At 37.7% G+C, this 288358-nt stretch overlaps 1 protein-coding gene and 1 long non-coding RNA gene across 10 annotated transcripts; one reads left to right on the plus strand and one right to left on the minus strand.

Annotated features, from left to right (window-relative positions):
- Positions 1–8337: 8337 nt before the first annotated feature.
- On the minus strand, positions 8338–168547 carry HIVEP1 (HIVEP zinc finger 1). 9 transcript variants are annotated; one of them, XM_073224968.1, is made up of 10 exons: positions 164426–164605; positions 163746–163869; positions 161501–161645; positions 83473–83526; positions 44974–50927; positions 41546–41679; positions 40650–40825; positions 36135–36236; positions 11590–12104; positions 8338–10070 (listed from the first exon to the last, which is right to left on the minus strand). In XM_073224968.1, exons 3-10 carry the CDS (start codon positions 161538–161540, stop codon positions 8898–8900), a joined length of 8148 nt encoding a protein of 2715 aa, XP_073081069.1. In that variant the 5' UTR covers positions 161541–161645; positions 163746–163869; positions 164426–164605; the 3' UTR covers positions 8338–8897. The 9 variants fall into 9 exon arrangements, with proteins under 9 accessions (XP_073081069.1, XP_073081067.1, XP_073081066.1 ...); XM_073224966.1 differs by lacking the exons at positions 163746–163869; positions 164426–164605 and adding an exon at positions 168330–168547; XM_073224965.1 differs by lacking the exons at positions 163746–163869; positions 164426–164605 and adding an exon at positions 165207–165508.
- A 6461-nt stretch (positions 168548–175008) lies between these two features.
- LOC140846826 (uncharacterized) lies at positions 175009–195051 on the plus strand. Its single transcript, XR_012126268.1, has 3 exons — positions 175009–175129; positions 175567–175640; positions 194728–195051. It is a non-coding gene; the product is annotated as an uncharacterized lncRNA (long non-coding RNA).
- The last annotated feature ends 93307 nt before the right edge of the window (positions 195052–288358 follow it).

Below are 288358 nucleotides of genomic sequence, written 5' to 3' on the forward strand. Positions count from 1 at the left end.
GAATTTAAGCAATCTATTCTTAAGATTACTTGTTTCATTAAGTAAATGCTTATAAGTAAGAGCCAAAAATTAAGCTTATGTTTTGATTTGACAGAGATGAACTCCAGAGCATCAGCACCACCTATGCTAATAATACTGTTGTGATGTGTAGCATATGAACCTTGGTATATTTTTTGAAAATTCATTCTCTCATTCATGCCCCATTTGGTACAAATTTGTGAGATGGTTTACAACAGTTAGGGAATACAATACGTGGCCACTGAATAAACTTTGAGCAGAGATTGAACTAAAGTTCAATCATTCCAGCCAACAGATCTAAGAGGGCCCTAACTTTGGCCTGAATTAATGAAATGTGCAAGTTTTTCAAATCATTTACATGACATGACAAATCATTTACAAATATATTCAGCATGTAGAATACATGCTGAAGAGATAGTTATTTAGACAGCAACAATAAAACAGTAACAACAAAGTCTTTATGTGCCTCTAAGAGATGATATGAAAGTGTATTGTGAAATATTCTATCTATTCCCAGCTGAAATTCTAAGGAATAGATGACTCTATCTATAGAAAAAACTTTAAATGTTTCCATGCCTGAATCTGTTTTGTCTTCCAAATCCCCCTTTTTTTTTGAAGGATTTAGAAAAATGACAACAAAGGGTTCACAGGAATTTGTTTAGTTATAAAACAAAACAAACAAAACATTTTTCAGGACAGGCCCTGGGGTCCCCTGTGTCAGTTCTGATCTTTATCTCCATTTAAAGGACCTTCAGAGCATTGACCTGAAGGCATTCAGGGCTGCTTAAGCATCAAAGAGGATTGATGTACCATATTACAACTATTTCTAACAGAGACTGAGACAAAGAAAAATACCTTTACCTTCACAGATGTTAAGAAAAATAAGTCATTAATGATTTGGGTCTGAAATTAATTTTTAAAAATGTAGATCATAAAAGTTATTTTGTTTCTCTTCATAGATTCATTTTTGAAATTCATTTTCTTATAATCAACTTTATAATTTTACAAGGTTGCTGCTGCCCCTTCTAGACTATGAAATGAGGCAAGTTATTTTCTCAGAATAGTTAATATACTTTTAATGGAGACTGGATATTTCAATCAATAATTATTACAACTATACATGGTGGATTACAAGTAACTAGACTGCATGAAATCTTAGACTACTTTTGCTGAACTATTTCCAGCAAACAGGAGTGTGGAAGTAACAGAAAATGTCTCATTGTATAATGTACAAAGATGCTCCAAAATTACTAAATTCAAATGTATCAAAGGCTACAACTGTTGAATCAAAACCGGTCTTAACATTTGACCTACTGGGCAAAAATAAGCCTTGTTATTAGCAAAGAAAACTAAGCATGCCTGGCTAATTGACTGATCTCAAAGCTGGCTTTTCTTTCCATGACTGACCTCCAGGAATGTAAAGTCCTGTTGTCTTTCACCTAACATGGTTTCCTTAAATCCCATTTGGCAACATTCATAGGTAAATAACTAAACACACTGTCTTTCAAGTAACAGAAAAACCAATGGATAAAAGATGTCTTGTCTCAAGCAAAACTAACTACATAACACATGTCTGTTGTTCTTTATATTTTTATAAAATATTTTATATATGGACGTTACAAAAGGTATCCAATTATTCTCTTCTATAGTCCAGATACCAAAAGTAAGAATGGGGAGAAAATAAAAAAGAGTTAAATTCTAGATGGGTATCTGTATTGGTTAATTCTGAGACATGGAATCATTTGTTAAGCAGATAGATTATTTCTTTTTCTCTCTTACTGCTTTTGTAAAAATAATTTATTAATGTCTTCAATTCTTTCTAAATTCCTACCTTCACTTTCTTCACATTATATTTAGATAGTACAATTTAAGACATAAAAAAGCACAATTTGATGCCCCCTCATGGAGAAGAAATATGTTTAAATAATTTTCTTCTGTATCAAAGTAATGAAATTTTCTGTTTCTTTTTGGAAATATTTCTGAAAGGACCAAATCAGAGACTTTATGTTATGTTGTGCTTGGACAACGTCTATGTCCAAAACAACATGAACCCAAGCTCAACTTTTCTCCTTTTGATCTGTTATCATCATAAGATGTGTGACAAATACATTTTTCTGGACAATGATTAGTGTTTGAAACCTAATATACTTGGGAAATTTACATGTTTTAGGCTTGATTAAAATTGTCCCTTTAGATTGCCATTTTATCTCCTGCTGTTTAAATTAAATATTTCCTCACTGAATATTTTTATGGCTCCTATTATATCAGTTATGAGAAAGGGCATAGAAAAAGGTTATAAAATCTATTATCTATACAAATATGCATGGTGTTGGACATACTCATTTCAGTAGGATATTTAAATAGGATGTTTTATGAATGTTAAGTAGACTTTCACATAGAAATTAATATAATATAACCCAATTACTGTAAATCATTACTGAAAAGCAGCATGCTATAGTGGAAAAAACAGACCAATTTAAAATCCCAGCCTCACTACTTAACTAGTTTTGTTACCCTGTGATATTTTCTCAACCGTAAAATGAGAATAAATCAAAAAGTATTTGTTGTGATTGTTGAGACTGAAATATTACATTAGATAGAATATGACTTGTTCATAAAATACTAATGCATATAATCTCAAAACTTAAATATATGTATGAATACCTTGTTAGTTTAAATAAGAGAACCTACCTAATTTTGAAAACTAATTGATCATATCCTGTTAGGAGATTTTCATAGTTTAACGTAGCATTATAATTAGCTAAATCAGCTATCTTTTCATGGTTTGGGTGGTGGGAAAATAAGATGTAAAATTGGTCTAGCTCCTTAATTTCCAATCTTCTATCTCTACTCCAACATCCAGTTCCCACTTCTCCTGGAACCTAGTGCCTCAAAAGAATGATTATTCTGTGTTTGCTGACGTGGACTCTACATTACTAATGTAACCCTCAGTTATGGGATGAGATAGAACAAAAGCAGAGTAATAAGAAAACTTGTGTTTTATGTCATGGGGACTTCTGTTTTAATTTTTAAAAGGCCCAAACTGAGTAAAACTTGATTCATGACTTTGAGGGAGACGTCCACCTGTCTTCCTCCCTGACATGAGGGTGTGGGGGGATCATTAATCCTTTCCTCAGCTCCTCTCTGCGTCCTCAGGGCAGGTTAGTCCTCGCACCCAAGCTGCGGGCAGCGGGTTTTCTTCGAGAACTTGCTTCAGAGTGAAGTGGCAGGAAGGACCGTGGAGCATTTCCTTTGGCGGATAACAATTTACCTGAAAGGGTTGGTGTGAATAATACTAGAATTATTTTAATCTTGCAGTCTTCCCTGAAGATAAATATGTTCCTCCATATTTATGTCCATTATTATGCAAATATGAGCTGGTTTGTGAGCCATGAATCCCCCCTAGCCGCTTGCTGTGAGGCTAATCCTGGTTTTCCACAAAAATGGATGAAGATGTGGAATTTCCCTCACAGTAGCCCACCCTTCTCTTTTCCTACTTCCCAGTTTTGTCTCTCCTACTGGGAAGACAATTTTATTATTGGTCTTTATTTTATTGTCCTGTATTATTTATTACTATTACTCTGTATTATTTCTGCTGCTGTGACTCTCCTGAAGTGCTCTCTTGGTTGAATGAACTTCCAGGGGTGTCCTGTCATTACCAGGCTTGGCCTTCAGGGCCTCAAAATATGCTCATTTGTTTCTGTTCTGTCCAAGCTCATGGTCCAGAAATCCCAGTCATGATGGATATTCCCATGATGCTCTGTTCATGGCTATCTTTTACGTGCATCTAAATAACATATTTCTAATATCCCCAAGGGGATGCTTTTGGGGTTGGGGGTAGGGATGACATATACTAAATTTTGTATAAATGAAACTACCACATTTAATAACAATTTGATTTTCAACACAAGTGCCAGAGCATCTATTTTCCTGTTAAATTTTGCCCATCTCTCCAGCTGGTCGCTGACCCTTACCTATTTGGATCATCAACAAATGTCTTCTGTAATTCTATTGAGTCCAACAATGAAAAAGAAAAGATGCTGTGGCAGCTTGGTGATGCCTAATTTGCACGGAAGCGTGGTGATGTGTTTGTCTTCCATACTCTCTGCATTACACTCCCTCCCACCTCACTTCTGCCACCCTGACCCTAAATTATTAGCACCTTAAAGAAATGATGCTCCTTTCTCTGCATGAACTGTGGCCACTCAGCGTCCTTCTCAAATGAACAGCCACACAGTTCTAACTGCCTTGAAATCCATCCCTTGTTCTCCACACTATTACCATCACATTGTCAGATGCTTGCTGAATCCCCCAAATGTTTACTTCCTTTGTCTCAGTACTTCAAGCTTCCTGTACCTTCACTTATGTGTAATGCTATTGTGCCATAAAATCCTGGATTCAAATCCTGCACCCACATTATGAAGATTCAAACAGCTGGAGATGCAGCCTACTTGTCTATAAAATGGGAAAATAACTGACTAGAAGGATTAAATGAGATTATAAACAACACAAATTAGGAATAAATACTGGTACCCTTTCATATCCCTCCTGTTTGTAAGGTCTGGCCCTTCTATCATTTCTGCTCAGCAAAGTCCTGCCAAGGACGAGTGTAACTGTCACATGCTCCAGAGTTCCCTGACCCTCTCCGCCAGGAGGTCTCGCTTGTTTGTGCCGCTCTTGCTCTTAGGCCCCTTTATCTGAGGGGGGTATGTTCCAAGACCCCAGTGGACACCTGAAACTTCAGATAGCACCAAATCCTATATATATATATACACTATGATTTGTCCTATACATACATTCCTATAAAATTTTTAATAAATTAGACATAGTAAGAGATTAATAAGAATAATAAAAGAGCAGTATAGAGATATGCTGCAATAAATTATGTGAATATGGTCCCTCTCAAAATACCGTATTGTACTGCACTCACCACCTTCTTGTGATGATGGGAGATGATAAAATGCCTACCTGACGAGATGAAGTGAGGTGAATAATATAGGCACTGTGACGTTATCATTTGGCTATTACTGACCTTCTGAACACAGGGGAGAAGGAAAATTATCTGCTTCCCCATCATTTGTTGGCCGCACGTAAACGAAACCATAGGAGATGAAACCACATATAATGTGTCTTGTACCTACAGCTTAAGGTCCTAGAGGGTAAACACAATTTAATTTGCACTAATTTGCATATTCAAAGCGCTTTCTATATTGTGATGCTAACTAAATATTTGTGGAAAGTCTGAGTGAATCCTCTCTCTTCTACATAGCCTGGTTCCCTGGCACCATTTTAAATAACATACTCATCTTCATTACGCTGCTATTTCTGTTCTACTGCTTAGCATTGTCACTATTCTAAAGCCCCAAATCCAATACCTCCTTCGAAATACAGTAATTCACAACATTCACAAGCTGTTAATACTTACAGACAGTTAACTTTCTTACCTCTCAAAATGTGCGCAGTCTGTGGTTGCGAAGATATGTGTGGTATAGTATTACTCCTCAGTTTATATGGCCTAAGTCTTTAGCAGGCATGTTTTGGAGTAGAAAGTGTGCTTTCTAATTTCTTTTGCATCTTGCATAGTATCAGAGTTGGTTGGTACTTTGAATTTTGGATTCCTGATAGTGTTCAGAGCCCAGCCTGAGTTAGAGAACAGGAAACACCTAAGGGTAGGTTATGTCACTGCTTTAACCCTTGTCTACAGTGCCTCGCACAGCATCTTGTATGTGCAAGGTTCTAGATTAATCCAATACTTAGAAGTAAGAGGCTCATGATTTTCAGATATAGAGAAAAATATTTTACCATTCTCGTCTTAAAATTATTTTCTTTTTTTGTGTGTGTGGGGAGGGGGGCAGGTAATGGTGGCAGGGAGTTTGTGTCATTAAAATAAAAAAATGTATATATATATGCCTTCATTGAATATTAAATAGACAATTCTCCAAAGTCATGGGAAATCAGTTTAGGAGTACATTCTTGTCTTAGATTTAATAGTCTGTGTTTAGAATTTATAGATGGTTTTGAAACAGAATTACGCTAATGAAACTCACATTTGGGTGTTGCTTAAATTTGATCTCAATATATAAAGTTAAGAACAGAAAAATCAAGACCATTGATGTTTTGACTTGAGCATGCATCAAGAAAGAAATGTCTTTCTTGACAGTCTATCAACAAAAATTATTATCACACACCATAATCCTTGTTAAGACCTATCATTCAAAATTCAGGTCAGAGATTACCTGACCTAACTCATAAGAAAAGTGTTCTTTATACTGTTTCTGTGAAAGGAAAGTCATGGCTATATTATGACAAGAAATGAGAAAAAAAAATCTCTACATTAAATATCCGTTATCATTCTAAAAGAAATAATTATGGTTGTAACCTAAAGTTTGGGGAATGAAAGTAAGTTTCTCAAATGCTATTGGTTTGTGTTAACACATTTTCATGTAGCAGATATACTGATCTTAGAAAACTAGAAAAATGACGTTTGGTTCTTTAACTATTTCCAACACTTCCGATGCTGCTGCAGTGGATTCATGCAAGAATATACTGAAATTGTTTCACATGACATGGTTCGCCAGTTTTGCTATTAACTTATCAAAGAGATTTGCTGTCACTGTATTCTAGTTCTCTAGTGACCTTGATTTTTCATCACAGTGTGGTAGAGTAGAAGTCAAACATAGTCTCACCAGCTCTCAGGATTCCATTATTTGAAAGTCATTTATATTTGAGAATAACAGTGTTCCTTGGGAAAAGATGACTGGAGAAAGTGTTCAAAATTTTTCCCTTACCTTTTGTTCATGTGACTTTTCAAAATATAATGGCTCAGACTTTGGTAATGTTTCTTATTTAACTGCGTATTTCAAATGCTAGGAAATATTTTGAGAGCCACATTAAAGCAAATACCACTAGTATTGAAGGTATGTATATAATGTGTTGACTTTTGAAAACGAAAATTAAAAGAAGTTTAAAATCTATTTCAGCATAATGAAATTTTCGAGGGAGCATCTAAGTATATCACATGTAATTTTTGGTTAAACATAGGAATTCCTCAAGTTAAGAAAACTTATATGAACTAAAATAATTTCAATGCCAATATTCTGAGCATTACTTTTGAATTTAGAGAAGTTATAAATACCTAAATTAGGATTATGGAATAAGGATGTTTATTATACCACTTTATAATTTTAGGCAAATATAATAAAAAGGTGTGACACAAAGTTAAGACCTATTAATTTTGAGAAATTTGATCATGGTCCTCATTTTCACAATTGTATCAATGGAGCAATGAAATTCCAGTAATAGAAGTTTCTCGAATTCTTCTCAAATCTATCTCAGAAAACAGAATGTCGTTTTGTTACTTTTGGAGAATTTTGTTACTTCATCTGTGGGAAACTTAATTTGAAGCATGCATCAAAATCATCACAGACCCTTCAGCTCCTGTCTCCTGCTGGGGGAGGGAGGCAACCTAGGGATTATAATTTAGGGTAAGACGTGCAGTCCCAGATAGAAGGTGCCTTTCCCAGTCACATAAATGGGGCCGGGGCTGGCCAAAGGCAGGTCTCCAAACTCCTTGGAATGCGTCCCTCACGCTCTGTGGTTGCACTGATTTCATATCCCTGAAATCCTCACCAAGTAAGCCTTTAAAAATGTGAATATACTGCCTTCACGATGTACTAACTACTCAAATTCCAGAGTTTTATTTTCTCACAAATCTAGCATCTGTAATGCTTAGTTAATAATGCAACTCCCTTCAGGGTTGAGTCCCCTCCCCATTTTCTCCAAGTGTGTAAGAAGGACAGGTAAGCCTTCCACGGCAGGAAGTAATCAATTTCTAAAGAGAGTCACTTAAGTGGTTTCAAAGTCTGAATCTGGGGCCTCTGGACAGGCCTTGAGAGGACAAGCAGGGTGGAGGTGCGGAGCCCTGTGCTGATGAACCCGCAGGGGGAGCCTGAGGGATGGGGCTCACGGTTCCAGGCCCAGCCAGGCTCTCAGGATGACTGTAATTTACATTACATTTACCAGAAATCTTCATCCCCTCATCTCGGAACTCTGCCCATTTCAGGCTGTACATACTTACGGAAAATGTTAAGTACTGTATCTCCTAATATGTTAATAGCTACAAAACTACCCCTAACAAAAAAATAAAAAAACAGGCCTCTCAGCTGTACAGACTTCAGTGAGCCTCATGTGGCAGGAACACCTCAAAGGCCCCCCTTCCCCACAAATATGGGGGGGTGAGCATGGAAAGGAGGTGACCCAGGGCTGCTTCCTGATCATGGATCTCCAGGTGATATAAAGAAGGTACAACTAAAGCAAAGGTAAAGTCAGTAAACAATATTTTACTGGAACATTTCATTACACAGAAAATCTGTCTGAAGTGTAAAGTTACTGTCTTACACAAGAAGGACAGACCCATTTCAAAGACTAATATGAATACAATAAATACGGAGTTTACATACTAATTTATACACAGAAACTGCCCCACAGCCATAAAAATTTATATTTAACAGTGCAACATATAATTTAAACATTTGATTTATTTGACAGGTTTTCCTTACTAAACACAAATAACTACCTGGTTTTCATATACATATATAATATATATTTTATGTATATAGATATTCAACAATCTGTACAGTTTCTAAACATAAAACTCCTAAAAGGCACAATTGTCTATACAACATGTACAAAAATGGCTGGAGCTGACACAAAACAATTATTGGTCAAAAGTTCATGATTGCACAAAGATTAGTCATGAATTTATGTCAGAAAAATGTGCTTTAAGGAAAGGAGGGTTTTCAAAGAAACCTTTAAGTGTTATATATAAAAAAACTCCAAAAAACAAAACAAGCCCTGCCCCACCCCACCCCCAAAACCCACTAGGTTGCTATCACAAGCCTGTCCTCGTCGTCGTCACTGCTCACGTCGCTGAAGTGGGCAGCAGCCTGCCTCTGGGGCACCGTGGGCCTGCGCGCCCGTCTGTCTGGGGACACAGTCTGCGGGCCTGGTGGCTCCGTGAAAACCTCTGCGCGCGCCGCCAGCACAGGCTCTGCTGTGCACGTTGGTTTGCCCTGCACAGGAGTGAGTTTGTGCGTGGGCTTCCCCTGATGTACCAAAGCAGCCTTCCCTGCGTCCATTTCACCAGCGCCAGCAGGCCTTGCCTGGTCTCTTGCAGGGGCGGGTGCATCTAGAACTGTTTCTGCATTTTCCTGCTGGGCTTGAGGCGACCCCTGAGGAGACACGGTCCGGCTGCCCTGATGTGAGCTGGTTACGGAAGTCAGCTTGGGCTGTGCGTCCCGAGCTCGGTTCTGGGGAGCTGGGATGTCAGGAGCTCCCGGTGCATCAACGGTCACCTGGCTGACTGAGGGAATTAGGGTCGGCAATGCTATGTTCACAATCTGGAGGCCTGGAATGTGTGCCTGAGGGGTGGGGCCGCTTTGTGAGGAAGGGTTTGCAGTCAAAACCTGCAGCCCGACTGCATTCAGAGCTAGCCCTGGTGGGTGTACTTGCGGGGCAATATTTGTATTGGCTAAGCCTAAAATATTGACGGTTTCCAGACTCAGTGATGGAAATGACTGCAAGCCGGGTGTACTCAGGTTCTGAAGGCCTGGCACACGGATTTGGCCAATGGGAATACATGGCACGACACTGCTTAACTCAGCCACTCCAGCAGAATTTTTAGTGCCAGAAACTTCTGTGATGGTATCCTCAGGAGTGCCCCCAGTCCTGTGAATTACACTGACAGCAGGAATCGTGAGCTGCATGGGCCCGGCTTGAATGGGTACGAACGTGGAGTATGTGAGGCCGGCAGGTACCACGTGGATGCCCCCGACTGGAACCATATTATAAGGTGTCCTTGACTGCTGCTGGGAGTGCAAAGGAAGGTGGCTAAAGAGGTGAGTCTGGGGAGAAGGCAGGCCTGGAGCTGGCTGGGGAGTTATTTGCTGCTTCTGTTCTGGAGTGTCAGGCTGAGGCATGACCACGGAGAGAATCCCCAGGGCTGTCTCAGGGCTGCGCTCTGCTGCAGGAGGATGCCTTACAGGTGATGTATCCTAGAAGACAAGACACAATAATGCTTTAGAACAGAGGTTTTCTTAGGCACTGAGTGAAAATTCTCTAATAAAGTCTGTTCTTCCCAATCAGGTGAGAGCATGTTTATTTGAATAAAAATTATAAGCTTGTTAAAAATTATATTTTGATGTTAAAAATAAATTCCAACTAAATATTTTATTATACCTTTAATCTCTTTATTTTCTAGTACAAATAACAGCAATATATTTTGTGTAGTACTTTGCATTTTTCAAACCAACTTCCTGGGTATCATCTCATTTATGCTAGAATTTTACCTGAGGAGCAGCCAATAATGAAATTCTTCTTCCGCTGTTGTGGGTGTTATTATTACTGCTGGTACCACCAGCTCTATCCTATTTTAGAGATTAGAAGATCTTAAGACACTGGGATACTAGTTGGCTGTGAGTATCAACTCAAGGGGGGAGATTATTCATATATGAAATAAAGAGCTGCCATTAATAAAAGGGACTGTGATTGTTCATATGCTCCTTCCTATATTTGTAAATTTGCAAAATGGATACTGAAACCATATTTCAGGTATGTGAGTGATTTGGGGGATAGAGATGCATAGAGCACAGGTGTTCAATATGAAAGTAATTAAATGTTATTAGAAAGGCTAAGTCTTGCCAATCTTCCCTTCCACCCAAGGTTATTATCTAAATGTTAGCTTTTACTTGATAACATCGATATTACAGAGCTACATCAATTCATATACCAGTTTATTTAAAATATCAATATAATTTATTCATGTAATTCAATTAAGTCATATTAATTGGTATATAGTATTCATTTAGGATCTACACATTTAAAAACAAATCTTATTGCAATTGTCAGTATGTATTAGAGGTGAGAGAACTGTCAAGGAGAGAAGGCTGTATCACAGAATCAAACCATCCTCACGAGCCCGCCAGGGTCAGAGCAGGGAATCATTCACAGCATACTAGGATGACTTTCCAGAGGCCTATGTCTGGCCCCAGGCTGGTTCTTTCACAGGAAGCTTCCCAAGATGCCATAGCAGTTTGATCATCAAGCAAAGTAAACTTCTTGATACATTTTTTTGGGTTAACTTTGCCATAGAAACTGGTCATTGTTTTGAGGATTGGGGTGAAATGTTTGGATAATTTAGTGCAAATCCATTATATCAATGCTACTGCAAAAACAATTCAAAGCAAGGGATAAATAAGTCCCAAAGTTCACATTTTCCATTGGCACATGCAAATATTTATTTCAAGATTTTTAAGAAAGCAAATCATAACAGAGTATATTTTTAGAGATCCATTTGGTTCTATCAGATTTATAATATATGAACATTAATTAAAAGACCTAACAAGGATACAAAGGGCATACATGTCCTTTGCCCTTAAATACAATGAGAAAAAAAAAAAAGCTTAAACAAGCTAACTTAGCCTTACAATGAATAATTTAAGTACATTATTTTCTTGAGCCATTAGGTTTTCCTATTTAATAGGTTAAAGAGAAGGAAAGCAACAAACCATTTACCTGTGCTAAACCAAGAAGAGCCTTTCCTGCCATAGAATTTCCCAGGACTTCTTCCGATTCAGGGTAGTCTACAGACATCGGATGGCAGGGGGGTCTGGGTGCAGCTTCAGGCGACCGCGAAGAGTCCACAGGAGTACTAGCTTCATCCTTGCCTTTCGCCACATGCTGCCGGGTCGCCCCTGGAGACGCTGCCTTCCTACTGCAGTCCGACTGCACTGTGCTCAGTACGGTCATCTTGGTGGGCAACGCTCTAGGCAGAATGTCCATTGGGTCTGGGTGTACCCCAGAAAAGCCATCGGGAATCCTGATGTCCTCATCAGCACTCACAGAGTCCTGAAGGCTGCCTCTAGGCGGAAGATGCTGTGGGCTGGCTGTGACGGAGGGAGCTGCCGACAGGACGGATTCTGCCTGGCTGTCTTCATCATCGTCTTCGTTTTCATTATCATCCTCGTCTGGGCCATCAGATTCTTCAAGATCATATCCAGATGGCTCATAACTGAATCTTTGTTTTTCATCTAACAAAAACAATCAAGATGATGTATTTAGAATTGTTTTGTAAGTGGACACATGCAACTTCCTGCATTTTTTAGAAGCTTGGCGATACTATGAGGAATATAAAGGATAAGGGCTCTACCCACAGAAAGCCTACAACTGAGCTGAGGAGAGTGCCAAGGGGCAGAAGCAGTCAGGCAGTCCAGCAGGAAATCAGAGAAGGGAGTCCCTGGTAGAGAGTCGCGTGGCCCGGACAGGCTTTGTTAAAGATAGAGAACAAGACAAATAACTTCAAATGAGTAGATAGGCAGGCGGACAGTAATATATAAAGAAAATCAGAAATAAAAGCCTCAAATATTATACCTGTAAAAACCCCCACAGAAGACTGAACTATATGAAAACTTCAGCAAAGAGCTCAATACAACTCTTTTCCTAGTTTTTTTTCCTCTATTTCCTTGTGACTCCTTTTTATAGAAACTTTAAAAAAAGTGACAGCATTTCATATTTGTAAGTGAAATAAAGTTCCTTAATATTTGAATAGTATTTAGACATATTTTCACTGTCCTCTGAATAGTAATTTCTCTAATATTTAAGCCTTCTCATATATATATTTTTAAAAATAGAGTCTAAATTTTCCCATCATTTTTTTCTGTGATGATTCAGTTCCTCTACGGAAGGGGAACATTAACCAAAAGTCATTAGTTCCAGTTTCATTAACATCATGTGAACTGTGTTTAACAAGGAATATTCAAGATGGCTCAGAGAATAGTTTTAACATTTTCATAAGCTCATGGGGAACTGGGTTTAAAACATTATCGATTCAAAATTTTGCAAAATTAGAGGTGCTAAGTTTTAAAAATTAAATGGGGAGATATGCAAAACCCCTACCCCAAATCTTTGTCATTGAGCTACAATAAAGAAGACATGAGACCATGTTCATTTAACTGTGATATATTCTGCATTTACACATACTTTTAGAAGAGAAAAAAATGTAAATAGATAAATAAGCAACAGGTAGGTTTGTAGGCTTTCTCAAATGGTCTGCATATTAATTTATTTTTACTACTCTTTCTTTATTACAAAGATAAGTTCTTAGAGAAAAGTCTCAAAGGATCAACAAACAAAACATTTGATGGAGGAAGATGAAAGAGACGGGAAACTTTATGTTGTTTATCTTGAGCATGTTATTTTTATAAATAAAACATTCAAAGATAAAACATATGCATCTAGGTTGCTTTAACAAAATGTGATTTTATGGCCCTCTGCTTGAAGGGTTCTACTTTTTTGACATAAAATAACACCAGTTTAGGGAGTCCTACCAGGTGTCTGTGATGGAGATGGAATGAATGGGTAGTTTCTGCGTAAACGCTCTGCCTCCTGCCTCTCAGATGCCTCTCCTAACCTGTTTGATGTTTGAAAATCTAAAATTAGAAAGTCATCCCCAATTTGTTTTGAATTTGCCACATTAGCACCAAATCAGATATATTTTTAGAGAAAAAACCAGAAGACACCAGATGACTAGCACAGGTTGCTGGAGAGGGAGGCTGACTGCATCAGAGGTCAACCCTGCTGCAAAGTCTAACTAGGATGAGACTTGCTTTCCTTAAAAACTATTATATTGCTTTTTTAAAACTAACTTCAAATGTATAACTTATTCCAAACTCATAATAAAGCTGAGTCGTCAGGCAGTCCAATAGCCCAGACTAAGCATCTTGTGTTATTTGGGGTACACGCAACAGGACACTATACAACAGAGTTCAGCTAAACAGCTAACAGACTGGTTAGAGCCACATGTGGGCTGGTGGGATTGTGTGCATCCTAAGGGGTCCACTCTCTTGCCCCATGAGTCCCATTTGAGCACTCACAAAAAAGGGCACTAAGTATCCATTGTGGTACAGTTCTGGGAGGGGCAAGGGGTTCCATGGGATGCACCTCTCCTCTCACCACTGCGGAACAGACACTTTCTCCTGTGACAGGAGGATAAAGGCATTGCTGCCCTCAGGACACTGATGAAAACTTACTGCACTGGGCACAAGGAGTGAACAGGATAAAACACATGACAAGATAATCAGCTGAGCCCAGTCCCACAGCAGAGGGCAAGGCGGGGTAAGGTATGCTACAGGTACAGAGGGCATATATGTACAGGTGCAAGACGGAGGCTGAATCAGAACAGATGGTATCCTGCTTTCTTCTCACCATCCCCTTAATGCCAAGCTAAGAGCCTGAAAGGATAGGACATAGCAAAATACTGGTGGGAGAGGGACAGGAAAAGAATGAGAATGTGAAGAGCATCCTTCCTTGAGGCTCAGTACCAAGAGACGGCCTAAACCTGGCACTGCATGGCACTGCTCTTGGGATCCATCCACCACCCCCAACATAAGGTATGGATCTCTATGGGAATCAGAAATCTCTGGTGCTCTAAGGGGAGGCAGAGCCACCACAGATCTCTCAAACCCAGTCCAACTTCTAACTAGAAAACTCTAATCCCCACACAAAAGGCTGAATAGGAGATGCATGCCCATCACCAGGCATAAGAACTATTTATATTGGTCTCTACTGTCCTACAGAAGATGTCTAGCTTTCAACAAAAATTTTGAGGCATAAAAAAATGGCAAGAAAAAGAGAAGAGAAAAAGCAGTCAGAACTATATGGAACAGATGTTAAGACTGTCAGAAAAATTTTAAAAAACTGATTAAGTATGAAAAGGGCTCTAATGGGAAAGATGGACAATACATAATATAAAATGGGAATTTCAGTTGAAAGATGGAGATAAAGAGAATGAAATGAAATGCTATAAATGAAAAACTAAATGACAATGAGAAAACTGTCAACTCAGAATTGCATGCCCAGTGATAATAATTTTCCAAGATGAGGGAGAAGAAATACAGACTTTTTTAGAAAAACAAAAACTGAGGGATTCACTGGCAGAAGACCTTCTTACTGAAACATGTTAAAGGAAGCTCTTTAGCAGAGAGAATATGATATCAGATGGAAACTATCCACACAAAAAACTGAAGAGTATCGGAAAGACAATAAATGAAGATAAAATTTCTTTTTCAACTTTTAATTGCTTGTTGTGAAAGGTAGCTAAATGTCTGTAGGAGCAACAATGTACTGTGTGCTTATAACATGTAAATGTGAAAGGTTTCACAACAGTGATAGCACAAAGTTGGAAAGGAGGAACTGTGGATATACTGTTATATTCTTTACACTACGTAAAATAATGTATTGTTTGAAGGGAGACAACTAAATTTTTAAAAAGTGCAAGTGACAAGTCAATAGAGGAGATAAAACAGAATTATTAAAAAAGCAAGTTCCAAGTATATATTGCGTACAAGAAGTCCATTTTAAATATAAAGAGACATATAAATATGAAGGTAGATATAAAGACAAATAGATTGAAAGTCTGAAAAAAGCCATACCTTACAATATTAGCTAATATATGGTCGGAAAACTATACTAATTTATCAGACAAAGTAGACTTCAGAACAAAGAAAATGAACAGAACATCACATGATGATAAACATGATCAATGAACATATAATAACCCTGAATGTGTAGCAACTAAACCGGAGCTTCAAAATAAATGAAGCTGAAACTGAAAAAAGTAATAAATGAATCCACAATTATAGTTGCAGACTTCAATATTCCCTTCTCAGTAATTGATGGAACAAGTATATAGAAAATCAGAGAGAACACAAAAGACCTGAAAAACACTTTAAAAACCACTATCACTTAGACCTAATTGACAGTTACAGAATGTGCTACCCAACGATAGCCAAATATGCTTTTCTTATATGGAAAAATATATTGGTACATGACCATTCACCAATATACACCATATTCTGACCTACTAAGCAAACCTCAACAAATTTAAGACATCTAGAAAGCAAGTAGCACTTGAAAAGATGTTCAATGTCATCAATCATTAGGGAAATGAGAATTAAAACCACAATGAAATATTACTACACACCTACTTGTATATGTTTTTTAATGTGCTGGTAAGTTTTTCTGCAGGGCTACAGAACTGGACTCTCATATATGGCTGGTGGGAATGTAAAAGGTACAGACACTTTGAAAAACAGTTTGACAGTTTCTTACAAGGCTACATGTACACAACCATATGATCCAGATTCCATCCCCAGTACCAAACCCTAACGATATAGGAACTATGCCTGTACACAAATGCCTTAAAGCCACTTTATTCCTAACTGCCCCAAACCAGACGCAATCCAGTTATCTTTCACCTGGTCAAGGGATAACAAACTTTGGTGGAACAATGCAATGGAAATATTACTGAACAGTAAAAAGGGAGCTACTGGCTCACACAACGTGGGTGGCACTTACAAGCATTCCACCAAGTGAGAGAAGCCAGACCCAAAAAGCTACCGAGTCTCTGATTCCTTACATATGACACTCTGGAAAAGGCACAACTACGGAGAAGAAGAGAGATCAGTGGTTGCTGGGGGTCACTGCATAGGGGGAGCAGCTGTCTGTAAATGGGCGGCACTGGGGGATCACGGAGCTGTTCTGTATGGTGACATACAATTCTATGTATTTGTCAAAACCCACAAAACTCTATACCATGAACTTAATTTTATGTATGTAAATAAAAACATAGTTAATCATGATTTGGGTGGAATTTATTTATTTTTATTTTTTATTGAGGTATCATTGATATACACTCTTATGAAGGTTTCACAAGAAAAACAATGTGGTTATTACATTCACCCTTATTATCGAGCCCCCCACACACACCCCATTGCGGTCTCTGTCCAACAGTGGAATAAGATGCCACAGTCCCTATTTGTCTTCTCTGAGCTACACTGACTTCCCCATGACCTACACACACCATATACACGAATCATGATACCCCCACAATCCCCATCTCCCTCCCTCCCCACTCACCCTCCCCTTTGGTAACCACTAGTCCCTTCTTGGAGTCTGTGAGTCTGCTGCTGTTTTGTTCCTTCAGTTTTGCTTGGTTGTTATACTCCACAAATGAGGGAAATCACTTGGTATTTGTCTTTCTCTGCCTGACTTATTTCACTAACCATAATACCCTCTAGCTCCATTCATGTTGTTGCAAATGGGAGGATTAGTTTCTTTCTTATGGCTGAATAGTATTCCATTGTGTATATTTACCACCTCTTCTTTATCCATTCATCTACTGATGGATACTTAGGTTTCTTCTGTATCTTGGCTATTGTAAACAGTGCTGCAATAAACATAGGGGTGCATATGATGTTTTTTTGAATCAGAGAAGTTGTTTCCTTTGGGTAAATTTGTCGGAGTGGAATTCCCGGGGAAAATGGTATTTCTACTTTTAGTTTTTGGAGGAACTTCCATATTGCTTTCCACAATGGTTGAACTAGTTTACATTCCTACCAGCAGTGTAGGAGGGTTCCCCTTTCTCCCCATCCTCACCATCATTTTTTTCCCCTAATCTTTTCTATGTTGGCCACCCTAACTGGTATGAGGTGATATCTCATTGTGATTTTAATTTGCATTTCCCTGATAATTAGCGATGTGGAGCATCTTTTCATGTGCCTGTTGGCCATCTGAATTTCTTCTTTGAAGAAGTGTCTGTTCATATGTTCTGTCCATTTTTTAATCGGATTATTTGCTTTTTGGGTGTTGAGGCGTGTGAATTCTTTATATATTTTGGATGTTAACCCTTTGCCAGATATGTCATTTACAAATATATTCTCCCATACTGTAGGATACCTTTTTGTTCTGCTGATGGTGTCCTTTGCTGTATAGAAGCTTTTTAGCATAATGTAGTCATATTTGTTCATTTTTGCTTTTATTTCCCTTGCCTGAGGAGATGCATTCAGGAAAAAGTTGCTCATGTTTATATTCTACAGATTTTTGCCTATGTTTTCTTCTAAGAGTTTTATGGTTTCATGACTTACATTCAGGTCTTTGATCCATTTTGAGTTTATTTTGTGTATGGAGTTAGACAGTAATCCAGGTTCATTCTCTTGCATGTAGCTGTTCAGTTTTGCCAGCACCAGTTGGAGAGGCTGTCATTTCTCCATTGTATATCCATAGCTCCTTTACCATATATTAATTGATCATATATGATTGGGTTTATATCTGGGCTCTATAGTCATGTTCCATTGGTCTATGGGTCTGTTCTTGTGCCAGTACCAAATTTTCTTCATTACTGTGGCTTTGTAGTAGTGCTTGAGGTCAGGGAGTGTAATCCCCCCCCACTTTATTCATCCATCTAAGGATTGCTTTGGCTATTCGGGGTCTTTTGTGGTTCCATATGAATTTTAGAACTATTTGCTCTAGTTCATTGAAGAATACTGTTGGTAGTTTGATAGGGATTGTACTGAATCTGCAGATTGCTTCAGGCAGTATTGGCATTTTCACAATATTAATTCTTCCTGTCCATGAGCATGGGATGTGTTTCCATTTAGTGGTATCTTCTTTAATTTCTCTCATGAGTGTCTTATAGTTTCAGAGTATAGGTCTTTCACTTCCTTGGTTAGGTTTATTCCTAGGTATTTTATTCTTTTTGATGCAATTGCGGATGGAATTGCTTTCCTGATTTCTCTTTCTGCTAGTTCATCACTAGTGTACAGGAATGCAAAAGATTTCTGTGTGTGAATTTTGTATCCTGCAACTTTGCTGAATTCAGATCTTAGATTTAGTAGTTTTGGAGTAGATTCTTTAGGATATCATGTCATCTGCAAACAGGGACAGTTTAACTTCCTCCTTGCCAATCTGGATGCCTTTTATTTCTTTGCATTGTCTGATTGCTGTGGCTAGGACCTCCAGAACTATGTTGAGTAAAAGTGGGGAGAGTGGGAATCCTTGTCTTGTTCCTGATCTTAAAGGAAAAGCTTTTAGCTTCTTGCTGTTAAGTATGATGTTGGCTGTGGGTTTGTCATATATGGCCTTTATTATGTTGAGGTATTTGCCATCTATACCTATTTTGTTGAGAGTTTTTATCATGAATGGATGTTGAAATTTGTCAAATGCTTTTTCAGCATCTATGAAGATGATCATGTGGTTTTTGTCCTTCTTTTAGTTGATGTGGTGGATGATGTCGATGGATTTTCGAATGTTGTACCACCCTTGCATCCCTGGAATAAATCCTACTTGATCATGATGGATGATCTTTTCGATGTATTTTTGAATTCGGTTTGCTAATATTTTGTTGAGTATTTTTGCATCTGTGTTCATCAGGGATATTGGACTGTAATTTTCTTTTTTTTGTGGTGTCTTTGCCTGCTTTTGGTATTAGAGTGATGCTGGCCTCACAGAATGAGTTTGGGAGTATTCCCTCCTCTTCTACTTTTTGGAAAACTTTAAGGAGGAAGGGTATTAGGTCTTCACTAAAGGTCTGATAAAATTCAGCAGTGAAACCATCTGGTCCAGGCATTTTGTTCTTAGGCAGTTTTTTGATTAACAATTCAATTTCATTGCTGGTAATTAGTCTATTCAGATTTTCTGTTTCTTCCTTGGTCAGCCTTGGATGGTTATATTTTTCTAGAAAGTTGTCCATTTCTTTTAGGTTATGCAGTTTGTTAGCATATAATTTTTCATAGTATTCTCTCATAATTCTTTGTATTTCTGTGGTGTCCGTAGTGATTTTCCTTTCTCATTTTTAATTCTGTTTATGTGTGTAGACTCTCTTTTTTTCTTAGTTAAGTCTGGCTCTGGATTTATCTATTTTGTTTATTTTCTCAAAGAACCTGCTCCTGCTTTCACAGATTCTTTCCATTGTTTTATTTTTCTCAATTTTATTTCTGCTCTACTCTTTATTATGTCCCTTCTTCTACTGACTTAGGGCCTCATTTGTTCTTCTTTTTCTATTTTCATTAATTGTGAGTTTAGACTGTTTACATGGGATTGTTCTTCTTTCCTAATGTTGGCCTGTATTGCAATATACTTCCCTCTTAGCATGGCCTTTGCTGTGTCCCACAAATTTTGAGGTGTTGAATCATTGTTGTCATTTGTCTCCATATATTGCTTGTTCTCTGTTTTTATGTGGTCATTGATTTGTTGATTATTTAGGAGCAATTTGTTAAGCCTCCATGTGTTTGTGGGCTTTTTCATTTTCTTTGTGTAATTTATTTCTAGTTTCATATCTTTGTGGTCTGAGAAGCTGGTTGGTACAATTTTAATTTTTTAAAATTTACCGAGGCTCTTTTTGTGGCCTGATATATGATCTGTTCTTGAAAATGTTTCATGTGCACTTGATAAGAATGTGTATCCTGTTGCTTTTGGATGGAGGGTTCTGTAGATGTCTGTTGGGTCCATTTGTTCTATTACATTGTTCACTGCCTCTGTTTCCTTCCTTATTTTCTGTCTGGTTGATGTGTCCTTTTGAGTGAGTAGTGTGTTGAAGTCTCCTAGAATGAAGGCATTACATTATATTTCCCCCTTTAATGCTCTTAGTATTTGTTTCACATATATTGGTGTTCCTGTGTTGGGTGCATAGGTATTTATAATAGTAATATCCTCTTGTTGGACTGACCCCTTTATCATTATGTAACGTCCCTCTTTATCTAGTTACTTTCTTTGTTTTGAAGTCTATTTTGTCTGATACAAGTACTTCAACTTCTGCTTTTTTCTCTCTATTATTTGCATGAAATATCTTTTTCCATCCTTTTACTTTCAGTCTGTGTATGTTTTTGGGTTTGAAGTGAGTCTCTTGTAGGTAGCATATAGATGGGTCTTATTTTTTTATCGATTCAATGACTATATGTCTTTTGATTGCTCTATTCAGACCATTTATGTCTAAGGTGATTATCGGTAAGCATGTACTTATTGCCATTGCAGGCTTTATATCCATGGTTACCAAAGGTTCAAGGGTAATTCCTTCAATATCAAACAGTCTAATTTAACTCACCTAACACACTTAGTATACTATTACAAACACAATCTAAGGGTTCTTTTTTTTCCCCTCCTTTTTCTCCCTCCTCTATTCTTTATATATTAGGTATCATATTCTGTTCTCTTTGTCTATCCTTTGATTGACTTTGGGGTAGTTGATTTGATTTTGCATCTGCTTAGTAATTAATTGTTTTACTTTCTTTACTGTGTTTTTATTTCCTCTCATGGCAGCTATTTTGTCTTAAGAATATTTCCATCTATAGCAGTCCCTCTAAAATGCACTGTAGAGTTGGTTTGTGGGAGGTAAATTCTCTCAACTTTTGCTCATCTGAAAACTGTCTAATTCCTCCTTCAAATTTAAATGATAACCTTGCCGGGTAGACTATTCTTGGTTCGAGGCCCTTCTGTTTCATTGCATTAAAAATATCATGCCACTCCCTTCTCACCTGTAAGGTTTCTGTTGAGAAGTCTGATGATAGACTGATGGGTTTTCCTTTGTCATGTGATGTTTTTTCTCTCTCTAGCTGCTTTTAAAAGTCTGTCCTTATGTTTCATCTTTGCCACTTTAATTATTATATGTCTTGGTGTTATCTTCCTTGAGTCCCTTGTGTTAGGAGAGCTGTGAACCTCCATGGCCTGAGAGACTATCTCCTTCCCCAGATTGGGGAAGTTTTCAGCCATTACCTCCTCAAAGACACTTTCTATTCCTTTTTCCTCTCTTCTTCTTCTTGTACCCCTGTAATGTGAATATTCTTCTGTTTGGATTGGTCACACAGTTCTCTCAATATTCTTTCATTCCTAGAGATACTTTTTTCTCTCTGTGCCTCAGATTCTTTGTATTCCTCTTCTTTAATTTCTACTCCATTTACCATCTCTTCTACTACATCTAATCTGCTTTTAAATCCCTCCACTATATGCTTCATTTCAGATATGGAATTTCTTAATGATTGAATTTTTTTCATAAATTCATCCCTGAGTTTTTGAACATTTTTCTGTACCTCCATGATCATGTTTATGATTTTTATTTTGAACTCTCTTTCAGGAAGATTGTTGAGTTCAGTTTCACTTGGGCCATTTTCTGGAGTTTGTGAGATTTTGGTCTGAACCAGGTTCTTTTGACGTTTCATATTTGTATGTGGTGCCCTGTAGTGCCCAGGAGCTCTAGTCTCTGGATCTGCTCAGCCCCTGGAATGATGTCGGGGGCCACAGGGGAGCGGTGCTGTGCCTCGGGGGAGGAAAGAGCTGTTTCCTGCTTCCTGGCTGCAGTGTCTGTCTCCACTGTCATAACCAGTGGGCCGAGCACACAGGTGTAAGCTTCTGTGCTTTGTGTCTGTAGCTGCCATAGGCGGGGCCTCCCTCTGGCTGGCCTGACGCCAGGGCAGGGACTGCCAGTTTGTGAGCCAGTGCCGGCAGGTCAGGACAAAGGTGCAGCAGGCTGTGTATCACAGTGGAGGGTCTCATAGCTGAGTAGCAAGCCAAGGGAATGAAGCGCCTGAAGCCTCTGAAAGTTTCCAACCTACTGTGTAGAGCACACCCAGCCAACCTTTTCTACCTATCCCTTGTCCCACACAGCAAGCTCTGTGCAAACCCTGCCCCTTTAGCAGCCCTCTTGCTGCAAGGAAACCTCTCTGACCGCCTGCCTTTCCTTTGTCCCAGAGCAGCCAGGTGTGTATCTCTGTCCTCCACAAATGGCTGGAATCTCAGTCTTTCCAAGTTTTTGGCGTGTCTTAGCTTTCGAACCCCACTAATGTCCTGAGCACAATGTAATGTAGGTTTTGCTCCCAAAGCAGATTTCAAGGGCTGCATGTTCAGCAGTCCTAGGCTTCCACCCCCTCCCTCCATTTCTCTTCCTCCTGTTGGTGAGCTGCGGTGGGGGACGGGCTTGGGTCCCGCTGGATCAAGGCTTTGGTACGTCTCCTCGTTTTGTGAGGTCTGCTCTGTTCTGTAGGTGTTTGCAGTCTGGTGCAGCCTTGCTTCCTGTTGCTCTTTTAGGATTAGTTGTGTTAATTATATTTTCATGGTATATGTGGTTTTGGGAGGCGTTCTACGTCTTGCCTCTCATGCCGCCATCCTGAATTCCTGATGTGGGTGGAATCTCATGTGGAATGAAGCTGAGACAGAGGAGTCTAACCGAAGCACACGTGAGCTGGATACCCACTGATGGGGATGGGAACAAAGGTCCTGACCAAAGTCACCTTTGCAAGAGGGTTTCAGCAGATAAGGTGAAGCTTCAAGACAGAAACAAGTTCACATGAACACTGTACTGTAACTGTAAATCTGGGTTTAAGAAAACTAGGTTATTGGTATACTAGACTAGTTCAACAAATGTGTAAACATATAGTAGATGAGAACCAGGTTTCTCATTGCTGGCGAAAGAAAAAGAAGGCAGTGGAGAAGGCCAGAATAAAAACTCTGTGTTGCTGGGCCAGAATTGCAATTATTAATATGGACTAATGTTCTTATTTATGTATATGGCACGTGTGTGTGTGTCCAGAAGTAAGCCCAGATGTTTGTGCATTTATGTATTTCCTAGTTTAATCCAATGACACTGGCTAGAAGCAGTGACAGGTCAGTAGCAATGAAAACACCACCTAGTGTCTAGATCTTTGTGTCTAAATACCACTGTCCAATAAGGAGAACCAGAGGTCCTTGAAGAAATGGTTGACAACAGGGCTAGATCATCATGGGATGCCACAAAGTGAGGAGCTGCTTTAAGAAAAGAAAGATGTGGCATGTCAAAAAGGCACAGGAGCAGACCTCAAAGAGCTCTGATGGCCAACAGAACTTGAGCTGTATGAATAATGACAGTATTATATTACAACCCAAAGAACAAACTATGTGTCCTTGAGTCCATACTTATTTAAGTAAATGAATGAATGGATGAATGAACAAATGGAGAAATGGTAGCTTCCTTGCAGAAGAATTCCAATTAATAAATTAGACCACCAAATAACACATTATAGGCAAGATCTATCAATGTATAAATAGGTATCTGCATAGTCTCCGAATACCTCTGGCAAATATTTCATATGTATAAAGAGGACAACAGTAAGTTTAGTGTCCTGGGAGACTTCACCTTGGCCATGTGATAAAGGGCAGCGTGACCAAGAACACGCCCTGACCTAATGCGTCCAATACGAGGCACTAAGAAAAACACGACCACCCTATGGCACCTTCCCAATGACGCACCTCAATCCAAACATGGCACACATCAGAAAACCCCAAATTCTGGACATTCTACAAAACAAGTAATCAGTACTCTACAAATGTCAAGGTTCTGAAAGACAAGAAAGACTGAGGAATGTGCTAGAGGAGCCCTGATGATTAAGTGCAATGTGGGACAGAAACAGACATGACTGCAAAAACTGGTGGAATCCAAGCAAGTTCTGTCCTTTTGTTACTAATACTGAGCTGAGGATAATTTCTTAATGTTGTTGAACTGTAGTGTCCTATGGTTACATAACATGCTAACATAAGGGGAAGCAGGGTGAAGAAGATACAGGAACTCTCTATATTCATTTTGCAACTTTCCTGTAAGACTAAAACGACTGTTTTAAAAATGACCTATTAAAAAAACCCAACTATTTGCCAGTGTTCCAGGGTCTTTATTTCACTCTATTGACACTGATATTCTGTCCCATTCAGATAAGCATGCATGATATTTACTTCCACCCTGTTCTCATTCTCGTCAAGACTTCTCTTTCTGATAAGCAATTTTTCTTTTCCCTTGTTTAAATAGGAAACTGTTAATTCTTGAAAACAATTCCAACACTTCTCTTGGTTAACTTAAAATCACAGGAAATTTCTCCAAAGTATGCCATAACCTACATACATGCTCAAATTTTTTAGCACCTAAACTGTTCTTGTATCTTGTACCTATTTTTGCATTTCTTTTTCAATTGTGCATATGATGACTAACTGGTTCTAGCCATCAAGACTCTAAGAGAACCTGGGTTAGCACTACATACAGACCAACAATATCTGACCATAACTAAACAAGGATTAACTAAAGACTTGATTTTTTTCTCAATGATTTCAAAAATATAAAATGCAGTTAATTATCTTAAGATGTTGTGCCCATAATTCCCAGTGTCAGAGTCAAAATTCAAAGCCAGGTTTGTCTGGCTCCTAAGTCTGTGCTGAATATTATACATTCAAATGTCATATTTTAAACATCTGAAAATCATCTGAAAAAAGGTCAACAATGAATTATAGTCAATAAGCTAGCTTATAAATATGCATGAGATGAATGTTTAGAGGTACAGACACTGAAAGCTTCATATAATTATTTGATTATGAGTAGTAAAACACATACAATACAATCCCCAAGAAGAATGTAAACTAATAACTCAGCCTTTTTAATTTCACAAATATACTGCATTTGATTATAAATATGGAAATTTAAGAATAATTACTTATACCATAAATCTTTAAAAATCTTTACACAGGTATAAATTTTCAGTGTATGCAATTTATGTGAAGGATTTGAAAAGAACACCATATATTGTTAAATGAGGGAAAGAGTTAAACTACTTGGCTCCATTTTAATCGGATTTTGCTTTGATCATACCAAACTGCAGACCTGGGTTGGCAGTATGATGGGTAAGAAGGCACACAGGATGGCTTCCCTGGACCTTATTTCTCCCTGGTCAGAGCCACATGCCTCAGATTGCTGAGGACTTAACGAAGGGCTGGGATTCCTTTTGGAAGTAATAATGTGTATCTCTCTGCATGCATTGTCCAGGACACAACTGTCCAGGAACTGCAGAAGGGAAAGGCTACCACCAAAGTCTGGAGACCTGAAAATGAATTCTGGATCACTATGTATTTATTAAACAGGGTGGATATTCTAGGATGGCAGAAAAAAGATAAAAACAGACAGCTTAAATGAACAGAAGAGAAGGGCACAGCACCAAAACAAAGCCCAGACAACTCTGCTCTCTGCTTAGATTCATGCTGAGAAAAGTCCTTTCCTATTACTTTGCTGTCTCCTTAAACCTTCCCCTGTTCCCCAGGAAGACTTACTACTGAGTCTGAAGTTGTGCTGATAGAAGATCCAGAAAGGAAAGGTGGCTTGTCTGTGACCAAAAGCCATCAAAGAGAACACGGATTTATTAACTATGCCAGAAACTCAGCATTCATGACTTGGGATATCGCTCACTTTACTGTGGCATGTCACTTAGCATAATAATACCGTAGCATAACACTGTGAGAACTATTATACCCAACACTGCAAACTGCAGCTGCTGGCCACATGGGGCCCACTGCCTGTTCTTGCAAATAAAGTTTTACTGAAACACAGCCAGGCTCATTCATTTACATATTGTCTGCAGCAGTTTTTGCACCACAACTACAAAATTTAGTAGTCATGATGGAGACTACATGGCCCACAAGGCCTAATATATTTGCTACCAGGCCCTTTACAGAAAAAGTTTGCCAACATATACACTCTATACACTCTACTATCACGTTTAAACTTAACAGCCACCCTGTTGTTGAGGGTTGTTATCACTCATCTTACACAAGGAAGTAAAGAGACTGATATATGGCTAGAAAGCATCAAGCCACAGTTCAGAACCAGGTTTTAATGTATCTAGGAGTCCTATTATTATTCCAGTAGGATATGCTGACTTTTTAATATTCTATTACAATTGCTCTTTCCTGGGTGTGTACAATACAGTGTTGCACTCCAGGAGAGTAAAGGCTGTACCTCATCCCTCAGCATCCCTCAGCATCCCCCAGGGACTCTCCAACAGATATAAAGAACCCAAACCTGTTTAACAAATTCCTAAATAAATGGCCCTTAGAAATTCTGTTTAACTTATGTCCTCCTGACACATTCTCTGCTCATAAATTTTTCCATTACTCAGTAAAATTTTACATAAGCATTAAATTAATCCCATTATTTTCTGTGAATTTAAATTCACGAGGGGAAAAAAGAGGTATGTGATGAAGCAATACTGTTTTCAAAAGTAAATGCTCTGAAAAGCTTAGGTCAAACAGCTTCCCAAATGATGTATTTCAAAACTCCATTTCGGGTAGATGAAGTGCAACCTGCCCTGCCACTGCTGCCAGACACTGACACCTGCTGGAAGCACCAGGTTCACAATGAGCACGAGGGGATTCCTCCAGCTCCCCGCACCACCACCGTTCTTTTCTTCTAATTTGTCTGTTTTCTTTCCCCAGGTATGTTTAGAAATGTTACTTTAAAATCCAGACAAACGACAGCAACCGGGAGGGAATAAATTTTTAAGCAGATAATTACTGCAGTAATAGATTTTTGTTTCTTTTTATTAAAGATGGAAATATCATTAAAATAATGGGCCACAGTTGAATGTTCGTGAACTTCAGGAAGTAAACCAAAAGATGGTCCTATCTGGGTCACTCATCAATGACATTAACACTTCTTCATTTTAAATATAAATCCTAAGACCTATGATGGTTTCATTTTATGCATGCTAATTTTTCTTAAAAGGAGCAATATTATGTTTTCTATAAAAATCCTAGTGACAAAAACATATTGCATGGCTTTTATTATTTAGAAAGAATATCATTATGAAAAATTCACTTAAATTTATTTTAAGGGTAAATGTGACAGTTTTAAATCCTATGATCTAACACTTTCTTACATACATTATCCTAAGCATTTAAACAAGAACAGTATTTCTAGTTGTACTTCACCATAGTGAATGGCTCCCCCAGTCTAGCAGTTGAGGGCACATATTAACATTCCAAACATTGAAGTCCAGCATTCTGGAGACCAAAAACATTCTTCAGATCAGGGATGAAAAAAGCAAATAGCCCATGGCAGATTTCTGACACAGAAGGTGAGAACAGACAAGTACTCACTATGATCCCAAGAACACAGGGACACAATTCCCAAGACCATATAATTTTGCACAGCAAGAATACAAGGACAAGTGCAGCTGGCTGGAGGGACTTGACTTTTCATGAGCATGTATTATAATTACATCTTGAATTACTAATTTGAAACTAAAAAGAAACTTCTTTTAAATGCCAGTGTCCAAATTTTAATGGCCTGGCTTAGTAAAATCTGTAATTCCCTCCATGTCATTCAAAATGAATGTTTCCCAACATCTCTAAATTTACTCCACTTGGAAATCAGACCAAGAATTCACCTGCTAAGGGATATAGTGGGTAGCCATACAGCTCCTCTGCTGCTGAAGGTAGGAAAGAATTTTAAAAAATCAAGGAATTTGGTGCTTCATCATATCATTTTCACACTGACTTTTAATGAGCACTCTATTTACAAGGGACACGCACATTAGCTGGGGAATGACATTCTGAGTCTCATGTGGGTTGGCACAGTAGCAGATGGGTCTGGGATGCTTACAGAAAAGACTGAAGAAATACTGAAGTTAAACAGGATGAATACAGAATAAACCCTGGGTGAAAATAAAACAAGGCAGACATGAAGAAATAACAAAATACGAACAGAAAAGATTGAAGAAATACTGAAATTAAAAAGGATGAATACAGAATAAACCCTGGGTGAAAATAAAACAAGGCAGACATAAAGAAATAACAAAATACCAACATAACATAAACAGGCCTGGACTCTTCCCAGAAAGTTTTAAGATGACCAAGACATTACCAAGTGGTAATGATGCTTAGACAATAAATACTGTCGTAGGGCCCTAAGTCTAGATGTCAGAGGGCATTTAATAAACTTTGTTGAATAAATGAAGACTCAGAGGTGATATTTCAGGTGAGGATTCTGTAAGTGCTACAGAAAATACCGATTAAATGACCAAGCACCCCCCAACCCCCAGTTTTTCCTTTAAACCAAAAAACACTACTCTCAGGTTTCTGGATGCTATTTTGTAAGGTTTGGCATTTAGAATCAGGTCTTCCAAATAACATCTTTATAGGCTGTTTTTTTTTCTTGTTTAAACAGATTTACCTTATTTCCCAGATGTCTGAGATAATCAAAATTTAAATATACATAGTAAGTACTTGTATATCCTGTTAGCACACTAATAGTTTATATGTGGCTTTCATAAAAGTGTGCCCAATCTATAGTCCCTCTTAAGGACCCACAGGATGGCACTGCTCACATTACCACTTCACAGGCAACAGGAAATACGCACTGTGGCTATCACAACTACTGAGGGACCCACTCAGTATGTAGAGAAGTGTCCCAAATTTTCCTACTGTTCAAGACTTGATGTTTTAGAGTTCTGGTTTCCTAAAAGACATGTTAGCTCCTGAATTTGGCTATCTGGTTCTCTTTAGTCACTGTATTGTTTAGAAGGACTCTGTAATCTATTGGCATAATTAAGTCCTGAATTTCAATTGTGGGAAAACCTAGGTGACAAAGGCTGTTCAGCTGACAGTTCACTGGGTTATGTCAGACTTTCATTTTTCAAACAGTGTGACCAGCTGACCCTTAACTGCAGCTGTGAGGGCATAATGACAGCATCTGGAATGCCACTATAATTAACACCTTTGGGAATAAAGGTAAGAAAGCTAGCTGTGGTTAGTGCCATGGCACCTTACTGCTAGCCAAACCTTAGCCTTCCCCTGAAATGCACTGTACATAGGCACAAACAGAACCCCAGTGTGTTTTCTAGCCATGTGCTGTGCAGCCGGATCACCATCAGATGGATGTCAGATTAAGAATATGACAAACGGTATCAAGACCCAGGATGCTACAGAAGCATCTGATAAAACTGTTCATCATTAAAGGGAAAAGACAGCAAGTTATGTATGAAATGGCCCTACATTACACACTACAATTTTATCACTTATCTTCATTTATTGGGCCAGGAAAATGGAGATGCACTGTCAGGCAGGAATCGTGTTGGTTAGGGTACCTGGACATGGTTGGAGGATCCTATGCAGGAGCTAAAGTCTCAACTGCTATGAGCCTGGCCCCTAAGGGAGAGGAGACTGCCCTGTGTGACCAGGGAGTGGGAAACTCCAGTGGGCAAGAGGGAAGCAGGGAGGAGGAGCTGGATTTAAGACCATCTGACACTGACCAGCTCCGGATCCCCGAGTGAAAAGGACGTACACTTCAAATCTTAAAACTGTCAGACTTGAAAATATTCATTCTTCTTCTTAATTATTATAAAAGCCAGCCATACTACTAATATCTGCCAAATAATTTGTAATTTTCCTTGGAAAAGGGAAGTGACAGTAAATGAAACACTTCATAACATATGGTGCCACTCCTTCCAACATCCTTATGAGGCTGACAAGGGTGGGGTTTTAAAATGGAGAGAGAAATATAAAGTAGGAAGCAATCATGCCCTATCTTTAATGACAACCTGTTCTAGGTAGAAAATTCTATACCACAGTGATGCTGACTCAGAGTAGAAAGTAATTCCAGGGGAAATAATGTTCCCTCAATTAAATAAATGAAGAGGGACATTTCTAAATAGGTCATTGTACATTCATACACACACATATAAAATTGTATGTTACTAGGGAAAAACGGTACCAGAATTTCTACCCATACTTGCAAACTCCATCTGGTGGAGAATGAGGGATGCTGAAGCACTGAGGTGCTTTGTTTATAAAAACACCTTTCCAGAAAAAGATTTCTGCTCTCTGGTATTATTCATTACTGCTATTGTTGAAGCAGGGTATCCACTTAATACAAGTATGCTTCTTCGGGTCATTACTGCTAAATTCCCCCTACAAAATAAAACAGTAACAGAAGGAAAAAAACAAACAACCCTCAGCAATGAAAATTCCAGGATCACAGATTAAAAGCCCAATTATCTTTGGTTTCTTTGTTTCAAGAACATTTGGGAAAATAATCTGGACTAAGAGACAGATGTGTATGGGCCTAAAGGGGCAATGGCTTTAAATGACTTTAGATGATAGCAGAAAAATTCAGACTTTTTTAATCAAAGGAACACTATGTGTGGTGTGTGTGTGTGTGTGTATTAGGAAATGTGTTATACGAATAAAAATTCTAGAAAAATAGTATCTAAGAAATACTACTTCTCAAGTGTCAAAACATCAAAAATTGGTATGAACTGCCATAGAAGAGACTGATTATATGTAAAGATAAGTGGGTCTAGTGGAAACCTGGAGTGATTGCTTCCCAAGCTGAAACCAGCATGACCTGCCCCCAGGCCCTTCTCAGCTGCGTGCCCTGCCCACACTCTCCTCCTGATCCGTTTACAGTCTTCATGCCCTGCTCCTCCTTCCCAACCTCTGGGCTTTCGCCCAAACAACTCTCTCAGTCCAGAATTCTTGCCGTCCCTTACTATGCCCCCCTCGCCATACCTTTTCCAAACAGAGCAATGCATGAATCGATAAATCCCTTCCCTTCCTTTGGGGATACCCTCCATCATCCATCTGCAACCAACGTGGCCATCAGTGCTCTTTCCCTGACCTCAGCCTTGAGAAATGACCCTGCCAAGGAGTGGAGATCCTGAGCGCACTGACTGCACACACTGAATAGCTGCAGGAGTGGTCAATCAATCAATCAATCAATCAATCAAAAGGAGAATAGCATTTCCTTCTCTGAAACTACTGAAAAATAGAACACATCTTTACCTGTTCATCTGGAGAGATCAGTACTGAGGACAAGAAGACAGACAGAATAGGCAGGTAAACTGAGTTATCTTCTAGTCTTCTTCCAATGACCAATAAATAACAAATTAATAAACAAATGCCATCATCACGTTAACAATATCTAAATGACCTTGGCCACATATGTTAACATTGTTTAAGGGTAAAGGCATTAAATGCAAATTTGATTTTAGTGAAGGAATTGAATGGAAAATTATCACATCAAGTTCTAAAAGTAATAACACAATGATTTCCTGACAAATAAAAGGTCATTTTTTTCTAGTTATCCATTAAATAAAAAACTATTTAGTACCAACCAGTTATTAGCCCCAGCCCTAAGGAGCTGGAGACAGAGCAGTGACACAATAAAACCCCTGTCCTATGTCCTTATGGCTTATTTTCTAGTTGAAAGGATCACACACACACACACACACACACACACCCCTAAGGAGCAGTGACACAATAAAACCTAGAACACACACACACACACACATCCCGGCGGCGCTCAGCACTGTAAGTGAACATACAGCAGGACTGGGGGCCTCATCCATGCTGACAGTAAGTAAGAGCAAGCAGGAAAGGTGCCTTTTTCCCCTAGCGAGGGTCACCGATAAGGGCATTTGAGTCCAGCACAGAAGGAGATGACGGCCTAAGTCCTGTGGTATCTGGTGGAGAGCACTCAGAGAGAGAACTGGGCACAAGGCCCAGCAGCACATCGACCCTGTGGGTGTATTTAATAACGAGCAAGGAAATCAGTGTGCTTGTAGTTGAGTGAGCCAGGGAGCAAGGAGTGGGAGATGAGTTTTAGAGAAATGGTGGTGAGTTGGGGTGGGGGAGCCGGCAGCTCGGAAGTCCCAGTAGACCAGTGCTCTCACTAAGACAGGAAACTGCTGGAGGGTTTTCAATATTGTTTAAAAGATCACACTGTAAAGGGGGAGGGGCTGAACCACAGAGACCAGTTAGAGTTACTACAAGTAACTTGGTAGAGATGAGGGTAACTTTGGGCAGGGTTGGGTGGTAGAGGTGGTTAATAGTTGTTGGATTCTGGATACATTTTGAAGAAGGAGTTGAAAGGTTTTCGTGGTGGACTGGAGGCAAAGGACATCGAGGATGACTTCTGGTATAGCAGCTGGAAGGACGGGAAGCCTGCTTCTTAGAAGTAAGGGGTAAATCAGGAGTTTGGGGCACATCAAACTTGAGATGCCTCTGACACGCGAGTGGACAGTGGGCAGGCAGACGCACCTACAAGTCTGGAGTGAATAATGGAATCATCAGCAGAGAGACAGCATTTAAAGCCCGAAGACCAGATGAGTTCACGTGGGGAAGTGGGGGTGGGGGGGTCTCGACAAAAGAAAAGAAATAAGGAACCACAGCCCTGGGCACTGCACGTAGAGGCTGGGAGATGAGGAGCCCACAAAGACTGAAAGAGAATAAACAGCTAGTATAGTCCAGGCTAGTATTAGACTAGAAACCAGTATATTCTCCAGACATGCGGTACCATATTGCAGGCTTCTGGGCTTTCCCCCCTAAAAAAGTAGACATTTGGAGAAATACCAAGCAAGACCCCATTTCTACCATCAATTTAGTGGAGAGAAACTTCTTTTCAACCCAACCTTAGGATAGTAATCAAGAAAACACGAATAAATATAGCAAATTATCATCCAACACAGGGGCCAACAATTTAAATTTCTACAATATTAGGTATAGCTAAGGATGTGCAGAAATAGAAGCTGTTCTATAGAACAATTTGAAATTATGAAGTAAAATTAATTTTCTGGGTATCTACAGAAAGGTGGTACTACTTATACAAATTTAAATTATAAACATAAACAAAAGCAACATAGTATTCATCGGTATATATACGTGTTACATTGAATGAAACGAGATGAAGCCAAGAGCCGCTGAACACAGTGAGGGCTCGCCTCTGCACAGGGCGGTGACTGGCAATGGTGACCTAACACGTAATGCCTTACTTAGCTTGTTTTTTTTCCCAAAAACATACTGAATTCGTAAAAAAGACTTGAAGCAAATGCAAGAAAATATTTATAATCACGAACGCTGGAATGAATACATGAATGCATGCAATAAACTCTCTGTAATCTTTTTGTATTTAAAAGAATCTCAATGCATTTTTTAAAGTACAAAAAAGAACAATAAACAGAAAAGAAGACCATTTGTTTAAAACAAAAAGCTACATTAAAGTTACATTTATACCTAAATTCCAAGCCTATAATAAAACAAAATTAGAGGAATACATTTTGTTGACATATTCATAAAGAATTATTAGGTCTCTAGTATGACCCAGCAATTGGCAAAACCCATCAAAATGCTTCATCGTACTATTCAATAAAAATAGGAATGATAATTCTGAGTACTCTACCCAGAAATACAGTAAAAAATTAAACTGAGAGGAAAACAGGTAAAACTAACTAGTTTTATCAGAAGATCTCATCTGAATAGGGAATTAGGCTATCAGCTCTGAGTTGTAATCTAAGACCTGCTTCAAATCCTTCTGGAATAAGATGAGAAATACAAATGTGAATGGACAGATGTAGCATCTATCAGTCAGTCAGCCAATCTAAACAATACATGGTAATTAATCAAAACTACTTTTAATTTTCCTATCTAAACTCAGGATATAAACACTACTTTCCCTTAACAATTTAATGTATTCTATCGACATTTTATTTAATTTTTATAAGACTTTATCTCCTAAAGAAGTAAAACACAGTTTTTATCATAATAAATGTACATTTACACATTTCTCAGATATTAGTACTTTATAAGGTAACCTCCACTTTGTGCCTTTTCTAAGTAATAAATATACTTCCTGAAACTGCTACTCGTTTTTCCTAGCTTTTTATTTCTGAGTTGCTCTACATAACAGCAATAAAGCAAATAAATAATAAGCAGGGATTTTTTCACTGAGTTATGATAACTAATTTACTACATGATTACTAAGAGCAGAAAAGAAATCAAATGAACCGTTAAGTGAATTATAGACAATTAATTCTATTAAATGTGCTGTGTGTCTTTAAACAAAGACTCAGAATTGAATTCCTAGCAATTCAAAATCAGCTTTTACTAAGTATGTTCCTAGGACAAAAATTTATATGTATGTTAATGTGATATGTCCCTTTAAATCCTGATATTACCATCCCCAATATGTATCAATGCATCTGTTAAGACAGTAAAAAGCTCCTTATTGTCCTAAATTTGTACGATTACCTTTTCTTTCTATTATATCAGTTTATTCCCCCAAAAGAATTAGAGGCAGTCCTTCCCTTATGCTTAATACTGAATCATATCAACTGTATCACTTATGATGTGAGTCACTCCTTCTGCATATTTAGAAATCAATTCAGCTGATTCATTTAGTGTGTTACTGGTTGTCAGATGGAATTAAAAACATCTGAGTTTTTACCTAATTTTCAATGATGTTCTCATCATTTTCTCTTTGGAAATATGCTCTGTATTGAACTAATGCACATTAACTAAAACATAGCAAGTGAGTAAAGGTTTGATGTAGGGTATTTTTCAAAAAAGTGTTTTTTTGGGAAACTGATCTTGATTGATAAATTCTTATTTAAAAATAAGTGGGTTAAAAAACAGTCTTAAAAGGGTAATTCTATTCTCTGATTAGTCAGAACAGATGAACAGGTTTATTTTCCCTCAACTTAGAGATAAATACTTCTATTTGTTGAATTAACATTGTTAAGAAAACAACCAGTTAACTTTTTCAAAATAACAAACATTTTGGGGAAGCGAACAAGCATTTTATTCCACAAGTATTTCAGGAGCAGCTGCTACATGCAAGGTACTGCGCTAGGGGCCATGGGTGCAGCAAATATCAGAGTCATCATTTCTGCTCATGATATGCTTAAGAATCTCAGTGAGGAGGTCTGGCAAGCAAATAATCAAAACTTAAGGCAGAGAGGGATTCAGTACTTCCAGAGAGCAAACTCTAAAACACTATAGAGTTGAGAGAATAGAAAAAATCGCTTTCCACAAGTGGTGTTGGAAGGGAAAATCAGAGAAGGCTTCGTGACAGCAGTGGATTTGAGGTAGCTCTTGAAGGAAAGTAAGATTTCAACCCATGCAGACTAGGAGCCACGACTGGGTGGGGACTGAGAGCGGGGTTCTAGGGAGGATCGTATGAGGTCGGAGCCAAGACCAACGTCATAATTTCAAGCATAAGGGCAGGTGAAAGAAAAGAAATGAGATCGTATGTGGTCGGAGCCAAGGCCAACGTAAGCAGGAATTTCAAGCATAAGGGCAGGTGAAAGAAAAGAAATGAGAAATGAGAGAAAAGAAGTAGGTAGGCACCAGATTATAAGGGATTTTGACAGTTGAAGGCCAAGTGGTTCACACTTTCTTTGGCCGGCAAATGGAAGTCAGTGGAAGACTTGGAGCAGAGAAATAGTATGGCCAGACACATGCTTCAGGAAGATCAGCCTGACATCAGTGGGGATGGACAGGAGGGAAGACAAATTAAAGATGGCAAACTGGTTAGGAGTCTATTGCACAGTGTAAATAAGAGGCAATGAAAATAAGAACTAAGCAGTATCAGTGGGAATGGAAAGAAGAGGATGGATGCAAAAAAATAGTACATTGCAATCAGCATTTATGAAAAATATGGAATAAAGCCTTACCTGATTCTTCTGTATCTTGTTCATCTATTAAACCTACTGAGACGCCTAAATCCACACATTTCTTGCTATGTGTCTTGGACTTCATGTGTTTTGTCAGATTTCCTTAAGGGAAAAGAATGTTTACTAAGCTTACATATATTATTTTGCTGTTGCATTTGTCAACACTGGCAAATCCCATTCCTATTTCAAGTGAAAGTACAGATCGTGGTTACACAATTCCAATGATTAAGATTTGGACAGAAGAAAATACTGGTGTCTATATATTATAATCACCTTGTTCTTTATACTAGTAATAATTTCTTTTTCAAATTTCCTCCTTTACGTTAATAATATATACTTTCACCTTATGGTCTGTATTCTCTAGTCCTTATTTATTTATTTCTTAGAACGATTCACACCTATTTAATTTAAGTCCCTTTCAGATTGAACTATGAGCTATAGCTCCTGGCATCCAAATTCTCCACCAGTTGTGTTTGCTGGCTCTCTCCTCATAGTACTTTGCTTCTTTGCCTGCTTTTTAGTAGGTTTTGCAAGCGTATCTTCAGCAAGATTGTTTTCCCGGGTGTACTAAGTACCCTTGCTTGTATGAACATCTCTATGGTTTTTCAAATGTTTCTGTCCAGGACTTAAGGTTTCACATGGACCAGGTTTTGTTTTGTCTTGTTTTGTTTAACATGGCACAGGTAACATGTGTTGCTTTTTAGCAGGCTTTTCCCCAATGGTCCAGAGTCACTGGACAGGACAGCCAGGTTTACTTCAGAAGCCTTAGACTCCATCTCAGGACTAGCATGAAAACCCGAGGCTTGCAGACATACAGCTGGCTTTGCTGCTCCTAAAGGCTTTTTTAAAAAGTGTCCACCATGCTACAGGAGTTTCCTTTTTATTTCTGGTTCCTGGGAATTTGCCTTTTTAAGTTTCGAGCTTTTCTGTCTATTAAAAACCATATTTGGTTGTGTTCTATTATAAACAGTATTTCTGTGTGTTTGGAAGAAAGAATTTTGTACATGGATTTCACTTCACCATATGGACTAGATGTTCCATAAAGGTATCTCTAAAGGTGTGTTTCCTCTGGCAGCTGGTATATCGACCTAAGTGTTACCAGGTCAACTGGGAACCACTGGGCACGCTTGTCCCAAGTGGTCGTGATATAGGGGGAGAGCTCGCATTGCTCTGATGACACCAAGCAGCTTGAGTAGATGATGCCACACACAGAAATACTTGCCAACAAGGGAAAATCATCTCTTTTGAGAAAATAAACGAAATCTAAATATTGAGTTTGGTGAGCAGGACAAATTAGTATTTAAGAATAAGCCTTGAGAAGAACAAAAAAACGCCTAAATCATTGGCCCAGGTTTTGGGCTTGCAGTAGCTGAAGGACCTGCCCAACTGCTGTATTTATAGAACCTTGATTCCCCTCAAAATGCACTAAGCCCATGGAACGGATCACACTTGCTCAAGACAAAGCTTGCACTAGACAGCATGCACAGCACCCCAGAGCTTGGTGCTTAAGGGATTCAAATGCAAGAAGGTACCCAGACCACAGAATATCTAAGTTCTGAAACCTTGCCTTTGTGCTGCTAGAGATACACCTGGCTTAAATAGCTTGGCCATGTCTCACATTTACTTTAAGTAGACTTAAGAACTATGAAGCAAATATAGCAAAATGTTAACAATTATTAAAGATGATGGGTTTACTGGTGCTCATTATAGAAATCTCTACTTTTCTGTATGCTTCACAAAATTTCACATTAAAGAGTTGTAACAATGGTTTGGCTATGTTAATGTGGCTGGAATTTCCCATTATTAGTCAAAACGCTTTCTAGTATAACAATATACAAACCAAATTACAAGGTCTACTAAATAGTTCTCTTTCAAAACGCTTTTGTTCCCTAAATAGACAACCACAGAAGGTTATCTGCATTCTAAGTAGTTAATGTATCATTGTAACTACGCAAATTTGGGACTGTAAGTTTTTAATAAGCGTATTTTCTCATAACTTGAGCTATTAGTTATTATTAACCAACTTCTTACATAATTTAATATAAAACAACTTGCATTCTAATATGTATATTAAAATGCAAATATCCCTAGCAATGCTATAAAATGTATGCATTGATTTAATAAACATTAATATAAATCCTCTGGAAAGCATGCGAGATTTTGTTTCTGGGTTTCTATAGCTACATATAGAGCCAAGCTTTCTGTGATATAAATGGCCCTACATCTTGCAGAGATGCAAGCTCAGTGTATATTTTCTGCTGACTGACCTTTAAAGTGGCATAGTGAAAACAAATCAATTAAAATTATTTTGAAAATGTACTCATAAAATAAACTAAGAGGACAAATGATGAAGTATAGATTTATAAGCATTACCATCAGAAGCATCAATTTCTGGCACCAGCCTTGATAGTATTTTGCTTTCTTTGCATACCCTTATTTATGTAACATGCCATTACATCACTGCTGTTTTCTGCTAATAACTAGACACATTCAAGGAGAGGTGAATCGACTAGGACAAGTAAATCGGAGTAGGGCAAAATCTACAGCCTCATCTAAAACAAGTCTATTATTATTTAGCTACTTTTAAAAGGTATTAGAGAATCTGTTTTACATATATTCATTCATGAAAGGGAGACATCTACAAGGAAGCTGACCACAAAGAAAGAGAACTGTTGTCTCTAGAGAAGGGGAAACACTGAATTTCTAATACTTTTTTTTCCACCAGTCTCCTTACTAGGGTAGTTTTCTTCAAATAAATATTTATCACATAATTACAATAAATTATCTGACAAAACAAAAAATTAATGTAAATTCAGATGTGAAGCATATTACAGAAATGAAAGACATAAAAACTGCTGATATATACTGCTCACTCTTTGGGGGTTGTTATGCTCTGTACACCATTCAGTAAATGTTTATATAAAATTTTATATGATGCTGTTTTGAATTATTTCACTAAGATTAATACTTGAAGATTCATAGTATTTTCCTTTGCTAAGAATCCCTGTAGTTTCATATGGTTTTTCCACATCTATGCTTTCCTTCCTTCTTTGTCTGTACTTTACGAATATAGTTTTTTAAATATCCTGATTCCTTTCCTCTTTCTATTGAGAAATATCTGTTTCACATTATACCTTGATTCCCTTTTATTTGGTAACATCATTCCATACTTGGTAATCTTTTAATAGTAATATTGGCCTATTACTGGTCTCTTGATCTCATACTGGAAATTAATAGATGTTAATCATAGGATCAAAACCAATGAAAAAGCAATAAATTAGGTGAAAGGATCAAAGTGCTTTAGCCTATCATAGCCTTCACACAAGACTAGGAAAATCATCCTGTAATTCACCCTCCATTTCCAGAAGTTTTTATATTACAAAGGACTACAGAATTAGTTTCCTGAAACTTTCTAGAAATATTCAAGACTATCTGAAGAACACTTTTTCCCTCCTTCATTACAGTTTCAGGCTTTTAAGGAGAGCTAATTTGAAGATCTTTAGTTGCTACCTATTAGATAACTCTTTAAATGACAATAAATACTAGCCTAAAAACATACTTTTGTTAAAGAACTGATCAATTTTTTAAACCAAAAACTGTGAAGACAGCCAATATAATTAGAAAAAAGAAAATGTTAGCTCAAAAGGAATAAAAGCAGTTTTTGCAAAAAAAAGATTAAATATTTTTATACTTATTGCGCTTTCAGACAGAAAATTATATGACTTCTTTGCTTTAAAGAGAGTCTTATTTTTTAAAGTGTGGCATTTGAAATTAAAATCCCAGGTAACAATTTTTAAGTAATGAATCATGAACCAAGAGCCTAATGGAGAAAGCAAACATTTTATGGTACTGTATTCATTATATATATATAGGAAACTTGTAGAGGGTAAAATTTCCTTAAGTATAATAATGGTTTATAATTTAAATAAAAACATATAAAGAATATACAAAGGGTACTAAATATAACTTTAATGACTAGTTCTGAGTTCTGTAAACATTAAATAAATACAAAGGTCAGAAAATTTTTGAAGCTAAAATTCAGCAGAATTTGGGTTTAAGTAAAGCATCTTGAAAAAAAAGAAATGGTTATGCATGCCTAAAATTAGACATCAGACCACTAATATAATCATTATACATTTACTGTAGTTATTATTTTAAATTTTTCCAATCTTTTAACACCAAAATGATTTACTTGTGATCAAGACAATTCCTTTTTCTTCAGCCCCAAAGTTAAGTATTTTGAAAATGTGTTAGTCATCATGTTATGTAACTATAATTTGGGGAGTAAAATAAAAAAAGGGCAATTGCTTCTTTTAAAATGTTATAGCATATATGTAATTAAAATTTTTTTCCAAGAGGTCTAGAAACATATAAAGAAATAAGACTGCAATGTTTATAAGATGTAATTTATATTAGTCTACTTAAGCTACTGCATCCTTGGTCAAAGAATATATAAAGCTGGGTCTAAGCTCTAAATGCATATAAAAAGGACCATGAAGCAATGTCATCTCATACCTTTAGTCTTAAAGGAGAAGTTACAGTAAGTGCAGTGGTAAGGGCGGACATCTGTATGGGTTCGTATGTGTTTCTTTAACATACTAGGTTTCTTACAACGTATTCCACATTCTTCACAAATGTACTTTCCTCTTCCCCTGCCTCGGACATACACATACTCTTCATTTGATTTATATCTAATTTAAAGAAAAAAAAATGAATAGGGCAATTGGATACTATGTCTTTGAGAAAATACTGATGGTTAAAATTCAACCTAAAAAATAAAACAAGGCACAATTTTTATACTGAATCAATATAAATTTTATGCACATATAAGAAACAGAATATTCCAGCTTTTCACATCAACACTAAATATTCTAATAGCTAATTCTATTCTAACAACTTATTCAATGCTGGGTTTAATTTTAAAATAGTTATTCCCTCTTTCTAAGTTACTGGTTTAAAAGTTATTTTTATTGCTAAATTCAGTTGCAACTATAAGTACTGAAATATTTCTGAGCTTCACTATAACTACAATTAGCTTTTATAATGTGTTTTCTCATAACCAACTACACAAGGACATAAAATAGGCAATGAATTCATCTCTCTCAGAGCAGATTTCCCAAGTCACTCCTTTTTTTTTGTAAATCAATGTGAAACCCAGGTTCACTCTGAAACTTAGTTCTTAGCTGCCTCCTAGGACCTACTGTTTCCTAAATAGTTAGTACTTTCTTGATCAAAATGGAATTAACATAATACCTGACATATATTTTGCCATGAAGATTCTGTTAATAAGCTGAGAAACTTTGCAACATTTATATAAAATTGGCACTGATAAGTTTTCATTCATATGAAAGCAAATGTACATTTAAAAAGTAAGTTTAAATGTACATTTAAAAAGTAAAATTTGTACTTGCCCTCCATCAAATATTTTAATTCTTCTTGGTTCACTTTTGATTAAGGAATTTTCTTTATCTTGCTCACTGTTAATTTCAGAGGCATCTTTATTGCTGAATTCAACTACTGTGGACTTTTGATTACCTAATGCTCTCTGAAAGGAAAAAAAAGAGAAACTAATTTAATAAAACTGAAAATACAAACATGCTAATGTTTCACTTGGAAATCAAAACACACCAGAATACAGTGCATATAGTTAATGGAATGAATTTCAAGGCAATAACAGGTTTAGAGGTTATTTGCTTTATCTCCTCCCTTATCTTTAATGTATCTGCCTAACCCATAGCAAACTGTTATCTTAAAATCCCACCAGCCCACCGACATCCCCAAATAAAGGCTTTAAAACCTCCCACCCTGGCATTCCATGAGTTTAACAGGAACTTAAAAAAAAAATAAACTAAATATTCTTTCTTACATCTAACAAACCACTCATACTACACTTAAGTTTATTTCTTAAAGAGTCCATTCTTTGGAGATGGAAAAGAGCTGCACCCCTTTTGGAATAATAATGTCTCATACTCATGAGAAAAATAACTACATTCCCTTCAACTTCAACGCACTGTAAAGTTAAGGCAGAAGCCTCATTTCTGACTATTTTATTATCCCTTCTCCCATTATTTCAAACCATAATGGATTCCCCTCTGTATCTTCTCAAAAGTTCCTGAATACTGATGACAGACAGTCCAGGTCAAAAGTTAGGTTTCGACCTGATAATAATTAAATCTCTAGGAAAGGTGATGAACATTAAAATGGTAAACAGTGGATGTTTTCCCTACAGAAGCATTGGCGTAACACCACCTTATGACTTTATACAAGTGCAGCACTCCCAGCAGGATTCCCACGCCTCTGACCAGACCATTTGCACATACTGAGGAGGCAGCGCAGGGAGGGTCTCCCAGTGAGGAAGGACCCTCTCAGGCCCAGTCACTTGCCCAAGGTCAAGTGTCAACCACAGCAAGGGCTCAAACTATAGTCGTCCAGCTGAATCCAACAGAAGACGCAAGTTTTCAAACAAGGGCGTCTTTCTTACAAACCTCCAGTAAAAATTACATCACCACACAGACAGCTATCACACGGAGATGACTTAATAATAGTGAGAAGAGGGTGTGTGTGTTATGGATGGAGGGCCAGTGTGGCCTCAGAGTACCCTGTCCTTACAAAGCCAGGAGCAAAGAAAAGCTGCTGGTAGTATGAAGAAGTACCTGACAGGTAAAAATGCAACTGTCTCCTCCTTTCCTGGCAAACACATCAGTTTCCCCACCATTTGGAAAATGTTCACCTACCTTCCTTTGACTTTATTCTTATAACAGTAATTCTATTTCTTTCCTTCTTTTCAGTACCAAATCCACATGAATCTTTCGCTCAGCTTCTTCCTATCAGAGCTGGCTCCTGTTCACCAGTGACTGATAACCTAAACGCCAAAACCCTTCCCCTTCCTTGGCCTCCACATGCCTGACCTCTCTGTGCCATTATGATGTTGATTCCGTGTTTCTCTTAGAAATCCTTTTACTCTCATGTCTACCTGTTCTTCTCCATTTTGAACTATAAATACATTTCACATTTGGGTGGTGAGTTAACAGTTAACTCTGCACCCAAACCTCCACAGCCACTTGTCCTCCTGACTCAGGTCTCCAATGATAAGAGAACTACTCAGTCCAGATGCTATGTTCATCTGTATCTTTATTTGCTCTCTCTGCTTCAACAACTCTCCCTAAAGTATCTTCTCCCTTGATCTGTATGATACCGCTTTTCTCTGGCTCTCCTCCTTCCTCTATGAACAATCTTTTTCAGTTTCCTGTGTGAACTTTGTTCATCCACTCAACCCTTTAAATAGCAGGGATCCCCAGGAGCCATTCCAGGCCCTTGTCTCTTTACTCTCTCCTTGAGCAAGGTCAGTAATTACCTATGCACAGAAGAATCTCTGCACCACCCCCCCGGAGCTCTCTCCTAGCTCCAAGTCTAGAGATGCACTTCCAGAGGCATTTCTGCCCAGGCAGAGGTGCTGAAAGTGAGTCACTTCTCACTGGCAATTGAGGAATATAATGAGGCTCTGCTCAAACACTGGGGATCGGATCTCAGCTTCCAAGATTCTGACTTTGTAGGTCTAGAGTCAAGTCTGAGCATTTATAAAAATTAAATTCTGAGTGGTTTGGATGCAGCCTCCTTCAATAAGGAGTGCCAATGGCTCTCCATACCTGCATACGTTTTTGACCTTGTCTTAGGTTTCCAACTTCGAAGTATGTCAGTGCTGCAAGCTGATGACACTTTCTAGCCACGACCTTCGCGGGGCTTTTACATGAACCCAAGTTCTTCGTCGCTTCCATGCCATTCATCAGACTATTAAAGTTTCTCATTCTTATTTGCCTGGAAAACATCCCTACTTTTTCTTTTTAAGATGCATAAAGTATCACTGCTTCTAGAATAGTTTCCTTGTATCATTAACTCTTCAATCTACTGCAGTAAAAGACTTCCTTCTTTTCAAGTTGTAAATACACCTACTGTAACTCTGACATAGTGATAAATTAATGTTTACAAAGTACCTATGTTTATGAGTCGGTATCATCTGATTTGGAATAGCTAGTGGGCCTGTTGAGCTCAAGGACATAATCTGTAGTTCTGCAGGTCCAGGGCCTTACCTACTGAGTTACTCTTACCCTCTTAAATGATTTCTCCCATTTTATAAAACTACCAATTCTAAAAGACTGCTTCCCCAAAGAACCCATTAGTTTCATGACCTTACTCTCTAAATCTTGACCAAATGAACTTAATTGTCAAGTGTATGAGTTAGGTATTCTGTGACTCCTCTCTACTGCTACGATGATTCTCAGAGCTACACTGGAAAATAGTCGGGGTCAGCACGGGGAGAGGAGAGTGGTCAGGTGTGCACCAGACAAATATCAATGGCTCCCTGATTGTATTTCAAACGTGTACTTGAAATCATATATAACAATTTCATCAAAATGAAATTTACAGGCTGCAATTATTCACACCTCTGTTTCCTTGTGTTAGGAGGGACAATGCATAAACTTAATCTCCTTTCACTTAACAATAAAAACAAAACCTTAACATAAGAGAAAGATGAAAGTAAAACCATGATTATCTAAGTGAAGACTTCAATGCTCAGCTGGAAAGGGAAAAAAGTACTCAGGGCAAAGTATCATTTTAGAATGTTTCAAGATACAGTCCCTGAGGGGACTCAGGTGACCCTGACTAGGGTCATTCCGGGGATAAACTTATCACCTTTTCTTTCAAATATTACACATTTATATAGCACAATTTGTCATCCGAAGTTAAAATACAACTTCAAATTAAACTATTTACAGGGATCACGACATGTTAAAACTAATATGCATAAACTATTTCTGAAGATAAATGGTATTTCAATTACCTTGTTTAAGTTGCTTTTCCACTTGCTTGAGTAGACCAGTAAATCTGATTTGGAATGGGTAGTTATTGCTTGAGAGTAGAGTGATTTTCCAGTCTTCTGTTTTGAATCAAGGAGAGAAAGAGCAACTTTCGTAGGCAAACCCAGCGGATTTGGATTCCTGGCGCTTACTGTCCAAACAGCATAAGCCGAAGTTTTCTGGTCCTGCTGAGGCAAATGCAATGCCTTCTGTCTCAGTAGGTAACACCATGTAAAGCTGGTTGCAGTCTTCAGGCTGGGGAAAGACACCTGCTGTGTGTCCCCAGCATCAAATACTGAAGTAGTGGTGACTGAAGGTTGACTTTGTTCTTGGATGTACCCTTTGTCACCTTGATTTTTAATCCCTGGAGACTTCCTTTCTTGGTTATTGTCTATACATTCCAAAAGAGAGATATTTTCTGATGGGACAGGTGAATTTCTAACTGAAAGAGTTAGTGATGCAGGGGACCTGATTTCAAATTCTTGCAATTCTTTTACAGGTTCTGTAACTATAGACTTGGAGTGAACCGATGACAAATTATCAGCTTGCAAAACATCTGTCAAAGTAATAGCCTCACTTTCAATTTCAGGTTGAGAAAAAATATCCTGTTCCAATATCACACCTTCAAGAGGCTCTGTAGTACAGACTTGCCTGACTAAAACAGGTTTCTTCTGTTTATTAACTTCATTAGCTCTTGAACTCAGTGGTTCAAATGGTCTAATATCTGTTGTGCAAATAGCTCCATTTTCGTCTTTAGCTCGCTTCTGGTGCTTTTCCATGGCAATGTCTAAACTATTTGCTGGGGAAAGCATCCTTTTACTTGAAGCTGAAGATTCTTGTTGGGGGGAAAGCCTACCAACAGACATTTTCTGAGTTATGGGCAAGGGTTCTGACAGAGAAGAATTCTGGCCCATCTCTGAAAACACATTTTCGCGAACAAGTTCTTCTGGGTTTGGCAAAGCATTCTGTTCTTCTTCTTGAGGTTTTGGCATGGACTTTTGTTCTCTGCTGACTGGCACCACACTGTGACTAGCCTGGCAAATTGGCTGACTGGACAGATCTTGGGTCACTAAGATTTGTGGCAGAGGTGTGACTGTGGCAAAACAGTACACTGGGACGTTACTCTGCAGAGGCACTGGTCGCGTAAATGGCATTGGCACCTTCTGCACCTGACCACAGAGGGGCCCGAGCTTGAGTGGTGGTAGAGGACAGGAATTAGACATGGTGTCTGCTAACTTGGGGGGCAATGCTAACGAAGTTGCATGGTGGTTGGCAGCCGCTGGATCTGGAAGAACCTGCTTTGGCAGAGAAGGTACAGGAGTAGAAGAGCAGGAGTGGCTTGAAGTGAAGACCTGACACTGAAGCTGGTACTTGGGAGCAAAGCACTCTTCACTTTTGGAAGACACATGCAAACCAGGACTTGCGTCTTGTTTGGCACTCTGTGTAGACACTTGCAGAGACATTTCTGTGTTTTGGTGGCTATGGGGCACCTGGATTTGATTTAACAAATTGATACCAAAAAGCTGTTGAACAGGTAAGATGTCAGTAGGGTTGGAGTTTGAAGTTTCTATTCGCAGATCCTTAACTTGAGTCTGGGAGTGCCAAATACTTGCGGGAAATTCAACTACAGATGTACTCATATGCTGAGGCCCCTGAGAGGGCACTGCATGCACACCAGGAAGAGCAAGAGTTTGGAAAGATGATGTGTTTGCAGGAGACAGATGACTCTCTGGAGCTATGTTTAAAGATATCTGCCGAATCAGTGGCCCTCTCCTCCTTTCTAAGAGAGGCACGTGCCCAGTGATCCCCATGCCAGAAGGGGACGTTGGAAGTGGTAACTCAACAAATGGGGTTTTCCGAGGTGGAGTTATGCTTCCACAGTCGAACGATTTACTTCTGAAATCAGACACCTCCATCGATGTTTGCAGGCAGCTTATCTGTTCTGATGCAGCACGCCTCATTTCCCGGGGAGTTCCAGGAACAGTCAGTGTATTAGAGCCAGCTGGAATCATAAGAAACTCTGCTTTATTTAAACAATCGATTTTGGGGGAAGCCTCAGTTTTAGAAATGTCCTCTATGTCTAACGAAGCTGAAAAACTTGAAGCGTGAGATAGACTGCTCTCCCTGCTCAGACTCCTGGACAGGCTGGAGTCAAAACTCGACTCAGTGGATGAATGCTCTATCTCAGCAAGACGGAGCCTTTTCTTTTTGGGTGGCAGTTTCTCTGTTGGCAATTTTGACAAGGTTTCACTACGCTGAGGCCAGCTGAACTTCTCTGACTTTTCCTGATCATGGCCTTGGGCTTCGAAGTCCCGCTCTGGCTCTTCTGTGACCAAAATTTCTGGGACTTGGATATTGTGCTGCCGAACAAGTCTCAAGGGCTGTCCTAACATGAATCGTTCACTTGAGGTCTTTCTTGAGCCTTCTGGATGTTCTCCTCTAAGCGTGTCTGATAGTGCAGGCTGGAGAGGGTGACATGTGCTTTGAGAAGGGTGACCTTCTTCTTGGGAGATTCCTATTACTTTCAGACACTCGGGCCTCACTGTCCCACTCAGCTCCTGGAAAGACACTGGGGAACCTCTTTCAAAAGACTCAAGTTTGTCAAATGAACTGGGTCTGCTCAGGGAGTTCGTATGCTGGATGACTGAGATCCCGGTTCCTTGTCTCTTCAACTCGGCCTTGTCCTGGGCAGCTGAACTTATCTGTTGTTCCATGATGGGAGACAGCTTTGGATTCACGGTCTGGTTGGGGCCTCTGGCAACCAGTTGAACTTGGGTGCTTTGCAACTGTGTATTTCTATGCTGCTGGTCGCTTGTCATGACAACATGCTTAGGCACACTGGCAGCAGAGGCCAGAGTGTTCTGAAACTGCAGGCCTTCGGAACTTTTGGGGGAAGCTCCACTTTCATTCTGCTGAAGTTCATCGTCGTCTCCAACACTCTTCATCTTCCTCCTTTTCCTTATCTGGGATGTCTGTTCCCAGACCCCCGTGGCACCAGCAACCCTGCAGTGCAGGATCTGAGGCTGTGTACTGCCCGGCACAGGGCTGTGCTCAGGCTCCCTCACAGTTACCTTTGTTTTCGGTCCGTGTAACTCTGAACAGTAAAATTTCTTATGGTTTTCAAAATTTTCCAGTTTTCTATACCTGTTTCTGCAGGTCTCACACTCAAACATTGTCCCTCGCCCCTGATGAGACTTCTTTTTTTCCAGATGTGGGCCTGATGCCAGTACCTTGCTCTTTGCTAACACGGTGTCACTTGCAGCACCGCATCCTTGATAGCCCTCGTCCAAGGACTGCTCAGGTCCCAGAACATGATTTTCATTCGTTGGAGCATCTTCTACTGCTGCTTGTCTAACAAGGGTACGGGTGTGTCCGCTTTGGGGCACAGATGTGTTAGGCCCGGATACAAACACATCATCACAGAAAGTGCCGATCTTGTCGTCAAATGACTGACTTCCTCTCAGTGGCTGAGGGGCAGGTATGATGCTTGCAGGTACTGCTGAATAGCCTGTGGTCGGCATAGAATTACTTCTTGTAATAGGCAAACAGTCAAGGGAAGGGACGGACAGAAGAAACACTTGCTTTGATTTCTCAGTAGGGGTGAAAGGGGACTTTGGTATATCAGAGCTTGAGCTTGTTCTCCGGCCCACTGGTTTTAAATCGAACTGGAAAGAATCCTTAAATATGTATGATTTGGGGGAGTCGATACTTCCTCGTCGTGAGAGAGAGGTTCTCCGGGGCTTCACACTATCTAGCTGCTTATCATCCACCAGGGCTTCATTGTCTGAGATAAGCTTTGATATCCGTTCTTCAAGTGTTTTTGTCGCCAAGGGTGGGCGCATCTGGCCTGGTGAAAATAGTGCTTTTTCACCTATTGTTAAAGCAGTAGGAGCTGGTGTACTGGTATGAGGTGCAGGGGGCCCATTATTCTTATTTGAGTCTTGTTCTATGGTGGGTAACATTCTGGGAAAGGGAGTCAGTGGACTCACTGTTTGATCGGCACTTTCAGAACGTGAAAAGTAACCAGAATCTGTACTTCCTAAACTTCGAGGGCTCAGAAGTTTCCCCTGCTGCTCTTGGGAGTAATCAGTAGCCTGCTGCCTTTGTAGCTGGGCATGTACCGTTCCGACATGAGACTCTTGTTTTCCTTCCATCTGACTCACGTCCCCTTTCTGATGGGACTTCTCATCTGTCTCTAGAGAGGATGTCCAGGCTGAACGGGACAGCACACTGGTTACCTGCAGGTCCTTCTGTTTCTGTGCACTAGAGAGTTCAGCCTTGGAATCCACGACCTTTGGACTGTCAGCTCCTAGAAGGGGCACACTGACAGGGTGGACCACAACTTTGGGTAGCTCTGTCACAGCTTGTGATTCTGAAGATTTGTCCTGTAGTGAAAACTCACCTACCACATGATCTGGGTTGCTTGGAATGGAATTTGATTTTGGCAAAGCTTCCGAATTTGATACCATCTTCCTTGTTTGCACAGGCTGCAGGCCTGAGGAGCCCAGGTCGTTCTGCCTTTCATCAGCAGCACCCTCCTCATCGCTCTCCCCACTGTCTTCAACATCTGAATGGATACTAAGTGCTTTGGGCGACTCATGGGACATGAACAGACCACCAGCATCTGGCTGCAAGACAAGACCCAGTTTGATAGTATGTGCATGGGACTTTTTGTGCTTATACAGATTACTTTTAGTCTTAAACGAAAATCCACAGGTCACACAGGGATAGGGTCGCTCTCCAGTGTGGGAGCGGATATGCTTTAGAAGCACACTCGGCTTTGCACACGCTCTATTACAATACTCACAAATATATTTTCCTTGTTTTTTTGGCTTCTGATCTTTCAGAAGATTGCACATTTGCTCTACACTGTGATTTATGACAGAGGCGACAGGAATTGAATTATAAATTGGCGTGGGGGGTGACTGTGTAGAATGGGCTGGACTTACTGACATAGGTAAAGCAGAATCCACTTGCTGGTTCTGAGGATTAACCTGAGTTCTACTGGAAGGTGAACTAAGACCTATGGATGATGTCACTGCTATATTATAAACCTGTGCAAGTTTGGCATTCTCTGGATTTTGCAGAGTTGTTAGGGATCTTATGAAAGGTGAACAGGCTGGAAGCTGTTGATTTTGTTGGTTAGATTTAGAAACAAAATGTTCGTGTTGTTTATATGAGTGAGAAATTGACTGGCCTGCTGCCTGTTCGCTCTTCTGAGCAGCAGACACATGCACTGTGTATGAGGTACAAGGAGAAGACTGTGACTCAGCCACAAATTCTTGTGAAGTCTGATTTGGGGCAGCTGTCGAGCTGTTTTTCGAGTGAGAAGGGGGTCGTCCTGCTTTATTTGGTCTCAGTCTTTCTATCTTAACTGCACATGACGAGCCCTTCTGTGATAAGGTGCTCAGTTCTGGCTCCATGGCTTTCAGTAAGACATCGAACGCGGTGTTTGTGCACGAGGACAGGGGAGGACTGCAGTCAGGGGAGGTACATTCACTGCGGTCAGGCCTGGTTTTACTTGACAAAGAGCCAGAGTCACATTTCCCATCCAGGAAATTCAATGTGGCGGGTTCGGAGCCTTCTGACCTCCACCTGCGCAGTTCAGAGGAGGGGTGCTGCAGGAGCAAGGGCTTCTTTGGGGACACGGATGCTTCGGATTTAGAGGCCTCGACAATTATCCCAGGGGTTTCCCCATTGTGTCTGGTAAACTGCTTCCCATTTTTTACAGGACTGTGATTCTGCTTCTTGTGAGGCTCTGGAGCACTTTGAAGAGCAGCAAAAGATGACTCTTCTGTATTTTGTTTATGCTTTGCTTGAAGAGGGTTTCTCAGTGGGGATTTTGGTATTTTTTTCAGATGATTCTCAGCAACAATCTTTTTTCGTTTCACACCTTTAAGTGATTCTGAAGTTCCTTTAATACCAGCCTCTAAGATTTCTGTTAAAAAAAAAATCAGTTAGTAAAATGTTATATGCGCCAACTACAATTAAAATAAATAAATAATTACTATTATGGGGGCATTACAACAATTGACAGAGATAGCTTAAGGAAAGCCTATATTAGATAAAATTGTGTTCTAACCTTCTGGCAATATTAATGTCCTTCATCGAAACCTATTGAAACAATTACTCAAAGACTTCAGTACACAGTTCTAGAACGTTGTGTTCCTCTCCTAACCCCCTATCTCACTCCTAGAACCATATCTTTCCTTTTCACACTCACAGTTGAGGGCTCATGTCTACACAAAAGACTAAGAGTACTGGCCTACAAAGAAGAGAATTCAACCTCTTAATGCTGGGTATCTGACTGTCTTACCACATTTAGAATCTTTTAAAGCAAAATTCTCAGCAAGTTTCTAAATAACAGTATTGCTCTAAAATATGTAATACTGATATTCTTAAGAGGAAAAAAGGCTACTACATAATATCCTTTATAGCAAACCTATTTCAGACAAGATAGCAGTTGGAAAACCACGAAGAATTGCTAATATAGTTTTATCAACGCACAGAAATATATAAGTAAAATAATCTACTCTTGTGTAGTTCTTCACCAACAAAATTTAAAAGTCATAATGTTGTAATAGCCCTTGGTTAAAAAAATCACCATTTGTAACAAACAAAATACTCAGTAGCTGTTTCTGTGCCATTAGTCATAGATAGGTAGGTAGGTAGATAGAGCTATGGCAGGACAGAAGATATGAAACCACCTCCATTTGTGGATGCGTGAGAAATAAATCAGTATTTAAATGTCATTGACCACATACAATCTCTGTCAACTATTACAGTTTTGAGCAATAATTACTTGCCATAATTTAATTTGTTTCCATTTGCCAGATCCTTGGGCACATAAACAAAAGTTATTTTTTATTTAAATAAATAAAAGGTTAAATTATTTGTAGAAAAGCCAAATACTCTAATTCTTTATTATTTTCAAAAAGTTGTTGCAATGTACATATTTGAAATTCATATTAGACCAAAATGTCTACACCGTAACGGTAACTTTATACTTACTGAAGGCAAAAATTTACATAAAATAAAAAACATTCTAGTCATCTTCTGACATCAGATTGTATGCTGTCATATATTAATCTAATGAAAAAATACATACTGATCTGCTAAAAATATATTTAACCACCATAATTAAAAGGGAAAAACAAGGTAGAGGGAAAGTGCTGTCTCCTGAGTAAAATATGTGCACAATAAAAGTAGAAAAAAAAAGTATCAGTATTGTTGACACCTTTACAAAATCATCTTGAACAAATCTATTTTATTCTTCAACCTAACCATTTATAAACTGATGTTTTCCATCTTCAGAATGAATGTAATAAAGTCAATGATGTACTTTATGTCCCTCATTAACTGTGCCAAGCAAATGGGTGCAATGAAAAATGATAATCATCACCCAGGGCGAGTTGTTTCCCCACTCACTTCCAAAAAGCTTGAAGGTGGGTTGTAAGAAAAGTGAAAGCCAACAGACTGTTAAATATAAGAACAGAGAAGAGAAACCACTTGGAGGAGCAGCAGAAGTCAAATCGGGCAACCATCAGAGGGGAAACGAGATTTTAAAAAAAATCTGCCCATGCCAAGCCCCATCTAGTACCTATGCAACCAGAGCCTTGGTTGGAGTACATATGTTTATTTTATTACAGTTTACAAACTTTTAGACTATTTCTTTATTTTTTGATAAAGCTACTCTTAAAAAAAATTGAACAATGTCTTATGTCCAACAAAAAGTGCAAAAATTCAGCCCACAAATGAAACACCTAGAAATACCACATTAAGTTTTAAAAAGTAACATTATGGGGGTGCAGCCAGGATGGTGGCGTGAGTAGAGCAGCGGAACTCACCTCCCAAAACCACATAGAATTATGAAAATACAACAAAGACAACTCTTCCTAAAATAGAGACCAGAGGACACAGGACAACATCCAGACCACATCCACACCTGTGAGAACCCAGTGCCTCGCGAAGGGGGTAAGATACAAGCCTCGGCCCGGCGGGACTCAAGCACCCCTCCCCCCGGCTCCCCACGGGTGGAAAGAAACAGGAGTGGTTTTTTTTTCTTTTTTGGTGAGTGCTTTTTGGAAGCCTTAAAGGGACAGGGACCCCAATACCAGGGAAACAGGGCAGTAAGACCGGTGAGCGGGTGCCTGAGACCGGCGCCTGAGGACAAAGAATATGGCGCGTTTTTCCCTTTTTTTTTGGCGAGTGCTTTTTGGAAGCCTTAAAGGGACAGGGACCCCAATACTAGGGAAACAGAGCAGCAAGACCGGTGAGCGGGTGCCTGAGGACAAAGAATATCGCGCGTTTTTCCCTTTTTTTTTGGCGAGTGCTTTTTGGAAGCCTTAAAGGGACAGGGACCCCAATACTAGGGAAACAGGGCAGCAAGACCGGTGAGCGGGTGCCTGAGACCAGTGCCTGAGGACAAACAATATCGCACATTTCTCCCTTTTTTTTTTTTTTTTTTGGTGAGTGCTTTTTTGAAGCCTTAAAGGGACAGGGACCCCAATACTACGGAAACAAGACAGCAAGACCAGTGATCGGGTGCCTGAGACCGGCGCCTGAGGACAAAGAAAATCACGCGTTTTTTCCCTTTTTTTCCCCCTTTCATTGTTGCTGTTGTTGTTTTGGTTTGGAGAGTGCTTTCTGGAAGTCTTAAAAGGGCAGGACAGGACACTTAGACCAGAGGCAGGGAATCTGGGGATCTCTGGGCACTCTAATCCCCTGGGCAACAGGGAGCACAGAGGCCCATAACGGAAATAAATAGCCTCCCGGCCGCTCCCCCTCCAACGGGGCTCCACCACTTTGGAGGAGCAGCCCCAGCCAGGCCACGCCCACAGCAACAGCGGAGATAAATTCCATAGCAAACAGGCAGGTAGCAGAAGACCTGTCTGCGCACAGCTGCCAAGCATAAGCCACTAGAGGTCGCTATTCTCCCAGGAGAGGAAGGCCACAAACCAACAAGAAGGAAAGCTCTTCCAGCGGTCACTCGTACCAGCTCTGCAACTATCTCTATCACCATGAAAAGGCAAACTACAGGCAGACAAAGATCACAGAGACAACACCTGAGAAGGAGACAGACCTAACTAGTCCTCCTGAAAAAGAATTCAAAATAAAGTCATGAACATGCTGACAGAGATGCAGAGAAAAATGCAAGAGCAATGGGATGAGATGCAGAGAAAAATGCAAGAGCAATGGGATGAGATGCAGAGAAAAATGCAAGAGCAATGGGATGAAGTCCAGAGGGAGATAACAGATGTCAGGAAGGAGATCACAGAAGTGAAACAATCCCTGGAAGAATTTATAAGCAGAATGGATAAGATGCAAGAGGCCGTTGAAGGAATAGAAGCCAGAGAACAGGAACGTATAGAAGCTGACATAGAGAGAGATAAAAGGATCTCCAGGAACAAAACAACACTAAGAGACCTATGTGACCAAACCAAAAGGAATAATATTTGTATTATAGGGGTACCAGAAGAAGAAGAAAGAGGAAAAGGGATAGAAAGTCTCTTTGAAGAAATAATTGCTGAAAACTTCCCCAAACTGGGGGAGGAAATAATCGAACAGACCACGGAAATACACAGAACCCCCAACAGAAAGGAACCAAGGAGGACAACACCAAGACGCATAACAATTGAAATGGCAAGGATCAGGGACAAGGAAAGAGTTTTAAAGGTAGCTAGAGAGAAAAAGGTCACCTATAAAGGAAAACCCATCAGGCTAACATCAGACTTCTTGACAGAAACCCTACAGGCCAGAAGAGAATGGCATGATATATTTAATGCAATGAAACAGAAGGGCCTTGAACCAAAGATACTGTATCCAGCACGACTATCATTTAAATATGATGGCGGGATTAAACAATTCCCAGACAAGCAAAAGCTGAGGGAATTTGCTTCCCACAAACCACCTCTACACAGCATCCTACAGGGACTGCTCTAGATGGGAGCACTCCTAAAAAGAGCACAGAACAAAACATAGAACGTATGAAGAATGGAGGAGGAGGAATAAGAAGGGAGAGTAGAAAAGAATCTCCAGACCGTGTATATAACAGCTCAATAAGCGAGCTAAGTTAGGCAGTAAGATACTAAAGAAGCTAACCTTGACCCTTTGGTAACCACGAATCTAACGTCTGCAATGGCAATAAGTACATCTCTTTCAATAGTCACCCTAAATGTAAATGGACTGAATGTACCAATCAAAAGACACAGAGTAAAAGAATGGATAAAAAAGCAAGACCCATCTATATGCTGCTTACAAGAAACTCACCTCAAACCCAAAGACATGGACAGACTAAAACTCAAAGGATGGAAAAACAGATTTCAGGCAAACAACAGTGAGAAGAAAGCAGGGGTTGCAGTACTAATATCAGACAAAATAGACTTCAAAACAAAGAAAGTAACAAGAGATAAAGAAGGACACTACATAATGATAAAGGGCTCAGTCCAACAAGAGGATATAACCATTCTAAATATATATGCACCCAATACAGGAGCACCAGCATATATGAAACAAATACTAACAGAACTAAAGAGGGAAACAGACTGCAATGCATTCATCTTAGGAGACTTCAAGACACCACTCACCCCAAAGGATAGATCCACTGGGAAGAAAATAAGTAAGGACACAGAGGCATTGAACAACACACTAGAACAGATGCACCTAATAGACATCTATAGAACTCTACATCCAAAAGCAACAGGATATACATTCTTCTCAAGTGCACATGGAACATTCTCCTCGTTGTCATGAGGGTGGAGGACGGTGGAGAGGAGGAGATAAAGAGAAAGGTGAGGGTACCAGGCACACATGAAATGCTGCATATCTACCTGTGCTAATGTTCTACAGGTGGAATTGGAGCAAGCTGCTCTGACTCACTACTGATTGCTACTCTCCATCCCTTGGTTCTCGAGATTTGGGGCTGGAGTACATAGAGTGGGGAGCTGAGCCATCAGGATAGGAATTATAGACAGAAGCGTCCTCTTGGGAACCAGTGTCCCGGAGTATGAGATGGCAGATCCTTGAGACTTGGAGAATGAGACACGTGGCCTGGTTTTTAAAACTTACTTTAATCTCGATTAACTTCAAGTGTATCTGATAGAGTGACTAGAGTCATGTTCTCCTGCTCCCTTATCTACAGGAAGAGCACAGTCATTGAATATGTGGGTTTATCTATGTGGCATATAGTTTTCACAGGCCATAGGGTTAGGAGGATATATAACCAGAATGCCTCAAAGCAGGAATATAGTTGGAAGGATGGGAGGAGAGCCACTGTTTACCATCAGCATTTGTACTTTTTGATAATTTTAAAGGTAACTTATTATAGTAGACTAAAATGAAAATAAATTAGAGGAAGCAGAAAGATCACAAGACAAGTGGCAATAGACAGATCAAGGAGGTATGCTCACTCCCCCCACAACCAGTACACAGGCCTACCCTCTGCCTCCAGTATGGACACAGATTTATATGTACCACTGTATGATTCCAGGGCTTCTGGTTTCTCACACAACTAGAACCAGACATGCTTGGTGCATGTAACCCTCTTTGTGTGAATTATGAAACATAACTCTCTTTCCTTAGGAGCAAAAACACACAGCCAGAAGGGGGTGGGAAGTTTCAAAAATGAAGTCAGCAACTGCTAAGAATTCTCTTCTGGCTGGTGTGCTCCTGTAAGTGGCTGGCAATCAGGTGGGAACTCCAAGACATCAAGAGGCCAGCAATCCAAACAGATGCTCATTTAACAGACACAAATCACACTTAGGAGAAGGACCAAAACTGGCAGTGTTGCCACTGTCAGAATCACTGACTTGCTGGACTTCAGAAAAAAGCCAGTTCTCCATCAAACAGGTAGCTGAGAAAACCTGGGAAGATCACAAAGGCTGTGTGACTGGAGAATGGTGAATGGTTAAGGAAATGGTAGGTCAGGTTCCAGGTTCTCTGTATCTAAGGCACTGATACTTTATTCTACAAGTGCAAGCCTAATCATTAGAGCGCCTATATTTTTCAGAAAAGAGCACCGAGGCATTTAGACAGCACCATCAACTGGTTTCCAGGACTACTTATTAGCAAATAACATAAAAACAAGCAGGTTTCCTGGCTCAGGAGAACATTTGAGGTGCCAGTTAAGTACGGAAAAGAATATTCTCAAGGTTGGTAGTAAGTATGGTGAACTACAACCTAACAGAGTGTTTAAAATTCAGCCTTGATTGAAGGTAAATGTCTTTTTCAGATTTACTCACAGACACATTGGTGTGAAAAGCCTTACATCTTTTTTGGGTCTTGGACTCACAGGACTACTTGTTTTCTAACAAGTGAGAGAGAATGGTGTGTCAGAGTCCAGAGATCCGTGGTTGGGAGACCGTTTAGAAGGCCTTTCTGGAGTTCAGGCAAGAGTTAAAATGCATCTTGAGCTTGGGTAGTGACAGTGGGCCTCTTAGTTGATCTAAAGCCAGAAAGCCTGAAAAAGGGTTGCCCAGGATTCTGATGAGGTTTGCTGCCTTTACTTGGGAGGACTGAGCTAGTTCCAAAGGGGGTAAAAAAATCAATTCACTTTGCATTCCACCAAATCTCAAACTCAATATACATGTACAGAATTATAAATGGTAGCTGCAAATCCAGAACTAGAAATTTTCAATAGAGAAATGGTTAGCCTAATTATAGTACAGCCACTTAACATGCCATTATCCGTCCATTTAAAATAATTACAAAGATTACACAGCAATATGAAAATTATGATGTATTAAATATGCATGCATACTCTTTTCCTTCCCTAGAGGGAGGACTGGACTAGAGGCACAGGTCTGGGAGTACACAGCAGGAGCTGTTTTGTAAAAGTACAAAAATGATAAGCCAGAGAGAGAGAGGAGTTTGGCATCAGAAGCTTGTGTAATCTCTGTATTTAAGGGTGAGCAAAACATAAAAAGAAACACAGGTTAATAAGAAAGACAAGACAAACCATGAAACAGTGAAATGCCCCGTAAGTCAGGGTTTCGAGACTTTGAAGAAGGAAGACGTGGCAATGATGTCAAACACTACATTCAGATAAACAGGACCAAGCAAGGGAGTGCTGGGTTTCGGCAGGCACTGGGATTAGGAGGACATCATGATCTCAGAGAGCAGCTGTCAACTGGGTTCTGGGGATGAAACCTGCCACAAGAGGGCAAGGCGTGAGGGCAAGCATGGTGAAGAGTAAGGGCCCCCGGATAAGGACCACTTTCTGAGAATCTGGCTGGGAAGGAAAAGAGTGAGGCGGGATGTCAGTCTCGGAGGAAGAGAAGTTCAGGATGGTTTCTTCACGGCAAGGCAGGTGCGGGAGTTAGGGTTTTGAGGGCGGGGGCTGAATGTGATTATAAACAGGAAGTGAAAGTCAGCAGAGAGAGACGCTGAAAATGCAAGACTGACAGCAAATACATTAACCTGTGGTAAAGAACTGTACACTAGAGGCAGCATCAGGAAGCTACCATGTAGAGGTGGGGACAAGTAACTACGTTCAGCGAACAACAGGGAGCCACATTCAGTTCATCTCCAAGGTTTCCCCATTCCTCATGGAATATACTTCAAACACCTAACAGCCAAAGAGAGCCCACCTCCCTCCAGCCCATGTCCCTGCGCTCACCATGCTGTAGCCCCACTGGAGGCCTTCCTGACCCCATCCTCCAAGAGGCCCACTTCCTGCCTGTCCCGGGGATTTGTACCTGCTGTCTCCTGAAACGCCCTCCCTACTACTGACCCTTTATAACCCTTTAAGTGACTGGATTGTTTTCACCCCTTAAAACCTAGTACCAAATGTTCCCTGAGGGCTTCTGTTCACCATATCTAGCTGCCCCTGCACCACCCACCCACCCTGTTCATTTCCTTCGTATCAGGATCACAATCTAAAATGCCCTATTTAACTATTTATACCTATTTATATGTAACCTTCTGATTAGGATATAAGATCTATAAGATTTTGTCTTTATTATTTATCCTTATATATTCAGCCCTTAATAGGTGTAGAAGATATATTTGCTAATGAAAGCATTCTCCAAGCAAGAGAAAAATAAGGGATACATTTACATCAGGCCATCTGTTGATATAATTCACCACACCAGGAAGAATAAATTAGAAATTCACATGACCATTTTAAGTAAGGGTGAATGATATTTAGTAAAATTCAACATCCAGACCTTATTTTAAAAATTAAAAACAGCTGAGTCTTCTTTAGGATGTAGAAACTTGAAAGGGATGTTGCTCCCACCCTAACAAAAAGAAACAGCCAGAGATATCACAGAAATCAGAACTTCTAGAGCCCATCAGATAGGTGGAGTTACAAGGCAACCAAACAGCCTGAGCATCACGGAGGGACACACGGACTGGCCGTGTGGGGAGCGGGGAGTGGGGAGGCAGGTGTGAAGGAAGCTATGGCATCTAAGCAAACAAGCAAGAAAATATCACCTACAATTCTAACAAACTGTTGGAGGCCAAGAGTGGTTGGAGGAGCCTGGCCTCAGACATGGCAGACCTATGTTCATTCCCAGGCTCTCTGCCCTGGGCCTCCAGCAGGTGCTCATAGATGGGGCAGGATGGGATGCCAGGGAGAGCAGGCACGCAGGCTGCCCTGTCGAAAAGGCAAAGCCTCAAGAGACTGCCTGAATGCTGCTCTCATGCAGAAAAGCTGTAGGTAAGCCTTAAGCTGCTGAGAAAAGAACAGGAGAGTCACCACCCCCACAGGGCACTGGTAAACCCACTGGCTTGCGGGGAGGGTAGAAGAGGAAACTGCCCTGGGACTAGAATCCCATACCAATAAAATGAGAGGAACCAATAACACGCTATTGCTGGAGAAGGGCAGGAAACGCTGGAACTGCCTGAGAGTGAGGCCGTGCCAGGATGACAATCTTCAGCCCTACTACCATCCCCGCACTGCGTGAGCAACGGCGGTCCACTGCCAGGAGAAGGGTGAGCAGGCGTAGACTCCCACCCCACCAAGGCACAGGCAGCTGAAAGCTGGGCGTGCAGCATTAACACCGAGAAACGCTCCCAGTCCCCAGTCCTGGAATAAGCAAAGCGAACAGCAGGCCATTGCAAGAAGCAGCAGAGACTAAAATGGTACATGAAAGATAAACTGAGGAACACACCAGCACAGGCCACATCCTAAGCAGATGACAACAGAAGAACAGTGCCAGTTCCCAACCAGTTTCAACTACTGTCCTCAGTATCCACTGTTACACACGCTATCCAAAATTCAAGAGAAAGGTAAGATGTGTGCACTACCAACCCATGTCAAGAGAAAAAGGCATCAAAGGAGCTAGACTTGGAGATGACCCAGATGTTAGAACTCTCAGACAGGGAACTTCAAGTAACTATAATTCATATTGTAAAAGATCTACAAGAAAAAGTTGACAACACACATTCACAAATGGGAATTTAAACACACACATACACACACGCACACACACACAGAAGATCAAAAGGAAATGTTAGATATAAAAGACAAAGTAATAAGGAAAGCCTTCTAAGGCTTGACAACACTAAGGAATCAGTGAACTTACAGACAGTCTAACAAAAATGAACTGTACAGAAACACGAAGCAAAACAGCATGGAAAGAAATACAAACCAACAAGAAAGAACAGTGTATCCAAGAGCCATAGGACAATATCAAACAGTCTAATGTACAATTGGAATTGCAGCAGAAGAGCAAACAGGGTAGTAGAAATATGTGAATAAATAATATCCAACTATGCTTCAAAAATAAACAAACTATAGGTCCAAAAAGCTTAGGGAACTCCCAGTGGATGGATAGGAATATGAAAAAATAAGCATAAGGAAAGAAGGGAAAAAGGGAAGAAAAAAAACAAGAAAGGAAGGAAAGGAAAGAAGAAAAAAACAACCAGACAAATCATTTAAACTGATGAAAACCAAAGATAGAGACAAAATCTTGAAGGTATCCACAGGGTAGGAAAATATGTTACACACAGAGAATCAGAGATAAAAATTAAGGAAGATGTATCAACAGAAGCTATGGAATGACATTCTTATACTACTAATAAAGAAATAAAGTGTTAATCCCAGATTCTATATCAAAAAAACAATAGCCCTCCAAAATAAAGGCAAAGCAAAGACCTCTTTGGAAAAACTAAAGCTAAGAGAATTCAATTCTCGGAGACCTATTCTGAAATGCTGAAATTTTAATTTGTATCTACATATATAAATAAAGAGCCCTGAAAATGGTAATAATAAAAGGAAAAATTTTAAGAATTTTTCAAAAAAATTCACCACTTTAAAATAATGTGACATGGTATTGCTTAATATGGTAGTGCGGTGAGCAAAATGATGGCTTTGCAAAATGTCCATACCCTCATCTCCAGAAACTGCAAACAATTCCTTTACATGGCAAAGCAGAGTTTGTAGATGCTGTAAGGTTATGGGCATTAAAAGGGGGAGACTATCCTGGATTAGCATAGGACCCCTTCAAGTTTAATTGGCCGACAGGAGAGGCATGAGAGAGATGAAGCGTGAGAGACCTGACTGGTGGTTGCTGGCATTTAAGATGGAGGAAGGGCCAAGGACCCGAGGCACGCGGGTGGACTCTAGAGCTGGGGGTGGCAGAGCCAGCGTGGACAGGAGGAACTCAGGGCTATCAGCACAGGAATTTAATTCTGCTAACAGCCTGACGGAACAAGGAAAACAGATTCTCCCCCGGCACTTCCAGAAAGAAACATGGCTTTGCTGACACCTTAATTATAGCCCAGCAAGAAACGTAAGGCTTCTGACCTACAGAATTATAAGATAGTAAGTGCTTTTTAAATCACTAAGTTCATAGTAATTTGTTACATAGCAACAGAAAACAAATACAGGTAGCCACTGGGCACCGATGACTCGTTAAATTTAAAAACAAAGTCGGCTACTCAAAAAAGTTAGAAGAACATACATAGTATGTTCTCTGACCACAACGAGATTAAATGAGAAATAAACAGCAAAAAGATATCTGGAAAGTCCCCAGATATTTGGAAGTTAAACAACATATTTCTAAATAGCCTAGGGGTCAAAGAGAAAATCACAAGGAAATTATAAAAATCAAAACAACACTTTAGAGAACTAGGAAAACATGATAAAAAACATTTACCAGGCCAATGATACACAACACCCAAAATCAAACTCTAGAGAAATCTCCTTTAATGCCTAGGACAGTGAAAGGATTCTTGCAATGATCACTATGATTTTTAATCACTTCTCTAGATGATCTAGCTAATGCAGTAACAGAATGAAGAGAAATGACATCTAAATGATGATATTAGGGAAAAATAACATTATTTGCTGCTAATATAATGGTTTCCTAGAGAACCAAGAAATAACTGAAAGTCTGCATCTAACAAGAGCTCAGTAAGGTAGTTGCCTAGCAAAAACATACAAATATCACTCTTCTTGCTTATGCCAAAAATCATTGGAAAATAAAATGAAATAGTGTATTTATGACAGCAACAAAAATAGAAAAATGCCTAGAAATACAGCACAAAATATTTAAAACATACAGAAAATTTAAATGTTTTCTAATATGACAAAAAAAGGCTTTTACAAAATGAAGAAACACACCAGGCTCCCAGAGAATCAATATTTTGAAGATACCAATTCAAAATTTTTCAAATCTTTTAAACTTTATATAACTTCAAATAGTAATAAGAAAATGCTTAAAAAATTTTTTCTAATCTTCATTATGAATGCAGATACTGTAAATTAGACAATAAATTTCAAAAGAAATTATGTGAAGACACCTAAATGGAGACACATTAAATGAATAAGCAGTATTTTTTTCCTCAAAACCAGATCAATGGTTAAACTTAAAATCCATAGAAAGATCCCATTATATATATGTACTTAGTAAAGAAAAAAGAGGCATATTTCAAAATTTTGGGGGAAGGATGATATACTTCTAAATATGCAATGCAGGTACTAAATATGGGATAAAAAGTAAAGTAGTTTTTAAGAAAATACCATGTTGCAAAAAGTTCAATGATTCAGTGAAGGAAATAAAACCACAGAAAGAACTAGAAAAATATGGATAATATTTAGCTAATGTTGAGAATAGGAACATGTTTTCTAAACAAAAAAAAGCAAGCAAAAGAAAAACCATTTGAATATATAAAAATTAAACTCTTTGGGTATATATTTTTAAAAAACCCTTTAATGTAACAAAATCAAATGACAGAGAAAAATACTGCAACGTACAAGGCAATGGGTCGATATTCTAAATAAATAAACAACTTTGCTAGTAATGGAAATTTAAGTAAAGTAATTCAAATGATCCTCCCTTGAGGACAACAGAATAGATAAACAAAATATAAATAAGATCAGCTTAAAGGCAGTGATACATTAAGAAGGCAGTAAAAAGTGACTGGACCAAGATCCAGAAGAGGATGAAAGTCAAAAAAACAGAAATCAGCATTTGGAATGCCTTTAGCTCAGGGAGGGTCTGCAGCTATACAGGGGCAACTAAGGCTGAGGAGTTCCTGACAATCTAAAGAAGCAAGGGTATAAACGATAGAATCCAGGACATGCGACACATAGAGTTCCTATGAAAACCTACATGTTTTCAGCTGACACCCTGAAAGGCTTCATTTTAGGAGTAAGAGAGAACTGAGTGAAGACCAGGCTTCACATGAACTGCAACTCACCTACAATGGCCCAGAAAATCACAAACCCCAAGACTGGATTAAGTTGATATGGGACTGCTAGTCCTTCCAGCAGCCTGGCAGAGGCACATTAAAATCTTCTCTGGAGGAAGACATCAACTTAGGCTTCAAAACATTTCAGTAATTCTTCAAATAGACCATCTAACTCAAAGTCAGAGATAACCAGGCACCAACATTGCAGACAGATTGAAGAGAGTTCAATATACTACAATTAACATACAAAGACTTTAAAATAAATGTGCTTATTTTGTTCAAGGACAAGCATATTGAAAACTCCAGAAGAGGAAGATATAGGATTAAAGATGGTGGTGTGAGAAGTAAGACAGAGGCCTCCTCCCCAAACCACATAAAATACAAAAATAGAGTTAATAAAACTAATCCTAAAAGAGCAGCAGACTGCATACACATGGAGAAAAAGCAGACCTCATGGAACACGGTAACGGACCAAAGCTGTGATCCAGCTGGACCCAAACCCTTCCCCACCGCTGGGAGGAAGAGAAATGGAGCAGAGAGGGGGTGGGGTGAAAACTTTGGATTGCTGAACACCCAGCCCTGGAGATTTCCTCTGGGAACACAGGCCTACACTGCATGGTGCTCTGGAGATTAGTGGGGTTGCAAAGCTAAGACCAGGGTAATACTTGGAGAGGCTGAGATTCCAGCCACTTGTGAAAAACAGGGATCCACATTTGGTGTGCTCTGGGACAAAAGAAAGGCGGACAGTCAGAGAGACTTCCTAACAGTGAGATGGCTGCTAAAGGGGTGAGGATTGCACAGAGCTTGCTGCTCAGAAGAAAGAACAGGTGCACAAAATTGTCAGGGCACACTCTGCCCAGCAGGTTGGGAACTTTCAGGAGCTTCAGACACTCCATCCACTTGGATGGCTACCAGCTCCAAGAACTCCCACCATGATATGCAGCCTGCTGTGCCTTCCACCCTGATGGCACCGGCTGGCAAACCATTAGCCCCTGACCTGGCGTCAGGCCAGCCAGAGGAAGGCAACGCTTATGGCAGCTACGAACACAAAGCATAGAGGCTTACACCTGTGTGTTTGGCCTAAAGGTTCTGACAGTGGGGACAGGGACAGCAGCCGGGAAGTAGGAAACAACTCTTTCCTCCCCCAAGGCACCAGCATGGCTCCCCTGCGACCCCTGACATCACTCCTGGGGCTGAACAGCTCCAGAGAGTAGAGCTTCTGGGCACTAGAGGGCACTACATACAAATATTAAATGTCAAAGTAATCTGGTTCAAACAAAAATCCCACAAATACCAGAAAGAAGGCCAAGTGAAACTGAACTCCTCGGTATTCCTGAAAGAGATTTCAAAATAAAAATCAATAAATATACTCATGGAGCTACAGAAAAATATTCAAGAACTCAAGAAACCAAACAAGAAAAAGAAGAACAAATGAGACCCAAAGTCAGTAGAAGCAGGGACATAATAAAGATTAGAGCAGAAATAAATAAAATTGAGAAGAAAAAAACAATAGAATCAATGAAAGCAGGAGCTGGATCTTTGAGAAAATAAACAAAACAGGTAAACCCCTAGCCAGACTTATGAAGAAAAAAAGAGAGTCTACACACATAAACAAAATCAGAAATGAGAATGGAAAAAATCACTACAGACACTACAAAAAAAAGAATTATTAGAGAATACTATGAAAAATTATATGCTAATAAACTGGATAACCTAGAAGAAATGAACAATTTCCTAGAAAAATACAACAATCCAAGGCTGACTTAGGAAGAAACAGAAAATCTGAATAGACCACTTACCAGCAAGGAAATTGAATTGCTAATCAAAAAACTACCTAAGAACAAAACTCCTGGAGAAGATGGTTTCACTGCTGAATTTTATCAAACCTTTAATGAAGAGGTAATACCCATCCACCTTAAAGTTTTCCAAAAAGTAGAAGAGGAGGGAATACTCCCAAAACTCATTCTGTGAAGCCAGCATCACTCTGATACCAAAACCAGGCAAAGACACCACAAAAAAAGAAAATTACAGTCCAATATCCCTGATGAACATAGATGCAAAAATACTCAACAAAATATTAGCAAATTGAACTAAAAAATATATCAAAAAGATAATCCATCAGGATCAAGTGGGATTTATTCCAGGGATGCAAGGATGGCTCAACATTAGAAAATCCATCAACATCATCCACCACATCAACAAAAAGAAGGACAAGAACCACATGATCATCTCCATAGATGTTGAAAAAGCATTCGACAAAATTCAACATCCATTCATAATAAAAACTCCCAATAAAATGGGTATAGAGGGCATACCTCAACATAATAAAGGCCACATATGAAAAACCCACAGCCAACATAATACTTAACAGTGAGAAACTGAAAGCTTTTCCTTTAAGATCAGGAACAAGACAAGGATGCCCACTCTCCCCACTTTTACTCAACATAGTTCTAGAGGTCCTAGCCACAGCAATCAGAAAATGCAAAGAAATAAAAGGCATTCATATTGGTAAGGAAAGAGTTAAACTGTCCCTGTTTGCAGATGACATGATATTGTACATAAAAAACCCTAAGAATCCACTCCAAAACTACTAGATCTAACATCTGAATTCAGCAACGTTACAGGATACAAAATTAATACACAAAAATCTGTTGCATTCCTATACACTAATGATGAACTAGCAGAAAGAGAAATCAGGAAAATAATTTCATTCACAATTATATCAAAAAGAATAAAATATCTAGGAATAAACCTAACCAAGAAAATGAAAGACTTACACCCTGAAAACTACAAGCACTCATGAGAGTAATTAAAGGAGATACCAATAAATGGAAATACATCCCATGCTCATGGATAGGAAGAATTAATATTGTCAAAATGGCCAACCTGCCTAAAGCAATCTACAGACTCAATGCAATCCCTATCAAAGTACTAACAGCATTCTTCAATGAACTAGAATACTTCTAAAATTCATATGGAACCACAAAAGACCTCAAATATCCAAAGCAATCCTGAGAAGGAAGAATAAAGCGGGGTGGGGGGTGGATTATGCTCACCAACTTCAAGCTCTACTACAAAGCCACGGTAATAAAGACAATTTGGTACTGGCACAAGAACAGACCCACAGACCAATGGAACAGACCAGAGAGCCCAGATATAAACCCAAGTCAATTAATATACGATAAAGGAGGCATGAATATACAGTGGGGAAATGACAGCCTCTTCAACAACTGGTGTTGGCCAAGCTGGACGGCTACATGCAAAAGAAGGAAACTGTACTATTGTCTAACCCCATATACAAAAGTAAACTCAAAATGGATCAAAGACCTGAATATAAGTCATGAAACCATAAACTCTTAGAAGAAAACATAGGCAAAAATCTCTTGAATATAAACATGAGCAACTTTTTCCTGCATGCATCTCTTTCAGCAAAGGAAGCAAAATGAAAAATGAACAAATAGGAGTACATCAAGGTAAAAAGTTCTGTACAGCAAAGGATACCATCAGCAGAACAAAAAGGCATCCTACAGTACAGGAGAATATATTTGTAAATGACATACCCAAGAAGGGGTTAACATTCAAAATATATAAAGAACTCACACACCTCAACACCCAAAAAGCAAATAACCCAATTGAAAAATGTGCAGAGGATATGAACAGATAATTCTCCAAAAAAGAGATTCAAATGGCCAACAGGCACATGAAAAAATGCTCCACATTGCTAATTATCAGGGAAATGCAAATTAAAACCACAATGAGATTATCACCTCACACCAAATAGGATGGCCAACAGTTAAAAGACTAGGAACAACAAATGGTGGCAAGGATGGGGAGAAAGGGGAACCCTCCTACGCTGCTGGTGGGAATGTAAACTAGTTCAACCATTGTGGAAAGCAGTATGGAGGGTCCTCAAAAAACTAAAAAGAGAAATACCATTTGACCTGGGAATCCCACTCCTTGGAATTTACCCAAAGAAAACAACTTCTCTGACTCAAAAAGACATATTCACCCCTATGTTTATTGCAGTACTATTTACAATAGCCAAGATATGGAAGCAACCTAAGTGTCCATCAGTAGATGAATGGATAAAGAAGATGTGGTACATATACACAATGAAATACTATTCATCCATAAGAAACAAATCCTACCATTTGCAACAACATGGATGGAGCCAGAGGGTATTTTGCTCAGTGAAATACATCAGGCAAAGAATGACAAATATCAAATGATTTCCCTCATTTGTGGAGTATAACAAGGAAGCAAAACTGAAGGAACCAAATAACAGCAGACTCACAGATTCCAAGAAGGGACTAGTGGTTATGAAAGCGGAGAGTTGGGGGAGGGTGCGTGGGGACGAAGGGAGAAGGGGATTGAGGGCTATTATGATTAGTTCACATGGTATGTGGGGGGGTCATGGGGAAGACAGTGTAGTACAGTGAAGACAAGTAGTGACTCTGTGGCATCTTACTACACTGATGGACAGTGACTGCAATGGAATATGGGGGGACTCGATTATATGGGTGAATGTAGTAACCACATTGTGTTTCTTGTCAAACCTTCATAAGAGTGTATATCAATCATACCTTAATAAAAAAGAAAAAGAAAACTCCAGAAGAGAATTAGAAAGTATAAAAAAGAGAGTGAATTTGCAAAGCCAAATATAAATGACAGAATTGAAAAAATACAATCAAATTTAGAATTCACTGCTTGGATTTAAGTTCAGATTAGCACAGTTGAAAACAATGGGGACCTGGGGGATAAGACAAAAGAAAGAACAAAGAAAAAAGTATAAAAGGCAAAAGGATGCAAACTCAAGAAGCAACGTTCTTCAACAAAGAAGATAAATCGCAAAAGCTGGAGTTAGAATCTCAGAAGGTAAGGAGATAAACAACTGGGCAGAGGCAATATTTGAGGAGATAAGGACTAAAACAGAACAGAACACATGACTCTATACATTCAGGAGTGCTATAAACCAAAAGCAAGAGAAATATAGAGAAATCACACCTCTGTGAAACTGCAAAAATAAGACACAAGACCAAAAATCTTAAAAGTGTCAGAAAAATAAATTATAACAAAAAGACAGATTGCTTTAAACAAGCAATAATCAAACTCAAAAGTGACATCTCAACAGCAACAATGCATTCAAGGAAATAAAATGCCAAGCTGGAATTCTAGGCTTCTATACTCAGCAAAAGGATTTTTCAAGAATGAGACAGAAACAGAGATCTTCTAATAAGTGATATTTGAAATAATTTGTCACAACAGACCTACACTAATGGAAAACTAAAGACTACCTTCAAGTAAAATTAAATTATCTGAAATGCGAAACTAGAGATGTAAGTTGAAATGAAAAGCAAACAAGGGATTAATAACATGTGGCTAAATCAAAATGAACAGCAACAGTATGAAAAAACTATACATCAGATGGAATTCAAATATATGGTAGTAGTGTCATGTAAGCCAAAAGGAGGGTAAATGCACAGGCCCGAAAAGAGGGAAGAACAAACGCCATGCTGAGGCACCCTGACAGCTGGGGTCGGCACAGGACACAAAGGCACCCTCTGCGAGCGCCATCATGCCTCATTAAAGGCGTGTCAGGCAGATCAGAGTCGTTCTTGGATCATTTAGTGAAATCAGTTTTACCAAAGGCCTTGGTAATATTTCTAATGGAGAAATACACTGCAAGTAGTAAGACAGCAGCAGTCCTGCACAAGAATGTCAGCCCTGAAAAACAAGAATAGACTACAGGTGGAATTTGAAGTCAACTCCCATCCAAAGCCAGACTGAAAATCATTAGTTAAAGGTTTAAACAATGCAAGATACAATTATGACCAGACTTGTATAACAACAGATAGGTAATGTAATGCATTTTTTAAAAGTACTCAAAAGAAATAGAAAAATAATTAAGGGGAGGGGGCCTGAATTCACCACTGGACAGCTATGATGTAGCAAAAAGTTGGGAAACGGAAAAATACAGGCTTTAACAGAAAAAGAAAATGCAGTAGGATAAAGGCATACTAAATTTCTCACTTTACAAACCTTTGTAAAAGTAAAACCTTCATATACAGTTTCCCCCCAAAATTGTAAAAGCATGGGACTGGGGTACAGAGATGACATAGGAGACCCCCTACTATCTGTCATCTAAAGTCCCATAATTTTAAATTCATTTTGGGCAATTATTCTCATTAACTTGTAATGAAATACTCAACCCAAACCCAGTTCAATTAGCAAATTAAGAACCCAACAAATAACTGCTTACTTAACAACTGAAAATAATACAGATCAATATCTAACAAGTTAAGGTAAAAGAAGTACTCAAGTATTTGTGTAGTCAAAAGCAAATGAATACTGTAAAACTTTTTTATATATATGAAAGATAATTTGCTAAGCAGTCAATACATCATTTCAGAGAAGCAAGACTGGAGAAACATAAAAAAGAAAATAAAAACAAAAATTAAGTCAAAAACAAACTGAAAAACTTGAATAAGTAACATCTAAAAAATGTTTAATTAGATAAACAATATGATCAATAAGTGCTCCTAGATATGAAAAAGCATATGATACAAAAACATTTACAATTATGGGAGGGTATTATATTTTATCTTAATATATTTGGATACTTGTGTAACATAGAGAATGTACCAAGTCACAAATAAAATTGATCCAAGAAGGTGAAAACTTGGACAGGCCTCTAATTGAGGAAGAACGTAAGGACAGATTACATAAGACCTACACATGTGCTTTTCCTCCCACTGCAAACACTCAAGCAACTAATAAACTTTCCAGAATATGACATACAAGGAAAGCCACCCAATGCAATCAATTAAATCCCGGCAGATGAAAACATAATTAACATTTAGGCCAATCTCAGTGCTGGCAGGGCCCTTCACACAGCCATCAAAATCAGCAATTATCTGGGATGTCCCCCACCCCCACCTCAACCTGACCCCTTCTGCCGGTGCCACTGCTCAAATATGTCCTCAGGTGGACTCTGGGTACCGTGAAGCCTGGGCTTAATCCTGGCTCTACCACTCACTAGTTATGCAGACTTAAGCGAGCCATGCTACTGTGCTTCATTATGTAAAATGCAGATAATGGCACCTCACAGGGCTGGGAGGCTTATCTGAGAAACTAATAACACATAGAAAGCATGGTGTGGGGCTCAGGACTTCAGTTTTAGCTAATTATTATTGCTACTGACAGTGTTATTACTGTATCATCATTGGTTACAACTGTGATACTAGAACTATCATTATGATCATTATTATTATTATATCAACAGTTGCAACTGTGATACTAGAACAAAATGACTAAACCACTACTTCAGCATTTATTTTCTATAATATTGAATGGCCAGGATTAACACTTATATGTATTTTAGCTTGAGTGAGACTAAATTTTTAATACTCTTCTAATAAAAAAATAATAAACATATATTTTATTTGATGTTTGGTAGTAAGTTTATAGAAGAGCAAATCTTATGTTAATATGTTCTATGTATTAGAATATAAAATTAAATAGACAATACCATTATAACAATGAATGTGAAATTAACATAAGAAACAAAATAATAATCTCTTTTAAAGGCTATGTCCTTGACAAATGGCAAGGTAACAGAATTGGGTGACACAGAAGTGTATTTTCCTGCTAAAAGCCTCAGCTGTTAAATGCTCCAGCTATCTGATTCAAAAGGAAGGATAAGACAGAGTTGTTCCAAATATATTTCTTTGATTATCTTCAAATATTCCTTTCTTGCTTGATTACTTGACATGATTTTCAATGACTTGTTATTCTGAAGGAACTGCAGTCTTTAAAAAAATGTACAACAAGCTGTATCTTTGTTTTAATAAAGCATTTCCAGGGGCCTTTATCTCTGTTAGCTTCCTCATGTATAGAGAACCTAATAAAGAATTTTTATCAATTTCATAGCAATGTTCACAGTTGACTTGCTTTGGAAGACCGAGTCAATTGTACATAAAATTTTGTGTCACTGAGTGCCACATTTCTCCTCCTATACATAACTTATTCAGATAAGTATACTTTTTTGTTACTGATTTCCAATTTCATTCCATTGTGGTCAGACACAAAACTGGTATTATTTCAATCCTCTTAAATTTACTGATAAAACTATTTTGTGGCCTCCGTTATGGTCTATCCTGGAGGATGTTCAATGGGTGCTGGAGAAGAACATGCATGCTGCTCACGTTGGGTGGACTGTCCTACAGATACGCTACGGCTGGCTGGCTTACTGTGCGGCCCCAGTCTTTCATTTCCTTATTGGCCTCTGCCTAGTCGTTACAGCCATTATCGAAAGCGAGGTACTGAAGTTGCCAAGTGTACTTTGGATTGTCTGTTTCTCCCTTCATTTCTGTCAGTTTTGTTTCATACATTTTGGGCTTCTGTTGTTAGAACTGTTGTATCTTCCTGATGGACTGACTCTATCATTAGAAAATGCCCATTTATCTCAACACGCTTTTGTCTGATATTGAGTGTAGCTACTTAGGCTTCATTATGTTTGTGGGTGACATGGCAACCTTTCCCCATCTTTTTAATCTATTTGTGTCATGGAATCTGAAGTGGGTGGAAGTTGAGCTCTGGCCACATACATGCTGTATGTTTTCCTGCTCATTAATTCGTGCACATGAGTGGAAAGCCAGTCACTCTCCAGTCATGGGCACACTGCTATTTTCTTGTGTGTGTTACATTTATGGAAGCCTTTTTCAAACTCCATTAGCAGTTTGAAAGTGTAATTCCATATTTTAAAAATGAGGATGATTTCCGCTACTTAAGAACCCCCTGAAAGAGCTTATCATTCTGAACAAGGATGGGAATGAGCCTGGCACACAGCAATTACCACAAGAGAACCATAGACATCTCAATTATTTTTTTTTTCTCCAGCAACATTTGTGCCAGTGATTACAAAACCTTGAACAGCAGCACAAGAGCAGAGAAAGAAACAATCACACATCCTTGGCACCATCTCTGGACTACCTCTTCAGCATCCATTTTCCTGGAAATTGCCTGTCCACACATGTGGGAGGAGTTCATGTTCATATGGACGTGACCCAAACCCCAGATACCCTGGGCTGTTGGGGTGGCTTTTGGCTTGTCCATTTTGTTTTGTTTTCTAGCACCTAAAGTCTATTCACCACCTGTCCCTGAAATCCATGAGACATCTTCATGTCCTTATCAAAGCCCCCATTTCTTTGTAGCTGCCTCTGATGAGTTTCTAACTAGTAAAACATTTCAAAAGCAAAAAAAAAGAACCCCCCTGATCACTGGTCATCTTTATTTTCTTCTGATATTTAAGCAGACTTTTCACACACAAAAAAGCAACCAAGTAAAAACAAATGAAATAAAATAAGAAACGATTATACAAAGAGAAAAAGAACATACACTGAGCATTAAAAAAAAAAAGCCTGTCTTTGCTAAGAGTTTCATTTCAATAAAAGAGTTTTCCCTTCACCTGCTGAGACACTAGCAGTTTGAAACTCCTGAATAGGGTTGTAGTATTCAACCTTCAGAAATTTGGAATCCTCAATTCTTCAGAGCATCACAACCTTGCACCTGGTTAACTAAGATACTAGTATATTGCAATGTATACCAAGACTAGTTTTAATCTTAGTGGTTAGATACAGATTCATTTGTAGTAGCTGTCCATGGTTTTACTAAAGGTTAGAAAATGAAGCTTTTATTTTTGTTAGAGAGAGAGAAAAAAACAATTTCTAGTATCACCACGGATACATACAATAAACTATATAGATTATATAGAGAAGTTAATACAATTTAACAATTTATTTCACATATGTAATTTGGGTTGCAACAAGAGAAATAAAAAATGCCTATTTAATCACACTTCAAAAACAGAATAGTACATATCGTATAAAGGCCCTGCCTGTTATATGAAGGAATCCACCCTTCTCCCTGTATCCACCCACCTACCCACCTTCATTCATTCAGTAAATATTTGCCAAATGCTTGCTGTGTGCCCTAGGGAGTGTGGAGGAGCTGGGCAAATGGAATGGGCAAATGGAATGGGGATGAGAAGACCTGTGTGGTGGGGCTAGAGGGTGAGGGGTGCTTCCAGAGATGAGGTCTCAGAGGCCAGGTCAGTGAGCTCTGTCCTCCTGCTAAGAGCAGCAGACAGCCACTACAAGGTTTTGTTAATTAGTCATTAAGTGGCTAGCCACCTGCTAGGTGGTGGGCCACCAGAAACACACACACTCATGGCCACATGGCCCTTCCCTGCTCCTGCGCAGAGCGCTGCCCTCCCAGTGCAATCTGTTACACAGTCTGGTCAAATCTACTTCCCACTAACTAAACATCAGGCTACGGATAAATGTTAGTACATACATGTGTTCTCACTTAAATGTTCTTCCATCCTCTTTCTACCTTTCCTCATCCATTCTCAGAAATCTCATTTGCTGCTTCCAAATCTTTTCTTAAATACTTGATATTTTGCTTGGTGGCTAGGGAACAATTCCACTATCAACCTTCAAAATTTGATATTCCTCTAACATACAGCATAGCCCAACAAAGCTCACTCTGAATCATGAAAGTGTAACAGAGGAATACTGTATTTTGGTGAAACAGTACTTTATTTCCTTAACAGTTTGCTAAAAAGTTTCTTAAAAATTTGTTTTCTAGAATTTCTTCCAGTTGTTAATCTGTCTTCAATTTATTCCACCTCCCCTCACTTTTATTTTCTTTCTTCCCTAGAAATATATTCCTCAGTTTCATGCAACATGTCTACTGCCTTCTCTGATCTGAGGAAACATGAGAAAAAAATCTCCATGCAGGAGATAAAAGAGCCTGCCTCTCCTTTTTTTTTCTTTTTTCTTTTGCTGCTCACATAGACAATGGCAGCAAAGCTGGAGAAAAGCCGAAATAAATCAACAGCCAACACACATTATCCTTTTAAGGCGACCTGCAAGATTATTTATATAGAAAATACTGAGGCATTTGCATAAGCTCAATTACTCAGGCAGCAAAGAGAGTAGGTTGAGCATAACTTGTATTTTTTTTCATATCATTCTTCCATGAATCCCCAAGTGAACCAACAGAGTGAGATCCAGTCCTTTGTGTCCACAGTCTTCAGGGAAAATGTCCTCAAAGCAGCTCAAATCCACACATCATTCTCTGAATTACTTTGTCTCTCATCAAAAAATGAAGCAATGGACATAAATACATACTTTATAGACTCTCACATATGTTTTGAATATTTTAATCTGCCTGAATCAGGATTCATCTTCTCATCAGTTATAAAACAACTGTGTCATGACTTAACTGGCAGTGACTTTTTTCCCTTTCTAAATGGTGCATGAAATCATTGCACATCTTACAAACAATAGCATTTTGAAGTCAACAGAATATGCTATAAAAGTGCAAAAGAATGCAAGTCTTTCTATGACTACTATAACATAAAAATCTTGTTAGCTATGTAAGTCTCTAATTTAATAAATGATTAGTCAATAGATAGTAATCAGTAATACTGTTAAGAAATTCAAGGATTTTGCCTCATATTTTATAGAAAGCAAATTTTAGTATTTTGCATTTAAACTTTATGAGGACAGAATATTTAAAGACATTTATTTTATATACTTAGTGTATTTAATGTGCTACAATATGTTTGGTTTATTTATCATGCAAATCCTCTAAAAGCTGGCAAGGTCTATCTGAAAGGCATTCATCTCTTGGGATTTGATATTTTTAAATCTCAAAATATTGACAGGAGTGACATATGATACCTTTATCTCATATAATATGACACAAATAATTAAAATAATAGTAATTCTCCTATAATTCAGGTTAGCACTGTCTAGTACAGTAAGAGAATGCTTCATGAGCCATGAATTATTTAAATTTGAATCTAAGTAATAAAATATTAAAATAAGGAGGAGATGACTTTTTTTTAAAAACCCAGAAAAGTGGTTGCTGTTTTCCCAAGGGAAATTTGGTAGGCACTGCTGCCAGTTTATATAAAACCTCATGAATTTTGACTCTACCAATTCAGATTTTATGATAATTTGGGCAACAGCTGAGTTAAATCTTATGGGTTCCTTTAGGGTTTAGAATTTTTCTTTCCTCTCTCTTCCCTAGGGCTAAAATGAATGGCTGATGCACAATCAAAATTTATTGAATAAAAGAATGAACTAACAACTTTACAAGAAAAACATGATGAATTTTTAGGGCTTTTAATATTAAGCAGTATTTATAAATGTTACTATTTTTAAAAAATGCCCATTTAAACATACTCATTTTAAGACATATCTTAGTAATTAATTTAATGGATTTAATTAATTCCCAGTTAATTAATTTCAAGAGACACAACTTGTCAAAATTACATAACTGGTTAGCATTACTGCAATACTAAAATAATAATACTGTGTTCCTTTAAAAACAATCTATAATAGTTCAGACATCTCACTAAACTATTACACTAGCCTTTCCTCTGGCTGTGTCAATATGAGCTTTCATTTTGTAAATTGTTAATGCCCTTCCAGGTTTATATTTTGACTAAGCTGACCAAGTTTTATTTTATTGCCCAAACTTTTTCCCAGACTATCCTAGAACATTTTTATCTTACTTTATATTATGTTAACATTTTTCATTTCAATTTAATAAAATCAGTCCAACTTTTCCATATGCTACCTATATTTTAGTCTTATTTAAGGGAGGATTTCATATCATTTCATTTCATAATCCCTAAGTATAAAAACATGTTTCTCTTTTTCTTAAGTATACTTGGCAGAATCTTAAAGAAGAGAGTATCATTGGCATTAAAGCATAAATTTATTAACATGAACTATTATTCCAAAGCAGCCTGTGTTTTTTTTGTTTTGGTTTCACATGGGGTAGTTAAAAAGAAATAAAAATGGGAGTATTTTTCACTCATATTATAAGAAGCTTTAAAAAAAATTATGAAAGTGGGTGAGAGTCTAGTTTTTATATTTACACACTAATTAGAGTCCCAGAATTTACTGTTCTACTTCCCATTAGTCTGTCATTTTCACATCTGAGATACTCAGTCTAGTTTTACATAGAAACCTAACTTCCCTCAAGCTGCCCAGATCACAAGAGGGTATTTCCATGGCAAACAAATATGCCTATGTTAACAAAAATCCTACTTGTCACTGACTCCTTGGAGCAAATCTAAATATTATTGAGTTATTTCAGCAGTACAGATAACTTACTACATTTCTTAAGTCACATAAACTACGTATATGCTTAGAACCTATTACTTTCATATACACGGTAAAACAGATGATCAACAGAAATTATTTCTAAATAAAAACTTTCTGGTGACTGCAGTATACCATGTCAAAATGATACCATTGATGCTGAAAGGCAATTACTGTATTATGGTGACAATTTCAGGATTTTGCTGTTTGAGACAAAATGGGGGGAAAAATTCCAGTGCAAACTGGCCTGAAATCTCCCTTTTTCTATACCCATTGCTGAATCCTAACTACTTTTTTCCTGAACCATCACAACATTTTTAAAGGAGGTGATTGCTATCAGAATCTCACCACTCAGAGGGTAATTTAGAGCAGGACTAACTGTACTACAGATTCAACTATCACTAGAACATAGCTCTCATCATTTATAACGCAGAATATTAGGATAGCACAGTTCCACATGATCTTAATACCTCCTCACGCCACTTTCTGTTTGTGATCCCTGGGTAGTTATCTGACATCTTACAACTTCAGCTGTTTTGTCTTTGTGATGGTGAATTTACCTGTAAAGTGCTGAATTCTAAATTTCTAACATAAAATCTAGGAGTGTTTTTATAGAACATTCCCTGGTATTTTTGATTACACAGTATTCAGAAATATAGAGTGAATTATTTTAGAAGTATGAACAGGTTTTAAAAAACTAACAAGAGCAGTGCAATTAAGACAGAAGTCACTAACAAAAACATAAATAAAATCCCCAACAATATATAGAGAAAAATCCTCTCCAGAGGGTCAGAAGAAACCAGCAGAGAAATTAATGAAAGTGGCAAATATGAAATCATGTATAATACAGCTAAAATGATACTTAGAAAGAAATTAAGAACTTGAAGTGATTTCAATAGAAAAGAATTAACAGCTTTAAAATGAATAAGCCCAGTTTCCAACCTAAGACCTCTGATAGCAGAATAAACCCCCCCAAAAAGAGGGGAAAAGATGACAAAAAAGCAAAATTTAATGAAACTGAAATGGTTGATACAAGAAAGTATCAAGGAAATCAAAAGTTGGTACAACAAAAAGGGGATGAAACAGACAAACCTCTGACAAGACTAATCAAGAAAGAGAAAAGGCACAAATGAACAATACTAACAGTGAAAAAAGAGAAATCCAGCAGCAGTGGAAGAGAATATACCATGCATGACTTTTTGCCAATAAATGTGAATACACATATCTGTTAACAAAATGGGTAATCTATAAGAAAACTATAACTTACTATCTGAGGAGAAAAAAAAGACTTGAATAGTCTCACTTATATTATTGAATACATTGACTTGGTACTTAAAAATCTACCCTCAACCCCCCTCAAAAGTAAGAATTCTGACTTGCCTATTCTAATATTAAACAAATACCTCAGAGGATACAGTCCTCAGATCATTCCTGAGCTAGTAAAACCTTAAAACAAATCAAGCAAGGAAAATTATAAGAAAATAAAATTACAGATCACTATTTCTGGAATATGGATAGAGAATTCTTCAACAGATATTAACGATCAAATCTAGAAGTATGTTTAAGAAAAGTAATAAGCATCAAGAACAAATTGGTTTATTAGAGAAATGTAAGTGAGGCTTGATCATTAGAATGAGAGAATAAAGACTATAAATAAAATAATCTCTACATATGAAAAAAAGCATTTATTTTTTAAAAAAGAGCCACTTAACAATTTTCTTTAAAATCTCAGCAAATCAAAAGTAGATGATAACCTTCTAAAGCTATTTAAAAAACCCCTATCCTTCCATAAAAAAGACATCAAATATTTCAATGATGAAATATTAGAAGCAGTTCCTTTACAATCAAGAATAAGTTGAAGATGCCAACTCTACCAGTCTGTTGGCATTTTACTGGAGCCAACTAGGTAAAACAAGAAAAATAAAGAAAAAGAAAAATGATTTAAAAAGGAATAAACTCCCAGCTGATACAGCTGTTCACAAGAAAATCTAAAGCACCCGTAGACAAATTTTCAGAATGAATAAATTCAGCTGGATGGCTGGATATAAGATAAATATACAAAAACATATTGCATTTCTATTTTTAAACAAGAGCTAGAAAACATTTTACACACACAAAAGCAATGAAATCAGCCAAATAAGTAAAGTTGCAAGAAATAAGTCCAATAAAATAAACACAAGATCCATACAGAAAAAAATAAGACATTAAAGAAATACAAGTGTCAAAAATATGTGCCCCAAATTCAAAGCAATCCCAAAATCCCAACGAGTTTTTTAAAAAGTTAATTCTAAAATTTAAATGGATGAGCAAAAATCTAGAAATAGTCAGAACACTCCTGAAAAAGAACAGCTTCAGGAATTTGCCCTATTTTATACCAAGGCAATAGTGACAGCAGTCAACATACTGTGATTATTAACCCATGGACAAACAGAAGAGAGAGATAAGAAACAGATTCACACATATAAAGAAAATTAATATGAAATACATTGTAAAAGGAGAATCACTCAATAAATGTTTCAGGGACAAATGATTATCCATAAGGGGAAATATTTTTTAAAAAAAGAAAAAAAACTGGAACCCTAATTAACATCATATTTCTTTAAAAGTCAATACCAGATAGATTTTTATGAATGTGGAAGTTTTTCTAGAACAAAATATTTTTAAAAAGCTGTGTAAGACCTTGTGGTAAGGAAGAATTTCTTAAGACAAACAAAATATCCCAACAACAACAAAAAAAATCATTAAAAAGCAAGATCAATAGGTTGATAATACTAAAATCAAAAAGGCACTTGAAACGAAGAGAAAAATTAAGGCAAAAACTAAGCTCATGAAATGGATAAAACAGGTATTTATCCAAAATACATTAACAATAGAAGAATTTTTCAAATGCATAAAAGGTAAGAGCAAGCACTTAAACAAGGTAGAATATAAATAAAGACATGATCGACATTATTAGTGATCAGGGAAGAGAAATCAAGAACAGAACAAATATTAACATTTACCCACTCAGCCAGAAAAATTAAAAACACCTGAAGTATTGAGGAGAACAAAGTGAGTTCTTAGACACAGATGGTGGGCATGTAAATTTTCCAAAGAAAGATTTTTGGAGAACAATTTAGCATCAAACATCTACATTCCCTGTATATGCCGTGGAAAACTTACCCACGTGCACCAGGATCTGAGGCTATTCATAGCTGCATTGTTTGCAACAGCAAGGTAGAAGTAACTCAAGAAGAGAATGGAGGACAAATCATTTCACACAATGAAATATTATTACAGCAATGGAAAGAAATAGCTACATGCAACAACATGCATGAATCTTAGAAATAATGTTGAGTAATAAGGCTGTTACAATTACAGAACAATTTTATTTTTAAAACTCAAAACTCAAGCAAAAGTAAAACATATATTGTGTGAAAATATGTAATTATTTTTAGGAAGCACTAAGTTGATGACAGTAAATAGCTCTACAGAGCAGGTAGTAGGATGCAGTGGAGATGAGCTTGTGTTGATGCAACGGTATTAGCAATGTGCCAGTTCTTAATTTGGGTACTGGAATTAACGATGATCATGCTATTCTTATATTTTATAATACATTGCATATATTAATTTATACATACAAATATTGCAGGATTAAAAATTTGAAAGAATTCAAAACAAAGCTTACTCAAGTGAAAGCATATAAAATCTCTAATTAATTAATCTATTTATTTACTCCAAGTTTACTTTGTAAACTGGAACATATTCCATTACCACATCTGTTATATTCACTATTTATTTTATTTAAATCCCACAGAATACTTTTAGAAATAGTGTTAAGCACAATGAATGTTAATAATAAGTAAACAGCATTGTAAGGAAGAATGCAATGACATTATGGAGTATTGTGTGACTGTTGCACACTGTATTTATTCCAAATTGATTAAAATAAAAATAAATCAAATTCAGGTCACTTTATTTTTGTTCATAAACAGAAGAATGTAAGAAATGTGTTAATGTAACTTAGTGCCATTGAATTACACCAAACAGATTAATCCTTCCTTAAAATGTTAGAAAACAGGAAAGATATTTTAAATCTATCAATAAGCAAGATTTTATTAAGGGCCTATAATTATGCTAGATGTTTCTGAAGATAAATTACTTATCCAATTAGTATTTTTAAAAAGTAGAAGGGGAGTAAAAACCTGAAGTAAGCTAAGGACAAGTGTCTTCAATGGAGTTCAAGCCTTGGAACTGTGAGCATCACAGAAGAAAAGTCAAATGTAGAAAAAAGTCACACTGTCAGGGGGAAGAGAACAAAAATAATTGGGGAAATAGTGGAAAGTGATCTATCCTGGATGACACATTTTAATCAAAGAAAACAATAAATAAGTCCAAATATTTGATGTATATTATTCAAAGAAATGAACTTCCTTTAATAAAGTAGCTCAGCAAGTGAAGATCTGAGAAATCTCAACACCTCTATTACTCAAAGATTTTAGCTAATGTTATTAAAAACAAACTGATATTATTCTTTAATTGTATTTGAGAGGAAAACTATTTTATTTTTAATTTGCCCAGAATGTGCAGGCAAAAATGAAAGCCAAGTAGCATTCTAGGCAGTGAACTGCGCAGAACAATGTTCACTTGGTATTCACCGTAGATCTTAAATAAGCATAGCCTGCCAAATGTAGCCCACTAGATCATTCTGAACCTCATTATCCAATTTCTTTCTCTAGAACCTTTGTTCCATTTCCTCTTGCCTATCAGGCATTTAGTTCACTGTTCTTAAAACTCTTTGCCACAGGGATAAAAAAGAAGGAAGAAGAAGACAAGCACGCATGTATTTTCTACTTGAAGCAGCACTACACCATTACTGGATGTGAAAAAGGATGACTGTGATCAACCAGGTTTGAACAGTAAGATCTCTTGCAGCCTGAGTGTCTTAAATGCCTCACGTCTACAGCAGTGTGGGGAAGGGACTGTTAGTCAGTCTTTCAAAGGCCAGCATGGCTATGGTGACTTCTCTGTTCTTTCTAGACTAGCTTTTCTACAAAAATGTCATCAAAGGGTCATATCTGTGATGCACCTCTTTGAGATTCCATGGAAGGCGGTGGTGGGGGAAGAAGAAAAGGAAGGAAAATACTTTGAGCGAAGGGCACATCACAACCTAAATGCTCAGACGAACTTCAAACAATCTTGGAGGCCTCACAGGCAAGTCCTTAAGGTATGGAGAGTGGAGAGCTTAGATGGCCAAATATATTTCTACTAAAGATGCCTAGTTAGGACCCTAGCTGGATTTAAAAGATATTTTTTACAAAACAGACTTCCAACTGGAATCCTATGTGGCTAAGTTACTCAGCCAAAGCATTCCACTATAAAAAGAAGAGACAACAAGGACGAAGACATAATAAATCATGAAATACAAACTCCATAAAGATAACTTTAACTATGGCCTTTTAATCAATTTTACTCATTAACAGAGTGTTGGAATACCCCTACCTCATTGTCTACCTCTTTTCACAGGCTGTTCTACATCAAATGCATTTTTTTCACATTACCTGGAAAAAGAATCAGTATGCATTCTATGATGAAAACAAATTTTTGCCTTTAAACTTTTTATTTTTATACAAAACCAAAACCATTGTAAAGCACCGAAAAAACACAAAGACTCATACAGTTGATACTTGAACAACATGGGGGTTTGCGGTGCTGACCCCAGGGAAGTTGAAAATCTGCATGTAACTTTTGACTCCCCCAAAACTTAACTACTGAGAGACTCCTGTTGACTGAAACCCTTATGGACAACATAAACAGTCGATTAGCACATTTTGTATGTAGTATATATTATATTCTCATAGCAAAGTAAGCTAGAGAAAAGAAAGTATTTCCTCAAATTGTTGCAAATCTTCAAAAAGCTTTCCAATATGGTTATTGAAAAATATCCACGTATAAGTGGACCTGCATAGTTCAAACCCATGTTGTTCAAGGGTCACCTGTTAAGTAAAAAACATTTTCTCATCCCCTTCTCCCATCACTGTAAACATATTTGTATAGACATCCTTGTAAAGTTTGCCCAATCACATATAAGCATTTGTAAGTGTACATACATGTGTGTGTTTGTCACTGATTGAACATAAAAATTGGAATATTTTACAAGCTACACTGCAATTTCATTTTTCTCATTTAGCAATAAATCATTACTATCCATTGAAATAATTTATACTTTTTAAAAGCCATATAACACCCAGATATGAATGTACTACAATTTAATCAACTATTCCTCCACTGACTAGCATTCAGATTATTTTAATTGTTTTAGGTTTCTGTCATTACAAAAAATGCTGTATTATAAGAACACACATAAACACACATAGCCAGCAGTATCCATTTTATTGGTACTTCTATTGCTATGGACAGTCTCACAAACAGGACTTTTCAAAGAGCTCCAACAACCTTTCACACTCCTACCAGCAACATATTAATATGTGGGAAAGAGCTACAGAATATGCTTTGTAGCTAAAATATTTACAAGGCAAAAGTCCATATACTTTTACACACCAATTAGTTTGAGGTAATTTTATGATGTTTCCATTGACTGACCTGGTATGGCTGAAATGATACAGTATCTGTATAGGAATCTCTACAAGAATAAAATCTATATTGGGGTTGGTTTTAATTTACCTTTTTTTGATACTTCTGCCCCGTTAAGTTCTTTTTGTGCTTCTTTAATTTTTTCTAAGAAAAACAAAGAAGATTTTACAAATCAATTCATCATGTACAAACAAGAATATGGCCAAACAAGCATACTACTTATAAACAGCCCTTGACACATAGTAATAGATATTTACTGAATGAACTATTTATGAAACAAATATGTGTAAAGCATTAAATTAATGATATAGTGTCACTTATTTTAAAATTATAATTTTAACCATGTCTTAGTCACTAGACTCACTTGAATTAATATTGCCATAATGCAAATAATTAGTGCATTTAAAATACTGAACTACAGTTAAAAAATGTCTAGCTGCCTAATAAAAGTATCTAATAGTAATATTTTCCCTATGAAGACATACATATTTCTAATTTATTAGATAGGTAACAAATGCCTACTAGCTTAGAAACAAGCCTAAGCCAAGTTCATAGATGGCCTAAGACCTAAGCAAACATAAAGAAATAAAAGAAAGGACAGAAAACAAAGGAAATAATGATTCGCATAATGAGCTGAAGAGGAGCATGAGAAACACATCCCTTTTGTCAACCCTTGATAGGACAGAGCTATCTAGGCAGTGGGAGTATAGAATACTGCATTAAAGAGATACTATACAAAACTTATGACTACAGAACTGCCACATATGCACACAGTTTCAAAAGATTAGGTGTGACACAGAAGCATTATCTAACAAACAGTTGGGAGGGCTGCTCACAAGTGTATGGGGAAAAAGGTAAGTGTGGGCCCAGAGCTGGCAATTATTCCATCTGAGGCTTTGAGCACAACTGGATTTTGTAAATAAGCACATGTTCTACTTTGATAACAGTTCATTTAAATTTTATAAGGATATACATATTTGATGACTATGACACTAATTAATTCCAAGTTTAATACAGAGGTCTAAGTACTTACATAATGATAAAAGTTAGAAAAATACTGAAATACAGTACCAATAATTATATAACATTTTAGATAGTCCACAGAAGTATAGTTTAAAGGCTTTCAAAATAATGGTACTTTGGCCATTTAGGCCTTCCAGCCCAGACCACCAGCCCCCAACAGCGTCTCCAAGGCTAAACGTACCCCTACTGGCATGAAAGATGTGACCTCCCAAATGGCATCCTTCCCCCAAAAATAAAATGCACAGACCCCACCACAGGCCCTTCAAACTCTGCCTCTTCTCCCATCAGCCTTACCAGAAAAGCCAGAAATTCAGAGAACCTTAGATTTACTGATCGAATTTCTTTTAATTGCATATTGATCCATCTGGTCTACCAAATCAAGGCAGTATGGAAGCAGCAGAATAAAGGAAACAAGCTAGTTTGAAAGATTAAATATTATATGCCAGCAATGGTCAAAAATAACTACATGTTCATCCTGACAAATGCATTCCCTGCAGCAATATCCTATTGTTCCCTGCTAATTATTAGATCCAGAATAAGATTTAGGAAGAATAGAGATAACCTTTGAAAATAATAAAATTTTTCTTATTTACAAACTTTAGTTATTTCTCATGAAATAATAAGTGAAATTGGACACAATCCTGAAAAAAAAAAACCTCTTATTAAAAGCAGAAAGTAGATTCTATATTTGGTGGTAACGTTACTTCAGACAAAAAAATACCAAATCCATGGATGAAATCCATATTAATATAAGTAACAAAAGGACATGACCCACTTTAAAAAATAAAATACACCATGTACATTGTTGACATTCAAATGAAAATCAACAAACACATACTTTAAAAATACAGCCCGTGAGAAACACAAAAAGGAAAAGCACTATTATTTCTATGCCAGCAATTCATCCAAACTTAAGAACCATAAATAATTTATGTGTATATATTATATATATTCATAGAAGTAATGATTGGGTTTAAGAGTTTATACACATGTTATTTGGCATTATATAATAAAACAGCTTTTTCTTAATACATTCAATTATGGCTCAAAGCACCAACTCATGTTTTAACAGATTTATTTAAAGCATAGCTGTTATTTAGTATATTGGCATCTGGCTACCTTCTGTTTGCACTTCAGCGTAACAAATTCTTACAAAACTGACCTCAGTTTACTTTTGATCACAAATACTAGTCTTTGTTGTCTTTTTCTCTTGATAGTAACAATGTATACATCAATAGCTCCTGGATATGTATTGTATTAGGTATAACCATCTACCATCTATTTAAATGCTTTTACTCCAGTTCAATAGGTAAATGCGGCCTTCAATTAGAGAGCTTGTAACAACCATCATTAAAAGCTTTCACTTCAATTTTTATATGAAGTTGTTTATATTTAACCTATGTTTTATGATTCTCCTAGTAAAATATGATGTTCTAAAGACACTCTCCAAAGTTACAAAGTAGTCATTTATTATATGCTCTTAACTGGTTCATACAGGGTAATTTACTCCTATTTAAAGAGATGTTTATCTTTTTTTTCCCCACTATGACCCAGAGCAAGAAATATTTTTACATTCCAACCAGTTACCCATGTGCACACAGATTATGGGTATACATAATTCTGAAACAAACTTACCCATACTCTACTTTCTACCCTTTCCTATTAAAAATGAAAAATGTTGTCTTGCCCACCTACATCAATTTCACAGCCCACTGCTGGAATGTAAACCTGCAGTTTGAAACTCACTGACATAAACATTACTTCTCAACACATCTTTACCTTTTCCTTTTTCTTTTTTTTAACCATTGTCTCTTTACCAAGAGTAATACCTCCCAGCAATAGTATATCTCATTACGAGCTTTGACTAGGCAGGGAATTCTCAGACTCTAAGACCCCTTCCTTAGTGCCCTCCCCAAATGTCATCGGATGTGCCCATTTCACAGAAAACTACACATTCAGGAAAAAAACAGTAGTCTCTCAGTTGCTATTGTTTAAAAATAAAAATAGAAGATATACATTCAAAATGGACATTCACATCATGGTGGTAAATCAAAAGTAAGGCATTCTTATTGTAATGAGTTCATACTGTATTTAAATTAAGATGTTATTCTAATTAACTCAATTTTTACTAAATATACTCGTAAGAGTTGTTACCTGAAAAAAATCCCAGCAACACATGAATGGATCCATAACCTTTTTTAAGATACATAGGAGCTCAGGGCTTAAAGACTAACAGGCCAGGAGAGGAGTACTAATAGTATAGATTAAATTTTGATTCTGCAACTATTAAAAATTTATACCTTTTTATAATTTTTCTTCTCTGATAAATCACAGAAACTATTTGTTAATGGTAAAGGCTATGCACAATCTTGTATAATGCCTTATATATTTAAAATATTTTGTTTGTACAAGACAACCACGCAAAAACATTTTATTTTCATCATCCACAAATGCAGGAAAAAAGTCTCCTTATTTATGAAACATAATCTGAAACCACTAAGCAAAAAGAATAGTCCCTAGAACCCATAAGAAATAACCTTTCTTTCAGGTTTCTGGATAGACTACTGGGAAATTAACAACAAATCATTTAGAAAAATTAAGCAAATTTCAAATTAGTGTTCACACTACAGTAAACTCTTGCTCTCTGACCATTTTCACCCAATGGTAAAGACAGGGGACCCTCTGAAACCTCAAAAGCCTTGGGGTCCAGGACATCACAGCTTTGGGGACACACCCCACTAAATCATTGGGATTTAGTCGAACAAAAGCTGTGTTTTTATTGTGGGAAGTCTACCCTGCGAAAGGTACAACAGAAAGAACTAGAGATAGAAAGAAAACAGAGTGGTCTCCTGGGGGAGGAACAGAGATTATTATATCCTTCAAACAATCATTTAACTATCAATTTGATGGTAAATATAGAGCCTGAGCTCCCATGTGGCTAACGAGATTCTTTGTACTCCCATTATCTCTTACACTCTCCCATTTCTTTTCAGCTCCTGCCACAAGGAAGTGCAGGCTCTACCAGATCCCGGACTCCTCCCAAAAGGCCCCCTCCCACCCCATCCTTCCCCAGTGTGGCGAACTTTCAAGATGTCACCTCCTCTAACAACCTCATTCAGAACTCCCACTCCTCCTGTGCCACCACGGCCTTGCGTGTGGAATCCTGCTTCTCTGTAGCTGCATCTCATCATTGTTAGTAATAATGACAAGAAGATGGACCTGAGTGACTTACTGATGGAATAAATGCTGACAGCCTGTCAAGTGACACGGAGAAGCAGTGATGCATTCTGAAAAACATACAATGGGATACCCGCACACAAATTTTAAATCAGCATTGGATGGCTTCACTTAAGTGAAATGAGTGGCATTTTATCCCCTTTTACATTACAAACTACTTTAACATTTGGGAAACTGCTATCAGTACACTGAAAGCACTTGAATGAACTACTCGTTACTTCATTCAATCAACAATTCTATCACCTTCATTCTATTAACTCAACCTTGTCTCATGCTGTTCGGATGGCACCTGTAACTGGCAGCTCTAACACCAGACTCCTTTACACTTAGCCCTAAATCACAAAGTAGAAATGCTAATAGTAAAAATTTATGAAGTAGATTCTAATGAACTGTAAAAGGCACCTCTATTTACTGAAGGAGATACCATCTGATTGAAAAAAGATCACCATATGTGACAGTACTATTTTTGCTACTGAATAAGCATAACTCCTACGTCCCCTCACTACACATCAGTACAGGCTCCTTCCTCTCACTGCGAACTGCTAGAGCTATTTCAGCAAGACTAAATATGTGACAATGACGTGATGTTAAGAAAATTCATCCTATCCATGTAACCATTATACGTGCTTTTCTAAATGAAGATTATCCCAGTATTCAGTACTAAATCAGCTCTGTCTACATTAGTAGCACATTTTTAACCTCTAGGCTACACAGATTTCAAACCTCCAGACCTATGTCTTTCAGGAAGAAGATACTCTACAATAATGTTGATAATCTAGACCAGTAATGTTTCAAATTGAAAAATATTGCTTGAAGGAAGTGGAAAAAAATATAAGAGACTCAACTCTGCTAATGCTAATGAATTTGAAAACTGTGATGAACTAGTTAATCAGATGGATTGGTTAAAAAGTCCAGAAAAAAACATAAAACTACTCAGCTTCATCCAGGCACAGGATATCTCAACTAGAACAGCAAACATGGACGAAACTGAGAAAGTTACCAAAGAATGACACAGAACCACCTTCCCTTAAGGTTTTGGGCCCAGGTGATTTTATTGTCAAATTCTTTAAAATTCTGAAAAATAAAGCATTTCCTAAACTGTCCCAGAGTGCAGGGTAACGCAAAAGGTGTCCTAAATCATATTATGAAGCTGATCTCTAACTGACTGCAAAATGTGACCAAAGGAACAGAAAAATCAACACTATAGACAAGCCCCATGCATGAATGTGGATTTAATAATCTATAGCGTAAGTATATTAAAGATTAGAAAGCCACATCCAAGCAGGGTGTCAAATAACTATGCAAAGATATTTCAATATTAGGAAGTATGTATTATAATCTGTACCAGCAATAGGACAGGGGAGGAGGGAAAAGGTAATTTAAATAATGTCTGAAATACATTTGATTAAATCACATCTATCCTTAGTGTAAAAGAAAAACCTTCAACAATGAATAGAAAAGGATATCCTTCACCACATAAAACAAATGTTATCCTAATAAACACCTCAAAACAAAGAAATCAGCCAATAACCAGGCTGTCACTTCCTACAAGAAGCCTGCCTGGCCTGCTCCCTCCAGCCCTGGTCTCCACATGCTCTCAGCACTGTGTTCTCACGCCCACAGCAGTATTCCCTCCAGGATATCCTAGGATAATTTCTAAAACGTGAAAACAATACAAATTGTTCGTTCAGTTCTGAACACATTTATTAGCACCCATGTGCCTGCACCAGGGATACACGGTGCTGAACAGCCCTACTTGTACGAACCTGGAGAAATAAACTGCAGTTCCTCCAAAGTAGTCACCAAGTGACTCCATCCATACGGTGCTTGACGAACACACAAGAAGCAACGCTGGTTGTTCTGGAAACAGGAAGAAGAGTCCTGATAGGCCGCATGGTAGGAATAACACAAGGGCTGAGCAGGAAAAGAAGTGGAGTGATCCCATCAAGAAAGAGGATGAGAACGCAGGTAGGGGAGCACAAGGAGGTTAGAGGCTGGAAAGTAGCAAAACATGACAAGAGTGCCAGGAACTCGGACAGTTTGCAAACAAATCTGGAGAGAGCAGGTTTAAAGATACAAGATTTGGGAGCTACCGCCTTACGTGACTAGTAGTTAAAACCATACCACAGAGTTGGCAGAAGCAAAAATATGACTATTTAATGAAGGAATTTGACTACAGGTATCAAGATCTTTGAAACCCACCTCTATTCTTTAATATAATGGCTCAACTACTGGAAACAGGGATTGAGACAATGAAAGGGGTGGAACCAAGGTTATTCATCACAGTGCTTTTCATAACAGAAAAGCACTGAACTACCAATAGCATCTAAATATGTAGGTACTCAATAAATATCTTTTAAGTGCATAGTTAAGAAATGGTAAAATTTTAGAATTTCCATATGATACAATATTATAGAAACACTATATTATAGATTTCTGGAAGGGCCTACTGAATAAAAAACTACAGGAATGGTGTCCCAGAGTGCATAAATTTTAAAAGCTCCAAGCAATATTTTTACTGGGGCCGCTTACTCTCCAGTTATGAATCATGGGTGGTATGAGAGCCCCACTATTAGGAGCAGGTAAAGAAACCCAAGGAAGAGGCAAAAATAATTTTGGTCACAGAAAGCAAGATGTAGGTGATATAATCAATAAAAACTGAAAAGCTTCTACTGGATTAAGCAATGAAGAGGTCCTGGGGACGCTTCCAAAGCAAGCAGTAACAGAAGAGAACAGAGCTGTCTTTCATAACACTCAGCAGAGAAGGGAGCAAACTAGGACGCCAGAAAGAAACACAGGTCAAGGGAAGGCCATTTGGTGTGTCTGTCAAAGGTGTTTATAGACCCATAGGAAGGAACCAATAAAACAAGAGTAAAATTCAGGAAAGTTTGGAGAAAGCGGAAGACAGCATGGAATCGAAGCAAAGCAGAGGGTCTATTCTCTGAGGTCACAGGCAAGGACAGGAGGAAGGCATGTCAGGTGAAAAGTCTGCTGAGGGGAAGGATGAGGTTGAGGGAGTCCATATCCTCACTTTTATAGAGGTTAAGAGGCATGGTTGTCCACAATGAAAAAGGTGTTTAGCATTTGTGTAAGGGGTCTTTGAGACTGGTTAGGGTTAGACCAAATCATTGATGGGAATAGAAGAACTGACCAATTTTAGGGACACACAAAAACACTGATGAGCAGCAACTAGGGCTCTATGAATATGGAAATCCATGCTTCTTGATGGCTCCAGTGTGCACAGCAGTGGGTATTTATTCTAACAAAGTTTGGCAACACATGAAGAAATGGAGAAGAAATGTCAAGTTAGGAATTCAGTGAGATGAAGGTGATAGAGTAATTCATTTCATCATCCAGATATTCAAGAAGTTTAGGGGCTATGCAAGAACTGAGAAAGAAGATGCAGGTGCCAAGGGCACAGGAGAGGAGGTGAGAGTATGAAGCCAAAACATCTGGCTTGTGTTTATGATCAATTTCTGATTGCAGGTTCAAGGGTTTTCAAAAGATTCAGAGTGGCTATGGGTAAAGTAGGGTAGAGATAAAGATTAACTGGACATGAACAATCTCTTATTCTGAATCATGGAATAGCAAAGAAGAATTAGGAACAAAATATTCCATATAAAATTTAAAATGCCTAATCTTACTAAACAATGTATACTTTCATGTACGTTGCAAAATCATTTCTTTTTAGAAAGTATGTTTCCATTATGACACTGAGAAAAACTTAAAACAGTTCAAAGAGAAAAGTAGATACAAGCTCTATTATGTTTCTAAAATTATGGGATCAACTAAATGCAATCTCTTCTCTAAGAAAATCACCTTGATATCAAAACTGACCATGAAAGTAACAAAATATACATGGACACACAATGAATATGTTACAATGAATGTTAGAATGTTACAATGAATGTTAGAGCTTTTAAATTATTTTCTGTCCCTTAATAAAATATCACCTGGTTTCACTCTGCAAACAGTTATTTAGCCTTGATTTAGCCTTGATGAATAGAGCTGAGAACCACCAGGCCAGTGTGCTCAACTGCACATTTAATAATGGGGCAATTATACCTTTTCACCCCTAGAGGGTACTAGGAAGATCTCTGATTCTTACGGATAAACACACATTTCCTAAGTAAAACAGCCAACTACCAAAGTCTCCTTCCCAAAACCTCACGGTTTCAGAAGCCACAAGTCATCCAGCTAAAGGGCTAAGTTTGATGAAAAGCTCCTTCTTCAGGCAGCTGATAGAGCAATTCGGCCCAACCTTGGGCCCTTCAGTGCCACCCTTCCAGCTCCAGGTTTGATGGTCCTTTACGCATCACCTGAAACAGCAGAACTCAGCCTCTGCTGCATATGAGGGTCACTTATTGTTAGAGTCATGTAAAAATCTTGATACCAAGGCTGCACCCTATACCAATTAAGTCAGCATTTTTGTTAGGTTCTCAGGCAATTCCAATATGCAGCCAAACTTAGAAACAATGTCCTCTAAATTACTGATATTATCAGGTCAAGATTCAAGACTGTATAAAATGCAAGGAGTTAGAAAGAGTCTTATCAGCTGGCTCTTCAAAGCAACTTTTTATCAGGTCACGGGGCAGGGGAGCAGTGGCACCTGCCTGCCTCATCAGGGAGCTGCTCAGGCTAACGGACACCAAGAAGGATGGATGAGGAAGGGAAAGCTCACCGCGCACTTCATGGCTAAAGACGTCCAATTAAACCACACGTCTAAAACACAAAGCTCAAGCATACATTCCTAGTAAGTATTATGCCAAAAATAGGTCTGAAGTTTATTACTAATGTGAGCCCAAAACAAGAAAATTAATGTCCAGCTGAAAATTCAATGTCTGAAAGTACAACACTATTTAAAAATAATAAACTATTATGTAAAGATGATGAACACTGACATGGATTAATATAATTTTCTAATAATCACACTAACATACGTTGCCCGTTTTGGTTTGGATTTTATTATTAGATTATGACAGCACTGGTTTCCTCTTACCATTTGATGGCTTCTGATGTAGTGACTGGAAGGAGGTAGTCATGGTAACTATGGTGGGAGAGGAAGACAGAGTTCTTATCCTGGGAGGCTATTTACCAGGTTCCACAGAACGTGGTTCCTAACCCAGTAATGGATTCACACGTCTACACACACACATACACACCCCCAATTCAGGGCTAAGGATGTAGATGTCGAGAAGGCTGAGAGATACCCAGAGGGTGTATATCTCAGACTGAAAAACACTCCTCTGGCTTCTCAGGCTGGCTCTCTGCCACACTTCCTGTCTGCAAAGGACACATCCATTTTCTCCTGGACTTGTTTAAAGGCAGGGAAAAAGAAAAGAAAGAAAGAAAGGAAAAAGGAGAGAAAGAAAGAAAGGGGGGCGTGGATAAAGGACTTAAATACAAGGTGTTGCAATTATCTAGGGCAAAAATACAGAGCCTAACTACACACGCAGTGAACTCTGGCTACCTGCCCGCCTTCTGTGTTCCTGGGCTCCTCCCAGACAGCCTCCCCTGCTCTCCCTGGAAGCACACTGCCATTCATTCCTCATCAGGACAGTTAATGCCCACGGTATGCCAGGAATTGGGATAACTGTACTGCGGGTTGAGAAAAATACTATTGTGTTATTTTGGATTTCTGGTTCCACTGGTCCCATTTTGTGATATAAAATTACTACAGACACAAATAAATTATATTCTCTAAGAAGTGAACCAGAGAGAGAAGATGGAGACTAAAAATGTGAGAAATAGTGGAAATAACTGTCCAAAACCCTTTCGGTAAGGAGAGGAGTATTCAGAGGCACAGAGAACTGCAGAAGAAAGACAACAACTGTTTTACTTCTAGGACTCTAGCTGGATGAAATGTCAGTCTCAGGTAAATAATACTTTGGTATTTCAGCTTTCTTCCACGGACCCAGCCAAGAGCCATGACCTACCAGCTTCTCAGTTGCTGCTGGTGCACGTCAGCACGGCGCTGGCCCTTCTGCCCAGCACAGCCCAGCCCCACCCCTCTTCCCTTATGCGTCTGTGGTTACAGTGGTCACGTGCTGGCCTACTGACTGATACACAGCATCCCTTCGGCAAGACTCAACTCTATGGAAAGACTCAAACTCCATGACATCTGTGCCACATTGCAGACTCTGAAAAGGCCTCTCTCTGTATGACAGTAAGCAGTGGGCCACATTCTAATTTAAAAAGAAAGAGGAATTATTCTTCCTTGAGCCCTTACCACAAATTCAGCAGGCACAACACACTCATTAAATTTAATGTACGGGTCTGGCCACCTCTCATAGCTGTATTTAAAGTAATTTTATTTGATTTCGTCTTTTTTCTTGTGAATTTTTACTTCAAAGAGCATTCTATATTTCAAATCTACAAATATGTGTTTAACTAGTAACTCATACAAAACAAAGCCATAAATAGAGCTATGCTGGACAACAAATCCATGTTCAGATATAATCTCTTGAAACTTGAAACCCACTGGTTCAAACAACTTTTTAAAAAATCTGTTTGTATATTTGACTATATAATAACAGACTAATGGTAGAAAACTCTATAGGACCAAAACATCTCATTTCTTTGACAATAACTTGCAAAGAAAAAAAAGAGAATTGGAAAGGGTACATACAGACTAAAAGAATATAAAAGATGTATCAACCTATAAACTATATGGATCTGATTCTAACAAAGTGTTTAAAAACTCATGACACTGCAGGGAACTGGAAACTTAAATACTGGTCAGATAGTTGGTCATATTAAGGAATTATTATTTGGGGGGTTTCATAAAGGTATTGCAATTATGTGAAAAAAAAACATTCTTTTTCATTATAAAAACATTCTAATGAAATGATATATCTTAAGTTGAACACATTATAGGAGGGGGAAGTGCCCATGGAAGTAAGTGAACTCAGACTGACTATCAGCAGTTATAATCACTAAAGTGGGATGGCAGGTAAGAAGTTTATTACATCATTCTATTTTGTAATCATTTTGCAACTTCCATAATCAAAACTTTAAAAAAGAAAGAAAAAGAGTCCAAACTTTAAAAAAACTAAGAAGTTACCAAAGTATTATTAATGTATTGTTACAGTGTTGTAGTCCAAATAAGAACTAGAAGACATGATGTATAATAATGGTAAGTAAATAAAGCAAAGGAGCCTTGGACCCAGCACACAGTGGGCTTTCTACTCCTCAGACAGAACCAGAGCCAACGGGGAAATTCAATACTATCTGAACTACCACAACGAGTCAGGTTTGTACACACTTAGCTGAAAAGGGTAACATTAAGAATAGAAATGATTTCTAGAAATATGATATCCAGTGTTCTTACATCATTTTGTGAGGCGGGGAAGGTAAGAATTTGAAGACAGGAAAACTTTTCAAGATACAAACTTAAAAAAAAGAACAAATCAAAAACAAAGCCCAAGAAGCAGAAGAAAGTATACAGAGTATATATACATCTTACCCTTGAACAACGAAGGGAAGTTAGGGGTCACTGATCCCCCCATGCAGCTGAAAATCTATACAACTTCTAACTCCCCAGAAACTTAACTACTAACAGCCTACTATTGTCTGGGCCTTACTGATAACACAAGAAGCTGATAAACACGTATTTTGTATATGCATTATATACTATACAATAAAATAAGTAAAGAAAATATTACTCAAATTGTTGCAAATCTCCAAAAAGTTTTCCAATATATGTATTTTTTAAATTTGCATATGTAGACCCACTTAATTCAAACCTCTATTGCTCAAGGGTTAACCGTACTTCCATTTCTGTCAAAATCTAAAAATGATTTTGTGTCTGTGTGTGTTATGAAAGGTACATGAGTCACCCCTGCTGGTTCACAGGCACCCCTGGGGAAAGAAACACATACATTTCATTGCACTTTCTCACTGCCCTTATTATTTGAATTGGTTACCATTGTGAGACTTACTTTACTTCCAAAAGTTTAAACAGCAATATTCAGTGTAAATAGAAAATAACACCTCAACTACCCAAATTAATCACTGTCAGCATACCAGCACACGGGGTTCCAGGTTAGTTTTCATGTTCACAGGTATATACCCACACCCACACACACACCTGCACACACACAATTTTAAAACAAAATGACACAAGAACTACATGAACATGACTTTTTTGTTTTTAAAATTTGAACATCTCCATCCTAAACAAAATTGATCCATACTTTCCAATTTTTTTCCAAAAAAATAAAAAGAAAAAAGAAAATTAAAATTCAAAATGTCTCTATTTAAAAAAGTAATGACCACTGTGTAGCTTCTTCTAGGAAAACACACACATACACTCGCATTCTCAGGGACTGCAGCAATTGAGGGAGACCTTAAACCCAGGTTAAAACCTTCTTGTGTAGACCTAATTGACACTATCATTATTCTTTTGCATTCTGAGCAAGGATTCAAAGGTACATTTTCACAGTGAAACCGAAAGTGTTTTCATTATTTCAGATGTTAAATTTCTCCCCAAATAATATAACAATGTAGCTTTTATTAGTACAAGCTCTTCTTATATAAAGCCCCATGAAAAAAAGGGGGCAGGGGGGAAAGTAGGTAATTTGAATAGATAATCTGTTCCTTTTCTTAATTTACCAGTAGTCCAGTTTTACTTAATGACTCATTTAAAGTAGAGAAGAGAAGATAGGGAAGAAAAATTACTGATGTCAGTACATCAGGTACTGTTCTTGGTATAGTCTGTTTTATTTCATCCTTAGATGAACCCAGGCTATAATGGAAATGAAAATACATTAATCAAATAAAATATATGAATGTATAATATACAGTAAAAAGCAATAACCTACAACAGCAAAAAGAAAGGACAATGAAGCAAATCTCTCAGAGTACACTCTACTCATAAACAATCTACTTTCGCTCACAACAGTATGTGGTAGAGCGTGTTGTGGTGGGATTTCCCACCAGCTCACCTATAAACCAGCTACCAATCAACACAGGAACCAAACTCATGAACCAAAAGGATCACAGCACTATCTTATTCTTCCCCCTTGACAATCTGGGAGGCTTTTGAGGATCTCTCAGTTCTTTATATAACCATCTGTCTAATATTAAAAAAATCTTCCACTGATAGCAAGAATTTACTTATTTAGAACTTTTGGCTTCTGGTAATGGCAGAGTGGCTTATGTAGGAATAACTCCCCTTTCAATACAATAAACTGTGTACAAAATATTTAAACATCAAACAAGGAAGACATGAGAGTGACGAAAAGCAGGCAGAAACTGGGTGGGATTGGACTCTATAAGGATGAGAAGCACACAATGGCCACATATCAATGGCCCTTTTTCTAAAGGGCAGCCACCCATCTGTGAAAGGCACAGTTCAAGCAGAAAACAGTAGGCATCCTGGGCTGAGGAGACAGAGGCCGAGTCTGGGGCTGCTATAACAGCTAGAAATTGAAGGGGGAAGAATCCCAGAGACAGAGCCCAAGAGTAAGGAGTCCAGAATCTGTGAACAAGCCCCTTAGATCCTTGGCTGACTCTTTAACTGCTTGTGTGGGGTAAGATTTCAAGAAAATCAACCCAAGAATAAGCTGAAAAAACTGAGCAACGTAGCAGCTGTAGCTATCAGTACAGGGGACACACAATTTGGAATTCAAGTCCTGTCACTACAGAGAGTCAAGGTAACACCTTGTATTTCCACTAAAATCTCTGAAGGCCAAGCCTTAGGATTAACATCACATCCCTGGACTCAGGGCAAATCAAAAAGACCTGTTTTGAAAAGCCTAAAATCAAGCCTCTACTAGTTTCAGAAGATCTGATAGTAATTTAACTATCTGTTAGAAAAAAATTCAACAATCTTTAGATGAAGATAACAGAATCCAAGTCCTCTAAAACCTATCGACCATACTGTTCTTCATACAGTAAAAGTTTTAAGGCATGTAAATCATGAAATTGTGACTCATGAAGAGAGAAAGCAGGAAAAAGAATTACACCTACAAATGGCAAAGATGTAAATTAGAAGACATGGAGTTTAATTATAATATATGGTAAAGAATTTACAGAAGAAAAAAGATAAAGAGGACAGGAATTTCAGAAGAGATGCAGAAACTTCAAAGAGCATGTAAATATATAACAGAAATACAATATCTCAAGTGTAAATTCACTGGGTGATATTAACAGCAGATGTAACATTACTTAAGAAAAGATTTGTGAACTTGAAGACAAGTCAATACAAATTACTCAAACTGAAGAAGAGAAAGAAGAGACTAAAAAAAATAGTTTCAATGACATACAACAGTTGTATGTCATAGTAACATACATGAGTCTCTGAGACATGAAGTCTCAGAAGGAGAGAAGAAAGAAACCTGGGGAGAAAAAAACAGCTGAAGAAATGATATAGCTAAATTTATTTCCCAAATTTGGCTAAAAACATCAAACTATAGATCCAAGAAGCTCAATGAACTCCAAGGAGGAAGAACACAAAAGAAGCTACTTACAGACATGTCATAGTACAAGTGCAGAATATCAGGGGGAAGAAGGAGTATTAACAGATTTTTTAATTGTTGAAGAGAAAAAAACATCAAACTAGCATTCTATTTTTAGCAAAATTATCCTTCAAAATAAAAGCCAATGAAAATAATTTCAGATGAACAGAAGTTGAGAGAACTTGTTACCAATACTCTGAGTAATGCTACAAATGGTGATTTAGGCTTAGTGGAAATGATAACAGAAGAAAATACATATTTTTAGTAGGGGCCAGCAAAGTATGCACCAAAAGCCAAATTCAGCCAACAATCAGTTTTTATAAAGCCTATGCATTTTAATGTTAAAAAAAAAGAAAAGGAAAAAGGAACAAGAAGAATGTGTGAAGGAAATTGTATGTTGCCATAAATATTTACTCTCTGGCCCTTTTCCAAAAAGTTTGCAAACCTCTGATTTATAAGAAGGGAAAAATAGGAGGAATGAAGGGAAGGTAAATAAAAAAGACAGTATCTTTATTTCCTTAAGACATGGACTTTTAAGCAAAAATAAGAACAGCATATTGCAGAGTTTACATGTATAGGTAAAATATAAATAGAAACATTTACTCATCTAAAAATGCCCCCAAGTCCAAGATCATCCCTAATAATGAACTCATAAACTCTAAATATTAGTAGCTTCAAGTTATTTCACATTATTTCAAGTAAGTCTTAAAATACCAGATTAAAATCAGATTACTTTTTAAAAACACAAAACTGAAATGGATGGCTTGTTCCCAATCTATTTTCTAGTGTACATTATAAATAGCAAGTACATTATCAATTATGAAATCTCTTTTGAAAAACTGAAAGCACTCTCTCAATTTCTTTTTCTCTTTTTTCTTGAAGTGTCATTGATATATAATTTTATATAGGTTTCAAATGCACAACATAGTGGTTCAACAGTTACCCATAGTATTAAGTCCTCACCCTCTCTAGTGTGGTTACTATCTGTCAACATAGAGAGATGTTACAGAATCATTGACTATATTCTCCACGCTGTACCACCATCCCCATGACCAACTTATAGTGTGATTACAAATTATTGAAAAGCACCCTCTCTTTTTAAAGTGCTTTTAAATTAATTACTGATTATTTCATCCTATTAAATATGGGCAAAGTGTGAGAGTTGATGTAAATTCCTGGGGAAGCGAAAAGCTTCCACGAGGAAAGATCATAAAGGAGGAGATAAAGAGGAAATGAGCTACTGGACATGTAGGGCACAGTGAAGGGGAGCTGCACAGCAGGAAGTAAATATGCAGAGTGAGAGGAGAACATGGTGAAATGCTAGCATATCAAGGAAGTTGTCAGAGTCTAAAATGATACAGAAGGTTCAGGTTTTGATGGCTGGACGAATGACGGTGTCGGTCCACACGTCGAAGAGGTAAACGACCTGCTCTCACCACCATCTTTCCACACTCACCGTAACTTACACATATGACAGCCTAAGCATTCCACTAACACCTAGAAATCAATAGATCTATTACTAAATGAATGAAGAATCAAAAATGGTCTGTTAAGGATGGGAAGGCCACTTACAGATTTCATGATAATGAATTTGGAACATGAGTCTGAGGGGACGGGCATTTACTCCAGAGAGTTACTTCAAGGGAAGCTAAATAGAGCACTACTGACTGGGGGAAGCCAGACATTCAGGTTTAGGAGAGTCTAGACTTCTGGCTTATTTTAATAGATTCTGGTTTGTCTTTTATCATGTTTGCTCACTATCAAAAACTGGAAATCCTTTGCTATTGTACTACGTCAAATGTTATTCTGTAAATAGTACTGTGAGTGAGAAAATTAAAAATCAGCAATAAACTGACAAAGACACTGACCAGATGGGTGGGAATAAAACCTAAAATCACACAGGAGGTCTGAGTAGAGTCAAATCTGACCAGCGGTCAGTTCACTGCAAATGTTTTCCTCTGGTATGGCTTTGGCCTTCAGTTTAAGCCTGTAACTGCGGGATTTGCACAGTGACTCTTTCAGAGTATAGGAATCCAGATTTTATTTAAAAATTAGAGGTTCAGAGCAGCATATGTTATATAATTCAATTTCTGTGGACATGTGTGCATATTTTTTAAAATGATGTTGTCAGGTCTGCCTAAACATTCCTGAAAAAAGTGAAAAGAAATTAATATGAGTGGTTACCTCTGAGTATGAAGATTATAAAACAGGGGCAGGAAGAGGGGGAAATGCTAATTTTGGGGGTGTATATGCTTCTGTAGTAATTTTTTTAAAAAATTAAGTGTATTATTCATATTGAAGATATATTACTCATTTAAACATATGTATGTATAAAAATGAATGTGAATATGTATGTATAAATACAGGGAGCCAAATCAAAATCAAAAGTTGAATGCCTCAATTCCCTAAAATTATATAAGTGCTTACTTATTTATATGCTAAAAATGTGCATATCATATTTATGTCTATGTACATATACACATATGAACACATATGAATGTATATGCATACTCAGATTCTTTTTTCTCAGTATTCTCACTTACACTCTCTATTATGCCATGCTTTCAAATTATCTGATGCCTGATTCTTCCTTCCAAACTGAGGAGACTTTAAGATTTACCAAATGGCAATAATATCACTGTAGGTATTGTACCACACTATTCTTTATCCTTTCCTTTAATTTTCCAATTCAACATGTTCAGAGGTCAATTAACAAGTCCGTTTTTTTTTCACCTCAAAATAGTCTTAATCTGCATCATTTCCAGAGGGTAATTCCTTCACCAGCAAAAATCAGAACATAAAAGAATATGAAAAATTATAAGTAGGTGGTGGGAGGGAAAGAAAGAAGGTAGAAACAAAGTCAAAACGTTTTACTCATCGACGACAGATACAACATTCATGAAGAGGAAATCACAGTTCGAATACACCGGACCCCCTAATACTTTATAGCCCATCAAGACCACATTAGGGGCCACTCACATGTAGTCCTGCAGCAATACTCAGCACCTGGCACTGTCCCTACCACAGCAGTCACCTCAGCCTATTGTGAGTAATGGCCTGTGTAAAGGCCTGCTTCCTCACTAGCCCAGCAGGACCATGAGGGCAGAGACCAGGCAAACACAAACACTAAGCACCAGAGTCCAAGCCCAGTGCTAGATGCTCAGCAGGCAAGCTGCCCAGTAAACCTGACACGGCATCAGATAAATGGCACAAATCCTAACACTTCTTTACCCTACAAGACTACTCAAAAGCAGGAAGGATTAGAATTTGATAACCACAAGAAAAATGTACCTTAAAAAAAAAGAATCTAATTACACTAACTATGCATTTTAAACAATTATTATCTTTTCTGTGCTCTAAGTGAACAGGTGACCTAAAGTACCTTTCCATTCAAAAACCCCTTTGAGAAAGTTCCCAAAATTTTCAGTTTCATAGAGATAAACAGAAATAGATGAAAATACATCATATAACTAATTTCAATTACTAATATTCTATGGAATAATTTTAAATGTCAATGTTATTAACTACTGAGTGATTTAGTTCATTACAAATACAAAATGGTAAGAAGTACAGAAATTTATAGATGGTCAACTGTGTGATCTATGACATTAATGGTCAACCATGCACCTAAAGTTAGCTTGTTATTACTGGCCAGCACACTCACAGAACAATTCCCTAAACTGATTCTCAAATAAGTGACACTTCATAAAAAAAAATCATCAAATCTGATTATATTACTTTAAATTATATTTTGGGAAACTATTTGGGGAACATTCACATTATTGTTTAAGGCTATTAAACTAAATAATAAAACTATACAATTTTGTGTATGTGCATATGGATATGCACATGCATGTTTGTATAATATATATAGTGTATATACATATTACCGTGTTTGAAATATACCCACCATGCCATTTTACATATACATGTGTATGTCCTCTATTTGTCTTCTCTGTTACCTAGTAGTAAAAGCTCACAAAAGATAATGACAGTATTGGGCCCTAAATAAGTTTAAATGGTTCTAAACAAATACTTATTGATGATAAATTTTACAATGCGTAAACCTTTATAATCCAATGAGCAATCATAACAATTGAAACAATGAATGAATGTTATTTTTTCCACAAAGGAAGTATTTGGCTAACTCCCACACTTGCAAGGACTCTGGCCAAAAACAACAGTAATTAGGCTAGCTACTTCATATGTATGGATCTGACCGAGTCAAGCCAAAAACAGCTTTCTGGTTATATTAACTCTTCAAGCTACTAATCATACAGACCTAAATTAGGCAAAGCATGGTGAAACACACTGAGATGTGGCTGAATTTTATTGGGCTATATTATAATAAGCTAAATGAACTAAATTGAACTATACTGTACCACATGAGAGAGAACCGTGATGCAATTTTTCTGCCTAGATAATAAGGTTAACTATTTCTTAAACTCCCTAAAATGTATGTTAAATAAATGGGCAGAACAGAATTCACACACATATACACTACTTAAAGCCAATGAAGACACCACATAGTGTCTGTTCCAACCCATTATTAGAATCCCTCCTCTTGAAAGAGCAGCCCTACCTCTCAGGGATGCCCCCCCAGGGATGCCCCCCCTTCCCCAACCACGGCGCCACACAGTTTGCCTTTGCCCCACCCACCCGTTCAAACTCATGGCGATCCTCCGCAGAACTGTCTCCCAGTGCTGCCCGTACACCTGCCTGGGAAGTCCTCAGCCTCCTTCAGCCCCGTTTGGGGAAAAAGCTATCAATAAGGGCTGGAAAGCATTAGTACATGTTTACTGTGAGCTGGTACCGTCCTAAGGCCTCTACATGCACTAATCATCACAAAAAACTTGCCCGGGAGGAAGGCACTGCCAGGACCTCCATTTTACAGAGGAGCAAGCTTCCTGGAGCTGTGAGGAGAGGGGCCAGCTTTGAACCCAGGCAAATTGCCTTGAGAATGTGAACTTCTTAACACTATGCTACACTCCTGCTTCTCTGTACATCTGTGTACATCAGAGGGTGTCCTGCCGAAGCTGGAAATCCTCATCTTTCATGTTTGAGCTGGAGCACCACATGCTTTTGAAGCCCTTCCTGATCCCCAATGGAGCCACCCTAGTGAGCACAGACAACCCCCCAGTCCTCCTGAACTCGGGGTACTTGGCGGTGTGTGTGTGTGTGGTTGCTTCTTTCATGCTTGATCACCCGCTAACACTGTCACCTCCATGACGAGGCTCACTCTGTTGCCCTGGCCCCCACTATTTACCCACGCCTCACCAATTTTTCTTGACCAAACTTAAATCCCAACTCTCAGAAACTTATAATAACTCCAGAAAAGCAACAGTTTCTTCCCTACCTATACATCCCACAGAATTTTATCTATTCCATCCTGCTGTATAATAATAAAGTATCTACCTAATGGTATTTAATTGTATCCCATTTGCCCATTATTATTTGTGGCCTCATTTATTTCCAAAGTTCTCTATTACGTGCAAATCTCTTTTCCATCTCTAAGATGTTTAAGCTACCTGAAAATAGGAAAACCCATCCCCACAGCATGTGCACAGCCCTAGAATCACTGCAGGTGTTTAAATGTGGCTGAATTTGTATCTGTCGGGGTGAATGAACAGACTAAAAATGACGCGATTGCTGCACTAAGGCCCACAGGGAACACGCCTCAGGATGGAAAACTGAGCTGAAAAGGCTTTTTCCCAGAGGCAGATGAAGCAGCCAATAACTGATCTAACGGATCAATGGAACTGGAGTGGAGATGAGGAGCAGGGAGGAGAGACCAAGAAATGAAAACCCAACGAAACTGTCGGGGTGGCAGCCACTCTCCTTTGCTTCCTGTCTCCCCTTAGGCTACACCTAAGAACCAAGCAGGCTTGTTTGGCTCAACAGTGAATTTCCATTTTTACTATGGGAGAACTCACTAACAGACACACTCAGACACACACAATTTCAACAACAAAATTTAGTGGAGAAAAAGGTTTTCATCATCACTGCTGAGGTAATTGGCATTACAAGCTTGTAATACTGGCATTTAAGCTGCAGTTATAATTCCCAATAATTATCCACCATTATTAACAAATGATCATTTAATTATGTTTATGATGATCCTACTAACAACAGCCTGTTGAGGTTGTGTGCTGTAGATGGAAAGAATTCCATCGGGTTGCCCTGAAGTGACACAGAAAGGGTCTGGAATGCTCTGTCCTTACCATTTGTCAGACTTATCATGCACATTATACCCACTATAGGGATGTTAATGCTTTAAGAAGTCTTGTAACCTTCAAAACTGTGACTCAAAAGCAAGGTAATTATTTGATGCCCGAAGAATTATTTCCTTTCCAAGTGGATGCACTGGAAGAGAAAGCACTGGCCAAGGACAAAAAGCTGGGTAGAGAGAGAAGGGGCTGAACCCAGAAAAGAAGTGGTGCATACCAAGGCTCACCACTTGCGGAAGCATGACAGCTCATCTCTGAGGATGAGTAAAGCAAGGCAAACCATTCAAGCTTTAAATGTAGTTGCTTGGTGATCACAGACTTAAGACTCATGGTTTCCAAAACTCATGAAGGTTTGGGACATTCAGTCATTTCTAACTTTGCTGAGAAACACATGTGAATTCTGTGCATGGCCAAGCTGGCACACAGCGGGCCCACTCGGTTGGTGAGTCAGTCTTGCTGATGGCCAAGAGTCTACTTCTCATACCTTCACTGTTTTTATTCCTGTTGTCAGGAGTGTAATATTCTTCTTGCAAGCCCCCAATCCTGATTCTCCCTTTCAAAACTGTTCCCACCTGTCCACCCTCACCTCTCACCAAGGCCTCTGCATTGGCCTCCATGTCTTATCATGCCCTTCTCTGCTGTCTAAACCTTACTGTATGTGCAGCCACACCTGCCATGAAAGCCAGCATGCTCCCTCACATTACTCTCACCTACAGCATCGTGGTCTTATCCATCCACATCCTCAACCCTCTGTAATTACATTGTTTCCTGCCTTGATTAATGCCCATAATGCTCCACTAGTTGCTCTTAGCCAGGGGTGATGATGTCCCCTGCCACAAGACATCGGGCAATGTCTGGAGACATTTCTGGTTGTCACAATTGGTGGGGAGGGGCTGCAGCTGGCAGCTACTGTGGGATGCTGCTAAACATCCTGTGATGCAGGATAGCCCCACAATCAAGAATTTCCCAGCCCACGGTTGAAAAACCTTGCTGCAAACTGATACATAATTGGATGGGTATCTGAAAAGAATTTAATATTACTTTAATCATATCTCCGAACTCCTCTTTTATTCTATTGTTTCCAAACAGAACATAATTTTGATTACTATCTTGTATTTTAACATTATGAATAATAACAGGTTAGCAGTAACTAGTACCATGGTGGAAGGTGGGGAGCGTGTAAAGCAGTGCTAAAGCTTTCATGGGTTCCAATCCTGCTCCACGCTTCGTATCTCTATGACATTGGACAAGTTACTTTGCCTTCTAAATCTCTATTTCCTCATCTGGAAAATGTGCAAAAAAACACCTGCCTCACAAAGTTGTGTAAGATTCAAAAAAGGTAGTAAGTGTAAATGTTCAGAATGACACTTAGATTGTAGTTGATGCTCATTAAAAGTAACTTATTATATTATCTAACAAATACACAAACATTTTACACCCTTTGACTTGCATGAATAATTGGGAAAACTAATTTTGGTTTCCTTGTTAAATAAGTGTATCTTGAAACTAATTTAAAAATGTTTTAAATAATGGAAATAACTTCATCAATATCTTTACTATAAATTCAAACTTTGATGCCTTTAAATATCATATTAAAAAAGTAAAGAAATTTGTTTGTAATGTATAATATTCCAAACACAAACAGAAGCTTTTAGCAAGCCAAATAAGGTTATCATTTTAGGAATACTTTTATATAAATAAATACACACACACACACACACACACACACACACACACACACACACACACACACACACACACACACACAATTCCAATAAATATTTACCGAACAATTTCTGGAGTACTTAACTTGAAGTAATGCTTTCTATGTAAATTCTGTAATGAATTCTTACATTTCACAAATCTTTCCAGAAGTACTGTGTAACACTACGAATGATACTATGCAGAAGTTTTACATACCACTACTTTTTTTAAAAAAAAAACTTGGTTTGTCATTTCTTTCACAGATTAAACTGGGTAACCAATTATTATCCTTAAAGGAAGTTGCAATATGCATTAAGTAGTCAATGACTGTAACAACCTTACACTGTACTCTTCACCTAAACCACTTCTCACTACTATAAAACACTATTAATATTCAGCTCTCACTCAAATTTCATCAGAAAAATTGATAAGTCAACTAAATTTCTTTATATTTGATAAATTTAACACATTATGATTTCCTCAAATGTATTTTTACTTAGAAATAATTTTGTACAGCACCTCTAAGTTTAAGTAAAAATTACCAATCACATTTATTTTAAACAAAGGCATTATCCATGATGATATCCAAAACAAAACAAGATAATGTAATCACCATATTCAATTTACTTCTTATGTCAAGAAAACAAACTAAAAAGAGCTGGTCATACTATAAACTCATTAACAACAATTTTCTATTTGATATAAAACTATCCCCAGTAAAATATATTCATAGCAATGACAAAATTCCTAAAATTCATCTTTTAAGATACAAGCATATTTAGCTACAAAATATACAACTGATTTTCTTTGCTTGTTCTGTAGAAAAATCCTTACAACTTTGTTCCATTTTTCTTGTATTAGCTAGCTACACCATTCTACACCATCATATATCAATGATTCCAGGTTAGTAATACATTCATTTCTGGTTACAGTTTAAACCTACCATATTAGATTTTTCTGAGTGTATTATTCCCCTCATAATTTATCCGACTTGCTGTTTACATCATTTCACTATATGCAAACATGCCAACTGAAGTTAGTTTCTTACTCTAACAAGGGTGTACTGAATATGTTTAAACTCCTTTAATCAAATCTCAAGTGTAAGAAATCATATGAAGGGTGGGCATACATACAACATTACAATCCTTTCCGTTCACATAAGAGAATCCATAGGCACTTCCACAGACATGTCTGTCACACCCAGGGGTATCTGCACAGTCACGTTACCAGCCATGACAGGTCAGCCAGCCCCCATCATCTGTGCCGCTGTGGCACACCTGAGCTCCCTGCCCCTTCACGTCACATTCTGGAGCAGCTCTAAGACCGAATCGCTCTCACAGGCTGCGGTCCTGGGAGTCCTCCCCCACTACCTCTCCATGGCAACCACAGCTACAGAAAAGCCAGTCCACCTCTTACGCAAATGAAAAGAGGCCACAAATGTCAGCAGTCACCACACCCCGCTTTCCCCTCCCTGCTTAATTTCCTTCTTAAAGTAACAGTAGAGCATTCGTCTCATTTTGCAATTTAGAACATCTTCCACTGTTTAACAGATGGGAAAGCAATTTAGGAAAATCAGATTTAACAATCAATCTGTATAACCATTTACATAATGTGACTCAAAATCCAAAGATGATTATGATTTGCTGAGTATCATTTACCAAGACAGTAACTTGTCACGTCCTCTTTGTATCTGGGCATCCTAGTATGGGAGATAGGAATCCTTTAAGATATTAACTATACTGTGATTTGGCTTTCTTGGGGGGAGGGGGACATTCATTATGATTACCAAGAAATACACAGTACTCAGTACGCATTCTTTCTTTTGCAAGTTCTTATTTATTTAGGAAAGTCAAGGTTTTTTTTTTTACTTTTTGAACCAGTCAATTACCTATTAACAATCCTACAGGAGGGAAAAACTGAACGGATTATCCTTCCACTGTTACTAGATCAAGTTGGTATTTTAACTGTTTTAAGTTTCCTTTCCTATCTATATTTTAAAGAAGCAAATATACTGGTTAGTATATGTCACAGGGCTACAGAATCTGGAGATCAGAAGTAATCCCCATACATAAAATCATGACTAAAACCAATTGATAAATATAAAAATTCCCTGTCTAAAAAAATGTTTTAATCCATGGGATGCACCAATATGTAAATCTGTAAATTGTTATCCAACATGTGATTGTCTAATTACATGAATGCCAACTGAAATAGCATAGAGCAAGCTCCCATAGACGGTTGATGAACCTTATAAATGCGGTCACCTTAATATCCTCCAGAAGATGTATTCTCAAAGGAGAAAAAAAATTAGAATAAAAAATAACTAATTTACATGGAAAAGAATACAACAAAATAGTAAAATTTTAAAAATATCTCACAGGTGTGTGGACCCACTTTTTTTTTTAACGTCCCATGAAACAAGCAGTTTAAAAACTTTCATATATTTATTCAGCAAACATTTACCAAATACCTATCCATGTGCCAGGTGCTCTAAGGTTCAGAACAGTTATTTCCATAAGAGAACGACTCAGAGATGGTGGGAGCCATCCCTCAACCAGCCCAGCCAGGGGTTCTGGGAGGATTCCCAGAGGCAAAGCACGCGAAGAGATATAGGTGCCAAGCGATTCCGAGCAAAGTGTGAAGGCTGGAACAGCATGGCAAGTGAGGTGAACTGCAGGAAGGTACTCAGCCTTTCTTAAGTTCAAATGTAAAACAGCAAGCAGAGAGAGAAATCTAATAGCTGGAGAAGCAGCACCTTAATCCTGAGGTGCATGGTTAGAGTATAGGATTTCAGATAACACAATGATGCCATCAGATTATAAAATTACTAAATTATTGTTTTTCTTTCTCGATATTTAGTGGGAATTCCTCCTCAACCCTGGCAAAAAAAAGAAAAAGAAAAGAAAAAAGTATGGGATAAGAAACTAGGAATGTCTATGTATTTTGTTTCATATTAAACAGCTTTTAACAGCAGAGTAAGCTACTTAAGAAAAGGTACTTGGAGAAATATTCTTTTTCAAAGCTATAGGTCAACCTAGTGTGAACCACATCATCAGACTTGTGTCAAGAGACCAGGAATCTAGTCACAGCGATGCCACCCCCATTACAGAGCTGCCTACAACCTGGGCTGCCTTGCCCAACTGTGGGTGCCACACCTACAAATGTGGAAAATCCACCTCCTGATTAAAAGTTCCATTCCAGAATGTACTATCCCAAAGTAAGCTCTTTGTTCAAGTTATCTGCCTTCTGGACTAGACTTTACATACAAGAACCATATTTACATCCCTAACATTTAACACAATATTTGTTTAATCAGAAATGTCCAAAAATATTTTGAACAAATATTCTCCAGGTTCCTCTCACCTAGTAAGAGCAAGGATTCTAGGATTTTATTTAAGAATCAACTTCAAAAGAGCCACTCAGCTTGGGAGTGGGCCTAGGTAGTAATTTACATCATCAATTGCTCTCTTTAGACTTCATTTTCTATTTCTCTAAACATGAAACTGGGTGAATGCTATTTTCAAAAAACTAAAGTTTTCAGAATTACTATTAAAAATTTAACACATGTAGTACAGCTGACCCTTGAACAATATGAGTTTGAACTTCATGAGTCCGCTTATATGCAGACTTCTTTCAATAAATACATTGGAAAAACTTTTGGAGATTTGTGACAATTTGATAAAAACATTTTTTTCTTCTCTTTAGATTACTGTGCGAATACAAACAAACAAAACGTGTGCTAAATGACCATTTTATCAGTGAGACTTCCCAAGAAGAATAGGCATTAGCAGCTAAGTTTTGGGGGAGTCAAGAGTAACACATGGATTTTCAACTGTGCAGGGGGTTGGTGCCTTTAGCCCATTGTTCAAGGGTCAGCTGTAATTACAAACTTGACACAACATTTTTCAGATCACTAGAAATAGGGACACTGTCACATGCTCCCAGACCAAAAAGCATCTTATACTACGGCAGCATTTTTGTTCTAAAGTAACCTTCCTCTGGAATCTCATTAGCCTTGTAGATTCTATAAAAAGGGGAAAGGGATATATCCAAACCTCCCAAAGATTCTGAGGCATTTTTTTAAGTGATACAATAATTACCAAAATATATGTGATTGTCTAGTTTCCTTCTCACACTAAAGAGACATGACAAATCAACATGCTGGTTTCAGGGACTTTTAACTCTAAACCTAAAATTCTTCACATTTTACAAATTACAGTATAATGCTTTCTCATTGTTAGGAGTGATTCTGAAGAAATATCATCTCCGCCCCCACCTTCCACCGAAAAATAAATATTATACTCACCATTCTAATCCATCTAGAGAAATATATAATATCAAATATTCAAGGGAGACTCATCTTAACCTACCCTGGGCATACTAGAAAACACTATTAACTGAAATGTCCCCCAGTACTGAAGTCAGGAGATATGTAATTGATAGTAAAATTTTAGAAGAGTTACTTCATGAAACTAATGCCACCTTTCTTTTTTTTTTTTTTTTTGGTCTATGGGGGGAGTCTTAGATAACAGAAAATAAAAGGGTAACTGAGATAACCTATTAAAGTTCTTTTTATGTCTGAGACTGTAGGATACACAAATTAACATCAAGATTGTCTTCTAGACAAGAAAACTCTATGAAGAACTAACAGAACGGAGGCAAGGATAAACCTGCAGTTTGTTTTTAAATATCAAGATTACTGATTCCTAACCATTTTATTTTTTTTTGATTCCCAACCATTTTAAATAAAGAATCCTATAGTCCTCCCAGTGACAGTAGTTACACTTTTACTATCTGTTGGTTTAGGAAGCATATCAATAATGAAAATGTATAGCAGCAATACTTTTAAATGGATCTGCATGTCCTTAGTCACAGTAGCATGTATATCCATTGATCTATTTAAAATGAAGTAGCACCAAAATATATTAAATGATTAAAAAGATCATCAGCAGGCTGGATTTTTCTCAGCAATGTAAAGACAGCTTGACATCAGGAAAGTCATTTCCTACAATTTATAACACAGATATATTAAGGAAAAATATCACTACAGAAGCTAAGGGTGATAAAATTTCCATTCTCATTCCTAGAAAAATACCCTGCCTGAGAGCTATGAATAGAAGATAATTCTGAAAACATGTAATGAATATCCATGAGAAACTAAATGCAAGTGAGTCAGAATGTTACCAGTGATCCTATCTGATACTTCATTAGAGGTCCTGGACAATTCAATTAACTAAGAAAAAAAATTTAAAGAGGTATGAAAATTGTAAAGGAAGAAATAAAATAATTTATTTGCAGCTGATATGATAATCTAATTAGAAAAATCCAAGAAGATCAATTGAGTTGGTAAGAATAAGAATTCAGTATAGTGGCCATATACAAAATAAACTTACAAAAATTCAATAGTTTTAATGTACTTTCAATTGTGCCACAAATGAAACCAAAAACAGTACATATACAAAGAGAAGGCAAATGCAGCAACATGTTTTCAGCTATGAAGTAAAGGAAATGTGGGTATTAATTATATTAATCTTATTACTTGTAAGAGTACCCAGCTCACTTGGTCTAAGGCTCCAGGCAACAGGGTAACTAAATTCAAGAAACTTCCTCAAATCCTCTCATGTTGCCCAGTTTACCCTACTGGCAATTCATTTATCCTATTTTTACCTCCAAATAAATCTGAGGACATTTTAACTTATTATCTGCTTGGTATTCTTCACTTTTGGTTCTTCATTAACTAATCACTTTATATCTCAGCTTTTCTTTCAACTTTTGCACCAGGTCAAGGTTAAATCTAACCTGGACCCCTAGACCAACCACCTACAGCCTTTCCACTCCAATATGACTTCCACTAACTAACTTGATAAATAATAAGATGTATATAATAAAAGAACCAAATCTTAACTCTTTTTCCCACATATAGTCCACCAAAATACAGTTCTCCTAAAGAAGGTACAATATATCCTTCCATGTCTCACTGTACTAACTTTATAAACAGCGCTAGCTTAATAGGACCCTTGTCTTGGGCACCGGTTTATCTAAGTCATTTTGCTTATTTTGTGCTTAACTTGCTTTTTGAGGTCAATGCTTTTTAATCACAGTGATAAAATCTCATCTTCAAAACCACAATGCTAGCCGAAAGAATTCAACTTATACCCTGAAATTTGCTAGCTCAAAAAAATTCCAGCTGGTTCAAATACCCAACCAAAAGGTTTAATGATCTCTTCTCCTCTAGACTGTATATTTGGTGAGAGGAAAACACATAAAATAATGTGTCTGCATTGTATCCTCTGGTTTGTGGCAACTCCTCAGATCAAACACAGAGGCTTTCTATTTTAAATAGAAGCCACAAAAGATAATAAAATTAATGAAAATGATTTTCATTGAAGAATTCTCCATTTTTTTTTGTTTCATTTTTTTCCAGTTTAAGTTCCTCAAGTATGTGTTCTAATAACACACTGTAACTTTTGGTTTGTAACATTTATTACAAGTGCAATTCTACAGTAATTTACATAATGATTTAATAGTATACCTTCCAACTAGGCAGTAAACTCTACAAGAACAGGAACCTTGTCCATCTTATTTTGCACTTAGTCTAACTACCCAGCATGAAGACTCTTAAACTACATTTCATGAAAGAATGAATGAAAGATCAAACTGAAGCTAACAAAGATAACTTTCTAAAATAAGTATTTAAAATGCAAAGGATTTTTTCTTAAAATTACTGAAGGATAAATACAAATCTGGAATATCACAATTTTGAATTAGGTTTGCAAATGCTCAGACTTTTTAATGAACAAGAAACAAGATATTTTTGAGCAAATAATATGCTATGCTATCAAATCATGCATGTTAATTAGAAAAGTGAAAAAAGGTTTCATTATTAGATAAAATGGAAACAAACTAATCATACAACAGCAAAAAGAGAATGTTCATTATAGCAAAGTAATACAATGCCATATCATACAGTCATTTGAAACATGTTTATGAGGAATTTTAATGACTTTGAGAAATACTAATGACAGGTACCATTAAAGGGGAGCATCACAAAATATATACTATATGACCCCAACTGCATTTTAAAATTTATACACATGTAATTATACATTCATATGTATGTGGGTGCAAATGAGCAAGAACATAGGCAGGATACATGTATACATATACACATATGAAATATGTCAAACTGTTAGTAGTAATTTCTGGATGGTATAATGAGTGATTAATTTTTGTTGAGTATGTGGATCTTTCAAATTTCCTGCAATATACGTATTTTTATTTAAATATGCAAAGAAAACTTTTGTAAGTCTACTTATGGAGGGGGAGAGAAAGATGGACTCTAGTCTGCTCTTCATATTTTAATTTCCACACCATAAATGACAGTATCAATCCAATTATTTACAGTCATCAATCTAATGAGTAAGCCAAATATAATACTCCAAAATACCTCAGATTGGCCTCACAACTGACATTAAAGTAACTGAATACAGAGCAGACACTTTTCTTTTTGTATTTTTTTTCATATCATTAATACACAATCAGACGAGCAACACTGTGGTAACTTGATTACCCCCATTATCAAGTCCCCACTACACACCCCATTACAGACACTGTCCATCAGTGTAATAAGATGCTAGAGAGTCATTACTTGTCTTCTCTGTGCTATACTGCCTACCCCGTGACCCACCCCCCATGTTATGTAGGCTAATCGTAATGCCCCTTATTCCCCTTATCCATCCCTTCCCACCCACCCTCCCAAGTCCCTTTCTCTTTGGCAACTGTTAGTCCGTTCTTGGATTCTGTGAGTTTGCTGCTGTTTTGTTCCTTCAGGTTTTTCTTTGTTCTTATGCTCCACAGATGAGTGAAATCATTTGGTACTTGTCTTTCTCCACCTGGCTTATTTCACTGAGCATAATACCCTCTAGCTCCATCCATGTTGTTGCAGATAGTTGGTAGGATTTGTTTTCTTCTTATGGCTGAATAATATTCCAATGTGTATATGTACCACATCTTCTTTCTCCATTCATCTACTGGTGGCCATTTTCATTTCTTGGCTATTGTAAATAGTACTGCGATAAACATAGGGGTATATATGTCTTTTTCAAACTGGGCTCCTGTACTCTTAGGGTAAATTCCTAGGAGTGGAATTCCTGGGTCAAGTGGTATTTCTATTTTGAGTTTTTTTGAGGAACCTCCATACTGCTTTCCACAATGGTTGAACTAGTTTACATTCCCACCAGCAGTGTAGGAGGGTTCCCCTTTCTCCACAACCTCGCCAACATTTGTTGTTGTTTGTCTTTTGGATGGTGACCATCCTAATGGGTGTGAGGTGATATCTCATTGTGATTTTAATTTGTATTTCTCTGATTAGTGACGTGGAACACCTTTCCATGTGCCTGTTGGCTATCCGAATTTCTTTTTTGAAGAAGTGTCTGTTCAGCTCCTCTGCCCATTTTTTAATTGGATTATTTGCTTTTGTTTGTTGAGGTGTGTGAGCTCTTTATGTATTTTGGATGTCAACCCTTTTTCAGATATGTCATTTATGAATATATTCTCCCATAATGTAGGATGCCTTTTTGTTCTACTGATGGTGTCCTTTGCTGTACACAAGCTTTTTAGTTTGATATAGTCCCACTTGTTCATTTTTGCATTTGTTTCCCTTGCCTGGGAAGATATGTTCATGAAGAAGTTGCTCATGTTATGTCAAAGAGATTTTTGCGTACATTTTTTCTAAGAGTTTTATGGTTTCATGACTTACATTCAGGTCTTTGATCCATTTTGAGTTTACTTTTCTGTATAGGGTTAGACAATAATCCATTTTCATTCTCTCGCACGTAGCTGTACAGTTTTACCAACACCAGTTTTTGGAGAGGCTGTCATTTCCCCATTGTATATACATGGTTCCTTTATCGTATATTAATTGACCATATATGCTTGGGTTTACATGTGGGATGTCTAGTCTGTTCCATTGGTCTATGGGTCTGTTTGTGTGCCAGTACCTAATTGTCTTGATTACTGTGGCTTTGAAGAAAAGCTTGAAGTAGGAGAGCATAATTCCCCCCTGCTTTATTCTTTCTTCTAAGGATTGCTTTGGCTATTCAGGGCCTTTTGTTGTTTCACATGAATTTTAGAACTATTTGCTCTAGTTCGTTGCAGAATGCTATTGGTATTTTGATATGGATTGCATTGAATTTATAGATTGCTTAAGGGAGGATGGCCATTTTGACAATATGAAGTCTTCCTATCCATGAGCACAGGATGTGTTTTCATTTATTGATATCTTCTTCAATTTCTCTGATGTGTCTTGTAGTTTTCAGAGTATAGGTCTTTCAGTTCTCTGGTTATGTTTATTCCGAAGTATTTTATTCTTTTTCATGCAATTGTGAATGGAATTGTTTTCCTGATTTTTCTCTCTGCTAGGTCCTCTTTAGTGTGCAGGAATGCAACAGATTTCTGTGTATTAACTTTGTATCCTGCAATGTTGCTGATTTCAGATATTAGATCTAGTAGTTTTGGAGTAGATTCTTTAGGGTTCTTTATGTATAATATCATGTCATCTGCAAACAAGGAGATTTTAACTTGTTCCTTGCCAATCTGGATGCCTTTTATTTTTTGTGTTGTTTGACTGTGGTGGATAGGACCTCCAGAACTATGTTGAATAGAAGTGGGGAGAGTGGGCATCCTTGTCTTGTTCCTGATCTTAAAGGAAAGCTTTCAGCTTCTCGCTGTTAAGTATGATGTTGGCTGTGGATCTGTCATATATGGCCTTTATTATGTTGAGGTACTTGACCTCTAGATCCATTTTGTTGAGAGTTTTTATCATGAATGGATGTTGAATTTTGTCAAATGCTTTTTCAGTGTCTATGAAGAAGATCATGCGGTTTTTGTCCTTCTTTTGTTAATGTCGTGGACGATGATGATGGATTTTCTAATGTACCATCCTTGAATCCCTGGAATAAACCCTACTTGATCATGATGATCTTTTTGATACATTTTTTAATTCAGTTTGCTAATATTTTGTTGATTATTTTTGCATCTATGTTCATCAGGGATATTGGTCTGTAATTTCCTTTTTTTGTGGTGTCTTTACCTGGTTTTGGTATTTGAGTGATGCTGGCTTCATAGAATGAGTTTTGGGAGTATTCCCTCCTCTCTTACTTTCTGGAAAACTTTAAGGTGGATGGGTATTAGGTCTTCACTAAAGGTTTGATAAAATTCAGCAGTGAAACCATCTGGTCCAGGAATTTTGTTCTTAGGTAGTTTTTTGATTACCAGTTCAAATTCCTTGCTGTTAATTGGTCTATTCAGATTTTCAGTTTCTTCCTGGGTCAGCCTTGGAGGGTTGTATTTTTCTAGAAAGTTGCTCATTTCTTCTAGGTTACCCAGTTTGTTACCATATAATTTTTCATAGTATTCTTTCATAATTCTTTGTATTTCTGTGGTGTCCGTGGTGATTTTTCCTTTCTCATTTATAATTCTGCTTATGTGTGTAGACTCTCTTTTTTTTCTTAGTAAGTCTGGCTATGGGTTTACCTATTTTGTTTATTTTCTTGAAGAACCAGCTCCTGTTTTCATTGATTCTTTCTAAGGTTTTATTCTACTCAATTTTATTCATTTCTTATATAATCTTTATTATGTCCTTCCTACTGACTTTGGCCTCATTTGTTCTTCTTTTCCTAGTTTCGTTAATTGTGAATTTAGATTGTTCATATGGGATTGTTCTTCTTTCCTGAGATATGCTGTATTGCAATATACTTCCCTCTTAGCATGACCTTTACTGTGTCCCACAGATCATGCAGTGTTGAATTATTGTTGTCATTTGTCTCCATATATTGTGCTTGATCTGTGTTTTTATTTGGTTATTCATCCATTGATTACTTAGGAGCATGCTATTAAGCCTCAATGTGTTTGTGGGCTTTTTCATTTTCTTTGTATAACATTTCTCATTTCATAACTTTGTGATCTGAGAAGCTGGTTGATACAATTTTTATCTTTTTAAATTTACTGAGGCTCTTTTTGCGGCCTAGCATTTGATCTAGTCTTGTAAATGTTCCATGTGCACTTGAGAATGTGCATCCTGCTGCTTTTGGATGGAGTGTTCTGTAGATGTCCATTACATCCATCTGTTCTAGTACACTTTTCAGTGCCTCTGTGTCCTTACTTATTTTCTGTCTGGTAGATTGCATCTACCTCCCCCTTTAATTCTGTAAGTATTTGTTTCACATATGTAGGTGATCCTGTGTTGGGTGCATAGATATTTATAATAGTTAATATGCTCTTGTTGGACTGACCCCTTTATCATTATGTAATGTCCTTGTCTCTTGTTACTTTCTTTGTTTTGAAGTCTATTTTGTCTGATACAAGTATTTCAACTCCTGCTTTTTTCTCCCTATTAGTTGCATGAAATATCTTTTTCCACCCCTTTATGATCAGTCTGTGTATGTCTTTAGGTTTGAAGTGAGTCTCTTGTTTTTTTATCCATTCAGTGACTCTATGTCTTTTGATTGGTGCATTCAGACTATTTTCATTTAGGGTGATTATCTATAGGTATGTACTTACTGCCACTGCAGCCTTTAGATCCTTGGTTACTGAATGTTCAAGGGTAATTCCCTTACTATGTAATAGTCAAATTTAATTCACTTAATATATTATTACAAACACAACCTAAAGGTTTCTCTTTTTTTTCCTCCTCCATTCTTTATATGTTAGGTATCATATTCTGTACTCTTTGTCTACCTGTTGATTGACTTTGGGGTAGTTCATTTGATTTTGCATCTGCTTAGTAATTAATTATTCTACTTTGCTGTGGTTTTACTTCCCCCAGTGAGAGATATTTAGCCTTAGGAATACTTCCATCTATAGCAGTCCCTCCAAAATCACTGTAGAGGTAGTTTTTGGGAGGTAAATGCTCCCAGCTTTTGCTTATCTGAAAAGTGCTAAATCCCTCCTTCAAATTGAAATGATAATCTTCCTGGATAAAGTATTCTCGGTACAAGCCTCTTTTGTTTCATTGCATTAAATATATCATGCAACTCCCTTCTGGCCTGTAAAGTTTCTGTTGAGAAGTCTGATGATAGCCTGATGGGTTTTCCTTTGTATGTGATCTTTTTTTCTCTCTCTAGCTGCTTTTAAAAGTCTTTCCTTATGCTTGATCTTTGCCATTTTAATTATTATATGTCTTGGTGTTGTTTCCCCAGGTTCCCTTGTGTTGGGAGATCTGTGGGTCTCCATGGCCTGAGAGACTATCTCCTTCCCCAGATTGGGGAAGTTTTCATCAATTACCCCCTCAAAGACATTTTCTATCCCTTTTTCTCTCTTCTGCTTCTTCTGGTACCCTTATTATGCAAATATTGTTCCATTCAGATTGGTCACCCAGTTCTCTCAATAGTCTTTCATTCCTAGAGATCCTTTTTTCTCTGGGCCTCAGCTTCTTTGTATTCCTCTTCTTTAACTTCTATTCCATTTACCATCTCTTCTACTCCATCTAATCTTTTAAATCCCTCCATTGTATGTTTCATTTCAGATATGGAATTTCTTAATAATTGAATCTCCATCCTTAATTCATCCCTGAGTTCTTGAATATTTTTCTGTACCTCCATGAGCATGCTTATGATTTTTATTATGAACTCTCTTTCTGGAAGATTGGTGAGTTCAGTTTCATTGGGGCCTTTTTCTGGTGTTTGTGAGACTTTTGTTTGAACCAGGTTCCTTTGATGTTTCATATTTGTATGTGGCGCCCTCTAGTGCCCAGAAGCTATACTCTCTGGAGTTGCTCAGCCCCTGGAGTGATGTCAGGGGTTGCAGGGAGCTTTGCTGATGCCTGTAGGAAGGAAAGAGCTGTTTCCTGCTTCCCGGCTGCAGTGCCTGGGTCTACTGTCAGAACCACTGGGCCAGCACACAGGTGTAAGCCTCTGTGCTTTGCATTTGTAGCTGCTGTACGCAGAGCCTCCCTCTGGCTGGCCTGACACCAGAGCAGGGACTGCCAATTTGTGAGCTTGTGCTGGCAGGTCAGAGGGAGGTGCAGCAGGCTGCATATCACAGTGAGGGGCCTCAGAGCTGAGTAGCAAGCCAGATGGATGGAGCGCCTGAAGCTCCTGAACGTTCCCACTGTGCTGGGCAGAGCACACCCAGACAACCTTGTCCACCTATCGCTTCTCCCATGTAGCAAGCTCTGTGTGATCCCCACCCCCTCAGCAGCCCTTTTGCTGCTAGGAAGCCTCTCAGACCGCCCACCTTTCCTTTGTCCCAGAGTAGCTGGGTGTGGATCCGTGTCCTCTACAAATGGCTGGAATCTCAGTCTCCCCAAGTATTCTGCCTGTCTCAGCTTTCCAAGCCCACTAGTCTCCAGAGCACCATGCAATGTAGGTTTATGCTCCCATAGCAGATCTCCAGGGCTTGGTGTTCAGCAGTCCCAGGCTTCCACCCCCTCCCCATTCCATTTCTCTTCCTCCCGCCAATGAGCTGGGTTGGGGTTGGGCTTGTGTCCCGCTGGACCAAGGCTTTGGTATGTTACCCAGTTCCGTGAGGTCTGCTCTGTTCTGCAGATGTATGCGCTCTGGTGCAGCCTTCTTTCCTGTTGCTCTTTTAGGTTTAGTTGTATTAACTATATTTTCGTCATACATGTGGTTTTGGGAGTTCTCTGTCTCACCTCTCACACTGCCATCTTGAATCACTCTCCACAGAGCAGACAATTTTTATAGGTTGCTGTGAGCTATGAGAGCTTGAAGGATATGAGATTGCTAGTACAGGAAACTCTACTCAAAATGCAGAAAGAAAACCCACTTTGTCTGATACTAACAATTTGTACCTCTCATTTCTATATGAAGAATGCTGGAAATGTGCACTCCCTTTCTGTTATCCTACTTTTGGGACTCTGTACTGAAAAAAATAATAACAACCTGAAATATGGAACAACCAGTATGCACTAAGATGTTCCTCATGATAGTAATTCAGCAAAGAGCTGGAAGCCACCACATAAGAGAGCTTTGGTCTCTCAGGTTCTTATGTCACCTTTTGCTTTGCTTTGGGCTTAAAAAGGTTGAAAAAGAAATCATGTTTTCTTTTCCCTCTAAACAGGTCCTGGCTGAAGCAGTACATAAACTCACACACATCCCCCTGCCACCAATACATGTGTTTCAGTCAGACATAAAGAACATTCTGCCCATACTTAGAGCTAGAGAGTCTCAGATCTCCCTATACTTTCTCCACAGGGACTCAGAATATATCTATCCATCTTTTGACCCTAAGACTTGCAGGTGTCCATTTATGTTTTTATGTTATAGCTTAATATTTGGGTTACCTTTTAATTAAAAATGTTTTCCTGTGATAATCTTTTTTTCCACAGCCTGTAATACATTTTTCTGCTGTTTCTCTTACATTTACCCTTGGTAAATTTTTCTTCTAACTTAACCCAAAGAAAACATTCTTCTTTTAAACAAACCATAAACTTTAAACAACTCAATGTTTAAAGAAGAGCAAGCAAAATGTGGCTCAACGTGTCTCCAAACATACCAACACACATGAGAATTAGCACATTAGGAAATATTTGTAATAATTTTATACCATGTTTCCTATAAATCTTTATTCTGAAACACCATATCCTATGGACACATATCCTTTTAGATTTTCCTCAAAACAAGAATGTAAATTAAAGCAGCTGCAAAGAAAATCTCATCTAGTGAAAAATTATAGCTGTGAAGCATAATAAGCGCATAGTCCAATTACAGGAACTAAGCAGCTTTTCCAACAATGAAAATCAAATCATTTTAAAAACTGTGATGATGAGAAGCCCCACCCCTACTCCAAGAAACCACTGTCTGAGCATTGGTGTAGGTCTTCAAAAGGTCCCATCTCCTAGCCATTCTGGCATGCATGTTTAAATACAGGAGCCACTGTTATTACATAAACTAAAATTTCCAGCTTACATATAGTTACCTAGTCTTAATCTAGTGAAATAGATCCTCTGTTTCTATTTAGCACAAAAAAAGAAGTAAATTGAGACATCCACAAATACAACTTTTTTTAATGGACCAAATACCTTTACACACATAATTATAACTTTAATGTACTATGGGAAGTATACTTAGAAAATTAATTTTTTTAATGGTTTAATAAAGTTAAAATGTATCAATTAAAATACTCAACTATTCTATCATGCAACACAGTTACCCCTCAGAAACTCTTTAAGTATGTATTCTCTGGGTACTTCTGGTGAGATACATTTCATGATTTAGACATGTGCCTTTATTAGGTAAAACATAATCTAAAGGAAAAGAATTAGTACATCCACAACCTAAATGGCATACCATGGTTTTGTTACCATCAGAAGACATTTCTTTATTCATCTAAAGCTGGGTGCAAATGGAAGTTTGAGTTTCCAAATACTGCTTTGAACCCAAGGGCATGTTTCACAAGTGAGCAACAGCTGTTGCCGTCTTAGGTTTATACTGGCTAACCACACACCATGGCATGCTTTACTCATTTGGAAAGTCCCCCTATACAGTGTTTAAACTCATTTTGAAACCAGAGAGGACAGTTCCTCCTATAACTTATCTGGAAATACATAAAAGAACAATTTTTCAGAAAGCCACAGAGGTTCTCTCCCAAGACTAATGAAGCATGATTATGGACAAGTGTAATTATGGAAAGAGAAGCTAACCAAAGTAAAGAGACAGTACACTGAATAAGAGTTATGAAAGAGACTAATAAGAACAAAAAATAAAAACTTTAATCCCTCTAATAAAGCAATTTTAGAAAACCCACTCATGTTCCATCCTCCCCCACAACCTCCCTCCCCACAGAGACAAAACCAAAAAATGGTTACGGTCTGCATGTTAATGTATGAAGTATAACTAGGCTAGTTTCCTTTCCTTTGTAAATAGAAAGTGCAGGTCAATATACATATACACACAGAGACCTACATTTTTATATTTTACTTAAACTATGTAATATATATGTACTTATACATATATGCACACATACACAGAGTAAAGACAAAAAGGAAAAACAAACATAATTTAGATATCTAAGACTTTTAAATTGAGATAATAGACATAAATGTTAAATGTACAATATAATTCAATGTTTATATTATGAAATGACATCACCACAATGTCAAATTAATAATTCATCATCACACAGTTACCATTCTTTTGTGATGAGAACTTTTAAAATCTACTCTTTGAGCAACTTTCAAATATACAGTACCGTATTAACTATAGTCACCATGTTGTACATTACAACCCATCGCACTTATTTCATAACCAACTTTGTATATTTTGACCCCTTTCCCCCATTTGCCCACCCCACCCCCACTCTACCTCTGGCAGTCACCAATCTATTCTCTGTACCTTGAGTTTGGTTGTTTTATTTTGTTTAGATTCCACATAAAAGTGACCTCATATGTTCTTATCTGTTTGTATTATTTCAGTAGGTCCATCCACATTGGCACAAATGGTAAAATTTCATTTTTTATGGCTGACTTATTTACACATGCCACATTTCCTTTATCCAATCATCCCCCAATGGATACTTAGGTTGCTTCCATGTCTTGGCTACTGTTGATAATAGTGCCATGAACATAGAGGTGCACATAACTTTTCAAGTTGGTGGTGTTTTCTTTGGATAAAACCTAGAAGTGGAATTGCTGGATCATACGATATTTCTAATTGTAATCTCCTGAGGAACCTCTATACTCTTTTCCAGAGTTGCTGCACTGATTAATATTCCCACCAACAGTGCAGGAGGGCTCCCTTTTCTCTGCATCCTCACCAACTGTTGTTATTTCTTGTCTTCCTGATAATAGCCATTTTAAGAGGTGTAAGATGACATCTCATTGTGGTTTTGTCTTTATTTCCCTGATTATTAGTGATGTTGAACACCTTTTCATGTAGTTTTTGGCCATTGGTATGTCTTCTTTGGAAAATGTTCTGATCCTCTGCCTGTTTTTTAATCAGATTGCTTGGTCTTTTTGCTACTGAGTTATTTGAATTCTTTATATATTTTGGATATTAACCTCTTACCAAACATGATTCTCAAATATTTTCTTCCATACAGTAGGCTGCCTTTTCACTTTGTTGTTGTTTTGTTTGTTGTGCAGAAGCTTCTTAATTTGATGCAGTCCCACTTGTCTGCATTTGCTTTTGTTGCCTTTACTTTTGGTATCAAGTCCAAAAAATCATCAAGACAAATGTCAAGGAACTTACTATGTTTTCTTCTATGAGCTTTAGATTTTATGTTCAAGTCCTTAATCCATTTGAGTTGATTTTGTAAGGTAAGTGGTACAAGGTAATGGTCCAGTTTCTTTATTTTACATGTATCTGCCCAGTTTTCCCAATACCATTTATTAAAGAAACTGTCCCTTCCCCATTTTCTATTTTTGATTCCTTTGTTGTAAATTTACCTTATAGGCACAGGTTTATTTCTGGACTCTCTATTCTGTTCCACTCACCATGTGTCTGTTTTTATGACAATACCATAGTGTTTTGATTACTACAACTTTGTGATACAATTTGAAATCCCAAATAGGACATGATACAAAAAGATTATTAAACTACTCAAACTTGCCAGGGAAGTATACATGTATTAGTTAGGAATCCACAAATTTAATTTGTTTTAAATAACCATGAAACATATAAATCATACATCCAACTTTTTTCTACACATAAATAGTATTTATTACCTGAACAAGCAAACACAGAAATATCTTCTTTAGCTACTTGTGCTGATTTTGTTGATTTTTCTGTTGTGAACAGAGAACTGGGTAGAGTTTACATACTGAAAGGCACCTGTCAGATTTTTAATATTCTACAGTCTTTTAAGAGAAGCATTTGATTCAGGCAGAGCAACTGGCACAATGGTCTATGCAAAGCCTTACACATTCCACCAAAGAAACTGAGCATGCTCACTCCACAAGCTGCCTGAGGAGGTCCAATACCACTCTGCTCCTCTTCCCACAGTAATCATCCACCATTAGGCCAATCTTAGGGCCAGAAAGAGGATGAGAGAGAAAAGGGCAGGCATGAGAGAACACCTTCACATGGGAGGCTGCTCATGATAGAGGGCATGTGCCCAAATTACCTTTCATCTGAAATATGGATGAATTCTGCCATGATAAATATCATTAATCCCAACCTTTCATACACCAGAAAGATTTCTATGTTTTAGCACATGTTTCCAGGGTACTCCTGTTATTTGATAATCTAAACTCCATAACAAACATAATGGTTATAAATGGTTTGTGATAATTCTCCCTCCCGATACAAGCATCTTTTTCTGTATTCTCACCTCTGCTTTTCTCCCTTGGATAAATAGGAGTTGACTATATGCTGGAACCCAAAAACATATAATACACAATGAATAGCTACTTTAACATTTTCTTTTACTGACATTCTTATTAAAATGCAGTAAGCAGCCATTGTGCTTAGTAGCCATCACATAAGTACTTTGAAGCTTGATACTGGTTTGCATTGAGCAGACTACTAGTGAGAAAATAATACAAAAATGTTTCCAAGCAGAAAGAACAGCTTCACCATTGTGATCATAGGCAAGCTAGCACCTGGGAAGAAAGTGTCACAAAACAAGCCTGGGTGCCAATTTCACAAACTCTGAGGACATTTCTATTTAATTAATATTCAAAAAGAAAAAAATTAAAACAGATGCGTAGTTAAAAATGTAACTTCTAAAGTTCTTCAACTCAACTGGAAAGATATTTTGAAAAATAAACATTTTATTTTAGACCTTATAAAGAATCTTCAAACAGAGAGTATATCCAGCTCCCATTAACAGTACATTCACCAATGTACATGTTTTGAAATATCCTGTGAATTACAAGTAACACCTGGATTACTTAAAAAAAAAAAAAGTAAGAATTTTGGGAGGGAACACCAAGAGACATTTGTATAGAGATGGAGTATTGAAAATATAAGCCATCTCCTCTAAATACTAACTTATCATTTAATATCTGGGTGACAAAATTCAGAGAAACATGATCTTGCAGAGTTCTTTATGCAAGCAAATTTTCATTCCCTTCCTTATTCAAAGAAATGAAAAAACTTGGGCTCTCCGGCCTCCCTAACAGGCTCTTTTCAGGAACAGTGCTGACATGCCTTCCCATGGCCAGTCGTATGCTCTGCACAACCCACCTGCTTTCACCACTGGACCCCAACATACCTAAAATTCATGACTTTTTATGGGGACAAAGAACTATCTAAAATGGGTTACCTATTTAACAGAAAGCCTGGAAAAAGCTTAAAACATCCATGGGCACAAAGCTATGTCTCCTGTATGGGGGGTTCCAGTTGCATCATAATGGCTGAACAGACAAAGAGTCAAGCCTAGAGTTCACTTATAAACTCAAAGGGTCTCTACCCACATCCCCAAAACTATGCAAACTGCTCAAGTACTCAGGTTTTAGAAAACAAGGAGGACTGTTTTGAATAGAAGAGGGCAGCGAACTCAAAACGGGGTCCGAAACTCTTACCTGGCTGACTTACTGAGAAAACTCAGAGCTTTCCGTGACTGCAGGTAACGCTTTTATAATGGAGAGAACAGGAAATTGAAATGCTCCCTACTCATCAATAGTAAAGCAGTGTCCCGAATGGAATGACCTAATGTTTCACAAATGTAAGAATGGAAGCAAAAGGAGACACCACCCTCAGACCAAATCACCCCAAAAGCAGAGTAAAGGAAAGGCCAAGTGTGCAATCAGCAGTGTGATGGAGTGGAAAGATGTCTATGTGAACAGACAGCCTGTGTCTAACAACTCTGTTCCAGTAGCTGAGTGACCCAGACAAGTCACCCAATCTGCCTGTGGCACTTATGAACCTGTCTTCCCAGTACTGTACACATTAAAGAGGTGGCAACACTTGGGAGGAGTCTAGCACAGTGGCTGGTATAAAGTGAGCAACTCAGGAAAATATGTCTCCTTCACCTTCACAAGGATTCCTTCCAAAAACACTACTTCACCCACTGGCCAACTGGCCAAGTTACTGATTCCTTTTTCAATGATCCTGGCAAATTGCATGGCCTCTTAGCACCCCAGTACTTCACTGTACGAGGGTTATACTTTATGCTAACATGTCCCCAAAGTTAAATTTTAAGACTTACACATCTCGTAGGCATTCAGAATTATGTAACAATTATATCATTTGTAAATTATCACAGAAAGTATTAGAATAGCATTTTATGCACATAAAAGTGAAGCAGCAGTAAGATAAGGTAAAATACTTTGCAGTAAGACAGCCCAGAATTCCACTTCCAGTCTCTACTCTACCACTGAATTCCTGTGCGGCTTGTGCTTCCCACTACTGTATGTCTCAGTTCTGCTCTTTCTGAAAAACAGAGAACAACACAAGAACTGACCTGCTACAGGCTGGTTCTGCAACATTAAATGAGGTGATCAGATTAGGGCAGGTCAAGAAATACAGTAAGAACTTAATAAATGTTGACCATTTCCTTAATAACATTTACAAAATATTAGTATCTATATGGTTAATTTTTAAACTACTAGTCAACTTTCAAGTATCCAAGTGTTTGCAAATATTTTTAAAAACCTTTGAACACAATCTTAAAGTCTATATAATCTACAAAAATAGTTCAAATACTCAGTCAGGACAACCAAGGTAAAATTTTTCTACTCTCTACATTGCTAAAATTATTCAAATCCTTCTCCTAGTGAATTCTGGGTAATTTAAGTTACATGTATTTCATCTCTTCATTCAGTGTTTCACAAAAGACACTTAACATTCTTTTGAAAATCACATTCATTTACAAAAAGAAATTTCAAGTATTAAAAGCACAAATTAACTGCTGGATTTCAAATTGGTAGAATTTAAAAAACAATTAATTTACAAAGCCTAGCTTCCCAGTATTTGTAAATGTTATAATCATATTTTTGTTAGGCATGTCTGTGCCACTACATATGTTACTGAAAGCATTTCACAGGCATGCACTGTTAAAACCATAATGCACTTTTAATTGTTAGTAAATGAGGTTTGAGATCTGTTTTTTAAAAGGTGTTTACACACTACAAACACCACTGCTAACACAACCTCTAAGGCTTAGGTGGGTCAATCACCACTAACATAGGTCTCATAAGAGAGGCATGCTGCATTAGCAAGCATTAGTTCAACATAAATTTACTGATGAAATTAACGGGCCAGCTCAAGGCTGTGCCCACTAGTGCAATCCCAGGGGATGCCATTCTCACTGTCTCCTAGACTTGGCAACACAGTGGCTCTGGGCCACCTTTCCACTCTGACAGTACCTTGAAAAGTGGGCCCAACTCATGACATGGTAAAGGAAGTATACAAATGAAATAAACCTCCCCTAACATGTCAAATAGGTTCAAACGTGCTCCACCTTCCTTGCAGATTAATCTAACATGTCACAGCCAGTGCTAACTAGGAGCAAAGCTGCCCCGCTCCTTTCTCTACCAACCAATTTGTGGTATCCTCTAGGGACCAGAGGCAGAGCTGCTTGTCTGAGATGGATGAAGGGTTTATTTGGATCCACACACACTCACCCAATCTAACTTCTGACCAATGGTGTGTACAAAAATGCCCAGCAGGATGACCCAGGTCAGGAACAGAGATGAATGTGCTTAAACAAAGCCAAGATCCACAAAATGTTTCATCACTCCAGTGACCCTGTTAGTCTAATCTTCCCAACAGCTCAGCTCAATAGCCACAGAAGCCCTATAACCAGAAAATAAACATGAAGCTTCTCACAAAGCAAATTCAGCTTAGCTCTACAGCTGATGACATCAGGTAAGCATTGCTATGGAGGCCCCAGAACACTGTACAGGATGGATGTAGGCCAGTCTGTTGGGGAAGGAGAAGGGGGCTGCTGAGGCACGGATCTGCCAACCGCACTTGCAGAGCAAGCACACAGCTTCAGGCCACGATGTATGGTTTGAGGAGGAGCTAATGGGGTGACGGGCTAGGGCAGAGCAGGGAACCTAAGGCTTCATGAGGTATACTGTGGTACCCCACTGAGTCCCTAATTAAACAGCTATGACTTTAAAGTTCAACTGAAAATCTTTTTTAAATTAGAATATATTTTCCCTTAGAAAATAGTTGACATGTTGGCTGGTGGGCTGACCAGCTCATAAAAAAATACAGAAATTTGCTGTCCAATACATATCCTGATAATTCCTTATCACAATGTTGTGCGGAGTGGGCAAACTCATTTAGAACTTTTATTTTCACAGGTTCCCATTCATGGCTTTAAAATACTGGTCTCAACAGGGGCAGGCCCACGGTGCAGAAGCAATCACTTACATATGTGGAGCATCAAAACAGAATAAAACTGAACAAAACTTTGTACACCATGGAAAATTCCAAATATATAAAAAACTGATGAACTGGTATAACCCTGTCTCCTCAGTTTCCACTCACCTTCAGCAAACATCCAGACTCCTCTATAGCCCCTGAGATCCCCCCTCAGATTATTTTGAAGCAAAGTTCTGTGGAAACTTTTGTCCATCATATTCACTGACCACTGGCATTTAGAGGACATACATCAGAGTTGTCACATATCCCACAAAGCCTAAGACAAGTCTCTAAATAAAAATCCTAGAAGTGCCACTAATAATCCAAAAAGGACACTGGTGAGTGTCTGATTCAGTGGGAACCTTTTCTCAACTTGGTACTGAAGCAACCACCACCCACCAAGCTACTATCAAATGTGGTAGAATGGGAAATACTTTATATGAGCCCGAACAAGCATGTATCACACAAAATGACTGCCTCATAAATTTTCAAGGAAAGAGAACAAGTCAAAATAGATACTTTGGAATAAAAATTGAGAGTATTTAAAGCAAACACTGAAAAACGTTATGTTTTAAAAAAAGATAGTGAAGGCAAGCCTACCCTTTAGACTTTAAAATGCACTAAAAAGCTACTGTCATCAAAATAGTAAGGTAGTAGCACAGTTATGAATAAATTAATTAGTAGACCAGCCAGGAGTCCAAGTACCTGTGGTTAGTTACTATAAGGCAATCTGTGCGAAAAGGCTTCTTCATTTAAAAAACAATCCTGACACACTGGTTTTATTTCTGGAGGGAAAAAAAAGACTCGCTACTTTATAACACACACGAAAAGCTTCAAATGCAAAAATATATTATAATGAATGCAAAGCATCAATTATAACACAAACCATTATTTTATATGAAAGAAAAATGCACTACCAGGAAAACTGTAATGCACTATTATAGCTAAACAACTTCAGAGCTGTGGACATGTTCAAAACTGCCTCTTGCAGTCAGTAAAATACAGTATTTCTATTAAAATATTAGAAGATACTTCAGAAGAATATCTGTGTTGCTGCAGGTTAGAACAGGAAAAGTGTTGATGGATTGGACTATATAAAAGTTTTAAAATTTGGTATAATAAAAAGCACCATAAAGAGAACTAAAATAGAAACTGAGAGAAACATTCATAAATAATATGCCTGGGTGGCAAAGGTTTAAGACTCCCAAAAAGAAAAGATATTCCTTCAAAGTGATCAGAAAAGGGCTAACATCTAAAAGAAAGTGAGTAAAGGATATGAAGAAGCAATACAGAAGATCAAAGAGAAATAACAAACATATTAACTATAATTTAAATAAGACATTTTCTACCCATTACAGTTAGATAAAAATAAAACCCAGGGATGGTAAGAATAAGGAGGAAAAGAAACTGCTATAAATATTTCTTACAGAAATTTGGCAATACCTATTAAAATCTAAAACTAGATGCACTTTGGCTTAGTAACTGCAATTTGGGGTACCCTATAAAAACAAAAGCATAAAAAACATCAATAAATCATACATACTCAGGATGTTTACTGCACTAGTTTGAATGGAAAAATAACAATAAAAAAAAAGAAAAACAAACCCAATTTTTTCTATCAAAGAAATAGCTGAATAAATTAGGCAAACTCAGATTATGGAGCTAAACTATAAAGTAAGATCTGTATGTGATGAGCTGAAGGATATCCCAATCAAACAATATATTAAGCGAAAAAAAAAAAGAAGTTAAGAGTATAATGTATATAGTATCCCAATATTTGGGATAAAAAAGTAAAAACTTTGCAAACATCTCTATTTTCTTTTATTGCTATATAATTGATATTCTATTAATTCCTAGTACACAACATAGTGATTCATTATATCCATTACATAGATTACAAAATGCTCACCACAGTAAGTGAAGTTACCATCTGTCACCAAAGTTATTACAATATTTTTTACTATATTCCCTATGTTGTACTTTTCTTCTCCATGACTTATTCACTTTATAACTGGAAGTTTGTACCTCTGTGTATTTATTTCTAGAAACAGAAGAATGTAGGAGAGCTACAGCAAACTGTTAGCAGCTCAGAGGAGGTAAGCAGCTCACTGCCCATCAATGAGATCCCTTCTCTAAGTAAACAAAATCCAAATTCTTCTGGCTCTACAGTCAGAACATCTAGGTCTAAGGTATACTCTGATTCCAGGAGTAATATGCTTTCTAAGTCTTCAGCGAGAGTTGCATTTCTTATGTAGAAAAGAAGAAAACTGGACTAGATGATTCATTTTCAATATTCTCTTTTATTTTTGCAAAACTGCAAGCAAAGCACTGTAACACCTGTAAGCTGTTTACATGATGTGTTCTTCAGGAAAACATAAACTTTATGACAAAACAGACAAAAATGTAATTTTGCTTTATTTTTCTCCTTCTAAACACAAGTCCAAAGAAGGGACAACAGAAATGCCAATGAAAACAAAGGAATTCACTCATCTTTAAGCTGAGAAAATTTCTCCACAAATGAAATTGTTGAAGGCAGCATGAGTTTAGGAATCAGGGAATCCAGTGCCCTCCGTATCACCCTTCGGGCTCGAGGAACATCAGTAAGAAACAACTGAAAGGCGCGCTGCATTTCCAGCCCTTGAAACAAAAGCACCAGGTAGGCAACTAAGTTGCAATGCGTCTGAAAGCCAAGTACAGCCAGTTGCACGTATAACAGACAAGCCACAATTAAAGAAATGGTTTTAAGTACAAAATTCCATATCTTAGCTATTAGCAGTTTGTAGCCTTTCAAAACTCAGCTGTACCCAACAAAATCTTATTCCTTAGTGTTTCATTTTCTCATTAGGAAGAAATTTAATTTAATTTTAAATTAATTAATGACTAATTTAATTTCCTCCTTAATGGAATGATAATGAAAAAAAGTTCAAAAAACATTGTTCTAGATCATACCTGAAGAGGAGATTGACCCTTGAACTCAGGTGTGGTGGGGGAACAACAACGCCCTGTCCCACTGCAGTTGAAAATGTACATGTAACTTTTGACTTCCCAAAAACTTAACTACTAATAGCATAGTGTTGACTAGAAGCTTTACCAGTAATAAAAACAGCTGCTTAACACATTTTTTGTATATGTGTTATAGACCATATTCTTACAATACAGTCAGAGAAAAGAAAATGTTTTTTCAAATTGTCGAAAATCTCCAAAATGTTTTCCAATACTGTTATTGAAAAAAAAATCCCATGTATAAGTGAACCCATACAATTCAAACCCATGTTGTTCAAGGGTCAACTGCAATATCAAAACAGATGCTACTCAATGAATTCTCACCTAAACTGCAGACACACAGCATGGACCTTGAGGATGTCTAGCTGTCTTGGAATATTTTAAATGTTGTTAGGTATAACTTAAAACTGTTACTAGTTACCATTGGTATAAACATCAAAACCATTAAATAATCAAATTCAAATGTTAAACTACCTCTGCATTGTTAAAAATTAATCTTAGAGAGGCAGAGCCAAGATGGCGGCGTGAGTAGAGTAGCGGAAATCTCCTCCCAAAAGCACATATATCTATGAAAATATAACAGACAACTCTTCCTAGAATAAAGACCAGAGGACACAGGACAACATCGAGACCACATCAACACCTGTGAGAACCCAGCGCCTTACAAAGGGGGTAAGATACAAGCCCCAGCCCCGCGGGACCTGAGTGCCCCTCCTCCAGCTCCCAGCAGAAGGAGAGGAGTCAGAGTGGGAGGGAGAAGGAGCCCAGGACTGCTGAACATCCAGCCCCAGTCATCTGGACCAGAGTGCAGACACAGTGCATGCGTGGGGCCCTGGATACTAGGGAAACAGGGCAGCAAGACCGGTGAGCGGGTACCGGAGGCCAGCGCCAGAGGACAAAAGAAAAGTGAGTGGCCATTTTTGTTGTTGTTGTTTTGTTTTGCAAGTGCTTTTTGGAAGTCTTAAAGGGACAGGGACCCCAATACTAGGGAAACAGGGCAGCAAACCCTAAAGACTCCACCCCAAACCTACTAGAACTGGTATCGGAATACAGCAAAGTTGCAGGATACAAAATTAACGCACAGAAATCTGTAGCTTTCCTATGCACTAACAATGAACCAATAGAAAGAGAAATCAGGAAAACAACTCCATTCACAATTGAATCAAAAAGAATAAATACCTAGGAATAAATCTAACCAAAGAAGTGAAAGACCTTTACTCTGAAAACTACAAGAGGATATAAGTACATATCTCCTGAGGCTGGCGCCGGAGAAAAAGAAAAAGAGCGGCCATTTTTTTTTTTTTTTTTTTTGGTCGTTGTTATGTTTTTGCGGCTGCTTTTTGGAAGTCTTAAAGGGGCAGGGCGGGACACTTAGTCCAGAGGCATGGAATCCGGAGATCTCTGGGCACTCTAATCCCCTGGGCAGCAGAGAGCACGGAGGCCCCTTACGGAGATAAATAGCCTCCCAGCGCTCCCCCTCCACAAGGGCTCCACAATTTGGAGCAGCAGCCTGAGGCAGGCCACACCCACAGCAACAGCAGAGATAATCTCCACAGCAGCCAGGCAGGAAGCAGAAGCCCTGTCTGAGTGCAGCTACCCAGCACAAGCCACTAGAGGTCACTGTTCTCCCAGGAGAGGAGGCCACAAACCAATAAGAAGGGAAGTTCTTCCAGCTGTTACTTGTCCCAGTTCTGCAAACTACTCCTATCACCATGAAAAGACAAAATTACAGGCAAACCAAGATAAAAGAGACACCAGAGAAGGAGACAGACCTAACCAGTCTTCCTGACAAAGAATTCAAAATAAAAATCATAAACATGCTGACAGACATGCAGAGAAATATGCAAGAGAAATGGGATGAAGTCCGGAAGGAGATCAGAGATGCCAGGAAGGAGATTACAGAAATGAAACAAACTCTGGAAGGATTTATACGCAGAATGCATAAGATGCAAGAGGCCATTGATGGAATAGAAACCAGAGAACAGGAACGCATAGAAGCTGACATAGAGAGAGATAAAAGGATCTCCAGGCATGAAACAATATTAAGAGAACTGTGTGACCAATCCAAAAGGAACTATATCCGTATTATAGGGGTACCAGAAGAAGAAGAGAGAGGAAAAAGGATAGAAAGTCTCTTTGAAGAAATAATTGCTGAAAATTTCCCCAAACTGGGGGAGGAAATAATCAAACAGACCACGGAAATACACAGAACCCCCAAGAGAAAGGATCCAAGGAGGACAACACCAAGACACATAATAATTAAAATGGCAAAGATCAAGGACAAGGAAAGAGTTTTAAAGGCAGCTAGAGAGAAAAAGGTCACCTATAAAGGAAAACCCATCAGGCTAACATCAGACTTCTCGACAGAAACCCTACAGGCCAGAAGAGAATGGCATGATATATTTAATGCAATGAAACAGAAGGGTCTTGAACCAAGGATACTGTATCCAGCACGACTATCATTTAAATATGACGGCGGGATTAAACAATTCCCAGACAAGCAAAAGCTGAGGGAATTTGCTTCCCACAAACCACCTCTACAGGGCATCTTACAGGGACTGCTCTAGATGGGAGCACTCCTAAAAGGAGCAGAGAACAAAACACCCAACATATGAAGAATGGAGGAGGAGGAATAAGAAGGGAGAGAAGAAAAGAATCTCCAGACAGTGTATATAATAGCTCAATAAGCGAGCTAAGTTACGCAGTAAGATACTAAAGAGGCTAACCATGAACCTTTGGTAGCCACAAATTTAAAGCCTGCAGTGGCAATAAGTACATATCTCTCAATAGTCACCCTAAATGTAAATGGACTGAATGCACCAATCAAAAGACACAGAGTAATAGAATGGATAAAAAAGCAAGACCCATCTATATATGCTGCTTACAAGAAACTCGCCTCAAACACAAAGATATGTACAGACTAAAAGTCAAGGGATGGAAAAACATATTTCAGGCAAACAACAGTGAGAAGAAAGCAGGGTTGCAGTACTAATATCAGACAAAATAGAGTTAAAACAAAGAAAGAAACAAGAGATAAAGAAGGACACTACATAATGATAAAGGGCTCAGTCCAACAAGAGGATATAACAATTCTAAATCTATATGGACCCAACACAGGAGCATCAGCATATGTGAAACAAATACTAACAGAACTAAAGGGGGAAATAGATTGCAGTGCATTCATTTTAGAAGACTTCAACACACTACTCACCCCAAAGGATAGATTCACTGGGCAGAAAATAAGTAAGGACACGGAAGCACTGAACAACACAGTAGACCAGATGGACCTAACAGACATCTATAGAACTCTGCATCCAAAAGCAACACAATATACATTCTTCTCAAGGGCACATGGAACATTCTCCAGAATAGACCACATACTAGGCCACAAAAAGAGCCTCAGCAAAATCCAAAATATTGAAATTCTACCAACCAATTTTTCAGACCACAAAGGTATAAAACTAGAAATAAATTCTACAAAGAAAACAAAAAGACTCACAAACACATGGAGGCTTAACAACATGCTTCTAAATAATCAATGGATCAATGAACAAATCAAAATAGAGATCAAGGAATATACAGAAACAAATGACAACAACAACACAAAGCCCCAACTTCTGAGGGACGCAGCAAAAGCAGTCTTAAGAGAAAAGTATATAGTGATCCAGGCACACTTGAAGAAGCAAGAAAAATCCCAAATGAATAGTCTAACATCACAATTATTGAAATTGGAAAAAGAAGAACAAATGAGGCCTAAAGTCAGCAGAACGAGGGACATAATAAAGATCAGAGAAGAAATAAACAAAATTGAGAAGAATAAAACAATAGCAAAAATAAATGAAACCGAGAGCTGGTTCTTTGAGAAAATAAACAAAATAGATAAGCCTCTAGCCAAACTTATTAGGAGAAAAAGAGAATCAACACAAATCAACAGAATCAGAAATGAGAATGGAAAAATCACGACAGACTCCACAGAAATACAAAGAATTATTAAAGACTACTATGAAAACCTATATGCCAACAAGCTGGAAAACCTAGAAGAAATGGACAACTTCCTAGAAAAATACAACCTTCCAAGACTGACCAAGGAAGAAACATAAAAGTTAAACAAACCAATTATGAGCAAAGAAATTGAAACGGTAATCAAAAAACTATCCAAGAACAAAACCCCCGGGCTGGACAGATTTACATTGGAATTTTATCAGACACACAGAGAAGTTTTCCAAAAAATAGAAGAGGAGGGAATACTCCCAAACTCATTCTATGAAGCCAACATCACCCTAACACCAAAACCAGGCAAAGACCCCACCAAAAAAGAAAATTACAGACCAATATCCCTGATGAATGTAGATGCAAAAATACTCAATAAAATATTAGCAAACCAAATTCAAAAGTATATCAAAAGGATCATACATCATGACCAAGTGGGATTCATCCCAGGGATGCAAGGATGGTACAACATTCGAAATTCCATCAACATCATCCACCACATCAACAAAAAGAAAGACAAAAACCACATGATCATCTCCATAGATGCTGAAAAAGCATTTGACAAAATTCAACATCCATTCATGATAAAAACTCTCAACAAAATGGGTATAGAGGGCAAGTACCTCAACATAATAAAGGCCATATATCATAAACCCACAGCCAACATTATACTGAACAGCGAGAAGCTGAAAGCTTTTCCTGAGATCAGGAACTAGACAGGGATGCCCACTCTCCCCATTGCTATTTAACATAGTACTGGAGGTCCTAGTCACAGCAATCAGACAAAACAAAGAAATACAAGGAATCCAGATTGGTAAAGAAGAAGTTAAACTGTCACTATTTGCAGATGACATATTGTACATAAAAAACCCTAAAGACTCCACCCCAAACCTACTAGAACTGGTATCGGAATACAGCAAAGTTGCAGGATACAAAATTAACACACAGAAATCTGTAGCTTTCCTATGCACTAACAATGAACCAATAGAAAGAGAAATCAGGAAAACAACTCCATTCACAATTGAATCAAAAACAATAAATACCTAGGAATAAATCTAACCAAAGAAGTGAAAGACCTATACTCTGAAAACTACAAGTCACTCTTAAGAGAAATTAAAGGGGACAGTAACAAACGGAAACTCATCCCCTGCTCATGGCTAGGAAGAATTAATATCATCAAAATGGCCATCCTGCCTAAAGCAATATACAGATTTGATGCAATCCCTATCAAATTACCAGCAACATTCTTCAATGAACTGGAACAAATAATTCAAAAATTCATATGGAAACAACAACGACCCCGAATATTCAAAGCAATCCTGAGAAAGAAGCATAAAGTACGGGGGATCTCACTCCCCAACTTCAAGCTCTACTACAAAGCCATAGTAATCAAGACAATTTGGTACTGGCACAAGAACAGAGCCACAGACCAGTGGAACAGACTAGAGACTCCAGACATTAACCCAAATATATATGGTCAATTAATATTTGATAAGGAGCCATGGACATACAATGGCAAAATGACAGTCTCTTCAACAGATGGTGCTCACAAAACTGGACAGCTACATGTAGGAGAATGAAACTGGACCATTGTCTAACCCCATATTGGACCATTGTCTAACCCCATATACAAAAGTAAATTCAAAATGGATCAAAGACCTGAATGTAAGTCATAAAACCATTAAACTCATGGAAAAAAACATAGGCAAAAACCTCTTAGACATAAACATGAGTGACCTCTTCTTGAACATATCTCCCCAGGCAAGGAAAACAACAGCAAAAATGAACAAGTGGGACTATATTAAGCTGAAAAGCTTCTGTACAGCAAAAGACACCATCAATAGAACAAAAAGGAACCCTACAGTATGGGAGAATATGTTTGTAAATGACAGCTCCGATAAAGGCTTGATGTCCAAAATATATAAAGAGCTCACACGCCTCAACAAACAAAAACAAATAACCCAATTAAAAAATGGGCAGAGGAACTGAACAGACAGTTCACCAAAAAAGAAATACAGATGGCAAACACACACATGAAGAGACACTCCACATCACTAATTATCAGAGAAATGCAAATTAAAACTACAATGAGGTATCACCTCACACCAGTAAGGATAGCTGCCATCCAAAAGACAAACAACAAATGTTGGCGAGGCTGTGGAGAAAGGGAAACCCTCCTACACTGCTGGTGGGAATGTAAATTAGTTCAACCATTGTGGAAAGCAGTATGGAGGTTCATCAAAATGCTCAAAACAGACTTACCATTTGACCCAGGAATTCTACTTCTAGGAATTTACCCTAAGAACACAGCAATCAAGTTTGAGAAAGACAGATGCACCCCTATGTTTATCGCAGCACTATTTACAATAGCCAAGAACTGGAAGCAACCTAATTGTCTATCAGTAGATGAATGGATAAAGAAGATGTGGTACATATATACAATGGAATACTACTCAGCCATAAGAAGAGGGCAAATCCTACCATTTGCAGCAACATGGATGGAGCTGGAGGGTATTATGCTCAGTGAAATAAGCCAAGTGGAGAAAGAGAAATACCAAATGATTTCACTCATCTGTGGAGTATAAGAGCAAAGGAAAAACTGAAGGAACAAAACAGCAGCGGAATCACAGAACCCAAGAATGGACTAAAAGGTACCAAAGGGAAAGGGACTGGGGAGGATGGGTGGGTAGGGAGGGATAAGGGGGGTGGAGAAGAAGGGGGGTATTAAGATTAGCATGCATGGGGGGGTGGGAGAAAGAGGAGGGCTGTACAACACAGAGAAGACAAGCAATGATTCTACATTTTGCTATGCTGATGGACAGTGACTGTAAAGGAGTTTATAGGGGGGACCTGGTATAGGGGAGAGCCTAGTAAACATAATATTCTTCGTGTAAGTGTAGATTAATGATGACAAAAAAAAAAGAAAGAAAAGGGGGATTACTCCCTGATAGGATAAAAATAACTGTAAATCAACAATTAATGCATTCTTTAAATATCCTTAATTTTGATCACTTAAAGGGTGTCAGATGATTGGCTATGGAGGTACACTTTTCTGATAATACTCCTTTCTCTTAAAAAAAAAAAGCAGTTCCTGTGTGGTGACCTCCAATGAGTTCTACACAATGGTATAAAGGGCATATCAAAGTGTGGGCAAAGGGTATGTTTGTGTTTATACAGAGGATCAAAGCCTAATTTGGCTACCCAGAAAATGAACTAAGATACGATATGAAGAAGAACTTCCAACATCAGCACTCTCTGGAAGAGTCATACAAAAACATGATCATCAAAAAACCTCAACAGAGATCCAGGCGATGCTGCAGTTGTAGCTGCATTCATCCCACTGGTTCCTGGACTTGCCATTGGAATGAAGAAGGAGATATCTAAGCTGGCCTGTGCATACAGTAAAAAGAACAAATTTGTCTGGATCTATACTGTTGGAACTCAACCAAGAATTAGGAGAAGTGCAAGTTGTAGTGCTCCAAAATCTTACGACTACAGACTATCTACTGTTAAAAGAACATATGGGATGTGAACAGTCCACAGGAATGGGTTGTTTTAATTTGTCTGATTTCTCTCAGACTGTTCAAGTTCAGTTGGACAATATCCACCATATCATAGATAAGTTTTCACAAATGCCTAGGGTGCCTAACTGGGTTTCTTGGTTTCACAGGAGATGGCTGGTAATTACAGGTCTGCTTTGGTAATGTAACTGTCTTCCTATTATGTTAATGTGTGTACGCAATTTAATTAGTAGTTTAAAACCTATACATGTTTAAGTTACTCTACAAGAAGATATGTCAAAGAAATAATCAATGTTCCCATGTTTTCTTCCGTCTGCTACCTCTATAGCTTTTCTTCTTCCTTCATAATTACAACCCTTAAATAGAATTCATGCCTCAAATTTACCGAGTATCATAATCTTCCAAGTGATAAAGATACCTCAAGACAAATACTGGGCATAAAAGCCACAGGGCATAAATCTGCAAAGAAGTAAAAAGCTAACCTTTTCAAACAATACTGCCTCTCTCTCACTTACCAACTTTACACTTCCCTGTATGGCCCCGGAAGATGACTGGTTAGCCAGAGACGGGTAAGATTCCTCAAGGGAGGAACAATCTAAGACAGGCAGTCGCAGGGGGACCATCAGGTGAGAAATTGGGGATCAACAGAGGTGAGGCTTAGAACCTCAACCCCCCTGTTTTGAGAAAAATCTTCTGCATCTGTGGATGTTTTGCTGCCCTTGTCTAGCTTGGATTAACACTTAGTCTACAGGCACACACCTGATCATCTACATTTGCCCTCTTACAGCACTAAACTAAGTTTTCTACCTTTATCTTGCATCTACCTACCACTTCAGCATTTTATTAAAAATAATAATAATAATAATAATAATAATAATAGTAAGGGAGAAATGTGGGATTCACATATAAATCAAATATAAAAATCAAACAAATATTCATATTTGACCTGATTGTTTATAGTTCATAATGTGTGATCAAAACCGGAAGTTTCTGTGATGACTGCCCTTGTACTGTTCACCATGTAAGAACTTATTCACTATGTAAGAATTCATTCACCATGTAAGAACTTTGTTCATTATGCTTCAGAAGATTGGAGACTGACGAGAATTAGGCTTGGGGTGGATTAATGATTGTGCATTGAGCATTGAGTGCCCTATACAGAATTTTATTGTTGTTAACAATCATTTGATCAATAAATATGAGAGATGCCCTCTCAGAAAAAAAAAATTAATCTTAGTAGTGTATATCTTAAGCAACTCTGGTAATGATGTGTGTACATGTTTAAAGTTAGTAAGTGTATTCTAATATCCTCCCAAAAATGTTCAAACACATCCACACTGAAAATCTTCCAAGTTTCTAAGACAATTCTAAACATATCTGAACTCAAAATTCACTGTTATTTGTCTTTATCCTGGCAATGACATATTTATACTTACAGGGACAATACCTCACAATATTTCTGTCTCACACAGATAAAAAATGTAGTCAAGGAACCTCTTCCATTCAGTGGCTTTCCTTCCTGTTTTTTGATAACAATCCATGTGGTCACTTGGGCCACATTATGAGACAGTTAAAATATCTGACACATCTGCTACGATACATTTTATCTTCAAAAATGTAAGTCACAAGTTTTCTGTATTAAGCAAAAATGTATAAAAATTGAGTATCTCTAGCTTCAGAAAGACCATATAGCAATCAGTACACTGAACATACTACTTTTTCCCAGCTGTCATGGTTTCTTTCTAGAAAAACAAAACAAAACAAAACAGTGTGGTACAGTCTTAAAAAGCTATGGATAATTTAAATCAACAGTCAATATTTTAAAAGTCCCATAAATCCACCCATTTCTTTATGAAAGAAAGAAAGAAGAACAGATCAATGATTGTTCATTGCTGTGTGGTAGAACTGAACTTTTAAGAGAGAAAATGATTTAATTTAAAATTTTTCTTATCGTTTATAAGAGGATTAACTGCTGTGCACATCATAAAAGATTTGCACCACCTGGTGGAAAAGCAGATTCAAACGCAGTTAAATGTTTATTACAGAGCGTTACTGAGCTCCTCTGGGATCAAAGGCGCTCTGAGGACTCTGATGAAAGCCATGGTCTCCTCCCCTCCAAAAGCGGGCACATGAGTGCATACTAACAGCGGGTGCACACTCAAACACACAAATAATAAGCACTTGCAACAACTCCTGGATCCAGCAGTAGAAAACATTCATCTTTCTGTTTGTATTTCCTCTGAGCTGCTCAGCATCTGAATCCTCACCCCACAGGTGAGGAATCTGCCGCTGGGTGAGTGCTGGTGGGCATCCACGCCCTCCTCCTCTCCCCAGCACCATGGGGCCAGATGCTCATCCTCCTTTAACTCTGGCCACAGGGCCTAGTCGGGTAACCACTTTATGTGCTGGCAGGAGGGGTGTTCAGAGGGTTGGGGCTCCCCACCCATCTGCCCAGCTCCAGGAGAGTACAGGACGACCACCTCAACAGGCTCCTCCCTGCCCTGATCTTGCATATCCTAGCTGCACACAAAACTTCCTACCTGTCTTAACACAGATATCCACCTTTGCTGGCAACTAAATGAGCTACCTGATACCCTTTCAATGAATCCCTTCTCTGGGTAAGCATCTATTTCTATTCTTTGCACACAAAACTTGACGGTAGAGTTCTACTTTACTTAAGCTTCTGCCAACCTCCCACCCAGCCACAATAAACCGATCCTATGGCCTTGTAACCAACTTAGAGTCAATGGACCAAATGAAGTTTAAAAGGCTACTGGACATGAAGAGAAGGCAGAGAGGGTGAACAGTCACAAAATGCAAGATACGACTATTAGAACTGAAGCCAAGCAGAGAGGCGTGTTTACTAGGATTTGTTTCCATTATCATTCTCATTGGTATTTGAAACAGGCATGGTTTCAATCAAAGATAACTGGCAAACACCGAATGCAAGTAGACTGCTGAAGAAAAGCGAGGTGGCACAGAATCAACGGACAATACCCGCTGACCAATGCATGTCTTTAATCAGCAAAATAAAGGTCTGTGCCTTCTTCCCCTTAGGGGTACCACATGAGGAAAACTACAAAATGCTCCTCCAGCATACGGCTGGCTGACCAAGAATTCCAATTTGAAAAAGGCAATCCTAATGTTTGAAATGATCTCAGAATATATTTTAGTTGAAGCAGAGATAGACATATCTAAATCCTTTTAGATTAGATAAATATGTGACAAAGAACAATAAGTGATGATAATTTGCCCAAAGACACACAGCTAGTCTCTGGTAAGAGGACCAAGGGACAAAAACATTTACCCTATGTGCCAGTTACCCTGCCAGATACACTCACTAGGGCATCTATTTTAATCCTCATTATAAACCTGTGATAGATGTATCATACTCACTTTATAACATAGAGAATGAAGCTCAGAATTTAAAAGCCTCATCTACAGAGCTCCTAAGAGGCAGAGTAGAGATTCAAAATTCTATTTGTTAATTTCTAGAGTTCATCCTGGTCCCTTCCCTTCCTGGCTTTGAGGTTTCGGGGTGGAGGGAGGGTTATCCATAACTCTGTGTGTGTGTGTGTGTGTGTGTGTGTGCGCGCGTGCGCTATATACATCTTTGCAGTCCAGTAAAATCTATGGAGCTCTTCTCAGAATGCTTTTAAATGCATAAAACACACAGGATTTTTAAGAAGGAAACTATAATTACACACCAAAATAATTTTCAAATATTAAAAAATACATTTGAGAAACTGTAATATCTGTGCTTCTTTAATACAGCACCTGATAACTCCTATTATTTGCCTTCAGGAGAAAGGACATCAGTAGATCAAGACATTTAAGATACAATAAATTTGCATGACATAAGTCCTAAGAGACATATCATGCCCCTTTATTTTTCGTACAAAGGATGCTTAAAAAAATGAAAACAGCAAATGGTAGAATTTTAAAAAAATCAAACAGTAACATTCACTGCTACCACCTACTGCATATACAAAATTCTTTCCTGTAATATCCAATAGAACTTCCTTCCCAACCACATAAAACTGCATTATCCACAAAAATGTTTATATTCATCTATAACCTACAGCTTAGCAGTGAACTGCAAAAGGGAGTAAGTTTCAGGAGTCAGAAAATTTTATTCTTGCCACTGATGCATGGACAGTCTCAAGAAAATCACTGATCGACACGTGACTGACCAGAACAGCAAGCACACAAAGACGTTTACACAGATGAGTGTCCGTTTTGTCTCTGTGCACTTCACTTCATATTCAGTGAATAGCCAGACATCCAAAAATGCTCAACAATTACGGCGAACATGACAACACGCACTGCGCTCTGAAACCCAAGGGTCTAAATTGGTGCCTGGAACACGGCCTGACCAATTAAACTGAAGAATCACATAGCAAATGCTCACTGAATGTCTGAAATCATTTAAATTCTCAAATCGCTGTCAACACAATAAAAGCATTTCCACAAAGACCATACAATTGTATGTTCTATACATGTATTTTTACACATAGCAAGCATTTTTATGTTGTTGCAAGATCTCAAAGCTATTACTTATAAAATTTGTTAGTACAAAGGATCAACTTTTTATTCTACACTAAAGGGCATAAGTCATTATTTTGTGATTAAAGATAATATTAAAATGAGTATCTCTGGGTAGTATCTTTTCACCTCTAACAAATTATTTCTTTAGGATAAATTTAAAGAAAAAGAACACCTGGGTAAAGGGGTTTATTTAAAGCTCTACTATATCATCAACAATAAATGTTAATACCTATTACACACAACCTCAGGAGACCTGGGTGTTATTTTTTGACACAGCAAATGAGAAACTAATACTGCACCATTTCCATGTTTACATTTCATTACTTTTTTCGTATATTACTTCATAATTTATCATTTCCTTTGTTCATTTACCTATTGCCTTTTTTCATATATTAGAATAGGCTACCTTTTTAATATTAACTTTGTCTTACCAGATCTGAGATAAACATTCTGTATTTTTAATACCTATCATGTTTTCTTTCTGAGTTCTAATTTTCCAGACCTGAGAATGTAATCTCTCCAGAGATTATAAGATATTCTTCTACATTTTCTACTTCTTGCTGTATTTTGACTTTCTGTATGTCCTCTCTTCAAAACTTACATTGATTTTTGGAGTAATGTTTCAGGTCTTTCCCCCTCAAACACTCACTCAGTTATTCCCAACATAATTTTTAAATGATCCTTGTTTAGATGTGTGTTTATGTATGTATAAGAATAATTCCAAAACTGTAAATGTTAGAAAACAAGATGCACTTCAGAAATAGATTTTGGAACAACCAACTTTGCTAATACATATTTATGTCCACAGAGCAAGGGATATATGAAAAGTAAAAACTACATGCAATTTCTCTCCACAGATTTATCTAGATTTACCTGTCAGTGGGTCCTGACACTCTACCTCACTGAACCAGTCTTATAATTTCATTTAAAAAAAGAATGAAGAGCATGACTGTAATTTTTTCCTAAAGTAACAAGGCATTTAAGTATGGAGAGGATAATGAATTATTTAAATACCATGTTGCTTTCATTTTCAGCATGTCCTACCCTCAGAATCCTATAGAACAAATATGGATATTTTTGTAAAGATTAAACATGATTCAACTGAACAGAAACACTCCCAGTTTATTTTTCAAATAACTTGGGACTATACTGAACAGTTTTCATTGTCACAGATTAAACTCACTGATCAATTTGAGCCAAGACTTTACATGTGAACACACTCATACACAGACTCTGCTACATGTGGATGGGCACTTTACATAACTAAAAATAACATCTACATCCATGAGGTGTCAGTAGTTCTTCATACATTTGGTACCAATGGCTTCATTCATACAAATGGTATTTTTCCCAATTCTAACATGTGTCCAGTCCCCAGGGCTTACTTGAGTTATTTTTCCAAGATATTTTCATTGAGAGCCTGCATTTAAAGGTCCTTTCCAGGGATGTCGGGTCAGATGCCACATGCAGCATGGCCTGACGCTCAAATGCAGAAACCACACCACTGTCCAAGCCACTCTCCATAACCAAGCCACTCAGTACTGAATTCCTCCTTCCTCTCTTCTAGGCCCCCACCATGATGAAGGGAACTCAGAAATATATACATGTATATACACATATAGACTTGTATGCATATATACACACAGCTTTTATACACTAAAATGGGTACTTGAGTGAATTACTTCAGTATGGACAGAGAAAGTAAAGAGAATTCTAGGTTTTGGGGTGGCTTTCTCACTGGCCCAGATCACTGCCCCCTCAACCCCCCCAGACTCTCCCAGCAGCTCTCGTGGTCCATGGCACTTACCACTTTGTACTTACTGTGGTTAGAGATTTGTCTTACCACTCCTGTTGCAGCACAAGGCCTTAGAGGGTGGCATTTATGCCAGAGTCATTTTGGTACTTTCCACAGTACTCAGAGGGCACAGCACCTCGCAGGGTTTATATACCAAGTTTTGCTGGACGCACAGGAAAAAAATATCCAATCCACAAAGAACAAAAAACTTAAACCTTTTACTTCATTTAATAAAACTCTTAAAAATTTTTATCACAAAGTGTTGCCAAAAATATGGTCTTTTAAAGCCTGAGTGGGAAAAAGTAACCATCTTTATAAACCTGTGCAGACCTGTCTCAAGAGACACATCTGTATCAATGTTTAATATGTGACAAGCATATATGACTCTACACTTTATTCCTGCAACAAATGCAGGTGCCAGAAGACCGGTTAATGTTCACAATACCCATGATTTAACTACACAAATCTGGCTATATCATACATGTTACAGGCACGTAGGAGTTGTTAAATCAGACCTCATTCCAGACAGCACAACTCTAAGTGTGAGGTGGCTGCCCACGAACTGGCTGCACAATCCCGTCCACCCTGTAACCAGCGACTTCCTAATGTCACTTTACAACAGAAGAGCTCTGAATCCTGACTCCCTGTATGTCTAGGTTCTGCAAATGTCAATCCTGCAAATTTATAGCTAAGTATGTTCAAGAAGTACTTTTGATAAGCACATTAGCCACAATAAACACTCTCCTCAGGAAAAAATTAAAAGCTTCCAAGAAGAGGCAGTGTCTAGAAATTTTATTATTAAAAATTTAATAAAAAGCATTACAAAACATTCTGGCATAAGGTACTCTGCCAGAGTTAAGTAAAATATTAAATGAGAGGAATTGTTAACCTCTTAGTTCTCATATCATATAAAAATGTGGCATTATGCAGAGGATATGCACATGCCACATCCAATCATATCCCTCTAGAACCAGAAATGACATTAAGTCCTAATGTAACCAATGTTACCATTTCCTCCATAGTAACTTAAATATCAGAGGAAAGAGCCTCAGAGGTTGAACAATGAACTATGGTCCAGCAAGATCCATAAAAATATCTCTATAAAGGTTTCTGATAATCTCTACCAGAGATCTTGTTTTGCCCCCTTCCAATCATGTCCCAAGAATGTCTAGATAATAATCTACTTTCTTTCATTTTACAGACCTCCCCACCATATATATATATATATATATATAGGAGCTTACTCACTATAAACTGGCCATAAAAAGTTTCATTGTCACTTATAAGCACATAAAATTTAGATTTTTAGAAATGAAATCACTATGAAATAATGGGAACATTTGGGTATCTGGAAAGAGCATTCAGCCAAAATGTACTGTGAGAAAAATACAGTGTATGCTTCAATTACCATATAAAGTAACAAAATTATTCTATAAAAAGAAAATTTAAAAAGCAAAGCTAGGTAAAGCAAGAAGCAGATAATCTGACAAAGAAAAAGTTATCAAAACCATATTCCCAACCACAAGTGGGCACACTAGCATTTACTGAATACCTACTATGTGCTACATGTTTTATCTGTGTTATGTTTACTCTTCATGATAGCTCATCAGGTAGTTATTATTAACCACAATTTAAGATGAGGAAACACAGACTCAGATCACAGACCTAGTAAGTAGGTCACAGAATCTGAATTCAATCTATAACTTCAAACTCAAAAAAGCCCTTGCTTCTTTCCCCCCAGCTAAAACCACACTTTCAAGTGGGCTAATATTTATGAGTAGTATATATTTAAAATATCAAAACTGGCTTCCATAATATCTTAAAAGCACAGTCACATCACTTTTTTTATCTTTTAAAAAGCAACTAGATTTTTGGCCAACTTGATGGGTCTCCATAAGCAGTTCTAAGTAGAAAGCTTGTTAAAATAAAATACATCATGCAACTTGACGTTCTCAGGGCCCAGGATGGTGTCTGCCAAAGAGAGCTGATCAGAACCCCTTCAGGGAAAATGTAGCAGTGACGATATGAGTTTAACAAATTCTCTCCCCAAAACACAACTTATAAAGTTAAACAAGACTCAAATATGAGTGCAGCACTCTGGAAATCAACCAAAGCTGTAGACAAACTGAGAAGTGTTTCTCCATGAAAAGCACTGAAGCTCAGCTAAGACTAGCACAGACCAGCCCATGGTGCTTCTGCTTGAGGTCGCTCCCATCCCCTTGCCTACAGGCCCATCAATGCAGTAGTTCAATGGAGAGGAGTGAGCTGAGACAACCAATGGCTTCCCTGCCACTGCCAGGCCAGGCTCACTAGACATGGAGCATGGTTAGAGAGCCACACAATCCCATCAGGCCAGAGGTTCTGCTATCCTGAGGCTGACATCCTGTTCAGCACAATCAAGAGAGCAGCAGACTAACCAGGATTTAAGAGGAAGTTCTATGAGGTGAGACAACCTATCTATATGATACTGTTGATAAACTCACTAGAGATAACCAGGTTGATCAGAGATTTTGCACATGCATCACAGCCACTGGAGTGGGCTTGTGCTACCCACACATCCCTTGCCAACAGAGCCTGTACCCATACACACAAAGGAGATACAAGGAGCCGCAGCTGAAAGTACAAACTAGGCACACATGAGAACTGAAATTTGAATGTGCTCCCCAGCCCCACACTCACATCCATCAGCAGAAATGTGAAAGCTTTACTGACTCGAAGTCAATCTTTAAGTGAACATAAAACTATGCTGTCACAAGAGTGACCCCTGGGAAGCTCAGCTTAAAAGTGACAAACAAAACTGAAAGCAGATCAGAAAACAAAACAAAAAAACAAAAAATTGAACAGATACCCCCAAAAATGAAAAACAAACAAAAACAAAAACAAACAGTGACAAAAGCAGTCACATAATATGGAAGAAACCACAGACTTATTCAAGGCAAATTACTAAATAAATGAAAAACAAAACAATAACAAAATAACTCATGGGTGCCAAGAATCACAATCAGAAATTGTCACAATCTATTATCTGACATGTAAAATATACAACAAAAACTTAGAGACATGAAGAGAAAAATAGTGTGACTCACACTCAGGAAAAAGAGCTGTCAACAGAAACTGTCTCTACTGTCCCAAAATGTTGTATTTAACAGGTTAGGACCTCAAAATAACTATTATATGAATGTATCTGTTTAAGGTACTGAAAGAAATCATGTTTAAAGAATTAAAATAAAGTATGGTGATACCTTGATAAACAATAGATATAAATAGAAACTCAATAGATATAAATTATAAAAAAGAGAACCAAATGGAAATTTTGGAATTGAAAAGTACAATAAATGAAATAAAAAACTCACTAGAAAGGTTTTTTTGAGCTGGCACAACAAAAAAATCAGCAACTTGATAAAAGGCCAAAGGAAATTAACCAATTTGAGTAACAGAGAAAAAAAGATCAAAGAAAAATGAACAGAGACTCAGAGACCTGTGAAACAACATCAAGCTTATTAACATGTGTACTGAGAAAAGAGAGAGAGAATATTTCAAGAAATAATAGCCCAAACATCTCAGAAAACAAAACCACCAATCTCCATATCCAAAAGGTTCAACAGAACTCAAAATAAGGTAAACACAAAGAGATCAACATCTAAGCACATAATACTCAAACTGGTGAAAGAAAAAGAGAAAAACTTGAAAGCAGCCAGCAAAATATGGACCATGTACAGAAAAAACAACATGATAAACAGCTGACTTTGCATCAGAAACAATGGAGGCCAGAAGGCCCTGGAATGTTCAGGGTGATGAACCAGGAAAAAACTATCAACCAAGAATTCCATAACCAGGAAACTACTCTTCAATACTGAAGGAGAAAAAAAAAATTCCTGTGAGTTTTTTAAAAAGATAATTTGTTGCTATAAGACCTGCCTTACAAGAAATGCTATATGAAGTCCTTCAGATTGAAGCAAAGGGACAGAGACTATAATTTATAGTCACAAAAAGAAATGAAGAATGTCAGAAATGGAAAATACACAGGTAGATATAAGACTATTAATTTTTTTCCTCATTTCTTCTGTTAATTTCTTTTAAAAATATAGATTGTACAAAGCCATTGTTTAACACTATATAGCTAAGTTTATTACATATAGGGATTAAACACATGTGACAATTATAGTATAAAGGAATGGGAAAGAAAAAGAGACAAACTGGAAAAAAGTTTTTACATTTTACCAAGTTCAGTATTATTCTCAAGTAGACAGTGATACATTAAGTTGCATATTATTATTTCTAGAACCACTATGAAAATTACTCAAAAGTATAGTAAAGACAACAAAAGAAAAAGAGAAATCAAAATGTTGAACACAAAGAAAGCATTTACATAAAGAAAACAAAGGTCTAAGGCAAATAGAAAAGAATAACAAATTGGCAGACATAAAACCAACAATAACAATTATATTAACATCAATAGAATAAGCACCACTCAAAAGACAAATTGTCAGACTAGATAAAAGAACAGTTCCAACAACATGCTCTCCAAAAAAGACAAACCTTAGGTTCAAAGAACCAAAGCTCAAAGTTAAAGGGTAGGGAAAGATACAACAGGCAAACAGCAATGCTAAGAGAGCCAGAATCTCTACACCAAGTAAAACAAATGTTAACAATCAACTTGACCTAAGTGACTCCGCACACACACACACACACACACACACACACACCACAACATATACATAGAACATTCCAACTAACTGCAGGCTTGGCAATGATTATTTACTACAACATCATTCTAACAGCCAAAACATCCAAATGTCTATCAACTGGAGAATGGATAAATCAAATGTGATCTATTCAGACAATATTAGCTGGCAGTAAAAGGTAACAAAAATCGTTATACATGCTACAATATAGATACATCTCAAATACATTATGCTAATTGAAAGAAGCTAGACTTAAAAGACTATAAACCCATTACATCAAGGATCCAGAAAAGGCAAATGTAAAGAGCCAGAAACAGACCAAAAATTATGTGGGGTCAGGTATAGAAGGATTAACTACTAAGAGGCTCAGGGAAATTTGGGAGTAATGGACATATTCTAAAGCTGAGTTGTGATGAAGGTTGCACCACTCTGTAAATTTACCAAGTATTATTAAACTGTGAAAGGTCACAGTGGGTGACCTTTATGACATGTAAATTATATCTTTAAAAAGCTGTAAAAAAACATATGTTGAGCAATGGTTTGACTGAGGCAATAAACTACTGTCTGGAGACTGAAAAGGGCACTCTTTCCATAAAAGAGCACAGCACAAAATACAAACTTAATGCAAACTCTAGATTTTCCAAGTCCTGTGTATGTTAAGCATAAAACTAATCACTCATATGGCATTAATTCCAAAACAATCTAGATCAACTTAAGCTTATCAGCATAAAGGCAGCCAAATAATGCATTTAAACTCTTTGCCATGCAGTTACACATCAGTTTATATATGTTAATTGAATATTACTTATATGTGCACTCATCAAATGTTTGCACAGCTGTCTGGACTTTCGTGTGCAAGCTCTTATGGCCTTTATGTCTTCAACTATAAATTTCCTAAAGACAAGGGCAGAACTGTTGAACTCCACACCACGACCGACATGTCACACAGCAGGGCCTACAGGTGTGCAGACATAGGCTTCCAAATGGCCCTTTGTTTTCACTACACTTCATGACCACCATAGGCTCTTCCTTTCAATGACGAAAAGCATGTTAACAGTTACTGATTCTCACAACACTTTGGAGCCACATGCTTGCATCGGCATGTAACAAAATAAAGAGACTAATGTCCCAGTCTATCTGTGGAGAATTAACATTGCTTTCAGAAGTGTTTCTCAAACTGAAATCACTGAAATAGTGTTTATGAACTCATTCTATGAACTCATTCAAGCCTATCCTTAATATAGACGATCTACACTTAAGCAAAATAAAGCAAAAAACCTGAACATAAAAATGTCATTTTCTTGACTCACTACCCCAAAACCACCAGAAATAAATTATTATTTGGAAATTAAAGAAAATGTTGTAGGTAATATGAATTCAGGCATATCAGAGATTTAATCCTGTTCTCAAACATAAGTATAAACTGTAATGCCTAATGTGTTAAGAGCATTATCACTCAGATGACCTGCTCACTGTCAAGGCCGCACTCTGAGCACACCACTCACAAGTGGCAGAATGGCCTCTTCGGGCCCAGTTTTCGGAAGGCACTCCTCTCAAAAACAGCTCCATTTTTCTGAAAAACAATCCTTCACAAGATGGTTGGTGTACAGCACTAGAAATTGCTGCTTTATGATATTTTTCTACCACTTTGAGTTAGATTTAGAGGTGACTAATGGAAACAATATAATTAGAAAAAGGACAGTGCTCCATCCGCTATTTCTGACAGAACAGCTGGCTTCCTGGCACCCTTTCAGGTGGAGACCCATGATATTGATATCAGAACATAAAGAGAAACTGAATTTTTCTGGCAGCACCCACTCAACCTTTAAGGCTCTCCTTTCAGATTAGAACCACAAGCAAAGGGACTTCTTCCCAAGCAAACATGATTCCCTTATACATGGCAGGCAGCAGACCTGGATGCAGTAAACTGCTGCTCTAGGGTCCCCTGCAATTCATTCCTACAGTAGTCCCCTAGAGAAAGCTGGAATATTCCCACCGATTCCCAAGCATAAAGGGGTTTATAAATAACAATCCAATCCTCCTTTATTTCCTAGACAGCATCAACAAATTTTTTCTGTAAAGAGTTAGGTATTCTAGGTTTTGTGGGCCATTTGCAATGACTCCACTTTGCTGTTCTAGCACAAAAGCAGTCATAGAGGACATGTAAATGAATGGGCATGACTGTGTTTCAATAAAACTGTATTTGCAAAAACAGATGAAGATTGGATTTGACCACTAGACTACAGTTTGCTGACCCTTCCCTTGAATAACAGCTATTTAAAGCTAAAAAGGAAATTACAGATGAAGTTGAAGTTGAATAAACTGTACAAATTCATTTGAGTATTTATTCCCCACCTTCCACCCTCACCCACTTCCATGCCTTATTCTCAATGAAAAAAGCAAATTCAAGTTATTTGCTCAAGGTCATGTTTTACTCTTTGGCTGGTTTGTTCATATGAATGAAGATGATTTTCTGAAACTAAAAAAGAAAGAGAGACAGCTTCATTCTTGAAACCTACTATCCTACTTGCTAGATGTCAACAAAAAAAATCACACTGACCCTAGGTGAAGGTGCTTAGTTTTTTTTTTGCTTTTTAATAGACTTTATATTTTAGAGCAGTTTTAGGTACACGGTGAAACTGTGAGGCACATACAGAGATATTTAACTTACTTTCTCCCACTACCACCCCCTTCAAGGTACAGCCTCGGCCACCATCACCATCTCCCGTCAGAGCGGTGGCTACATTTGTTACAAATGCTGATCCCACACTGACACATCATTATCGCCCAGAGTCCACAGTTTACATTAAGGTTCATTCTTGACATGTAAGTTCTATGGGTGTTGACAAATGTATAATGACATGTATCTACTGTGGAGAGATTGTTTTATCATGTCAAAGTACTACAAGGAAGTCCCTAGACTCTATTTTCTGAAAATATTCAACAGTGCAAAAGAACTCAACTTGGTAATTTTAAAATTATCATAAAACGAAACTACACATATCAGATTTAAAATGTTTCCTTTCCTCCTCCTCAAGTTTTAAGTTCATTGAGACATTTACTCTCAAAGCAACCTAGACCAACAATCATTTCTACAAGATTTTTTCCATACTTTTCATCTGCCAAAGTCTCAAAACAGTTTATTTTCTCTGCCAATCTATCCTTTTTTTCTTTAAAAGACCATTTGCAAACTCCACCTCATTCGGGTTTTCAGGGAGAAAAAAGTTAACTCCCCCCAAAAGTATTTTCTGATTGTTTTTATTCCACTCACATTTATTTTTGCTCCATTTTCTCTTTGAAAATTTGATATGGCATGTTTCATATTAATCTTAAATTATGTATTTATTGCTATATATTGCCCTTAGATCTTTTTCATGTATTTGGGTGCATGTTATATTAAAAGCTCCTAGAAGACAGATATGTGATATAGTTCTAAGCAGAAAACACTAGCATGTTCACTGTTCAAAGAATTAAAATACAAGACTAATAAATCTTCCAACCTGGATCCCTCAAAAGCAGTACTTCATGTTACAGTAAAAGCTCCTAGAAGACAGATATGTGATATAATTCTAAGCAGAAAACACTAGCATGTTCACTGTTCAAAGAATTAAAATACAAGACTAATAAAATCTTCCAACCTGGATCCCTCAAAAGCAGTACTTCATTTGCCCTTTATTTACATCTGCAATCTAGAAGAGGCCACAGATATCTAAAGTAGAACACTTTTTCTATATTCTTCTATACCTGCTGCATGAGGAAAATTATAAAACATTTTCCCCTATATTTTACCTAGAGTTTTAATGTTTTTCCAGAAAGTTTCTAAGCCTCTATGTCTGAAATTTCAACTGTTTTACTGAGACTCCCTTTAAATACCGCCATTCTCCACCTTAAGCCAAGTCATCTCTAGTTTCAGTTACACATTACTAAGCAAATCATGTAAGCAAACATCTGATGGAACAACTATTCTTCCTCTCTTGAAGAGCTTGGAAATTCCCATGATTGTTCGCAATAGCAAATCCAACTTGGGAGTAATATCTACATATACAACTCTGAAATGGATTTCCAACAAGAAAAAACTTGGGATAAAAAAGTCCTTCAGGTTCTGACCTCCTAAGTAACCTCAGCTATATGTGTTATGCTTGACAAACTTTACATGTAACTGGGATGGAGAGCATTTCCAAGCTCTTACTAATCAGGAAAGCTCCTTCTATAATTAATATTCACAAGTATTAGCATGCTAGTTAAGAGCAAAGGCATGGAGACTCCTACCTGCGGGAGCCTGGGGAACTAGCAACCTCTATGTGTGGGCATCACAGCACCTGTCTCACAAGGATTATATGAGCAAACATGTAAAAGGCATGTTCAATAGAGCCTAGTACACAGACCAATGGACAGGTTAGCTCTTTTTATTGTCATAAAAATGATATAACACAACCTCCTTCTTGCCACTGGCCCAAAACAAACCATAACTGTGGAAAGCAGTAGGTTAAAAGAAAAATTCTCAAGACTATTCCACAAATAAAATCTCAAACAAGATACAAATAAGCTGCCCAAAGTCAATTCACTTAAACTTCTCTGGCCAACTTTCTCATCTCTGAAATGAGGAAGATGAACTAAATGACCTCTGAGGTCTGCCCTTCCCAGCTGTAATTCATGTATGATTCTCTTGGCTAGGCAGATGAGAAACTAGCAACATAAGGGAGAACTTCCCTAGCACGTACATGGCACTGTTTAACCACTTCGGGTCTCCATGTATCAAATGTCCCCATTGTATGTTTAATCTATTCCTATTAAATACTGTAATATTAAGCAGTTTTATGCTGAGCTTATATTTTTCCTCACTGGTGATTCTGAGAGTTGGAAGATAAGCACATTAAGCACACTTCAAAATGCAAAACAGTAAGTATGTTTGAGTAAATTCATACTCTAATACTATGAATATTATTTGCACATAAACACCAAAGTACTATAGAAATCTAGCTTTGTATCAATTAAATACATATAACTCTAAGACTACCACAGTGTCACTTCACACTCAGCAATTGCCATTCTAGTTACCTGCATAGCAGCCAATTCTTTTATGATCACTGTGTATTTTCTGAATATTTTTACATGGCAGCACAGTCTTAGAATATTTTCCAGAAAAAAATTCATCACAGAAAATTTCTAAGAACCTTCCGGAAACTTTTCATTTTAATTTATCTTTAAAAAAGTTAAAAATTAATGGATGCTGCACCAAATATAAGCCTCAAGCTTAATGGTCAAAAAGCATTTCTTTCTAAAGAATGACTTGGCTATTAAGAAGAAAGGACTTTTTTGGCTGTAAGTTTTTGTGCTACAGTGAATAACTGCTAACAATATTACAAACATCACATGCTTTATAAGAATACCCATATCATTTATGATTGGCACATTATTAAGAGGCAAAAGATACTGTTAAAAAATGTTTTAGAATAAATATGTCTATGAAAAAATAAAGGCATTTAATTTTATTCATGAAGTATTTTTTTCAGACAACACAAATCAACTTTAGCCCAGACCTGCATTCTAACTGCATTCTAAATGGAAAGCTTAAAAGATGTAAGTATGTGATAGGAGATTTTAGGCATATTACATATTTTTGATTCTATGGTAAAATAAAATTATACCTCATCAGAACATAGTTTGTGCAAAGATGTTCTAAAATAAATCTTTATTCTGTTTAATCTCACTGCCTTTTGTATTTTGCTTTTAAAAAGAAAAAAGTTTTGGTTAATGTTAACAAGCAGTCAAAAGCATCAAATAAACTCTCAACATGAGCTGTAAAACAATTATCTGAAAAAAAAAAGGGAAGCTACCTACATTAAACCTATTCTATTTTTATCCTACTCAAACTAAATAGTATACGATAGCTCCTAATAACTTCAATTGCTTTTTTACCTTTATTATCATCAAAAACTATATTTTAAGTTATTACTTATTTCCTTTCTAGCTAGTCATATACAGAATTTAGGGGAAAAAAGCTGTGCGTTGTTTTCCCTACAAGGTTTCTGACTTCTCAAATCTTAAGGCTGTCAGCATAGAACTGCTAATCTAACATTCAAATGTGAAAAACAATGCATAAAACAGCTGGAATTCTGCTTGAAAATCATCAAAATTAAACCCAGTCTACTTATAAATTCAGCAAGATAATTCCACAGAACAAGGAAACAAGAAATTATTCACGGTAAATGATTTTCTGAAACAATCACTGGAGTGGGCCCACATACTGTTAACAAATGAAATATTCACCTTGATCAGATCACTCCTGAAAGCCCAGCTGGGTTTCTGCGCTCTCACACAGGAGGGGAACAGGGGATGGACAACAGGACCACCTTTGAACCTCAATACAAGTGATGACTGGAGCACTTCACTTCAATCCCACATGATCCTGACATCGAAACTTTTAAAAACAATTCAGTTACAATAAAATAGGAGACCCCACAATTGGTTTCCTGAGAACTAGATGCAGACAGGACAAATATAATTTTAACTTCGTCCAATGCTGTTAACAAATGAGACAAGTTTTAAATGAGTTCAGGTGGACAGAGTAAGCAGCACACTGGGTAAGAATTTTCCTTCCCAAATTATTTTCTGCACAACCTGTCTCTTCCAAATTCCACTTCTTGAGGAGTCAGGACAGGAGACATGTCACTAATCAAGGCTGAGCCCAGATGCTGCAGCATCAAAATACAGAGGCTTTACATAGGTATTCTTTTGTTTCCTCTGCTGCAAAGCATATGAACCCAAGAGTTTGACATAAATCAATCTTTTACAGAAAATAACATTCCTCTGTAGTGAGTGTTTACCCAATGGCAGGCATTGTACCAAATGCTTACACTTGCCATGTTATCTGATCTTCACACATGGTCTCTGTTTTACAGATGAGGAAACTAACACTCCCAGTCTGCCCAAGGCCACACAGCTAGTCCATGACAGCCAGAAGCCGAACTCTTCACCATTATATTAATTAAATGTACCGAAGGAATCAACTCTAGGAATTTAATGGCAAAAACCCTTGTAAAACAAAAAGTTAGTAACTATTTGGTTTCTCTCTTCAGGCAATCAAAATATTTTCAACAGGTTTTTCAATCAGAGGCTACCAAATATTGGAAGAAGCATTTGCTAATCAAGTTTCAAAAATGGAACAAATTTCATGAGTACAAATCATCTTTAACCCTCTAGTTTGCTAAAAAGCTACACAAATATTCTCTCATTAAGCATAAATAGATGCGTAAATCAGTCTCTTTTAACATATAACTTATATTCAGCTAAGACGACAGACCTGAAAGAGAATCACTGTGATGTAATTATCAAAAGTACAGTAAGGTGCATGTAGACACAAGCAATGGAAGCCCACTGGACATGGCAGGGGACAGAGGTGGAGGGGGAGAAGAGCATGAAGGGAAAAACTCAAGAAGTGAAGTCCTCTTCGAAAGAGACACCTCCCACACTGGGTAAGAAACTGGAAATGCAGAGGGAAAGAGGTAATTTCCAGAAAGCAGGGTAAGCATAGAGATGCTGGATTCGCATGCCAAGCTCCTGAAATGGCAAAGGACTACTCATGAGATCCACAGAACAAGGCCAAACTGTGGAAAGTTCGTTCAAGCCCAACTCAGGACTTTGTACTTCATCTTATAAGGCGATGGGCATCCACAGACCCCTTGCGTGATCTCCACGATGATCTCACAACCCTCCTGATGGCTCTTTCTCATGCTGTAATAAAGCCAGCACTCAGAGGGAAAACAGCTCCCCTTTTCTGCAGTGTGTTCACAGCCAAATGCACTCAACTAATAAAAAACAACAGCTATGCCAGATTCTCAAAATATGTTTTGCCAAAGGTTAAAAATTAACCTTTCTACAAAAGGTTAATAGTATTTTCCACACTGACTCCCAACCTCAAAGTAGATGTGTCTTTGAGAAACTAGGTCCAAATTCAACTAAAACAGGTAAAGCCTTTTTTCTTCTTTTCCACAACTTCAAAACACATCACAGTCATGACTGGTATAGCACAAAACCAGCCGATTTATCTTAAGAGGACTGGCATGGAATCCCCCACGAGCCCCCAGTTCCTCTATTCCATGTCACCCGAGTCCAAACAAAGACTTGGAGGGACAGTAGAGATGAGTGGTCAGTAAGGAAAGACGGCAGAGAAGGTGGCACTGCCCTGCTGTCACACTTATCAGAACCACCAAGGGTGCTCTGGCCCTGCAGTTTGCCACACAGTGGCCCACGGCCCTTCTCTGGAGAACCTAGCACAACAAAGCCTTTATTCTAAATACCAAGTGCTTCTCTCACGCTCTTCTGATATTCTCATTCAACCTCACAAAGAACATGTCATGGTTAACCTCTACCCTCTTGCACTGTGCAAACGGGCACCAAAGACAAAGCTTCTGTCTGGTTTGTATGGCCACAGGTGGAGAGACAAGAATTTAACACACCCCACTCCTACAAATGGTTCGGATCCTCCACCAGACCTAACTCTGTCTCAATTCTGCCCCAAATTTGTGTCCTACCTATAACTTCTCCATTCTTCTCACACTGTTCCACTAAAGAACCTCTAACATCTAACAAGTGTGAACTCCATCTCCAACAGGAGCATAGCCGGAGCATGCCTAATTTAAAACCACATAAATTTTGAACACTCCTCCATAACAAACCTCTGTACTGTACATTTACACACTTTTATTACATTTTAATATGTGAATACACACACGTTTGCAGATATTTCTATATCAACCCCAGCTGAAGAACCAAGAGTAAATCAAAGAAAAACTGTATTTTAAGAATTAAAACTACATAAAGTTAAAAAGCACAATCAACATATAACTTGAGATTTTCAAGCATAAAAGTTTTATTACTGACTTAATTACCAAACACAAGATAAATCCTTCACAGACAGTTTTCCAAGGAAGCAATATGTTTAATGAAGCCCCTAACGTGACCCCATAAGTAACGCAAGCAATCTACTCCCCACAGCAAGCAGGGCTGGGACTCCCTTCCTGGTCTTCTGATTTCCGCTTCCCACCTACCTCACTGCTAACTTTAGGAGAGACGGGTCTTCTATAAGCCAAAGCACAGAAAGGGTCACGGGTAAAGTGAGACAAACAGGATATTCCAACTGTCACGGTGAGATACAAAATAAATGTTAAAAAATCCATTTTAGCAGCTAATGTTCACCTGTTTACTTTAGCCCCCAAGCTGTGCCTTGGGGTAGAGTCCTCAAGTAGATTTTTAGAAGGAAAGCAGAAATTTGCCAAGTGTTAACACCTTGGCACTGTCTTGACTTTGTACCTTTGTTTACTCGGGGTTTTCCCAACCAGAACACCTTCGCCCTCATCCTCCTCGCCTGAATGAGCAAGAAGTCCCCCCACTCCGCCGGTCAGGGTGCTCCTCCCCTGGGCCTGGTGCGTCTGCAGTCCCACCCGCATACCCTTAGTAGGCTGGCTTTGCTAATCTTTCATCTACTTTTCAGTGGCTGAAAATTCCTAAGGGTCCCAGTCAGGCAACTTTCTAGACTCTTGCTGATAGGGCCAAGACCCAATTTATTTTCAGTTCTCCTAGAAAACTTTAAAGACATCTGCATTTCAGAAAAAAGCAGGTTTTCCTATCAAAACATTTAACCCTACACACTAAATTTAGACTCAGCTTTCATGGACCTTCCCGATCTGATCACTCCTAATTCTCCTGCTCCAATCTCCTCTCTCTCCCGCTACCCCACCCTTCCCCCCAGAATTACCATCTTCTGCTCTAGTAACCGAGACTAACTTAAACTAGCTTGAATCCCCCATGAGCTCCAATCTCAAGATGAAATGCTCCCACCCTGTCTTGTCAGGTTCTCAGATAATTTCTGAACCTTAAGAATCAGTTCAGATGTTATCTTTCCTTCCTAACCTACCCACGCCAAACCTCCCCCAACTGGGACATCCAGGAATCTATCTCTGTGCATTCTCCACACCTCTGCTCTTCCCTCACCACAGGGGCACAGTAACAGCCACCTGACTATCCTCTCTCAACTCTATTCTCCTTTCATGGTCCATGTTTGCTTACCATTTCATTCCTTCCACCTAAGACAGCAGGGCACATGAAGGTGTTCAACAAGTATCTGTTGAGTTGTACATTTATTTGATACAGTAAAGTGTTTGTGGCCTAAAAATCTACATCTCTCAAGAGAGCTATGTTATTTAGAATATTATAAAGTATACATTTTAACTATGAAAAATGCCTAATATATGTGACCTAATGAGAAATACTTTCAGGTAAATCACATATTTATTCCTTCAATAAATATCGGGGCTCTTATTAGCTGCCAGGAACTGTGCTGGGCTAGGGCACCTGCTAGTCCCCAGGCAGACTTTGTGCTTATTAGAAAGGACACTGTCTCTAAAAAGATGAATTTTAAAGGCTGGGTCTAGGACAGGACTCCAAATGGCCACCTCATCTTGCACCCATGAGTGTGGAGTCTCTACTGCAGGAGTAAGCAAGAGAAAGACCCTTTGGAGAGCTAGATTCTAGTGAGGCAAATGCATGACCAATTTTCAACATTTTCTATATGACTGTACAATCAGGCTTCCATACCTAACACTTAATGCTCTCCATCTAAATCCTCACCTCATTAAACACTGGTATAATAATCACTAATGTGACCGTGGGCCAAGGCATCTACCTATGTCAGCAGAGGGTTCTAGGACTCTTTTGGTCAGCAAACAAGTACACCGTTTTCAAATTCAAGAAGGCCACAAAATTGACCACATTTTCAATTATCACTTTAGGAGAGATTAGCCAATTTTATTCCCCCAAGGAACATTTTCAATTAACTTGTTTCATTTTTAAGTCATTCCTTACCTTGCATGTGCTTGAGAATTTTTTCTGTAATAGTAAATATTTTTTAAGATGCTTTACTAGATTTTAAATAATAAGTTTAACAGTTCTTTGCTTAACACTGCTACACTCTTATCTACTGAAGTTAAAAATAAAAGATAATTGCTAATCCAAGCTGATAGAACAAATCAGAACATGACCAATCTTTCAAAACAATAAGCTATTTTATAAAATAGGCTTTCTTTTCTAATATTAAAATTTCTCTTTAAACTTAAGGGATAATACTCATTTCTTCATCTTTGAATGAAATGTGTATTATATACATAATTTTGACTGCTTCCTCATATAAAATAGGTTTGTCTCATAGAGTTCTGCAAATAATGAGCTGAGGTCATATCAACTACAACTTTCTTCACTTCTTATTAATCTAATGGATAGAGTAGTACAAAAATAAATCTCAAAAGAAGTATGGGGGAAGGTAAAAAAAATAGTAATTTATTGTCATCTAGTTGGCAAAGAATATTCAACTGTTCATCTCAGGTTCTTTGATCCAAACACAGTCCCTGCTGAGAGATAGTAAATCTCAGGTTTTAATATCCACACTAATGGTTAGGAAGGCATTATAAAATGGTCATATTCAATTAATTCATTCAACTAATATTTATTCAGAATTTCCTGAGAGACAGGAATTATGTAGGGTGAGTAGAAGTGAACAAGAGAAATGGAACCAGCATACTGGGAGCTCACCATGGAACAGAGGTACTTTATTATAAGATTTATTGTAAACCTTACTTCTATTTAATGCAGAGCCTTACCTCGTAGATTCCTGGGATGAATCTGTTTAGTTCGAGGCATTTTCTTTGATTCTCAAGAGATCCTTTTTCTTCTTAGAAGCTGTAGGAAGAGCAGGTTACAAAAAGGTAGCTCCATCAACTCATTGTTCATCAATTAATCCATGATCTAAAAATGGGGGAAAAAAATCACATTTTACTACCTTTAAAAGAAAAAGACACTTCAGAAGTTACGGCTCAGTACAAAACTAACCTAAACTCAACAAAAGGTACCCAAGCTGGAGACCACTGCAAAAGATTACTTCCTAACTTTTAATTAAACACAGGTTACATCATTTTGCCACTATCTGGGCTTTCTCATTAGGAAAAATAAAAACAAAAAATCACTGTACCACCTTCAAAGATTGAGATTTCACTAAATTGTGTTTTAAAGTAACATTACCAGGTGTAATTAAAGTACAGCATCAGGCTATAAAGGGTCATGCTGTATATAGTGCACGTCTGTCCACTGATAAGCTCTTTGGGGACAGGGACCATGTCTCACTCATCTTGTTTTACTGAGTTAAGTAAGTGGTTGCTATTGTGGCTGCTCCCCAGTGATTCCAGATCTCTCTTCTAGGCTGTGATAGGACTGCACTTTCTGCCTCCCTGTGTTTAGCTACAATGTGTGACCAATTTTGGCTAAGGACCTGTGAGCAGAGGTGCATCAGTTGCAAGTTAGAGTACTTAGTTATCAAAGCAAGACACTCCTGAGCTCTCCTTCCCTCTGCCATGGGACAGGCACTGTCCGAGACAGCAAGTCTGACAATACAGAGCTGAGCTCCTGCTAACCCAACTTGATGATGAAGCATAAACAAAACAGAGACCTTTGTTGTTTTAAGTGGCTGAGGTTTGGGAGTTATTTGTTACTACAACATAACTTAGTCTGTCCTGACTTGTACATTGGAAAAGCAGTGATCTATGCCAAAACAGTAAGACTCCAAACCTAACAAAACTCTCTACCCCAATCAGTCAGCTCAGTCTCCTCTTCCACAAGATCCTCAAAGATATTAGAGCTAAATTTAAGATTTTTAAAACTAAAATTTTAGTGTTAACTCCCTGCAATAAAGCTGATAAGCAAAGACCGTTATAATGATGTTAATAGATGAAATTGTTTAATCACTAAGCAAAGACACAAAAATGAAATAGGAATGCTGTTTAAAGCTTTTTATATCCAGTACTGCAGAAGAAAACAATACTTACTAAGCACCTACTGTGTGTGCCTATGTACTGTCTACACATTGCCTAATTTAATCCTAATTATAGATGGTAAGGTAGCTATCATTTACACATTTTACAGATAAGAAAATTAAGACAGGGAGAGATTAAGTGGCCTGCCTATGGTCAGCAACCAAGTAATGTGGCACAAGGAGCCTCAGTTATTTGCAGTGCTCATTTCCTCACTGGAGATACCTACTCTTGGGGATTTATTCAAAAGCTATATATATATATATATCTGTATGTGTGTATGTATGTATATATAGCACAAGTCACGACTATATATTTTGGTGTCAAAATATATAGTCAGACTGAGTTCAAAGTCAGGTATGACCACTTACTATGTGGCCTTGTTCAAGGTACACAGCCTCTCTGAAGATCAGATTTCCCAACAGTAAAACTAGGCAATAGCAACCATCACAGGGTTGTTATAAGGACTAAATGCAGATGCTTTGTTCACTGACTGGAATACAGAAATACTCAAAAACTAATTCTCCTTAACAAAGCATACATGGGAAAGACTAATATCTCAGCATTAGGTTTTAGAAATTTATGGTTTCATAGCAGAGAAAAAAATTGAAGGGAAGACTACAATTAACTTCAGTATTTTATCCCAATACGCCTATATATGGGCACTGCACAAAAAATACTTGTAATGTTTTTAACTGCATGGGGAAGAATATGAAATATGGTCCAATACTATGTATTCCATCTAGAACTTGTTAAATGAGCTATACAAGATGATTTCTCAACTTGCTGCATTAAAAACGACCATCCGATTCACGGAACTTCTGATTCAATAGAGAATTTAGGGACGTTAGGTCCAAATAAATTGTATGAATGCTTAACTACATACCTTATTAAACGTAAAGCTTTTAAACGGCCACGAAATTTGTAAGTTTTTAAAGCGTGAACTCCGAAGGTAATACAATCACGTGATCCCGTAAAACCAGGAGAAAAAATGTAAACTCCCAATCAGTAACAGCTTTCTGCTACCCTGTTCTCTGCCTACCCACTGTCCTTAGCTGTCCATCCCGTGTTTATATCCTCGTTGGGGGGAGGTATTTTCAAAAGCAGCAGCATCGTAGGGACTAGGAAGGGTGATTAGCCGTTCCTTCACAGGCAGGAAAGAAATACTACAGGGAGCAAAATAATGACACGATCAAAAAGCGTAAAGACAGTGGCAAGGAGAAAAAACATGAATGAATGTGGAGGGCGGAGCCTGGGAAAACCCCTCTGCAACGCTGCACTGAACAAAGCGCTTCGCATGCCAGGAGGAGGGGGGAATGGAAGTGCCAGCTCAGGCAGGAGCCCGGAGTGGTTGCGGAGAGCAGAAGGACGAGATGAGGCGAGCGCGGCAGCCAGACTCCTCCTCGCCGCCAGCTCCGCCACCGCCCCCTCCCCTCTCCAGCTGCAACTCCTTCCCCAGCCCGACCCCAAGGCGAGCCGGAGCCGACCCGCGCCCAAACCCACCGCCCACTTCCCAACTGCTGCGGACGCTTACTCCCAACCCGGAAAGAAACTACCCAGGTGGCTGGGAGTAAACAGGCACTTAAAGCAAAGAACGAAAGGAAAAGAAAGCCACAAAGCCCGGAGGTTGGGAAGCCGAGGCCTGGTCTCCCTCACCCCCCACCCTCTCGCAAAATGCGTTTGCGGCTGGAACGCGGGTGGGGAAGCTGGGTCCTTCCCTACCTGCTCGGCTCGTAGGACCGCAGCTCGGGCAGCTCGTGCGCAGCGAGGGCGCCCAGAAGTGGCAAGTGTCCCCGCACGCAGCCATCCCCCTCTGCAAGGTCGGCGATTGCACACACACGCACACACACATACACACCAGCACACACACGCGCGCGCGCCTGCACGCCCCCCGCGCGCGGAGGGTATGCGGTCCGGCCCCCCCCCCCCCTACTGCTCCTCTGCCGTGGAGCCCGCGCCCAACCTGCTGCCAGGACGCCCGGCGGAGCCGCTGCCGCTGCAGCCGGCCCTGGAGCTGCGCTGCTGATGGCGGCAGCCGCAGCTCGAAATCTCCGCGACCCCCGGCGCGGCGGCGGCGGCGGCGGCGGCGCCTGGGATCCCTCCTTCACTTGACAACCCCAAACACAAACATAACCTCTTCCTGCTGCTGCTCCCGGTCCCCGGGCTCCAGCACCCCCCGCGCCGCCGCCGCCTCGGCAGCAGCCACCCTAAAGGCCGGCGACTGGCGCTCACACCACCCAGCACTGAAATATTAAACAGGGGAGCCGGCCGAGGGGCGCGTGGGGGGTGCGAAGCGCCCTGGCGGGGGCCTCAGACACTAGGCGGGGGAGGCGGCCGTGCTCGCCGACGCCCCGGACCGCGGCATGACCGTCCCGGCCGAGGAAGGGGCGTACGAGGGGCCGGGGGCTGGGCGGCGAGGCCGTGGACGAGCACCGCGTTGAGGCTGGGCGAGCGGACCCGGGGGCCGCGGGGCCCCGGCAAGGAGGGCGGGCGCGGGCTTTACCTCTCCCCGGGGCAGAGTAGGGCACGTTTCGCGTCTTTAGGGGCGACGGGAGGAGAGCGGGCCGGACGGCCTCGGGGAGGGCGGGCGAAGGTCCGAGGCTTTCCCGCGGGTGGGCGGGGCGGCAGGGGATCCCCGGGGGCGGGAGGCGGGGAGGCCGCGACGCGCGGTAGGGGGAGGGAGCGTTCCCCGCGGGACAGAGGCTGCGGCCTCGCGGGGAGAGTGGCAGGGGTCACCCCCAGCACGCGTCCCGGTCGGGACGGCGAGGTCGCCAGCCCTGCGCGGGAAGGGGTGGGGTGGGTGCTCCGGATCGGGGTTCGCTCGGAGGCCGGAGCCCCGGGTGTCCCCGGCGGGGCGGGTCCTCAGCCCGCCTACCCCCGCCGGCGGCCCGCGGCTCCGCCCCGCCCGGCCGCCGCAGGGACGGGAGGGGGACGGAAGGAGGCGGCCGCCGGGCCCGAGGGGGCGGGGCGGGGTTAGGGACGCGCGGGGCGGGAGCCCGGGGTCGCGCCGGCTGGGTGACTGGCGCCGGGCAGGGGCGGGGGCGGGGGCGGAGGGCGGGCCCGGCAGATCACGCGGCCCGGGGAAGGCCAGGCCGGGTCGCGCAGCTGGGGGCGGTTGGTCCGGGAAGAGGGGCGGCGACCGGCAGGGCGGTAGTTTCTCTTTACCGTCTCTTTACTTTCTAAAGCAGGATGTGGGCCGGCCCGGTGACGTCATGGGGTCCCCCAGCCCCGCCCCCCGCCCGGGACGCCAGGGGGAGGGGAAAGGGGAAGGGAGGGGGGACCCCAAGGGGGTTTCCTCAGCAACGTGATGAGGAAAGGGAGAGTCATTGTGAAACTTGAAACTCATTAACTTTGAAAAACAACTTAAAAAAAAAAGGGAGTGGGGCGGGATATTGGTTTGGAGGGTGAAGGGGACATATTATTAACCCTGAACTGAAACCACTTTTTGGTGGCGGTTGTTCTATTAAAAGATTGAGGAAAGCCAAGGTTATTCCTGAGGCCTCTCCAAAGCCTGGTGGTGGTTCCCAGGACCGGAGCTGCGCGCGTAGTTAACCCCTGCCGGTCCGCTTGACAGCTTGGGGTAGGGAGGGGAGGGGGGTTGGGGTTCGGAAAGGGTGGTGCGGGGCTCGGCAGCGGACCAGGCTCCAGGGACGCCGGGAGGAAAGGGGGAAGAGGGAGTAATTACCATAAACCAGAGTTTGACCCCAGCTGCTAGAAAGCAGTAGAGGAAGCAAGTGGAAATCTATAGAGGCTGGATTAAGGTAGCGACGGTTTTCAGGGTTAGACCTAAAAGAATGTTAGAAATCTGGGGCTCAGGAACTCCACATGTACAACTACAGAAGCAGGCAAAAGTGATTGGTTTAAGGAGCCACGCTGAACTTCGGAATAAAGCACAACAAAAATTCTGATGCAGAAAAAATTCTCAGATTAAACCAAACTGTTTTCCCCTTTTAAGGAATAAAAATGTTAAACGACCGTACACCCACTACGTTGGCCATCTGTGCAAACTCAAACTATTTTGCTCCCTGGGGCTTCCATAAGACGTCTAGGTTTTTCCTGCTAGGGTTGATCCCTAAAATTCCCCTGAGGAAATCCTACCTCGAGCTCATTTGAACTAAGAAACGCACCAGAAGGGGAATGATTAAAAATGGAATATTCAATAATGGGGAGCTTGTAACCAGAAATAGTATCATGTACGGGGGGAATACGACTATTGAAAACTAATTTGGTCCTAAGAGCAAAAGGTCATCCAACAACTGCCTACACTTAAAATAATGTTTAGCATATTATGGATCCAAAGTTGCAATGATATAATGCACTTTATTTTCGATGTGATAAAATCATCTCTCTCTTATAAAATGAAATGGTGTCTAATAGACTGCAATCACAAAAAGCATGTAATGTAACTTCCCAACAGGGTATTGGAATAAAAAAGACATTCAGTTAGATAGGAAAGTATACCCAATCTGTCAGAGAATGAAGATTAAGGTAATTGATAATCATTAATTCTACTTTGCGTCACTTGCTAAGTCTAAAATGCTAAATTAACGAATATTTTTAACCCAGGATTGTTATACAAAATACATACTGTGAACAAACACAATGTATGGGATTTGACATTGTGAACTTTCTAACAAATTAAATATGCAATCTAGAGTCATAATAGATGAATTTTGTCGTTTCAATTTGTTAAAGAACTTTTTTCTTAAATAGGCTACTCACAATTTAACTTTCTTGAGTGGCAAATCATTATTAAACTTTTCTTTCAAATATATATACAGTACCGAGTAGTTTTCTTATTTTCTAGTTTTGAATTTTCTAAATGCAATTGCTTTGCCTAAGTCTGCCTACAGTTCTAAATTGCCTAGTTACCAGAATGCAGGAAAACCCAGCTAAACTATAAAGTAGCTAGTTTTGGCTTACTTGTTTTGTGGCAAGTTAGTTTCTCAAATTGCATCGGAACGTGGGAAAAAAAATTCTAAACATAAAATAAATGTGTATGGTAAATAGCAATTTAAACTGTCAAAAATTTTGGAAAAATGGGGGAGGTGACCGGACTCTGATGAAAAAGTGGGGGAGGGTGCTCCCTGGGGCCCATTTCTCTCTAGCTGCACCTCCACGGGCCGTGAGAACCCCTTTGGAACCCAGCTCCAGGCGGGAGTGGGGTTCAAGGGGGGGCAGTGTCACTGACAGGCTCTACACACATTTTTCTTGCTGAGCAGATCTGGGAGAACACAAGTTCACTGGGGGCTTCGTCGTCAACTTCGGCCGCCGCTGCCCCGGCGTCCCCAGCCTCGGTTCCCACGCGGCCTCCCGGCCCGGCTCGGCTCGGGCTCCCCCCTGGCGCGGCCCCGGCCCTCCGCCCTGCGCGCGGCCCGGCAGCGCCACCGCCACGCGGAGATCCCGGAGGTTCCTCCCCGCCGGCCGCCGGGTCACGCCGCCGCCTGTCCCTCCCCTCCGCCCTCCGCCCTCCGCGCGCGCCGGGCTTTCCCGTCCACCGGCCGAATCCCCTCCTCCTCCGGGCGACCCAGGGACAAAACCTTCCCAGCACGCCGTGCCAGCTCTGCCCCACGCCTCGGTTATTCCCAAACTAGGCGCCAGACAAAAGAACCAAGAGAAAACTTACCCGAACTGCAACGCAAAAGTCCGACCCAAAGCTTCCTTGATTTAACTTTTAATTTTAAAAACAGCAAAAGCAGAAACCAAAAGCCTCCTAGGTTGGAAGTGGGCGTGAGAGGAAACGCGAGGGGGAGGCGCTTCATTCCCTGGGCTGCTCTCGCCCCCCCTTTTCTGGCCCCTGCCTGGGGCTTTGAAGTTATCTAGTGCACCGCCTACGTCGGGCACACCGTGGGCTCTGCGCCGAGAAGCCTGCACAGATACTTGGCACTTCGTGTGCTGATTGAAGAGAAGGAAGCAGGTGGTCAAGGTGAAGGATTCCCACTTCCTACTCCCGCAGTGAGAGAGCAGCGTTTGCCCAGCTTCCCTTTGTTACCTGGAGTGAAATGAACAATCCACCTGTCTAATAATCCTGGAGAGCTGGACCCTGTGGTATTTTCTGTTAGACACAAAAAAGGAGGCCTTCTAAATTAGATTCATTTTCCCTCCTCTTAGCACAAACTTAGACCAAGGTGGTATTGTATGATTTCTGAGGCTTTTTGTTTGGTGTTTAGTTCTCAGTTTTGAAAGTATTATTTCCCTTCTGAGAAAGACCTGCAGCCTTGAAGAGACAAGAATACACCTCTGAAGAAAATGAACTCCATAATGCCTTTCACATACCTTTCTTACATCAGATTATCTCACACTCTCTCCTTCACATTATGGAAAACTTGTAACTGTTGATTTTATCTTAACTGGACACTGGCAGAACCTGGATGTATTTTTACGTTAAATTAGCAGTCTCAGGACCATCACAAAGCACTAACAAAGAGTTTTTTTTTTTAACAGATTTGTAATCACGAAGGCTTGCAGTGTCCTCTGCAGCTGGACTCTAACTATTCATCCACTTTGTGCCAACACCAGCCTGTGTTCAGGCCTCGCCCTCTGGGAGTTTACAAATGGAGACAGAATACACACATGAAAAAACACCTAGAGGGGGAAAAAAGATATAGGAGGTATCTTAAAACAGAGCCAATTGAAGTTATACAGAGTTATTTACATGATTGCTGAGAGCTTTCTGGATTGGGAGGAAGGCAGGAATATCAGAGAAAGTTCCAATGGGAGGGTGAGTTCCGAGTAGGATTTTTGACGGCAAAATTCATGATTTGGCAATGGTACGGGAACAGCATTCCAGGCAAGGGAAATAGCTTGAAGGTGAGAGCAAGTGAACTATGGGTTTCCTGGCTAGTGCAGAAAATCAAACAAATGTGAAATAAGTAGGGTGGCCATATAAATGCAGCACGTAAAACAGGACACTTTTGAGGAGGAAAGGGAAGCTATTAATACTAACTCTACCCAGAGAGAGACAGACCTGGACCATCCTGAGCAAACATGAAGGCTGGGTTCTCCAGTAATCAACTATGAAGACAGAATGGGCAGGCAGCAGGTGACCAGAGAAACTTCTCAGGCATGTTTAGGTGAGAATTAAGATATGATCCTGCAAACAGTTAGCAGTCATGTGTAGACATCTGGACTGAGAACAATCTTTTTTAGGGAAGACTGCAGTCACTGATGGATTTAGGAGCCATCACTATAGCATTTGTCCCTGCAGTAGTAGTAATAGTGGTATTTCTGTCAGCAGATGTAGGAGTAACAGTATTTGCATCTGCAGATATAGTAATAGTAGAATTTGTATCAGCAGCAGTAGTAATAATAGCAGTAGTGGTGGTAGTTGATTGACAGTTATGGAGAATTTACAGCTTGCCAGGTTTTCTTGTATAAACTCATTTAATCCCCACCAAAAACCCATACTGTGGATGAAGAAAGAGATTTAAAATGCTGAATTATCTGCCTGAAGCTACAGAGCTAGTAAGTGGTGGATCCATGATTGGAATCCAGAGAACACTGAGATGCTTAAAGTTTAAAGATTATATTTTGTGAAAACCAATACAGTAACTCTATAATGTTCTACATCTGTAGAGCAAAGAAGAAAAAGGAATGAAAAAAAGCCCACAGTTCCACGTTTTCAGAACTTCGTAGCTTGTGTGATGAAAATGGGGAATTTAGGATAGTGTGATACTTGAGGAGGAGGCGAGAAGAGAAAATGACTTTTTCTTTAAGTTTAACAATGTCTAGGTTTATGAAGGATGATTTAATTCACATTTATGCTAAGGTTGATACTATTAACCTTACAGGATACACTATTAGAAGGAACCTGGTCTCTAACTTCATTTAAAAACACCTAATTCTATGCCAGCTAATAAAATATTTAAATGAGTGTTATCTGGTGCACAGTCTGTTAGAAAGATGTAAGAAGACTAGAAGTGATTGACAGAAGCCATACTTGCAGTCCCTAAAAGACTTCCTCATAACAATGTCCACAAGTAGCATACTGGGCAACACTAGGAAGAGAGAACAACATTCAAGGAAAACAATCCAACTTTACCGCCAGTCAGAATAATCTAACCATACCCACGATCCAACCATGTGGAGACAAGTACAACAATCTAAGACACTATATGAGCCTGCTCAGGCTGCCTAGCAAAGCACCACAGACTGGGTGGCCCAAACAATAGAAGTTTATTTCCTTACAGATCTGGAAGCTGTAAGTCCAAGATCAAGGTTCAGCTGATGCGGTTTCCAGTGAGAGCCTTCTTCCTGCTTGCAGCCAGCTGGCCACTTCCTCCATATGTCCTAGCCTGAATTTTCCCTGGGGTGTGTGCACAGAGAGGCGGAATCAGCTCTCTGGTGTCTCTTCATAAAAGGACACTAATCGTACTGGATCAGGGCCCTACTCTTAGATTTATTTAGACTTAACTAAACCAATCTTAGACTATGTTTAACTTAATTATCTCCTAAAGACCCTATTTCCAAATACAGTCACATTGAGGGCAATATGTAATTATAAATCTGGAAGGTAGGGGTGGGCAGAGCACATTCAGTGCATAGCAGACACCCGGAGTATTTTAACATGGAAATGCAGAGTCAATTAAGACCAACCTAAGGAAGGGGTTTGCCAGGTGCCTGAAGATGAAATTAGTGACATGGGCCTTGGGAGCAGACATACCAGGGGCACTATCAGAGAGGACACCACTGACAGTGGGAAAGGTCGCTGCCACCTGGAGCAGCCCCAGTATCTTCCTTGCAGGGGTGGAGAGAGCTTTAGTGCTATACTCGGTTGTAAATGCCTGGAACTGCCACAGTGCTCAGTGAATGTCAGCTGTTCGTGTAACTGTCGTTATTATTGTACTAATGCAGCTGCGTGAGAAAATAGGAAGTGGGGAAGCTCTCCATGACACTACAACCTTCTCCATCCAAGGTGAAACGCTGCTGGGGCGTGCTTAGTTCGGTTTGATCATAGCCTCATAGGGCCAAAAGGACTCCATTCTAGTCTCTTTTATTTCCAGGAAGAATTACTCCTAAATAACTCTTAAAATATTGTGTACTCTACTTTTTAACACTCCTAAGTAAAATAGTTCTCAAGCCTCTAGAAAGTTGTTTTGGTGTACATATTTACTGCATTAAAAATCAAGCCATTTTGTTGATTGCCAAAGGATTTAAGGTTCTCATTTTCCCCATTGTATTCAGTCTGCACATACGTAAATTAAGCTTTTTCAATCTAGCCTACTTGAAATGTGGATATCCCTCCCTCACCCCCACTGTCTATCTTATCACTTCATTAATTTCCTTTATAACTGCTAACATTCTGGAATTATCTTACTGAAAAAGCGAATTATCTCTCAGTCCTCGAGTAGAGTATGAGGGCCATGAGTAAAGGGGGCTTGATTTGTTCTCCACACAGTAAGTATTTGTTGAAAGAATGAATCAGAGAACCATATCTCCTTTCCAACTGAGTACAGCCCTGTTAGTTAACTTCAGATCCTCTTTATCCATGGCAGGAATGCGCTCTCACGATTGCCCCAAACTAAGAGCTTTGTTGTCTGAGTCCTGCTCATCTTTCAGTTACAGTTTTCTTACCTTTACATTTTCATTTAAACAAATTGGAATATTTTTATTTTTGAACTCAGTGTGATGTAGTGTCATTAAAAGGGGTGTGCTGAACTTACTGACTAGGACAATGCAATACGAAGTGTTTGTGTGTGTTGTACCACATCACCGAGAGACAAATATCCATACCTGATTCTCACCCACCAGCAACTCCATGGCCTTTTGCTTGCTCTTAATCTTCATTCCCAGATTTTTTTAAAATGCCACAGTGTTGATTGAGGTCTCATGGCTTAAGCATTTTATGTTGAAAGGGAGGAAGGGAGAGCAAACAGAGAGGAAGGTAAGTGTGTATGTTTATAAATTTAAGGAAAAAATATGGCAGAGCAAGGGTTAAAAAAAGTTAATTCATAGGAAAGTTATTCCCTGAGGGCTCCTGGCTAATACAATCCACATTTCATACTTTTCTTTCTGGGTTGCTATATTTGTTAAACGAAAGGAGCTTAAAAATCCAGCATAGTTTTAGGATTGGGGGGCTGGGGACCAGGAGAAAAGAACTAATACTTAGAAATACCTCTAGTGCCCCAGAGAGAACTGAACAATTCCAGAATCTACTACTAATAACCAGCATGTATTAAGTATTTATGGAGAAAGGCAACTTAGTGATTAAAAGTATGCACATGGAAGCCAGAAAACCAGGACTGAATCCCAGCTCTGCCAAAAGCATGATCTTGGGCAATTTATTTGAGCTTGCTATGCCTCAGTTTATTCATCTGGAATGTAGATGTAACTGGACTCTTCATAGAATTATCATGCAGAATTGATGAGCTGGTACTTCTAAAGTGCTTAGAACAGTACCTGTCACATAGTCAAAACTATATATCTAAGTGTTGGCCAATTCCTTATTGCATTTCCAGCACTCTATTGAGTGTGCTTTAACATTTATTACCTTTTAACTCTTGAAATAAATCTTTGTTGACAGAGGAGAACTGACAACTAAATGTAACATGGTGCCTTGGATGGGATCCTGGAATAGAGAGAGGACATTAGTGGAAAGCTTAGTTCCATTCAAATAAAGTCTGGAGTTTAGTTAATATTAATGTACCAATAACAGTCTCTGATTTTTGACACATGGTAATGTAAGATGCTAACAATGGGGGAGGGGACTGGGTGAAGGTATTTGGAAGTTCTCCATGCAATCCTTGCAAATTTGTGGAAATCTACAATATGCCAAAATAAAGTTTATTTAAAAAAATAGTAACTGCTGCTTCAGGTGCTATTGTTATCCACGTGCTTGCTGATATAGGGATTCAGGCTCAGAGTGGTTAGGTAACATGTCCAAAGTGTTATTTAACCACACATGGCCTCACAGGAGTCTTACCACCTGCAGGGGAGACCACATCCTGAACCTCCAGATCACCTGGCCTCCCAAGGAGTCTGTGCTTTCCTTTAGGCTCTTATCTGCCGCAGCCTTGGATCTCAGTGAGCAGGTGGGGCCTGAACAGTTATGAAGCAGATTAAGTGTCTGCTTCAGACACTTTCTGAAGATTTCGAGATTTAATTTCCATCCGCTGAATTTAGTAGAACATGATTTCAAGTTGAAAATGAGTATTTTTTATATTTCAGATTTACATATTATATGTGTATGTTTCCTTTTAATAGGGATTTATATCTATAATTATAGAATTTTCACATTAGCACAGAGGTACACAAGGTGTGTGGACCAGGATTCATAACAGGAGTTCCCCTCTAAATCATTGGTAGCCTTTCCCTTCTGTCAGTAAACTGCCAACCTCGTAACTCAACTTCTATCAGCGTTACAGGTGCCTTCCTTCTTTGTCCAAACACATCTTAACTGCTGATGTCTATCTCCTAAACTAATATCTCTGTTATCCGAGACCTCACCAGGTCCCAAACTTACCAACTTCTGGCTTTTAAAATATCTCCTAAAGAATAAAATTTTGTACCTGAATGCTTTTGGTGAATGACCCTTAATCCCATCATTTTTTTCTTTCCCTAAACTCTTTGTTTCTATACTGTTCTGCTTAATTTTCTGTTGGTGAAAGCTCAAGGCTTGATTTATGATCTTGAGTTTAATGATATCTTCTCTTTGTGGCAGTTCCTATTATGCCAAAATGTCTGTGGGTGTCAGTATAAAGGAACATAAGAATCCAGAGTTACAGTCCAAATCTGGGGCAAGCTGGAGAAAAAATAGACAGAATGGACTTTATAGAGGCTAAAGAAAATGAAAGTAAGATTAATACACAAGTAAGGGATATGCAAGGAAATGAAAGACAGAGTAGCCACTAATAACAGGACAATAATAGCTCATGGCAAACTTTAACATGCTTTGAGTGCTTTTTAAATTTCAGCTATTTTAATTTCTTTAACAGGAGGTGGAGCTTGATTTATAGTAGATGATTGGAAATGGAGCAAGGATTATAATAAGGCATCTATATAAGGCTATATGAGTGTGTGTGCACATGTAGTACCAGCTAGCCAGATGGCTGTCTAACCTAAAGACACTGCAGATAGTATTTGTAAGATTTTTAGCTATTAATGGATTACACACAGGAGGTTTGGTAATTATAAAAAATATTGATGCAAGCAGGAAATCTTGTGTTGGCACAGTCGCGGTATGTAGTGCTCAGAGCAGGAGTAACAGGACACACACACACTTGTCTTCTGCTTGCTACTCACACAACTGTCATTCCCAACTGTTGTGGAACCTTCTGGTTGCAAAATTCCATCCCTCACATAGTAACAAGAGAGTCGAAACAGTCCCTCCCTCCTAAGCTCTGATCACACAACAGTTTCGTAACCATGTTCTCTCAGAAAGCTCTGTAGTCCACCCCACTGGAACAGAAGAAAATGATTTCCAGAAAGGTAAAGCAGACATTTCTCTAGCAGTGGTTCCTCTCCTGTTTGTCTTATTCTAAAAGCGTAGTATACTATTACCCTAAAGTTTGGAAAAAGGAAGGTGGTTAGCTTATGAATTTCCTCAAAAATATATATATTTTTTACTGTCTCAATAACTATTCCATTTAAGTATTTATTCTAATTGATGATCTTGTATCCATTTTGACACCATTAAAACAAATTCACACAACTTTTTTCAGTCAAATCTCTAAGATTTCTTATTAAGAAATCCTTTATTTTCTTATTTAGAAACAGAAGTCTTGTCCCAAACCAATTATTATTCAAAAAAGTTCCCAAACATTAGCTATTTTATGACAGTGGTCGGTGATTCATATTCCCCAGAGGCAAAGCTGCCATTTTGCAATAAACCACAAGAAAATATTTTACTGTGTCTGTTCTCACAGATTCAAAGAAAACCAAAATAAATTTGGACCGTACCTATATAAGAAATTCTGGGATGCTGCAGAAGGATTAGCAGGTGATTTAATAGTATGAATTTCTTGTTACTAAGATTTCCTTGAAACTTGCTTATTTTTCTGGTAACCTAAAATATATGGCACTATTGAGATGTCAGCATGAAATATTAACCAACTGTGTTGCAGATAAGTCAAACGAATGATTCTTTTATTTTAAAGATCTAGGAAAAAAAGAAAGAAATGTTAATGCTTCTTACCATGTCCAAATTACAACTCGATTCATTGCTAATTAGCCACCTAAGATTAATTGCCGAAGTATTAACAGGTATTCTGTGGTATCCTCATCGGTAAAATGGGGTGATAATTATAACCTACTCCTAGGGATGCTTTACAGAAGAGCAGTAAGTGTTTACTGCATAATATGGATGTGCCCACTTCTACCTAACTATCTAACTAAATGGCTCGTTCTCTTTATCCTTCCATCATGGACAATGTCTCCTTTGTATTATTTGTCAGTGTCCCTACGTCCTGTCTTTCTTTCTTCCTTCAGTTACAGAGTAATTTAAGTAAGCATTTATTTCCAAACTTACGACTACTTGCCATTCTACTGCTTAATTTTCTTTCTCTTCTTTGCTTCTGAATTTGAAGTGAATGGCTCACTCTTAAATCCAGGACAGTATTTTTAGGTTGTATGAATTCTGCAAATTGGACATTTACCCTCTTAAGTTCAATTACAATGACTCTTCTATTAATATTTACAAGTGCCTTGAATTCTATGGATGAAAAATAGGACATAATCTCTTTTGCTTCTAGTTTGTATTGCCCTGGCACCTGGCTTCTTGAATATAGAATCTCTCTCTGACCAATTAAAATCAGAATTAGCTTTTTACAACTACCCATAACTCACAATGTTAACCTCATTTCCAACCACATTTTTCTTATCCCCTCAATTTTCCCTTAACCAGCACCCTCCTGCCTACTTCCCTAACTCCCTGCTTTCATTTAGAAAGTTTGGGATTTCAGGATTATGACCCTAAGATGTAGAGGTCCAATGTGATACATTAAAAAGATTTTTTTTCCTCACTCTTCTTCAAAAGATTACAAAAGATAAAAAACAAGTACACTGCATATTGACTAAAAGGTTGTTCAAAAGTAGATTAATCCAGTGATACTCCAGTATTACCATCGGAGGGTGTCTGGGGATAGAATGCAGTTGTCCACCAAGGCATCAACTTGCAAAAGCTAGTGAGAACATCCAAACATTCCTAGCTTCTCCTAATCAGACACACCACCTTAATTATCTCCTAAAAATAGGCTTTTATCATGGAACTCCCTTGCTAACAAAATAAAATAGCTTCCCCCTAACTACAAGATGAAGTCTGTTTTCCCTTGCTGCTTTCAAATCACAGTGTGGTCCAAGTGTCCATGTCCAGCACTAGAATCAGCAGCATCATAACTAAAGTCTGCATTCCAGCTCAGTGATTCTGCTTGTTATTTTTGCTCTAAGTTTGGGGCTATCCTTCCTCCAGATTTCCAGTCTATATCTTTGCATGCAATGCCTGCCTTCCTCCTCTTTGTTCATCCAGACCCTACCCATCTTTTAAGATCAACCTGAACCGGCCATTTTCTGTGATCACACTATCAACTGGTCCAATGGACTCACATAAAATTGGCATATTCTTAATAAGATATTTAATCACAACAGCAACTGTATGTGCTATTGTTGATTTACTTTTTTCTAGGTTTCTGTCTTCTGGTCTAAACTGTTTAGAATAGGTAACTGTGTTTTTATTCCATATAGCCTTCCCTTTAGCCTTCTTTATTAATTAATGACTAACCAACTCTGGATATTATCCACAAACCATTCTTGCAGGGAAATGAGATCCATAGGCTATTCCTTGTTTCCAGTTTTTGTTTGTTTTGGTGTTTGAGACTTTCTTGGTGAGAAAACTAGGTAAGAGAGAATGTTCACTGCTAACATTGACAGCTCATTGAGTTTTTAGTTTCTGCCAGTAAAGTGACTGTGTTGGACCAGCTCACTAAAGTCTACTCTAGGGTAAAGAATCTATGGTTTTGTTGGTTCTTCTTCAAAGATTGGGGAATTTTCGAATCAGGTACTTTGTGATAACTTTTAATCATGAATCTCACTTTTTTAGATTTTCTCTATTCCATTCTCTTTCTATGGGCTCCTTCATTCTTTTTCATTATGAGCTACTTGAAATGTCACTGTCAAAATCACGTATTACTTCAGAACAGACAAACTTTCAACAATCTTCAGTTACAATATTTAGATTATATATTCTAGGCTCTTTTCAGTTTGAAATAGGAGGCTAAATGTAATTGCATTCACAATAAAATACTGATCTGAAAACAAAATTACTTTGTGCATTTTACCCCTTTCTTTGGTGCTATATAATTTGATTATGACTATAAGAATTATATGACTATTTTTCCCAAACCTAATTGCATTGCAGTAAAAATTAAAATAAAAAAATGTACTTTTTATTACTTCTTTTTAGGGAATATTGAGATATGATTAGAGACTATTGACTGGAAGTTTTTCAAAAGGTAGTACAAAATATATATTTAAAAAATGGTCTTTTTTATGATTGCTTTGAAGTCCTGGCTAGAAATCACCTGGCTAGATCAGTACCACAAACCCAAAATCTAAATGCTTATTTAATCCTTTGTTACTCTTCTCAACTTAAATTTTAATAAATCAAAACTGTTTCTAAGTAATGCAATTAAAAATATAGATTAAAAACTATGGTTTCCACAAAGCTATATAACACAAGCAGTGAACTCTAATGTAAACCATAGAAATTAATAATAATTTATTGACACCAGTCTGTCCATTGTAAAAAATGTTAATACAATGCAAAATTTTAATAATAGGGAAAATGACAGTGAGAAGAGGAATAGTCTATTTGGTAAACCTAAAACTGGTTTAAAAAATAAACTAAATTTTTTTAAAAAGCTATGGTTTCTGGATTATTGTCTAACTTCATACACAAAAGTAAACTTGAAATGGATCGAAGACCTGAATGTAAGTTGTGATACCATAAACCTCATAGAAGAAAACATAGGCAAAAATCTCTTGAATATAAACATGAGCAACTTTTTCCTGAACATATCTCTTTGGGCAAGGAAAACAAGAGCAAAAATGAGCAAATGAGACTACATCAAACTAAAAAGCCTCTGTACAGCAAAGGATACCATCAGCAGAACAAAAAGGCATCCTATAGTATCGGAGAATGTATTTGTAAACAACATATGCAACAAGGGGTTAACATCCAAAATAAATAAACAGCTCACATACCTCAACACCCAAAAAAGCAAATACCTGATTAAAAAATGGGTGGAAGATCTCAACAGACACTTTTCCAAAGAAGAAATTCAGATGGACAATAGGCACATGAAAAGATGCTCCACATGGCTAATTATCAGGGAAATGCAAATTGAAACCACAATGAGATATCACCTCATGCCAGTTAGGATGGCCAACATTCAAAAGTCAAGGAACAATTAATGCTGGCAAGGATGTGGAGAAAGGAGAACCCTTCTACACTGTTGGTTGGAATGTAAATTAGTTCAATCATTGTGGAAAGCAATATGGAGGTTCCTCCAAAAACTAAAAATAGAAATACCATTTGACTCAGGAATTCCACTCCTAGGAATTTACCTGAAGAAAACAAAATCCCAGACTCAAAAAGACATATGCACCTGTATGATTATTGCAGCACTATTTACAATAGCCAAGATATGGAAGCAACCTAAGTGTCCATCAGAAGATGACTGGATAAAGAGGATATAGTACATATACACAATGGACTATTATTCAGGCATAAGAAGAAAACAAATCCTACCATTTGCAACAACCTGGGTGGAGCTAGAGAGTATTATGCTCAGTGAAATAAGCCAGGTGGAGAAAGACAAGTCCCAAATGATTTCACTCATCTGTGGAGTATAAGAACAAAGGAAAAATAGAAGAAACAAAATAGCAGCAGACTCACAGACTCCAAGAAGGAACAGCTGGTTACCAAAGGGAAGAGGTTTGGGAGGGAGGGAGAAGGAGATTAAGGGGTATTATGATGAGTGCACATAATGTAGGTGGTGTCATGGGTAAGGCAATATTGGCACAGAAAAGACAAAGTCATGTTATAGCATCTTATTACACTGATGGACAGTGACAGCAATGTGTGTGTGGAGGGGGGAACTGATAATATGGGTGAATGTAGTAAACACAACATTGCTCATGTGAAACCTTCATAAGATTGTAGATCAATGATACCTTAAGTGAAAAAAAAGCTATGGTTTCTATTTGTTGTATATTTACAGTTTATGAAACTCTGCCTTCTCAATGCAATTCAATATTTTGAGCAATCTTGATTTTATCTCAGTCCTATGAAGCTCTTAACTTTGTTGCTGACCAAGGAATCATCCTAGAAAGAACACCCATTTCATAAATAGAATGATTTCCATCCTTTAATGATTAAATATGATTAACATTTTTACAATATGAAACAAAACCTTACTTGCCCTATCATCTTGGGCCAGTCATTTCTTTCTCAGCTTCAATTTCCTTATTTTGTAAAATAGCAAATAGCATATGAAGACTAGTGAGATAACATGTTCTAAAAAACAACTGTTCCAAAAGCATAATATGTTCTGTAAACTGGAGCTGTGCTATATTAATCTGCTTCTTTGGTCTCCTGGGGCTTGGTTATACTTACACTGGATGCTCCTTCTCCAATTAGGCCTCTCTCCTTGCCCTCTAATGGCTGGAAATTGTCTCCTCTGAAAATCCTAACTCCGCCCTTGAGTTACCCACTTATTTTGCTTTTAGCAGAGCCCTTGACTAGCTTGTGGGGGAAGTTAAGACTATTAAAATGAGAGGTCCCTTACTCCCTGATACTCCGAAGTGTCTTTCTTACTCCACCTTCTGCTCTTCTGCTCTCCTGTTGAGGAAGTGGGATCTATTCTTTTTACTTCTGGCAGGTTTGCTCCACCACTGTCTGCATTTCCTTTGATGTCAGCCAGGGCTTAGCCCCTCAGTCTCCCTGTCTCTTTCTTAATTCCATTTCTCTCATACTCTACAGACTTCTTTCTCCACCTAAAAGTCTGCTCAAATACCTCCTCTATTCAAAAAACTTTTCTTAGGCTCTGTTTTTCAATGCAATGAACATCCTGTCTCATTTTCTCTCTTTTCATTTTTATTATGACAGTTTTTTTAATCAAGATACTTACAATAAAATGCACAAATCTTGGTGTGCATTTCGATGACTTTTGGCTTACGTACACATTCAAGTAACCATCACCCTGATCAAGATATCAAACATTCTCACTAATGTTTTTCCCCTTCACTTATTTCACCACCCCTCAACCCATGGCTACCACCAGTCTGTTTTCTGTGTTTATGAGTTTATTTCTGTTGTGTGTGTTCATTTGTTTTGTTTTTCAGATTTCACATATACAGGCAATCATGTGTATTTCTCTTGACCTCCAAATGTGAAAGTTTAATCTACATTCATTACCTCTGCATCTGCACAATACCCTTTCTTCATATTCAGTGGCAATATTTCAAGTTTTCACTAAATCTGAAATGGTGTAAACTGACCATACCTACTATTTGTATGGCTCTTCATAGTTTCCAACATGCTTTTACATAATTTTGTGCATCACGGTGGAGTTTTAGCTTCATTCCTAGCTATGTGTTATGTTCCCACTCCTTATGTTTCTTTGTCTCTTACTTTCTTGTTTCGTCCCCATCTCAATGTATACCACCGTGGTATATTTACATATGCTTGAAATTACCTGTTACCCTTTAGACAACAGGTGAAGAATTTTTTTTTAATTCCTGATTTTACTAATAAGGAAACTAATATTCATAAAAAAGCTTCTGCGACTTGCCAGGATTTCCACATGCATTAAAAGACAGAGACAGGATATAAATTCAGATTTTCTGACACCAAACCTGGGCCATGTCCATAAAATAATGGCTAATTTCTACAGTAACAGTTGGATGTTTCCTCCTTTCTACATCAGTGGCTAATTTATATATTTTTTTAAATTTTTTATTAAGGTATGATTAATATACATTCTTATGAGGATTTCACATGAAAAAACAATGTGGTTACTACATTCACCCATATGATCAAGTCCCCATACATACTCAATGCGGTCACTGCCCATCAGTGCAGCAAGTTGCCAGAGATCCACTATGTGCCTTCTCTGTGATACACTGTTCTCCCCGTGATCCCCAACACCATGTGTACTAAACATAATACCCCTCCGTCCCTTTCTCCCTCCCTCTCCACCTGCCCTCCCACACCCCTCCCCTTTGGTAACCACTAGTTCATTCTTGGATTCTCTGAGTCTGCTGCTATTTTGTTCCTTCAGTTTTGTCTCATTGTTATACTCCACACATGAGTGAAATCATTTGACACTTGTCTGTCTCTGCCTGGCTTATTTCACTGAGCATGTCCTCCAGCTCCATCCATGTTGTTGCAAATGGTAGGATTTGTTTCTTTCTTATGGCTGAATAGTATTCCATTGTATATATGTACCACTTGTTCTTTATCCATTTATCTGTAGATGGACACTTAGGTTGCTTCCATATCTTGGCTATTGTAAAAAGTGCTGTGATGAACATAGGGGTGCATTTGTCTTTTTGAATCTGAGAGGTTGTACTCTTTGGGTATACTCCAAGGAGTGGGATTCCAGGGTCAAATGGCATTTCTATTTTTAGTTTTTTGAGGAACCTCCATATTGCTTTCCACAATGGCTGAACTAGCTTACATTCCCACCAGCAGTGTAGGAGGGTTCCCCTTTCCCCACATCCTCGCCAACATTTGTTGTTCTTAGTCTTTTCGATGCTGGCCATTCTTACTGATGTGAGGTGATTATCTTATTGTGGTTTTAATTTGCATTTCCCTGATGATTAATGATGTGGAGCATCTTTTCATGTGTCTGTTGGCCAACTGAATTTCTTCTTTGGAGAACCATCTCTTCATGTCCTCTGCAGTGGCTAATTAATATTATTTGGACCTTTATTTTTCCTCTTCCTAACAAACTGACATTTCTCAATTTTCCAGTTTATTCTGAATCCAGTCACCAAAATCAGAATGATGACAAACCTCTCCTCAAATATTTCCTCATTACTTAGAGTCTACATTCTAAATTCTTTAACATGGCATCAAGTCCCTCTGTTAGCAATCTTTCCAGTCTTATCAAACCATTCATTGACATATTGAATGTCTATTTTGTGCCAGGCAGTGTTCTGGGTATTGAGAATACAGTGACAAGTCAGGCACACAATATCACTGCTCTCTTGGAGTTGATGTTGTCATTCCTTGTCCTCCATTACACTGAATGAGTTGCAATCATCCAAACCCGCTGAAACTTTTTTTGTTTCTTTATGATTTTTCTCATGTTAATATTAGCCATCTGGTCTGTTTCTTCCTTCAATACTCAATTCGAGCTACCACATCCGATAGGAAATGTCCCAGTCTCATTTATTTTATACTGTCATATGTAGTTCCTTTACTTTCACACATGTCCTTCTTTCATTTATTCATATAAACATGTTAAAACGTCTCACATATTTTTCCTATGTGTCTGCAAGCAAGAGAAAGAAAATCATTTTGCATTCACTCTTTTCTATTTGTGTCTTTTATGGCATCTCGCATGGTGCTTTGCGAAAAGCAGTTATTTCACAAATGATCATTTACAACATGATTCCATGAACAAATGAGGTATGATCTTTGTCAGATAAGTTACCTACCTTACTCATATCTCCTGAAATGGTTTGCTCTAAGAACTTAGGAGTATTTTTTTTTTAAACCTGAACTTTTTTCTTTTTAAAAAATTAAGGTACTAGTTTTCACTGAAGTTTAGAGTCAGATAGTTATAAAGCATATTGTGAAAAAAAGCTATTTCCTACCATCTCCATTCTCTTTTTTTCCTTAAACACAACTATTTTCAGTTTTTGTAGCCAACTCTTTAATATTTACATTTGCAACTATAAATAACATAGGCATGTTGCTAATTTTTTACTTTTCCAGTTAGGCATTATCTACTGACTTCTCTGAAACAAGAAGGCTTATCTCTCTTTAATCACCACTCCCTATATTCTGCAGCGCAAGCAGTTGCAACGCCTTTCCCCTCGGTGCTTCGTGTAGATTAAAACTTTGTTTGGATCAACAGTGTTTGCATGTCCATTATCACCATGCCTGTGTGTGTCATGAAGAATGCTATTCACAGCCAAACCACGCAGTACACCACAGTGCTTCCCCTTTTTTTCATTTCCCTGATGAAATTAATTGCCTGATTTGTATATTTGCTTGGTTTTCTGTGTACTTATTAATTCAACCTAAAATGTATAAATACCATCTCAATACATTCAAATTCACTCAATATTTGGTCTTATTGAACAGCTCTTTCCTAGAGCTTTTTGACTTGAATTCTGAAGAGTCACACTCCCCGGGTCTGACCTACCACTAGTTTCGTGGGGATCACCTTTGCCAGCATTCTGGATTGCCTGCTCCTGTTTCTCACAGGGGCCACCATCTCCTGGATTTCATGACTTCCTCCTCATTTATTCCCTTATTTGGGGGTGGCTCATCCTCCAGGGACAGGTAGGGTTCATGGAAAACAAAAAATTTTACCACTTGGAACCACTGAGAATGTCTTCCCTTTGCCCTTAATTTGTAGTTTGTCTGGGTAAGAATTCTAGGATGTAAATAATCTTCCCTCAGAATTTTGAAGGCATTAATTTATTATCTTCTAGTTTCTAGCATTTCTATTGAGCAATTTCATGCCATTCTGAGCCTTGGCTCTTCTTATGTCATCTCTTCTTTCTAGAAGCTCATAATGTATTTTCTTTATTTCCAGAGTTTGAAATTTCACAATGATGTATCTTAATGTAGTTTATACAGGTTTATTATTATCTCTGGTACTGAGTTGTGATTTTTTTTTAAATATAAAATGTCATGTCCTTGAGTTTGTGCAAGTATGAAGTTAATTCAAAGGTGATTTTCCCTATTTTCTCAATTCTTTCTTTATGGAGCTCCTATCAAACGGATGTTGGGCTTCCTGGACATGTCCTCTATTTTTCTTATCTCTTATCCTCTTTTTTCCATTTTTGCTCCACTTTTGGAAGACTTCCTCTAGATTATCTTCCAAGTTTTCTACTGACTTTTTCATTTCCATAATTCTGTTTTTAATTTCTTAGGGCTCTTTCCATGAAAAATATTCTTTTTAAAAATAACATCCTTTTATTTTACACAGGCAATAGCTCATCACTGGGTGAATTAATACTAACTTTTAAATTTGACTCTCACCTACAGTCTTTGTTTTCTCCCCTTGCTTTTTCCCTGATTGTTTCAGTCTCTCTCCTATTAGAATCCTTGTGATCCTTGACTGCATACTCTCACTAGGAACACACAATAAAGACTGATTCAGCAAGTGTGTGGCTAGTTTTTATTAACCAAGGTCTTCATTATAACCACATGACCTGACTTTGCTCTTCCTTGTGGAGCCTCCAAGTGTCAGTGACTTCAGATCTTTTCCCTTGAGCTGGACAATTTCCCTAGGAAGTCTTCCAGTCACGTGCATGCGTGCGTGCGTGTGTGTGTGTGTGTGTGTGTGTGTGTGTCCAGACTGGAAAAAGGCAAGAAGTACTGGAACTCCTATCATTCATTATGCAGGCTCAAACCGTTGCTTTCACGTAGGACTACTTTCTGTGTGTCCGTCTCCACAAAATAACTCTTCAGTCTGCTGAAGTGATTGGTTGACCTGTTGCGTACAATAGGAGAGAATCTGGAAGTCCAGCTCCTTCTTAAACAGCTCCACTTGGAATAAGACTTACAGAGGTATTTGATGATGCCTAGTCCTGGATCTTTATTTGAAATATTTCCAAAAAAATCAGGCTACCTATTGGCCTTCCCTGCAGCTGGTTTAGAATTTATCTTCCTCAGATCTGTTCCCAGTTTCCAATTTTTTGTTGCTACTGTCTCCATTCTTGTTTAGTTTGTCTTTGTGGTTTGTACCTTTCCAAAAAAACCATTATTATCATTTGAGTGGAGGAAATGAGCTAAATGCTAATGGTTAATCTGCCATCTTAAACAAAGTGTCCTAGTGATACCAGGGTTCTTGTTCACGGAGTCAAAGAACGAACTTCGCAAATACTGCCTAATCCCACAGTCCCCTCACTAAGGTATTTATTTACAGTGGAAAAAAGATCCAGATTATTGTTTCTTTTAAACTTTTTTTAAACAATTTTTTAAACTTTTTTAAAAGATAAGGAAAAAATTTTTAAGTCTTACATTTTTGTCAACAGTTTTAAAATATCTCCTGATTCTTATTTTTGTTAATCATTTCCCTGTTAAACTGGGCCTTCGGGTTTATGGCCTTTCCGCTGGCTGGCATCGCTATTGTAAAATATACCTGTGCCTACAAGATTCCTGTAGGTTAGTTTTTGCTGCTGAGGAAACTGCTATTGGTAGCACTGAATCTCAATGACTTCCTGCAGGCAAACACCTGGAGGCAACTACCTGTACTTGTCTGCCAGCAGACACAAATATGCTTTAGGATAGGAAAGCTGATTTAAAAAAAAAAATGAGTCCAGCTCCTTTCTGTAATGTTTTACTTGTGTCTGAATGAAATGCTAAGTTATCTAGTCTAGGAATTTATCCTCCAACCTAGTACGTTGAGCAACCCATTTTTTTCAGCATAGAATTTCCAAACCTTAGAGATTTTCTATTGCCTTTACCCCTTTCCTGACGTCAGAGCTCTCTTGCCCTCTCACAGGATATGGTTCAGTGATAATGAGTAAAGAAAGACATCAACAACCTGCATTCAATGTGTAATGACAACATTTTAACCAGAGATTTTTAATAACAGACTTCTCAGTCTGTTGAAAGAAGGTTAAAATTTATATATATAATTATGTCATACTTTATTTGAATATACATGTGGAATTAGTAATATTTTATATACCTAGATATGGTCTACAATCTTGGTGATGACCATTACTTTAACTAAACCCTAAAATTTTGCACTTGAATTTAAATTATACCTTTAGAGGTATCAGAAATATCATCAAAATACTTCTTAAAGATTAAGAAAATTATGTGTACTGAAATAATGATTGAATATATTTTTATGATTTCAAAGACTGCTGCAGTCAGGACAGACTATAAAATCATTATGGATGAGAGTTGGCCTCAGTTCTTCCTCAGCCTAACTTCAAGATTCACTTCCTTCTGATTTTATTCTTACTCAGACAAAACTAATGGTGATTAACCAACTCTGAAGCTTCCTTTTATAACACAACCAAATTTCAACAAAAATTTCATTTTTTTCTTATTTGTCTTTTTGTCATCTCTGTTTTACACTTAAGGTATCATTTTAACATTTTTTTGAAAATCTTTATTTTTTTCTGCCATTTATAAGCACAACTTCCTAGAGTCTTTAATTCTTATTTCATAGTATAGCTAACAGATCCGTTTCCCCTAACATATTTTCCAACTTTCTACTGTACACATTACTAACACATAACATTTCTGTTTTATAACAAGGCCTTCCTAGAGTGCCTGTCAAAATATATTATTATGTGGCAAATCATATTTTCTCATAGTTTTAGTGTTATAATTAGCTATTGCATTCCCAAACAAGTAACTGATGTTAAATAAATCAAATACACAACTAACAAGAGGCTGCAAAAATGAAAATATGACTACAGCTCTCTTTAATGATTTAAAATACTATAGTGTTTTGTTTCCAAGGCCTACAGGATTTTTGAACTGGCAGGGAACTTAGAGATCATTGGTTTTTAACACCTGAATTTCACAAGTGAGGAAATGCACACCAAGACTTAGCAATTTCCTTGGGTCACACAGCTAGTTATCTACTTCCAGCTTAATGTTCTGTCAACCTTCTTGTTGCCCCCTAAATACATGATCTGTTGACCCTGACTTCAGGTTCCCTATTTGGTGTCGGGAATGATGTCCCAAGTGGAAATAGTATCCATTTCCTCCCACCCCTCATTGGAATTGTTTCTTATGCAAATTATATCTTTCCTTGAAGAACAAATGAAGCCTCTTTGATGAAGCACCTACCAAATCCTTCTCTCCACTGAAATCCTTTGGGAGTCACACTTTCCCATGGTGCCATCCTTTTGAGAATGTATTACTGAGATAGGGCAGGGACATGGGATAAGCATAATGATTAACTTTTCCTGCCTTTGATGAAAAATGTCAAGATAAAAACAGTATAGTAAGAATAGGAGGGACTCCGTCTTAAGGCTAAGGTTCTATTTTAAAAAGCAGGGAGTTAGGATGTAAAATTCCTAACATAGTTTACGGTAATCATACAATAACCAACCTTATCTTAAGGCAGGGCAAGTACTCCTAAATGATATGTCCCCACTGCTTGAGGGTAACCACTATCTTGGAGAAGAACAGGATCAAGAAATTCCTTGTGTTAAGTTTATCTTACAGAATATCTACAGGACAAACTATAGATGATGACATAATGTCTCTCACCAGAGAGAGACATCATGAGACACATGTCAAGCCTATGCATCCCCGAGACTTTTCCTCATTCTTGAAAGCCTTAAAAAAAAAATCCTAAGCCTCTCTCTGAGGTTGCCCACACTTCCTTTTGTTGAGAGTGTACTTTGTGCCTTAAATAAAGACTTCTTACTGCTCAACTTATTGTGTTCTGTCTCTGTGCTCTTTGAGTAGTGAGTGTCCTTATTACTTTGCTATTTCATTCAATTCCCTAGACTTAAGCACCAGTCATCTCCCTCTCTTTCCTACTTCAGACAAGGAGGAAAGGGCTACTAAGATCTCTGATTTGGGCTTGCACATTCCCATCACCTGGATGCAGTTCCAGAGAGAACTGTAGCTATACAATCATGTTCTTTAGCAACCTGCCCAAAAATCTCCTTTCCTGGCCTTTGGGAAGTTCTCAGAACATAATCTCACTCTATCCAGTGCTCTGCAGCTCCCCCAAATCTTGGGATGTTTGGAGCTTAGTTCCCATGCTGTGCAGACTCAGACGGACACTAGACGCCAGGTGACTCTGGCCTTAGGAGTTGGCAAGGGATTTGCTCTATGTTGAGTAAGAGTTCAGTGAGCCTCCTTTTCCTCCCTCTGTTCTTCCTTGATCTTTGCAGGCTACCTACCTGCTGCCATTCACTACCACTCTCTCATTAATACCTTCCTTACCTACATTCATCCGACCTGCTCAAGAATTTTTTCTCATTCAGAATCAAGAAACCTCCTCCATCTAGGTTGAGGCATCACCTAGTGCACAGGGAGAGACCTCCCCAAATACAGCTGCCCGACAACATTACTATCACTAAAATACTTGCCTCATTCCCTACTAGTTGACTTACTTCTTGAGGAAAGGTTCCTATGTCTGGTTTTATGATTATTTTTATATCTCTTAAAATGAATCACAAATATGAGGCATTCAATAAAACCATTTGAATGGTTGAATAAATGGCTCCATACTTTTGTTAGACTTTTCAGCCAGTTGCATTGTAGAGATAACTCAGGGTTAAGGTGCTTTCAGTACAAAGAATCACCATCTGAGAGTTTTTCCTATTTTTTTGTTCCTTGTTTGGAGGTCTTGTGTTCTTGCATTCCCTTAATCTTGCCTCCAGGTCAAATTAAATAGATGTATAATTCTATTAGACAACTTATAATAATTATACAAAAGTGTGTGTGGTGTCTTTATCAGCAGTAAGTTACTTCCTTCTTTTTTGGGGTGCCCCAAGGCCACTTAATATCCAAACAGGATTCAAGTTTGAATGGCTGTCTCTCTCTGACTGCTGACTTGAAGTAATTCTCTAATTCTCTGCTTTCATTTGATCTTATGGATAGTTTGGAGGTGTAGCCTCTGTGGAATGAGCTACAGTGACTTCATGCAATGGATGTTTACATAAAGAGGAATGGGCTTTCTTTGATCTTAGGGCAGAGGCTACACACTATGTAAACAGTCCACTGGCCCATTGATATTTTCCCAGTTACCACTTGATTACTACTTGCTGAGAATAAGGCCACCAAGGATTATTGATCAGCTAGCACTGTGCAACCTTAGCAGTTGGTCAGATTTGCCGTCCATATGACTGCCTCTCTACCCCAAGGACTGTTGTACCTCTGAGGCACCAAAGTAAAACATGGAGAAATCTAAGCTTTTGCTTTCTGCTTCCTTGTCAAGTAAAAGTTTTCAACAGGGACTAGTGCCAGTTAGTTTTTGTGGCATAAAAAACCACCCCAAAATGTAATAGTTTAAAATATTATTTATTTAGTTCACAATTCTGCAGGTCTTCAGTTTAGTGGGTTTATCCAGGCAGTTCTTCCGTTCTTGGCTGGATTCCTTTGTGTACATGGTCAGCTGCTGGGTTGGCTGGGTACTGGTTGATCTAGGATGGCCTCAGCTGGGATACCTCCTCTCCTCACCTGGTCTCTCACCCTCTAGCAGGTCAGCCAGACCTTTATTTTTTGGTTCTGCCAAATTCAAAATAATGAACCCAAATGCTCAATACCTCTTGAGACCTTGGCTTGCAACTGGTATATGATTCTGCCATATTTTGCTTGTTGAAACAAGTCAAAAGGCCGGTACAGATTGAGTAGAGAAATAGACTCCAATTGTTGATAGGTGAAATTGCAGCCATATAACAAAGGGGTGCACATTCAGTGAGAGACATAATTGCTGTCAGTTTCTATACAATCTACCAGAGCAACCCACAGAGCTTCCAACAAAACCCATCTAGATTACCTGTATTGGCCAAATAAAGACAGTCCACCGCAAGGAAGAGCTTTCAAGAAACTAACACATCACCAGACATATTAAGAGACTTGGAGGTTCAGAAAAGAGAATAAATTTGACACAATAAAGTGAATCTCTCTTTTTCATCAACTTCTTTATTTGCTGCAAAATACAACAGGCTATTTTAAAACTCTCTGATCTGTATTCTCAATGTGATCTGAGAGTATATCACATTTATTAAAATAAGAGCTGGCAATAATAAAGAGGGAAAAGACTCAAAATGGAATAGAATTGAAGTGCTGTAATGTTCTTATATTTTCCTGAAAGAGAATAAAAGTTAGGAATTAGTGCTGGCCTTTAGTAAGTTAGGAATGCCTACTTTAATTTCTAGGCTCATCATTAGAAGAAAAATTAATGAGCATATTGCTTCCAAACTAATAGAGGAGAACTCAAAAAATAGATAATCAGTACAAAAGAAGTAAAAAATGGAGGGTAAAAAGGAACATAAAATAGATGGAACATCTAATAAACTACTCAATAAGATGTTAGATTTAGAAAGAATATATTAGTAATCACATCAAATGGAGATGGACTAAATGATCCAATTAAAAGATAAAGATGTTAGATTGAATAAAATGTAACACTCAGCTGCTTTGATGAAACACATTTAAGACATAAGGATATATAATGGTTGCAAATAAGATAATAGAAAAAGATACACCACAGAAACTGTCAACCTAAAAAGCTAGTGTCCCTAGATCATTATCAGTCAAATGATACTCTAAGGCAAAATCTAATGTCTTTGCTAGAGATAAAGTGGTAAACTTTAATGATAAAATTTTCATTAACAGGGAGGATATAAAAAATCTAACCTTACGTATACCCATTACTGGCCCAAAATATGTAAAGCAAAATTAGCAGAACTATAAAACAGACAAATCTTCCATTATACTGAGATTTAAGCATGTCTCTCAATTATCTGATACAATGTGCAGACCAAAAGTCAGCAAGAATATAGAAAATCTGAATGGTACAATTGAAAAACTTGATCTCTTGGACACATGTGAAACACTGAATCAAACCACTGAAGAACATACATTCATTTCAAACACATATGAAACATTTGCAAAACTTGACAACATAGTGAACCATAAATTAAGACTTGAGCCATTTGGATTAAAATCATACTATAACTTCCCTCTGAGTCATTTCACTAAAACAGAAACATAACCCTAAAAAATAAATAGAAAATACTCATGTGTTTCAAAGCTAAGAAATTAATACAAATCTATATATAACACATGGATCAAAGAAGACATCATAATGAAAATTAGAAAACAAAAGTAAAATACTATGTATTGCTGGATGCATTTAATGCTGTATTTAGAAAGATCTTTATGGCTTAAAATACAGTAATTAGGAATAAGGACAGCTGACATCAGTGAGCTAAGCATCTACCTTAAGATCTTGGAGAAAAGAACAGTAAGTTAAATTTAGAAAAAGAAATAGAAGGGGATAGTGGTAAAGTCATGGAGATCATGAAGATTTTTTGGTGCTTGTATAAGCACAAGACAGGTCAGATCTTTAACCTTTCGTTTCTCCAGTGAGGACACTGAGGTGACTGACTCCAAAATTGAAAGATCTGCCATTTAAAGCACCTTTTTTAAAGCAAGCTTATTTGGTTTAAACTTCTGTGGAAGGACAAGAATCTACTCTAGGGGGAGAAGGTAAAATACGTTTAGGCTACTCCAAACACTATCCACCTCTGCTACTCTGCCCTAGCTGTACCAGCATGTCTAATTGTGAATGAATGATGAGGGAAGGTGCATTTTCTTTACAAAAAGATTTCGGTTGAGACTTGTCCCAATGGTAATTAAAAGCCCTTGTGTCCAAGTATATCCAATATAGCACTGGACCAGTAGTCCCCCACTTTTAAGATTGCATAACTGTTCCCTAATGGCCCAGATCCCAAAGGTCATGGCAGAAATCAAAGTGTCAAGCTGCTATAGAGGCCTGCCCTTCTCAATTTATATTGAATCTCCAAATGGAGATGCACTGCAAAAGTTGGGCTCACACCAAACTGGCCTGATTTGGGGAGAGGGGGGAGGGGAGGGAGGAAGGGAGATGTGCACAGAAAGCAGCCCCTCCAGTGATCCCAAGGCTCTGTAGTCCCCATAGAGCTCCCTGGAAGGTGTTCTTGTCCCACTCACCCCACCCTTACCTTCTCAATGCCACTCTTTCAACCTCATCCCTGGAGTTTCCAGGATAATTTCTTTTTAAAATGTATTGTTTATTTTCTAATGTCACCAGGACTTTATTTTCAAATGTTTTTTATATTGAATTTAACCTTTTGCTAAAAATAAATTAGAGTGATTGAAATTGATATTGACAGAAAGCTAACACACAATAAAGAAACTCAACAAAGCTAAAAGTTAGTTCTTTGATCAAAAATAAAAGAAGGCAGAAATAACCATTCTCAGCCACACACACAAAAAAAGATGAAGAAAAATGAGAAAATTAGGGAAAACATTATCCCAATACTTCTGAAAATATCAATCAAATGGACAAATTTATACCCAAAATAGGAAATAAGACACAAGAAATAAAACATCTGTGCAGTCCTTTTCCTAAAAGAGAAATTGAGTCCATAATTAAAAGCCTTCCCACATAGAAAACTCTTAATAACTTAGGATAAAAATAACACTAATTTTAACTAAACTTTTAAAAAGAATAGAAAAAGAGGAAATATTTTTAATTTTATAAGATCAAATGACCCTGACCCAAGGAAATAAAGAAAAAGAAAATATGAGCAAAAAATTACAGGATGATTTATTTCATAAAATGAGAGCATGAACATAGAGAAATATAAATTCATCATTGAGGAAATCATTCATAGAACTGAAGTAGGTAATGTAATTTCCAAATACTTAGCAGGAAAGAAAAAAAAAAGAGAGGAAAGTTGTTCGATAAGAAAATTCTGGGAAAAGAAAACTGGTAAATGTTAGATATAAAACAAAGCATACAAAAGATGAAAGAAACAAGTGAAAATTTATTAGCATCAAAAAAATGTGAATTAATTACACTGTTTATAAAAGAAAAAAATCAAAGATTCTCAAATTGGATAAAAGACAAAAATCCAATCTTTTACTGTTTACAAGACACCCAAACACAATGATTTATTAAGGGTAAAAATAAAAATGGATAAATACATGCCCGACAGAGATCAACTTAAGGATTACTATTTGACAATTTAAAAAAAGGTATACAGTACTACTGATGAGCGCTTCAATATGGATAGACTTCAAAAACATTGTGCTCAGTGAAAGAAGCCATACATAATGTACGATCCCATTTATGTGAAATGTCCAAACACAAAGGCAAATAATTGGAACAGAAACATTAACTGTTGCTTAAGGCTGGGAATTGGAATGGGTAATAATGGCATAAGATTTCTTCTTAGAATGACGAAAATATTTCAAGATCAGATTTTCATGATAGCTGCAAAGCTCTGTAAATACACTAAAATTTTTTAAATTGTAGACTTAAAACAGATGAATTTTGATATGTAATTATATTTCAATGAAACTGTTGAAAATATCAGTCTAAGACAATAAACATAAGATAGGACCCAGGTAGATTATTTTATACTGATGCATAAAACTTTGAAGGTTGTGAACTTATTCTAAATAGCATTACATAAAATATTCACATAATAGAAAAACTCACTTACAAAGAAAATTATAAAATTCACATCTATAGCATGATCCTATTATAAATAAAAAAGCAACATTTGTTTTATATACTTGTTAAAAGAGAAAGATGTGATAGAACCTCCCCCCAGATTTCCAACGTTGAGTTAATACTTTAGAAGGACAGAACTGGAGGGGACTGGGATAAAGATGTTAACTTTATTTCTTATTTAGCTTTTAAAATTAGTTTTATTACTGTTGTAGTTAAAATAAAATTCTCAACTTAGTCTTTGAGTTGAGGCAAACAGGCAAATATAAGTATTAATAACAAAGGATCTAACAATATACTTAGTGATGATGATTTAATGGATATAAGCAAAACTTTGTCCCTTAGAAAGAGGGAACTTTGTCCCTACTTTGCAGTATCCACAGAAGGGCAAAATACTAGGTTTTGGGAAACCAGGCCCCTGTACCAATGTGCTAAGAGAGAAGCCCTGGGCTCGTTGAGTCAATGCCTTTTCCCCCAGACTGGATTTAGGTAAGGAAGGATCTCAACTACCTCCATTCTATTGTTAGAAAAGACACCAAAAAAAAAAAAAAAAAGAAGTTACTTTTATAATTAATTCACAAAAATTTTGAGCAGGTGTTTTTCAAGAGCTTGTATTTTTGTTTCCTTTAGCGAAGCAGTTTCTGAGAACATTCCTGTCCTGTGTGGCTGCATTGTGAGATGTACCACGGTGACGAGGCCGCTTTGACCCTGTTCACAGCGGGCAAGACACAGCCCACAGGTGGCTGAGACAACTAACTTAGTACAATCAGTTCTCTGGTAATGTTGTACCCCATTCCATCACCCTCCACTGGCTCTGAGGAAAAATGAAACAGCCTGGCATGCACAAGGAAGACTTCTGTACTGCTGCTTTTCTTGGCTGGCCAGCCAGTGTGACAGGTCCAAGAAAATCAGGGTCTGCCCTGTTCCAGGAAATACAAGAACCCATACCATTGCTGACTGTGTTTCATTGAGTTTTTTCCTTTGGGGAGGGAAGCTTTCTCTGTCGGTGAGCTCAGTAAATCATTATGAAGCTAATTTGGCATCATTCATGGAGTTATTTTTGTTAAGAATTGTGCCATTCCTAGACCTAGTGAGGTCTAGGAATTTAACTAGAGATTAAATCCCAAATCCCCCTTTCCACAGAACCCATGGCAACCTGTTTCCCAAATCAATAAGCAAACAATTAATAACCCCTAAAGCAGAAGTGGTACAGAGATTTTTTTAAATTGCAGTGCTAGAAATGTAACTAATGTTTTAAAAGTGGGAAGAAAGCTAAGACACCCCCTTCTTCCTCTATAGCCAACTAATTGCAAATATTAAAACATCTTTAACAATAACATTTGATATAAATAACCGAATTTGACCCAAGACATACAAGTACAGTTAAATTGGCTAATTCTATTTGAAAATAAAAAAGGATTTGAAATTTATCTTTTAAAATAAGCATTTGGAACAGATACTTCCAAAACTGAGTTCCAACTATCTGGTAAAAAATAGATTAATCTAGGGGATGGATGAATGATTGATATAGGTGAAAGGGGAAAAAAATTAGTGAGAATGTTTGATATCTTGATCTGGGTGAAGGTTACATGAGTGTGTATACATGTTGAAATTCACTAAGTTGTACACTAAGATTTTTGAATATTATTGCATGTACCTCAATAAAAAATAAGCCAAAAAACTCACCAAAAACAAAAAAACAAAAATAACATTTGATTAAAAAAGAAATAAAATATGCAATTACAGATTTAAACATTAATATATTTATTAATTATTTATGTATTTGAGATATGCAATGTGATGATTTTATATACATATGTGTACATTGTGAAATGATTCCCCAACTGAGCTAATTAACACATCCATCACCTCACATGGTTACCATTTTCTGTGTGTGTGTGTAGTGAGAACATTTAAGATCTCATCTTTTAGGAAATTTCGTGTATATGGTATTAACTATAGTTACCATATTGTACATAGATCCCCAGAATTTATTCATCTTATAACAAATATCACAATCTTTTTTATCATTAAACCAGACAGAATAAAACTTTGGAAAGGAAGTAAGTATTTAATGCAAGAAGATAATATCACAACAAAATGAATCTAAGAAAAGGAATAATTAGTAAATAGAAAGTGTAATAATAAATTAAAAGAATAGAGAATTGATCAATGCAAGAGACCATTTCTTAAAAAACTCAGTGAAATTGATAATTATCTGACAAGGTCAGTTAAGAAAAACAAAAACAAAACTAAAAATGCCTAAAATTAGTAAAGATAAAGAGTATTTAACCACAGATTAAAAAGATTTAATTTGAATTTAGAAAAGCATACTCTCTTGGTTTTCCCTAAATTCAAGTGGGTACATCCTAAGGCATGGTCCATAGTGACCTACAAATAAAATAATGAAAAATCTACTTTCATGTTTTTTATCTAAAAAATTGAAAATCAGCTTTCCTGATGCAGTGCACCTCACTCAGTCTCTTTGTCAGGCCTGTGTCTCTTTGGTGGGGGAAGGGAAAAGAGGGGAGGGTCCCCCGTGCTGAGGTGGTGATATTCTTTGCCTTTGGTTCACCTTCACTGTAAGTGAATTGCATCATACGCGGTCAACATACACTTAACTAACTGGTCTTCAGGCCAGATTATTTAAAATAATAGAATCTTTACAATTCTCTGAAGTGAGAAGAAAGGAATTTTGAATATCTTTTGTTTTCCATGGAGAGTCCCCCAAAATTCCTTTTGGCAAATCTTTAAAAGAATTTAACTCATGGTCTTCACCCTTGGCTAAGTAGAGACTTTTAAGAAATGTATACAATGTACCCAGTTTAAAAGGGTTCAAACCACAAAGCACAACTTTGTTATACCCTCTTCCCCAGTATAATGTAGGTTCTCTGTTTTCTTATTTCTCCTTTCCAATGGCCTTGTCCCACTTCACAAAAAAAAGTTAAATTGGTCGGGATGCTCTGGGAAACAAACTAACCCCGAATCTCAGAGGCTTAAAACACAAGGGTTTCTCTTTCTCATTTAAGCTGCACATTCAATCAAGGGAAGTTTGTGTCTTTCTGTCACGTTGTCCTCACTCTGTGACCCAGATAGTCACTGGATGGAAGGTTACCAGTCATCATGGCAGAAGAAAGAGAACTCTGGAGGATCTTGTAGCGGCACTAAATGCTCCAGCCTGGAAAGAACGTGTATCATTTCCCTTAAAATGCTGTGGATGGAACTAGTCTGTTGGTGTGTCCCTGAGCTTAGGGGTATGTAAGGAAGTAAGCCTGGCGAGTTAGTGGATGGCTTTAAGACTATCTGGAAAGATATACCCCTCACTTCTGAATTTTACGGTATATTGCTTCATAATAACAGGAACCTTCAGGGCACCAAACAAGAGTATTTGGAAATACTCTGGGAAGCCTCCTTTCAGGATTAATCCATGAATCAATGAAAGTCTATGGGCCTTCCAGTCTTTTCCTCTCTCATACATACTTCTTTTTAAAGGTACAGTCAGTGTATCAGAAACAAGGGTGTTACCCTTGGTAAATTGTTGTGAAATCTGATCTTTCAGGGAGAAGGAAGCCATAGAAATTCTTTTACAACCTTCCCTCATCTCACAAAGATTGTCAAAAACTGCATTGCTCTCTGAGGGAGAGATTACAGTGGACAAAGCAAAGGGGAACAATGACTGTTTCTTTTTTCTTTCATTTAATTAAATGTTCTTTAGCTGCCCTCAACATTCATGTCAGTGATTGAAAAAAAAATCATTTTCAAAGAACAAGTAGAAACTGGTAGTGCCATTTGTTTTCAAAGTAACTGTGGTCCCCAAATTATACTGAATTTTCTCCTTTTGGATTTGGCATATATTATTTAATTATTGGTTAAAACCTGTTTTATCAAGTCATATCTTAAAAATATTTATTTTGTCTTCTAAACTGTGTACTTTTTCTACCCCATTAAAAATTCAAATTAATAGAATAGCTGCTAGGTTAATTTTTTCTGCTGTATATAAAACTTTCCTTTTTCTTGAATGTAGAAAAAGTTTGTTCATGATGTGAACAGAATTAATGAGACCATTTTTGAATTTTTAAGAATGATTTTTAGTTTATTATTCTAAAAGCCAAATGTCAAAGTCTAATACATGTATGCACATATTTGATAAATGTCATATTTTTATTCTATTCCTTGCTTCATAATAACATCATATTAGCTATACATTGCACTGAATTATTAGAAATTGAGATATAAAAACCAACAACTGGACTAGACTTACTCTTATTTTTTCACTTGTAGAATGGATAAATTCATCATATTGAATTTACACAATTTCAATTTTAATCACTTTTAGTAAACTGCATTACAAAATTGATTCCATAGTTTATTTTGCAGTGGTTTCTTAAAATAACACTCCTTGAAATAAATATTAACACATCTACTTAAGTTAAAAAACATAGTGATTTTCTGATGCAAAGTAAACCTGACTTAGTTGATAGACTGGCAAGGAAATGGCTTTGTTAATTAGTTTTCATAGCAAACGTTTTCCATAAGCTGAATGCTCAAACCTATAGCTCAAAGATATTAATAAAATACATATTTAAAACTTGTGATAAGATCAAAAGGATCCTTTAAAAACACAGCATTGGGAAAAGGTTTTGAAAAGAAAAGTAATTAGATTTTCTTCCTATTAAAAGATAAGCCTTTATTTGGAATATAATATACTTATAGAAAAAAGTGCACAGATCATGAATGTATATTGTTCAATGAATTATCACCAAGTGAACCCACTTGTATCTCCATCACCCAAATAAAAAATAGAGCATGATCAGCATCTCAGAGGCTGTCCGCATGCTTTTCTTAATCTACCAACATTTTAAAATATATTGTTTTGAATAAGTTGTTACTAAGCAAAAACTAAACCCCAAATACAACAAACAACAGCAAAAAAGAATAGGTGTGATAGATTAGATTGGTGAGCAAACATTCATGTCCCTACCCTGTACATCGTGATAAGAATATTAATTCCCACCCCAATGAAACTGTCTTTCTTTGGCGGATGGAATGTGAGCAGAAGGGGCCCTGTATCAGCTCTGAGCCCAGGCTTTCAATGTACCACATGCTTCTGACCACGGGCATGAGCAGAACATGCCCACTGAGCCTTCATTCTGGACCTCCAAAGGAGACACATAAAACAGAACAGAACTGACCTACAGACTGAACCAGAGATGCCTCAGTTGACCTATGTAGTTGCCAGCAAGAAAAATAACTGCTTTTTTGTTATATACCCCTGAGATTTTATTGCTTACCAGCAAAGCTGACTAATAAAATAGTCATTTGGCAGATCTCAATAAAGCCTAAGTGAATGAACTCTAATGACTGGGTAACATACCATTTTTTGCTTTCAACAAAATTGAAGAAAGGCTTAGAATTGTCAAAACATATATTACTAAAAGTAATTTCATCAGTGGGTGACTTTCTGGCATATGGTCTGGAAGTGGTGAAACAAACTGAAAAGCATTGCTATAACAAAACTTCCATTCCTATCTATTCCTATGAATAAGGTTTCTCAGGTTTTACATCTTAGAAACATGAAATATGTAAATAGAAATAGAAATGTGAACCCTATCTCATTCAAGCCATAGCAATATTTATCCACAGATACGTGAAAATAACCCAACCTCATTCTTTTTTAAGAGTTCTTTTCCCAATAATTAGAAGACTTGTATTTAATGATTATTTATGGAAATTTGTAATATAGTTAAGTTGATTTGACTAATTATGTACTGCTGTAATAATAGCTCTATCCAAGAGGTAAATAACAGTTAGTCTTACATTCACAGGTAATTACAAAATTAAACTTTCTGTTTATATGCATATTTTTATTATAGAAAATAATGGTGATAAACCTAGAGTTTCAAAAGCAAACATACATAAAATGAATTCTCTGGTGGAGAGGGTAGTGGAAGCAGGATGGAAATATAAATCCAAGGAGAAAAAAGGGATGAGGTACAATTTTTCATTGTTAAAGGAAATCTGATTTGTGTATTTTTAAAAAATGGGTGATGGTGGGTATTGACCTGTTAACGATATTGGGATGCCACTGGATATAATGTGATATAAGTTTTATTTTTGAAACGTCAATAGTTACCAAATCCCACAAATTGTATCTTTGAAAATGTATTAACTTTTGATGAAAACTATGAGATGTCAACCTAAAAATCAAATACATACCTGGGATTTCATTTTCTCTTAGAGGATGTCTGAGATTTAAATCTGAGAGCCACCAATTTAAGCTAATGGTGAACTATGTGTGTTTCCTTTGTAAAGACAAATATTCCAAATTTGCTGACCATTTCTGTGAAGGCAAATGACTGTCAGTTGTATCCACTCAGAAGGCACTGAAAAAATATTAGCCCAATCTACCACTCAAAAGTAAAGATATGATGATATTTTTATAAGGAAATAGAAAGCAACATTTTTTAAAGAGAAACCTGTGCCATGGAGACAGCTTGAGAATCAGTGCTTGGAAATGTATCCATCATTATTTTACTTTGTTGCTGAAAGCTATATTTGTCACTTAAAAATTTATATCTAGGTACTATAAAGAACTGGACACAAAATGACCTAACTTGCTTTAAAAATATTAAAAATATAATATACGTTTATACATCCCAGTGGTTTTTAAATTGATTTGCTAAACATTTAAAAATTCAACAACTTCTGATTCTTTTAAAAGACCAACTAGTTGGCTTCAGGGAAGGCGAACATTTCCTAATATTTGAACCAATGCTTATATAGTTGGTAAGTGAAACCGAAAAAAATGAATGTGATGATTTAGATTGATGTATTTATTTTTTTCCAGTTTGGACCTATGCTTATTTGTGAGGTATCTTTATAGCTAGGACAACTTTTTAAAACAAACATCAAAAGAAATTGAATTTAGAAAAAATATCTTTTATCTCTGTATCACAATGTATTAAACCAAAATTTAGAAAAATAATAATAAAGCCTACTTAATCACATGACTCTTACAAAAATACTGACTTTTATACAGGGGGCATGGAGTTGGAAATGGGAAGATGTTGGTCAAAGTGTACAAACTTCCAGTTATAAGATGAATGCTCCTGGGAATGGAATGTATAGCATGGTGATTATAGCTATTAATACTGTATTATAAATTTGAAAGTTATGAGGTGAGTAGATCTTTAATGTTCTCACCACAAAAAAAGAAATGGTTATTATGTGATGTGATAGAGGCTTTAGCTAATCATTTTGCAATACATGTGTGTCAATTCAACATGTTGTACATTTTAAACTTATGCAGTGTTATATGCCAATTATGTCTCAAAAAGGCTGGGGGAAAAGAGACTATTTTAGGGGAGCAAAGATGATTCTTTTGCTAAAAAAATACTTGTTATCAAGCTATTGACAGGAAAAAATATTGTAAAATGCTTATTTCATTGTTATCTTATCCTTTAAAATTTTCTACCGTTTGTTTTGTAATTAATGTAATCAATAAGTATAATAGTAAAAACATCAAATTATTAAGTAAGTAAATTGGGGTCAGATATGTGCTTGCTCAGACATGTATTAATTGATGGGATACAAGGATAAAATACTGGGAACCACTTATCTATAGAACTTTATGCAATTGAATTAGAATATCATGAAGAAATAGATTGTCAGCATGGAATATAAAAATAACCAAAATTGGCTCAATATGTAGAAGATCCATCATGAAAAAAATTTGAAAAAGATAATTATCCCCCCAAATTTGCCAAAACCAGATGATTTTCTGGATGTTATTTTAGACTCTGAAATTAGAGAGTTCTTTTGCAATTTAAAATGTCCCAGCACATAGAGAAAGATGGAAATCTTCCCAGTTTATTTTAACCTTATACCAAAACCTGATAAAATTATCACAGTGAAAGAAAACTGCAGCTAAATTTCACTTGTGATTATAGAGGAGAAAAAAATCCTAAATAAAATATCATCAATCCAGATGTATTGAAAGAACAACAAATTACTACTATAGTAAAGCTTATTCTTGGAATCAAGGGTGGTTTAGCAAGATATCTATTAATGTAATAGATACAAATGATTTTAAATGTTTTTTTAAATGTCAATGGATTATTTGAGGAAACTAGAAAAAATATTTCTTGACATTTCATATGTTTACACATACACATACACCTACACAAATATATATATAAATGAATACAAAGATATCTAGATAGATCTCTTTTTCTCTCTGTCTCTCTGTGTCTGTCTCTGTTTCAAAAGCAGTCCTATAGACGCATAAATACTTGACGTAAACAGTTTACTTCTATTTCATGATGTTGGAATCTTAGCCAATATAATGAGAAAAGCTACAAGTTATGAAATATTTAGATGAAAGACAGTGTCAATGATATCAGTTTGCAGTTGAAAAATTATTAAAGTAAATAAGAAAATTTAGTAAAATGACCATTTACAGAATGCACATGCAGAACTATTTATTGTAAAAATTTTCCAATAATAAGCAACAATAATCAAGCTGAGAGCCCTTCACAACAGCAAAACAAGAGTAAATTACCTAGTCACATACTTAACTAGAAATCCACGGGATCCATAGGGAAACATTTACATTTTCTAAGGGGCATAGACAACTACAAAAAAAAATGATGTTGCCAGATAAGAAAATTCAGTATTTTTAAGACATCAGTTTTTGTTAAATTAATTATGAACTTATCAGAATTCTAGGGGACTTCTTATAACACATGACTAAATAGCTTCAGACTTCAATTAGAAAAATAAACCATAGTAACCAAGAAAATTTTGAAAACTAACAATGAGAAGAGATTTTTCTCTCATATTTTAAAAAGTAAATTATCAAAATATAATAATTAAAAGTGATGCTCATGTAGATAGAACAATGAAACAAAATCCTAGAATTCCAAAAATATTTAAGAATTTAATATATGCTAACATGACCTTTATGAGCAATAAAAGAAATTACGTATTATTTAAAAATGGTGTTGAAATAATTGGCTAACCATTTTTGGAAAAAAGAAGCCAAATTTCCTGCCCCATCCCATGATCTAAAATAAATTCCAGATTTTGAAGTTGGAAAATAAATCATGTTCATAGTTAAGAAGAGTTCTCTAAGCATGAGACAGGGGTTGGATCCAGGTTTTGTTGATTCAGTCAATTTTAGGGCCTTCATTAAGCTAAATAATGGAACAACGTGAATGCAAAATAGGAAACAAAAGTATCTGTTTAGAACAAGAAAATAAAGCTGATAAATACTGTAGACATTACCAAATACAGTAATACTAATAAAAATTATTACCAAAGAATTAATTTTTATTAATTAATTGCTTTACACACTCTGACACTTTACTCCAGTATTTTTTTTGGCTATATTGCCCTTCACATGCCAATGATTGTTTAATATAATTTTCTAGAGAAAGAATACAAAGATAATTCATCATTTCCTGTCATTTTTGATCAAAGCACTTTCTTTGAATTGATGGATTAGAAAAGTTTCTTACAGCTTCATAACTAATAAAGGATAATAAGTAAATTTTTAGTGTTGTTGTCAAATTTGGGAAAATCTCTAACACATTTCTTTCGTATTAAGTTGGAAGATGTTGGGACATTCCAAGTTTTCTTCTATAGGGTCTAATCTTTGTTTTTAATTGAAGAATCATTGATATACAGTCTTACATTGGTTTCAAATGTACAACACAGTGATTCAACAGTTATCCATATTATTATTGAATCCTCACCCCCTCTAGTGCAGTTACTATCTATCTAGCAAATAGAAAGATGTTACAGAATCACTGACTATATTATCCGTGCTGTACTATCATCCCCATGACCAATTTATATTGTGATTGTGAATTATTGTGCCCCTTTATTCCCCTTACCTCCCCAAGTCCTCCCCCTGGTAACTATTAGTCACTTTTCAGTGTCTGTGAGTCTACTGCTGCTTTGTTCCTTCTGTTCTGCTTTGTTTTTATATTCCATAAAAAATGAAATCATATGGTATTTGTCTTTCTCTGCCTGGCTTATTTCACTGAGTATAATACCCTCCAGCTCCATCCATATTGTTGCAAGTGGCAGAATTTCTTTTCTTTTTATGGCTGATTAATATTCCACTGTGTTTATGTAACCCATCTTCTTTATCCATTTAGCTACTGATGGACACTTATGTTGCTTCCATATCTTGGTTATTGAAAATAGGGTGGCAATAACATAGGAGTGTGTGTATCTTTTCAAATCAGGGATTTTATTTTCTTTGGGCAAATTCCTAGAAGTGGAATTACTGAGTCGAATAGTATTTCAATTTTTAGTTTTCTGAGGAAGCTCCATACTGCTTTCCACAGTGGCTGCACCAATTTACATTCCCACCAACAGTGTAGGAGGGTTCCCCTTTCTCTGTATCCTTGCCAACATTCTCTGTATCCTTGCCAATAAGATTATTTCTTATCTTTTGGATAATGGCCATTCTAACTGGTATGAGGTGATACCTCATTGTGGTTTTAATTTGCATTTCCCTGATGATTAGTGATGTGGAGCATCTTTTCATGTGCCTGTTGGCCATTTGTATTTCTTCTTTGGAGAAATACCTGGTCAGGTCCTCCACACACTTTTTAATTGGATTATTCATTTTTTGGGTGTTGAGGCATATGAGTTCTTTATATATTTTGGGTGTTAACTCCTTATCAAATGATTCATTTATGAATATATTCTCCCATGTGGTAGAATGCCTTTTTGTCTTGGTGATGGTGTCTTTTACTGTACAGAAACTTACGAGTTTGATGTAGTCCCACTTGTACATTTTTTATTTTGTTTCCCTTGCCTGAGGAGATGTGTCCAATGAAAAATTACTCATACTTGTTATGTTCAAGAGATTTTTGCCTATGTTATTCTAAGAGCTTTATGATTTCATGACTTACATTCAGGTCTTTGTTCCATTTTGAGTTTGCTTTTGTGTATGGAGTTAGACAATAACCCAGTTTCATTCTCTTACATGTAGCTGTCCAGTTTTCCCAACACTAGTTGTTAAAGAGGCTGTCCTTTTCCCATTGTATATGCATGGCTCCTTTATCATATATTAATTGGCCACATATGCATGAGTTTATATCTGGGCTCTCTAATCTGTTTCACTGATCTATGGGTCTGTTCTTGAGCCAGTAACATAAGGTCTAATCTTAAAACACTCTGTATTGGTTATGCTCATTTAATTAAAGTTGTCCTTGGTGGTATTGTGGTGGCATTTTATGTTATCTTCCTTGATGTTAGTGTTTGTTGAGAAATTAGCAAAAACATAGATCTTTTTCTAATTTGTTAATATTATTATTTTCTTTCTTAACTGGAAAAATCAAACAACCCTAGGGCTCAAATAAGTATTTCTTACTTGAACACCACTTCCATTTGAAATTTCTTCTTTTCTTTTAATGAATTATAGTTTCAATATTGCTAAGATTTTTTAAAATACAATTTGCTTCTTAATTCTTTATTCTTATCAAAATAATTTCTGTTAATATCTTGGAGAAATACATAAAAAATTTATTATTTGTACATATTAGGATTACATACACTGCATTAGCATTTTGTAATTACTTATACACATTATCGGGAGAAAATTTCTGTTATGGCTATGCATTGCTGAGAACCAACCCTGTGATTATCATTTTACATAGAAGGATTTTGCACAGATTCACTCCTGGCTCTGTACATTTCAAACATATTGTACTTATTCCTGGAAGCCATTCCTACAGAGACACAGCTAGCAATAGCTAAACTCAGAAATGAGAAAGAAACACATCCTACTATCTCAAGTATTCCAAGCTCAACTTCTTTTATTTGCATCTCCTAAATGCCTATAGTTTATCCAAGGTCACTTGACACAAAGTTTAATGTAAAAGACAGGAAGTGAGAGTGAAAGGAGACTGATCATAATTAAAACATATGACTTTTGAAAAGTTTTATGACCATGTTAACACATTAATAAAACCCCTTCCGTAATCCAGAAAGGGTTCCATATACTATTGAGGAGACTGTACCTTACTACTTCATAGAAAATCCTTCTCTAGAACATAAAGGCTGCCTTGTAAAGAATACTATTGATCAGTTAAATAACAGAAGTATTATAAATAGCTATAACTCAGGTAGGTCATTCATAGCCATCAGGCAAATGACAAATGGGAAAAATTTTTGCTACATATGTGACAAATAATTCATATTCCTAGTATAATATTTAATATTGATAATGTAATTCACAAGAAAACACATCAATTAAAAAATGGATAACTACTACATATAGGTTTTTCAAAGCATCAAATTTGTTCTCCAGTTTGATCAATTGATCCTATCTATCTATCATCTGTCTATCCATCTAAACTAATGACAAACAAAAGAATTTAACAATATCTTCTGGTACCACAATGGGTCACAATTATTTATAATTATTTATTAAAAAATAAACAAGTATTCAAGTATGGTTGCCCTTAAAACTTTTAATTAGTTGGGAAATTAACTTACTAATTTGCATTGCTCTTTCCCCAGCTTTATTGAGGTATAACTGACAAATAAAGTTGCAAGATATTTAAAATATGCAATGTGAAGACTTGATAAATCTACACATAGTGAAAGCATATCCCCATCAAGTTAATTAACACATCACCTCACATACTTCCCTTTTTTTTTGGTGAGTGCATCATTTCTCAAGCAACATCTATAAAGTAATTGGTAAACCCTGCTGTAGTTATGTTTGGGCTCATTATTCAAAAATAAAATATAGTAAACACTGAGTTTTAGAACTAGTCAATTTGAAATAAAGAATGCCAATTAAATAGAAAACAACACTTCAGAAGAGAAGAGGAAATTGATAAGGTCTCAGAGAGTGAATGTAGGGAATGCTATTCAGGAATGTGCAGAAATAGACTATCAGACACTGGAAATGAAGGAGGAGGAACAGACACAAACTAAACTAAGCACTGTGCCTATGTAGGCTTGGCCAGGAGAAGTGTCTGACAGCAGAGGGAGGGACAGGCCTGATCAACAGAGGTGTCCTGTGATGTGGATGAGAAAGAAGTTCACACAAAACTATAGGACCACCTTTGGAAAAAAACAGAATGGGCTGGGGTACATTTAGCATGCAGATAATTCTTTTCTTTTCTTCTTTTGTCAATGGTATTTTCTTGATAGTTTTAGTGTAAATCACTGACATTTCCCTTGGTTTTCTCTTTTTTACTACACATCATTTGGTACTGTAGGTAGTACAAATGCTGAAATGTAGGGAGTGGAGTGTGCTTCTCTGGTATTTCACTGTCTACCATCACCGGTCTGATGATGCCGATCTTTACCCCATAGGGGTTGAAATGCTTGAAGAAAGAAAAGTGCCAGCCAGGTTACCCTGATTTAATTCAACAGTTCCATCCCAGTCCACAATTACCGAGTCTAAGAAGTGTCAGGTGCCTTGCTAGTTTCTGAGGATCAATAGGGCAAGTCTCCCTGTCCATGAGGTAGTCACTTACAGTAACCACAGTGCTGTGTGATAAGAACAATAATGGAGCTATCTAATCAATGATATGACAACTTAGAAGGGGGAAGTGAGAATGCTTTCCAAGGCCCTTGTTGAGCTGAGTGGTAAAAAACATATATATATGTTTATCACATGATATATATATCACATGTCCACCAGGAAGGAGCAGGACATTCAGGAAGTGGAAAAATGGCAAAAACAGGGAATGATCTGGTGTGGATGAAATGGGAAGCAAACACATGAAGCTTAGCCTTGCTGTCGTCTGGAGTGGTTATGCTCTTGACTCCTGCAGAAACTCAGGGCACACTGAAGCCACTTTCAGAGAAACAAAGCCGGCTAGAGCATAGAGATTCCGTGAAATTTTCTAGATCAGCTTGTTTTGTCCTGGGGAGAGAAGGACAAGGGCAAGAGGAAGACTCTCTGCATTCTTTTATCCAAAACCTCCCAGGGCTTTTTGTTTCTTTACCTTCAGAATCCTGAACACGGCATACACCTCCCTCCGTAATATGAAGCCAGCATGGTATCCATTTGGCATTTTTCCAAATTTATCATGGCAGGAGAATCATCATTTCAAGAATGAAATGATTCTTGGCAGAAACGAAGGCAAAAAATAACTTTTATATTTGAACAGGCTTGCCTTCAGTAAAAACACCAAATTCAGAAAAAAACATGTAGTAAAACCATGGCTTTCAGAAGTTGAGGCCCTGGAAAACTTCAGACTTCTGAAATTCCTAAAGTTGGGGACAGCCAGGACCAAACCCCAGCCTGCTCTCTCCAGAGGCAAGAAGGCAACAGCTGAGCTCTCTGAACTCACAGAGAGAAGGTGAGAGCACTTGGTGGAGAGAGAAGTTGGCTGTGACAGGTCCCTTGACCACTGTGGTTCTTGGTGATGTTGAGAAAAGACCATTTTGTATTGGTTATCCTGGAGCCCCAAAACATTAAAGATCTGGCAAGAAATAGGTCCAGAAAAAAATAATTCAGTAAAGAACCAACGTGGTCAGTGGTTACATTAGCCCCTGCAGCAACTTAAATGTGGTCAGAGAAGCAGGGAATAGGTGGAACTCTGACCACAGAAGAAATGGCAGCCTTTGATGAAGACATGGATTAGAACCGCTGCCTCATACTCCAGGTGGGGACAAGCATCCACCTGCACTGAACGACAGATATAATATCGTTTGGATATGAGTAATGTGTATATGTATGTGTGGGGTGGATAAAAAAGATTTTGCTTCATTTTATAATAACCCACATGTCAAAAATTCATGCTAACATCATTGACTTTTTAATCAGTCCATTTTAGGACCCCTCCTGAGACCTATGTGCCATACACCCATCTTCATCATCCATAGCAACTCACCAATGAGTTCATCGCCATTCCCTTAATCCTTGTTCCCGTGGGGCACTCCCATCCTAGCAAATGGTCCCACAATGTACACTAGTAACTTGGTCCAGAAATCTGGCACCTTGACACAAAATGCCAGATTATTTTTTGACCTATTTTCTATATAGATATCTTTATTTACTACTTTCTATTAGAAATTGATAATGTCTTCTCCACTGGAGTGTAAGCTCATTGAGAAAAAGTCTAACTCTTATTTTTGTACTTCCGGTGCTTCACATGCTGCCTTAAACACGAATTAATAAAAGTTTTGTGAGCTGAAATAACATTTATAAATCTTGAAAGGGATTAATTGTGTACCACATTATTTAAACACTGAAACATTTTCACATTATCTTCATTATAAAAGTCAAGAATGTAACATGTTAATATTCAAAGAAGTACAAACTGGCCTATATATACAACGGTTTGTTCCCTAACGGCTTTGCTAAGTGAGTTCTACTGGATTCCTTTGGGTGCTGAAACAAGCCCTCTCTTCTCTACTGGCAGGCCAGATGTCCACATGCACTGGCAGGTAGCCCCTCACAAGGTCATTCCACCCCCTCAGCTTGGGATGTGTTCAGACCATCCGTGTTCTCCAACATATTCATTCCAATAATTATTCAGCACTATATATAGAGTAAGCATCAGTCAGATTAGTGCAAAGAATTGTTTCTAGATTTATACACCAAATTCCACTGTTACCTAACAGTAAATCATAATCCTTCTGCTCAAGAATCTTCTATTCTAAAAATAGATAAGACTGACACACCTAGTGATAAGATAAGAAGGTAGACAAACAAAATGAGTACTTCTGACTTATTCCAAGGGCAACAGTCCAAACTAAGTTAAGAAACTCCTAATTCTTCTTTCTCAAGGTGTTATTTTTTTTCTATCATCATTGCTTGTTTTCTTGGAGGGGAAGTGAATCATTTATTTTGACATTACCTTTTGATTAATTCCATTCTTCCTCCATCATTCTTTTTCTTCCATTGTTGTCACGGCGGGAGAAGATGAAGGGAAATATCTCAGTGCAAATGATGATGTGGTAATTTTCCATCTAATTTTAATTTTTATTTTTTGGAAACTCTTGCTTTCACTGGGAACCCTCCCCTAGTTCAAGTTTCTTCATCTTTGCTCCATTGTCTGCATTTCTCCTTTGAAACTTATTTTGAGAAAAAAAAGAAAGCACTGAATTTCATTCTGGAATCACCTTATTGTATTTGGTTTGAATAGTTGATATTTGCTTGTAGTTTCTTGAACCAAACTTCATGTGTTTAGCATAGGATTGTATACAGGATTCCTGAAACATGAAAGCATCTTTCCTCTCATCTTATGTAAAGTTTTGTATGTCATGTTTCTGTGGGGTGAACTGTGCATTACTGCTTACTAAAAGTAATGTTCCACAGGGCATTTGCTTGATTGTCTATGATTGATCAACTTCATTTAGACTAGAACCAGCTGCTTAGGATTGTGACAATATGATGTTTTTGTCATTTTCTAATGAGTTCAATGTGGTTATTTCTCTTTTGATGAAGTGAAATGCTTCTTTAATAAAACCTATTTGTAACATGCATTTACTGTTTTATTTTCCTTTGAATACTTGGTTTAGCTCAGTAGTTGCATACATGGGAAATACATGGAAACCTACTGTGCAATCATTTAACGATGTTCTCATTACCAATGAACAGAGACCCACAGGTGGCTTCCTCAGGAAGAGAGGAAACAATTTGCTTTTTAGGTTTGCTCAGCTTACATTGCACTTATTCTGTAAAGAGCCAACAAAGACATATACACTTCGGTTCCAATTTAACTTATGCTCTCTGTTGCTTAAAATGAAACAGTGTCTATTCTGTTAACAGGGGCTATAGTTAAGGTCTGGCAAGTTCCGTCTGAATTCCAGTACTTCCATGCTCTGGTGAATTAACCGAGAATCATACTATCCAATGTCCCATTGTCAAGGTTGTGCATCTCTTGATACTCCACAAACATATGGTCTGAGGTTGCAATTTTGTTAAAAACAACCACAGCAAAAATAAGGTGGGTGGTAGTCAGCACTGTAGTTCTACTGTCATGCTTGTCAAATGTCTTAGTTTGGGTTTAGCACATCTGAGACAAGAACTTGGGGGCCATTTACTGAGTCATTCCAGGAGGTACAAATGAGGGCACAGAGAAGGGATAAATGATAGTAAGAGAGGAATGCAGGGTGAGGGAGTGCCCAGAGCAGCTAGAACATGTAGCTCCCTACTCCCATCGCTGGCTGGTTGAGTGTCGCCTGGGTATACTCCATTCCCAGTATTCCCAGGCCCTGCTTGTTGGCTGGGATGATTCAGCTAACAGAGGAAGCCTAAGGCAGGGCAGTTGAGAGGAGCTGTTGGGAGCCCACGAACTGTCTGCTGCAGATGATCCACAGATTCGCATGGAGGATATGGAGCATTGGCTACACTGACTGCATCAAGCTTCCTTGCAAAAATCTGGGTAAACCTTGTCTTATGATGACTGCTTTGAAGATACTGCAAAGTTGGATGTTAGCTTAACAAGGGTACTCATCTGGAAACATCTACCAAATAGAGAAGACCATTGCATCTCTGGCAAATAACAGACATTGGTGAAAAGTAGTGTGGTTGAGTGGTGAAGAGCACCATCTCAGGGGTCTGACTTCCTGGCTGTAAATGCCCACTTCAACTCTTGCTATCTGTGTGACATTGGGCCACTTATCTAACCTCTCTAGTCTTGTGTCCTCATCTGTAACATGGAGTTAGTCATAGTATCAACCCCTAAGAGCTGTTGTGAGGGTCAACTGAGATCCAAGATGTGAAGATCTTAGCACACTGAATGGCATACTGAAGTATACATTAACATTCTCATGATGACAAAATGAAGTCCTTCATTCCTTCTCAACTGAAGGAATGTATAGTTGAAGAATTGGTGTTAGAAACTGATGTTTTTATTAAAAGTATACTGTTAGGCAGTCACAAAAAGACAAAGGCTGTATGATTCCACTTATACAAGATATATAAAAATTCACAGAAGCATAAAGCTGAATGGAGATGGCCCAGCACTTGGAGGATAGGGAAGTGGGGAGCTGTTCAATAGATCCAGGATTTCAGATTTGCAAGATGAGACAGTTCTGTAGATGGGTTGCACAAAAATGTGAATCTACTTAACACTACTGAGCTGTATTACTTAAAAATGGATAAGGTGGCAAACTTCATGTTATATGTTTTTTATCTCAATTAAAAATATTTTTAAGAAGTGTATTGTTGATAAGCTCCATCAGTCACTTCTCTGGCATTATGTCTGTGAAATGGAACCCACAGCCTGCAGTGAGCCTTGCTCAGATGCTGTGGTCATCTACTTCAACATTGAAATCTGGATGACATTTCAGATCATCCTTCTATTTAGAATCCATGTCCCCCAAAATACCACTTAAATGATTGATTTGGGGCATCCAAGGGAAGACCGTAGCCAGGAAGAGAGCTTCACTCCTTCACAGAGATATCAAAGCAGACGTTTCTAATGTGAGCACTGCCTCTAAACAGCAGGCATATATTAGGGTCAGGAGGGTGCACAAAAAACATGATTCAGAGGTTTTGCAGATAACACAGATCACTCTGCCTTCAGTTCCATGGAGGTAGATTCAGTTTTCCTGACTGCAAAGTCAAGGATGTAGAAAGCCAATTCTTTAAGAAGGGAGACCACTGTAAAAAAGATGTCATACAAATCAACCAGCATAAAGTCCAGGACTACATTTGACCTATAGGTTCTAGAGTGAGAACCCTCATGATACCTTAGAACACTAAACTGGCCAAGAAGGAAACAAATTTCAATCATGGCCTATTATTTATCGGGAATCCTACTTTCAAAGAATTTTCTCTTAGGGCTTTTGCAATTAACAAGATCACAAAGATACCATGGAATGGGGCTGAACAACCTCTCAGAAGTGAGTCTTTTGAACCTAAGAACAAGACCCTGGGAAACAACTGTGCCTAGATAGTACTATTTTGAAGGGTCTTTCCTAAGTTAATCATTCAGTTTCTCTGAGATTGACTTATGCTAATCATATTTATAAATGACAGATATATAAATAAGACTTCCAATGTAATAACTTGTCTGGAATCTGGACTCCAATTTCTGATTCCAAAGTCAAAATATTAATCAGAAAATTGCTTATGTACATGGAATCAGAAACTAAGAGAGAGATAATTTTAAGGAAGACCTCATATGAAAAACAATCCTTGTCTCCCAGTGGCTTATATCTGACTTGAGTCTCTGTTTCAGTTATTTAACACTAACAAATTATTGATCTCTATTATAATATCATGTTGTTATGCTCTAGTCAGACCATCTTCTCTTTTAACACCTTTGCCCAGACTGGTTTATTTATAGGTTTCCAGCTTACATAGTTACAATTATATTCTTTCCCTGCTTTCTTTAGATGACTCTGATCGATAGAGGTTTTTTTGGCTTGGATTTTACCCAAACTATCCAGCCATGTATTTACTGGAAATCACTTTGCTCATTTCTGCTGATTCCATCCAGGCCAAATGGTCTACTTTCACTTTTAGAAGAAAACAAGTCCTTAGGATATCTCTCTGACAGATTTTTGAGACCATTTAAGGCCATTCTGAGTTTGCAAAGGCTTTCCCCTAGAGCAAAACCAGCAAGGTAATTGGCCTAGTCATGAAAAAGGAGGGTTTTACTGCCTGTGGTTCTGCTCGCATTTTGCACAGTGCCTGAAGCACAGTGCATAGTCCTTATTGCGGAGGACATTCCCATTTATAGGACATTTAATAGTGTCCCTGGACTCTATTCATCGTATGCCAGGAACAGCCCCCAAATTGTGACACTCAAAAATGTCTCCAGAGACAAGCCACTAAGAGAACAAAAAGATGAGCTACATATTGGGAGAAAATATTTACAGAAGACATATTGGATAAAGGGCTATTATCCAAAATAAAAAAAGAATTCTTAGAACTCAACAATAGGAGAATAAACCCAATTAAAAAATAGGGAAAAGACCCAAACAGAAATCTCACCAAAGAAAATATGCAGATGGCAAATAAGCATACAAAAAGATACTGAATACTGTACGTTATTGGAAGTTGCAGATTAAACAATGAGATTTCACCACACATGTCTTAGAATGGCCAAAACCTAAAACACCACCAACACGAAATACTGGCCATGATGTAACTAATAAGAACTCTTATTCATTGCTGATGGGAATGCAAAGTGATAAAGTCACTTTGGAAGACAGTTGGGCAGTTTTTTTTCACTGAACTAAACATACTCTTACCATACAATCCATCAGTCATGTTCTTTGGTATTTACCCAAATGGGTTGAAAAGAGGTACACAAAAATCTGTGTGTGGATGTTTATAGTAGCTTAATGCAAAATGGCCAAAACTTGGAAGTTTTGGTTAGTTGCAGCTAAGATGTTCATTAGTAAGTGAATATGGATAAATAAACTGTGGTACATCCAGACAATGGAATATTATTCAATGATATAAAGAAATGAGCTATCAGGCTACTAAAAGACATGGAGGAAATTTACATGCATATTACTAAATGAAAGGAGACAGTTTGAAAAGGATACGTACTCTATGATTCCAATTATATGACATTCTGGAAAAAACAAAACTATGTTGATGGTAAAAAGTTCAGTGGTTGCCAAGAGTTATGGGGAGCAAAGGATGAATAGGCAGAGCACAGAGGATTCTTTAGGTAGTAAAAATAGCCTGTATGATACTGTAATGGTGGATACATGTCATTATTCCTTTGTCCGAACCCCGTAGAGTGTACACCATCAAGACTGAATCCTAATGTAAACTAGGGACTTTGGGTAATGGAGTGTCATTGGTGGTTCATTGATTGCAACAAATGTGCCCCTCTAGTGGAGGATTTTGACACAGGGGCAGGCTATGCATGTGTGGGATTGAAGACGATATGGGAACTCCATGATTTTACCCAGTTTTGCTGTGAAACTAAAACTGCTCTAAAAAAAAAACAAAGTGCGTCAAAAAAAAGATATAATATGTTAAAAAAATATGGTCCCCTTGGGGTAAACTTGTCCCTGTTGGAGAATCACTAATTTACTTACAGACAAGTTGATAGAGGGGTAACAATGATGGAGACAAGCAGATCATGCGACTGAAAGTTAAAGGGAGTCACTTTACATAGGGTGATCAAGAAGGCTTCTCTGAGAAGCGAGCATATAAACTGAGAGCTGAGTTCTAGAATGAGCCAGCCACAGAGAGGGCTGGAGAGAGGGCCTCCCTGGTGATGGGAGGAATGCTTGCAAAGACTCTGAGGCAGGAGGGAGATGGCATGACTGAGGGACTGAGAGAGTGACTGTACAGCAGTGACAAGTGGGGTGGCAGAAGACATGGCCTGAAGTAAGCCTGGATCACGCCAGGCTGGGCCCTTCCATCGTGATAGAGAACTGGGAATTTAAACTAAGAGTGATAGCAGTGATAGCAAGTCCCACACAATTTTAAGTAGAGGACTGACATTATTTTACTTTTAAAAATAAGGAATTTAAGCTGAAACTTTGGTGTGAGGGGAAATTTTATGTCTACTTAGGTAGACTCTGGTGTCCAGTGCTGTGGCCAATCACTAGATAGATGTTGTTGTGAAAGTGTTTTGTAGATGTGATTAATATCCACAGTGAGCTGACTCTAAATAGATTACCCTCTATAAAGTGGGGTGGGCCTTATCTAATCAGTTGAAGACCTTAAATGGAAACTGAGGTTTCCCAGAGAGGAAGAAATTTGCATTAGGATTCTAACAGAGAAATCCTGCCTGAATTTCTAGCCTGCTGGCCTTCTCTGTGGCTTTTGGATTTGCCAGTTTCCACCATTGCATGAGCCAATTCCTAAAACTAAATCTCTTTATGTATTTATGTATATATTTATATACCTTTACCTCTATCATCTCTGTCTCACATCTCTATCTCTATCTCTATCTCTACTTCTCTTGATGGTTCTGTTTCTCTGGTTAACACTGACTGATAGATTTGGCTACAATGAGATTGTGACCAATGTTTTAATTTGATATCTTTGAGGACAAGGCCTATGGTTTGTTAATTCACCAAATTCCACCTCTTGTCTCAGCAACTTGAATAGAAGTAGCTGACATTCTGGGAAGCCCTGGAGATCTAATATTTGATGGCTAGAGGGTTTGGGCAAATCAGATGTTTGAGGTTCATAGATCATGAGATTTTTTAACTCAGCCATGCATCCTTGGGCCATGCCTCTGTTTCATCCACTGTTCTAAAGTGGGATGTTCCATACCAAAGTAGGTCTAAGGAAAGTCAATTCCCAGTCCCAGGCATGGGCCTTGAAAGAGAGCAGCAAAAGGATAGCACTGTAGACTCAGCCAACATCTAGTTATTTCAATGGGCACAACTGTTTCTTACGCTGAGTCTGCATTTACTTTAGGTGTGCAATCATTTATTCACCCATTGGGTCATTCAGTGTATTTCTTCAGTACCTATTATTTTTTTGGTTCTATTCTAAAGTCCTCAAGGGTCAGAATAAACAAGAGAGAAAGAGTCTCTGTCTCCATAAAGCTTCATTTTAATGATGATAGATAGGGGTGGTAGGTAGGAAAGAAGTAAACTGAAAAGATAAACAAAATGATTACAAGTTGTGGTAAATGCTGTAAGGGAACTAAACAAGAGGGTGGAATTGGGGTGTTTAAAGAGTAGTCAGGGAAGGTGTCTTCAATGCATAAGCAGAAATCTAGAAAATAGGGCACCAGGCAGATGGTGCAGGGTCAGAATGTCTCCAAGGGAAGCAACAGCTTGATGCAGTGAAGGGTCTTGTGGAAGTAAACAAAGACCAAACAAAAGAGAGCAGGCAAAGGCCATTGATTCGGACTGGCTTTGTGAAGCAGGAGAATGAAGATGGAGAAGTGGAGGTGGGGTGGGGCACACCATTATCTGCAGTCTTGAAGGCCTCTGCACGGCAGCCTGGAAAGCAAGGAGTCTTAAACAGAAAGGGGCAAGACTTCCTAAATTTTTAAAAGATCACCCTTGTTGCTAGGTGGATGGATTGGTAAGACAGGAGAACAGACTAGAAGAATGCTTAGGAGTTCATTGTGGTTATCCTGCTAGGACATGACAGTAGTGACACCAAGGGAGAAGCATGGGAGGTAGAATACGGTGGAAAGATTTGAGAGACATTTTGGTAGTTGAATTGATGGAATCATTTTTCTCATAGTGATGGATTACATGTGATGGGGAAGAAGGGGAAATAGCATAAATGACTTCCAGTTTCTGGTTTGAACAATTGGTGGATGACTGGGAAATTATGTTTCTCTATTTCCCCTATAGGTTTGCTTACATTATCAGAATTCAAATATTTATTTTAAAATGGTCTGACTCATATCTTCATCATTCATTCACTAATTCTCAAGTACTCTAGCTTTTTGTTGGTTCGGTAGTCCTACTCTGTAGTTTCTTTACATCTGGCTTTGTAGGCCCTATATCTTTTTTCTTCTTTATTTATCCAAACATTTATTTCCATGAAGTATAAGAAATGCATTCAAATGGATAGATTCATTTTGCTGTCACCATTCTAATTAAGTGAGCTATAGGAGTCAGGCTGTGCCCTGGAACACAATATATGAAGAGCTAAGCTAATAATTAGAACTAGGTAGGTCCCTAACCTGCCCACCCTTCCTATCTCATTCTACAAAAAGGATTAAAAAAATAGTCTTTTCAACAATTTACTTGCCCTATAATTCAGATTTGTATTTAGGAGGAAATCATTCAGACTCTCAGGCTTTACCAAGAAAATCGATTGCTTAGTTTTATCTAAGGAATACATATTTGGTTGCATATTCTACTTTTAGCCCATTTTTTTCCTTTTAAGTATGACCTTAAAAGTTGGACAAAATAGGTATATTTACATAGAGCTGCTCTAAATCATATGGAAGCTTTTTTCACTTTGTATTTTTAGCTACATATGTCATAAATGAACATATTGCCAATGTAAAAATTCAAGCCAATAATTATATGAAACAAATTCAGAGTAAAATATGTAAGTTCTCTTTCATCTATATCACATATGCATATATAGATAATCATGCTCTACTAATTGATATGCAACTTGCTTATCATAGAATGTCTTGAAGATCTTTCATATTTGTATGTAAACAGCACTTCATCCTTTTTAATAATTGGAAAACATTTTGATGTCTGCATGTTCTGTACTTTTTAAAATCATTCTCCTTTTAAAGGATATTGAAGTTGTTTCAAATATTTTGCTGTTACAAACAATTCAAATGGAATTTCCTATGCATGCTTTCTGTGTTCACATTTGAGTATTTCTGATAGACTCATAGAAATTAAATTGTTAAGTTGAAAGATATGTGCATTTCCTTACACCAACAGTATACATGAGTTCTTTACTTCACATCTGTCTAACAATCAACAATGGACATTAATAATCTTCCATTTTTTTGCCAATTTGGTGAAAGGTAAATATTATTCTTTTAATTCGTATTTATTTCTTTATTAAGGAGTTAAGAACATATATTTTCCATTATACTTTTTCTTTTGGTGCATGAATTGCCAGTCCATATTCTTTTCCCACTTTTCTGTTGAGTTGTTTTTTTATTTATAAGAAATCATTATGTATTTACATTCTAATTCATCTTTTATACACATTTAAATGTTTTTTAGCCTGTCCCACATCTATTAGTTTGTTTATGGTTTATTTTATGGCAAAAAATGTTAATTTTATGGAATTAAATCTTCCATTTTTTTCCCTTATGGCACATAGATTTTCTATCTGTATAGAAAGGTTTTCCCCAACCCAAGATTATGAAAGCTATTCTCCTGAATTTTACATACTATTTTTACAGAGTAAAAACTACTTAGTTCTTTATTACCTTGGTAGTCTGTTTTTTGTACATGGAGTTGGTTAGAGATGTAATTCCTATTTATAAAGTGTGTAGGCATTTAGAAAATCAATAAGGAAATATCAGCCCTAAGTGACACATTAGACAAGATGGACTTAACAGATATATATTTTTTAAAAAGCAGAATACACATTCTTTTCAAATATGCATGGAACACTCACCAGGGTATGTTATATGATAGGCCACCAAGTAAGTGTCAATAAACTTAGAGGATTGAAATCAAGCATCTTTTCTAACCACAATGTTATAAAACTAGAAATCAATTACAAGAAGGAAACTGGAAAAACCACAAAAATGTAGAGCCTAAACAACATGCTATTGAACAACCAATGGGTCAAGAAAGAAATCAAAAGAGAAATAAGAAAATACTTAGAGGCAAATGAATACAGAAATATAACATAGAAAAATCATTAGATGTAACAAAAGTGGTTCCAAGATGGAAGTCCACAGCAAAACTGGCCTACCTCAAGAAAACAGAAAAAGCTGAAATAAATAATCTAACTTTACATATAAAGAAACTAGAAAGAAGAGAACAAAACCCCAAATTAATAGAAATGAAGGAAACAAAGATCAGAGAGGAAATTTATGAAATAGAGACAAAAAACACAATACAAAAGATGAATGAAACTAAGAGCTGGTTCTCTGAAAAGATAAACAAAATGACAAACTTTTAGTTAGACTCACCAAGAAAAACAGAGGGCTCAAATAAATAAAAAAGACAGGGGAGAACTTACAACTGATACCACAGAAATAGGAAAGATCAGAAGAGACTACTATGAACAATTATATACCAGCAAATTGGACAACCTAGAGAAATGGATAAATTTCTAGGAACATACAATCTCCCAAGACTGAATCAGGAAGAAATAGAAAATCTGAATAGACAGATTATTAGTAAAAAGAGTAAATCAGTAATTAAAAACCTCCCAACAAAGTCTGGGACCAGATGGCTTCACTGGTGAATTCTACCCAAAATTCAAAGAAGATTTAATACCTATTCTTCTCAAACTCTTCCAACAAATTGAAGAGGGGGTATGCTTCCAAACTCAGTTTACAAGGTCATCATTACCCTGATACCAAAGCCAAAGAAACCACAAAAAAGAAAGTTATAGACCAGTATCCCTGATGAACATAGATGCAAAAACCCTCCAGAAAACATTAGCAAACTAAGCTCAACAATGCATTAAAAGGATTATATGCCATGATCAGGTGGGATTTATTCCAGAGATACAAGGATGGCTCAACATCCTCAAGTTAATCAGTATACAAAATGAAAGATAACCATATATTTATCTTGATAGATAAGCAAATACAGAAAAAGCAATTGACAAAATTCAACATCCATTTAGAAAAAACTATCAGCAAAGTGGGTCAGAGGGAACATGCCTCAACATAATGAAGGCCATATCTGACAAACCCACAGTTAATATTATATTCAATGGTGAGAAGCTGAAAGCTTTTCCTTTAACATCAGGAACAAGAAAAGGATGCCCACTTTTCCATCTTATATGCAACATAGCATTGGAAGTTCTAGCCAGAGCAATTAGTCAGGAAAAAGAAAGAAAAGGCATACAAATTGGAATAGAAGTAAAACTGTCACTGTTTGCAGATGACATGATACTATGTATAGCAAATCCTAAAGACTCCAAAAAATTGTTAGAGCTAATAAATGAATTCAGTACATTTGCCATATACAAAATTATTGCACAAGAATCTATTGTATTTCTATCCATCATAACAAACTATCTGAAAGAGAAATTAAGAAATCAATATGATGTAAAATTGCATCAAAAATAATGAAATATCAAGGAACAAATTTAACAAGGACATAAAAGACCTGTACACTGAAAAGACATTGATCAAAGAAATTGAAGAAGACACAGATAAATGGAAGGCTATTCCATGCTCATGGAAGAATTAATACTGCTAAAAGTTCCGTACTACCCAAAGCACTCTACAAATCCAATACAATCCCTACCAACATTCCAACAGCATTTTTTGCAGAATTAGAACAAATAATTCTAATATTTATAAGGCACCACAGAAAACCGCAAATAGGCAAGCAATCTTGAGAAAGAAAACAAAGCTGGAGGTATCATGCTCCCTGACTTCAAAGCTACAGTAATCAAAATAGTATGTTATTAGCATAAAAACAGACACATAAATCAATGGAACAGAACAGAGCACTCAGAAAGAAACCCACATACATATGGTTGATTGATTTATGACAAAGGAGCCAAGGATATACAATGGGAAAAAGACAGTTTTTTCAATAGATGGTGTTGGGAAAACTAAACAGATACACACAAAAGAATGAAAGGATACCACTATCTTATACCATATACAAAAATAAATTCCAAATGGATTAAGGACTTGAATGTAAGACCTGAAACCATAACAATCCTAGAAGAAACCAAAAGTAGTAAACTGCTTGACATCAATCTTTGAGATGTTTTTTTGGATCTGACTCCAAAGGGAAGAACAATGAAAGGAAAAAACAAACAAATGGGACAACATTAAACTAAAAAGTTTCTGTACAGCAAAAGAAATCATCAACAAAATAAAAATGCAGACTATTGAATGGGAGAAAATATTTGGAAAACATAAATCTGATAAGAGGTTAACATCCAAAATATATTAAGAACTCATACAACTCAATAACAACAAAAAAATCCAATTGAAAAATGGGCAGAGGAACTGAATAGACATTTTTCCAGAGAAGACAGATGATGGCCGGCAGACCCATAAAAAGATGCTCAACATTGCTAATCACCAGGGAATGCAAATCAAAACCACAAGATATCACCTCACATCTTTCAGAATGTCTATTACCAAAAGATAAGAAATAAATATTGGTGAGGCTGTAACGTTACCATTTAAAATCTGTAAGTTAGTATAACTATGTACTTTTTTATTTTTTTAAGTTGGAATTTCAGACTTACAGAAAAGTTGCAAAGAGGTCTGTACCTTATTCAGCTTCTATAAACAAGTTTACATAATCATAGTTCAATTACTGAAAGAAGGAAATCAACACTGATAAAACGCAGTGAACTATTTCATAAGCCTTATTCAAATTTCACCAATTTTCCCAACCATGTCTGTTTTTGGTCCAGGATTCAATCCTGAAACCCACATGGTATTTAATTGTCATATCTCCTTAATCTCTTTCAGCCTGAAAATATCTTAATGTTTCTTTGTTTTTCATGACCTTGATACTTTTGAAGGGTACTAGTCAGTCATTATTTAGAATACCCCTCAATTTACATGTATCTGATTACTTTCACAGGATTAGACTGGGATTATGCACTTTTGGTGAGAATGCAGAAGTGATGTTGTGGAGTATAATCTGATACTCTCATTTTTATTTTTTCACTCAAATTATTCCAGCTTTGGCCATTGTGGGTGCCTCCAAATTGGGGGTTCAAGAGTTTTTTAAAATGTATATTCCATTTGTATGTGTGTTTATTTTATGATATTCTAAACTAATTCTGTTCAGTTGCAAAACAGACAAAAACAGATAGTGTTCTTTGACTGAGCCCCATCATTTTTCTAACACTTCTACTTTTTGGAACCACAGAATGTTCTGGACTTGTCTTATATGGTCCTTATCATTTTGGAATCAACACATTCTCCAAGGAGTCTTGGTTCCTCTTATTAGAGAACACTATTTAAAAACAATATCTGGGCTCTAGATGTACTATTTCCTATTGAGTTGTCATTGCTTCTAGGCCCTCTCAGCAGAGAAAGCAGGAAATATGTCTGTCTACTAACCTATGCATATGATGTTGGGGTTCTTGTTTGCAGAGTCCAAGAATGAATTTAGCAAACGCCCAAGGTAGGAGAGCAAGGGAGAGGCTTTTACTAAGAGAGAAAGTGAGAGGACAGAGCTCTTGGCTCACACCAGGAGGGGACAAGAGCTTGTTGTGGTACATTGCCTAGGGGTTTTATAGGCAGTTGAGGATTTTTGGGAATGTGAAAAAAGCTTAGGGGTGTAGACTTGTTAAATGGTCCCTGAATATTTAGAATTAACTTAACACAAGCAACTTCCTGCTCTGATGATTTCTGCCTGAGATACCAGTGTCTTGGTCTGGGAGCATATCAAACAGGGCCCCCTGATCAGCCCCCAAGGTGGGCTTACTAAAGAGTAAGTTAAGAATCTTACTTCTTAACTTCCCGGATATTAAAATGCAATCTTATCTTTAAGGTGGAATCCTTCCTGCCTTTTGCTATGTTGTTTACAGCTGGATCTGCATGCTAAATTAGTTGCCCAGTTTGCAAAATTACCTCATCAGATCTGAAGGAGGAAAGATAGCACATAGGCCTGGGCCTTTTAGCATGCTAAGGTGAATCTTACACATGATTATAAATGGTTAGCATAATAAACACATGTGCTACTCTTTTTTATCTGGGGAATATTAACTGATCTTACCGAAGAATGACTCTAGAGATTAATGTTTAACAGAGTTTTAGTAGGAGCTTTCCTTGCATGTAGTTACATTGCTCTGACTGCAAATATCCTGCCTTGCTTTTTCCGGAGGCCCTCACCCTACTCTTACTACATCCATGGTCCCGGTCTCTCTCTCTCACACACACACACACACACACACATACACACACACACACACACACACACATAGATAGATATATAGATATAGATATATAGACATCTCATGAACTCATACTGACACCTTTAGTTTCAATCCAATACCACAGTTTATTCTATTCTCTCCTCTTGCCTTATTTGTAACTTTTTTCCTGCAAAAACTGAAAGCCTAGCTCTTATTATCTACAATATACTTATATATTTGTTCAGTCCTTACATAAACGTGAGTAGTACTACGGACTTTCTCAGAAAAACTCTTGAATATTACTTGATATAATTCCCTCATTTTACAAATGAGAAAATCCAGGCCCCTAGTGATTAAGTTGCCAAAGGGAAGAAGCAAATTACTAGGAGAAAAGAATGATAAATGTCAGGATTTTAAATTTTAGTATTGTGTATATTTCACAGGAGAGTTTAGAAAGACAGGAAATGTAATGTCATGTAAATGCTAAGAAGAAGCATTGATTCACTTTTTTCCATCATTGCTACACAAATGAGACCATTCTGGCTAAAAAAGTAAGACATTTGTTCGGCACGGCTTGTGTATATATGGCCAAAGGCCAGAGAAATTAAGAACACGACTCATGTGGTGTTGAGATAGTCTCCGGAAAATGGAAGAACCAAGTGTTCTTTTACCATGTCTAACTTCTGCAATTGAGGTCATTAAAGTTTATAAATCTTGTTGCATGAAGTAAACATAAAGGAAGGATTTTATTTCTTCTTTCTCTCATAAATAGCATCAATATCTTGTCATTTTTTATTATGTTTCAGTTACAGGGACTGAAATTCCTAAAAATGAGATGAACAGAATATCAAGCTTTCTGGAAAACTACTTATATTTGGAGCCTGAAAATGTACAATTATATGCCATAGGTTAAAAATCCAGTGGCTAAACCCCTTCAGTGTTTTGTCTTCTCTCTGCTATGGAGGTTTGGGATCTGTTTTAAAGGTGCATCAGGACCTTGATTTTCTTCTAGCAACCCAGTGCTAGACTGGAGAAGAGGGAGACGCTTTCATTGTCAAGGTAGCAATGGGAACGGTGCCTGCAGCATTTGGGAATTGAAACATGGTGCTTCTTTTTCTGTAAAACAATGTCACATGTAATGGTCAAGGTCTAAGGCTTGTCAGTAACAGAGTGTATGTATGTCTTGGGTTCAAACCTAAATTCCGCAAATAATGTTAATTCTGTGGAAAAATATATTTCCAATAAATCAACTGGGAAATCAACTCAGAGGCTGGTGACATTCTGTTGAGCTCTTGTGTTTACAGTAGGATAGAATTGCTGAGAATTACAGTTTGTTAATTTGTAAGTCTTTATTTAGTTCTCAACAAATTTCATCCTTGCCTTGGATAGAACAAGCCCTTAGAAATAGCAAATTGGGTCATTGTCTTGGTTTTTGATGAAGCTCAGAAAGCTAGTGAGTAGGCCCTAATTCCTGTGGGATAAAGAACAGCATAGGAACTCAAGTGAAGTTAAAGACTGATACAGCTATAGTAATTTCACAAATCATCTTCATTTTCTTCAAAATGACTTTTTCTCTCCAGTTTCAGACTTCCAGAGTTCTGAAAACTCCCTTCTGTGATTTTCTTCTTTCATTTGTGCTTGATATATATTTTAACTTCATGTCATTTATAATCAAATATTTAAATAGAGATGAGTATATAGAATGATTGTAACCAAGACCACCTTCTAGGTACATGAATCAATCACAAATCTTGATCATGATTCAAGACATTTACAGACATTAAATTAGTGCTAAAGGAAATATGCTCTTTCCTTATGTTCTTTAAGGAACTGGGAATTATTTCTGAGTTGCTTGATTGAAAAAGAGATCTATGAAATTGTCATCCTATAGAACACTGAAGGGTTTTTGCTTAAGTAATCATGATATAAAGATTCTTTTTACTGAATAAATAGTTGCCTCCTGAAATAGGATCTTCATATCACAGAATACAGTAGATCTTTTTCAGAAAACATAGTAATTGTTCATATTCAGAATTTTACTGAACCTTTTTCTTGTTTATCAGGGGCAAAACATATAGAGGATTTCTGTTCTTTCTATCCAACAAAATCAAAATGTTTATAAGAAAAGAAATAAGTTTGAGACAAAAACAGATAGTGTTATTTGGACGAATTAACCAAAAAGTATTGTGATAGGGTGTTGAAAAACTGATTCAAGCACATATAATGAACAGGTAATTATCCTCCAAATACATTACATTCTCTCTTTTCATATCTGTCAAGATGAGAAAGTTTCTGTTTAAATTTACAGGGATTCAGACTGCTTAAATTGTTCCCATAACTAGTATTGATAATCAATGGGCTTCACAGAGAGAAAAGAATAGTCCCCAGAGTATGTCTAAATGATATTCTGAAATAGGTCCTACAAATTTTACTGCATTACCAGTTTCTCATTTTTGATCCATTTCACATTTGATACAAGAAATTAAATTATGGCAAAAATATTTATAAAATCAATCTACTTGTTGATGGCAAACAGAATCCTTAACTAGATCTGTTAAACAAAAATTAGTTGAAAATATTCAGGAAGAGAACAGGCAACATTTCAAGTTCTAAAATGAAAAAAAAAATTTGACCTAAGAATTAAAATCATGGGGATGAAAAGTTAAGTGAGCATTTTACTTTTTTATCAGGTGATCTTGTTTAGAATATTTCTTAGAAAATTGTTCCCTGAAATAGACCTAAATGACTGAACGTTATACAATTTATATTAAGAAGGACTTGCCAAGATTCTAGCATATTTCAATTTAATCTAACTCACTATCATAGTTTTCTCTATATTTTAAAATGTTGTTCTCTGCAAATATGAATAAACATGCAGGGTTAAAATGATCTATGAGAAGTCACTTCTGAATCAGCAGATATATTCTTGGGGGTTCAAGAGTTTTTTAAAATGCATATTCCATTTGTATGTGTGTTTATTTTATGATATTCTAAAAAAGGACTATTCAATAATATTTGGATGAGTTTTTTTAATAACCAAACATCCTATGTTAACCTAGTGTTTCTACTTATAGTTAGGATTGCATTAGCTTCAAGTAGTTCTGCTTTGATCATTAAAAGCAACTGAATAGAATCAGTAGATGATACATTCAGGGAAAATGAGTCACAAGTTGTATATAAGAACATTTCTTGAAAAGTAACTAGGATTAAGTCGTCACTGATCCATGGGGGTATAGGCATGGAAACTCAAAAGCATCTCATACCTCCTGCTTCAGGATGGTGGACAGAGTATACCCGACAGCCCACTGAAACATCAGTAATGGAGTTTAGATAAAAAAAAACATACTCCTTGACCTTCAACAATAAAGAGAAAAACGGACAACATTGAAGTTAAGATACTTCAACAAACTTTGGAAAATTGGATGCTGTGTTGACTGACCATGGAAAGCAAAAGAAGCTACAGCCTAAAATACATGTAGATTTAGGGAGCAAGGTGGAGGGCTAAAAGTAGGGTGATCAAGCATCCCAGTTTGCTTGGGACTATCCTGGCTTTAGGGCTACAAGTCCAACATCCCAGGAAACTGCCTCAGCCCCACGTGAAATCGGATGGTTGGTCACTGCAGCTGAAAGTACAGAGTTTTATGTAAAAGTTTATAGAGAGATTGACCTGCTTCCCTGTTTCTTCCCTCTACAACCAGATGTTTAAAAAGAAAGAAAAAGATATACTACACTGAGTATTAGATGTTTGGATACTTTTAATTAGTTTCATGCTCTTCGGTATTTTATAATTAAAAAACTGTAAGATGTAAATGTTATCATTTATACTTATGTTTATACAATAAAATATAAATATATTTAATTATGTATAATTTTATTATCTATACAATGCATATTTTTATATCAAACATAATGAAATGATTTATGAACATATAATTATGAAATATAAAACAATCAAAATCTTTGTACTCAGGGAAAAAACAAGCCTGTGCCATAGCAGTTAGTTATCCAATCATGTTATAATCAGTGATTTAACATAACAGCATGCAGCAAAGCAAAAGCATCTCAATTTTAATTTTATTGCCATTGTATTTTTTGTTTGTATTTAATTACTATTTTTTTTTCTGGTTTTATAGATGAATTCAAGATATAAACCTTAGGGGGTTTATACCCACTTTTACGTCTCTAAATATTTAAACATTGGAAAAGAATTTAAGTATATACTGAAGTGTGTCAGGTCTTTTTTTTTAAAGGGGTTTGATTATTATTTAAGTTTGATATAATTTTTTCCCTTAGGTAGCCTGTCAGTTTGACTCCACTAGATTATATTTCATTTGATTTCCAAGCACATTTGGCCTATGTAGAGCTGAACTTTAAAATCACGCATGTAACAGAGCAACACCTCTGCTACTTCCACCTGTGGTTAGACTGCAGATCACCGCACAGTTCTTTCTTAAATAGGTTACCTTTGCTGGTTCTTGGTCTCTATTAAGTGTGATTAGACCATCAATCACAAAACATACCTGAGAGATAAGAGAAGAGTGAGACAATCAGTGTCTCCTTATAACACCTTCTGATGAGCTTTCCTAGATATCCTCAACAGTCACCAGCCTGGAGAACCCAGCAGTCCCCATATGCAAACAAACTGTCCCATTTGTTTAGGGCAGAGTTAGGAGGGGGATAGGAAAATAGTTATCTCATATCCCCAAGATGTTCTAGTGCCACAGTGAACTTCTGACAGCATGGAGCAAGCACAGCTATAGCGTGATGCTTTCAAATCCATCAATTGTGGAAATGGAAACTTCATCAAAGAGCATCTTGTAAATGAAAAGATCCATTAAAATCTAATCAAGACACTGCCCATGAGCTTAAGAAATGAGGCGAAATTTCAGACTTGGGATTTTAGAGAGGAGTACTACTCAGCAAATTTATCTATGTGGTTGGGAGCTTAAGACACTTTGTGTTATTGTGTCTGCTAGGTACTAATAAAAAGTCATACATTCATCTTCTTGCAAAAGTGAAGCCATTTCAAGAAAACTAAGAGTAATCTAGTTACAGAAACAAAATTATGGTGAGGAATTATATAACCTCTTATTGACTGAGTTATGTCTCCATAAAATTCATATGTTGAAACCCTAACCCTGGAATGTGACCTTATTCGGAGATAAGCCTTTTAGGACGTAGTTAGGGTGAAATGAGGTCATAAGGATGTGACCTTCATCTAATTGGACTGGTGGACTTATGAAAAAAGGAAGAGAGAGACGGGGATAGAAAGAACATTATACTGATGTGAAGGTGACTATGTCAGCAAGGTGACTGTCCGCAAGCCAGGAAGAGAGTTCTCACCAGAACCCAAACTGGCTGGGACCTTGATCTTGTATTTCTAGCCTCTAGAGTTGTTAGAAACAAATTTCTGTTATTTAAACTGCCTAGTTTATGGTATTATGTTATTGTAACCTAAACAGACTAACACACCTTCTTTAGCAATATTTTCAGTAAACATCCAGAACTGGATGGGATTTAAAATATTTCCCATTTCTACATGTTCATATGCATTCATAGCTGACACTCTTGGGCCTAAACTATGATGCAGGTGGAGTTGGCTTTTGGATCCATGCAACTCCAAGTCCTTTGACCTTGTGCATTCACTGTGTCCCAATCCCATGTCCCAGCAAAACAAGCAGTTCTGCTACCAACAATTTCCACTTGAGTACAAGTAGCCTCCCAATTTTTTTTCCACTTTAAATCTCCTAACTCCAAATTTGTAATGAAAAACTTACCCAATGTATAATATTAGGCTAACAAAAGTGTGAATGTCTTTTTGCTTGTTTGTTTTAACAAAGCCAGGTTGTTTTAATGTTTGTTATACTTGAAATACCATTCCTACTTTTAGGGAGAATTTAAGTTTCATTCATTAGTTGCTTTGGATTGATGGGCAGGCTAGGGTGTCAGAAGAAATGGTTCTTATTTCCATATGCATCTTTGCCCTTGCTCTCCCTGGAAGAATAATCTTGGGTCTGTGATAGACTTTGTTGTAAGTCTGTTAACAGGAGTGGCTGGAGTGTGAAGGAGTTGCTTCCTGTTCTGTCTGCTTGTTTCTGCCTCAGGATTCACAGACTGCCTTCCCTTGTAGAAGTCTTCCAGAACTGCCAGATTTTTTAAAATCCATTTTTTCCAAACACTGGACCAGCTACCTCTTTTTTAACTTATTTCTTCCCTTCTCTCCTAAGACTCAAATTCCACCAATTAAAAACCCATTTTTTTCTGTCCCCTTTTGTGCTTTCCTCTTTACAAAATAGAGTTATTGCTGTAGTTACTGCAATTTTTCAGGGATGGGATCCATTATCTCAGGCCCATCAATATCCAGGACACTGGAAAATAGCACCTCCCCTGGATGGTATTAAACTATGCTATTCTTGGGAGGAAAGAAAACCTTAATGATTTCTCTAGGCCCAGAGATGGGGTGCATGGCTTGGGGGAAACATTTGTTGACTGACTGATGGTTAAATGAAAGTAAATGGGTGGGAAGCAGATAGATGCAGCCTCGAGACCTCCAGGAGTGAAGTGGAAATTCGATAGACAAAAATAAGCTGAGTAGTTATGAGGCAGCATAATAACCAACATCTCTGAGACACAGGGCATTATGAGAGAACAGAATAATGCAGTTTTTTGGGAGTGTGGTGTATGGACATGTGCACATCCCTACCTATGGGTTATACTGTATATAATCAGAGAGCAACGAGTAGACAAAAGGAACCCTGAAAAAATGACAAGAGATAAACTACAGATGTGATTTAGATGAATTAAGAGTTATACTGATTATTGCTGCTTACGAATCTGGTAATCTTGAAGCATAATATCCTTTATGTAAAGTAGCAATTTTATTATAATTGATAGAACACTAAATCAAATTCAGGAATATGTTATTTTATGGTGTATCATTCAGGTAACATAGTTTTGTGCCAGAAATTTAATAATCTATGTGGATAAGACTATTGATAGCTTTTGGATATCACAGAAGACATAGTATGTCTTATTATTTATTGTTGATTGAAGTTATAGGCAATCATGCAGAATTCTTTGACTATGGAATTTTAGTATCAATGAACTAATTGTATGGTCCTTCATATCTCTAACAAAATCACTTTAAAAAATTTACATTAGAATAAGAACACTTTTCAGTAAGATTTTTATTTTTGTGTTCTCCTTGTCTATAACAAGTCCATATATATTTGTATACATACATTTTTTTAAGGACAAAGCCTGATGATCAGCATAAAGCAGGAGTTTGATTACTGTCAACAGTTATCCAAAGAGGGTGGAGACTTTAAAAATATGCAACTGCATATTTTTTTCTGTGTGAGTAATATTTGTTAGTCTTTTCAATTTAAATCAGAGAACAAACATTGCCAAAAATGTACTAAGTGAAAGGTGAATATGAGTTAATTCTTGTGCTCAAGTCTGGATAAAAGGGACTTAAATGTGTGAAGACTTAACAATAAATAATTGCTAAATGCAAAGGGATAAAGGTTCAGATTGCAGACTTGGGCACATCTGATTCAAAGCAGTGGACGGTCCTTAGTAAGCCAGGAGATTAAGAATATTGTAACCAGCAGGAATGGGTTGACAAACAAAGAGAGCAGGAAGCTTACTTTAAAGGCATAGCACTGAATCACAGAATTAAAAATGCTCACCACCTTCCTCCTTTCTCCTAGCAGATGACCTTTCTTGCACTATGCTCACAGACAACAGCTATTACATAGGAGAGCCTTCAGCTTCCTGCCTCTTAGGATCACTTTACGTTCCAAACAGAGTGATTGAAAAAGACCCACACCTAGATAAATACTTACAAAATTTTTAAATTTCACAGATAAAGAAAATAAATTCTAAAAGTACACAAACAGAAAAAAAATATTCCAGGTAACATACTGCGTTACTCAGGGTTCTCCAGAGAAACAGAACCTGTAGGATGTAGATATATATATAAAGAAACTTATTATAAGGAAATGGCTTACATGATTAGGGAGGTGACAAGGCCCCAGAAGAGCTGATGTTTTGTTTTGAATGCAGTCAGGCAGAATTCTTTCTTAACTCGGGGGAAGGTCAGCCTTTTTTGCTCTACTCAGACCTTCAACTGATTGGATGTGGCCCACCCATGTTAGGGAGGGCAATCTACTTTACTCAGTCTACCAATTCAAATGTTAATCTCATCTAAAATACCCTCATAAGAACCCTCCTGCACTGTTGGTGGGAATGTAAATTAGTATAGCCACTGTGGAAAACAGTATGGAGGTTCCTCAAAAACCTAAAAATAGAAATACCATAAGACCCAGTAATTCCATTTCTATGAATTTATCTAAAGAAAACAAAATCTCAGATTTGATAAGCTATATGCACCCCTATGTTTATTGCCACATTATTTACAATAGTCAAGATATGGAAGCAGCCAAAGTGTCCATAAATAGATGAATGGATAAATAAGATGTGGTGCATATACACAATGGAATATTACTCAGCTATAAAAAAAGAAAGAAAACCTGCCATTTGGGACAACATGGATAGACTAAGAGGGTATTATACTAAGTGAAGTAAGCCAGGCAGAGATAGACAAATATCATATGATCTTACGTGTATACAGAATCTAAAAACAAAACAAAACCAAATGAACAAAAGAGCAGTAGACTCATAAACACTGAGAAGTGACTGGAAGTTACCATGGAAGGGTGGTTGGGGTGGGTGGGTGAAAGAGGTGAAGGGATGAAGAGGCACAAATCTCAATCATAATATACATTCATCACAGGGATGAAAGTAGAGCATAGAGAATATAGTCAATAGTTATGTAACATTTTTCTGTGTTGACACAGTAACTACACCAGTTGGGATAAGCATTTAATAATGTAGATAACTGTTGAATCACTATGTTGTATATTTGAAACCAAAGAATATTGTATATCAACTACACTGCAGTTAAAAAATATTAAAAAGATCAGATTGGCTATAAATAAACAAATAAATAATACCCTCAAAGAAGCACCCAGAATAATGTTTGACCAAATATCTGGACACCCTATGGCTCGGTCAAATTTACGTATAAAATTAACCACCACACACACAAAGGCCAGCCTCATACTTTTTCTCCACTACACTGTGTATCAGAAGAGAGTAGCTATAGGTTTGTGAGGGAAAGGCTGTGGCCCAAGAATTCTACTTCTCAACAAGATGTCATTCACACATGATGGGAGCACAAAGAATATTTTAGTATATAAGGGCTCAGAAAGTACCCCTGTGTATGTCCTGAAAAACTTCCTTAAAGATGTATTATAGTTAACTAAGACACTAAATCTAAAACTGAAAAATATGAAATATGGGGTTAAAAAGGACTGTAGGAATAACTACACAGATAAATGGCTAATATTTTTAATGGTACAGAAAAAAAACTGAGTATCAGTAAGAATGGAACCAAATCCTCAAAGTAAGACACAAATAAATATTATCCTTTAAGACATAAATGATATTTGATATTACAAATAATCAAAGAGAGGCACATTAAAATAAAAAGCTATTGTTATCTATGAAATATGAAAAATCAAAATGTTAATAATCTTCACTGTTGTGAAGCAAGACCTCTCATTTACTATTCATGGGCACATTGTTTTATGGAGTGCAACTTTGCAATATGAATGGAAAGTCAAAAAAAGACGTTCTAGTCTTTTTTTTTCTTAAGGTATCATTGATATACACTCCTATAAAGGTTTCATGAGAAAAGCAATGTGGTTATTACATTCACCCTTGTTATCGAGTCCCTCCCTATAACCCCATACCCTATTGCAGTCACTGTCCATCAGTGTGGTAAGATGCCACAGTGTCCTTATTTGTCTTCTCTGAACTACACTGTCTTCACTGTGACCCCGCACACACGATGTGTACCAATCATGATACCCCCAATCCCCTTCTCCCTCCCTCCCCACCCCCCACCCCCACACTGCCCTTTGGTAACCGGCTACTCCCTTCTTGGAGTCTGTCAGTCTACTGTTATTTTGTTCCTTTAGTTTTGTTTTGTTGTTATACTCCACAAATGAGGGAAATCATTTGACATTTGTCTTTCTCTGCCTGACTTATTTCACTGAGCCTAATACCCTCTAGCTCCATTAATGTTGTTGCAAATGGTAGGATTTCTTTCTTTCTTAAGGCTGAATAGTATTCCATTGTGTATATGAACCACCTCTTCTTTATCCATTCATCTACTGATGAACACTTAGGTTGCTTCCTTATCTTGACTGTTGTAAATAGTGCTGCAATAAACATAGAGGTGCATATGTCTTTTCGAACTGGAGAAGTTGTTTTTTTTGGGTAAATTCCTAGGAGTGGGATACCCTGGTCAAATGGTATTTCTGTTTTTAGTTTTTTGAGAAACCTCCATATTGCTTTCCATAATGGCTGAACTAGTTTACATTCCCACTGGCAGTGTAGGAGGGTTCCCCTTTCTCCACATCCTTGCCAGCATTTGTTGCTGCTAGTCTTTTCTATGTTGGCCATCTTACCTTGTGTGAGGTGCTATCTCATTGTGGTTTTAATTTGCATTTCCCTGATAATTAGCAATGTGGAGTATCTTTTCATGTGCCTGTTGGCTATCAGAATTTCTTCTTTGGAGAAGTGTCTGTTCAGATCCTCTGCCCATTTTTTAATAGGGCTATTTACTTTCAGGGGGTTGAGTCATGTGAGTTCTTTATATATTTTGGATGTTAACCCTTGTCAGATATGTCATTTATAAATATATTCTCCCATATTGTTGGATTTTGTTCTGCTGATGGTGTCCTTTGCTGTGCAAAAGCTTTTTAGCATGATGTTGTCCCATTTCTTCACTTTTATTTTGTTTTCCTTGCCTGAGGAGGTGCATTCAAGAGAAAGTTGCTCATGTTTATATTCTAGAGATTCTTACCTACGTTTTCTTCTAAGAGTTTTATGGTTTCATGACTTACATTCAGGTCTTTGATACATTTTATGTTTGCTTTTGTGTATGGGGATAGACATTAATTCAGTTTCATTCTCTTGCATGTAGCTGTCCAGTATTGCCAACACCAGTTGTTGAAAAGACTGTCATTTTCCCACTGTATATTCATGGCTACTTTACCATATATTAATTTACCATATATGCTTGGGTTTATATGTGGGCTTTCTAGTCTGTTCCATTGGTCTATGGGACTGTCCTTGTGCCAATACCTAATTGTCTTGATTACTGTGGCTTTGTAGTAGAGCTTGAAGGCAAGGAGCATAATCTCTCCCACTTTACTCTTCCTTCTCAGGATTACTTTGGCTATTTAGGGTCTTTTGTGGTTCCATATGAATTTTAGAATTATTTGTTCTAGTTTGTTGAAGAATGCTGTTGGTATTGTGATTGGGATTGCATTGAATTTGTAGATTGCTTCAGGCAGGATGGTCATTTTGACAATATTAATTCTTCCTTTCCATGAGCATGGAATGTGCTTGCATTTATTGGTATCTTCTTTAATTTCTCTCATGAGTTTCTTCTAGTTTTGAGAGTACAGGTTTTTCACTTCCTTCAATAGGTTTATTCCAAGGTATTTTATTCTTTTTGATGCAATTGTGAATGGAATTTTTTTCCTGATTTCTCTTTCTGCTAGTTCATCATTAGTGTATAGGAATGCAACAGATGTCTGTGTATTAATTTTGTATCCTGCAACTTTGCTGAATTCAAATATTAGATCTAGTAGTTTTGGAGTGGATTCTTTAGGGTTTTTTATGTACAATATCATGTCATCTGCAAACAGGGACAGTTTAACTTCTTCCTTGCCAATCTGGATGCCTTTTATTTCTTTGTGATGTGTGACTGCTGTGGCGAGGACCTCCAGAACTACGTTGAATATAAGTGGGGAGAGTGGGCCTGCTTGTTTTGTTCCTGATCTTAAAGGAAAAGCTTTCAATCTCTCGCTGTTCAGTATGATGTTAGCTGTGGGTTTATCATATATGGCCTTTATTATGTTGAGGTACTTGCCCTCTATACCCATTTTGTTGAGAGTTTTTATCATGAATGGATGTTGAATTTTGTCAAATGCTTTTTCAGCATCTATAGTGATGATCATGTGGTTTTTGTCCTTTTTGTTGATGTGGTTGATGATAATGATGGATTTTCGAATGTTGTACCATCCTTGCATCCCTGGAATAAGTCCTACTTAATCATGATAGATGATCTTTTTGATGTACTTTTGAATTTGGTTTGCTAATATTTTATTGAGTATTTTTGCATCTATGTTCATCAGGGATATTGGTTTGTAATTTTTGTGTGTGTAGGGTCTTTGCCTGGTTTTGATATTAGAGTGATGCTGGCCTCATAGAATGAGTTTGGGAGTATTCTCTCCTCTTCTACTTTTGGAAAATTTTAAGGAGGTTGGGTATTTGGTCTTCACTAAAGGTTTGATAAAATTCAGCAGTGAAACCATCTGGTCCAGCAGTTTTTTTCTTAGGTAGTTTTTTGATTATCAATTCAAATTTCTTGCTGTTAATTGGTCTATTCAGAATTTCTATTGCTTCCTGGGTCAGCTGTGGAAGGTTGTATTTTTCTAGAAAGTTGTCCATTTCTTCTAGGTTATCCAGGTTGTTAGTATATAATTTTTCATAGTATTCTCCCATAATTCTTTGTATTTCTGTGGTGTCTGTAGTGATTTTTGCTTTCTCATTTCTGATTCTGTTTATGTGTGTAGACTCTCTTTTTTTCTTGATAAGTCTGGCTAGGGATTTATCTGTTTTGTTTATTTTCTTGAAGAACTAGCTCCTGCTTTCCTTGATTCTTTCTGTTGTTTTATTCTTCTCAAATTTATTTATTTCTGCTCTAATCTTTATTATGTCCCTCCTTCCACTGACTTTGGGCCTCATTTGTTCTTCTTTTTCTAGTTTTGTTAATTGTGAGTTTAGACTATTCATATGGGGTTGTTCTTCTTTCCTGAGGTAGGCCTGTAATATACTTCCCTCATAGCATGGTCTTTGCTGTGTCCCATGGATTTTTACAGTGTTGAATTATTGTTATTATTTGTCTCCATATATTGCTTGATCTCCGTTTTTATTTGGTCAGTGATGTGATTATTTAGGAGCATGTTATTAAGCCTCCATATGTTGGTGGGCTTTTTCAGTTTCTTTGTGTAATTTATTTCTAGTTTCATACCTTTGTGGTCTGAAAAGCTGGTTGGTACAATTTCAATCTTTTTTAATTTACTGAGGCTCTTCTTGTGGCCTAGTACATGAACTATTCTTGAAAATGTTCCATGCATGCTTGAGAAGAATGTTTCCTGTTGCTTTTGGATGTAGTGTTCTGTAGATGTCTGTTAGGTCCATCTGTTCTAATACATTGTTCAGTGCCTCTATCTCCTTACTTATTTTCTGTCTTGTTGATCTATCCTTTGGAGTGAGTTGTGTGTTGATGACTCCTAGAATGAATGCATTACATTCTATTTCCCCCTTTAATTCTGTTAGTATTTGTTTCACATATGTAGGTGATCATGTGTTGGGTGCATAGGTATTTATAATAGTTATATCCTCTTGTTGAACTGACCCCTTTATCATTACATAATGTCCTTCTTTGTCTCTTGTTAATTTCTTTGTTTTTAAGTCTATTTTGTCTGATACAAGTACTTCAACTCCTGCTTTTTTCTCCCTATTAGTTGCATGAAATATCTTTTTCCATTCCTTTTCTTTCAGTCTGTGTATGTCTTTGGGTTTGAAGTGAGTCTCTTGTAGGCAGCATATAGACAGGTCTTATTTTTTTTATCCATTCAGTGACTCTATGTCTTTTGATTGGTACATTCAGACCATTTACATTTAGGGTGATTATCGATAAGTATGTGCTCATTGCCATTGCAGGTTTTAGATATGTGGTTACCAAAGATTCAAGGGTAATTCCCTTACTCTCTAAAAGTCCAATTTAAGTCACTTAGTATGCTATTACAGACACAGTCTAAATATTCTTCTTTTTTTCCTAATTTTTCTTCCTCCTCCATTCTTTATATATTAGGCATTATATTCTGTACTCTTTGTCTATCCCTTGACTGACTTTGTGGGTAGTTGATTTGATTTTGCATCTGCTTTGTAATTAATCATTCTACTTTCTTTACTGTGGTTTTCTTTCCCTTGGTGACAGCTATTTAGCCTTAGGAACCCTTCCATCTATAGCAGTCCCTCCAAAATACACTGTAGAGATGGTTTGTGGGAGGTAAATTCTCTCAGTTTTTGCTAATCTGAAAATTGTTTAATCCCTCCAGATTTAATGATAATCTTGCCAGATAGAGTATTCTTGGATCGAGGCCCTTGTGTTCATTGCATTAAATATATCATGCCACTCCCTCTGGCCTGTAAGGTTTCTGTTGAGAAGTCTGATGATAGACTAATGGGTTTTCTTTTGCATGTGATCTTTTTTTCTTTCTCTGGCTCCTTTTAAATGCCTGTCTTTATCCTTGATCTTTGCCATTTTAATTATTATATGTCTTGTTGTTGTCTTCTTTGGGCCCCATTTGTTGGGAGATCTGTGCACCTCCATGGCATGAGAGACTATCTCCTTCCCCAGATTGGGGAAGTTTTCAGCAATTACCTCCTCAAAGACACTCTCTATCCATTTTTCTCTCTCTTCTTCTTCTGGTACCCCTATAATGTGAATATTGTTCTGTTCAGATTGGTCACCCAGTTCTCTCAATATTCTTTCATTCCTAGAGATCCTTTTTTCTCTCTGTGCCTCAGCTTCTTTGTATTCTTCTCCTCTAATTTCTATTCCATTTACTGTCTCTTCTACTATATTTAATCTGCTTTTAAATCCCTCCTTGTATGTTTCATTACAGATATAGAATTTCTTAATGATTGAATCTCTGTCCTAAATTCATCCCTGTGTTCTTGAATATTTTTCTGTACCTCCATGATCATGTTTATGATTTTTATTTTGAACTCTCTTTCAGGAAGATTGGTGAGTTCAGTTTCACTTGGGCCTTTTTCTGGTGTTTGTGAGATTTTGGTTTTATCCTTTAGTATTTCATGTTGCCTCTAGTGCCCAGAAGCTCTAGTCTCTGGATCTGCTCAGCCCATGGAGTGATTTTTGGGTTTGCAGGGGAGTGGAGCTGTTGCCTGAGGGGAGGAAAGAGCTGTTTCCTGCTTCTCAGCTGCATTGCCTGTCTCCATTGTTAGAACCAGTGGGTGGAGCACACATGTGTAAGCCTCTGTGCTCTACATCTGTAGCTGTTATAGGGTGGGGCCTCCCTCTGGGTGGCCTGACTCCAGGGCAGGGACTGCCTGTTTGCGAGCTGGTGCCAGCAGGCCAGTAGGAAGGTGCAGTGGGGGAAGGGCTTTGGTCACTTCTGATCAAGGCTTTGGTACATTACTCTGTTTTGTGAGGTCTGCCCTATTCTGCAGATGTATGCAGTGTGGCACAGCCTTCTTTCCTGTTGCTCTTTTAGGATTAGTTGTATTAACTATATTTTTGTATTATATGTGGTTTTGGGAGGAGTTCTCGGTTTCACTTCACATGCTGCCATCTTTAATCTCCAACATTCTAGTCTTTTTACCTAACATTTCCAGTTTTGGCAATTTGTCCTAAGCAACTAATTCAAGATATGTACAGAGATGTAGGTACAGGATGTTGGTGTGAAACAGAGAGATTAGAACCAATCTAATTTCCAGTACAGTAATGGTGATTTATCATATTACAAGGGAATGACATGCAGCTCTTGCAAGCTTGATTTTGAAGCCTATTTATGATCTGATACCTCACTTGTTCCACAATATTATAAGAAAAAGAAAAAATATAAGTAAGTCAAAATATAACAAGGTCTTGATTTTGTTAAATATATTTACAGGAAGAGAGAGTTTATGGAACTGGAAGTTTAAGGAAACTTAAAGAACATATAGTAAGATGTTACCAGGCCTTCATTATAGGAAATAGGATGAAAATTAATTTTTCTTTGCATTTTTCTATTTTCTATTGCACTTTTATTTAAAAAATAAAACAAGTTATTTATCAAAGACTATTTATAAAATTGTCTATTAGAAAATCCAGAAAATATTATAAAAGCAAATAATTTGTCCTACAGATAAACCTATAAAGAAACAGAGACTATTTTACACCAGTAGTGAAGCAAAGGAGGAGGGTGTAAGTTAGCAAAATTTTGTAGAAATAAATTTAGAAATGTGCTAATTATAACCTCAAAGAGTTGATTTTGACTTAGCAATTCAATTGATCAGATTCTATCTTAAAAGTATAAATAGTGCTTTGAGAGATTTATATATATATGTGGGTGTTAATTGTAAGGCATTCGGAACATCCTAACTATTAACAGTTGAAGGGATGCTTGAATAAAAAATAGTGGATTCTTATGCTATATTATTGGCCACTCATTAGAGATTATATTGTTAAAAATTTTTCAATGACCCTGGAAGACAATCACCGCATAACATTAAGTTAAAAATGTAGGCTACAAAATTGAAATAGGATAAAAGTTTTATCAATATGTGAATAATGGGAGAAAACAATCCAGAATATATTTAGTAGTCTTTTCTCAATAGTGAAATTATAGATAATTAAAAAACCTTATTTTGTACCTTTTTTTAAGGTCCATATATAAACATAAGAAGAAAACCAAAATCTTTTAACCACTTTCAATGACTTAAAAGATATCTCCAAATTCCTTAACATGTCACACAGGCCTGTTGCCAGTCCAGACTCCAAAATAATCTCAAGACACATTCCCCACCATCGTCCAAGGGATTTGGTATTAAAACTTGGCTGGTAAACTTACATCTGAGCAAGCTGGGTTCTCCTTTGCATGTCTTTGTGTTAAGTTGTTTTGCTGCCAAGAACAACCTCCACTTGTTCAAACCTGGTTAGTGGTTAAGTAAACACATCCAACATTCAATTAAGTGTCGCCTTCTAGGGGAACTTTCTAGATCTTTTCAGGTAGGTAAAATGTCCTTACTCTCTGCTCTAATATTATGGACTATGTTCCTCTCTTATAACACTTACTGCATTATCTTAAGATTATTTTTTGTCAGTGTCTGTCAGGAATATATAAAAGTCTCGAGAAAGTAGGATGTCTTCTTTATATCCTGCAGCAGCTTGTGGGTACTGGAGGTGCCCAGTTATAGGAACTCAGTACTGTTTAAAACTATTTAGTTTTGAATTAATGGATTACTGATTACACTTAAATTCCTAAAATACACAATTTGCCACCTCTTGCCACCCTTGAGCCCGGCCCATGTAGCCTGTCTCCCGGGGGGCCCTGACTAGGTCTTGGTTGTCTCTTCATCTGAACACCTCCTCTGTGCCATCAAAAGTGCTTATTCGATTGCTCAGCTGTGTGTTGCTTTGTCACATTTTAGGGTTCTGAAATCTGCCAAGGAAACCGTAGTTTTTGTCTTCAAATAAATGTTCATAGATGTCTGCCCTCAGACTCAAAGGAATAACATTGCATCAGTCCTGTGCTTTAATAACAGTCTCAATAAATAAAGCATGTAAGTCAAATCTAATTTTCTCACCTTGAGCATCAGTCAATGATGTGGAAGAGGTAGGAGACTGAACAATAATATTGAATTGTAAATGTTCATTACAAAGTTGTACTTATTATTTTAATTGTTTTTCTTTTAGTTGCTCTGTTAGATGCTTAACATTTCAATTTTGTCCAGGATTCATGAATTGACCTCTCTGACTAAAATCAAGGCCTCTGAGCTTATTTAAAATTCACTTGCATCATCATCAATTTACTAAATGAAATGTGTTCTTTATGTAACCAAGTATTATGGGCTGGATTATGTACTCCAAAAATATTTGTTGAAATCCTAACCCCCAATATCTCAGAATGTGACCTTATTTGTAAGTAGAGTCATTGTAGATGTGATTAGTTAAGATCAACTGGAGTAAGATGGCCCTTTAATCCAATATGACTGGTCTCTTTATGACAGACACACAAGGTGAAGCTGGCTGCAGGAACACATGAGCAGAGACTGGAGTGATGAATCTAAAAGCCAAGGAGTGTAGCAACAATCAGAATCTGGGAGAGAGGCATGGAACCGATTCTCCCTCAGAATCTTCATAAGTAACCAGCTCTGCCAACACCTTGATTGTGGCTTCTAGGCTCCAGAACTGTGATAGAATAAATATCTGTTGCCGTAAGCCACACAGCTTGTGGTACTCTGTTAAGGTAGCCCGAAGAAACTCATATACCAAGAATTCAGTGTAACATTAACAGTAGATACCATATCACAGGGGCCAGTGAACTATGACCAGTGCATCAAATCCTGCACATTACCTGTTTTTATAAATAAAGTATTATTGGAACATAGCCATGCTCATTGTGACGGTTGCTTGTATATTCCTACAACAGAGCTGAGTAGTTGTGAAGGGACTATCTGGTTTAAAAAGCCTAAAATATTCACTGTTTGCTCCTTGAGAGAAAAAGTTTACCAATTCTCACTACATCCTACTAAGTTTAATGAAAAGATTGAAAATACCTAGCAGTCTAACTGTAAATTCTATTTAGCTCTGATGACTGAAATCCACTCATTATCTATATTAGGACTGGCTATGCTGTAATAACAAACATGTCACAAATCTAAGCACTTTAATATAGTAAAGGTTTATTTTTCACTCATAGTGTCCACTATGTGTCTGGGTCTGGGTGACTTGGCTCTTTGCAATGATTTGCAATGTAGGTTACTTCACTCCCATGTCTCCACTACCTCATACTCTTCTGTAAATACTGTAGATTTAGAGAGACTGGAGAATTGCTCAAGGTTTTTTCATGGATCTGGCTAGAAACAACACGTTTCACTTCCTCTCACATCCATTACATAGCCCTGTCTAACTGGAAAAAGCAAAACAAATAGAATATTTATGAGTACTAGTGTCTCCACCATAGCAATATGTTGATAGTGTAAGTCTCATAAGATTAGCGCTTCAGTGACTCCAGAAACCAAAAATATATACTCATAGTCAATCTTGTTGAAGAGTCACAGATAAGGTAATTCCACAGGAATCTCTAGTGGCCATTCATAAACTTGCAATCTTTATATATAGAGGGACTGAGATTTTGTAAGCTATAAATCACTTTTTTTTTTGCTGTTTCCAAAGAAATACTTTGTATTATTTACAGTGCATTAAAACTAATAGCTCCAGTGAAGAAACATTAAAATCTGAATATGCACTCTGGCACTGGGTTGTATGCATATTTAAGCATTGTTATTAATCTCTGCCTTCTTCATACATATTGAAGAAGTTGGCTCCAAAAGCCACACATGTTAGTCATATATGTCAAAAGAAATTATGTATGTAGGCTTTTCCATGCAGGTGTTTCTTGCTGGACCCAAGCAAGTAGATTAAAGAAAATGGAATACTGCAGACACACAAAAATTTTTATAATCCCAGCTCCTACTCCCTAGCCAGCAGAGAATGGTGTTGACCCATCTACCCCCTGCCCTGTAAAGAGATCATCGGGAAAAGTTGTCAATGGGTATTTGGGAGGGAAAGAGCCTTGGATAAGGTTTATACCCATGGTGTCCGGGTACAACGACCCCTGCTCTTGTTCCCCTGTGGTGGCAGGGCCTTTTCAGATGTTCTAAAGATGAGGCAATTCCTACTTCCCTGGCCTTCCTGACATTGGGCATCCTCAGGTCATTCACACCCTGCCCCAGATAATGCCTTCACCACACTGGCAACTGCCCCCTGGCTCTTTCTGAGTGCCAGCATGGCAGACCCAGAGGGAAGGTGTGCCTCCTCATGCAGTATTTTTCTCACCCTCGCCAGCGTTCCTTTGTTCGGTAGTCCACAGGAATGGATGAGCTGCTCTGCGATCTTTGTGTGTCTATGCATACATGAGAGCCTGTTTGCACATATAGGGGACGTTTACCTGGGACAGAGTGGCTGGTCAGTCACGGCAGCACCGGCCTAGGGGAGGGGTGGAGAGGAAACACCCATTCTCTCCTCTCCTCAGTTCCTGGTTTGTTTGGTCAGGCATCAACCAGTCACCAGGGACCCACCCACTGAGTTCCTCCCAGTGCTAGGGGTGGGGAAGTAAAGAGCTGGGGGAGCGGGGAGAGAGTGGAGCAAGGGTGGGAGCCTACAGGGAGAGCTAGGAAAGAACAGCAGCTGGTGCAGGGAAGCCATGGAGCCATGGTGCTAGGGGAGGGTTAAGCCTGTGCTGGGGGGCAGGGGGGAGCAGCATGGAGCCGGGAGAGACTGAGACCTGCTGCCCTGAGAATAGAAATAGTGTGAACCCCTGCTAAAATCCCCAACTTCCTGCCCTTGTCTTTATTCATTCTCATCAAATTCATAGGAAACTTGCTCCAGGTGGGGAACTACCTGCTCCCAGAGCAACCTCCACTAAGGCCAATTACTCCCTCCCAAACACCTTGGTGACATCCTAGCCTTGAGGTTTATCTGAAATGCAACTGTTGCTGATTGATTGCTTCTAGACAAGCTGATGTAGCTATTTAAGAAGTTAGTGGGAATCAGGGCTTTTGTTTTGTTTTGTTTTGAGGATGGTCAAATCAGTTCACCTAAAAACATAATTATGAATTTCAATTTTCTTCATAAACCCTCAAAAGCATGGAGTAATCCTTTGAACTATTAAACTATATACATGTGCATATGCAGGCAAAGTGTAAATAAAGCCAAGAAAATAATATTCTGGAAAGAAGTAGAAAGTCATCACACTTAACTGTCCTGTGTGATGGTAACATAAATTTGTGTTAAATCTATAGATACTGTGAATTCATGTTTCTCACACTTTTAAAATAGAAAATCAAGTTCTGTAATAAGTATTGCAGTACAGATTTATTGGAGTCACTGAACTCAATAGAATTTTTAGACATTTGTACACTTTTCTGGGGCAAAAAAATATTAAGTGGATTTCAGTAGTAGATGAAATTAGTTACATTTACATGAATTTGACTAATCACATATGCATCTGTGTAAGAAATCAATTACTTTTCAACTCACAAAGTTAACTATTGTTAATGCTGGAATCTACAGGACCAAAATTGTATCTTTACAGTTTGTAAAGTTTGTCCACATTTGTCCTGCATCACTTCATTTATTTGCTTGATTCCTGCAATAATCTCAAGAGGTAGATACTATGAGCCTCATTTTGCAGGTTAGGATGCTGAAGCATAGGGTTAGTGACACTCCCAGGATCACAGGACAGTAACTGATCTTGGAATGCAGGTCTGACTTCAACTACATTTTCAAGAGGCTCAAAGAAATAGGAAAAACAACATGATTGTCCATTCTTAGCAATCACACTTAGCAAGTGTTTATTGAGCACTTACTCTTTATTAGATCTGCATATACAAGCACCGTCCATTGAAATGTGTATTTTCCCCATTTGAATGTTCACAATTGGCTCTTTCTACTCAGGAGTTACTCTACAGCACTGCTTGCTGAGCTTTTCTCCCATATAATACTCATGTTTACCCTGGGAATCAGTTCACCGGACCACTCAGGGTATTCTGATCTTGTTCTTAATTATGTTTCACTGGTACAGTGTTGGGGTTGGCTTTTGATTTCCTTTAGGCACATTTTGTGTGCAAAGTTTAAATCTCAAACACAATGAAATAAGTAATTTGATCATTTTTAAATGAAAAGGGCTAAAGAAGTCTCATTTTGGGAAGATTAACTTTTCTGTTGTCATAATATTATTTGATGTTTTCTGTTTTTCTGCAAGTATGCAGTGGATGTAAAAATAAAAAAGTAGCTTTTCTGTGGAATCAGTATTAATTAGCTCAAGAAAAATTGTAATTATAGCTGGAAAATTCCTGAAATATAATGAAATAATAATAAAATATTACTAGCAGATGAAATGTTTTAAAGTCCAGGACCCAGTGCCTCTGGATTTACCATCTTTATTACCATGCACATGGGCAAATTTTTCTTTAGCCTTTGTTATCAGGAAGCTCAGAGTCTAACAGAAAGCCTAATCTTCATTAACTATTCTTAATGCCCTTCTCCATTTCTTCTGCAAGATTTTTCCTGATACTTTGAGTTTTATATCGATGAGATAATACCTTAATTATGATTTGCCTCAATTCCACTAAGGAAGTTGATGTGGTTTATTTAACATTATTTCAGTGTTTATTGAGCACTTATTCTTTATTAGATCTGCATATACAAAGATAAATAAACATAGCCTCTACCCTCAAACAACTTATGAATTTGATTTATGAATTCACAAATAGACAATATGCAAACAGTTAAATAGCATATGCATAGATGTAAACATAAGATCTAGGTCTTGTGTGAATCACATATATACTTTAGTTTTTGTTAAGAAATTAACAGTTTCCATCTCAGAGTAGGTGCTCAATAGATATTTGTGGAGTGAACAAATAAGTTAGTGCCCATCAAGAAAAATAATAAAATATGTATAAATAAGTAACTTTAAAAAATTTTAGAGACAACAAAATTATATTTTTGAAATGTGGGGACAGATATTACTAATTCTAGACTAATCTCAAGACAGTCAGAAAATAAAGTTCTCATGTCCTCCCTTGTTCCAGGGTCTCTGTAGCTTGTAGCACAGACCACTTCATGGTGTTCCAGGGTTCAACTCCACACAGACATTGAGGTCTTTGATATACAGAGGACCTCATGTGCCTTGAGCATGTGATGTGAAATCTGGAATGAGCTCTCTGAATAACCCCCCAAACTTCATTCTCAGGTTGTATTCAACTAGGTTGCTATAGAGAGCATAGTGCACATTCTTTCACTGACTATTTCATGAGGACCTTCCATGCCAAAGATCCTTTCAGATGGGGGATAAAAGGGATTAAAAAGTAATCAGTTTAAAATGAAGTTTTGACTGTTCGGACCAACTGAATCACTATTACGAAAACAGTGATGTCTTACAAATACATTGAAGCATGCTAAGAACTGATTTGGAAAGAAAAAAATGTTTCTGGAAGATGTCTCAGAATGCTTTCAGAGTATCTACTGTTGAAATCACAGGAAAGGTTATTTATTAAATAGATCTGATGCAGTCAAAAGTGTCTCATATCTTCCAAAAATGGGCAGTGGAGTTCCTTCTTAGCAGCAAGCCAATGAAAAGGGAATTTTACCTCTTATTAGGCATTCTGCAATCCTGTAGCCCACCTTCTGAAGGCCTGTGCAAGGTAAATAGCTTTCTTTTTTTCCTATCTTATCTTGAAAATAGGAAAAGTTTAAGGCAAAAAAAGGAAAGAGCTTTGCAAAGGCATTACAGATTGGGCTAAATTGAGTTCCTCCTAACTGCTTGTTATCGAAGCTGCCTGTGGTACAAAAAGTGCTCTTTGCCACACAGATTTCAATTTTTAAATGTGTTGCAAAACCTGGGTAAGACTTGCTAGGGCAGTCCAATCTCATTTGTGCAATAAAAATATGTGAAGGTTGAAAGTGGTCAGGCAACCAAAAATTGTCCCAATACATCAGATTTGGCATGTCTCCCAAATTCATTAGACCTTTGCTGAAACTCAATTGTTTATCTTAAAAACCATCAATAGGTGAATGGCCTAAATGTTCACAGGGCACTCAAATACAGAAGGAATGAAAAAAGAGATACCAGATCAAACCCTTCTTTGAAAGAAATTACACTTGAGGACAATTGAAAATGTCAGAGCAGATTGGTAAAACTCCTGGCTATACTTTAAACTATTTTGCATTAAAGCTTTTCTGACTATAATTTGAGGGTCTAACAATCAAGAAAGATTAATGAAGACTGTAAATACTCTTGGGTTATTTCTGGGTGGGGGTTTTTAATGTATCCGGCAATGGGTAATGGTAAGTAACCAGGCCTAGAACCTTCTTCCCTTGCTGCTCACTTCCTGCATACCACTCCTTTTTGCCCCACTATCCCCACACCAGGGCTGGAAGAATATGTGGGGCTTCTTCCTCCAAACATACTCTGTAGGAAAAAAGATCTTAGATCTCCTGACTTTTCTATGCCAACTTAAATTTACATGATCTTTCTAGGTCTTATTTATGTGATCAATCTCTCTGAGTTTTAAAATTCTGTTTAGGTTTTCTGAGATCTTTATCAGAGCCAGAGTTTTGGGTACTTACCAAGTTTTCATTGGTTCTTGATTACACCAGGGCGTAGGGCTGGCCTTAGGCAAAATTCTGGTTGGAAAATGTTGATGATTCAGCACTCCGGCCCTCACTTCTGGGACCTCCCTTTTCTTGATACAATAATTCCCCATTTCATCCCCCTTTCTTTCTCTTCTTTTTCATCAGTCACCATCCCCAAACTAAATGCTGCCACCAGGGCCCAATGGCACCTACCCCACCTCTGCTTGCCCAGGTTCCTGGGTGCTTGGGTGCCCTACCCAGGCCTGACCTCCCCGGTAGATGTTGGGGCTACCCTCGCTGGGGACTGCCCTGTATCTCAAGGCACATGTTCACTGACTTGTGTGGAGGTGTTGCATTCCAGGCCCTCCTTTCTTCCCCCGGCAAACTGCACCCTAACAATGGCCTCCTGGAGACTGTGTATCAAGCATCATGTGGAGAGCTTGTCAAAGAAAAGGGACATATTCTTTCCACCTGTGCTGTTGATTTGTTGGGTCTGGGTTGAGGCCTGGAACCTTTATATGTAAAAAGTGTCCCAGGTAATCCTTAGGCAATCAGAAATCAGATACATATTTCAGATGTCTGCCTTTGCTCCCAGGAGAGCTCAAATAGGAGAGTTTTAGACAGGTAGGCAGAGAAGGTGGTACCTTTCTGTAGGCATTTGCTTAAAATACTAAAGCTTTGAGGAGGCCCAAAACCTAGGGCAAGACTTTTTCCAAGAATAGTATGTTGTGAGGCCTGTAGGTCTCCCACTCAGCTTCTGCGTTGTTTGCCGTAGCGGATGTTAAAAATATGATGGAGTGGAAACTAGCTCAGATGCAGCCAACTGATAGCCAGTCAAGAGGCTTCGGTGTGGAAAACTCCCCTCTGAGTCATGGAACACATCTTTTTGAAACATTGTTTTGAACAATGTTTTTAGGGGAGAATGTTTCCAAGTTGACAGTAATATGCCCATCCATTTTTATAGCTCAGCCTTCCTCAAACTTTCTGGTCTCAGGTCTATTCTTAAAAATGATTGATGACCCCAAAGAACTCTTGAAGTGTAGGTTGTATCTATCAATATTTATCATATTAGAAATTCAAACTGAGAAATATTTTCAACATTTACTTATGAACTCATTTAAAATAACAATAATAAACCATTATATCAACATTAGTAATATATTTTTTAGGGAAAATAACTGTGCTTTCCAAAACAAAAAAAAGAGGGAGAATACCATTGTTTTACATTTTTATGAATCTCTTTAATGCTTGCTTTAAGAGTAGAGAGCTGGATTCCCATATGTGCTTCTACATTCAATGAATTCAAAACAATGAATGATTTGTTTGCAACATCACAGGTCATGCAGCTTTTAAGAAATGTCACCTATGCACATGGGACAATGACATTTATAAAAGTGAATAACATCTTACTATTATCATAACAGTTTTGACCCTGTGAGCCTTTGGCCCTTGGCACACACTTTGAGAACCACCAGTTAGTTTTTCTATCCCTTTTCATCTTGTTTCTTGGTTCTTATATGGATAGGATAAAGATAAATTGGAACAATTTTCTTTGTGAACAAAAGTTACCAATAGTGGTTCTTAATACTATTTTTCTGAATGTTCCAGATGAAACATGTGGAAGCTGCATGTGAATAGTCTTTGGCAAATGTATGTGTGTTAAATAATCTTCATAAATTGAATTTAGTCTCATGGTTATTCTTTCAAGGAACTATTTTATTTCAAAAAGCCCACACTTTCTGGTAATAAAAAAAAGGGATATAGTACTTGGTACAAGTGGTAGTAGAATGTGTGACACTCTCCATGACCTGGGGATGTGGTTACTTTGGGAAATGGGCAGCTTTGATTAATCATGGGGGATAGGGTGTCACAGACCAGCAGCTGGATTTAGTTTATCAAATAAATGTCAGGTATGGATGAATGTCCCTTATGGAGGGTGCACTGAAGATGAAGGATAAAAAAGTAAAAGAAGCCTGTCATGGACCTTGTGGGTAATAAAAAGACTGTGTGAGAATACACTATGTTGTGTGTGTGTGTGTGTGTGTTGGGGGGGTGGGGGTGAGGCAGTGGTCCACAGTACCGTGACATACACACAAATACAACCATGCAGTGCAGGACATACAGGTTCCAACCTCCATGTAATTTGCTGTTCGCGATTATGTCTGCCTCCCTGTAGTCGATTCATAACGATCTGGAAAGGACTAAAGACCAGCCCAGGTGCCTACACTGAGAGTGGGGGTGCATATCTGATGACACAGCCCTGAAGAATATAAAGGGAGGCGGTGATCTCTGTGAAGTGAGGGAGGTTATTTTTTCCAATTAGAACAAACATTTTGCAGAGTAAACATCGTAGGCTAATGAACCTCCTTAAATTCCAACATGTCATGGGTTTGTATAGTTGCAAATTAAAAATAGCAATATGTGGTGCTATGGAAAACCCAGCCCTATACTTCGAGTGTATTGAAAAGGAGGAGAAATAGGAGAGTGTGGACATTATTTTGGTATATTTATGAAGATTTGTAATGAAATACAAATTTTGGGAAAGGCAGGTAGCTTAGTCCTTACATAAAAGTTACCTGAATACAAATCTGAAACTCAAATGATAAGTCAAACCATAGGCTCTATATTAATAAGAAAGTGTAATTCCCAAAGAATTAAATTTTCAAAAGCACTTAATACTACTTGGATTTGAGATATGGTTCTTGATGATATATTTTCAAGATGTCATTCTTTTTTTTTTTCTACTTCAGAGTCAATCCAGGTTAAATCTAGTGAATAGTGAATCATCATTTTTAGCAAGCTTAGCAATCTTCATTGTCATTTCTATTAAGTGTTTAAGAATTAACTCACATGTCATATCAATGGTATCTGTTGTCATTTCTATTTTTAAAAATGTATTCACTATTTCACTTATTTGTACCAAGGAGAGCATTTTATTTTATTTTATTTTTCCTGAACGCTATCTTGTTTAGGTATTCTTTTTAAACAATAAAATATGCTACATTATATATATATATACATATATGTATATACTTACAGGTAACATAGTCTATGTACCTGATGCATTTTCTTCCCTTTTTTTCTCCAGGGAAAACCACTACCCTTAAGTTCATGTTTCCCTTGTACATATTTATACTTTAACTACAAATCTCCATGTGCACAGTCAATATTGTTTTGCTTTATGTAAATGCTATTGCATTGGGCCTACCCTTCTGTAACTTTCTTTACTTCCTCAAATGTTATATTTATGATATTGTTTCTATTAATCCCCATAGTTTATTCATATTCACTGCTGTATAATATCCCATTATATGAATATACAAAGACAATTTTATACATCTAAGTGCCCATCCCATCTTCACATTACAGAATTATCTTTAATGAGCATTCTGGTCCACACCTCTTTGTACACATGGGCTGGAGTTCTCTAGGGCATTTACCTAGGAGCAATATCATTGGCTTCTAGGAAAGAGCATCTTCACCTTGACGCAGTATTGTCCCATTATCTCTAAGGTAGCTGATCTAGTTATACTCCCACCAGAAATGTCTGAGTCCTCTTATGTTTAGGATGATTAACATTTTACCAGTCTGAGGGCTTTGACAGATTCACCCACTATCCTTTTCCTGCTCCTTAAGCATTTTTTGTCCACTCAAAAAGGTCTTGCTTCTGGGGGAAACACACACACACACACACACACACACACACACACACACACACACACACACACACACCCCAAATCAGACTAGTATGCTTCCAAGACTGACACACACTTTCTCTTACTGCTAAATGCAACGGTCCTGTTAGTGTTAAATTGCTGTGTAATGCATTGTTTTTACGATCAGTTATTGAAACATATCTTTGTGGGTGCAAATAGTTACCTTCTAATTAGCCTTTTGCATATTTCCAGAAGGGAAAACTGTTCTGCAGTCTCTGTCTTCAACGAAATGTATGTGTTAGCCTTTCTGGGAAGCATCATTTACTGAAACTAATTTAAGTGAGCCTATGTTGTGCCAAGAGGATATCCAGGAATTTGTTATATAGAAAAGTTGGGAACATCTGTAATTAAGAAGAGTTTTGAAAATACAATGGGCTGAATGACATGCGCGGCTACTTAGTAATAACCAAACAAACTTGGGGCAGCTATACTCAGAGGAAGAACAGATACATCAGCAGCACAGCAAGTAACACGATAATATTCCTAAAAGAGGAGGCTTCTTTGGTACCTTTGGGCTGTAGAAAAATCCTTATGTCGGATGGTAAGGAAAATGACATTTCGTGAGACAGTATTTGTTACTTACCTCCCCTAGCTAAAGTTGTATATATACATGGACAATAATTTATCAGCAGTTGCATACTTAATTTCGAGAGAAAAAATTATAAGCATTAAATGTACATGCATGGAAGACACCTGCACAATTACCTGCACAACAAATAACCTGATTGACAACAAAAAGGAAGAGCAAAAACCTTAAAATAGTGTAAATAAATAATGAAGGAGGATTTAATTAATTGCCTTTTCAAAGTGAAAAGGCAGAATTAAAGATTAAACAGGAATATAATTCTATTCCTTGTTAAATATTTCAGTAAAAGAAAGCCTTAGTGATTCATAACTAATTATAATTTATACAATAAAAAGCAAGATGAATATATAGAAGTATTTACCACAGTTTACGAGGTGTTCACCACCAGCCCTACCAATATTACTACGTGATTTACACATATGCACACACATACTCTAATACACCAGCCCCATCATTCCCTGTGGGTGTGCACAGACATGCACACATCCCACAGTGTAATATTTCTAATATTTTTGAAGGAAAAAGCAAGCAAATGAGGGCACAAATTATGACATCACAATACTGGTATAGCCAGAATGGTGAGCTATTCAATTACCATTGTACATCTATTAGTACATTACACAACTTACTTCAGGCCATTTTTCAAAAATTGCTGAATAGATTTCGTTTCCTGATATTTCATCTGTTTGCCTTACTCTGCTTATCTTGTTCTTCATTCTCCTTCTTCCCCCATTGCTTGAAGCATTATATTACTTTTATTTTCTTCTATAGTCACTTGTGCTTTATAATAATATACTTCAAGTTTTCTATCATATTGCATTTTAAGTCAGTGTTTAGCCCTTATTAGAAAGAGATTTAAGATTTTCAAGGTACAAACATGGCCTGCTATACTAATGTGAAATCTATGTAATGGTGTTCAAAAATACCTTCTTTTAATTAAAAGGAAATTGAACCTAGTGGTTTAAATTCAAAATAAAAAAGTCTTCCATGGTTCCATCATTGGTATGTATATTTAAAATATACATGCATATATTAAAAAATACATGCATTTTTATCCACAAATAATTTTTATATATGGTAATGACATAATTTTATCTAATTTAACTGCCTTCCCACTGGTTAATTAAGTTGGCCTTCATTAACTGTCCTTTGGGATAGTTCTGTGTAGCATTCAGAAATAGATTCAACATATACATACACATATGTATTACATATGCACGTATCCTTAAAAATCTGCAGGCTACAGCCAAAATTAAGTGTTTCTATAAGAGTTCCTCATGTGAAAGAAAATAATTCCCTTGTTTTTCTTTTTAGAGTTCATAAACTATAGAAATAAAAAGTTACAAAAGTTACCTATGTAATTAAAATAATGACATGATATTTCCAAAATAGTTTTAATCTGAAAAACTTCTACTGTTGTGTAAACATTATCTAAGACCCATTTTTCCAAGAAATTCAAGAGCTGAAAACCTAACCCCGGAAGAGAGAAAAAAGATGAAAAAATTAAGAAGAGACAAAGTTACAAAAATACCCAATTGTATAACTTGACAGACTGCCATAGGAAACTAGAGAAATAAACAAAGAAGGCTTTAGAAATTATGTAAACACCCCAGCCCATTTAAATTGACCACGATACTAACAAAGCTTGGGCTTGCAGGGGTCCCTGTGAGTTCCAGGAGCTGTAGGCTGTTCCAGGTGCCTAAATGGGTCTCTGACAAAAGGGACTCAAACCTTCAAGTCTCTGGTAATTTGCTGTGATTTCTTTTCTCATGCTAATAAATCTTCACATTTGTTCTTAATTCTGTATTCATAATTTTGTGTTCTTATGCTTACTGGGAGAGTGCTCTCCAAATACAGCTGCCAGATGAGTAGTCGGCCAGGACTGCCATAATACCACAGATGGGGTGGCTTAAACAACAAATATTCACTTTCTTACAGTTCGGGAGGCTGCAAGCCCAAGATCAAGGCGTCATCCAGGTCAGTTTTCTCTGAGGCTCTTTGACTTCTATTTGGCCATTATCTCCCTGTGGCTTCACCAGGTCTTCCCTTCATGCTTGTCTGTCTCCAGATTTCCTTTTCTTTTAAGGACAGCAGGCGTGTTGGGTTAGGCCCATCCCAGTGACCTCATTTTAACTTAATTACTTCGTTAAAGGTACTACCTCCAAATATAGGTCTCATTCTGAGGTACTGAAAGTTAAAACTTCAGCACATGAATTTTGAGGTGACATAATTCAGCCCATAACACCCGATTTGGCAAATAAAAATACAGAACTCCCCGTCAAATTTCAGAAAAACTATAAATATATATTTTTTTAGTATATATGTTTCTGAAATTCACATTTGACTGGGAGTTCTATATTTTAACTGACAATCCTATCCTCAAACTAAATAAGCTTCAGGCAGGGAGACGTACTCTACGAGGGACAAATACTCAATGAGGAAAGCCAAGGAACCACTAGGATGACTTCCTTTTACAAGCGAGAGGAACTTTAAGGAACGTCCATTGCCCAGAAGGCAGCAGCCCTGAGGCCCCGGGTTACATCAGGGCTCAGAGCCCCGAGGCTTCCCTCTCTCCCCAGGCCAAGCCCTTCCAGGACTGAGAGAGTTCCTGGAACCTGTGTGTATGCTCAGTCCAGGGAAGCTTCCAGAAGCAAGCTATGAGTCAACAGGGTTGGGTCTGGCTTTCTCCCGGTCTGCTCTCTCACACTGACACACCAGAGCACCCAGGGCCCTTTTACCTGACTGGCCACCCACCCCCTCTGCCCCAAGCTGGATACACTCTGGGATCTGGCCAGGCTCCAGTGAATTCCCCGTACTTGGAAGGGGCTGTGGGGGGCTGGCTCCCAGTTGCTCTCCTAATCACAGCAGGTCTTTACTTACAGAGCCCTTTGAGCAAGCTCTAGATCTTCCAGCCCTAAAAGTGTACAAATGCACCGAGACAATTTTGCACTGAATTTTAGGGGACTTTTAGGGTTTCTGAAGTTCCAGTTTTTGGGTCACACAGGTTAAGCACCTCTGTATTACACCATGCTTACGCACCAGTACACACAAGGAGGCTACTGTTGCACCGAACCTGAATGTGTCCGCACTTCCTAACAGTGAAGTATGTGTGTCCTGAAAGACCCAGGACACAACCCGGGGTGGGATGGGTCTGAGAATGTAACACATTCATGGGGGTGGGAAGCATTGCCAGGCATTTCTCGAGCTGCTAAAGTGCATTTTTAATAGAGGACAATTCTTAAGAAACCAGAGTTCTCTAATTAGGGATTTCAGGCATCAGAAAGAGCTGACTGGGAAAATATTTGCATGTGGAGAAATTTCCTGGTACCACTGAAAGCACGTGGTGTCAGGAATTCCCCTCACTGCCTGTGCAGGCTGCTAGTAATTCTGATAGTAAGCACAAGCATTCAGTGGGCACTCACAACGTCACTGGTGACGTGCAAAAGACTTTGACAACACCTCTGGGAGGCAGACACTATTATCTTCCTCTTTATTTGGGGGGAACATTGAGGCTGAAAGTTTAAAATCTTTCACTCGAAGTCAAGCAGTTTCATTCCCGTGAGGGCATGAAGCAGTCCCACTGTGTGCCGACTTCTCTGCAGCTGTCTGAGGTTAGAGATAGCAGGCTGCCAGGTCTGCTCTGCCCACTTGCCACCCTCCCTTTTTTGCCCTCTAGGCAAACAGCTGGCACAGGGACAACTCCACTGGCTGCTGTACAGCTTCAGTTCCCAGATCACTTGGGAGGGGGCTTAGGGAGATGCCCCAAAGCCTGGTCAGAACAGATGAGTTTGGATTTACTTCTTACAAGGTATGTGGAATTTACATAGCTCCTTTATCACCATAATTTTCTAAAAAAAAAAAAAAAGAAAGATATGGGTTACTATATCAGTAACAGGAGTGAATGAATAAGACCTGGCATTTCAATGACTTTTTTTAAAAAAGCCCATATATCCCCACCTTTGGTCCAGTGTCCTGACTCAGCTGTTCAGGTGATGGAAAATGCTAAATTAACCGTGACCTGGCTTGGTCATCTAGACAAGAATGTGATCCAGAAGTAGGCCTTTGCAGTCCAGCCTCATTGGCCCAACCGGTTTTCTGATGTCCCCTCCCAGCCACTGACCTCACATTTTAGTTTCCTCTGCAGGGACCCTGCCTTGTTTAAGTGCCAGAAAATGCAACCTCTACTCTGGTTCCTAACATTTTTTACAAAACAAGTCTTAGACTTCCTCTGTCTTTTGGGGAATTCTCTTCTTCTGTTCCTTCCAGTGTACATTTTGTGAATTTAAACCTATTGTGAAATTAATGTGGTCTAATGAAATTTCCTTAGGAAAAAACTGTCTTTGGGTCATAGAACCACATTCACTGCTGTCACCAGCCAGATTTAATTAAGTCCTTTTGATTATCAGGGCAACGAGGCGAGAGACTGAGTTCTCTGGGTGACCTCATCGCCACCCATAGAAAAACAAGGAAAAGAACAGGCTTTCCATCTTGGACAGACCCTTCCTTTTGTCCTTGAGGATGGCACCTTTACAGAATGACTTCATCTTGATAACATGGCAGGATGGTAGCTGTCTCCTGACTAGCTCCTGTCTCTTTTAAGACTTTGAGCTACTTGAGAAGAGACTGTTCTTCTCTTTGGAATCCTTTGCTCTGCCAACACACACCCAATACACACCAACACACACCCAACACATACCCAATCCACACTAACACACACCCAACACACATGCGCACGTGCATGCACATGTACACACTCATTTCCATGTTACCTAATACACTACTTTATGCTGAGTTAGGATTTAATCTTCTTAAACCGATTGGCCTTGAAATGTTAAATGTTCGGGAGGGAAGTGGGCAGCTTAGAAACCTTAAGGGATCAGATGTAGGAAGGAGGCAGATTTTAGTTTCCAGGGAAGCAAGACTTTGCCTTGGAACATAGATCACAGCCGACCAGTTGTAAGGGCTTGATTTTGACTAGAGAAGCAGCAGAGACCTCTGGGTTCAGAGGAAAGGTAAAAGGCCCCATTTGCCAGGTTTCTGATGTCCAGCGCACCCAGGGGCAGCAGCGGCTCTAGGGGCCCCACCTACATCTCTGGGCCTTTGTCACCTCAGCATACCCTAGCCTCGCTTCCATAGGCTAGAGAGCCTGTATTTTTTCTCCGAGACGTTCTCTGAATAGTGAGTGAGTTCTGCTTTGCCACCTATAAAAAGTCCAAAAGTGCCAGAAAACTAATGCCCTGGGAGCAGCTCCCCACCACTGATCAACCAGAGTTGGTTAATGGATCAGATAGCTAAGGTTCGCAAAAAAATCCCCAGCCACTTTGTAAAAGAGCAATTTTTATTATTTCTCATGATTCTGTAGGTAAGAAATTCGGGCAGGGCTCGGCTGGGCAGTTCTGTTCTGTATGACCTTGGGTCCCTGGCTCAAGTGCCCTTGGACGGCAGCTGGAGGGCTGCAAGGTCTGGGAAGATCTCTTTCCCGTGTCTGGCACTTGGATTCTCCTCTGAGTGGCCTCTTGTTCTCCACAAGTGTGTCATCAGTGTCTGGCTTTCTTACCCAGCTCAGCACTTGCCCAGCCTTACTTGTGCCGCCCTCTATCGGAAAAAACAAGTCACCAGCCAGCCCAGGCCCAGTAGAGGGAAAACTGACCCCACCTTTGGTTGTGGGAAAGGGCAGGCCTGCGTCTGCAGGGCCGGGAGGCCCCTTCCTCAGGGTGCGAATTGTGAGCCCTGCCGGGCCAGGCGGGCAGGTGGCAGGTCGGCTGACTGGGTGGTGACTCTGCAGCCTGAGTAAAAGGGGAAACTGGCAGACTTTTCTTCCTGTCTCATTCCCTTGACCTGTTTCCTGGGATCACCTCCCTGATAAACCACTTGAACTCAATGTCTTTCCTCAGGGCCTGCTTCTGGGGGAGCTCAAACCTAGGAACCAGGCATTGAGTGCATTGAAGGCATAAATAAAAAGTGCTTTTGTTCCCAGTCCCATTTTCTAGGTGACAGCAGTGAGTGGGAATAAGGGGCAGATGAGAGGAATTTAGAACAATCTGTCCTTTCCCTCTCTTACAGCTCTCAGAATAAATCCAGAGAGGAAGAGAGAGGACTTCAAAAGAAGGAAGACCACCTGTGTCTCCTTTTCCCCCTTTGACGGAATCACCAGAAGCAGATCGTTGGCAGCATCCTCTGCACAGTCAGTTTGGAAAACGGCACTCCACCGGTGAAGCTTCACCACAAATTTCTACTCATCCATCTTTGTGTTAAAAAAAAACGTGCCTCCCGTCCAGAGCACAATAGTTAATAACTTAGGTGTGTGATGCTAAGGATAGGGGCTTACTTTATTGTTTTAATCTCTGAATTGGGAAATATGAATAAAACCCAATTGTACTGTGCTTAAGAGATTTGCTGTATTTTTCAGCTTTCAGCAAACTTTTCTATAAGAAATGAACTTCAGTTCTGAGAAAATTAGCTCTGAGCAAATTGGGATGTTAACCCTCAGGGACTTCATTTAGTTCCCAGCTGTGTTTTCCGGGCCAAGAGCCAGGTCCCAGCACAGAGTGGGCACTCAGTAAATATTTGTTAAAGAAACAAATCCCTGTGTTTTGGGGACAGGTGACTAGTGACAAGAATCACACTTCTATAGCTGCCTTCCCACCCTTTCCCCACATTACCAGTGATATAACAGGGAACGCAGGTGTGCTAAATAGGAACCATTATTTTCTGGTACTGATGGAGGACTGCAAGTGTAGAAAAAACTGCTATCTACATTATTGAAATACAGGAAATAAACTGTTAAACATTAATGTAATATGACTTGGGGGTAAAAAGTTAGAGAAGAAAGGAAAAGGAATTATTTTACAAAATGCTACACAGCTGATACAGATCTGAAAGGAAAGTCAGAGTGACCATTGTTGAATGGATGTATATTTTTTTTGACCTTGACCTTTTGGAATTTTACTCCTGTAAATTTCATTTCCTGGGCTATTTGTAGGGGGTGGATCATTGACATCTTGAAGTTGCAGCAGGAAAAACTAGAAGTAATATGGGAAGATAACCGTGGTCTTCAGAAGATTGGGATGGTGTATATCATTGGCATGGTGTCAAGGAGTTCAAACCCAAGGTAAAATTGTAAGGTTATTGCACTTTGGGGTCCCTCTTTCTACCAGATTCTTTCTCGCAACTCTTCCCATTCCTTGAGTATTTGGCCTTTGCCTGGGATCCTCTTCCCTCTACTCTGACTTCTTGAATAGTATTGACCCCTTCTCTGTCTCAGGCATTGGGCCTCGTGCTGCTGAGAGCACAGAGGCTACTGAAGCAGAAGGGTCCCAACCTTCTTTAGGTCGTTAGCTGAGGGGGCTGGGGCCCGGAGAATAAATAACCACAATCATAAAAACATACAAAATAAATAGCTACAAACTGAGGTAAGTGTGCTCGGTTAGGAGTTGCTGAAATAATTAGTCTGTTTTCAACATTCGTGCACATTTGCATTATATATATACTAAATTAAAAATTATATTTTATGTATTAAGACATAATAAATTTTAAAAAACAGACTTGGCTATGTTTATCTACCATTATAGTTCCCCCACAGGCCTAGCTAGGTAGCACCCAAAGGACTGGCCATTATCATCCAGCTCCATCAAAATATCCTCGTTATAGCTCAGTCCCTGGGAATTCAATCTTCTGATCTTGGAACCTACGTTAAGTCATTACTGGCTGCTAAAGAGCTACGTGTTGACCCTTGTCCAGTGGTGCAATTACATCGACAAAAAGAAATGAATATTTAAAGGAATTTCTAGTTCTAACTGAAGATTGGCTAGAAATTATTTTGGGAAGAGAAGAATTGCTTGGCACCTCGAAATAACATAATTCAAACTGATTTGGAGTCAGCAGCCTGTGGGCCGTTTCACCGTAATGCAAAGCATTCCTTCCACGCTTCTGCTGTGCATTCAGTGATATCTCTGTGGTCTGAAAAAAAGATAACACAGGCTTCCCAAAGGGTCTGTTTATGTGATTTTCCTGAATGTGATCTTTCTCCACAGTCCTTTCTACACAACGAATGTGCCAGGGCTTCATAAGGGAAGTGTGGACTGACAGAACCGGCTGCAGGCTTTGGCTGTGACCACAGAATAGAGACACATTTCACTTTTATTCTCTGGAATTCCCGAGGCAAAAATATTCTTCTTCCTTCCTTTGGGGTCTATGAAATATTCTATTTGACTTCCTCTCCAGAAAGCTGTCTACCTTACACTTTTAAATTCACCTCTCACATTCATTTCCTCCAGAAGGCATGCATTTCCTAGGCCAAGATAAACTCCCCTGAAGTGTGTTAAACGTCCTCATTTCTCTAACTTTGCTGTTCCCAGGTGTCATGTTATTTCCCCTCCCCCCAAAAAGGCCTGAATCTCCCCAGTGTGACCCGCCTCAGTGCTTTTGTGCTTGTTCATTTAATTGCAGTTTCAAGTTCACGTATTACTACTACTTCTTAGGATGCTGAGTGCATATTGCTACTTTCAATAGGTTGTAAATTAATGTTTTGCTGTCATACATGATTATTATGCAATTCACCCATCATCATCATCTCTGAATGGAAATGTAATCATAAGAACGCTTTCAAATTCCTCTGCCTCATTTGTGCTCACATATAATTTCTATCATGTTCTTTTCTCTTGAATAGCTTTATTGTCTTTGTAAAATTGCTGAATGTTCATTTAAAAATTCAAGCAATATGAAAAAGGACACTGAGGAAAGTAAAAATCACCCTAGATTTTACCATTCAGGAAAATTATTATAAAATTTCAATGACCATTCTTCTACTAGTTATTCCTCTATTTTATACACACATGTAGATATGTGCATTGGTTTGACATACACATAGTGTAACAAGTAACAGTTTGTACTGTTCATGAACTTTATTTGTAGTCAGTATTGGACATCATTCCATGTCAATATATTAGATATTCATCATCATTTTTAATGTTTTCATAATATCATTAGACACCTGTCCTGTATATAAGCCTTTCCTATAAACATTTATGCTGTTTTGTGGTTTTTATTAGTCTAAACAATGCTGTAGCATAGACTCTTGTGCATATAATTTTTTGCACTTGTGGTATTTTCTCCTTGGGCTAAACTACCAGTGGAAATTGCTGGGTCAAAAGATATATGCAATACTACAAACAGACACTATTTTGATACACACTGACAATTGGTTGTAATCAATTTGCACCAAAAGTACATGTCAGTTTTTTATCTTGTCTTTCCTCATAACATCATCGCTGTGCCTGAGACTATTTGGGGGGATGGGGTGCTGCTAATTACCAAGGGGAGTGAACAATAAATTAATAAGTTTTTAGACATTGTTTTTCTTTGTCACTAGTGTGGAGGTTATCACTTCATCTTTATCTTGTCGCTTTTGTGCTCCTTGGTTATCATCACCTGAATGAGACGATTTCACTGAATTATCACACACAAGGATTTTATGACAGTCAGTTTGTAGGAGCACCTGAACCCATTATACAGCATAATTCATACTTAATATAAAGTGACAGTTGCTAGCCGATTGCATCGACATTCCTTTAGAGAAGACCATTGCTCACAGGAATTATTCTGAATCCATTAATCGAGCTACAGCTCAGCTGTAATGTTGTGCCATTCTAACACCAGAAAAAAGGAACTGCTTGTGCTTTCTGTACCATATCTCTGCCCACTTAGTTGTACATTGCAGAGCTCATTAAGGCCATTAGGTGCTTGACAGGAGTCTTATCCATCTAACACCTAGGCTTCCTAGAGTGGCTTTCAGAAGAGCTGTCTCTTTTCCTCTGATTTTTGTCTGCTGAAGTGAGTATCATGAATTGAAAAAATGTATATTCTGTGATAGGACTATAATTGGTTGAGAGTACAGAAATGCATGAAAAATATAAAATCCATTCTGGTGTGATTTTGACCTTGAGAAATTAGGATATATTAATTGCCTATGAAATCTGCCATAAGAATCTCAGAAAATTGGGATTTGAATAAGTATATGGGAATCAAGAGATATTTTGGAATGATGGTAGGGATTATAGCAAAGGAGATAGCCCAGGATCTCCACGTCAGTGGCTTTTTCTCTGCTTTTATGTTACCTCTTCAGATCCAGTGTTTTCTTGGTAATTAGCTTTACTTCTGCAATCTTGGAAATAATCTTCTCTACACTTTTTGTCTAGCCAACTCACACCCATGGACCATCCATTGTCCCGGTACTAATGTCTGGGTCCCACCCTTAGAGATTCTGACTTTACCGTTCTGGAGTAAGGCCATGGCAGCTGACATGAAGTCAAAATTAACAGCAATTGACTTTGATTAAAATAAAGACATCCAATAGGTGAAAGAGGAAACTATTAGTGAGACTGCTTGAGACCTTGATCTGAGTGTTGGTTACATGAGTGTATACACATGTCAGCATTCATTAAGCTGAGTACTAAGACTTGTACATATTACATGTACCTCAATATTTTAAAACAGACATTGAAAATGAATCATTAGGTGCAAAGTATTTTTTAAATTCCTTCAGTTTTCTCTACATATCATTTAACTCCAACTAGTTAAAATCCTCCCATTACTTATATGTAATTACTTATATTATTTTATATATAAATATATATAAATTAAATATATATAAATATATATAAAATAAATATTATTTTATATATATTATTTTATATATAAATATATATAAATTATATATATATATAAATGTAATTACTTATATTACATTTAAAAGCAGTTACATTACCCATATGTTAGGGGGACTGATTTTTCAGTGATAGAAAACCATTCCATAGGTAATTTTCCTGTTCCTACTGCTGACAGGATAAATTTAGGATATGAGTTCTCAAACTTTACTCTGCACATGAATCCCCAGCAGAGTTTATTAAGACTGAGATTACCAGGTCAGATTCCTAGAGATTAGATTTCAAGGCTGGGAGGGAGCCCAGTAATGTGTTCTGTTACATGTACCCCAGTGCATCTGATGCCAAAGATCTCAAACCATACTTTGCAAACACTGACCCATAGGGGCCTGCACCTTCTGCCACCTGGACCATGGTCCCCCATTCCCAGACTTCCTGAAGGTTTGGTAAGAACAACTGAAGAAATGGGAAGGGGACTTCAGCATGCTTTCTTTTGTTTTTAGCAAACAGGCTCGGACATAACTCTGTTATTCTTAAGAGCCTGAAACTCACTGTTCAAGAAAAATTATACAGAGAAAAGGGTAGAGGTCATGAGAACCAAGGAAATAATGCAAATAGGTATAGTATAGGTAAACTGATGAGACGAGCTACAGAGAAACAGAAAACATTTTAAAACAATAGATAGAACTTACAATAAAAAGTTTGCCTGTTTGGCCAACCCCAGAAAATAGAAATTGGTTTTTCTGTTGATATTTTTAAACATGCAATTTGCACAGAATAATCAGAAGTGATTACTGTGTCATAGGAGAGAGGTTTGTAGAATCACTGCATATTCCCTGCCCCTTCAACCTCTCAACTTGCAAACCATTTCCAGAAGAAAATTCAAAACAATGCATCTTCCTAATTTGTTTTCAATGAATCACTTTAAAAAGTGGCTAAAGCCTAAATCAGCACATTTTTATGGTTTTTTTCCACCTACTTTTAACTGTTATTTTAGGCCCTCTGTCTTTATCCTGCCTATATTGCTTCTCTTTGGTTTAAAAATTTTCCTTTTGCTGATAAACTCTACAGTTAGCGGTTGTTTGTTGAATCCTATTACTTCTAAGAATGATTTAGAGAGACTTTTGGTATATATCATTGTTTATATGGGTTAATACATTAAAATACAAGAGAAAAATAAATGAAAGTGATCTAGTGAAGTAAAAATAGGTATTGAACAAGTAAAATAAAATCAAAGGAGAGGTCATTTTACAACAGGTGGGCCACAAAGATTGGCACAGTGTTTATTTAGAAGACCATGGACGTGACTCTGAATTTCCTAGTAGCCAACACAAAGAGAGATGTGATTATTTACCTGATTCATAAAATACTTCAAAGGTTAAGGCACAATATATTCTGATACTATGTCCTGAATTTCTGCCATGGGTCAGTCATTTCCCTAGCAACAAGAGCCTGTGTGACACAGTGAATGGGGTCCTTGGTTACATCAAGAAAGTATGTCTAAGACGAGATTTCACAGATTTGCTTCTTACAATAACATACCTGCAGGCCAATGCCATAATCTCAAAACAGACCCTCTAAAAAGTTCCAGGGTGCTAAATGAGAAGGGTAAGAAGAATGGAGTGCAGCCTTCTGATGGGCTGGCTTCATCCTGGAGAAAGGGTAGGTTACCCAGAGGACAGGATAGACTGCAGAGACTTCAGGCAATCCCCAGGGCATAGTATGTCCCTTCCTGAACTTTGACAACATTGAGGAGCAATGATTTTGAGGTTAGCTCTATTATTAAAGTCCTCATAAAAGTCCCCGAATATTTTGCTCGTTAAACATAGACCTATTGAACTTCAGAAGTTTAGCCTCGTTGTGGGGTTGTATTGGTATATTTTACGAACTTTCAGAAGTCTATTGGAAAACTAGCTACTGTCAGTCTATTTCTGTGAGCCAGAATACTTGCTGAAAGTATTTTGAAAACAGTTTCTCTCTGTTTAATTGAACTTTTGACAAACTTAAAATAATTTTTTTATACAGTTCATGGGCTTTAAGTTCCATTTGCAAATCCTATTCTATATATAAGTCATGCAAATGTTATCAGTTACTTTGAAGGGATTTCTGAGTTCAGTTTGGTTTTGTTAACAGGTTTAGCTAAAATGTTTAAATCTTCAAACATTTCAAATTGCATTTATAAATTTGGCCTGTTTAATATTGTTTTATCTTTTTCATTCTTTTAAAATTGAGGTATATACAATAAAATGCACAAATCTTGGTATATGCCTGATGGATTTTGACATGTATAAAAATCATGTAATAATCACCCAGATCAAACATTTTCACTAATTTTTTCCCTATTTCTTCCATTCTCCTTTCCTCTCTGGTCACCACCAGTCCATTCTCTGTGTCTATGAGTCTGTTTCTGTTTTTGTTTGTTTGGTTATTTGTTTTGTTTTTTAGATTCCACATGTAAGTGAAATTATATGGTATTTGTCTTTCTTTGACTTATTTCACTGAGCATAAGTACATGTATTTCAATTGTCTCAACACCAACAAAAAACCTTTCTGAGCACTTAACTTTTAAATATCATAACATTTCCAATACTAAAATACACTTAGTAAGATTTTAGTTTAAAATCAGAAGTCTATCTCAGTTACTTAATTCCATATTTTAAATTGGAGTTGTAAGCTTGTCATTTTATTAGGTCAGATTCTCTAAAACCTTACAGCAATATGAAAAAGTAAATATGACAGAATTTTTCAATCTAGAAACACTAACGCCACATTTTGATTGTTTAAACCTTCATGTGCATTTTTTTCCAGGCTTAAAACATTTGTATACTCTAAAGGAGACAAATATAATCCTGATTAACTGAAATTATTTTGGGCTAAAATCTCTGTCAACACATTTACCTCAAAGCTACCGCCACATTCATTTTTCCTCTCTACTTAGTATAAAAATTTTCAAACACAATGCAACATTAAAAGACTTGTACAGGGAATATTCATATACCCACCAGGATTCCACTATTAACATTTTACTATGCTTGTTTTATCACATACTTATCTTTTAACCATTCCTCTGTCCATCAGTTAGTCCACTTTTGCATGCATTTAAAGTAAATTGTAGACATGAATGGATTTCCCCTAAGTACTTCAGCAGATACAGCATTAATTAGAATTCAGTATTGGTACACAGTTCCTTCTTTTGACATAACATATGATCAGTAAAATTGCACAAATTTTAAGTGTACAATCACAAAGTTTTGACGAATGATTACACTCATATGACCAATACTGTTATTAATTACCACTGCCTCTGAAACTTCCCTCCTGCCTCTTCACAGTTAATCTCTGCTCCCACCCACAGAGAAAACCAGTGGTCTTTTTTCCACTACAGAGTAGTTTTGCCTTTTCTGCAACTTTATATTTGTGGAATTGTCCAGCATGTGCTATTTTGTGGATGGCGTCTTCTGCCACAGCGATACAGAAAATCATGAAAGCAGTTGGAGAAAACAAAAGACACCTGTGCTGAAGAACAAAGGGAAGAATGACAACTGAATTTTCATCAGACATAGTGCAAGCCAGATGATGTAGCAACCTCTTTGAAGTACTGGAAAACAAAACCCACGAGCTACTAAACTGGGAATGTATAGTTAGTAAAAATCAAGCTGAGAAGCTATTTCCCCCAACCAGCACCTCACTTGTAGATTAGGGGCATCACTCTAAAGAAGTGTGCCACTGTCTGCCTCTAGATCCAGAACAGAGGTGCAGAGGTTTTTCTCAGGTGGAAAAGCAGACCATAAGAGCAGAGAGCTTTGCAGCTCTCATGAAGGGGACTGACTTTATCTGGCAAAGAGTGTGTGGAGGTTCAAGCCTAAGGGCACTGTTGAAATCAAGGCATTTTGGTGGTAAGCAATTAAGAGGAGGTGCTAGCTCTATAAAAGCAACAACCTAAACCACAGACCAGCTAGAAATTTCACAGAGAGGACCAGAAAAAAGAAAGGACTAAGAAGAACTTTCCTGGGGTCAGAACAAGACTCTGAGAATACCTGTCAAAGTAGGTATTACAAATATGTTCAAAGAACAAAAGGAAGGCATGTTTAAAAAATAAAAGAAAGTATTATGACAATGTCTCATCAGACAGAGAATAAAAACGAGTGGATAGAAATTATAAAAAAGAAAAATGGAAATTCTGGAGTTAAAAAGTACCATGGTCAAAAATGGAAAAAAAATCCATTAATAATTATTAATGATACAAACAGAAGGAGGAATAGAGCTTTCTAGCAGTAATATTTCTATATCTCACAGGAATCAAATTAGCAGAAATATAAAGTCAGTTCTGATAAATGAAAATTTATGTTATAAACCTAGAACAGTCACCATGAAAAAACTAAAAAATATAGTGAAAGATCACTTAAGGAATCAAGATGTTACTCAGAAAAGAATGCCAAGAAGGATCTTAGCAAAAGAGGAATAGAGGGAAAAAAACATGAGAAGCAGAAAACAAAATGCAAGACGGCAGATGTAAATACAGTGACAAAATGTAACTGTCAATGAAGGCATTAAATGCGAATGGGTTAAACAATCCAATCAAAGTAGAGGTTTTCAGACTGGATTGAGAAAAAACAAACAAGATCAGACTGTATACAGGAGACATGCTGTATACATGCTGGATTCAAAGATATAGGCTGGAAGTAAAAGGACAGGAAAAGACGTATCATGCGAATAGTAACCACAGAAGAGCTGGAGAGGCTATATAATATCAGACAAAATATACCTGAAAAGAAATTATATTACTAGTGATAAAGAGGGACATTTCATAATGATAAAACAGTCACATTATAACATGAAAAAAATGACAATTATAAATATAACAACAAAGCCCCAAAATACATGATGCAAACTGACAGAATTAAAGGGAGAAAATGTCAATTCACCTATAATGGTTGGAGACTTTAATACCCCACTTTCAATAACAGATAGACCAATTAGGCACAGGATCAACAAGGAAATACAAGATTTGAACACTATAAATAACCTAGATCTAATGGACCACCCAACAACAAAATAATATACATCTTCTGAAGCACACATGGAACATTCTCCAAAATAGACTGTTGCTGATACGAATGCAAAATGGTGAATCCACTTTGGAAAACAGTCTGAAAAATCCCTCAAAATCTTAAATATATGGTTACCAAGTGTGGGTAAAATTGTAACGTTCCAGAGTGTCTTGTCTGGCTTTAATTCATTTGCATATCCTCAGGGGTGGAGAGAAGTTCATCTCCATATCATTGGGTAATTACCTGGGCAACGGTGGGTGTGTCTGAATCTGAGAGATTAAGGGGAGGGGCTGGCTTGCTTGCTTCTTCCGGAGCAGAGGAGAGAGATGGCCCTGGACTGCAGTTTGTAAGCAATTAACAGATTTTAAACTTTATTTCTCCCTTTGACTGATTTCGGTTTTTAGAGGTATTTTGCCACAGGATTTCCTCTCCCCAGACTTACACCAAGTTACCATATGATTCAGAAATTCTACTTCTATGTATATATCTAAGAGAAATGAAAGCACACAGGTGTACAAAAACTTGCACAAAATGTTCATAGAATCCTTATTCACAATAGTCAAAAAATGAAAATAATACAATGTTCAATAACTAATGAATGGATCAATAAACTGTGGCATATGCATACAATGAAATATTATTTGGCAAAAGAATTGAAGTTATAATACATGTTATAAGATGGACGAAAACACTATGCTGAGTGAAAGAAGCCAGTCACAGAAGATCACATACTATATGACTTTATATTAAATGTCCAGAATAGGCAAATCTTTAGAGAAAGAAAGTAGATTAGTGGTTGCCTGGACCTGGGTGAGTTGGGTGGAAATAGGGAGTGTCTGCTAATATGTACAGAATTTCTTTTTGGGATGATGAAAATGTTCTAAAATTGTCTATGGTGATGATTACACAATTTTATGAATTAATAAAAGCAATTAAATTGTACCCTTAAAATGAGTGAATTATATAGTACTTGAATTATATAGCTCAATAAACCTATGAAGAAACAGTTTAAAAGTCTCACTTCTGTTGACCACTCATTTGACTAGATACTGGCTAATGATCTAAGTTTCTTGTGAAGGACTTCATTCTCAAATAAAAAGAAAGACTTTGCCCCGATATTTTCTTCCTGCCTTAAGTTTTTATGTGACATCTGGAGCTACAGCGGTTATCTTGTGACCATGAGGCAAAAAAACATGAAAATGAAAGCCAACCTGCTAAAGACAGTGGAGGGAAGGTGTGGAAAGAGCTGGTTCCTGATAGCAGCAAGGAGTAATTGAGCCAGAGCTAACAACCATCTCCATTCATACATCTTGTTATATGAGACCACTATTAGTCTGTTTTTTCTCAGTTGAGACAAATGCATTCCTAACTGATATGAGAAGAAAAGGTAGAAGATTTTTGTAAGGAAATGGGTAAGAATATAACCTTTTGAATAACTCCCATTAATTATATAAGAAGGAAACTAACATTTCTTCAATATCTACTTCATACTATATAGACTTTCATGTGTATCTATTTTGCCTTATTTAATCTTCAGATGAGGTAGTCAATTATCTTCCATTTATATAGGAAGCTAAGGTCAATAGGGATAAATAACTTGTAGAAGTTATCACAGCAAGAAGCAGAGACGGCTTTGAGCACTAGTTTGCCTAACTCTAATGGCTATGCCACTTTTATTATTGTTTTCTATTATTTTGTACTATTGCCATGGCAATATGACATTTAATATATACAACAATGTCTCATCATCACCATATTCACCTCAATATTTACCAGTCTTTTCTATCAGGGCTTTTTCTTTTCTTTTCTTTTTTACAAAACACTCCCCAAGTTTCTGCCTCATTTCTAATCAATGTCTTAACTGAGTCATATATAAACTGGTAATTCAGTACCTTAGCAACCAGCTCTACCAGAGGATCAAATATAAACTTGCTTATGTTACAGAAAAGAGTATAAAATATTGGCTTCCAGCAGAAATTCTTTTCTTAAGGTTTCAACATCTCTCCTAGGAGAAACTATTCCAATTAAAATTTAAACAGAAAATGTGACTTTTTTAACTTAAAATTTTAGTTTGAACACCAATTTTATTTTATAGAAAGTTACTCTTTTTTATTAAATAGAAGATAAACTCACAGAAAACTTAGAAACCATGAGTAGACTAAAGAAAAATGTGCACATATACTTCTACCAATAGCAAATAATATTTGGATGTATTTTCTTCTAGTCTTTTTGCTATGCTATGATTAGATTCACATAGCTTTGATCTCGCAATTCCTTTATATTTGAGCAATTTTGCATTCTACTCTTTAATTAAGTTATGTCATAAGTATTTTTGTATACAGCAATTTCATACAAACCATATATAAAATATAGCTGCACTCTCTTTCACTCTTGATACCAAAACACTTCCTAAATATTTAAGAATAACTGGTAGTCTTCAAGATACTTATTAAATAGAAATAATGTTATGATAGATATGTATTCATAAATATTTACTTATTGATGACACCTGATACTCTCCTTTCTGCAGATTTGCTATGTGTTACAATACTTTGTATATATTATTCAAGGGAACATAAATGTAAAAAAAAGAAAAATGAAAATGGATAATTAATGGAGAGAATTTTTTCTTACAATAATTTTTAATGCTCTTTACCACAACTGGACCCCAGAACAATTACAGGAAAGTGATTGAAGCTATCGTATCTATTCCTTGAATGGTATAGGAAAGACAAGAGAAAATGAATTTTCTCCATTACATTAGAGCATATAGATCACAATTTCGTCATGGTGAGTGATGTTGAATAAAGAACATTATGATTTCCTAACTGGTGTGTTACGACTTTGCAGAAATTTTTAGAATTTTTTACATATGCGATGCTTTTAAGAAAACTGGAAAGAGGATTAAGATGGATTACGTGTTTATATATGTGTGTAACATGCATGCCTGTGGGCATTCCTGCTCTAATTGATTTAGATGTTGTGTGTGTAGTAATTGGTGACTGAACTCTTTATCACCTTTAGTATTCATATGTGGGCCATAACCCAGAGATGAATGTAAATAACATTCTAATAATTATCCTTTCCTTTCAGTTAAAAACATGCATACATACCTGCATATATTTCTGCATATACACATTTATATATTTAAATATAGACAGTTGTCCTTAGAGTTATGTATGTATTGTATAATATAATACATGCCATTTCAATTACACCACATTGACTTTTAAAAGTTAGTATTGCTACCTGGTCACAGGTAGTTAACTTTTAGAAATTTGAGGATAGAACTGATCTTGGCTTACTCATGGATGGGGAAGTGTTTGATGGGAGTATTAGAAAATCAGGTTGGATATATTGGATCAAGTAACACCCTCTAAAATATAAAAAGAATTATTAAACTGTTTTTAAAGCCTCATTCCTGTGTCTTTCTAGTTAAAATTGCAAAATAATTTCCTGAATATCTGCAAACTCAGCTAGGTTAAGAGACAAAGGTAAAGAGAAGTTAGTAAGAATAACTTCTGGTTGCTCAGAGTGAGGCAGTTGGTAGAGAATTTTTATCACATCATTATTATACTTAAGAGGTCCATGTTCTTTGTCAGCATTCCCACTAAAAGGGCTAATCATGAGATGGAGGTTGAGAGGGAAGGAAGGAAGTCTTCAGTATCACCTCATTAACCTCAGCCTCTTCCCACTTTCCTCCATGATCTTGTAGTATCCTGTGAAGTTGGTTACCTTTGCCTTCTCTTTGTGGTCAGCACTCCCACAGTTTTGCTTCAACTTTTTCTTCCCAGCTACCACTTACCACCTCTGTACCTGCATCTACTTTCCAAGGTGGTTAACAAGTAAATGGGATCCATAGACATGCATTGCTTTCTTAGGGTGATCTATAGTGACTAGCTTGCCTCCTCTCTCTCACCTTCTGAACTTCAAATCATCCTCGATTCTTTCTTGTATCTCTCACCTTTGATCACTCATCAAATCCTTTTTATTTCCCTTGAGATTTCCTCTTTTACCTGTGGATTACTGAGAAGTGTGTTGTTTAGCTTCTGGGTATTATATTTTCCTGTTATCTTTCTGTTATTGATTTGGGCTGATTCCCTGTGGTTGAAGAACACATACTGTGTGGTTTCGTGTTTTGATCACCTCATATTCACCCCGTTGGTGAGGGAGGATTCCTGCCTTAGGGTTAAGGAGATAGCCAAACACGTGACACTAGACACTGCACAGGTGAGACTGACAGCGGTTTATTATTTACATGTACTTACAGCCTGGAGGCGGAGGGCACCGAGCATCATGCAGGGCCACACAGGGTTTGCACTCAGGAACAGAGTAAACAACAAGGGCTGTGGGAGGCAGGCTTTGTGGTATCAAGAGGATGAGGTGCCCCCTGGTTCCCACAGAAGGCTGTGATTGATTTGTTTGAATAGTTCCATAACTGGCAGGCAACTGAAATCTGCTACTCAGGAATATGCAGTAACTGAAGCTGTTCTCCTGGATAAGGAGGTTTGTTTGGAGAGCAACCTTATCCACAATAATAGAGGGACTTGTTATGTGTATTCTACTGTTGTTAGGTGGAGTGTTCTACAGATGTCAGATTCTGTTGGTTGATGGTATTGTTCAATTCTTCAATATCCATGATTTTCTGTCAAGTTGTACTGCTAATTATTGACACAGAATTGTTGAAACCTCCATCTGTAATTATGGATTTGTCACTTTCTCCTTTCAGTTCCATCAGTTTTTGCTTTACATATTGTTCAGGTCTATTGTTTGGTGTCTACACATTTAAGATTATTTAGTCTTCTTGGCCGATTGAAACTTTTATCATTGTTAATGTCTCTTTCTATCTCTGGTAATTTTCTTTGCATTACAGTCTACTTTTGCTGACAGTGATATAGCCATCTCTGATTTTTAAAATTATTATTAATAATATATTATAATTTTTTCCATCCTTTTACTTTCAAGATAACTTATTACATTTGAAGTGATTTTCTTGTAGACAGCATATAGTTGGGTCATGTTTTTTTATCCACTCTGCCAATCTCTGCCTACTAATTGGTGGATTGAGGCCATTTATATTTAATGTGAGTATTGGTATGTTAGGGCTTCAGTCTGTTATTTAAATTTTTGTTTTGTTTCTTCTTTTGGTTTTCCATTTCTGTTTACATTTTTCTGGATTTTTTTGGGTTACTTGAACATTTTTAAAGTTTACTTTGATTTATTTATAATGTTTATGAGTATATCTGTAAAGACTTTTGGTGGTTGCTCAAGGTATAATTTTATACATATATAAATGTCATCATTTTACCAATTTGAGTGAAGTGTAGAAATCTTACTTTCATTTACATCCTTTTACCCACCCCTTTTGTAATATCTTAAATATTTCCTTTATATGCATTTAGACCCACAGGAAATTGTCATAATTTTGTTTCAACCCTCAAACATGATTTAGAAGACTGTAGAGAAGAAAAATCTATTGTATTTCCTGTTTTTGCTTGCTATGTTCTTTCTCCCTTCCATAATTCCTTATTTTATTGTTTGTTCTCTGCTTGAAGAATTGCTTTTATTCATTCTTTTAGGATAGGTCTGCTGGTAAAACGTTCTATTAGTTTTTCTTCAACTGAGAATGTCAATTTCTCCTTCCTTCCTTAAATATATTTTCACTGCAGATAGGACTCTAGGTTGATAGTTCTTTACTTTGAGCACCTGAAAAATGTTCCAAGTCCTTCTGGCCTCCTAAGTTTATGGTGAAAAATCTACTGTCATTCAAACTGTGCTTCCCCTGTAGGTAAGTAGCTGTTTCTGTCTTGTTGCTTTCAACATTTTTTCTTTGTTTTTAGTTTTCAGAAGTTTGACTATATGTCTTCGTGTGCATTTCTTTGGGTTTATCTTGTTTCAGTTCTCATATTTTTGAATCTGTAGATTTACATATTTTGCCAAAATTTGAACATTTTCAGACATTATTTGAGTATTTTTTCAGTTCCAACCTCTTTCTCCTGTCTTTCTAGGACTCCAGTGTAACAAGTATTAAATCTCTTACAGCAGTTTCACAGATCCTTGAGCTTTGTTCTTCCTTTTTTTTTTTTTTTTACTTATTTTCAGTCTTGTTAAGATTGCGTAATTTCTTTATCTTTAAGTTCACTGCTTCTTTCTTATGTCCCCTTAATTTTTCTGTTGAGCCCAACAATTTTTTAAAAAATTTCAGTTATTGTATTTTCACTTCTAAAATTTCCTTTTGGTTCTAATTTATATTTTCTATTTCTTTGCTGTGACTCTATTTTTTCACTGGTTTTAAGCATGCTCTTAATTACTTGACAAATTTTTATGATGGATACTTTAAAACATTTGTCAAATAATTCCAACATCTCTAACATCTCAGTGTTGAAATCTATTAATTGCATTTTTAAAGTTTGTATGTGATCTTCCTAGTTCTTGGTATTATGAGTAATTTACATTGAAACTGGACATTTTGAGTTATAATGAGATTTGGGATATTTTTTAAACCATTTATTTTAGTTGGCTTTTCTGACACCTTGTTGGAGGGGAAGGAGGGCCCTTTGTTACCAGGCTCTGTAGTCAACTTCTATTGATCCCAGGGGAGGGGTCTCCCCATTATTGTTAGGGTGATGGTAGTTCTGGCTTCCCACTAGACCTCCACACATTCTTCTTTGGCTACTGGCTGAGAGAGGTAGGAGTGCCTCATTACTGCTCCCCATATGACTTCCACTGATACCATGGTGGACAGTGGCCTCATCAACACTGGGTGGTTGTGAAAGTCTTGACTCTCTACTAGGTCTCCTCTGAACCATCCTATGAGGAAGAAGGAGGTGTGCCTTGTTAGTACAGGATGGGATTAGAAATCCAGGCTCCTCATATGGTCTACACTGACACCCCAAGGGAGGCACTCATCACTGCTATTGGGGATGAAATTCCTGTCTCCCTACTCAACTTTCTTTGCCACCACTCCTGCAGGTTGGTTGGGGCATTTCATTATGGCTTGACAAAGAAGGAAGTTTATGTTCTCAACAGCCTTTGCTGGCGAGGGTGTAGGTGGGGCCGTAGTTTTTGTTCCACCCTGTAGTATGTGGCTCCAGTAGAGTAGTTTTTTCTCAAAAGCTTTCTGTCTTGCTAGACTCCCCCTTATCTAGTCCTTTGGCTCAAGAGATCAGTCTTTTGTTAAAAGCTTTTAAAAATCTTTGTATGCTGACATTTCTGGCATTTCTGACATCTCTGACATTGTTGGCTTTTCTAGGATCCATTTTAGGATATTTGAGGCAAAGAGAAAACCTAGGGAATTTATCACCATGTCGTTTCCTGGGTCTTAAGTTTCCTAGTTGGTTTGCTTTCTCCTCTCCACCTTCTAGGGTATTCTTACATTTGTTTCATATATAAGGGACAGGATTTTTAGGGTACTTAGTGGAAGGAAAAGGTAAATATATGCCTACTTTTTCTGTAAGTGGAAGTGCCCCCATCGAGTCTTTTTGATTCTACCACCTAAATACAGGAAATTATTGATTTTCATGAGCACTGGGTTCTCATGTAAGAATTTCCCCAGTTCTTGAGTACATAGTAATTATAAATATAGGATGCTGTAAAACATCTCATATTTTCAAATATTTTATAGTATTATGTATTGTATATAGTATATTTGTATTATATATAAAATACTATAAGGTATGATATGTATAATTATTTATTAATATACCAAAAATATTAATACTACAAAATAGTCTACTGAAGAAGCCTCTGAAAAGGTGCTGCTGAGGTCTCGTGCCATGGAAAGCATGAAGTTTGATGGCCCCAGCTGCTGCCCTCTGGATCTACTACCACATCAATAACAAGGCCATGCTTCTTGTGGGCTGCTCCCAGCCAGTGACTGAGCATAGTGGGCCTACAAGTGCAGACGTATTCCTGTGATGCTTGGAATGGAACACCTTCAATTGCTGACATGGACTCAAACTCCCCATCAGCCTGACTGAATCTTTCTTGGGAGTTTGTGGCATTCCAAGACTCTTCCTTCTCCCTCTCCTCTTCACATGTCCCACCTGCATTGTGGTGTAAAGCCTCTGCCTGCCTACTCTGGTTCTTTACCCTTTTCTTCCTTACAGGCATTTTCCTAATGCACAGCTCATCTCACTATGGTATATACTTTTCCTTTCAGAGGACCTAATCATCATAATCATCAAGTGTTTTATCCATCCAGATCTAAATCTATCATCTACATCTAGGTATAGGTACAGATATAGATGATCTATAGATATATAACACACAATACAATATCATACATACTACTACATCACCCATAATAATATATATATATATATATAGAAGTACATGTGTCAGACGGGATAATTTGATACTTACCAAGTATCACTGACATGACAATTCCAGAGGGGGCAGTAGGGACAAATACACCTCACCAATAGCCATGTAACTATCTCTCGCATATCAACCCACAGTATGATTCAAATTCATGCCCATGCAACATTACAAATTCTCATGTCATCAAACTTCACAGTTAATCATGAATGTTTTTGATAATTTTACTTACTTGAGACTTTTATTGAGGTAGAACATACATAGAGTATAGTGCACACATTTTAAATATACAGGTTGATATACTTATGTAATGGCTACCCAGGTCACTATATAGCATTTCCAGCACCCAGAAAGCACCCATATGCCACTTACCAGTTTGTACTCCCCAAAGGTAACCACTAGTCTTAGTCTTTGCAGATTGGTTTTGCCTATTCTTGTACTTCATAAAAATGAGATCCTGCTGTATGAATCCTTTTGTGCCTGGCTTCGAGCTCATCATGGTTTTAGTTTGATTCATCCATGTTATATGCTGCAATTATTGATTTTTTAATACTGTGTAATATTCCATTACAGAATATACCATGACTTAACTGTTCTACTATTAATGGGCATTTGGACTATTTCAGTTTGGGTCTATTATTTGTGCATGTCCAACTTCGGTAGATACCACAATTTTCTACTCCTACGGCAAAGCATGAGAAATCTAGTTACTGTATATGTTATTTGTAGACAACAGCTTTACTTGTTATTGTCAAGTCTTTAATTTTAGTCATTCTGGTGGGGGGTATGTCAATATGGTTTTAAATTGAATTTTTCTGATTATTAATGATGCTGAGTCTTTGTTCATATATTTATTGGCCAACTGAATATCCTCTTGTGAAGTGTTTATCAAGTTTATTGCTCACTTTAAAAATAACAGCTTTATTGACTATAACTCATGTAACATACAGTAAAACCTTTTGCTCACTATATTAGGCTGTCCTTTTTATTGGTTGGTAGGGTTTTAAATATAGTAGGTTTTAAATATTGTAGGATTATAAATCTGCAAATCTTGCATCTGATATATATATGAAATTATCTTTCCCCAATTTTCAGTTTTTCCTTTCACTTGCTGATTAGTATCTTTTATTTTATTATTATTTTTTTAATTTTTAATTTTGGTATCATTAATGTACAATTACTTAAACATTATGGTTGCTAAACTCCCCCTATTATTGATTCCCCCCCACATGCCCCATTACAGTCACTGTCCATCAGCATAGTAAAATGCTATAGAATCATTACTTGTCTTCTCTGTATGTACTGCCTTTCCCATGTCCCCCCTGCTACATTATGTGTGCTAATCGTAATGCTCCCTTTTCCCCCTTATCCCTCTCTTCCCACCCATCCTACCCAGTCCCTTTCCCTTTGGTAACTGTTAGTCCATTCTTAGGTTCTGTGAGTCTGCTGCTGCTTTTGTTTCTTCTATTTTTCCTTTGTTCTTATACTCCACAGATGAGTGAAATCATTTGATACTTGTCTTTCTCTGCCTGGCTTATTTCACTGAGCATAATACCCTCTAGGTCCATCCAGGTTGTTGCAAATGGTAGGATTTGTTTTCTTCTAATACTGAATAATATTCCATTGTGTATATGTACCACATCTTCTTTATCCATTCATCTACTGATGGACACTTAGGTTGCCTCCATTTCTTGGCTATTGTAAATAGTGCTGTGATAAAAATAGGGGTGCAGATGTCTTTTTCAAACTGGGCTCCTGCATTCTTAGGGTAAATTCTTAGGAGTGGAATTTCTGGGTTAAATGGTATTTCTATTTTGAGTTTTTTGAGAAAACTCCATACTGCTTTCCACAATGGTTGAACTAGTTTACATTCCCAGGAGTAGTGTAGGAGGGTTCCCCTTTCTCCACATCCACGCCAACATTTGTTGTTGTTTGTCTTTTGGATGTTGGCCATCCTAACTGGTGTGAGGTGGTATCTCATTGTGGTTTTAATTTGCATTTCTCTGATGACAAGCGATGTGGGGCATCTTTTCCTGTGTCTGTTGGCCATCTGAATTTCTTCTTTAGAGAACTGTCTATTCAGCTCCTCTGCCCACTTTTTAATTGGATTATTTGCTTTTTGTTTGTTGAGGTGCGTGAGCTCTTTATATAATTTGGATGTCAACCCCCTATTGGATATGTCATTTATGAATATATTCTCCCATACTGTAGGATGTCTTTTTGTTCTACTGATGGTGTCCTTTGCTGTACACAAGCTTTTTAGTTTGAGATAGTCCCACTTGTTCATTTTTGCTTTTGTTTCCCTTAACGGGGGAGATATGTTCATGAAGAAGTTGCTCATATTTATGTCCAAGAGATTTTTGCCTTTGTTTTTCTCTAAGAGTTTTATTGTTCCATGACTTACATTCAGGTATTTGATCCATTTCAAATTTACTTTTATGTATGGAGTTAGACAATGATCCAGTTTCATTCTCTTACATGTAGTTGTCCAGTTTTGCCAACACCAGCTGTTGAAGAGGCTTTCATTTCCCCATTGTATATCCATGGCTCCTTTATCATATATTAATTGACTGTATATGCTTGGGTTTATATCTGGGCTCTCTATTCTGTTCCACTGGTCTATAGGTCTGTTCTTGTGCCAGTACCAAATTGTCTCAATTGCTGCGGCTTTGTAGTAGAGCTTGAAGTTGGGGAGCGTATTTCTCCCTGCTTTATTCTTCCTTCTCAGGACTGCTTTGGCTATTCGGGTTCTTTTGTCATTCCATATGAATTTTAGAACTATTTGCTTTAGTTCATTGAAGCATGCTGTAGGTATTTTGATACAGATTGCATTGAATCTGTATATTGCTTCAGGCAGGATGGTCATTTTGACAAATTAATTCTTTCTAGCCAAGAGCATGGGATGAATTTCCATTTATTAGTGTCCTCTTTAATTTCTCTTAAGAGTATCTTGTAGTTTTTAGGGTATAGGTCTTTCACTTCCTTGGTTAGGTTTATTCATAGGTATTTTATTCTTTTTAATGCAATTGTGAATGGAATTGTTTTCCTGATTTCTCTTTCTGCTAGTTCATCGTTAGTGTATGGGAATGCAACAGATTTCTGTGTATTAATTTTGTATCCTGCAACTTTGCTGAATTCAGATATTAGATCTAGTAGTTTTGGAGTGGATTCTTTAGGGTATTTTATGTACAATATTATGTCATCTGCAAACAGGGACAGCTTAACTTCTTCCTTGCCAGTCTGGATGCCTTTTATTTCTTTGTGTTGTCTGATTGCCATGACTAGGACCTCCAGAACTATGTTGAATAACGGCAGGGAGAGTGGGCATCCTTGTCTTGTTGCTGATCTTAAAGGAAAAGCTTTCAGCTTCTTGCTTTTAAGTATAATGTTGGCTGTGGGTTTGTCATATATGGCCTTTATTATGTTGAGGTACTTGCCCTCTATACCCATTTTGTTGAGAGTTTTTATCATGAATGGATGTTGAATTTTGTTAGTGCTTTTTCAGCATCTGTGGAGATGGTCATGTGGTTTTTGTCCTTCTTTTTGTTGATGTGGTGATGATGTTGATGGATTTTCAAATGTTTGTACCGTCCTTGCATCCCTTGGATGAATCCCACTTGATCATGAATGATGATCTTTTTGATGTACTTTTGAATTTGGTTTGCTAATATTTTGTTGGGTATTTTTGCATCTATGTTCATCAGGAATATTGGTCTGTAATTTTCTTTTTTGTGGTGTCTTGGCCTGGTTTTGGTATTAGAGGGATGCTGGCCTCATAGAATGAGTTTGGGTGTATTCCCACCTCTTATACTTTTTGGAAAACTTTAAGGAGGATGGGTATTATTTCTTCACTAAATGTTTGATAAAATTCAGCAGTGAAATATCTGGTCCAGGTGTTTTGTTCTTAGGTAGTTTTTTGTAATCATGAATTTTTGAAAGAACTAAAGCCTACACAACATTGCCCATAGAACTTTCTGCAAATGTAGGTACACCCTGTATCTTACCATCCACTAAGGGAGCCTCTAGCCAAGTGTGGTTATTGAACCCTAGAGATAAGGCTAGAGTGACTATGGAATTTTTAATGTTATTTAATTTTTAATTAACTTAAATTTAAGTAACCACATGTGGCTAGTGGTTACCAGATTGACAGTGTAGGCTATAGTAGCTGACAAATGCTTACCCTGCCTCCATTCCAAAGATCACTGACTGAGGTCCAGCCTTCATCCTCACATGCCCGGACTATTACACACAATAGCTTTGTAAGTCTTTTCCATGTGTTACCTTTCCTAACTCCCATTTAGCCTCCAAGTTGCCAGCAGGATGTTTGTCCTAAAACATGAAATCACATCACTTCAGCCTAAAAAGACGTCCCAGAGGCTAGGGATTGTGACTTACTCAATTGCTGCATTCTCTCCCCTTCCCCTACACCTGGCGCTGTACACACCTAGCAGCTGTTAGGCCTGATGTGTGCCTATTGGGAGAAAAATGCACATATTTTAACAGCAGGCATTCTGGGGATAGCTTGCCTTCAATTACCCTAATTTTGGGGATTTAGGGCCATAGGGTAAGATGATGAAGAATATTTTTGGAAGGCTGGCTAAACGGGTGTCTTGCCCCTCGTCTGACATCCATAGCCACGAATAATCTCTATGAGATATTACATTCTGGGGAGCCCATCATCCTCGCATGCATCCCCTGCCTTTAACCAATCAATGTCAGGGGAAGAAATGCACTTCTTGACATTGACCTCTCCCAGAGTGGCCCTCATGGTTAAATGCTAAGGAAACTAAGGTTCTCAAGAAGGAAAACCCACATTTGTGAAACATCAGATGCCATTTTTCAACCCTAGTGAAGCATTTCACTAATAAATCCATTGTTTTCCTTTGTAAAGCTTTTTCTTTTCTTCACAAGGCAAAATGTTACTAGAAGTAACAGCCAATAGCAAAACTTATTCAGTCTAAAAGTGGTCATTGTCACAAAAATATTTTGAGTATTAGCAGTATTTTCATGTGTCAGTGACAAAAACACACACAGCACCAGCCTTGAACACATGTTTGCATACAGAGGTCCTCTGATGAATGCACCACATCTTCTGTCCTGGTCCCCTGCAACATGCTCCTGTCTTCATCCCATCAGTGGGTCTTTCCAGCAGACAACCCTCCCTCCCTCCAATCACAGTCTTCTCTATGGGAGATGTGTTTGGTTTCTCAGCTCAGTGAACTCTCCCTGTTTCAGGGAGAAAGATTTAATTGCAGGGTTTCACATTTTCAAAGAAAATGTTTAGACTGGGAAGGAAATGGGTTTGCTCAAAAATAAATGGCATAAATCTCCTGCCTTTTGCTGGCAGGGAACTCAGGAAGAAACTCATCGGCTGTTATTGAAATAATCCGTATTTGATTACTTCTTTTTTCAAACAAATGCTTGATTCACTTGGAGTTCGGCTGATACATGGTCAAATAAATCTGCAATTGTGTATGTGGTTCATGTGCATAGAATGGGATAATCCCATAACTCACTTGCTGTAGAGTTCTTAAATATTTTTGCACATAGAAATAACATTTAATTATTTTGCAACTTGCAATTATGACTCTGGCTGTTCTAAATCCTTTGCTTTGCTTTATCATTAGTGACAAAGTTGCACTGTTTTAATTCAGCTCAGGCCTGAAAGATGGTATTATTACTATTATTATTATTATCCTTTCTATTATTATTATGTTTATCCTTTCCTTGACCAGAGGCTAAGGAAGTCATTGGTCTGATAAAGCCAAGTACAAACTGCAGGAAGTGAGAAGTCACCTGCAGGGGCCTGTTTATTGAAAACACACGATTATAAAGATTATAAAGTGGGAGGAAATAGCACTGTCTGCACTTACACATCAAGCTCTCAGTTGCCGTCCTGGTACATCAACATTCAGCTCATAAATCTCACTTTCTTATGCATGTCACTAGCTTTATGCTTCAGTTCAGAGAGCAGAATTCCCCAACTTGGTCCCCTACCATTGAAGCTCTTTGTTGTGGCTGCTTAGAGATCATATTATCTTCCTCTTTTAAAAAGGCCCTGTGGAAGTTCTTTTCTCCTGTGTTAGAAACCGGATGTACTTACTGGCAGGCTGAAGCATATAATGCAGCCATGTATATACATTTATTTCCAGTGTGAATTTTGAAGTGTACAAACTGTTGCACTAGGGAAGATTAATGATTTCCTTGTCAATGGGGCAGTGATGTAAAAGGTTTGTAATAAGGACATATTAAAAAAATCTCCACATACCTGAAAAAAGCCAGATACAAATCAGTACACACTGTCTGATTTCCCTTGTACAGAGCTCAGAACAAGCAAAAAAATCCCAGAGGTTGGGAGTCAGGGTAGTGGTGACTCCAGAGGCCTAGACAGGCAGGACCTGAGATGGGCTTCTGAGCGCCAAGAGTGTCCTGTTTCTTGGTCTGAATTATGGTTACGTGGGTGTGGTGACCTCGTGACAATATATTGAGTGGTATGCTTACCATATGTGCACTTTCTGTCTTTATGATACACTCAAACTAGAGGTTGACATTTACACAGAAACCCCCTAAAACAAATGCTAAAATTGTTCTTCCGACAGGTCCTCAGAGTCATAAGTGTGTGAGGGTTTGGATCTGAGAGGACTGGTATTGAGAGCCCCGCACGCTGTTGCTGTGTTTCTTCTTGACCAGGTCTCATGACTATTCAACACCAACATGCGACCCTCTAAGCGACCAGCCACAGTTCTTTTTCTGAGAACATAAGCCGGTTGCATGCTTCCTGGTACATAAACATGAAGAAAGTGCAATGCATTTTCTAAAAAGTACTCTATGGCTCTGATAGCTCCAGGAATAAGTGCCAGGGCCTCTGCCCACCAAGAAAGCCATTTTAAAGAATACCTTCAGCCATCCCCAGCCCAACTGCTACCACATGGTTGAGCTGAAGGGGGAAAACTACACAGGCTGCAAATCCCGAGAGCAGGAAGTCAGAGAGCATGGGTAATGATATTTACTCAGAGCCGGATTCACATCCTACTTAACTCCACGGGAATTCTCAACAGTTGGTCTTGACAACTCCAGCAATTCTGAGGCTCATTAACCTATTTGCAGGTGCTGGGCTTTCTGAGCTGCCTGTGTTCAGAGAAAAAACATTCTCAAAATTCTCTGACGCAGTCTGCTGCCTCAGTTCAGAGGTAATGATGACGCTTTTCAGGGCTCTTAGATAGGAAATGAAAGCTTTGGGTGATTCTGAAGTGGTGAGTTTTTAAATTAGTAATCCAATCAAACATTTAATGTGAAACCCACTGTAATTGGAGAGAGACATGGTAGGTAAATAATCTCCTTGAATGGTCGGGCAAACCTTCTGGGAAATGCTATTTATGAAATTAGGCTGTGCTAAAAACCCCAAATATCTACCCCATTTAGAACAGATGCAGGAGAACCAGAGCATTTCCTCATATCCTTCCTTTATTTCTTAGGACATATGTCTGTATTTTTCTGCTGAATTGCAAAGTGGGATTCCTGAGTTAAATTGTCCTGCCCAATCAGTCTAAGCCCTGGGGAGCCAGGCAACTCTTGTTCAGTAGATTCTATTATGGGTTGCCTTTGAGAATCACATTATTTCTGAACTGCAAGGACTGCAAAATATTTTGCTGGGCATACTCCTTTCCAAGACATTGTAGGATTTGCAAATTACCCTAAACTCCTTTTCTTTACAAAAGAAATCTTGAATTCACCCTTCACAGTGGGGTCTCTTCTATATGATAACTGTTATATAACAAGGTCTTTCCCCAGGATTTGCAAGAATGAGACCATTAGGCAGGAGCCAAGACCATCCTGCCTTATGCTAACTTCCATGTTGCTCAGAAAGGTTTGGAGGCAATCCCTCAGATAGTAATCACATTCTGCTCTAGTCTCCAGATATATACTTTCTCAGAATTGCCTTGCAAATAACCTCCATCTCAGGAATATTTAAGGGGTAACTTTTTTGATGTCCTGAAGTCTACAGCTTGCCCTGAGCATGTATGGGTAAAGCTTAGAGTATCCGGGACAAACGTTTACAGCATATTTTTGTGGGCTTGGAGGAAGGTAGCTAAGCATACTTTCTTTTCTTGGGGGACAGATGTCGTCTATTTCTTAGTAGAGCAATGACTGGGCACAAGTCTGCTGTATCCTGTTTGTCCCACCAATGGGTTTTAATCCTGGGCAAATTCACTCTTGATTGGTGAGACAGAAAAATAGCAATGGAATGTTCTTGGGGTGAAAGGGTTTATACCCCACTTTATTCTTGTGGTGTCAGGTCAAGCACCAGAATCCCATCCGCCTCAGGGAAAGTCTCTATGCAGCAAGCCAGTTTCTGCTTCTGGGCCTCTCTGTCCCCACAGTCGTCTCAGTCTCTGTCCACGGCGCTGCCATCACTCCAACCTCTGCTTTCCTGCAGCCGTGCATCTGGAAGCACTGAGCTGAGCTCCTTATATAGAGTCAGTAATAATGTACTGCCCACACGTGTGCAGTGGGCAAGCCAACCAGGGCCAGGTGAGCATCCTGGCCACAGGAACTGTCATTTTCTCTACACTATTCCAGAGATGCAACCCCCAGCTCAGACCCTACCTTGTCATATACTTAATGTTGCAAAACCAGCCTGTACTGATCTTCTAAAAGCTGGACTAAATGATCTTCAGGAATAAAGGTGGCTTTGTATAGAGTCTTGGCATTTTTCTTATGAAACCCTGCAAAGATTCTGTATTGGAGTAACAGGAACATTGAAAAGCTAAGAGGCTAATTCTCTGGTGCCGATCCTTCCTGTCGGTCTCTTAGCTGTACTTTATTCCTGTAATACTGCCCCCATGTCCTCTGCAAACAGCTTTTAATATATTTGGTAGCACTAATTAAAGTAAAAGAGATGGAGAAATCTTCATATCACCATGAGAGAGGGATAGTTTGTTTTGTTCTAGAGGACAGTTTGAAATAGATTTATTCAGTCTTGCATCTTAAGGGGTATAATTTGACTTTGATGGCACAGACATATCTTCCATTAAGAAGAGTAAAGTTCAGGGTTTGTGCTGAAGGGAAAATAACTGTGTATATGTCTGAGACTGCCTTGCCTAGAAAGATGAAAGAAATGAAGTATGTGATGTGACTGAAGACTGTAGCACCTGAGGAAGTGGTAACTGAGACTGCCAGCTTTAGTACCGAAAGACACAGGTGGCTGAGTGAATCAGCTGTTCCATCCACCTGAGCTAATGGCCTCCTCAGTACCATAAACTAGAAGAACTTGTGGGTCTTTGGCCATGTGCAATATAAACAGATTATTATCTATCCATTGGTTCCACTGAGTATTTGGACCCATGTGAAATAGCTGCACTGTTAGATGTAAGGCAAATTAATCATCACCTTCAGGTGCAAGAACTTTTGTTTGAAGCTAAAACAAAGCCTTTCTGCCCATCCCAGCGTAACAAGCAAAGTCTTTTTAAGACCTACAAAATGGAGTATCACCTGACCCCAGTGACCTCTTCTATCTCAGTCCAATCTGGCAATTAAAGCCCCCTTACAGGTCCTTAAACACCCAGGCACAGCCCTTCCTCAGGGTCCTGGTGGCCCTAAGTTTCCTCTGCATGTAACACCCCTCCCCAAACCCACTACTTACTGAGCTCATTTTTTCACTTCCTTCAATTCTTCACTCAAATATAACCTTGTGAGTCCCACTCTGCTCACCTACTTAAAATTATAGACCCTCCATAAGTGTGTCTACTTCTCCACTCCTGCTGAATACAGAATTCATTGCACTCAACTCCACAACATGTTCTAATTTTTCCCCAGGGTATATTCTGCATTCTAACAAATTATACCATACACTCAGTCACTGTGTTTACTCTCAATTGCATACATTTTACACACTAGAATTTAAGCTGTCAAAGAGCAGAGATTTTTGTTGTTCTGTCCACTGATGAATGTGCAAAAACTAGAATGGTGCCTAACACAGAGCAGTTACTCAGTGTATATTTGCTGGGTGAATAAATGATCAAATGATTGAATTAGGCACACAGAAAACTAAGCAATAGAAAAGTGAGCAATCACTATCAACCTTTAGAAAAAAAATCAAAACATTGTCTGAGAAAGGAAACAATCTGGCTCAGAAATTAATAATATTTATACAATCAAAATAACATAAATGCTTAATGTTGATAAAATAAACATCTTACCTTTATTGGGAAGACAAGAAGAGAGGAGGCAAAGATGACATTGATGTAAGAGTACTTAATCCCGACCTACTATAATAGAAAGTCAATAAATAATGCCCAAAATTGATAAATGGAGAAGTTTCAGAGCAAGCATGTTATTTAGAAACATGAAGGTAAATATCAGAAATACATTGAAAGTGTTATCTCTCGGGTTTTGGGGAATAGTTGGGCTAAGTAAGGACTGATGTTTTTCATTATTAAATACGTTTCTACTTGAGTGTTTATATATTTATTACCTTGAGAAAAATAAAATATATAAAAATTTCCCATGAGCAGCTTTTCCAGAAAGCACTACATTTCTCTTTGAAGAATACTTTTAGATAATTATTTATATTTATTTTATGAAATGTGAACTTACATATCAGGAAGTATTCAAACTACTAGACTGGCAAAAAATGATTTAAATTAAATACATTTCAGAGAGAATGGTTAACTGTTTTCAGTGTTGGCTGTATGTTTAGATTTTTTTAAATAGTGTATTTATGGGGAAAAGTTTCAAATTTCTATTAATAGCAGAGATGCAGCTTAACATAAAAAAATGAGAAGTACATTGGAGAAAAATGAATGAGGTCAGAAAACGTAAGGATTATCTTCTGGCTGGAAGTTACGATGTCCTGTAGGTCAGTCAATGACTCATTTTGGATATACTTCTAGACTTCATGAGTAACTTTAGGTAAAAGAAAACAATAGCAACAATGAAATGAAAGTCACTGAACACACACAAATATTCATATAAACATAAATATAAATAAATTAAATATAAGAATTCTTTTTCTAGTATATTGACTCTAGGCACAGAAGATTGACTCAAATTCCATCATCCAGTAAATGTCTCCATGTGCCATGAACACCTGTGTAATTACAAGTGCTTTGCATGTGCTCTCAGAATCATGAACCATCTAAATAAATAACATACCACTATCAACTGAATAATATAAGTGACTACAGAGGCCATGGTAATGACCTTCAAAGGAACATTATTTATTTATGTTCAAATCAGCGGAATGGGGAAGTGCATCGGGGTCTTCCAGGAACTGGGGAGATAAAGGCAGTTTTCACAGACCAAGGGAGGCATATGCTGGGCCCCAAAGGCCAGTTTGGCTTTGCTGAAGGACCCAGGCAAAGCCCTTGGGATGCAAGGAGCCAGAACCTGGCAGAGCATCTACATGAGAGCAAAGGGAAGCAATAGCGAGACTGCAGTGTGAGCTGGAACCAAAGCCTCCTGGGAGCTCCCCGTAGCTTTCCCTGGTCTTGATGGTGCAGAACAAAGATCATTTCTGTGAAGGCAAAGAGGATCGCTTGGCCAGTACTGAGGAATGAAGGCAGCAGGCAGAAGCTTTTCTGGGAACTGGATTGCCCAGGTCATTGTACAACGTGAACATGGGAGACCTCCGGAGACCAGAGGAAATTAAGCTCCTTTTTAAGGTTTGTACATTTTTCCAGGCAGTTTTCCACCCATAATGAGTAGGATGGAGACCCTTCCGTAGCCATAGAGAAGCTGAACCAGATGCCCTTGGTGTAAAATACCAATTCTTCATGACAGTTCTATTGCCAATTGAACCTGGTCAAGCAATCAGACTTATTGAAAATAGACAACATAATTCCACCTCCTGTTAATAGAAGGGCCTCTTTCTATTGTATACCTTCAACTCTTTAAGATGTATGATGGCGCCTCACTAGAGAACAGGTCAAATCCCACTGCAGCAAATTCTTCACAGAATGTCCTAGAATTTGGTTGCATGAAGTACTGCTTGAAATAAGAGGGCCAACAGCTGAAGATCAGGCATCTATTGTAATGTTATTGATTAGGCAAAAACACCCTGAAAGATGATTTTTTTATGCCATCATTTTTTGAACCTGGCTAGATGTAACTTTACTCTTCTTACCTCTAGGGCTGGCACTTTGGCTTCAGCTCAGATTTTCTTCCCAGTTTCTCGGGCACTGACTCTGTGCTAGAATGTTTGGGTTGCAAATATTGCAAGGGAATGCTTAAACCCAGACAAAATGTCTCACCCATTAAATGTCAGAGTGAGTTTGCTTCCTGAGACGCAGCGAGAGAAGCCAGAGGCCTGGGCTCCATGCCCAGCTCTTCCACTGACATTCAAGGTGACCTTGGGGGGTGGGAGGGGGTGTGTGTAAATGATTTAACTGTTTCCTGTCTTGTGGCTCTGACAGTTGGAAACGTTGCAGGCACATCCCTGAGGTTTGTTGAGTTCTTT

The sequence above is a fragment of the Manis javanica genome, chromosome 16, assembly GCF_040802235.1.
Source record: "Manis javanica isolate MJ-LG chromosome 16, MJ_LKY, whole genome shotgun sequence".
Lineage (NCBI taxonomy): Eukaryota > Metazoa > Chordata > Mammalia > Pholidota > Manidae > Manis > Manis javanica.

What these genes read in the sequence shown, in the direction of transcription:
- HIVEP1 (XM_073224966.1), bottom strand. Translation starts at nt 161,540, where the DNA reads ATGCCTCGAACTAAACAGATTCATCCCAGGAATCTACGAG. An exon ending in CTTCTCCTTTAAGACTAAAG is followed by an intron (nt 36,237 to 40,649) that starts GTATGAGATGAC and finishes TTTTCCCTTAAG; the next exon opens with GAAATCTGACAAAACACATG. An exon ending in CTCTTCTTGGTTTAGCACAG is followed by an intron (nt 10,071 to 11,589) that starts GTAAATGGTTTG and finishes CTTGTCTTCTAG; the next exon opens with GATACATCACCTGTAAGGCA.